Source organism: Pelecanus crispus, chromosome 4 (genome assembly GCF_030463565.1).
Source record: "Pelecanus crispus isolate bPelCri1 chromosome 4, bPelCri1.pri, whole genome shotgun sequence".
NCBI lineage: Eukaryota > Metazoa > Chordata > Aves > Pelecaniformes > Pelecanidae > Pelecanus > Pelecanus crispus.
Genome location: NC_134646.1, coordinates 87,567,980 through 87,843,924, shown reverse-complemented (window position 1 = coordinate 87,843,924; position 275,945 = coordinate 87,567,980). Strand labels below are relative to the sequence as shown.

Here is a 275,945-nt window from a genome sequence, read left to right as displayed (position 1 = left end):
CCTGAGAGAACACACGGGGCTCTCCCAAGAGCACGGGCCCAGCGGGCAGGCGACACCCCCGCACCCCCAAAGGGGCTCGCTCGCCTCACCGGGGCTCCTGCCCGCCGCCCGCCACTGCTCATCACGCCCAGCACCCTGCCGCGCTGCAGCGGCAGCCAAGGCTGCGGCGGCGCTGCTGCCGACCCGCGCGGTGCCAGCGCTGCGGGAACCACGCTCGCCTGGGGCCAGCACCGGCGCTGCTGTTCCGCCTCGTGCGCGCCGAGAGCACGGCCGGGGGCGGCAGCGGCGTTTCCTTACCGGCGGGCAGCGCCGAGCACGGCGGCATCGCCCCGCAGGTGCGGCGGCATCGCGCGGCTGTTACCGACGGACGGCACTGCCGAGCACATGGACGCACCCCCGCATGTGCGGCTGCCGAGCTGCAGTGGTCACTGGACGGCAGCAGCATCTTGAAAGTTCTTTTCTGATTATTTCGTAGAATGAGACATGAATAAAAAGTGAGAAAACTCATGGGTTGAGATAAAAAGAGTTCAACCGCCAACCACCAGTAAGGCAAAGAGACCCTCTTTTTTAAGGCAAAGAGACCCCTGCAGCCTGTGACCCCCTCGATGTCCCCCTCTGATGTCCCCCATCCCTCCTGTGACCCCCAATGTCCCTCTGTGACCCTCCAATGTCCCCCTGTACCACCTATGACCTCCCTGATATCCCCCCATGACCCCCAATGTCCCCCTGTCCTCCTGTGACCCCCAATGTCCCCCTGTCCTCCCCCCATGACCCCCCAATCTCCCCCTGTACCCCCATGACCCCCCCATATGCCACAGGGAGCACAACCCTTGTACGAGACAGTGGAGAAACCACAGAGACAGCTAGGGGTGGCTCCCAGGGCACTGGGGGGGGTCAGAGGAGTTTTGGGGGTGTTGGGGGAATTTGGGGGGGGCACGGAGCCCCCTCCTGCCATGGGGAGCACAACCCTTACAGGAGGCACTAGAGAATCCCCGGGCGTAGCTGCGGGGGTGTGGGTGTGAGGGGGTGTTCGGGGGGGTCCCCGACTCACCGGGGGGCCCCAGGACGTAGAAGTAGGGGGCGAAGCCGTGGACGTGGAGGCAGACGCTGTTGCCGGCTGCCGTCACCCCGAACATGCGGAGGACGGGGCCGGGGCCGTGGGTGGCCCCCGGCATCCCGGGGAGGGGGGACCCTGGGAGGAGGGGGGGGGGCACAGCTGGGTGAACCCCCCCGAACTGGGGAGACGGGGCGGTGGGGGGCGTACAGCGGCATCACCCCCCCAGCAGGGGGGAGGTTCGTTGCCCCCCTGGGACCCAGCGGTGCCCCCCTGAGGGACCCATGGGTCTGAGTGGCCCCCCGAGGGCAATTCCCGCCTCCCTTCGGCACTCCCCGATTCCCCTTGGCAATTCCCGCCTGCCTTCAGCGATTCCCGCCGCCCTTCGGCACTCGCCGCCGCCCTTCGGCGATTCCCGGCACCCTTCGGCACTCGCCGCCGCCCTTCGGCGATTCCCGGCACTCTTCGGCACTCGCCGCCGCCCTTCGGCGATTCCCGGCACCCTTCGGCACTCGTCGCCGCCCTTCGGCACTCGCCGCCGCCCTTCGGCGATTCCCGGCACCCTTCGGCACTCGCCGCCGCCCTTCGGCGATTCCCGGCACTCTTCGGCACTCGCCGCCGCCCTTCGGCGATTCCCGGCACTCTTCGGCACTCCCCGCCGCCCTTCGGCGATTCCCGGCACTCTTCGGCACTCCCCGCCGCCCTTCGGCGATTCCCGGCACTCGCCGCCGCCCTTCGGCACTCGCCGCCGCCCTTCGGCGATTCCCGGCACCCTTCGGCACTCGCCGCCGCCCTTCGGCGATTCCCGGCACCCTTCAGCACTCGCCGCCGCCCTTCGGCACTCGCCGCCGCCCTTCGGCGATTCCCGGCACTCTTCGGCACTCCCCGCCGCCCTTCGGCGATTCCCGGCACTCTTCGGCACTCGCCGCCGCCCCTCGGCACTCGCCGCCGCCCTTCGGCGATTCCCGGCACCCTTCGGCACTCGCCGCCGCCCTTCGGCGATTCCCGGCACTCTTCGGCACTCCCCGCCGCCCTTCGGCGATTCCCGGCACCCTTCGGCACTCGCCGCCGCCCTTCGGCGATTCCCAGCACTCTTCGGCACTCGCCGCCGCCCCTCGGCACTCGCCGCCGCCCTTCGGCGATTCCCGGCACTCTTCGGCACTCGCCGCCGCCCTTCGGCGCTTCCCGGCACCCTTCGGCACTCGCCGCCGCCCTTCGGCGATTCCCAGCACTCTTCGGCACTCGTCGCCGCCGCCCTTCGGCGATTCCCGGCACTCTTCGGCACTCCCCGCCGCCCTTCGGCGATTCCCGGCACTCGCCGCCGCCCTTCGGCACTCGCCGCCGCCCTTCGGCGATTCCTGGCACTCTTCGGCACTCGCCGCCGCCCTTCGGCGATTCCCGGCACCCTTCGGCACTCGCCGCCGCCCTTCGGCGATTCCCGGCACTCTTCGGCACTCGCCGCCCCCCTTCGGCGACTCCCGGCACTCTTCGGCACTCGCCGCCGCCCTTCGGCGACTCCCGGCACTCTTCGGCGATCGAGCGGGGCTGGGGCTGCAGTACCAAATTTTGGACACCGGGTGGCAGCACCGAGACACGGGAAAGAGCCCCACTGCGCATGCGCGGAGCCGGAGCTCCACGACCGCATTTCGCGCACCACGTGGCAGCACAGAGCGCGGCAAAGCGCATGCGCCGGGCTGCCGCTGCAGGACCCGGATGCGAATGAGCAACACGCTGGCGATTCTTGGGCTTCGCTGTTCTCTGTGCACCTGTCCTCACCTCTGCGCTGTCGGAACTCTGCTCTCCTCATCCCGCCTACACACGAGGAAGGCTTCCTGTGCAGGGCTTGTCGATTAGCTAAGAACACGACGTCGTGTAGTCCGGAACGGCCCTTTAGTCAGCTGGGGTCAGCTGTCCCGCCCGTGCCCCCTCCCAACCCCTCGTGCCCCCCAGCCCGCTCGGCAGCGGGGCGGTACGAGGAGCTGAAAAAGCCTCAGCTCGGTGCAAACGCTGCTCGGCAGTCGCTAGAACACCAGCGTGTCATCAACGCCGTTCCCAGCACAAATCCCAAACGGGAGGAGGGAGACAGGGCTGGGAGCGGGGTGCAGGGAAGCGTCTGGGGGGCCGCAAGCAGCGCCCTGAGGGCCCAGAAGCAGAGGGGTTATGGGGGACTGTGCCCAATATGGTGGGGCGGAGGCAGGGGCACGTCCCTGGGAAAAAAGAACTCACCTGGGGGAAAGCCTCGTGCAGGGGGACACTTGGGTGGAAAGCATTTGGGAGGGCAGGGAGACAAGGGGGACGGGGAGGAGGAGGAGGACACGGACAGAGGGGTACGTGTGGGGGAAAAGGTGCATGGGGGGGACACGCGTGGGGATGACCTATGCCAGGGGGACCGCCCGGGGTAATCTACAGCAGATAACTCACCTGGGACAACCTGCAGCAGGCGATCCGCTCCGCATAACTGACCCACACCGCATCCACGCTGGATAACGCTCAGTGGTGCTCCTCAAACTGCCAGCGTTTCACCCCACATTTAGCCCAAATTAGGGGTTGGGGTTTATTTGGGTTTTGTTGTGGTTTTTTTCCTTTTTTTCTTTTTGAATTTTCCACAATGGAAAACTGGCATTTGTTTGCTTTTTCCAAATATATTCAATTCTGGGGGTTTTCAGCGCTTCTCCACAACATAAAAATTAGTGATTCTTGCTTTTGGTTTCGTTCTTTTGGGCTTTTGGTGGGGTTTTTGGGGTGGGGTGTTTTTTTGTTGGGGTTTCCCCCCCTCCCCTTTCTTTCCAGCTGCACAAATCCAGGTGCCTTTGGCTGTCCCGAGAGCAGCAACAGCTTCAGGAATATTTAGACCCGGAACAAGGGAGAAAAATAAACCAGCTTCATCTCACGCACAGGAAAGCAGCAGACAAAGGGTCGGCATTTAGAGCCCTTACAGAAAACAGGCATTCTCATTCCATTCCTCAACCCATCTGTTAGGTCGAAATATCGCAACACTACTATGGCAGTATTGAGAGCAGGGAACAACGGCCCCGCCACTGCACAGCCTATCCTCCCATGCTATTTACGTAGCAGGACGCATAGACAGAGGGACCTATTTTTGCACACACGACCCTGGGTTTCCCAAAAAATTTATGCTTACCAAAAATGGCCATTTGGAACATATCGACAAACAACATTTGGCAATAAAACTTCGATGTCTTTGACACGCGCACATTTCTGGTGACTTGCTATTTGCTTCTTGTTACTGCTGTTCTTCCTTCAGAAATTCTACTTGTAGCCAAGTTACTCACTACTGGTTCAAGCATTTACCTTCCTGGTATTACTACCACATGGACACGTGCAAGTAACTTAACCGCTCTTCTAAAACGATCCAAATTAAAATTGCTACCACAAAAGAGGAAGGAAAGAGCAGAAAAGGAGAGGTCAGGCAGCAACAGAGCCCTGCAGGCTGCCACCCGTCAACACTGCACTCTTTTTAAAACAAACAAACCAACCAACCAACCAACCAAAAACCAAAAACCCCCCAAACATCAAAACCCAACACACCAAAACCAAGCAACAACAAACCAAAACCATGACCATGTATCTTTTTTTCCTTTCGGAGCTCCTCCCTGTCTCACCATGCTGTCTTGTCAGAGCATGAAGCACAGGCGATCTGTTTCCCCGATGACATTTGCATGTGACGAATACACATTCACAGGTAGCCCAGATCTCTAGGACTGGTATCATGCTTATGGTTTTAATAACCATAATTCAGCTTTATTGACTGACGCGTTTGTGAGGACGCTAATTAACTTTCAAACGTAGCCTCTCCTTGGCAGGGGGCGGGGGGGGGGGGGAGGTTGGGGGAACCCAAATGTGTTAGAGACTGAAAAAAAATGACAGTTCAGAGCTCCCAACCATGAGGGAGCAGCGAGGAAATTCATGAAAGTGAAGACAAACAGCAGCAACGTTAAGTGAAATTTGGCTTCAATTCTGATCACGTACTTAAGAGACTCTCCAAGTCTACACCTCAGTCCTATGAATGACCAGCCCTTTGTTGGAAGGGCAAACTTTTTTTACTTCAAAGTCCTAGATCGAAGGTTCCATGGAGCAGAATGCGGATTGAGCCACAGGACAACACGCCACCAACATTCTAATGAAAGCAAACAAAGAAACAAAAAAAATCATATCAAAATAAAGTTTAAGCACCGGTTTCCATCACGTGTCATTCATTATGCTTCTACTGGCATCTAGCTGCTCAAAAATCAACTATGCCAACACCACATATTACTAAAAATTTAGCGACGCACAGAAAAATAAAAGGCTATTTCCAACTTGCCCATAAAACTAGTATGAACAAACAGAAGAGAAGGACTTGACCCTAACGAAAGTTACAGGCAGCTCTTAATTTATCCTAGATGAAAGTTTGTTCTTTTACCTGAAAGGAAAACATTCGTGACTCCCAAGGGACCGATGCAGGAACGAGGCATGCTCCGGTAACTGCAATTTTTCATCAGCTTTTCGGCACTGGCAGCAGATTTGCCTTTTCTCTGGGTTTGATCAGAGAATCATAGAATGCTTTGGGTTGGAAGGGACCTTTAGAGGTCATCTAGCCCAACCCCCCTGCAGTGAGCAGGGACAGCTTTAACTAGATCAGGTTGATCAGAGCCCCATCCAACCTGACCTTGAATGTTGCCAAGGATGGGGCCTCTACCACCTCTCTGGGCAACCTGTGCCAGTGCTTCACCACCCTCATTGTAAAAAACTTCTTTCTAATGTCTAGTCTAACTCTATTCTTCTTTAGTTTAAATGTGTTATTCCTGGTCCTGTCACAACAGGCCTTGTTAAAAAGATTCTCCCCATCTTTCCTGTAGGCCCCCTTTAAGTACTGGAAGGTTGCAATAAGGTCTCCTCGCAGCCTTCTCTTCTCCAGGCTGAACAACCCCAACTCTCTCAGCCTGGCCTCATAGGAGAGGTGCTCCAGCCCTTGGATCATTTTGGTGGCCCTCTTCTGGACCCGCTCCAGCAGGTCCATGTCCTTCTTGTGCTGAGTACACTTGTGCAGAGTATCTGTAGCGTCCTCAAACTCACAAAGGTTTCTCAGCTCGACTCGCGCCGAGAGCGGCAGAGACTGCCCAGCCCCAGCGAGGAGCAGCCAGGGATGGGACGGGATGGGGCTGCCTCTGCTCACCCAGGCCGGGCAGGGGCTTGGCCCCAAAAGCGCTCAAGGACCCCGCTGCAGCATTTGTCCCAGGGCCACTTTCTCCCCCGACGGCCCTGCAGAGAGACGGAGCAAGAAAACATTGGGTCCGTGAGCAGGACGGAGGGAGAGAGAGATTGGGGGCGGAGGGGCGGGGAAGGAGAGAAAGAAGAAAGGAGGGACAAAGACGGTGACAGGGCGCAGGACACTGAGACAGGCAGAGAAAAAGGACAGGCAGCAGGACAAAGGGATTGAGAAATAAAGAAATGATCAGATCTGCACGAAGAGACCAAGAAGGGAAAATTAAAAAATTCCAGTACTGGGCTAGAGAACAGAGATGGAGGAAGAGGAAAAAAGGGCCAGGGAGCAGGACAGAGGAAGAGAGAAAAGGAAAAACGGGAGAGCTGGCTGCATGGGGAAGTATAGCAAGAAAGGACCGGACAGGCACCAGGACAGAAAAATGAAGACCAAAAAGATGCAAGAGGAAGCAAGACAAAGAGACAGTGAGAGGAAACAAGGGGCAGGAAGCAGAACAGAGGTGGAGAAAGAAGCACCAGGGCAGAAGGAGAGACAAAGAAAAAAGACAGACAGGACGAAGGCTAGGAGATGGGGAGGGTGGGGAAGAAAGCCGAGGAGCAGGACACAGCTTGTCCGAGAAAGACAGGGAGCAAGACAAGGTGATCCAGAGAGAGAAAAAAGGGAGAGGAAGGCAGGACAAAGGTGGAAAGACAGGCAAAAATTAGAGCCAGGAAGCAGGACAGAGATAGAGGGAAAAAGGCCTAGGATGGGTAGCAGGACAGAGAGAGGGAGGGGGGAAAAAAACCAGCACCAGGCTGCAGGACAGAGGTGGAAAAATTAAAAATAGAGACACAGGGAGCACGACAGAATGACAGAGAGAGGAAAAAGGGATGGCATGCAGGACAGCATTGGAGGGAAAAAAACAGCTGTGATGAGCAGTGGGACAGAGAGATATGGCAATACAAAAAATACTGAGGAAGAGAGAAAGGAAAGAAGGGACAGCCAGCTGGGCAGGGGGGTACAGTTAGAACGAACGGAAGAGGGAACAGGGCAGAGAGAAAGACAGATGAGAAAGACAGCGAGAGGGAGCAGGACAGAGGAACAGCAAGAGGAAAAAAAGAAAGGGAAGAGAGCTGGACAGAGATGGAGAAAAAAGCAGCAGGGACACAGCACAAGAGACAGAAAGAGCGACAGGGAGCAGGGCGGGGGGGGGGGAGTCAGGGCAGCAGCAGGATGGAAGAGAAAGAAACCTGGGACAGTCAACAGGACAGAGATGAACCTGAATACAGGCAGGGAGGGGGACAAAGGAATATAGTGAGAAACGATGGGATAGGAAGCGAGACAGAGCGGCAGACAAAAATAATGACACAAGAGAGAGAGAGAAAGACAAAGACCTTGAGAAGCACAGGGGGGTGGAGAAAGAAAGAGAGGTGTTAGTAGCCCTGCAGGGAGACAGAGGACAACAAAAACTAGGGCAGGAAACAGACGGTGAGTTACAGAATGAAAAAAAGCAGTGACAGTGAGCAAGACAAAGGGAGAGGGGGAGAGAGGGGGAGAGAGAAAGAGAAGGAAGGAAGGAGGGAGATAGGAAGGCAAGGACACAGAGCAGCACGTACAGGCGCAGAGAGGAAAAGAACACCAGGGAACAGGTCAGAGCAATTGTGGGGAAAAAGAGACAGATGCAGATCAGGAGAAAGAGATGGAAAAGGAAAAAAACATGACAGTGGCAGGACAGAGAGAGAGGATGGGAAAAAAAAAATACAGAGAGAGACAGGGGTCAGGAGAGAAGAACAGAGAGGTGAGGAGAGATAAAGGGACTGGGGGGGGAGACAGGGCCCTGAGGGCCTGGGACTCACCGCAGCTCTCGCTCTCAACACTGCCAGGAGAATTTGCCCATTCGGACGCTTCCTTCTCCTTCTCTCCTCCCTTCCTCTTCTGTAACCCCGGTCGCTTGGCTGTCCTCCACCTAAGAGAATACACGGGTCTCTTACAGCTCTCACGAGACAAGGCTGCCCAGACACGTCGCCTCGCTCGCTCGTGCGCTCTGCAACTACAAAGAGGGAACCTTCCTCGCCCAGAGAGGCAGAGGCTCTCTTGCCCGCAGCGGGAGGCAGCTGCAGGCTGCACCCTCTTTAGTGTCTTCTTCAGCTGCTTTACCTGTCTCTGCCCTCACCAGCTTCAGCCACAGCAGCTCTCCTCCACAGCCAGCAAGCGCTCCGCCCATGTCCTTTTGCCCCCCACCGCTAGGAGAGCAAGGCCAGGCACAGACAACCCACGCCAGCCTGAACCTGGGGCAGTCAACGGCATCTCCAGGGGAGGAATGGGCAACCGTGTCCTCAGCGTGGCCTCTGGAAGGGGGAAAGAACAACCAGTGGCCATTATTACCAGAGCCTGCCCCCGGCCACAGCCCCTCCTTATGCAGGGGCTTCTGCAGACACCGCTCCTTCCCTGCACTGCTGCTATCGGTACCGCATTAAGGGAGAATCCAGCGCGTTCGAGGGCCAGCTCCCAGCCTTCGCGACAGGCCTTGGGGGTGATCTAGGGCTACAGGACAGGCTTCAGGGCAGGTGCTGGAGCTGGGGGCAGCTGCATGGGCTCAGTGGGCCCGGGGGGCGCTCAGGGGGAGCTCTGGCGAGTTGGGGACGTGCCCGCCGTCTGCGCCTGGGGCATGTCCTCCTCCTTCCCTCCTACCGCCGCTCTCTCTCGGGGAACTCCCCGGGGCTGCCCCGACCCCGCTCGCCCCCAGCTGCCCGGCAGCCTGCCGCAGCGGCAGCTTTGAAGCTTCCCCTCCCGCCACCCCCGGGAGCCCGGCGGGCAGCAGACACCCCTGCACCCACCAAAGGGGCTCACTCACATCACACCACATCGCTGCTGCTCCTGGCCCTCGCCCGCCACCGGCAATCGCGCCCGCCGCGCCGCCATGCCGCTCCCGACCACCGCGCATGCGCCGGACACCGACGGCGCGCCAGAGGGGCCACACCCGGCGCGCGAACGCCGGGACGCAGCACCGCGATTCGGCCACCAGGCTGCCGCGTGACTGGGCCGTGCCGCGAAAACTACAGCTCCCGGCATGCTCCGCGCAGGCAACATGGCCGACCACAAGCCCCCTTCCCAGCACCGCAGCTGCCGGCACGCCGCGAGAGGCAGCCGGCCCCGCTTTCTCCTTTCCGGGGACGCCGCCGTTCCCCCCGCCCGCCGGCGGCCCCGGGAGCCCTGCCGAGCCCTCGGCGCAGCCCCGCGCTCCTCAGGCAGCCCCCGCCGCCCGGCTCCGGCACACGGCGCGGCACCCCCACACGCCCCGGCTCCCCTCGCCGCCAGCTGCGACACAACATGACACGACATGACACGACACGACACGACGAGGCAGCCCCGCACTCCCCCGCAGGCACCGTCGCCCTCCCGGGCCATCGCCCGGCCCCGGCTCACCTTCTCCCTCGGTGCAGGTGCAGCCACAGCCCAGCGACTGCTCCACTCCTCCCTTGCCTCACACCGGCCCCTCCACGGCCCCCCGGGGCAGGGCAGCACCGGCAGCACCAGCCCCTCCACCGGCAGCCACCCCTTTACAGGGAGGGGCCCTGGCCATCAGCCTCACTGCCCGCACCTGGGGCTCCTCCAGCCCCGGCCCACAGCTGGAGCCCAGCAGGAACAGGGGGCCATTGCCTGTCCCCCACAGCGTGTCACCTCCTACCCTGGGCCCCATCACAGCCCCTTGCCTGGTGCAAAGGGAGCGCAAATGCAGCCGGCGAGTGATTATTCAGTTATGCACGTAACAAGTCCCGGGAGCGAGTCTGCTCCGGGGCTCGGGGCCCCCAACGCTCCCCCTGCCCCTGGGACACCCTGGCCGTGGTTCCGGGAGCCACGCTTGTCGGTGCGGGTGGAACGGACAGAGGTGGAGGATGTCAAAAATGAGGAGCGGGGCGCTGGACAGGGGGGTGTAGAGAGAAAGCACGAGGCAGGGAATGGGACAGCAAGAGAAGGACGGGGACGAGGGAGCCCGACAGAGGTGGAGAAAGAAGCAGCAGGGAGAGAGGCCGCAGAAAGGGGGAGAGGGAGCTGGACAGACACTGACAAAGAGGGACGGGGAGCAGGATGGAGATGCGGGAGAAACCCGGGATGGGCATCACGACAGAGAGGGAGGAGAGAAGAATAGGGGCAGGAAGCTGGACCGAGAGACATGGGGAAAGACAAAACAGCGGCAAGAGCATGGCAGAGAGGGAGGAATGAAACAGCAGGGACAGGGAGCCAGGACAGCGAACAACAGAGGGAAGGGGCCGGGAGGGTGCGTGGGATGAAAACACAAACCAAACCCCGCAGCTACACGCTGCAGGGTGGAGAGGGAAGACTAAAGAAATAGGGGCAGGGAGCCGGAAGAAAAGAGAGCAGGAGAGCAAAAAGGGTAGCAATGTGTACAGAAAGAAGCAGGGGGAGGGGGGGCAATTCTAAAATAGTGTCCTCGGGGATCCAGAGACAGCAAGATGCAGAAAGTACAAAAGCAACAGGCTACAGGGCGGAGAGGGAGAAGTCATGAACAGGGGCAGAGAGCTGGCCAGAGAAAGACGGAGAAAGGCAAAAGATCACACGGGCGACAGGGCAGAGAGGGAGGAATTTGAAAACCAGGGATGGGGAGATGGACACAAAGAGAGGCAGAAGTAAAATGGGGGGAAAGCGACAGGCCACGGGGCAGAGAGGGAGGAATCAACAAATAGAGGTGGGGGACCAGACAGAACACGGTGTAGAATGGACAAAAATAGCAGTGGGCTACAGGGAAAAGGGAGGAAGTAAAGAGCAGGGACCGGGAGGCAGACAGAGAGACATGGAGAAATAAAACCCCCAAAAAAACCAGCGATGGGCTACAAGAGGGATAGGGAGGAAATAAAAGATAGCGCCAGGGCGCCAGACATAGTTTAGATGGAGAAAGGCAAACAAAAAGCGTGGGGCTATGGGACAGAGAACGTGGAATTAAAACACAAAGAGAGGGAGCCAGACGGAGAGAGACTGAGGTGGAGAAAGAAACAGAATCACAGTGTGCCACAGGGCTGGAAGGAAGACCTTGACCAACAGGGACAGGTCTTAACAGACAAAGAGAGCCAGAGACGGCAAAAATACCGACGAGTTACAGGACACAGAGGAAGGAACGCAAAAACAGTGGCCGGGTGCTGGGCAGAGACAGTCGCGGAAGGAAAAAATAGCCACGGGCTACAGGGCAGAGAGAGGGAGGACCTAAAAGATGGGGACAGGCAGCCATGCAGAGCGAGATGGAGAAAGGAGGTACAGGGGAGAAGACGGCGGGCGGAAGTTTTAACAAGCACACAGAAAAAAAAATTGCAGCGGCGTGGGAAAGCGAAGGGGACAGGGCACAGCAGGGAGGGACCCGGACGCAGAGGAGGGGAGACAGGGCTCCGAGGGCCCGGGACGCACCGCAGCTCTCGCTCTCAGCGCTGCCAGAAGAACTTGCCTGTTTGGACGCTGCTTTCTCCTTCTTTCCTCCCTTCCTCTTCTGTGACTCCGGTCCCTCGGCTGTCCTCCACCTAAGCGGATACACAGGGCTCTTACAGCTCTCACGAGACAAGGCTGCCCAGACACGTCGCCTCGTGCGCTCTGCAACTACAAGGAGGGATCCTTCCTCACCCAGAGAGGCAGGCGCTCTCTTGCCTGCAGCGGGAGGCAGCTGCCGGCTGGACCCTCTTTATTTTATTCTTCAGCTGCTTTACCTGTCTCCGGCCTCCCCAGATTCAGCCGTGGCAGCTCCTGGCCACAACCAGGAAGCGCTCCGCCTGTCTCCTTTTCGCCCGTGCTGCCAGGAGAACGGGGCCAAAGGCGAAAACCATGCAAGTCTGAGCCAGGGGCAGTCAACAACATCCCCGGAGAAGAACCAACAACTGAGTCCTCAGCACCGCCCCTGCGAGAGAGAAAAAACAAGCCCCTGTTATCCGCACTGATGACCGACCGTAGCTCTCCTCAGGCCAGAACCCCCTCCTTCAGCATGAGCTCCTTCCCCAAACCGATGCTAATGGCACCAGCATTTATGGAGAATACAGCGTGTTCAAGGGCCAGCCTGCGGCCATGAGGACAGCGTTTGTGGGCCATCTGCGGCTACGGGACACGCTTCAGGGGAGCTGCCGGAGCTGGGGGCAGCTGCACGGGGCGAGCAGGGCTGGAGGAGTTCTGTGGAGTTGGGGAGGCACCCAGCGCCTTTTCCAGGGGGTGGGAAGGTCTCCAGGTACCCAGAGGGGTGGGGGCAGCCATCTCCTGCCCCTCTCCACCAGCTCTCACAAAAGCCCTGGGACCTGCCCTGACGGGGCCCGACGCCAACCGACCGTCAGCCGGTCCCACCGCTGGGTTGCAAACGTCCTTGCGACTCGTTGGCGCTCTCGGGCAGGCGTGCCCCAGCAGCACCATCCCCCGAGGCTGCAGCCCTTTTGCACTGAGGGGCCATCACCATCAGCCCCCACCCTCGGGGCTCCTCCAGCCCCAGCCCACACCTGCAGCCATGGCCCCCGACACCCGCCACGTAACCTGCTCCCCTGGACTCTCTGGCAGCCGCTCACCAAGCACAAAGCACTGCAAACACAGCCCCACGAGCGCAAAGGAGACAGCAAGTGTTTATTCATTAAAGCCTACAAGTCCCGGGAGCAAGTCTGCTCCGGGGCTCGGTGCCCGTACACTCCCTCCTTCCCCTGGCACAATTCGTCAGTCCTTACCGGAGCAGCCGATATGGAAAACAAAGAGAGTGCAATGCGGAGCAGGGCAGAGGAACGGAAAGAAAAAATAAGATGAGGGAGAAAGACAGAGGGGCAGAGAAAGAAAGGCACAGGGAAAAGGACAGCCAGATGCACGCATCACTAAAAAAAAGGCACGAGGAGCCCCGCAGGGACACAGCGGAAGAACAAACAGGGTCATGGAGCAGGCCAGAGGGAAAGAAAGTGACGAGCGGGGAGCCCAACAGCCGGATCGAGAGAGAACCTGCATGAGAGGAATAAAAGAGGGAGGGAGAGAAAAAGATAGGGGACAAGCCAGCGGGATTGAGGGGAAAAAGAGAGGTGCGGATCAGGACAAAGAGAGGGAGAAAGACAAACCAGCGCTGGGCTGCAGGATGAGAAGAAAGGGAGCGGGACAGAGGGGAATAACGGGATGCCAAGCTGGGCAGGGGGGTGTAGCGAGAAATGATGGGACAAGCAGCTGTACGGAGATATACAGGCAAAAAGTTAGGGGGAGGATGGAGAGCAGAGAGAAGAGGAAAAAAGGGACAGGGAGCGGGGCACAGATGGAGAAAGAAACATTAGAGAGAGGAGGAGAGGCACAGGACCAAGGCAGACAGATGGAGAAAGAAAAAAGGACGGAAGGAAGGAAGGCAGGGAGGGAGGAACGAAAAAACCAGTGATGGGCAGTGGGCCAGAGGGACAAGAAAAGAGAGGATGAAGGACGGAGCAATACAGAAACCAGGTGAGGGACAGGGAGACAGGAAGCGGGATACTGCGGAAGAAAGAGGGACAGGGAGCACGATGCTGAGACAGGGAGCAAACAAGAAAATGATGGAGAGGTGGAGCACGAGGAAAAAACGGGGCACAGAGGCGAAGCCATAAATAACAGGGATGGGGAGCAGCACAAAGACTCAGCAAGAGTAAGAGATGAACAGGAAGGGGAACACGGACAGCAAAATACAGAATGAAAAAAAATAGCAACAGCGAGCAAGAGAAAGGGATCAAGAGAGAAAGAGAAGGAAGGAAGGAAGGTAGGAGAGCGATAGGAAGGCAGGGACACGGAGCAGCACGTACAGGCGCAGCGAGGAAGGGAACGCCAGGGAACAGGCCAGAGAAAGTTGGGGCGGGGGGCGCGGTAAAGAGACAGACACAGATCAGGAGAAAGAGATTGAAAAAGGAAAAAACCAGTGATGGGCTGCAGGACCAAGACGGAGAATGGAGAAAAAAAAAAAAAAGGAGGGAGAGGTAGCAGGACAAAAGCGCAGAGAGAAAAAGGGAGTGGTAGAACAAGCGAGATGAAGGAAGGGGGGAAGAGGTAGTGGGAGAGAAGAAGAGAAAGGAGAAGAGAGGTGCAGGGAAGGGGCGGGGGCAGAAATCGCAGCAGCGTGGGAAAGCGAGGGGGCCAGGGGCGGGGCAGGGAGGCAATCGGACGCACGGGAGGGGAGACAGGGCCCCGAGGGCCCGGGACTCACCGCAGCTCTCGCCCTCGGGAGAATTTGCCAGCTCAGATGCTGCTTTCAGCTTCTCTCCTCCCTTCCTCTGCTGTAACTCCGCTCGCTCGGCCGGCCTCCCCCTGAGAGAACACACGGGGCTCTCCCGGCTCTCCCGAGAGCACGGGCCCAGCGGGCAGGCGACACCCCCGCACCCCCAAAGGGGCTCGCTCGCCTCACCGGGGCTCCTGCCCGCTGCCCGCCGCCCGCCACCGCTCATCACGCCCAGCACCCTGCCGCGCTGCAGCGGCAGCCAAGGCTGCGGCGGCGCTGCTGCCGACCCGCGCGGTGCCAGCGCTGCGGGAACCGCGCTCGCCCGGGGCCAGCACCGGCGCTGCTGTTCCGCCTCGTGCGCGCCGAGAGCACGGCCAGGGGCGGCAGCGGCGTTTCCTTACCGGCGGGCAGCGCCGAGCACGGCGGCATCGCCCCGCGTGGCTCGTACCGACGGGCGGCCCCCTGGATCCCGTGGCCGCAGCAACGCGCATGGGCGGCTGCCGGGCTGCAGTACCGGACTGTGGTCACGGGGCGGCAGCAGCGAGCCCGGGAAAGCGAACACCGGAGGGAAGGGGCTGGGGAAAACCGCGCAAACCAAACCCCGCAGCTACACGCTGCAGGGCAGAGGGGGGAGAATTAAAAAAATAGGGATAGGGAGTCGGAAAAAAAGAGCGCGGAAGGGCACAAAAGGTAGCTATGCGTACAGAAAGAAGGGGGGGCAGTTCTAAAATAGGGTCCTCGGGGAGCCAGAGACAGGACAAAGGACAAAAGCGACAGGCTACAGGGCGGAGAGCGAGGAATTCACGAACAGGGGCAGAGCGCTGGCCAGAGAGAGGCGGAGAAAGGCTGGGGCTGCAGTACCCCCTTTTTGGTCACGGGGTGGCAGCAGCGAGCGCGGCAAAGCTCGCCCCCGCGCATGAGCGAGGCTGGAGCTGCAGTACCGCATTTTGCTCACAGGGTGGCAGCACTGAGCGCTGGAAAGGAGCATCAATGCGCATGCGCGGGGCCGGGGCTGCAGTACCACATTTTGGTCAACAGGCGGCAGCACTGGGCGTGGGAAAACAGCCACACTCCGCATGCGCGGGTCCGGAGCTGCAGTACCCACTTTTGTTCACCAGGTGGCAGCACTGCGCGCTGCAAAACGCGCTACTGCGCATGCGCGGGTCCGGAGCTGCAGTACCGGATTTTGCTCACCGGGTGGCAGCACTGAGGGCTGGAAAAGAGCATCCGTGCGCATGCGTGGGGCTGTAGCTACAGTACCACATTTCGGTCAAAAGGGGGCAGCACTGAGGGCTGGAAAAGGGCCTGACCGCGCATGCGCGGGGCTGAAGCTGCAGTACCGCATGTCGGTCAACAGGGGGCAGCACTGAACGCGGTAAAGCGGCCCCACTGCGCATGCGCAGGGCCGCAGCGCCGGCCGCCCGCAGCATCTTCGAAATCCTTTTCCGATTATTCCGCAGAATGAGAAATGACTGCTACCTTGCCCCAAAGGCGGCAACTACTGACTGCGGGGGGGGGGGGGGGGGGGGGGGGGGCCAAGAGCAGGGCTTGTATTGCTCTGCCCGCTTCCCACTCGCAGCCCACGCGGCACGGTGTGCGCTGCTTCCGTTGCCAGAAGCATCCCAGCGGCTCGCTTGTGTCGGGGGGGGGGGGCGTACAGCGGCATCACCCCCCAAAAGGGGGGGGGTTGGGTGCCCCGCTGGGACCCAGGGGAGCCCCCCTGAGGGACCCATGGGTCTGGGTGGCCCCCGAGGGCAATTCTCGCCTCCCTTCGGCAATTCCCGGCACTGTTCGGCACTCCCCGCCGCCCTTCGGCGATTCCTGGCACTCCTCGGCGATTCCCGACTCCCTTCGGCAATTCCCGACTCCCTTCGGCGATTCCCGACTCCCTTCGGCAATTCCCGGCACTCTTCGGAAATTCCCGCCTTCTTTCGGCAATTCCCGCCTCCTTTCGGCAATTCCCGGCACTCTTCGGCACTCTCCGACTCCCGTCGGCAATTCCCGACTCCCTTCGGCGATTCCCGGCGCTCTTCGGCACTCGCCACCGCCCTTTGGCGATTCCCGGCGCTCTTCGGCGAATCCCGGCACTCTTCGGCAGTCGCCGCCGCCCTTCGGCAATTCCCGATTCCCTTCGGCAATTCCCGGCACTCGTCCGCGATTCCCCGTCTCCCTTCGGCGATTCCCGCCGCCCTTCGGCGATCGAGCGGGGCTAGGGCTGCAGTACCAAATTTTGGTCACCCGGTGGCAGCACCGAGCCCCGGCAAAGAGCCCCACTGCGCATGCGCGGAGCCGGAGCTTCACGACCGCATTCGCGCACCACGTGGCAGCACAGAGCGCGGCAAAGCGCATGCGCGGGGCTGCCGGTGCCAGACGCGCTTTGGAGCGCTGGGCGGCCGCAGCGTCTTCAAAATTCTTTTCCGATTATTCCGCAGAATGAGAAATGGCTGCTACCTCAGCCCCGTTTAGACCACCCAAAGGCGGCAGCTACTGACTGCGGGGGGGGGGGGGGCCAAGAGCAGGGCTTGTATTGCTCTGCCCGCTTCCCACTCGCAGCCCACGCAGCACGGCGTGCGCTGCTTCCGCTGCCAGAAGCATCCCAGGGCTCGACTGTGGCAGCCCCGAGCAGCATCCGGCTGCTCCGAAAGCCTGGGCGCGGCTTCTGTCCGTGCCCCCTGCACCCCATTACCTTGCAAGCAGAAGCAGCACACGGAACCGCTAACAGGTTTTCTTTTTTCCCTTTGCAGTAAGTGCCCGGCATTGCTCTATTGCTTTGCATGTACAAGCTGCGTCACGAGAGCGGCAGCAGCGAGTCAACAGATGCTGCGGAAAGGTTAAAAGAAAACAAAACAAAGCAGCAACACACATGGCATCCTCAAGGCAGGCGAGGAGATGAAAGCTGCTTTGTGTCAAAGGGGCAGATACGTTCATCGGGAAACAGCACACCCAAGCAGACCGGATGTGAATGAGCAACACGCTGGGGAGGCCTGGGCTTCACTGTTCTCTTTGCACCTGTCCTCACCTCTGCGCTGTCGGAACTCTGCTCTCCTCATCCCGCCTACACACAAGGAAGGCTTCCTGTGCAGGGCTTGTCGATTAGCTAGGAGAACACTGCACAATGTTACTTACCACCCTGCCCTCCAGCAGGGAAAGTAATTAAACACAAAACAGGGAAAGTGGAGAGGTCTGTTAGAAATCCCTCAGAGGATGACCGCAGAGCCCCGGAGGTTCTGTCTTGGCTCTGCACAGGAGCAGAGCTCTGCCTTCCCTGCCACCCGTGCCAGGAAGCACAGCAGTTGCACTTTCCTGCCTGCAACAGAAAGGGCTGTTCTGCCAGTGTGTCAGGTGAGCAGCTCAGTTCCTTGGGCTGCCTAATTTGCCTCCTTATAACAATCACTTCAACACTGTTTCTTTATTATTTTATGTGATATCTCCTGGCCTGCAAACCACTTGCATCTAGCAACACAGATGACAGCGGCTGGTAGAAATCTAGCTGTCTTGCTTTGCTGTCAAAAGGCTTCTGTAACTTGAACCCCCAGTTGTTTTGGCATCAAGACTGCAAGGCACAAAACACACCTTTACTTGAACAAGCGAGACACCTGCCAAATAGCTATGCAGAACAATACGTGGCTGCCTGTGACCGACTCCTTTTTCTGCTAAAACCAGAGCATGGTTCCCTTGTGAAGGGGTGTTGGCAGTGCACCAAGTACCTCAGCTTTCCCCACACCGGGTCCCCAAGGAAGAGCATTAGTCTGACTGGAGCATGCAGCAACCTCTGGTCATCCCAGCTCCTTGCCCTGGAGAAAGCAGCTGCCTGTAGCAGTGGCAGAAGCGCTGCTGCCCATAGGGGAAAGGAACGACGGCGTAAAGCTCTCCAGGCTACCCGCATCCTGTGCGGAGTCATCGGCAACCTATACACAGAGCCAAGCTAACAGCCTGAGAACAAGTCACAGGGCATAGTTTCTCCAACAACCCTACTTTCCAGCCTAGCCGGACAGAGTAAGAGACAAGAGAAAGGGGCCTGCTGGGTCTCTCAAGAAGCAGAAATGCTGTAGATCCTGCTGTGGCTGTTTTGCTCTTTGTCTTTGGCGAAACTACTTCCCGGAGCTTGGGAGACAGGTATGTTCACACGGCATGAGTACCACTGCTTATGGAGCAAAAGGTGCTATAAAGCAGCAATGAAGAACCAGCATGGCCTATCAAGACAGTAGGAATAACACCGAGAGCCTAAAGCATGAGCCAGGCAGGGCTTGCAGTTAACCTTGTGTTGCGGTTTAACTCCAGCCAGCAACTAAGCACCACACGGCCGCTCGCTCGCTCCCCCTCTGCCCCGGTGGGATGCAGGAGAGAATCAGAAGCTTAAAAGTGAGAAAACTCATGGGTTGAGATAAAAAGAGTTCAGTCACCACAACCACCACGCACCAGTAAGGCACAGAGGGGAAAAAAGACAAACTTCAAAAAACCACACGCCACAAAGAAAGAAAAATAAAACACAAGACAGACAAGTAATACAAATGAAAACAATTCCTCACAACCAACCCACTGATGCCCAGCCAGTCTCTGAGCAGCGGCCTGCCCCCCAGCCTCCCCACTTGTTTTATCCCTGAACACGACGTCGTGTAGTCCGGAACGGCCCTTTAGTCAGCTGGGGTCAGCTGTCCCGCCCGTGTCCCCTCCCAACCCCTCGTGCCCCCCAGCCCGCTCGGCGGCGGGGCGGTACGAGGAGCCGGAAAAGCCTCAGCTCGGTGCAAACGCTGCTCGGCAGTGGCTAAAACACCAGCGTGTCATCAACGCCATTCCCAGCACAAATCCCAAACAGCGGAGGAGGGAGACAGGGCTGGGAGCGGGGTGCGGGGAAGCGTCTGGGGGGCTGCAAGCAGCGCCCTGAGGGCCCAGAAGCAGAGGGGTTATGGGGGGCAGTGCCCAATATGGTGGGGTGGAGGCGGGGGCACGTCCCCGGGGAAAAAGAACTCACCTGGGGGAAAGCCTCGTGCAGGGGGACGCTCGGGTGGAAAGCATTTGGGAGGGCAGGGAGACACACATGGGGACGGGGAGGAGGAGGAGGACACGGAGGGACAAAGGGGTACATGCGGCTGAAAAGGTGAACGGGGGGGACACGTGTGGGGATGACCTACGCCAGGGGGTCCGCCCGGGGTAATCCACAGCAGGTAACTCACCTGGGACAACCCGCAGCAGGCGATCCGCGCCGCATAACTGACCCACACCGGATTCATGCTGGATAACGCTCGGCGGTGCTCCTCAAACTGCCAGCGTTTCACCCCACATTTAGCCCAAATTAGGGGCTGGGGTTTGTTTGGGTTTTGTTGTGGTTTTTCCCTTTTTTTCTTTTTTGCTTTTCCACAATAGAAAACTGGCATTTGTTTGCTTTTTCCAAACATATTCAAGTCTGGGTTTTTTCAGCACTTTCCCACAACATAAAAATTGGTGATTCTTGCTTTTGGTTTCGTTCTTGAAAAAGAGGGATTCTTTTGGGCTTTTGGTGGGGTTTTTTTTTTGGTTGGGGTCCCCCCCCCTTTCTTTCCGGCTGCACAAATCCAGGTGCCTTTGGCTTTCCTGAGAGCAGCAACGGCTTCAGAAATATTTAGACCAGGAACAAGGGAGAAAAGTAAAACAGCTTCATCTCACGCACAGAAAAGCGGCAGACAAAGGGTCGGCATTTAGAGCCTTTACAGAAAACAGGCATTCTCCTTCCATTCCTCAACCCATCTGTTAGGTCGAAATATTGCAACGCTACTACGGCAATACTGAGAGTAGGGAACAACGGCCCCGCCACTGCACAGCCTATCCTCCCATGCCATTTACATAGCAGGACGCACAGAGGGAACTATTTTTGCACACACTACACTGGCTTTCCTGAAAAATTTATGCTTACCAAAAATAGCCATTTGGAACATACCGCCAAACAACATTTGGCAATAAAACTTCGACGTCTTTGACACACGCACATTTCTGATAACTTGCTATTTGCTTCTTGTTACTGCTGTTCTTCCTTCAGAAATTCTACTTGTAGCCAAGTGACTCACTACTGGTTCAAGCATTTACCTTCCTGGTATTACCACCACACGGATACAGGCAAGTAACTTCACTGCTCTTCTAAAATGATCCAAATTAAAATTAGAGCCACGAAAGAGGAGGCAAAGAGCAGAAAAGGAGAGGTCAGGCAGCAACAGAGCCCTGCAGGCTGCCACCGGTCAACACTGCACTCTTTTTAAAACAAACAAACAAAAAAACAACCCGCCAAAAGCAAAAACCCCCCAAACATCAAAACCCAACACACAAAAAACAAGCAACAACAAACCAAAACCATGACATTGTATCTTTTTCTTTTTTTCAGAGCTCATCCTGTTCTCACCATATTGTCTTGTCAGAGCATGAAGCGCAGGCGATCTGTTTCCCGATGACATCCGCACGTGACAAATACACGTTCTGAACTAGTCCAGATCTCTACAACTGCTATCATCCTTGTGCTTTTAATAACCTCAACTCAGTTTTGTTGACCGCCACATTTGTGAGGACGCTAATCAACTTTTAAACGTAGCCTCTCCTTCGGGACCGAAAATAAAATTGTTAGAGACCGAAAAAAATTACGATTCAGAGCTCCCAACCACAAGGGAGCAGCGAGGAAATTCATGAAAGTGAAGACAAACAGCAGCAACGTTAAGTGAAATTTGGCTTCAATTCTGATCACGTACTTAAGAGACTCTCCAAGTCTACACCTCAGTCCTATGAATGACTAGTCCTTTGTTGGAAGGACAAACTTTTTTTATAAAACTGGCATTTGTTTGCTTTTTCCAAACACATTCAATTCTGGGGTTTTTCAGCACTTTTCCACAACATAAAAATAGGCGAATCCGTTTTTTTGGTTTCGTTCTTGAAAAAGAGGGGTTCTTCTGGGGTTTTGGTGGGGTTTTTAGGGTGGGGTTTTTTTTGGTTGAGTTGGTTCCCTCTCCCCCTTCTTTCCAGCTGCACAAATCCAGGTGCATTTGGCTTTCTCGAGAGACCCAAAATTGTTTGGTGTCATCCAGCCCACCCCCCTCACGTTGTTTTTTTTTTTCTTCCCCCATTGCAGACCCAGAATCAGGGGGTTTGGGGTAGTTTTGTGCTGTGGAGGCAGCTCCCCCTCTGCGTGTGTGGCCCCATGGGGGAAAGTCCCCACTTGGGGGAATCAGCCCCAAATAGGGCTGGGAAAAGGGGGAAAGTGGGGAGGGGGAGGGGGCAGCTTTTGAAAGTGCTTTTTTATCTTTGATAGAGATTAGAGGGGGCGGTCAAGTTTTTAAATCCTTTCTATAAATTGGTTTGCATTTTAAAGACCTTACATAGCGTAGATGTTTACACTTATGTATCTACACACATTCATATATTCAGGGAATAGATATGTTTTTTATATGTATTTTCTCTTTACACTTATGTAAGTCTAAACAAATATTATATATACTATATTTACACATGCATCTGTTGTCTTGTTGCTGATGACTTCTAGCGCCAAGTACATCACCTCTGAAGACCTGCCCTGATGGAAATCCATAAAATCTATTTAGACTACGTCTCTTCACACTTATTATCCATCTCTACACTTATATCTACTTAGACTTACACATTAACACTTACTACATCCCTTTAGACTAGCTATCTCTTAAACATGTATTTTGACACTAATATCTTTCAGACTTGTCTATTTAGATGTAGATATCTACTTACAATTGTATCTATTTTGACTTAGTTATCTAGTCACACTTATATATAATCTCTATTTGGGTAACATATAGTATCTACTTAACACCCACTAAGTGTAGATAGCTCACTCTAGTCATGCTTTTTTCTATTTTAAATTACTTCACATTTATCATCTTTATTTCGCATTTTAAAGTCCTTTTCTAAATTTTTTTATATATATGTAAAAGAGCTATTTTTCTATTTTAAAACCCAATATATTTCTATTTAGAATTTTTACAGTCTAAAATCCTTTATGTAATACAGCAGATAGAGGGTTTTATTTTTAAATCCTTTTACAAATATTTAAATGAACATTATTTTTCAATATACTGAAAAATGAGAAAGTTTTGACTACTTCAATGCCTCACACCTGTATTTACAGGTTTTAATATTTTTTTCACCACCTCCCCCCCCACCCCAATTTTCAGGCATTTTTGGGCTTCAACACCCTTTTTGGGGGACACCCCCCGCCAATCCAACTCACCTGCTCCTCTGCTATATCATCGCCCCCCCCGAGACACTGGGGTGCCCCAAATGACACCATCACTTCCCAGGTACATCCCTCCTTTTTATTTACCCCCAAAGAAGGCACAAAACAAGGGAAACGGCCCTGACCAGCAGCTTGTCACTTTAATAATGCTAGTTACATGTGTACATGCCCCCCCACCCCTGCTGCCCCCAAAAGGGGAGCTCCGCTAGCAAAATAACAGGGGGGTGGCCCCCCCAAGCAGTTGCAGCCCCCCCAGCCCCTGTCCCGCAGGCTGGCGGCTGCCCCACGGCACGGGGGGAGCGTGCCAGAGGACGGTGCCACGTCTCTCGCTCAGGCTCTGCTCCGCGATATTCCCGCTCCGTTCCTGCGCTGGGACAGGCTCCCCAGGGCAACCAACGCCCCGGTCCCCGCTGGCCCTGGACTCTCCCCACCAGACAGCCCTTGCTGCCGCACCTGCGGGGTGCCCGCGGGAGACAGAGCCAGGAGCCTCCAGGCACGGGGCTGGCCCCTTGCCCTCAGCGCGCTTCACGGCCAGCAGGCAAACCTGGGCTGGGGGGATCTATGGAGCATCATGGGACGCTTACAACAAGACACCTGAAAAACAAAAATCCCAAATGATATTTCAGCCTATTAAAAAAACAGCAGAGAAGAAAGTAGAGGAATTCAGTCAGAATTAAGGGATAGGATAGTAGTTGAGCTAAAGAGGATTCTAGGTAAACAGGTCAGCTCGAACTACAAAACATCCTTTAAAAGCTAGAGGGATCTGAACACTTAAAATCGGTATTAAGACTCATTGATACTATTTTGAACACATTACTCACAGAAAAGTCAACATTCTCGCTGGGGTTGGAAAATGTCTTGCCCTTTCCTTACAGCACCGCTGCAGGGAGATAACCCGGTGAGGCTGCAGGACAAGGCCGAATCTACACTTGCAGATCCACAACAGCTGCAGCCCTTGCACTGCTGCTGCTGCACGTCTTGCTTGCTTGGTCAATACAGCTGAAAGTGAAGTGTAAAACTTTAAAGACAAACAAAAATAAAGAACAAATCTCAGTAACTCACTTTACACTAAAAAGGTGTGCGTTATGTTTATATACATCCAAGAAAAATACTTGTATTTGATTTTCCTTTTCCACTAATTTAAGTTGCACAGCTGTTAATTGATACCACTAAATTATCTCTCTCCAAAATACAGTGTTATAATTTGACTAGGGTTGGGGGTTTTTTTGTGTAACATAATTAGGAGGGATATCTGGCCAGCTGCACTGCCCAAGAGAGATGCCACTGAACTGCCAGGGAAACTTGCCACTGAGAGAGAGACAGAAATAAAGTACTTCAGAGCACTCCATCAAAATATCAGGAAAAAAACCTGTAACATTCAGTTGCCTCTCCTTTTGAACATTTAGAACAAATACCTAGCTGCTTAAATACACCTAACAAATTGTATGCTACAGCTATTTGGCAGTTACTGTTTGAACAGTGCAAGTCAGTTCGTAAATTACACAATTTTAACTTTTTTTTCTTAAAAGTTTTATTTATGATAGAAAGATCAGTGAGATAAGAAATCCCCCACATGGTTTTACTTTTGGGGGGGGGGGGGGGGGTGTGGCAGGGGGAGTCCCCAGTGCTGCAATAATAGGGCTACCAAAAAGGACTGGCAGATTTCCTAATGCTTTTGGCTGTACTGAAGCATGCAGAGGAGCACGTTTTTATGATATCTTGACTGCTACAACAGAGAACCCGAAGACCAGCAATGCCATCAACTTTTGGAAGATGTGCTGTGCTTGGGCCTTTGGAAGGATATTGACCTTTTTTTTTTTTTTTTTAAAAAAAAAAAGAGAGTGAAAACTCTCCTTGCTGATGACTTCTACTGCCAGTACATCATCTCTGAAGATCTGCTCTGATAGGAAGTTCATAAAATGCAACTTCTTTGAATGAGAAAGATTTCCATTCCAGAAAATCTCTTTCCAACTGAAGTAAGAAACAACATGCTGTAGATTAAGGAAAAAAAGACGTCACTGAAGCAGTAACTCACTGAAAACACATCAGGACTCACTGTTGCTAGTTACAAGATTGCTAATACTTCTTAGGAAAGCCTGGAAAACATGCAGAAGCTTTCAGGAAGAGAAAATAAACGGAGGGAAGTAAGCTTTGCATAGGCGTAACATGCTCCAGAACAGACCTTATTTTATTTTTAGTATTCGTGTTAAAATATTTCATAGAAAAACTATAGAAGGAGAGTTGGCACATTCTTAATGTTAACTTTAAAGTCCATACCACGAGTACCTTAGGAAAAATGCAGACACACATCGTAGACGTACCTTGTACTTGCAGACCCCTATGGATCCTTTCCATCTGTCTTGCAGTTTCGTGGCAGAAGAAAGGGTGACCGTGGTGAAACAGTGGCAGTTGACATTCTGCTGAGAGAGGAAAAAACCCTTTAGCATAAAGCTGGGTAGGAACCTAAAGCTTCTTTTTTCTTGTGAAGATGACAACTGAGAGAGTTGAGGAAAAAGTATTTTGCATCATCTTTGGTACAGCTGTTGATACAGGCCACTAGAGCTTTTGCATTTTTTAGACAACCGTGCCCTTTTCTGACTCACTGGCAGCTTTAGCTTCACTAGAACTCACTTTCCTAGACACACGCAGGCGACATACACACGCATATCTACATACACTTTCTCAAGCCTAAGTACAGCCAAGATTTCCTCACCCAGTATGCCCCAAGTTGAATATTTCATTAAAGAGTACAGCAACACATCTGTCCTCGTGAACTGCCTCCTTACAAAAAAGGAATGATTTTTTTTTGGGTCGTTTCTCCAAGCGGTCAAGATCTTTTAAAACTGCAGTTGCGCCACCAAACCTGCTTAGGGTCCCTTCCAGCTTTTGACCATCCTTAGATTTGACAGGCACATGCTCTATTCCATCTTCCAACCGCAAAAATACAGAACGCGCTCAGACCCAGAGCACAACCCTATGGATGTCCACACACACCTTGCTCTCTTGACGAGGAGCCACCGAATGTCCCTGCGAGCACAGCTGCACAGCACATTTCACCTACACCGTGTGTTACTGATTTGAGCAAAGGCGGTTTCTGTAGCTTTAAAACCGGCTCGCTCAGTGCCCATTTCTGAGCCCCAAACCCCAGCTGCTGAGCCTGTTCTCAAGTCCCAAAAATGCAGGACTGGACCTGTTTCTGAGCCCAAAGCCACACAACTCAACCCGAGTTTCCGAGCCCAAACATCAGCCACAGGAGCCTGTTTTCAAGCCCCAGGAACGGAAGACCTGGTCTCTATTTTCAGGCCCAAACCAGGTCACCCTGTCTGCTTTCTGACCCTCTTTGCAGTCCCCATGTGTGATGTGGGGTAGCCACCCCACAGCCCTGCACCCCCAGGGCTCCACGTGCAGTTTTGGGGAGTGCTTGGGAACTGCAGAGGGCCCAGGCCCACGTCCCTGTGGGGCAGCACCAGCACATGCAGGGCATCACTTTATTACTGCTGTTTCAGGCTTTATTTCTCTGGCATCATCAGCACCGCACCCCAAACTCCCCCAAGGGCTGAAGGACCCCTGCGGGGAGCCAGGCCCAGCCACCCCCACTCCAAGCCAAGGGAGCAGGACAAAGGAATTGAGAAATAAAGAAACGGTCAGATCTGAACAAAGAGACCAAGAAGGAAAAATTTTTAAAAAAACCCAAACAAACAAAAACCAGCAATGCACTGGAGAACAGAGACAGAGGAAGAGAAAAAAAGAGCCAGGGAGCAGGACAGAGGAGGAGAGAAAAAGAAAAAAGGGAGAGCCAGCTGCATGGGGAGGTATAGCAAGAAATGACCAGAGAGGCAGCAGGACAGAAAAATGAAGACAGAAAAGATGGGACAGGAAGCAAAACAAAGAGACACTGAGAAGAAACAAGGGGCAGGGAGCAGAACAGAGGTGGAGAAAGAAGCACCGGGGCAGAAGGATAGAAAGAGAAAAAAGACAGACATGAAGAAGGCTAAGGAGATGGGGAGGGTGGGGAAGAAGGACAAGGAGCAGGACACAGCTTGTCCGAGAAAGACAGGGAGCAAGACAAGGTCATCCAGAGAGAGAAAAATGGGAGAGGAAAGCAGGACAAAGTGAAAGACAGGCAAAAATTAGAGCCAGGAAGCAGGACAGAGATGGAGGGAAAAAGGCCTAGGATGGGTAGCAGGACAGAGAGAGGGAGAGGGGGAAAATCCAGCACTGGGCTGCAGGACAGAGATGGAAAAACTATAAATATAGGCACAGGGAGCATGACAGAATGACAGAGAGAGAAAAAAGGGACGGAGAGCAGCGCAGCATTGGAGGGAAAAAACAACTGTGACAAGCAGTGGGACAGAGAGATATGGAGAAAGAAGAAATACTGAAGAAGAGAGAAAGGAAAGAAGGAACAGCCAGCTAGACAGGGGGATACAGTTAGAAAGAATGGAAGAGGGAATGGGGCAGAGGGAAAGAAATACAGAAAAGATGGGGAGAGGAAGCAAGGCAGAGGGACAGCAAAAGGGCAACAGAGATCTGGACAGAGATGGACAAAAAAGCAGCAAGGACAAAGGAAAAGAGACAGAGAGAGTGACAGGGAGCAGGGCAGAGAACAGAAGAAAAAGAATCAGGGCAGCAGCAGGATGGAGAAGGAGAAAAAAACCTGGGACGATCAACAGAACAAAGAGGAATACAAATATGGGCAGGGAGCGGGACAAAGAAATATAGCAAGAAACAACGGAATATGAAGCAAGACAGAGGGACAGACAAGAATAACGACAATGGGAGAGAAAGACAAAGACCTTGAGAAGCACAGGTGGTTGGAGAAAGAAGAAGAGGTATGAGGAGCCCTGCAGAGAGACAGAGGACAAAAAAAATTAAGGCAGGGAGCAGTGAGCTATAGAACAAAAACAAAAAAACACCCCAGCAACAGTGAGCAAGACAAAGAGATAGAGAGAGAAAGAGAAGGAAGGAAGGAGACAGATAGAAAGGCAGGGACATGGAGCGGCACGTACAGGCGCAGAGAGGAAAAGGACGCTAGGGAACAGGTCAGAGCAATTGTGGGAAAAAGAAAGAGATGCAGATCAGGACAAAGATGGAAAAGGAAAAAAACAGCGATGGGTGTAGGACAGAGACAGCGGATGGAAAAAAAAGATGGAAAAGGAGCAGGAGAGAAGAATAGAAAGAAGGGAGATAAATGGAATTAAAAAAAAAAAATCACAGCAGTGTGGGAAAGAGAGGGGGCCAGGGAGGGCCCAGGACACACAAGAGGGGGGACAGGGTCCTGAGGGCCCAGGACTTACCGCAGCTCTTGCTCTTGGCGCTCCCGGTAGAATTTACCAGTTCAGACACTTCTTTCTCCTTCTCTCCTCCCTTCCCCTTCTGTAACTCTGGTCGCTCGGCTGCCTCCATCTAAGTGGATACATGGGTCTCTTATAGCTCTCGCGAGACAAGGCTGCCTAGATGCATAGCCTCACTAGCTCATGCGCTATGTGGCTGTACCACACTTTGGGTTACACATGCAGACCCTGCGGTGCACATTGGCGGTCAGGCCTGCTGTGGACTACAGAGCAGGATCCTTCCTCACCTGGAGAAGCAGGCTCTCTTTTCCCTGTGGCAGGAGGCAGCTGTCGGCCAGATGGCCTTTGATTTCTTCTTCTTTACCTTTCTCTGGCCTCCCCAGATTCAGCCACAGCAGCTCTCCTCCACAGCCAGCAAGCGCTCTGCCCGTTTCCTTTTGCCCCCACACCGCTAGGAGAGCAAGGCCAGGCACAGACAACCCACGCCAGCCTGAAGCTGGGGCAGTCAACGGCATCTCCAGGGGAGGAATGGGCAACCGTGTCCTCAGCGTGGCCTCTGGAAGGGGGAAAGAACAACCAGTGGCCATTATTACCAGAGCCTGCCCCCGGCCACAGCCCCTCCTTATGCAGGGGCTTCTGCAGACACCGCTCCTTCCCTGCACTGCTGCTATCGGTACCGCATTAAGGGAGAATCCAGCGCGTTCGAGGGCCAGCTCCCAGCCTTCGCGACAGGCCTTGGGGGTGATCTAGAGCTACAGGACAGGCTTCAGGGCAGGTGCTGGAGCTGGGGGCAGCTGCATGGGCTCAGTGGGCCCGGGGGGGGGGGCTCAGGGGGAGCCCTGGCGAATTGGGGACGTGCCCGCCGTCTGCGCCAGCGGCATGTCCTCCTCCTTCCCTCCTACCGCCGCTCTCTCTCGGGGAACTCCCCGGGGCTGCCCCGACCCCGCTCGCCCCCAGCTGCCCGGCAGCCTGCCGCAGCGGCAGCTTTGAAGCTTCCCCTCCCGCCACCCCCGGGAGCCCGGCGGGCAGCAGACACCCCTGCACCCACCAAAGGGGCTCACTCACATCACACCACATCGCCGCTGCTCCTGGCCCTCACCCGCCACCGGCAATCGCGCCCGCCGCGCCGCCATGCCGCTCCCGACCACCGCGCATGCGCCGGACACCGACGGCGCGCCGGAGGGGCCACACCCGGCGCGCGAACGCCGGGACGCAGCACCGCGATTCGGCCGCCAGGGGGCAGCAGCACCGAGCGCCCGGCGGGCGGCTCGTGCCCAGGGCCGGCACGGGCCCTGCAGTTCCGGGCTTCGCGCGCCGGCAGCGGCGCCTCCTCAGGGGCGGCACCGAGCCCGGGCAGCGCTCTCGGGGCGCGGCCGCACCGTTTTTCGGGGAGTGGGCGCAGCGGGAAGCCTGCAGGAAACCACAGGAAAACGGCGGCGCCGCTCCGCGTCGTGCCGCCCCGCGGGGGCCCGGCGGCTGCGTCCGCAGAAAGCAGAGCTCCGGGCATGCACGGGAAGCGCAGCACGGCCGCCCGGCAGCGGGCCGGGGCAGGGCCGGGGCAGGGAGCAGCAGAGAGGGATGGAGAAAGGGGTGCGGAGAGGACAGGACGATAAAGAGAAAAGTAAGGCAAGGGAGAAGGACTGAGGAGCAGAGACAAAGGTACGGGGGAAAGGACAGTGAGATGGAGGCAGAAATGGGGCCAGGGAGCGGGCCAAAGGACAGACAGAGAAAAAGGAGAGGAAGAAGAAGGAAGGATAAACATGGGGACAGGGAGTGGGACACATGGAGAGAGAAAAAGGAGTCCAGAGAACAGGGGAGAGGGACTGAGTAAGGTACAGAGAGATGCAGGCTGAGACAAGGAGATGGAGGAGATAAAACCAGCAGTGGGCTGGAGGAGTGGCTTCTGACAACCTGTCACATTCCTGATGCCACTTCCATGGCCTCAAAAATGGGACATGGCACAGGACAGAGGAATGGCACAGGGAAAGAAAATGCACGGGGAACTTTTTAAAAAGAAAAAAAGAAAAGAGAGAGCAAGATAGGGATGGGGAACGGGATAGGGATGGGGAGCAGGACAGAACAAGAGAGGAACAAGAGAAATGGGACACTGGACAGAAAGTGAGAGGGAAAAAGGGACGGAAATCTTAACACAGCATGTTAAGGTACGTATGGGTACCCAGGACACAAAACACAGCTTTGGTTGTCTGGCTTTTTCAAATCAGCAGTGAACCTAAGCTAAGTCCCGTGCCTGTGCCATGAAAACGGGAAAGACACTTCTACATTATGTATAGCAGCTTTATCTTCTATGCAAGTGTTAATACACTGTATTCCCCTGCTGTGCTTCTTGGGTATTGCAACAGTATTTTCATTGGTCATAAATAAAAATTTGTACTATTGCTGACTTCAGGTATTTTTGGTTTGAAGGAAAACCAAGAATAACCATACTGGAGGCAATTCCATTTTAATAGTCCCTGAATTTCCAATATTTGAAAGGACAAATAACAGGCTAAATGCAGGAGTATGCAGCTATTACCAACAGAAGCAGCGTTAGTAAGCGCCATGGTTACTGGCTCTGTGCCACGTCCCTGCAAACAGCCAGGTGGCAAGTGCTGTGCAGTGAGCAATTGCACTCGTGTTTTTCATCGATACGAAGACCTATCACATACAATGCTCCAATTTCAAAGCACGTACAAGGAAGAGGGGAAAAGGATCTTTCTTTCCAGAACTTACTTATGGAAAGCCTTGATGATATTTCAAAATTGGGAGGAGAAAAAGAAAAATCTGTGCTTCCATGGAAACTGATCAGTTAATATTTACTTGTTACTTTTCCTACCCTTTAGATGCATTTAAGGCATCCAAACCCCAAAGAACAGCAGCATTAGGCACTGATTAACATATGGCAAACTTGAGGGTGAATGTGAAAAAAAAAAATTAAAAAAATTAATAACTCAGGAGTGGAAGGTGTACCTTAAAAAGAAATCAGAAGAGCAGAGATCAGGCAGAGGGTTTCATTCCTGGTTTTGCTTTCACTGCAGTGCCTAAATGCACATTCAAGGTCCCAGGTTAGGGGAAAAGCTGTACCCCTCTGGAGAGACATAAGGGGACCCCTTTGGAGCTAAGCAACTGCATCCCTCCTGCACTGCAGGAAGCACCTTGGGAGCACAAAATGGGAGCCCTCTGCACACCAATCCTCACTGGCAGGGATTGTGACCAGCAAGAGACTAATGGATGGCTTCCCTGACAAAATTTCATGAATCTCATAAAAGGAACAAACATGTAGTTCTTACTTCCCCAGTCCATGCCTCACATAGTGACCAGTGTAAGTACAGAGGAAGATGCCATGACAGCATGGAATAATGTATGAAAAACACAGTTGGGATGGGAAAGACTCTAGCAAAGCTGCTGGTTTGCCCTGCCACCCCTCTGAAGCTTGGCCACCCTGCTTGGTGGAACAATTACTGCAGAACAGTAATACACCCCTTGGAGCCTGTTAAACTTTACGATATTCACACTGAGTCTGATTTGCCTTCCTCATGCAGACCACACAGTGCCCCCTGTATCATGTCACCTCCTCTCCTCTTTCCCCAGGTTTCTTAGAGCACACACTGGTCCTTCGACTCCAGCACGTGCTAGCCAGGAAAAATGGGGAGAGGGAGCGGAATATGGGTCTAGACCTATACACAGCCTCTGTGGGGAACACTGACAAGGATGGTGCAATGGATATGTGCTCTCAGCAAGGTCACGTCTTGGCTCTGAGCAGTGTCGCCTGCCTCAGGAATCATTCTGCCAGCCGCTCATCACCAAAGACCATGGTCCAGTGGAAGTGTAATCTTTACAAGCAAGAGGTGGGTGGGGAAGTACAGGCCAGAGCCCAGGAAAAGGTAGGGAATCTCACAGTAATGTATTTCTGAAGCTATTTGAACCATTAATTATATTTGAAATTGTTATAAGTGGAACTAATAGCAAATAGATAATTTTTATATTTAAATAGTTAATCAAAATTATACAAGTATGCATACATTTTAGGTGTTTTCTAATGTGTGATTACTACATATTTTAACTGAACTATTCTAACTATAATTACTAGGCTAAGTTATAGACAGCTCTGACTGGGCTGCAGGAATTTTCTAGCAATTAGAACATGGCTATTTTTATGAAGGCATGCTAATTCTAATTCTAGTTCTAGTTCTAGTTCTAATTCTAATTCTAATTCTAATTCTAATTCTAATTCTAATTCTAATTCTACAACTTCCTCAAGGGGGGCAGCGGAGGGGGAGGTGCTGATCTCCTCTCTCTGGTCACCAGCAATAGGACATAAGCAAATGGAATGAAGCTGCGTCAGGGAAAATTCAGGTTGGACAGAAGGAAAAGTTTCTTCAGTGAGAGGGTGGTTGGTCACTGGACGGGCTCCCCAGGGAAGTGGTCATGGCACCAAGCCTGTCAGAGTTCAAGGAGCGTCTGGACGACGCTCTTAGACACATGGTTTAGTTTTAGGTAGTCCTGCGAGAAGCAGGGAGTTGGACTCAATGATCCTTTTGGGTTCCTTCCAACTCAAAATATTCTATGATTCTATGATTCTAATAATCTTTACATATATTTATAGAAATATAGACAAAATAATGTAAAACCCCAATACACTGGGATATTTCTGTTTCTAGAATTGGCAGTGCTCTTTCTGCCCAGTGAAGCATATGGGGACTGCAACACTGGAGAACTGACAAAGTCAAAGAAACATATGGCAGTTTTAACAACTTTAAGGCAGGCAAAGAGTGACTGGAATCTCCATTTGAGAAACTGCAAGGAAGTGTGTGTGAGTGGTTATACAGTAATGGTTTGCTTTTCAGCCTGAAGTTATCATACATATATTACGACACCAGTTAAAAAGTCAACAGGTTAAGCTGAAAAATGAATTCTTCAGAAGTATTGGGAGCTACCTCACCATGGGTTTTCTCCCCCGCATACTACACTAGCAGTAATAAAGAAGCTAAGATACCATGTTTGTTGCTACCTCTGATGACAGTATTAGTGGTACTCATTTTTGTTAGTCCATTCCTTGTGCTACACAGTAAAACCACTTTTATGCACAAATACCTCTGCGGTTGGAAAATGGTGGAGAAAAACAGAGCTATGGGGAGGAGAGGCAGTCTTGTATCTTAGGTGGATGAATAACATTTTAAATAGCTTGAGTGTCTTCTACAATGTGAGAATCCAGGTCAAAGACTGGTAAAAGGGAGGGTGGATGACAGACAGCAGGCAGTGGACTTTCACTTTTGTAAGACAGGCAAAGTAATGTCTCAGGTTAATGAAAGATGCCACAGGGACAGGCTAAATGTAATTTCAGAGCATGATACATGCCAAATAACCTTGCTAGTTTTCAAAAATTGATCATTGTAACTGCTTGCAAGTAGTTTGTAAAAAGACTCCAATCATGCAAACAATTGTCAAGTGGTGCTTTTTCTTATACTTTCTTTGTAATTCTGCAGAGAAAAAAAAAAAAAGAGAAAAAATGACAGAAAAGAGGGAAGTAACAGCTCCATAGTAAAGTAGACAGGACAGCTATATACCTAGTACTGGGTATGTTCCTTATTCTAACAGAGTCCCTTGTTTGGTATTTGAACACAAGCTGTGCCTTTTTCTTATTGTCACATTAGAAAGGGTAGAAGAGGGGAGAAAAGGTGGGGAGAAGGAGGAGAGGGGGAGAGGGAGAAGAGAAGGCAAATGTTTTCTGAGACGTACAGAGAACAAAGGTGATTGTATAGATCATATCAGAGCAGGCAGAGCAGTGTGCCTATAATCGTGACAAGGGAAAAACACATTCATTTAACAAATGTGAATTTAACATGAAACTTCAGGAAAACCTGTTACTTTGCCCAAGTACTCAAAACCTAGTACAAGGAGAATGGCACTGAAAGCTATGGAAAGGAAAGCCTTTATGACGATGCTAGCGGAAGAGTCAAAGAAAAAGTTTCTCTGGACCAGCAAGTTGAACAGAGATAGGGAGATGGTTCATGGCAACAGAATGGACTGTTAACCTAATGTATTCAGTATAAAATAGATATTCAAGTCTATTCAAATCTATTACTGTTACCTACAGCCCATAGTACTACCACAATCCACGCAATAGTTTCTGCACTAGCCTTTTATGTACGATGATCTTCTCCGCTAACAGGAATATATATATAGATACAGACAGAGATAGAGAGTGTGAATATACATACACACACACATCTCTATCTCCATACATACAAGGCAGATCCCTCCAGCAGCTGGGCTCACTCAGTCTGCCCAGTAGCTGCTCCCGGATCCCAGTCTCCCCAGTTGCTGGCACCTGGACATACGAGTCCCCGAGGCTGCAGGCCCACTGCGTGTGCTGGTACAGACCATCGCATGCACACACACACGCAGATACACACAGAGCTGGCCAGGACTCCCCTCCTCCCTCCAACAGCCAGCTCCTGCCCTGGTCTCGCCTTAGAGACCCCCTTGCTCCCAGGTCGTTTCACCTGTTCACCACCTGGTCCATTTTGATCTTTGCTGACCATCGCACACTCACTCACCATTGCTCCAGCCGCTGCACACAGACACAGGGGCCTCCGACCCGTGGTGTGGCTGCAGCTGGTGCACCGAGACACCCCCACACACGCACACAGAAGAGAGCCCTCAGCCAGGACAGAGCTGGGAAGGAATTTAGGAAGGATATGGGACAGACTGTGGGGATCAGGGCAGGGCCTGGCCAGGCAAACATGCTGACCAGCCAACTGTCTACAGGGGACCGGCTCTTTTTATCCCCTTACCCCTCTATTTTCCCACACTTGTTCTTTTCCAAACCACCTAGCTCCATCCCTGTGCCCACTTTTGGTTTCTCCCCTGAACATCCCATAATAAGCCTTGTGCAGTCCCAAACTGCTCCTCACCTGCATCCCGTAACGTGTCCCACACCCCTAGGCAGCAGCCCCCCTCTCAGCCGGAAAGGTGCTCGGGGTCTGAGTTGTCTTCATGGGTTTCACACCTGGACAAGGGCTCTCTGGGGCCAGCCCAGGCAGTGGCCCCCGGAGGGTGTCCCTCCGAGCCCCTGATTTGGTTTCCTGGTCTGACACCGTGCCCCTGCGCTCCTTTAGGCTTGGGGAAACGAGCCTTCGATGGGCTGAGGGCAGTACCAGGACAGGGCATTATCTGGGCTCTTCTGCCTGTCCCTGTCCCTGTTCTCTTTCGTGGGTGTGCAGGTGAGCTTCCGTCACATAGCCAAACTGTCACAGAAGCCACAAAGGAACTGAGGTACTTGTGTAGTTAACAACCGTCATTAACTCAAACTTTATTCACAGATAGCTTATACTTAATCTTTTTCATCCACCATTGTCCTCTATTTTTATTAGCTCTTTTCAGTGTTTGATGATTGAAATGGCTGTAAGAACAATCATGGCATCTCACGCATTTTGTTTTGCCAGCTAATCGAACTGAGCTCATCTGCTGTCAGATTTCCTTTTTCCTTAGTAGAACTTCTCTGTACCTATCATAGTTTCAATTAAATCTATTCCATCTCCCCAAACTATCATCACTCCACCTGCCTCTGCAGTTACTGCACCATTTCTTTCACTGCTTTTCAATGCATGCATTTTTTTGCTCTTGTTACTTGGGGTTCTTTTTCTGCTCCAGCTTCTGTCATTGCTCTCACCCAAGTCTCTTCTTAGCTAAAGCTCAGAGCACTGCTCCGTATTTATCCTTCTTACACAGACTGGACACATTTCATTGTCCTCTTCTTGACATATTATCTGACCTTTCATTTCCTGGCTGAATCATCACTTCCTATGTAATTGCTCATTTTCTGTATGCCTTTCTAGGGATTTCGTTCCAGAAATTATCTTCTTCCTTCATGTGATGCATCTCCATGGGTCTCTAGCCTCAATTCTCTCTTTGATTTTTCCATGATCTCTGTATGATCTCATCTGCAAACAGATTGGACTAAAGTAAATCAATGCTGATGACTCACAGATGAACCAACCTCCTCCAGGTTTGCTGCAACCAAATTCTCAGCCCCTAACATTTCCTCTTTGATGCTGACTTGACTGCCTTGCAGCTAAACCCAAACTTTCTATTTCCTCACTCCCAACTTCTCCAACTAATTCCTTTCATACTCATGCAACTAATTCCTTTCATACTCATGGTAGAGATCACCACCACTTCTGCGACCTCCAATTAAAGAGATGCCTCAGGTAATATATTCCCAGTGCTTTATTACTACAAAGCTTTTATCCAAAACACCATTGTGACTTGCCCTGTTTACTGGGAAAAATGACGTTTATTCTTCTCTTTGCATCATCGTCTTATATGCTTGAACACCAGAGGGGGTGTATCCCCATCCTTCTACTAGACAGCTTCTATAGTACACATCGAGACCTGGTACATGCTCCACCTATTGCCCTTTTCTCATTCACTGCCATACATTCAGCTTCTAAATCTAATAAGCCTTAAAATATAATATCTATGGACAGTCTTTGGGTTTGGTTTTTTGTTGCTTTTTTTTTCCCTCATGCTGTGCTTTTACTCTCATTATCCACAAAACAAAAACACTAGCCTCCTGAAAGCAGCTGTATTTTCTTTATCACTCCTTGGATATAATAAATTATATTAATCCTATGCCTTAAGAATCTTGATAACGTTGCCAAATAATACTGTGAGCCCGTTGCTTATCATCATAAATCAGCCTGGGGGAGCTGGGTCAGATTAAGGCCCTGTCTGCCCAGTATGGTGCTTCTGGCAGCACTGAGGAGGAATTGCTGACAGCAGGAATGTAAGAACTGAGCACATACAGGTGATAATTCCACTGAAACATCTCCAGATTAGGAACTTTTTCTAGGACAAAGGTTTTATCTGCATCTTTCAGTTTAACAGCCACTGATGGAGTCTCATTTCATGAAGTAATTCCAAAACTATTTGGAATTCATTCATATTTTTGACCTCTACACAATCCTCTGCCTATGAACTCTAATTATGCCCTGTACGAGAAAATGCTTTTTTTCCTTTGTTTTAAGCTTCTGCCAGATCATTTTATTCAATGTATCCTACCTCTTTTGTTAAGAGAAATATGAATAAGCATTTCTGTGTGCTTTCTCAACACCATTTGCCACCTGAAGTGGTTCCATCACGTATTCCCATTTCTTTTAGAAGCTAAGGAATCAGAATCTATTTAATATCTTCTTACTCAGAAACTCTGACATGGATTTCATAACCATTGCTTTTCCCTGACTTTTTCTAATCGTACTTTATCTCTTTCAAGATGGCAGGATCAGAAGGGCATGAATTCTCTAAAAATGGCTTCACAGTGGACTTACACAATGCAAAACAGTGTTTTCTGCAATGTTGATCACTTGTATACTCCTGGCTTTCTGTAGTCTGTTAGTTTTTTGTTCCATGTTTGAAGTTCAGTGCCATTAAGTCCTGCTAGATGACTGTACAATATTGTCCTGGTTTCGGCTGGGATAGAGTTTATTTTCTTCCTAGTAGCAGGCATAGTGCTGTGTTTTGGATTTAGTAGGAGAAGAATGTTGATAACACGCTGATGTTTTTAGTTGTTGCTGAGTACTGCTTATGCTAGTCAAGGACTTTTCAGCTTCCCATGCTCTGCCAGGGGCACAAGAAACTGGGAGGGGGCACAGCCAGAATAGTTGATCCAAAATGACCAAAGGGCTATTCCATACCATACGGCGTCATGGGCAGTATAGAAACTGGGGGGGGTTGGCCGGGGAGCAGCGATCGCTGTTTGGGAGCTGTCTGGGTATCGGTCGGCGGGTGGTGAGCAATTGCATTGTGCATCACTTGCTTTGTATAATTTTTTTTTTATTATTATTATTATCATCATCATCATCATCATCATCATCATTATTATTACTACATCGTCATCATCATCATCATTATTATTATTACTACTACTACTACTACTATTTTATTTTATTTCAATTATTAAACTGTTCTTATCTCACCCCAGGAGTGTTTCTCACTCTTACTCCTCCAATTCTCTCCCCCATCCCATCAGGGTAGGGGGAGTGAGCGAGTGGCTGCGTGGTGCTTAGTCGCTGGCTGCGGTTAAACAACGACAAATATATAAATAAAATAATATAAACACAATATTACTACTACTTCTACTAAAGATTCAGAAACTCCAGCTATGCTTTCCCTGAGAAAACATTCAAAAAGTTAAATAATTTTCTAGCTTCAGTTTCCAGCCATTGGATTTGCTCTTCTTCAGTCAGATAGATTAAAGAATCCTCTGCACTAGGATACGGAATCAGTGCACTTCTGTCCTTCTAATCTGAAATCTCCTTAATTATGTCAGAAGATAGCACTGCCTCTCTTAACAATTATGTCACTCTAAGATGTTCTGTAATTTTCACCATGATCCAAATTCTCTTCTTGTTTCCCACAAATATGCTGCAACCTGCAAATAAGACCTATACGTTTCTATTCCAGCTGATCTGTATTTATTATTATTCAGTGCTCTGGTTATTGTGTTATCTACAATCTTCATGCACAATGACTAGAAACACCTGTTCAAATGAATGATAAAGACATGGGTGATAACAGATTGTTGTAGCATCTGATCAGAAACACCTCTGATGAGGTATCAGAATGTAACAGAGATTCAATTCATACTTAGTTTAGTTTATAGTTTTATTAAGTTTATTATTTAACTGGCATATTTAATTTATAAATTAGTGTGTAATGTTCTGAAATGGCAAGGATCTTTACTGATTTTAGCCTGAGATTTCCAGCATGTATTCTTAGACTAAACCCCTTCTGAAAAACGCAGGTTTTCCTTTAAACCCATTTCCTAATAGATGAGAGGGCAAGGGCACAGACAAGAACCACAAGTCCTTTGATGGAGGAGTGACTGTCAGTCCTGCCTACGCAGCCTCACAGGTTCCTGCTGTCTGCCTGCACGTGCCCACACGCCTGCCTGCACGTGCCCACGCGCCTGCCTATACCTGCCCACACCTGCCTATACATGCCCACGTGCCTGCCTATACCTGCCCACACCTGCCTATACATGCCCATGTGCCTGCCTATACCTGCCCACGCGCCTGCCTATACCTGCCCACGCGCCTGCCTATACCTGCCCACACCTGCCTATACCTGCCCACGCGCCTGCCTATACCTGCCCACACCTGCCTATACCTGCCCACGCGCCTGCCTATACCTGCCCACGCGCCTGCCTATATCTGCCCACGCGCCTGCCTATACCTGCCCACACCTGCCTATATCTGCCCACGTGCCTGCCTATACCTGCCCACGCGCCTGCCTATACCTGCCCACACCTGCCTATATCTGCCCACACGCCTGCCCATACCTGCCCACGCGCCTGCCTATACCTGCCCACACCTGCCTATATCTGCCCACGCGCCTGCCTATACCTGCCCACGCGCCTGCCTATATCTGCCCACGCGCCTGCCTATACCTGCCCACACCTGCCTATATCTGCCCACACGCCTGCCCATACCTGCCCACGCGCCTGCCTATACCTGCCCACACCTGCCTATATCTGCCCACGCGCCTGCCTATACCTGCCCACGCGCCTGCCTATACCTGCCCACACCTGCCTATATCTGCCCATGCGCCTGCCTATACCTGCCCACACGCCTGCCTATACCTGCCCACACCTGCCTATACCTGCCCACGCGCCTGCCCATACCTGCCCACGCGCCTGCCTATACCTGCCCACGTGCCTGCCTATACCTGCCCACACCTGCCTATATCTGCCCATGCGCCTGCCTATACCTGCCCACACGCCTGCCTATACCTGCCCACACCTGCCTATACCTGCCCACGCGCCTGCCCATACCTGCCCACGCGCCTGCCTATACCTGCCCACACACCTGTAACCACGCGGGCACATCCAGGCGTGCCCGTGCCCACCTTGCGCTCACCTGTGGCCCAGGTGAGGGTGTGCGGCACGGCCCTGGCCAGAGGGAGGAGGGCTCCGGCCCCGCAAGGCTGCCTGGGCTGGCAGCCTGCCAGAGAGGCAGCCCCGAGCCGTCTGTCCTGTCTGTCCGTCTGTCCTGTCTGTCCGCCGAGATTGCTGCGCCGCTCTCGGGCACGTCTGGCTGGGACCGCTGTGCAGGTAACCCCCGCGCCGGCCGCCACCTGCCCACGCAGGGCTCCCCTCGCACCACAGGCCCGGCATGGCTGACCACAGGGGCCCCTCACGGGCCCGGACTGGGGCCTTCTGGACGGCAGTCGGCCCAGCCCAGCGTGGCCGCCACGGGCACGTCCCCTACGGCAGGGCCCAGCCCACGGACGCGTCCCCTACGGCAGGGCCCAGCCCAGCGTGGCCGCCACGGGCACGTCCCCTACGGCAGGGCCCAGCCCACGGACGCGTCCCCTACGGCAGGGCCCAGCCCAGCGTGGCCGCCACGGGCACGTCCCCTACAGCAGGGCCCAGCCCACGGACGCGTCCCCTACAGCAGGGCCCAGCCCAGCGTGGCCGCCACGGGCACGTCCCCTATGGCAGGGCCCAGCCGAGCCCAGCGTGGCTGCCATGGACATGTCCCCTATGGCAGGGCCCTGCCCAGCCCAGCGTGGCCGCCATGGGCATGTCCCCTACGGCAGGGCCCTGCCGAGCCCAGCGTGGCCGCCATGGACGCATCTCCTACGGCAGGGCCCTGCCCAGCCCAGCAGGGCTGCCATGGACGCATCCCCTGTGGGCAGGGTCCCTGTGAGTGGGGAGAAGCTCCCTCCTGCTCTTCCTCACAGTATTTGTAGATACGGCGCTTAGGGACATGGTTTAGCGGCGGACTTGGTAGTGTTAGGTCAACGGTTGGACTTGATGATCTTGTCCAACCTAAATGATTCTATGACTGTTTCTGGAAGAGGAATGGCACGGGCAGTGTTTCACCCATTGCACCCAGCCTGCCCATTTGCTGTGAAACCTGCCAGGTTAACCGCACACCCGTGGATCTGCCATTACCACAGCATTGCAACAGAAGAGACCCGGCTTGCCGGGGGGGGTTGCCTAATTCAGAGACCGCACCTGCCACAGCCACCTTGGCCTTACTCGTATCCCAGGTGGGACATGCAGCTGAAGTATGCAGATTTTACTGTGTCGGTCTGGTGTGCCAGAGGACAAGTGCCTCAGGCTGCTGTGTGCTGCATTCACTTTTTCTGAGTGTCGAGTCACAGGGCTCATGAGTGAGGTAGTATTGCTTTCTAAAGCTTCTTAAAAAAATAGTACAGGAAATATGAACCTATGAGAATGTCAGAGTGAGACTGAATTCAATTTAGAGACTTAGAGGTCACACCCAGGATACAAGGGATTGGGTTGTAGCGTGCTATCTAAACACACAGAATGTGTTGGTAAGCAGCAGGCATACATTAGTATTCTAGGGATTTTATTCTTGATTAACAAGAATTGTTATTAACGCATCATTAACATATACATTGTGCTTTCTGCCGCTTATGTCCAGTAAAATTTGTTTATTCTTTTATAAAACAAGGACAACTTCCAGACTTAAAAAATCCTAAGCTACACCTTAGGAAAATTGAAAGCCATTGAACACATACATATACTAAATTATGCGCTTTGGTTTATCATCTGAGTTTAAAGTATTCCACATTCCCAGTTGTCTTATATGACATATGCCATTCAGTAGTGACGGGGAAGTATCAGTTCCATTATAAATTTGTGAGATGCCATCTGAAATGTTTTGTGTAATTTGAATAAAATGCGAATGGGAGTGAAATGTGTACAGAAATGTTCAAATTGGAGCAGCTGCAGAGAATAGTTACTAGGATAATCAGAGAAATACAGAGCCTGTTTTATGAGCTGCAACTAGAAAAGCTTTGCCTCTTGAAAGGCACGGCAAAGCTGAGCAGGGATATGATTTTTTGTCTACAAATATGTAAAAGGTGTAAATAATGAGGCAGGAGAAAAGTTATGGAAGGAAAGGGTAGTGCTGGCACAAGAACAATAGTATAAAATGGCCAGACACCACACATTTAGGACGGAAATTACTGGAAGGTTTCTCATCACTAGAGCACTGAGGTTTAGGAGCAGTCTGTCAATAGAAACAGTGGGACAGGAAGCCTTAACTACTTTAAAAATGAGCCTTGACTAGTTAACAAGGAAACTGCGTGACATGCTAACTGTGATATTAAGGAAAGTTTCACTGACCAATCCTGTATTCCTAATACAGCGTGACATTAGTGCCTTACACATCTTATCATGAGACTGCTTCTAGCATAACCTGAAATCATACCACTTGAGATAAATTGCACTGGCCATCAGCATAATGTGCAACTTCCAAAAGAGTGTCAAGCGCTTTGGAGGTAGGAAGGAGGAAAAGTAAGGAGATGCAGCCCCCTGCTACATTATTCTGCCCAAGAGCTGACAGAAGCCCCTTTGTTTTTGCTTTGTTTCTTGCACCAATTATTTGGTACGGGAAAGCGGTTTGAAGAGGGAGAGATCGGAGCAGGGGACTGGCTGCTCTCCACAGCATTGTCTCCTGCCAAACTGTGGATTTCCTTTGTAAATCTAGTCATGAGTTTTGCTGTGAAGCAACATTAACTCCTACTAGGTCTTCTGCGTTACTGTACAGCTTGTGGGGGAGCTGCATAGGAAGGGAGGCCGTAGCGCCTGGGGAATCGATCTGCACCACAGGCTGGTGTGTACTTCTCCTGAGGATGCAGGCCTCGGGATTTGTGAGGATGTCTTCCTGCTCTCCTCTACCAGCTTCTGCCTCCCCACAGGGCAGATTTGAGAGGAGCAGCTGTTCCAACCCTCTTTCCTCAAACCCTCCCCACAGCAGTTCTGTCTGATTCAGCCTCTTGCTGTGCAGAGTCCAGCAGAATTTGGTATTGAGGGAGAAAGAGAAGACTGGCTTCTTTGGTCTGATGTTTGCGATTTCAGCATTGCTTTGATCGTTCAGGTGCAAGCCCTAGTTCAGTCATGGCTGGGAAGATCCTGCGCAGAACCAAAGCAGAACGCAGACCATGGTGTTAGATTCCTGGGTATAACCCTGAGCAAAGAATTACTTCAGCTGGCCAGGTGGAAGCAGAGAAGGGAAAGCGTTATCTTAAACCCTACCCTCGTTGGCATGTAAATGCTCAGGTCTGGGTTACGGTGAGGCAGCTGCTTCCACTGAGGATGCACATACCAGAGTTGTCTCCTGGTGCCATTAACTAAGTTGCTGCATTTAGAAAACAAGAAGAGATCACTCCTCTGCAGAAGCTGATGTGGTTATTACCACTAATAATTTTGTACACTGGGTTAATAGCTAGAAAAGACATCCAGAACGTGTGAGGTATGGATTCAATGCTGTTCTCAGGGTGAAGAGTTCACATAAGATACCCTACATCTCAGAAAAGTGCCCTGACCGTCAGGTTAAAGGATATTTCAAGGTGTGATGGAATGGAAATAACAATCCCCTCTTGCTCCATCCTGTTGCATTGCATTGAAAAGGATTCAAGGTGTCTTGTGTCAGGGAATAGGAGAAAGAAAGAACTAAAAATGAGCCTGTCTGTCTGTAAGGCATTATTATGGAGGACAATTCTAGTCTGCTCTAATATGTGCATAAATCTCACAATTTCATGTGCACTTACCAAAACACCCTCGGTGATGATTGCCTGTCTACAGTTATGTTTTGAGGCTTATGAATTATGCAGGTTTTCATCCATTTAATGTGTATGTTGACTTCATATCTTTCTAGTTTCTTAATCAAGATGCCAGGCAAGACAGAGTAGATGCCCTATGAGGCTTTATTAATCATACATATAATCTCATCAAAAAGATATTACAATACCTAAAAAGTTTTAATTCTGAGAGTTCCAGCACATCACTCAAACAGAAGTCCCTCATGATAACACAGCTTTCCTCAGAGCGTTCATGGGTTTTATGAGTTGGCTGGCTGTTCTATAGGGGCACTTGGGTATATGCATTATGCATCAGCTTGTCCTTGTTTTTCTTTATCTGTCAACACACTGGTTGATAAGTATTCACAATCATTTCCTGCATAATTTTTAATGATTCAGTATTAGAAAATGCCTTTCTCTGAACTCCTATAATGTTATCATTCCTCTTGTTTTAAGGAAAAAAAACCTATAAAGGTTATAATGAGACACTATGATAAAGTGACTATTCTTACTAATTTTATGTGATTTTTATGTCAATAAAAGCACACGCCTAAAGCCACTTATTTATTATTGGTTATAGCACTGGTGTATAGAAAAACATGTAATATCTTCTGTTATATACGATCTTGAATAATTTTGTTTTCAGTAGCTTGATTTTATGCTAACTTTTTTTGTTTGGTTGCTTTTATTCTTCTGTTCATCCTGACCTTTTTAAATAAATGCCTTCCTTTCTAGCTAGGTAGACAAAAAGGTACACGCCAGAGGCCATCCACACTGCATAGCCACTTCATGGCTCAGGCTCCTCCATGGCTTGCTGCTTTTTTCTCTTGTAAACCCACTTATTTACGCAGCTTGATCTGTTTTCTGCATGAGAATATTCATGTTTCCCAGGGTCTTGAAGCTTAATCAGAAAATGGCACGTTTTTAAACCAGCTAGCTTGAAACTCCAAATGGTAAATATATGAAAACAGTGACAGAGGTTAAGACCCAAGATCCATCTCCACCATGAACTCGTGGCCCACAGCAAAGGCTGTGGGAAGGGTGTAGGAAGAGGGTCTGCTGCAGACGGCTCTCCCTGCCTCCAACTATCTGCAGCTCGGGGACTTCGGTGACATAAGCTCTTATCTTCCGCTACCTCTGCTGCACTTTTGGTTAATCGTGTTTGGCGATATTAAAATGCATAGTATGCAAATGAGCCCAGTTTGATAAGCAACTGTGTTAAGCCCTTATAAATGATTATTCTTTGCAATGTCAGTGTCTCTGTCTTCTGTAAGTTTTATGAGGTAAATTTTTGTGTATCATCTGGTTTCTACCTAATTAAGTAAAAAATAGATTGCCGTATAACTGCAGTGGAAACCTTTTACTGAATAATCCTCATTTATAGGTATCTGCAATTTCTCCATTAAGGAGCTCTTAATCTATTCATTGAGCGGATTCATTTTTTTTTTATAGTGATACGGTGACTAAAAGCAAGTGTGTTTAAATTGAACGCTTCATAGAGGCAACTTACACTCTGCTGACACTCCTGTCTTGACCACCTAGACCTATGTGTAATCCTACTAAAATCTACTGATTAAGAAGATTTATTTTTTTAATTTTATTTTTTAATTTGTCATTGACTGCATTATACCACTGTTTCTATGAACTTGCCTGGTATGTACATTATGACAAATAGGCTACTGCTATCTGAATTCTTTCGTGTGCTTCGTTTAGACAAGAACGTTATGGTTACTCTGGAACTTGCACAGCTCTGAGGTGAGTTAAACATTAACAGGAATGGGCACAAAGATCCCCTTTCTGAAATGTAAAACTCGCAGTCCTAGCAGCTGCAGGTTAATATCCTCTCTAACCACTAATGGAAAAGAGAATAATTAGTTATCAGCGCTTCTTTCTAAATGCAAATCAAAATTTGTATTGAACACTTTTTCTGCATCATAAAAGAGAATCATATCCTTATAAGCTAATAGCAGATTTATACTATTTCAAGATTGTCTTTTGTTCTTGATGTGTTTAAGGAGTAGCTTTTATTCTTTAATAATTTACAGAATAAGTTTTTATTGTCCTTAAACCCGTTGACTGTTACTGTTTGTTGGTGCCTTTTGTTCACCATTTTGTGTGCATTTCCTTGCCAGTAGCTTGTATTCATTATTATTGCATCTTAAGATTCTCTTCATTTTACTCCCTACTTCTCTGTAAACAGACCACTGTTAAAGTAGTTGTCTTCATAGCTGCAGGACTATAGGGCTTAGCTACCCAGTAAGGCATTCTTAACTTAAACTCATTATTCATATTTTTGTGGTTTTTTTCTTCCCACTTATAGTGAGGTTGGATCCAAGTTTTGCTGGTTCTTGTATTAGAAAGAAGATGGAGACTACCCTTAGCATTCTTTAACCAGGGGCTTTGGTGTTGCTTCTCATTTACACTGTTTTAGACTTGGCTATGATTTAATGGTTTTGTATAACAGGAACAATTAAGCACATATGCAACTGCAGAATGTCATCAGCACTCACAAGTCACTCAATATGGCAAAGTTTTCCTTCTGTCCTTGTCTTTCTAGTTCTAAAAAATGTGTGTCTTCTTGCATTGAGCAAAATGTACATCACCGTTAGCAACTAGCTCTGACAGTTGATAAGTTCTGTTTTATTGAGCAATAAGTTAATGTCATATCAGCTGCTAGAACTAACAGTTCTCACTCATGCACACTGAATTATGGTGTAATCCCTTAGGCTAGGCTCTCTATCGGTTCACTTGCTGCTTAAATGAAGATGTGATTTTACCACAGCAACCAGTTAGACTATTATACAGAATTCTTCAGTTATCCAACCTCATCACAGCTAAGTGTAACTCCTGTAGGCTGTAAGAGAGGTGAGTAGTTTACACTGTATGTCAAATATTGTACAGAGAACTGCGTATATACCATATGAATATTGCTAAGCAGAGATTAATTAAGACACCACAATTACAAAGAAATTAAATTGATTCGACTGATAAAGTGCATAGCTGATGAGGGATCCATTTTGCTAAAGCAGTTTAAAATAAGCATAGTCCCGTACAGTGTCAAGAGTGAGAGAATTCATTCAAATTTAGGAAAGCTGTCTTTTTCAGAGTCAAGGTTCATTTTTCTCTTTGAAACCAATGCAAATCAAAGACCCAACTCTTCTAGATTTCTGACTGCAGGATGTTTTTTTTTCCCTTGTTTGAGAAAGCACTGGGGGCTTGCAGAGTTCAGTAGTATGAAGCCTCGTCACAAAACATACAGACAGACAAATATTTTCCCAGATTCAGTGAAGTAATTTAGTGAACTCTCCTGTAAATTGTAAAACTCCAGAAGAGACACTGGTTAAAGTGGTATCTGGCAGTTTTTAATTTTCCAATGAAATTATGAGGTTACCAGTCAAAGCAAGATACCTACACATAGGTACATGATCTCTCTCTCTCTATATATATAACATTTTCACCAGTTCTGAAATGTTAGCCTCAGTTTTGAAAGTCAATCTGTGATCACTCTGTTTTGCCTTCACTGACAAACATCCTAGAGAGGTTTTTTCTGATGATACTTCGATCAAACAGAAACGCATTTCTTGCTCTTTTCAAGACTTACAGAAATTCTTACTACAAAGTGCTGGAGGCTGTAGGAAATATAGTAGCTTGTCTCCTCCGTGAACACAAAAGAGTTACTTGTCTCATCTGAACATACCACACAAATTACAGGAATGCATACTGGCCTGGGTTCTGACCCGAGCCCAACTATGTAAATCCAGGGTCGCTTCAAACTGTTACTAAGCCTGCTGGGGATTTACACAGCTGTAGGAAGAAAGAATTTATTCTAGTTCATATTGAGAAGGTATGTGCAGTTATACAAACACTTTTCTGGGCACAAGTAGACTTGTATGGTTACATACTACTGTTATTACCAAGACACATTTTTAAAGCATTTTCTATATCCTTAGAAACAACACTGAGTGCTTTGTGCAGATATGTTTAGATTTAGTGCAGAGAAGGTTTTAGGCAGGATCTTTGTTCTAAATGAAGGAAGAAAAAGAATTTTTAACAGGGAAATGCTGGCTCTTGTGCTTAAGACGTATGCATTGAAGGGAAATAGGCGGAGACCACACACACGTGTCATATTCAGGGTCTGAGGATGAGAGCATGTGAACACTTTGCCTCTAAACCTTTGAGCCAAACTACAAGGTATTCACTCTGGGCTCAGGGCTGAGTGGTTCCTCTGTTTCATACACGTGAGGCACAGGAAAGACACAAGACCTGACAGCACAGCCCTCCTGTTTGCTTCTTGCTTCTTCTCTGCTAACTATTTCACAGAAATGGTCACATTTTCTTAAAGCTTGTGGGGAAGTCTCTCAAAACAGCACCAGCTGAGCCTTATGCGTGCAGAGATACATAGTGGTGCTGCTGGATGAAAGGGTGGGTGTTTGAAAGGAAATGTACAAAAAGAGATGGGGGAGAAACGTGTCCTGACCACACACTCTGTTCGTGTGCCTAAGGGATTCGTGGTCTCCCAGGGCACTGCAACAAGAACCACCTCTCTTCCCACACACACAGGACCCAGGACACACAGGACACAGGGCTCCTCACAGCCCTAATCTTTCCTTTGCCTCCTTGCTAAACTGTCACCTGCAACACTGACAGCACCACCGAGCTGGAAATTGGCCACTTTTGTTCGGTGTTGTGATGATGTTATTTTGATTTTGGTGTGGGGAATTGTTTTCTCGTTGATGTGAGTGAAGTTTGTGAAGATTGTGTGATGAATGTGGATTTTAATGATAATTCTTAAATATGTGATTCACAGAGGCGAGGGGTGGAAGGGTGTTTCTGCCTGGTCCCACCACAGCTATTAACATTTTTAACTGCTCCAGTTGTATCTGTAAGAGTATATCTGCCATGCATTTTCTTTAGTTGAACCATTTTGTTTTCTGACCGTATGCATTTTCCCTTGCCTTTGTGTGGGTTTACTTTCGAGTACGGACAATGATTGCTTTGGAGAAAGCTGTAGCAGTCTAATTCATTACTGTCTGCTATGTCTCAGGTTGCTTTCAAGTGAATGGGAAAGGGAGAGTCTCACTTATTGCTATTATTTGTTATTTTTTCCTGTTCAGATGCAGATGGATAACTGGACACCTAATACCCTAATACATGTTCACCTAATACATGTTCAGAAGCCATGAATTCCAGAAAATTACTCTCAGAAACACGGAGAACATTTCCTGCTACTAAAGTACACTGCCTGCAGCCATCACGGATTCTCATTGTGGATGTCACATCACCTTCCTGGACCAACACTTGCTCTGTAGTCTCTGAAGCTCTGGAAAATACACTCTGTTTGGCATGCAGTTTGACAGGCCCCTGCCGTGTTCCCCTGCTGAGCCTCTACGTGGTGCAGAACCAGCAGGAGTGTCTGCTTCCCTTTACGGTATGTGTGAAATTATGTCTCTTGGGATCTAACAAACATGAATGCAATACATTGTTGCAGTTCAGTAAAGAAAGTTATGATTATGAAAGTTATGACAAATGTCTATCTAAAAACTAATCCTTCTCAAAGAGCTTAACTTCATAGACTTCATGGAAGAGGTGAATTTTATGAAAGAATGGTGTTTAAAAGGAGGAGTGTCATATTTTTTGATCTGTGAAGTTGCTCATGTGCATAAATTAGGTTTTGTGCAGTTCCCTTCCAAAACATCTGTTGTACCTCTGCCTTTCATATGCTACTTTCTGCACTATCTGTACTGCTTCTCTATCAAAATTATCAAACACAACTCTACACCTGTAATGATTTGGGTGGTGAAATGGTCTGTATACCTGTTGATTACACAAATATTACCGCTCTGGGAGAGGTTCCAGACATTTAAGGGGAAAGGATCAGAATTCAAAATATTTTTGCCAAATTTAAGAAAAATCATAAAATCATAGAATCATTTAGGTTGGAAAAGATGCTTAAGATCATCAAGTCCAGCTGTAAACCTAACACTGCGAAGTCCACCAGTAAACCATGTCCCTAAGCGCCACATGTACATGTCTTTTAAATATATAGATCTAAGTAAGAGTAAGTATTTTGGTCATCTAGGGATATGCAGCAGAATAAATATAGATGGAAAATGACTAGCAGCTCTACAATAAAAGTGTGGGATTACAAAGCATCATAAAGTTCACAAAAATCTATGAAGTCATACTATTGTAAACAGTCATACTGAGCACTCTCATTTACACTACGTTAGTATAAACACACAGAATTAACCCTTCCACTTTATTCAGCAATGGTGAAAACATTCTGAAATATTTTGTCAAGTTTTCACATCTCAGGAAAGGTAGAGGCCCACTGGGGGGGGCGGGGGTGGAAATGGAGGTCAACAGTAATTTAGCAAATGTGATCTGCAAGAAGGCTGTGACTAATGGTGGTGTTTATTTTGTAGAATAGGTTATAGATAATGTGACAAGGATAACTAAGGGGATACCAAAGAAACATTTTCTGGAGATATTGTGAAATCACTCTGATTAGGGACTTTAAGAACAGACACTTGTCTTGCTTCCTTGGATGAATTTACATGTAATTCTACTGTAGGATAGACTAGGTAATTTGTTTCACAGCTGGTTCCAGGCCCACTTGCTGTGGTTTTGCATTATGTCCAAGTTAATTTGTAAGTGTTTGGAGCCCAATACCTGCTTTTGTATTTGCTAGGTATGTCCTGACACTGATCCAACATGCACTGGCTGGCAACCTCAGATTTCATTTGGTAATCATGGGTCACCAGAGCACAACTGCACTTTGACACAATCCCTCTACTTGCCCCATCATATGAATCTTCTGCTGATGATAGGCTGTCTTTTTTATTTAACAACAATTCCTCATTTTGATAATCACAGTTTTGAAAGACAGAGGAACCCTTAGATTATTGTTTAGCTTCCTTCATATTACAGGCTATTATATTTCACTAAAGTACCCATATATCATCAAAACACTACCTCCAGAAAGACATCTAGTTTTGGTCTGAAGATATTACAAGATGAAGAATCAAGTACTTCTGTTGATAATTTCTTCCAGTGGTTAATCATTGTCATTATGAAACTTGCACCTGGTTTCTAATTTGCATTTATTGGCTTGAGCTTCCAGGGATTTGTTAGTATTATATTAATATTAATATTTTCTCTTTGGGCTAGATTGAAGAACCTGCTTGTATTTTATACTTTCTTCCTCTAAATATAAGTAGGTCCCTTCTCAGTCTTCTAGCTGGTAAATGAAAAGAGAACCAAAGTATAAGTCTAACTGCAAGGCATTTTTACAGGTCCTTAATAACTTCCAAGCCCTTCTATGTATTCACTCTTCTGTTTTTTTGGATGCTACATTGCAATACTGGACTCAGCAATGCTGTTCAGAGAGCTAAAAAATACCCCCTCCTCCTGTTTGCGTGACTGGGAATCGCATCAACTCTTTTGCCATAATACTGTGTTTCTCTGGGACTTAGTCCAAGACAGGAAAGTTCACAGTCAAAGATTTGAGCCAGTAGTGCACACCCAGTTGATAGGCACAACTCTAGCGTGAGCCCCCACTCCCCTTCTCCCCAGCTTTGTTTGGATGTTCTGCCTAGTGAGCCATCTCTTTATTTTAGACATGCTGTTGTACTGAAGGCTGTTTTTCAGAATTGTTCTTTCTCTATTAGGAACAGTAAAGTATAGCAAGATTACTATCTTCTTCAGTCAACCTGATTTCACTAATGATGATGCCTGGTCCTCTGCAGCTTCTGGAACCAGGAGCAGTTTTACATCTCTATCTGATAAACATCTGTTCCATTTCAGCCTTCTTCAGAAATACCAGGGCTCCATTGCTTTTTCTGTACTCCTGAATTTGCCCCTTTGTCTCAACAAGGCATGCTGTTTATCACATTGACTTTCTGATCTAGCTAGAGAAAAACTTGATACTTCTCAGTGAGGAACCAAGATAGAGCTTTATTAAAGGTTGCTTATTAGGCAAATCATATGAAGTCAGGAAAGCCCCGGAGCTGAAAATAGAGATTGGGAGAGTACCTGGGGAAGTGTCATATATAGTTACCCTTTTCTTAGTCTTTCCTGAGCACTTGTTTATGGTCTCTGTTCCTACTGGTCTCCCCTATTGGCCTAACTCTAACAAGGCCGAAGACCTTCCCTGGAAAGGGCAGGTGTATGCCAAAGAAAAGGAAACCAGGAAGAAAGTAAATAACCGTGGAGGACAACAGATGGTGACAAGATGGGAAGTGAGCATTAAAGCGTCAAAAAATTTTAATGTGGGACTGAGTAAGGACTCTGAGCAGAGCACCTCCAGCTGATGGGCCCTGTTCCTACCCATTTTCCCTTGGGGTGGGCAGCCATCCTCCACAACTCCCAGACCTTCCCTGACAAAAAGGGCTGAAGGAGAACAAGGGAGAAAGATGTTAACAACAGAGACTAGTAAATTCAGAAAGTGAATTGGGTGAGGGTACAACATGTGGAAGGAGCCAGATGGGGCAGTGAGTACAGTGCCTACCCCGGTTTGTGGCCAGTGTTGATCTCTCATTTTGGTAGCTTTTCTCTGGAAGCAGTGTAGTGTTGCAGATTAAAACGTTCTGCTGGATGCACAGTGTGAACTCGTGGAGTTGTGTAATGAAGGGGCAGGATCCCATGTGAAGAGACACATCAAGGCCTATGGCACTGGGCTGGGTGTCAGCGCCCAGAAGAGGGGTACAGTCAGAAAGAGTTAAACAACACAATTTGTGCTTAGAAGTTTAACTTATGTCCCAAGCACATTCCAGAGTTGAAACTGCAGTTTGCGTAGACTCACCTAAGTTAACATTTAAAGTAGCTGTGCATATACAAGAGAAAATGCAACTTTGCTGGTGCTGGTTCCAAAGGACAGGTACTTAACTCTACTTCAGGCCACCCTGGAGCCCACGCTGAGCCCTGTTCTGCCACAGTTAGGAGCAAGACTTGACCCAAGACAGCTGGTTTACATCTGTGTGAGCTGCAGCTGCCTCCTGGGATTGCAGGGCAGGCATCTGAACTGCAGGGAATTTTGCTGTAGTACTTTGAAGAGGCTCTTGGCTGCATCTTCTTGGTGCATTTATTGAAGATTGCTAACCTCATAGCAGAACTGACATAATGGGCCAGACACTTCTTGCACTGTAAAGTACAAAGTGTGGTGTCTTTCCTTAAGACTGCTCTCTTCACTGTTCTGAGGCAAGGTTTGAGCCATCCCAGCTTTCTTCCCCACCTTATTTGCAGAACCATTGGAGCTGTTTGTGAACACATGCCTGAGCCCCCTGGTTCATAACTTAGTCACACTGAAAGACTATGCTGTAAACTATGGCTGCTCAGGAGTGGTTCAGTGAGTCAGAGCTCCAAGCATCTGAAGCAAACGGGTGATATGTTCATCTGTTGCCTCTTCTGTGAGGAGGGTGACCTCTGGCAGCAGTGTCTTATATTGCTTCAAACAGATTTGGTAGAGTTCACTAATAATATCTCCTATGGCCAGAATTTGCCAGTTTACCTGCTGGGTATGTCTCAACTCCTTTGAGTTCTTGTTGAAGCTCAGGTGAGCTGACATCTGTGTGAACGCTAGCTGAGATGCTCTACACACCTTTTGATCCTGGGTGCTCCCTAGCATTGTCATGTCTATGCCAAGGAAAGGGCATGGCTGGGTAATAGATACCAGGTAGCCTCAACTAATACTGTGTGGAGAAAGAGTATGAGAGGGGTCTACCATGATCCTGGCCAGTCTGGTTCATATTCAGACTGCCTTCTGTGGATTTCAGTGACCACTATAAAGTGATACCAAGTTTAAGGCATGCTGAGCAACATATGTGATAGGGTTCAGCAGCCCTGGACTGCAGGTAATCTAAATCACCATAGCAGGCAGTGAGAATATGGCCCAATATCCTGCAATCCATGAGACTGACACAAAGCATCATGGAGGAGCACAATGGGTTAATACTCTGTGCATTTAAAATGTTCATCTTGCCATAATGAGTCAGACCAGCTGTCCTCAGGGCAGCCATTGTACAGTGGTAGCTGTTGCCTGAAGGAATAAAGCATTTTTAGAAATGACAGCTATAGAATAATTTTTCCTTTCTAACACTTGCTCTGGTAGCTCATCTTTGAAACAGGAGGGTCCACAGACCTTCCATCAGCGTTTGGCTTTTTTGATAATCTTGACTGCGGTGAATGTCCTAAAAGAGCAATGTAAGAGCAGAAAAACTGCCCTCCTGAGTCAGACCAGCAGTCCATCAGCCCAGTATCAAAAGGAAAGGCTATTCTGGGGGAGTGCCCCAGTCCAATCACTTTCTGCAGTTCATTCTTCTCACACTCCCCTAGTTCCACAGCTGTTGTATTAAGAATGATAGAGGATACATTTGAGGCTCTTCCTCTTGGTGTCTGCTTCTGGACCTGTTATCCATGAGTTTGTAGAACCCCTTTTTTAACCTGTTGCCACAGTCTGACTCCAAACCCTCCTGAACGCAGGTTCCAGGGGTCCACAGCTCGATGAGGAAAGGACTATGGATATGGCAGGAATGACTATGGCCTGGGAATATCACACCACCTCAGTCCTCCTATTTATGTCTCAAGTTCTGCCCCTGCGTTATGCAGGGACAGAGGAGAGGGGCATGCCAAACTACTACATTTTGTCTAGCCGCAGGCAACAGGTAGACAGCTGAAAACTTGAGGAGTGATTGTGTGTGTTGTTACTGGCATAACAATCAGCTGGTTTTGATTCATATTGCTGTTCACTGCTTTGTGCCTTGGCTCCTGCCCCCAGTCTTATTTCAGTGCTGTGAATTCAAAAGCCTCCTTCCACATTATGGAAAATTACTTCATATTATCAGTTTGACATTTCCAGTCTTTCAATCTCATTGAATACTCTTCTGCAGCAAGTGAAAGAAAACTTCGCACGAATTCAAGCTTGCATTTCGGAGCTCCGTTCGCTACCAAGAGAAGGCTGTTTCCCACAGGGGGGAAATGGAGTGGTACAAGCTGTGCAGGATGGATTGCAACAGTTCAAACAATACAGCAGACACACAGCAGCAGGAGGCTCAACAAATAGTTCTGCTGAGGTAAGAAAATGTTGGGAAGGCCGTGGGAGTGATCCACCAGACTTGCCACTTGTTAGCACATTAAGATGATAATCTGTGCGATATCTAAGGTCTGTGGGAGTGAGACAGTAATTAAGAAAATAAACCGTCCAAAAAAACCCCATGTGGCAATCTCTGAATGCTCATGGAAACTAGACAGATTCAGGTTTGAGTTGCTTATGGAGACTGACTTACTTTACAGTATAGAAAAACAAATTTAATTTCCAGGTATTTAAGATTGGATGCTTTTTCAGCTTTGTTTTGATTACTTTCACAGAAGAATTCTGTCAAAGGCAAAGACATTGACAGTACTTAATGGACATGATTTTCCTTTCAGCCTACAGTTACATTCTGCGGTTAGTGTCTGGAACTTCTACTGATACAATAGGATGATTGTACAAAGGTCCTCATTGTGCCTGAAAGCATGTCCACAATTCATTGAAAGTGAACTCATACAGACAAAAGAAATCCATTTAATCTTGAGAGTAGTTGGTATAGTTGCAAAGGACAGGAAAAGCCTACAGAATGGTCATTGTCTTGGCACAGTCCTCTTCAAATCAGTTTTCAGAGTAAAAAGAAAATATGGTCAGTATTTGGAATAACAAGAGGGTTTGTTTATAATTAGCATTTTTCTTTTCTCAGTGGCAGCTTGGGAGTTCCACAGGGCTCCTACCCCCTACCCTGCAAATTGTAATAGGGGCCCCTTACAATACATCATTGGCAATGGCTGTATGAAATAACTGAAAAGTCTAAAAAGACCATTGTAAGCTCCGTACAACAGACAGCCCCTGAAACTCAGGCAGTATCATGTTTGTTCTTGGCACACACCCCTACATTGGGCGAATGAAAAAAGTGTAATCTCTGACACCTTTATGGCAGGCACAGAAAGAATGGGGCAATCCAATTGCTTTGCCCATGTCCCAGAGAATTAGGGGAGAACTGTGCCTGCCGTAATCCTGAAGCACTACTAACTTTATCCCCACTCCTTGCACTTTACAAGGCCCTGAATAAGGTGCAGCTGCTAATGCCTTAAGATCACCCTCTCTCTCACTTCCCGCTTCATGAATCGTGCTTTATAAATGTATATCTCATGTTCCACCTACACTGACATAGTTTAGGAAATTTCATAGAATGCTTTGGGTTGGAAGGGACCTTTAGAGGTCATCTAGCCCATAAAAGACAGTCTAAAAGCAAATTCTACAGCTCAATAATCATTCCTGCAACATGAAAGGTATTTCTATTCATCCCAGTTCTAGGCTATGTGTTATTCTGTATCCCATGACACAGCAGTTCCCAAACTTGCTTCTAAGGAGGAAGGCCCTGGGAAGGGGGAGTAAAGTGTTTTGAAACACCACATGCAAACATTTCCTTTCTGCTCAGGCTTTGTGAAGTTTTGGGACTGGCTATTGATGATTTGCCTGGAAAAAGTAGAAAGAACAGGGACTTTAGCTAAATAAGTCTTGTTGGACAGGTTAGTGTCATGAGCTGGTATGGTAGGACAGCCTGGTGTTTGTCTGGGATTTCAGTACGCATACATACTGGTGTCTTGTTTCCCAGGATTCTCGGTGGGAATGAACGTGCACACAGCAGGTCTGTCCAGTGCTTCCTGAGTCAATTGTATAGGTATGTTGTCACTGTTTAGCTTGAGCAGTGGCTCTGACATGACCCTACGTACAGTGAACATGCCAGAAAATTTTAGGTATTCATCAATCTAGCTGCCTCAGAGATCCAGTGTGCAGAAATCCTGCATGAAGATATCAAGTCCTCAAATCCCTCTGGGCAGGTTCCAGTAGAAAAAGGGACTAGTGGCTGTATTCTCAGCTGGGTGTGTATAATTGCATAAGTGGGAGGGAAGCTGCTAACACCACATGAGAATATGTGCAGATGTAGAAAGCAGTGCAAGGTTCACAGGAAGAAGTATTTTTTTTTAAAGTAGTACCAACTGATGTGAAAGGACAGACAGTTATCAAGAGGGGAAGGACTCAGAAGTGGACATGAGGAAACATCAGCTCCAAACTATCTATCATTTCAGACTTCACAGGCTCAGGGTCCACCTGCTTTTGGATCTTTGTCAGTCCTAAAAAGGAATCCAGACTCCCATGAGTGAAATTTCCCCAGCCCTTCTACTTTATTTAGATTCTTAAACCCTTCCAGAGTCATGCTGTGATTAGGCAGACTCTCCCCACTGTAATTAAGACTCACTTCTAGTGTCTATCCTGGAAGCCTTTCTCCTGATTTACTGCTTCTCTGTGTTTTCTTAGGGCCTTCACGTATTTTTCCCCACCATTTCAAATGTGATTTATGCTTTCACTTCAAAGGTGGGGGTTGGAACAAACAGAGTACACTTTTGAGACAAAGCCTTTTTTGACATACAACAAAATCCAGGATGTCTTCTAGTATAGTTGAAGGAATGAGATAGCTACATTCAAAATTAAGTTATCCATGAATATAGGGAGTTTATACTCCACTAAGAGATCCTTGTTCCTCTAGATTATGCAAATATGTTATACTTTTCATTGCAAGGGGACATAAGACACCTGCTGCAGTGATAGGCTGTGGTATCGTGTACTTACTTGAAAGTGCTGACCACCATTTTTACAGTCTACTTTCATTTTCTCATAGGAACAGTGTGCATAGATGCAACACTAATTCCTCCTCTTCTGACAATTTACCAACTTGTATTTGCTCTTGTATACTTGGATCAGCCTGGAAAATAGGGTGTCCTCCACTCTTCTGGAATTAATCTGGCCGCATACCACTTTATCGATAATTTTGATAGGTAACCAAATGTTTTTCTTCCTGGTACTGGAAAATAGTGAGTTCTCATGGTTTGTTACACTATCCTTGGCCCTGCAAAGGTCCTGGATATGTATACTCAGTCCCATCTAAAGAAGACCCTAAAGGAGAGTCTTTATAAAAATGCTCAGGGCAATCTGAGAAGATGTAGAGCTGGCTGTCGTGTCTAGCTGGAACAGCATTCTGACCAACATTTGTTTGATTAATTCCAATATACCCAAACCAGAGAATGCTGTAGTAGATTTTTGTAGTAAGAAACAAACAAACAAAACAACAGCGAACACACAACACTCAAACAATGAGCAAACAAAAACCCGCTCTCAAACATGCATGGATTCTAACTTGAAAGATTTCTTAGGGAGGACAAGAACTCTATAACCCAGGAGATGTGGCCATTCTTCAGAAACATCACGCAGCAAACTGTACTTAAATTGCTGCATAAAGAATCTCTGTCACAGAATAGCTCATACGGTATTAGAGAACCCTTGCAGAGGGTCAGTTGAACAGGTAGGAGCAGCTCCTTCAGAAGCCTCTCACTGACAGCTGAACATATAATCCCCTTCCCTTCACCACATTCAAAATAACGTCCACACCAGAGACTTTGAATTTTCCTGGTTTCCATACAATGGCAAATACCACAGACATCAGTCACGCTTGCCAGCTCTAGTCTTCCCTCCGAGTTGCTCCATGCTAACTATATTTCATTGCCTGTTTCTGCTGCCTTACTTCCCTTTGAGCTGTTTGTGACCGGCATGAAATGTTTCTTCCAAGAATGCATGCCTTGGGAAAGCAAAGGGAAAGAAAAATTAAGAATAACTTTTTTGTGGCTTCGTAAGTGGATACAATTTATAGCGATCCTACTTCATTTGAAAAATATCCAAAGCTAGAGAGAGAACTCAAAGAACGTAGAAATCTGAAGTATTATGGTACACTTGATTTTACCACAGGTACTGGAGAATGTACTGAAGGCTTCCAAAAGGCAACATATCACACTTGCCTATCTTGAGGAAACTTCAGCTCAAAGTTTAGTTCTGTGGAGAATTTCAAGGACAAAGGACTTCTGTCCAAGCTAGCAATCCTTCCCATTCTGCATAAATGTAACCTGTGGATTAAATTCTGTCTTTTGCAAATCCAGACAAAAGGTGTTTCACAGACCTAAATGGGATCTAAGGGGTGGCCTTGGTCTTTCACATAAGGGTCAATAAGAACCATCAGATCACTAAGGAGCCATGAAGTGAGCAGAAGAGCACCTACAATTCTCAGATCTTTGTTGAAAAATAAAAGCCAGTCATCACAGAAAAGCAGAAGGGTACTTCACCCTCACAAAAGGCCATGTTTCTAAAAAAGGCATCTTTCTGCTTCAGTGAGTGAAATTGTTTTCATCACAAGCATTTGGTTTGGTTTTTTTTTTTTTTTATGCAGAGTAAGTTGGATTTTTATTTGTTTCCTTTTCTCAGAAGGCATTTGAATGTTTTTGCTCAGATAACGTATCTTTTGAAGAATGGGGGGGGGGACACCCCAAACCAAAAACCTTCTTTGGAAGTGAAGCCTGGATAACTTAAGCCAGTTAAAGCAGGCATTTACCCTGTTAAATTCAACTGTATCAGGTAGACTATGCATGGTGACTGACTACTTAACATCTCTCACAAGCATTTTCTATTTAGTCCACTGTGAAGAGAAGTAGCAGTTCTGTTTCTGTGATACTTTAAAGCATTAGTGAAACACTGGCACAGGTTGCCCAGGGAGGTGGTAGATGCCCCATCCCCAGAAACATTCAAGGTCAGGTTGGATGGGGCTCCGAGCAGCCTGATCTGGTTGAAGATGTCCCTGCTCACTGCAGGGAGGGTTGGGCTGGGTGACCTTTAAAGGTCCCTTCCAACCCAAACTATTCTATGATTAGAAAACATATTAGGAGAAGTACTTCTGCACTGAACTATAAGGCATGGACAAGAGAAAATAAGCCCTACTTTAGCAAATTTTTGGAATTCTCTAGTTGCATCTGTTTTTTGATGGGATGAACGTCAGGTTCTACCAACACAATTCTCTCCTTTTGTTTCAAGAGCTTCATGCCTTACTTAAGTGCACTCATAAATCAGTTGATTCCAGTATTTTGCAGTTAAGATTTAACATAAGACTTATCTGGCATGTTTGTTATTCATCAAAATTTAATGCTTTGTGCATTTTGGTGCATCAATGCCTGACTGCCAAACTGACATCTCTGTGGCCCTGTTACTGAGATACAGTAACCCATTATGCTGTCTGGAACAGGAAGTTACAGGCATACAATTACAGTCAGTAATTCACTAATTAGTCAGTAATTTCACTAGCTGTGAAATCCTGCAGCAGAGGGAAGGTGCTTAGCAGAGCGACTGTGCACAGCTGGGCAGGAGGAGAAAAGGCAGCCAGCAAGGGGCCAGACCTGTCACTGATGCACTCACTCATCTCAGCGGAGAAAGTTATGTTTCCGTTTGTGAAGCCTTCGCTTCTGAAAGAAGTGCTCTTTTTTGGTTTTTGCTGTTAGCCTTCTAAAGCAGCACAAGTTAAACACAAAAGCCTTCCACACGCTTCCATCCGTGGAGCTGTCTGGAGCTCCACATCTGGAGCTGTGCACCAGGAACACATGGCTGCTGTACTGCCTGTGGCACCATCCCACTGCCGCCACACCGCAGCAAAACCTGGAGGGCAAGCAGCAGTGGAGCACACTGCAGGCAGCAGGGCACACGCCCGCTGCGGCTCAGCCAGAAGAGGCAGGAAGGACAGGACAGGACTGCGAACAGCAGTAGATGAAGAAACATAGTACATTGGAAGCTGTTGAAGTATGCTTACATGTGAGTTAGCAGAAACACAGGCGCTTAAGGTGGTGTTATGGTTATATTAGACGTACAGTTTCTTTAGCATGAGACCATAATAGCTGGTATTTATAGTACAACAGCACCAGTGGCAATTTGGTTGTGCAAATCAGATGTAGTCTTTAGGCAAACTCTCACCATTTCTTCATTCCCAGTAACTTGGAGGCAAATACTAGGGCTAAGTTCAGTTGGAGAGGTGTACCTTGTTAGAGAAATCTAGCTTGGCCTGACATCAGCAAGGCTGCCGCAGCTCCATGCCCCCAGGCCCGGCCAGTTGTGGGGCTGAGCATGTATTGCCAGCAGGCAGACGCACACAGAGCAGATGTATGTAACACATCTATACATGCATTGTTGGTCACACAGATCACAGGCAGACAGAGCACTCACAATAACACAGACTGCACTGATGGCTCAGCCTGCTCCCCTCTCTGGCTGAGCAGGAGGGAGATTCACTAGCAGGAATATATATATACACACACACAGAGGCACATCTCTATCTCCATACGTACAAGGCAGATCCCTCCAGCAGCTGGGCTCACTCAGTCTGCCCAGTAGCTGCTCCCGAATCCCAGTCTCCCCAGTTGCTGGCACCTGGACATACGAGTCCCCGAGGCTGCAGGCCCACTGCGTGTGCTGGTACAGACCATCGCATGCACACACACACGCAGATACACACAGAGCTGGCCAGGACTCCCCTCCTCCCTCCAACAGCCAGCTCCTGCCCTGGTCTCGCCTTAGAGACCCCCTTGCTCCCAGGTCGTTTCACCTGTTCACCACCTGGTCCATTTTGATCTTTGCTGACCATCGCACACTCACTCACCATTGCTCCAGCCGCTGCACACAGACACAGGGGCCTCCGACCCGTGGTGTGGCTGCAGCTGGTGCACTGAGACACGACTCCCCCCCCCCCCCCCCCCCCCCAAAAAAAAAACCCCCAAACCACCACCAAACCCAAAACCTAACCCTTGAACTGTCACTTCTGTTGACATTGTTTAATATTTTTGTAGTAGAATTAATTTGTGAAGGTCTACTGCTAAGTTTCCCCAAATGCTCCCTACAGGACATTTGTTAGCAGCCTTACCTAAAATACACCTTATCCTTTATTTAGAGTTATTAAATAGTCCTTTGGAGCAATGAGGCGATGTGCTGAGGACACTCAGTACTTCACCATCACTAAATATTAGGCAAGATCAGAACTTGAAACTTCCTCACCTAACTACTGTTTCAGAGTAGAAGCTGGTATCAAACATGCCTGACTTTTCTAGAAACTGTTGCTGATTGTCAATGATGAAGAAAGTCTTTGCAGTCACTTACTTAGTATTACATCAAAACTGGGAGGTGGGAATCACACCTACTGTTGCTCTCTTAAGAAACATCTTTAGGATAGACTATATACTTCTTTAAAAAAAAAAAATTCTCATTCAGCCTTAAAGTGAGAATGCCAAATTTAGTCTACTTGAACTATAATTGATACAGTTTTGGGAAGTGGCACTGTCTCAGTCAGAGTCCCTCCTATACACACACAGACTCACTGACCATAAGTGCAAAGCATAGAATATAAGACAATTGTGGATTTTTCCATCTTCTTCCAGCAGTGATACAAAACCTGTTGGTGTTCCTACAGTGAACCTTTGAATCCATTTCATACTGGCTTAAATACAAACCAAAGCTCAAAAAAAAAAAAAAAAAAAGCTTTTAAAACTGCTTTTGAATAGATAAGATATTTTAGCAAGATTTCTCTCTTTGCTCCATAGTGGGACCTGTGCTATTCAAACAGACCAGGCATCATCGCCTATCAAGAGAGAATTAGGGTAGAAGCAGCTCTTGCACAGTCTGATTTGTGTTTCAGATCACAATTTTGACTAGCCAGTCGAGCAAAGAAATGGTAAAGCAGCTGGAAAAGAAGTTGAAAGATGTAGACCTTGTGAGTCTGCGAAGAATACAAGTCATTGAGGTTTTGAAGAGAGACTTTCTGGAGCCTGAGGATATGGAACAGTGCATGCCAGCAGAAGAGCCCAGCAGCAACGGTGAGTATAAGACAGACAGGGCACTCGGGGAAGTTACGGCTTTGGACAGCAGGACAACCACTGGTTCTTGCTTTGGTCCGATATAGGCCACTTTCCTTTGTGCCATTTAGCATCACTCATGTAAGTGGGAACTACTGTGCCTGGAGGAGCAGCAAAAAGTTTGTACCACAGTACTTCTCAGGCTTTATCACATTTGGGCAAAATTAGCATATAGACTTCATGCATTACTGCATCTCTTGGTATTACCTAAAATTGACTTCATATGCAATAACCCTTTATTGAGAGATTAAAGAAAAAAATGCATGGAGTTTATGGGGATAACACACTCTCAGACATACATCCATGCAATTTCTTCACGGAAAGAGTAGCCAAGCATTGGAACAGGCTGCCCAAAGAGGTGGTGGAGTCCCCATCCCTGGAGGTGTTCAACAAATGTGTAGACGTGGCACTTGGGGACATGGTTTAGTGGGCATGGTGGTGTTGGGTTGATGGTTGGACTGATGATCTTAGAGATCCCTTCCAACCTTACTGATTCCTAGTTTTTACTTTCATTAAAAAATAATCCAGCCACCAAGCCAGGAAACATGAAATTATGACTCTCCCCTTCACTGGTTTAGTGGTGAACTTCGTAGTGTCAGGTTAATGGTTGGACTGGATGATCTGAAAGGTCTTTTCCAACCTAAACGATTCTATGATTCTATATACTCACACTGCTGAGCATCACCCTGGGCAATTGACTAGTTGACCAAAAGGTCCTTGGTGCAGGCAGAGAAAACCAGAACCCTTGAAACAGGTAGTTGGGGGAGGGAGGAGCAGGCAGGCAGAAGGGAGGGAAGGAAAAGCAGGCAAGCCATTTACAGTTTCAATGATCCTACAGAAAGATAACCCCCTCTTCCCTCTCACCAACTAAAGCAAGATACTTGGTTTCTAGACAATTCTTAGCCTTTAGTCCTTTCCCCCAGACTAGGTATCGCACAATGCTGGGAAGAGTTGCTTTCTCAGATCAAGTCAGGTACTTACCCTGTTGAATAGCTGGTTTTTGTCACTGATATTGTTCTCCCTTAGCTGCTGCTTCTCTCTATGCTTAGGGCAGTTTTTCCTGGGCTCTTATGGTTGTACTTCTTCAGTAACCAATACTTGCACATCAATGAGCTCTTTGTAGCCCTACAGCCTCTGTTCCCTAATCCAGGTCTCTATTTCAAAGGCCTTTACTGCTGACACTTAAACTCCCCATTAACAAGACACACCTGGTCTGGTTCACACAGCAAGTTGTCACAATGAGTTGATAACAAGCTTAAAAACCTGAGTCCTGATGCCTTGCAAAGTTAGTGTAAGACCTGTTACTAGCAATGACCACATTGTTTTTACTGAGTGACAGTCAAGGTTGGATGTTGTTGCCTTACCTGTCCCTAGCTGTTCTTCTTCTTTTCTGGTTGCAGTAGCAAATTTCTGGTCAATTGGCAGAGTAGGGGCTGGGAATGTTTAGGTGGATCGCAGATTCCCTTTTGCCCCATCCCTCACACACCTGGCCACATGCTTCATTAGTGAAAGAGCGAGTACACCCCAGACCCTGAATCTTATTTTTCCTGGCCATATCTCTGAAGAACTCCTCCCTTAATCTGACAGTTTTCAGCACTGAGAATTTAAGCTATAGTAATGAGAAATTCAGAAACAGAAATTCCTCTTAGCTCCTGTTTTGAGCCTTTTTGTTTCAGAGCAAAAGGTGCTGAGCAGACTCTGAATAAACCAGCCGGATGGTGATCAAAAGTCCAATACCACAGTGGTTTAGTGGTAGAAGCCTGTACATTGCAATGCTGCTATAACTGCAACTTTCATTTCTGTATTTCGTTTTACCCAGCTTTCAAATCTGCTCAGTTATTTCAGCTCTTTCTCGAGGCTGATAAAATGGCTGCTAAATAGGAGGCGTTTACGCTGGTTTTCCCCCATCTGCAGCACAGCATTGACTAGGTGCATCTTGCTACAGACAATGACTACTCTCCTTGCTGCCTCTGCATCCCACTAATGTGGTGGCAGACCAAATCAAACATCAAGCACTTAGAGGTATATCAACCCTCCTACTACCCGTTAAAAGCTTCCTGCCCTGAAGGGGCAGTCTCCCTCAAGGAGACATAGCTGGTTATTCTGGACTCTGCCTGTTTGAAAACAGGCCTCAGGGAGAGCGCTCGTCTCTGCAGGTAAAACTGCTTGGCCAGAGAAAGGGAGCACCTTCTCTTTCTGGCCAGCACTGTTACCGCTAACACTGGGAACAGTGAGTCCTAAGGAAGAGGGTCAAGGTTCTGTCACTCTGACATGACTTTCAAATTAATTTAATATGCCAAAACTGTGAGTTACAAAATTGTGTAAGGAACTGTTGCCTACAGCTCCAAGGCTGAGGTATTCTTCAAAAGCACCAATCTTGTCCATACGGAAAGAGGGCATTATTTTGGGTGGCTGCAAATGCTGGCTTCTCAAGTGAGGAGGATTATTGTCAGGACTTTGCATCAAGCTGGTGCTGCACAGAACCCTGCGGGGAAGCCTTGGAAAACTAGACACCACAGAACAGGAGATTCTGCGTGCCTCTCGGTCACAAGACTGCTTTACAGCCTCCAAACCCCCACCATATTGTTTTTAAAAGTGAAGTTTTGTAGCCCTTTCGCCCAGTAAATGGAATGAAAACATAAATGGGTTCACAAAGGCCATTGACATTTCAGATGATGAAATTCTAATTTTCTGAGTCTTCTGCTTATGAGAAGACTCAGATGATGTATTTGCTCTCTAAGAGGAGCACCAGGGAATGGATAGTCCAAATATTTTGAAAGAGGAGCCCAACTGATTTATGAAGAGGATTTTTTTACCTGTTGGAGCTCCTTTCCTCTGTTTTGGGAAAAAAAATTAATTGTATTAGAAAAAATTACAGTAAAGATCATTAAAGTTGCAAGATCTAGCATGCAGGAAGTGCAAGAATTAGTGCTGTGTTCAACTGCAGCCCATCCCCCACTACAAAATCAACATTGTGATACAGCGCTTAATTATAAAGTTCATCCTGTTGTCCCAAATAGGGCTTGTTTACCTGGTGTGCAATAAGCCAATCTGCACACACTAAGACAAGATTCTGTTTTGTTCTCAAAGTTGCGCAAGTTTGGGTGCTAGGTGGCAATTCCACAAAGCTAGCGCACCGAATCGTCAAGTGGGCCTTTATTTATGCACATTCATTACCATATTTAATTCCCTAATACATATGCAGTGCTATGATTGGTTAAAACTTTTTCGCCTGCTATTTAAATTAATGAGCATGCTCAGCTGTCCTTCAGTTTGAGTCTGGGGTGTAATTGTGGTCGGGGGCTCATGAGTCGGTGGTCGTGATCCCCCCCACCAGAATTGCCTTTCCCCTAATTTCCTTCTTGGCAGATCTTAAGTAACTTCTCACGGTTTACTGATCAAGTCAGTAATACATCACCTAGACTTCTGCTCCCGGACAATCTGTCAACTTAACAAAACCATATTGCATGATTTAGTTAGGGTCACCTTAGACCTCTGCTCTCAGACAATCTGTTAACTAAGCATAGTTAGGGTAGGGCTTTACAATGGACATCTACAGCAGCATCAATTTTGGACAACAGTCCAACTGTGGATATTTCTTCCATTAGTTTGTTTAGTGGCTGTTTGAACCTACTTACATTTTTAATATTCAAAGCATTGCTGTGACATTGCATCCTGCATTTATATTTGTAGCACATGGAAAAATCATCTCTTTTTAAATCCTCTTCCTGAGAAATTAATTTTGTGCCCTCTCCATCTCAGTTTATTGGAAGCAAATTACAGTTTCCAATTTATTTTTTCTGTAATTGTTTTATATAGCTCTATCACAGAGCTCAGAGATCTTAAAATGTTGCGAATCTGATTAGCCTGAAAAAATTTAACCTATTTGTAATGGCTTTAGTAAATTGCTCTCAAAATCTCTTCTGACCTGCTCTAAGGCTTTAATGTTAGATTGCTAGAGTTTAAGCTCTTTTCTTGGTTGTCCCTATTGTCCTCTTTTTGAGGTCTTAACAGTTAATGGCCTCCATGTGTACCAGTGAGAGTGGAAATATTTTCTGACTGGGATTCATGAAAAGTCTTTGTACTATTGTAGGCTTCTGCCTCTTTCTGCTGTTCCAGCTGCTGGACCTCATGTCTGCTTTGTAAGGATCAGTTAGCTGTGTCCTGCTAGCCAAACTTCCTCAAAGTTCTTTCATCTCACTGTCCCAAATTTTCAAAAGGTATGGTTTAAATCTGATCCCCAAATCAGGAAGCTCTCCTGTCCAATGCACCTTTTGACCAGGCCACACATTCATTTTTTTTATCCAGCCCTTCTGGGTATTACTTTCAAAGCAGCCTTCCTGTCAGGCAGGACGGTTGGTAGGAGGCAGCTGTTACTGGCATTTCTCCCCTTTCTCCTGTATGGATGTTTCTTGGGTATGAAGGGTCTGAGTGCCTCCGTATCTGACTTCTGACATTCACTGCAGTAATCCTTGCGTGTTCTTCCCTAAGCCCAACATTCTGCTTCTCCAGAACCTTCTGTTAAAACATACTTAAGATCAAGGTTTTGTCTCTCTCCTGACTTAATATCCAGTGACTCCTGATTTCAAGGGGAACAGGAACATATTGTTTTCCTAGCTTCACCTGTCTTCCGTAAATATATCCACCATCTGTAATGACCGACCTGGACCTTGGTAGAATAGACCAGAATGGTCTGTTTGGTGTTTCACCTTTCTTTCCCAGTTAACTTGGATGCATTAATCTTTTATTTTTAACAGACTGCATGTCATATTTCCTCTGGGAGATAACTCTTTTGGCCACTACACAACTGGAGTAAAGGATTTTTTTGTTTTGTCTTTTAAATACTGACAGACTTCAAGAATACAACCTAATTTTGTTCCGTTCGTAACACAGGGCTACGGTTTTATTAGATTTCTGAATCAAGCCCACAGTTTTTAGAGACTCAAGAATCTTTAGAAAGACATCTAGTTTTAAGGTAAAGAAATAAGACAGAGAAAAGTTATAGACCAGCAACAGCCACCCATTAGCACGAATGCCAAGTTTGGAAGCAATAGAAATGTGGACTGATTCGAACAATGAAGAGCTGTAGCTCTTGGTTACTACTAGATTTTTTTTTTTTTCACCCAAGGACCCAAGTTTTGTTACTGGCAGACTCCCTCAAGGGAAGTAACAGCTAAGTACTCAGGCATAACATTAGTGCAGTCAGGCAGTTCTTTTGCATGCAACAGTAGTGCTGAGTTTTATTCTCTCCAAACCTCAAAAACAAGCCAATAATTTCTTTCCCTACGTGTGGTTACACAATTTAAGGTGCTACGAAAGTGAAATTTTAAGTACAGTTTGCAAAAATGTTTACAATATGTGTTAGGTAGTGGTGAACATTGTATGTGCATTTAAATCAAACTGTATTAATTTAGTGACCTTAAAAATGCCACAGACTAAATATATTAGGATAAGGTGGAAAAAAAGAATAAACTTACTGGAAATCCTGTGCAGGGTGTGGGATTTCCAAGAATGGCTGATGCTGAAACATGGAGTGATTGGGTAAGAAACAAAGCTTTGCCTTTATTACGTTTTAATAGCACAGCATACTTCTCTTAAATGACATTTTGAAAAGATCACAAAAACTGCCTTTCAAAATGGAAGTAGTATCATAACAGCTTACTACCTGAACTGAAAACATTTACCAGACGATCTGCTTCACTGAAGAAACTTGCAACAGCTAACAAAATTGTTCCAGCAAATATAGCAAGAGATGTTATGTTGCTTGACAACTACTATCATGGTGTGATAAGGAAAAACAATCCCATGCTCTCTGATGCTTGTAACACAGTTGTTGTTTTAAGACTTTGATAACAAAACTGAGATTATTGGACATATAGACCTATATATAAAAGCCATACCACAGGAAAACTGTTAAATTAAGAATTAAGGAGCTGGGAACTAGGTTTCTAAATCATGTTTATGTTTAGATCTTCTGTGATCTTTTATGTTTAGAAGATCACTGGAATAAATGCAAGTTTGATTTTTTTTTTTAATTTTTAGATAAAAGGACGTTTGGAAACTGCGAGACTCGGTTAACAATTATGACTTGGTATTCAGGGCATACTGGAATGAAACAAGTTGCCAAAATTTCCAGGAACAACCGAAATTGTAATTTCTTGTACTGTATAAGCCATTGTTATTGAAAGAAATAGTCCTAAATCCCTCCCCTCCATTCCATTCCTCCATCAAAAATGTTCGATATCAGGAAACTGGTCTGGGCTCACACCACCCTGGGAAAATAAAAAGTGAGCCTGTTTTCATTTAACTTGCAAATCTGTGCTATGAGGTCTATTGTCTCTTTTCATCTTTAAAGAAATCCTGTAGATCTGCAGGCCGTTTATGTGAGTAACAAACCTATACTGAGATACAGCTATTGGAATGAAATACTTAGCTTTTCTCCCTCCTCCTACCCCAACACTCTAAGGAATTTTGGAAGTGCAATTTAAAGACATAAGACAAATACTAGTTAATGAACATGAGGAAAAAAACAGGGTTTGGGACACATTTGAGCAGTTGTTCCCTGTCTCTGTGAAGCAGTCATCTTTGGCAAATACCAGATACACAGAAACAGCCTTGTTAAACTGGGCTTGTTAAGTATCTGGTCAAGGCTGGAAGTTTCCATTTATGCAAGAAAAAAATACCTGTAGTGTTGAATATGCTGCTGAGTATCTCATTCAAGACAGACACTTGCACTGGGGAGGCACAGACAACAAGCTGGAGGTTTAGCCATTGAGAGGTAGCAGCTGTGACACTTGGCTCAGGCTTTCAGTGAGATGTCACTTGATTACCTTGCCAGATAAAATGGACTTGTAGTCCATGATTTCAAGACACTCTTATGGACAATTCAGTGAGAAGTTTGCATTTTCTTCTTAGACTCTGATGGAGTATATGGTGTTACCCTGCGTCCTTCTTTTGGATCTTCTGTTGGACTGTAAGACCTTCAAGGCTCAGATCATCTCATTGCCTTGCTTATACTGCAGCTACTGCTGTGAGATCCTAATCCACTGCAAGGGGTCCCACTGGACCACTGATGAATGTTATCTGTGTTATTTTACTGTAACATAGTACTAGACGACAAATCGCTTCTTCCAAAGCCAAGAAGATGTGGAGATGCAAAATCTGCATCCTGAGAAAGCACCTGGTTTTTCAGCTCACCCAGAAAATTTCCTCTCTCGTTTACCGGGGCAGGGGGGGGGCGGGGGGTTGTGGGAAGCAACATACAGTACAATTTCCTATGGTAGTGAAAGAATGAAGGTAGGATCAGGATATCCCCTCTCGTAGGCTCATGTCCAGGTTAATGCAGCTAGAAAAGACTCCCATATTTTGAAGCCCCACAATTGGCAAGTCACAGAATAGCTTTGAACGTGCTAAGGACAGCCTGTCATGGATGAAAAATGCTTGCTGTTTTCTTCACAAAAGCAACCTCCTTGGGAGAGCGCATTTCTAGACAAAGACAGACGGTGACGAGCAACAAAGATTGCGTTTTCAAAACTGCAAAGCAGCTCCTCTGTGGGACAGAGACTAAATCTTCCGTGTTTCTTTAATGATAAAACATTAGGGCTTGCCAGACTGCAGACTGGAGCAGAGATCGTGGTATAATATAAATCCCATAAAGAGAGCAATGCATACAGCATCTGTGGTGGGAATAGTGTGTGCGAGTAATTGAAAGGATGCAGTGGACTGGTCTCTAATTGATAACATGAGAATTATTATTATCTCTTTCTTGCCCCTCCCCATTACAAACACTTAAAGCATCTGAGCATTGCTAAAACATTTGCTAATGAAGGTTAGTATTTTTATGTGACATAGATACTGGCCCTATTTATTTCTGTTTTGGGAAAACAAAAAACAAGCACTGAAGATAAAACACTAATACATTTTTAATGAACTTAATCCATCTTCTGCAAGGCCCAGGGAACCTTTTTCTATATCATTCTGCAGATTACTGACCAATAAATGGCTCTGCATATCTGCTCTCCAGGAATTTCAAGACCCATCACACAGTAGATGTCGGCATCGCAACCTGTTCTAAGAATGGGCAGCAATGAATGCAGTGAATTTCTTTTTACAGTTGCCGTGTATTGTGCCAACTTAAGATATGTAAGTGGCTACATATCTATTACAGAAGAAAAACCAAAAAAATAGGAAAATAATTACCGAGGAAAGGATTTACCAGCCCCAAAACAGTCTCTCAAAACAGAGTTAATTCCCCTTGTCGCCTGTGCATACACTATTTGTCAAAGTAAATTACATGCATTTGCTGGTGCTTTGTCTTCTGAACTGTTAATGCCATCTTCAGTGCATATCCCAGAGAGACGGTCTCAAACAAGTAGGGAGTGCATCACAGCTGAAACACAACCAGCATGCTCTCCAGGTCCATTAGTGCATTCTGGAGGGAAATGAGAGCAAGGCTCACAGCATCAGGGCAAGTGACTGACAGTGGTAATAGCTCTGCTCATGAAGAGCAGTCTCCAGAGAGAAGCAGGACATTCCCTTCCACCAGAGTCTCCTCCAGCATTGCTCCATGGGGGAGAAACTCATACTCCCATAAGCATCAAAGAAGACTGGGGTAAGGCATGGTAGCAGTCTTAAGATACATTTTTAAAAGCTGCTACAAGACTAAGGGAATAATCACTTTACTATACACATTTGGGAAGAACTAAAGAAAAAAAAAAAAAGGAATGAAATGTCCTTGTAGCCAAGGAGAGTCAGACCAGACATTAAGAAGGAAAAGCTTTCAGTAGCAAGGACAGTGTGAAGGACCTCCCGTTGTAAGTAGGAGCTGATTCTTCTTTGCTGCAGAGGCACAACCTACATGATCTCAATGCCTTCCTCAAGGCTGGAAGGTGGAGACAATTAGAAAGTATGTCCTGCTGTGATGGCCATACTACAAAAAGTGTGTTTGCAAGCTGCAGACCATTTGAAGAATTACAGTCATTATATTAGTCCTAGATTATCTGCCATGTAGAGGGAGATTAATGAATTTCTGTCTTTTTTTTTTTTCTTTTTTAAATGTAGGACCAGATGCATAGTGTCATTTTTGTAAACTATAAATACTAATGCATAAAGCAAAGATTTCTCATTGCAGATGTAGCACTGTATTTTAGTCTCCAGATGGCCTGGTAAACACATTGGGGAACAAAGGCTATTTCTGCTATGTATTCATCTTCTCAGAATACCTGTTTCACATCCCAGCTGTATGATGACCCTATTAATGCTACCAGGCTGTCTGTTTCTTCTGTGTTTACAAATGGGTGTATTACATGTCTTACGCATTTTGCAAATTCTTCAAATTCTTTTTTTCCCCCACTTTTACCTATTTTTTTTTTAATTTATTTGGTCTGCTAGGCTTTATGCTAGCTTCTCATTTGGAGATGCACCTTTGAGTTATTAGGGGGGGGGAGGGGGCTTGGGTTTAGCTTTTTTTTTGCAAGGGTTTAATCTTTTTTATGACCTCCCTAACTCTGCTGTCCAGCCTGCATTTCTCCATTCCTAAACGTTGTTGCTAGATTGTATACATTTGCACTGCACCTCCAACATGGTAGCTCAAATACTTGCTATGTCCTTGCAAATGTTTTACTTTCCCCTTTTAATTTCTTTTTAACAAGTCTCTAAATTTTATGCATTTCACTTGTTTGAAATGAAATGTAACAGTGGTGGATAGTTTTGACTGTTGTTGTATCTGCAAGGATGTTCTACTATGGGATTGCTGTGTTGCCACACAGCACATCAACAATAACTTGTTGAAACATGTCCTGTGTGTTGGCCAGGTCCAGGTCAAGTTTTGCTTCTGTTCTTCTCAGGTCTGTGACTAGCTGCTCCTTTAAACACACACTGAGGATGTTTAGCAGTTTAGTCATGGGGCTATATTGCAAAGTAACATTCATCTTCTGTGTGAGGAGTAGTACTTTTCCATCGTGACTATGAAATGCCTCATTAGTAAAGCATTTCAGTCTTGCAGTCTCTCTGATTTCTCATAGCATCATGTATCTATTGTCCCTTGCTTAGGGAAAAGGAGGAAATGGTTTAAAATTGTGAGAAGAGTCTGTGAGGTCAGTGCTAAGATGACCACAGCAGAGAATGGTTTGCATCAGTCACAACTAGTCCTCTGAAGATAGTAGTAGTGGTCCACCCACCCCTTTGATGAGAAGGGTGTTGCTGTGGCCTGTGGAGCAGCTCAGCTTCTAGCAATGTCCTTTTAAGAGGGCTGGCATCATAGTGCTGTGCTGTGATTTGTATGGTAACGGCTTCTGAAGCACTTCTTATGTGAAAGCACTCGAGGGGCTAAGGAGTTATAGCATAGTGGAAAATGCAAAAGAATGTTCTATGACTGAAAATGTTTGTGCTTTTCCACCTTTTTTTCCTGCAGACATTGCAATTCTGGGAATGGACATTGATGTGCAAACTGTAGAGGACAATGTCATCAGCTTGGAGATGCTGTTTAAAGCATGGCTACATGACTATTGCACAGAGAGTGAACACCTCCATCTCCTCCTTCCATCAGGAGGCTTCAGCCATGCCACTGCACCCAAGACCACCCTAAGTATGTCAGGGCACTCCTATATCCCACAGCCTTAACGATTACCCACGCCTATCCTATCGGCATGTTCCCTCACATTTAGAGACCCAAGTAAGGTCTCTGGGTGACTTTGAAAGCTGTCTGGAATTTCTGTTGTCTCAGGCTGAGAGGGGCCATTTGCTCAGAATATTTCTAGATTGCTGCCATGTCCTGTGGCTGCTGATGCTATAATTAATCTCTATTGTGCACCAAAAATGTGCCTTGAAGAGTATGTGAATTTATATCCACTTGGTCAAGGTAAAAGGTGCCTTACATACTGAGAGCCAAGGACCTTCTGGCTCAGTTGTATAGTGCTAAAAATTGTGTCCCTTGTGTTTGATACTAAAAGTCTGTGCCAGAGCTGCACTTAAATAAAGGCTGCCTTACAGAGGGACTTGGCTTGTATTTATATCTATTGATTTAGCACTAAAAGAGCTAAGGTTCTAGCTGGAGCTGCCAACAGGTCCCATAATGCATGGGAAAATCTATAAGGAATATGTAATTCTTTTTCCTTTACTAGTCTAAGTCCAAATCCCTAATCCTCAGTCCCTAAGTGGGTGAGCACTGAAAACACCAAAAGCTACAGCAGACATAGGTGTTTCCTGTAAGTCGTTGTTAACTGTATTGTCACCATTGCACTGCCATGGGAATCTGCACATGCAGTTCCGGCAATCCCCTTTCCATGCCTGTCCAATATGGTACTATATACCACTCCAGTATGGCACTCACATGCAGTTTCCCATTGCCATCACAGCAGAAGCACACTTGTTTTCTTCTGGTGATCCATGGCCAGTTCCAGACTGGAAGCAAAGCTCATAGAGAGTTGCTGGTGCCTTTCGCAGATATGCTCCACAGCAAGCAGATCAGAAATCCTGGTGTGACTTTTTATTTATGTAGTAGCTACCATAACAGCCTCCAGACCAGCACAGCCAATTATGAAATTTTGTTAAAGGTGGATTTTCCTTCTTCATAGCATTGAATTTCATACTTGATGCAGTGTCTTATTATACTAGCAAGACAAACCAAGTTACACTGCAGTCAGGATTTTCACCTTCCCACACTCAAGAAAGCTGTAGAAGGCCAGAGAAATTGTATGCAGCTATATATCATATTATACCAGAGTTAGTGTCATCAGTGTGTTGGGTTTCTCCACAAACACAGATAGAAAAGCTGGCAGAAAATGTGTGGCATCGGGAAACAAGCTTCTGCTCCCTCTCCAGCTGGCCACTTATCACCAAAACTGGAACTTGCCTGCCCAGTTACCAACCAATCATTGTTTCATTAACATGCCAACCATGTGATATTTCCCCTTGTGTGTAAAATGGGGATAGACTGTTGCCTTGTGTCACAGGCTTTAGTGTTGTTCTTCCCTTAATAGTTGCTGTTGCTAGAAAACATTAACTTAGTGTTTGTAAGGGCTTTGAGCATGTCATGTGCTAAATATTGCCATTTCCATAGTCTAAACCAATCTCCTTCTCCTAGTGTGCCTGAAGTGCGATTTGCAGGAGAGATTGCTTGACCCAGCTCTACTTTCTGGGACAGCTGATGGCACGGTGAGAGCAGCAGATTTGAATTCTCCCTGCCAGATGGCAGCCTGGCCAGCTACAGTGCTGTATAAACTCCGGGTTGTAAAGTAAGTGTTGTTACATGCTTTGCGCTTGGTAACTGGAAGGCTGGTGTAATAACAGCCTTCACTCTTTCTGTGCAATTTCAACTAGGACCTAGTAACATCACCATAAAGTGCTGGGGGACTCAAAGTGCTAGTGAGCAAAATTGTGATGTAGGATACCCTCAACCCTTGTAACTCTTAGTGTTATGGAACACCATATCCCACACATGCAGACAGGAGCGCAGAGTCAAAAATGGTGTTACCATGACACTAGCACTTTATGAGTGTAACACCATAGATGTTATTCATGCAACAGTTTTTTCCCTCCAGTGTGATGTTCTGTAGATTGCAGTCATTGCTCCGTATATAATTATGCTGTTGTCTCACTACCTAATGAGGCCACAGCAATTAATTGGATGTCAGAGCCTGAGCTAACTGGTTGACTAGTAGTAAAAAAAGCAAGCAAAGCCTCATAGTGCTGTGTGACTTCATATAAGAATTTATTTGCTTTCCCGTCAGCAGTCTATGGCTGGTAAGCACAGAGCATAACAAGAGTAGTGATGCTCTCTAGTGTCTTTTCTGAGGTTTATTTATAGGAAAAATTTTGTGTCATTTCTGAACTATACAGTTGTTCTTAAAGTGATTCTCATCCTGTCAGTAGCTGAAGAGCACTCAGTAATTGTGCATAAATGGCCCACAGCCAAAGCACTGAAGCTACTTAATAAAGTCCTGTCATGAAGCAGAAGTGTGCTATGGACAGGCAAGGTCAAGCACTGTAATATCTGTAGTGGTGTTTGTGGTGGGATGCTGGGTCTGTGCAGTAGAGCACATGTCAGTTTAAGTGAAGGCTCGCCATGATCCAGTAAAAATCACTTAGGAAGAGATGTAATTGCCTGGATGAGTTATTGCCCAAGAGGCCAGATTAACAATGTTTTGTATACAAAGTGCATGAAGACTGGATCTGCTTCTTGGCATGCTCTTGTCAGCGCAGATACAAGGGAATCTGGAAATCAGCAAGAAAGCCTCTTTCCACTGCAGTTGGACTTTTCTGCAAGGTTTCATAGCGACAGGCCACAGCAATACAGACATTAAGTGCTCGTAGCAGTATTGCAGCTGATACTGCCATAGCCACTTGAGCTAGTCATCTCCTGGTAGAGTCTTCTTGCTAGTTTCATGTTGGCCGTGCTTCACTAACATGAGCTGTATATTCACAGGGCTCTGAAGTCTGAAGGGGTCTGTGAGTCTGTACTGTATGGCCTACCCTTCATCATCAAGCCCACAAGCTGCTGGCAGCTGGACTGGGATGAACTGGAGATAAACCAGCAGAGCTTCCATGCTCTATGTCATAGTCTTCTGGTGAGTGTGTGAAAATTGCAGTCTCACGGGAAGGGATTGCCATAGAAAGGAATAGTTAGTGCACATCTAGTAAGATCTGTCCAGCTTGCACCAGAAAACATGTTTCAAAAGCCGTAGCTTCATCTTATGGGCCAGAATTGGGCTTGTAAATCCTTCCAGCCAATGCATCCACTGGAAAGATGCGACAGCATGTCAAACATTAGAGAAGACTCTCTAGCCTATCAGAAATCCAGTGTTTGGAGGTATGAAGTGCAAAAGTGAGGGTTGGAGTTAGACGTGCGTCTTTAACTATGAAAATAATTAACCAAGACTTGGGATGTGGAGGACTTTCCATTACTGACAAGTCATAAAGCAAAATTGGATGTTTTTCTTAAGAATTGTCTTGCATTCAATTAAAAAAAAAAACAAAACAAACATCATGCTATCCTCAACCATAGTGCAGAATAGTGTTCTTATTCTGATGTATATGAATGTCTCTGCTCCTGAACCCAGCAGCCCCTACAGTGAAAGTGCTGAAGGAAGTGGCTATTGCCCATTGTTCACATTGTTTTTGGCTTTTGCCATCTAGAAAAGGAATTGGATGCTTTTGGCCAAATGTGAGCCACAGAACACTAGTCCAAACTGGAATATCGTGGTGCATTCCTACTACATCATTGTCCCTTCCAACTCCGCCACTCTACTTGTCAAAGCAGTCGCCATCAGAGAGCTCTTGTTGCCGTCAACCTTCCCAGCCCTCCTTACTGAACATCCTGAGAGAGTGCATGGCCCTATAGAGGTAAGTCATTGACAGCTCTGCACAAATATCTGTGGAAAGGATCCCAGTTGTACAAGCGGGGATCAGAGTAATGATCAGCCTTTATGCACAGGACATGCAGCTGCTGCTGAAGATGTATCTATCTCCCTCATTGCTGGGGAACATGGATCTCCTCAGGCTGCAGAGAGAGGTGCTTTAGGCATACAACAAATCAATACATAAAGTGCCTCTGTTTCTTCCAATAGGTTCAGGCTTCAGCATTTCCTATTGTGCATCCATATGTTTTTCTCCTGAGTTGTCTGCCTCTGCTTCAGGTGATGCCAGGAAGGGCAGAGCCCTCACTATAGTCTTAGCAGATGAGTAGAGGAGGAAACAGCTGTGAAAATGTCTAGTGACAGCTAGAATATAATGGAGCACTCCAAAACTTCTTCCCAGCAGCCAATGCATCCTACAGCTTTCTTCACAGACAGCAAATGCCTGTCCTTTGAGTAACATTGCATATCTTTTAGGGGGAAAGGGAAGAGGTCTTATGAAGCAGAGAGTTGAGGGTGACGGTGCCCAGAAAGGGTGCTCCAGCTTGTTGGCTGATTCTGGGCATGGGGGAGGATAGGACTGTATCCTGCAAGGGGATGCTTAAACCCATTAAAACTTGGTTGCAGATGCCTCTTGTTCTATACACAGCTAAGAGTGGTCCTTGTGGGTAGTAGCACAGCCAAAGATCCCTTCTCCCATCGCTGCAGGGTGGCATGGAGCATCTGTAACACTCATCCCTGCAAAAAAAAAAAGCCCTCGACACTAAAAACACCACCACCACCAAAAAAAACCCCAAGCAAACCCCACACCCAGTCTCTACCTGTCACTTCTCATAGCCACTAGGTTCTTTGTTCTGTCTGAGCAGAGTGCCCTGAACAGCTTGGAAGTGGAAGTTGCTTATAACCCCTTGCACCTAAAAAGCAACCTCTACAAATACCTGAAGAGTATGTTGTACAAACCTCTGCACAGACAGCAGGCCCAGCCCAGGGACCAGCGACCAGAGCGGCATCAACCCAAGCAGGTATGTCTCTTGCCTTTGACTGGCCTAGATAGTCTCTGTTCTGCCCTTCTGGTCTCCTTCCTGCAGAAGGGCTGAGGGCAGCTCCCTAACACCCTAGCAGTACAGGGAAGGCAGCATATGGCAGGGGCAACATTCACGTGCAGCTGGCAGAGCAGAGGGATGGGCTTAGCATAAACTTGTGCAATTGAGAGGGATGCTGAACAGCTGACACATGCAGACACATAGGACAGCGCGCTGTTGGACAAGCCAGCACCTCCTTCCACAAGGTGCATTCGTATTTTGTCCCTGTATTGCAGCAGCAGAGCAGAGCCAAAGCCACGGTGGCACCCCTTCTGATGGCTCCTTCTCCTGTCCAAGTGTTCAGACCAGCAGCGGTGAGGAGAGATTCCTGTGAGCGCTCCCTGCTTCCCAAAGAGTATGATGAGTTCCTGCAGTGAACCCCAGGGCACTGCTTGAGCCTGCTCACGTGCAGTCATGGCTTGGCTTCTTGCTCAGCTGCCAAGCCTTACGCACTGGGCCGGAAGTGTTCAGGCAAGACGCTGAGCTTGCCCTCGGTCAGACAGGCACTTCCCATTGTTTGTTCCTCCTTGTTGTTTTATGGTTTTGTTAGTCACCAAGTCAGTCTGCAGGAAGCCTGCTACTCTGGGGCCCTCTGTCCAGAGATTCAGCTATGCCCCCCCCCAACACCCCATATTTCCCATTCTTGTCAGCACACATCACCAGCATGCCTCAAATTTTGGTTTCTGAGACTAGGTTAGTACAGACCACAAACCACAGATTGCTGTAAGCAGGTGCAGGAAAGCTGCAAGCAGGGCGGTGAGGAAGTCAGATAGATAAAGGAGACAGTAACATAAAGCTGTCCTCATCCTGCAGGAGCAGGTTCAGCAGGGTGTTTGAATAGGCATAAACCAGGGGTTTTGAATTTAATCTTAAAGCCCAGGATGCTACCCTCCTGAGAACAGCACTACCCATGATGATGCTGATTTACTTGTTTCCATAATTGGTCTCACTGTCCAACTCCCCAGCTCATGAAGGGGTTTGTAGCAAGTGCCAAGCCAGCTGTAATGCTCCAGCTGGCTCCCACACAGTGACAGCTCACCGCAGCTGGACCTGCAGCACGGCACCATTCTCCCAGCCAACTGCTGCTTAGATGCTTTCCTCCTTATGGCCTGTCTGTGCCTATGGGGCTGTTCTGCAAGCCAGCATGGCAGGGTTCAGAAGATGGGGGGAGTTGGCCTGGAGCTTTCCAGAGAGCTTCTGCCCAGTGCTTGCACAGATGCCAGCCTGTTTTTCAGACACAGGACTCTGCAGACATAGGACAGCTGCTCCTGGCAGGGCAGGAGCTGAGGGCAGCTCGACTGAGTCAAGGTGGAGTGGTCTCTCTGGGCTTCCTGGATGCTGAGCACCAGCAGGGGTTTGTGTTCTACTTACTTCATTCTGACAAGCTGTTTCAAAATAAAGTTATCCATTATAATGTTCACTTACTGCCTGTAGTTTATAATCTGTCCTGTACGCAGCAATCCCAGTACTGACCTGTTCATCCTGAGAAACAGCTGCAGGTGACCAAGAGCACAATGCAAACACCATGCACCCAGAGGGACTGCTACAGGAGGGCAGAGCCATCACAGCAATCTCTTTTCCCTGGGATCCCACCTCAGTAACAGGCTGTGCTAGCCACCCAGGGCACAGACCTGCTCTTCCCATGCCCTGGCAGCACCCCATGCCTGGGAGGAGGCTGCATCTCAGGCAGCTGCTTGGGGTAAGATGTCAAGGGTAGATACCTTAAGGACAGGGCGGACACCCCTGCAGGTACAGGGATATGGGTTTGTTAGGGTGTGCAAGCTGGTGCCTAACCCCTGCGTGTCTCTAACAAGCTCACAGTGTGAGGAACTGGGGAAAGAACAGTAGCAAAGGGCAGTAATGCACATACAAATGGCCCAGGCTGGGGCATGCAAACCAGACAATAATATGAAAATGACAAAATCAGCCAGGTGTGTGCAGGGGGGGGCAACGGGCGATTAGCTTGACTGTACTGATGATGCAGGTGGAAATTACTTTGGCGACCATATCATAAATACCAAACTGGGGTACAAAGTCACCAAAACACCTTGCGGATGGGAAGGGGTAAACAAACAAGGGCTTGCGATTTATTGCTGATAGAAGGAAGCTGCTAAAGGGGAAACTTAGAGGGAAAAGGGACTATAAGGGGAAGCAAATCACAAAACTGGGGCTGTCTGGGGGTCCCTGTTGAAAAGCTCTCCTCCTGATCACCACAGTGTGAAGCAGGGCAATAATTGTGCTGTTGCTCTGACCAACTCTTGACAGCCAAAGGGAAATCGGGTGCTTTCCCTCATGCCAGCATGAGAACAGATATCCCAGCAAAACAGCTCTCTCATGCCTGCACCATGCTGGGCCCTAAAGGGGAGGAGGTAGCAGTTATAAAAGGACATATTTTTCAGAATGGGAAACAGAAAAAGGTAGCCCCAAGGGGAAAAGGCTGGTTGAGCTCTGAGCAGCTCCCAAGTCATGTTCCCCCAGTAAAAACTGCCACCTGGCCTACAGAGACCAAGACTTCTGTTTCTGTTGCATCCCAGCTGTGGCTGCTACACCAGTACTCCAACATCTCTCAGCTAATCTGGGGCATGGGGTTTTAGCAGAGAACAGGGGGGCACACAGGCTGTCCTCACATGAAGAAGTCTGATACCCAAAGGATTTCCCATGCACCACCCAATCTGGCCCATAGCACCTGGACTGGGCAGAAGCGAACAAAGCTGCTCATCCACAGGACCATTTCTGTACTGGAAGAAAACAGGCACAGCGAGCAGCCAAGTGTACGCCGTGCATCCCCAAGCACCTCAGCAAAGCCTTGTTCAGGACAGGATGCTATTTTTCAAGTACACAGACCGAATTCAGCCATGGCACAGAATCACTGTGACGTGCCATGGCTGCATTTGAGCTGCACCCAGGTGCTTCACTGGTCAACACATGAAAATTGTAAGGAGACAGTGGAAGCGAAAGGAAAGGGAAAGAAGGAGAGCCACAAAGATGTTCAGGAGCCTGTAGCATGTCCCGTATGAGGACGGGCTGAGAGAGTTGGTGATGATTAGCCTAGGGAAGTGAAGGCTCTGGGGAGACCTTATAGCAGCCTTCCAGTACTTAAAGGGGGCCTACAGAAAAGATGGGGAGGGGCTCTTTATTAGGGAGTGTAGTGATAGGATGAGGGGTAACAGTTTTAAACTGAAAGAGGGTTAATTTAGATTAGATATTAGGAAGAACTTTACCATGAGGGTGGTGAGACACTGGACCAGGTTGCCCAGAGAAGTTGTAGATGCCCCATCTCTGGAAGTGTTCAAGACCAGGTGGGATGAGGCTTTGAGCAACCTGGTCTAGTAGGAGGTGTCCCTGCCCATGGCAGGGGGTTGGAACTAGATGATCTTTAAGGTCCCTTCCAACCCAAACCACTCTACAATTCTATAAAGGCAGACGGAAGAAATCCTCATCTAGGCAGAATCCAGAAAGATCATCTCCTGGTCCTAAAGTCAGAGTTCATTGCAGGCTTTTGCTTTGGCAACAGGAAGGCTGTGACCAGCCAAAGGCTTACTCCGCATTTACCTTATTTCTTATGTTTTCCCAAAACACCTATTACACCCTGAACTGCTGCTGGAAAGGAGATAAGGTGAAGCACAGAGCAGCAGCCTGAGCAAGATGACAGGTCTGGTCCACAACACTGAGCCAGAAAAGAATGGACTGTCTCTCCTGATCAGCAGAGACTAAGAGCCCTCCCCGCTGCACGCACTTCTGTCACGTGGCAGGGTGCATAAATAAAGCAGGCCGCACATAGAAGCGTTCCTCCTGTCTTGCGCACTTACGTCTTAGTCCTGAGTCATTTGTTACGAGAGATGATGTCATTGCTGAAGCAAGAAAAGTAAATATCCTTTCCTGCCGCCCAAGAGGAGTACAGGGTTGTGCAGGGACCACTGCTCTGGTACAGGTGCTGGAGCGTTTTCCTTCCTCACCATCACCCTCTAGTGAAAGCTGGGTCACCCACTTTGCATGTCCACCATGCTCAGCTCCACAGGACGGAGCGGACACAGTGCACTGAGACACAGTGACTGTAGTAATGGAGATGCACAAATACCCATGGCTGTATGGAAGGGAGAGCCCCTGGGAGGCTGCTCTTCGTCGTTTAAGTATTGGAGCCTCACACTGGAGTCACAAGCAAGGATTATGGGCAGGCAGCCCGGGCCCCCTGCTAAGCAATGCCCAGAGCTCTCCTCTGGAGCAGGCAGGCAGAACAACTCTTGGGATGCATACATGGACCTGCCATGGACAGGACACAAGCATGGGACCACCCAGCAGCCAAACATAAGCAGCAGACGTCTGCTGCTCGTGCCTCTTGTCCCAGTCAGGAATCGCCTCAGCCTCCCTCAGATTCCCAAAGCCCTTTAGGCTTTTTCCCTTCTCCTGCAGCAAAACACCAGTGGGGAAGAAGACCCAGCACAGGAGAACCACCACAAACTGGTCCTGCCTACAGCTGTGCTGTATTGTTACAGGACTGAGGCTTCCCCCCCCTGCAACTTGGGCATCAGACAAATAGCAGCCAGAGGTCACCACCTTGTCACCATCTCACCAGTCTGGGGACCTGGACCGGATCCTCCAGACCTCCCCAGCGGTTTGTGGCTCCCTGGGCCTGAGCTGGGGCTGCAGAAGTCATGTTTAGTCCTCTGCACAGGCACATCATAGTGCTGCTTGTCAGCTGGCTGCTTTGCTGTCTACAGACTGGCAAACCTGCCCAAGTTATCAGCAGCCCTTGTCCAGACTCAGGGACAGCCAGTGCCTGGTCTAGCCCCGCACAGAAGGGACATAAAATCTCTCAAAACCATTACCAGCACCAAAAGGACAACCTGTTTTTCCCCTGCATAGGTTTCTGCCCAAGGCTGGCCACACAGCAATCACAGCCAAACCCCTGGCCTCAGACCACACAGCAGGGATCACAGTTTTTGCCATTAAAGTCAATGGGATCCAGACTGGGCCATCCCAGGCCTTTCAAGAGCAGCTGGGACCAGGGGGGAAATCAGCAGAGGGATCAGGCTGAGGAAGGAGAGGTCCTGTGACTAATCAACAGCCACTGAGCTGCAGCAGAGCTGGAGCCTGGCCCTGCCCAGCCTTACGCTTGGAGGCCATCACAACATTTTGTGCCCCAGTCAGCACATAAAGGTATCTGTGAGCCTGACTCTCATATCCCTTAATGCCCTGCATTAGGGCATCCTAGCCACAGCTGAACCTGGCACCCGCTTTTCTTCGCTGTTTCCTCTTAGCTCAGTAGCTCTGGCACAGACACAAACTTCCCACCATGTGAATGCGGCTCAGCCAGGCCACCCTGCTCCGCAGCACTGCGCCAGCATCTCCCCATCTGTACGCCTGACAGCCCAGACATGCCACAAGCAAACGTTTCATTCTGAGACATACAAATTTTTAATATTAAAATAATTTTCTATAAAAATACTTTTGGAGACTCATGGCAAGCAGTCTTCCATGCACCGCAACGGGCATCCCAGCCCTGCGGCCTGGTCAGAGAGGAAGCCGGAGCAGAGCCAGAACAGCAGGCGCAGGGTGACACGGTCAGCTCTCCTGCGGATCAGGAGGTGGCAGTGGAGCCAGCTCCAGAGCTGGAGAAGCACGCTGGCACCTGCACCACCACAGCTCTCTTGCTCTTGCTGTGGAAAGGGCCTCCAGGGAAAGGCAGCCCCTCAGTGCTGGTGAGCAAGAGGGGCTCTGCCTGAGCCAGAACAGTCCCCAGCCCCAAGCCACCCCCAGGACCCATGGAGGACAGCAGCTGGCACTGCTCACGAAGGGGCCTGGGCCCTCCAGTCCCTCCCAGGCAGGTACGGAGCAGCAGCACGCTATATCTCTCCTAAGTCCTCGTAGACAGGAGACAAGCTGCACTCATCCACAGACTGCTCCTTCTTCTGCACGTGCTGGGGCTTCACCACTTGGCTGTACAGCACCTCCACGTTGTTGTTGTTGCTGCTGTTGAGGCTGGGTTTGATGACCACCTTCTCGGGAGCAGCGTTCCCCCGCCGCCTGCCAGCGTCCCCGCTTCTCTCGGCGCCTTTAGGGATAAAGGCTGCCTGGGGCTTGGGGGCAGGCACCGGCTTGGGGCCTTTGGCCTTGGCCTGGAAGGCAGGTACCGAGTAGTCATCAGTGCTAGGGTTGTAGGGATACTCGTAGCCGCCAGTGCCATCGTGGCCCTGGGTGCGCCAGGCCTCGCCTGTGGGCCGCGCTTTGTCGTAGATGCAGGTGGCAGGGGGCAGCGAGCGGGGAGCGCGACCCTCGGGCTCGTCGTAGATGTGCTCCCGCCTCGCAGGCACCATGGGGGCCTGGCCGCGTCCCTCAGCCCGGACCTGCTCGTACATGCCCGAGTACAGCGGTGCTGGCAGCCGGAGCTTTGTCTCCTCCGAGGCACTGCTGGGTGCCTTGGCCCCACTCACAGGCTTGCTGTCTACGGGGTCCAAGTACAGCGGGTCCAGCCAGGGCCGGAGGCCCTTCACCGAGTCCAGGGGCTCCGAGTATACGCTGGATAGGTCCTCAGCCGGCAGCACAGCACGGGGCACCTGCGGCAGAGGGGAGCGCGGGGGTGTGCTCAGGGCCACGGGCTTGGCCTGTGGCACAGGGAGCTCTGGCAGAGTCCGGGTCTTCAGCAGAGACGTGGCGTCTCTCTCCTCTGCCGCTGCACTGGGCCTGGGCACCAGCCCTGCTTTGGGTGCCAGGGTGTCATCCCCCTCCACGGGCAGCTCCAGGTTCAGGGAGTCAGCCAGGGCCTGGCGGATCAGCACCACGCTGGGGCTGTCCGAATCCAGCGAGTCAGAGCTTTCCCGGTTCTCCTCCGCCTGCGCTTTCTGCTCCCGGATAGAGGCTTCCACCAGGCGGAAGATCTCATTGCCCTGCTTGGTCTCAAAGGTGAAGTTCCCCGGGCCAGAGTCGCAGCGCCTGCCAGCTTCGAAAGAGAACATCACCTGCGGGGGAAGCGGAAGGGTCACATCCTGTCCAGCACCTGCCGACCCAGCACATCGTGCAGGCTGTGCTTCCTGTTGAAGGGCGCATGGCTGCGGTGCTGATCCTGCACATCCTGCAAGACAGACTTCACTGAACATCCTGCTCCTTCCGCTCCCCACAGCGAGGGCCACAGCTCAGCGAGCACCGCCCAGGGGCACACTGTGCTCAGCAGCTGCACAGCGCCTGGGCAGGGGGAGGCTGCGCTGCTCAGCAACCCAGAGCAAGCTGTGAAATTGGAGCAGGATGCAGACTTGAGAGGACATCACTGCGAGATGCCCCAGGGCCAGAGCTGCAGGTCCTGCTGGAGACCTGCTGCCTTACCTGAGCGATTCCAGCAGGGTCAACAACTGGCACCAAATAGTCTAGGAAATAACATGCAGTTAGCACTGAGAATGGGGTAGGGTGAGAAGATGAGTGACAGTTCAGCAGGGGAAACTATTATGGGCATCTTGGGTCAGTCAGCATCAGTCAAGCAGAAGGGAAGCGAGCCAGAGGAGAGAGAGATACAAGACGGAAGAACACAGCTTTCCACAGGAGAAAGGCCAGGAGCAGCAGCTTGGCTACCAATAGTAAGCAAAGCATTTGCCTTACCAGCATTACTCTGTTAATGGTATAAAGAGAAGTCTTGCACCAAGGCTGTGTTTCTCAGGCCTGAACACACACTCATGCGCAGGTTCCCACCAGCAGATGCCCACACCCTTCCTGAACCTCAGTCCCTGAATCCAGGTGAGATTTTCTGCCTCACTGGTGCACTCTCACTTGCAGCAACAGTCTCTGGGGTTGCTGCAAAAGCCTCTGGGGCCACACTTCCTTTTGTGAGTCAATGCTGCCAGACACAAGCCCAGCCAACCTATCACTGCTCAGGGACCTGCGGGTGCAGCTGTCTGCTCCTCACACCATGCGGCTCCTCTGTGTGGACCTACACAGGTCAGCCAGGCAAAGAGCAGTATGCCCCGTAAGGCGAAGAAATCTAGAGTAACTGGTCTCTCAAACAGCCCCTCCTGCTCTGGCCACCATCCTTTGGGAGGGATGGACCGAATGCAGGGCAGAGCCAGTACTGCAGAGAGCCAAGGTCCCCAGAGGCTGGGGAGAGCTTGCGCGCAGCATGGAAGGACGTCTGCCCACAGCACGGGCTGGGGGAGCGCTGGGATGGAGAACGGGGGCAAGCCAGCTGCAGGGATGCCCAGCAGAAGGGCCGGCAGGGGCTGCAATGGCCCCAGTGGGAGTGGGGCAAGGACCACACGGAGAGGGGCTCTGCACAGCCATGCCCTCGGTGGGGACAGGTGTCCTGCTAGCCCACGCTCCTGCACGGTGACACAGGCGGGAGCTGAAGACAGACAGGATCACAGATGCCCTGGGGACCCTGCTGTGCTGCCGAGGGCTGTAGCAGTTCTGGCATTTGGCAGAGCCTGCTGCATGACTGCCACAGGCTGGTCGGGCACATCAGCTCCTCACCCTTTGGCAAGGGAAAGCCTGTGGGGGAACAGGCCTCGGCACATGGCACGCAGGGCCCCCACGTCCCCCACCTTGTCCCGGCCGTATCTCCGGAGCAGCCGGTAGGGCCAGACATAGAGGATCTCATTTGTCCGTGGGTCCTTCAGGACGAGGCTGTCACGCTCGGCCTTGAGCACGTAGGTGCCGCGCAGCTCGCATCGCTCCGCGGCCTCAGTCCGTTGCACCGTCACCCAGAAGGCGTTCACTGCAGGGACAGGGATGCTCAGGGGAGGGCAGAGGAAGCCATGTCCCCAGCTCCAGGCGAGGCCTTGCCCTGCCCACCGCAGCCCCAGTCATGGGGCAGCAGCAGGACAGGCCCCGCAGAAGATGGCCCGAAGTCAGGGCAGCGGCAGGTCCCACCTTCGTCTCTCGAGCAGTAGATGGAGTTCACGGCCATCTCCAGGGCCGGCGCCTCCCCGCTGCCACGCCGGGCTGCCACACCAGCATCGCTGGGGCTGTTTCCCTGACAAGGGAGAGCAGATCAGCCCCAGCCCCCTCTTCCCACATCAGCCCTTGGGTCCCCTTGCAGCCACTGCTCCCCCAGCCCCGCAGCCCTCCCTGAGGGGCCTACCCCAGCCCCACACAGCTTGGCCATCCTGCAGCCATACCAAGCCCTTCCCTGCCCAGAGCCAGCGACAGACCCCAGGGCCCTCCACCCCAAGCCAACATGAACATGGATGAACAGGGCCAGGCAGCACAGGAGGGGCTTCTCTGGAGCTCCTGACATGACCCTGGGCCCCAGCTGGGCTATGCATTGGACAAGGTGCAGAAGCAAGCAGTTAATCCCGGCAGCCCTGCCCTCCAGACCCTGCACCCCAGTGCAGCACAAGCCAGCACTGAGACATGGCCTCCTGCAGGGCAGCACCTGGGGGTCCTGTGCGCCAGCTCCACTGCTGCTCATCTGACCGCTATGGCGTGCCCATGCAGGTACCCTGGTGCTAAGACAGAGAACAGCTCTGCTTCCTCACCAATGTGCTCCAGCGCAGGCAACATCAGGGCCCAAAGCATCGCACGGGCCCAGGCACGCTCTCCCAGTAGTATGAGCAAGGGGGGAAGCCGATGAGATGACCCAGTAACGCAAGGGTCTGTGTCCTGCTTTGCCAGGAAGGCGGTACCAGTATCAGTGCACAGCCCACAGAAGGGAAGCAAGCACTTCTATTTTAGCGCATGCAGAACTGAAAGTGCAACGCACACACTCTGTCAGCAACCATGTCCCAGCAGCAGGATCCCCTAAGGGCCTGTGTGGGGGATGCACCCTTGGTGCTACCACCAAATAGCAAAGATCCTCCTTCAGGGAAGCCCCAAGCAAACCAAAAGCTCACAGATGCCCTGCAAGAGCTGCTTCAGCAGACTTTGCACTGTTGCATGAGGGTCTGTATTTGGATGGGAACTGGAAGCTGTTTCTCAGGGTCACGTGGGATGGGGTTGCAGTAGAGTGCACATCTTTGCAAGATGCAAGCCGTCACAGTTTCAGTTTAAAACCCAGCCACATGAGCTTCTTAACAAGAGGCAAGGCCCAAAAAGGGCCATCAGGCCCTCTTGTTTGGCTCCTGAATAGGATGGGGACTGCTAAAACCTAGTGTCCTTAATGCTGACAGCAGCAGCTCCTCCTCAGCTAAAGCACCTAATGCAGCAGGGTTCTAGTCTGGGATCGGGAAGTCAAGGGCCAGGCACTCTGCCAGAGCCCTTTAGGGGTCTGTTTGACTGCACTTTCCCTCATCTTCAAAAGAAGGAGAAATTCTGTTCTGAACTCCAAACGATCTCTGGTCCCAGTTCCCAAGCTACTGGACCCTGCTTACCCTCTGGGCAGCAACAAACAAGATGACACAAAACCATGCTCTCCATGCAGGTGACCAGAAATCACAACTGAGGATCTTCAGCCTTTTGCAGAGGCCGTGTGCAGCTCCTGTGCCTCTGACTCCAGGCCAGGCCTTTCTAGAACACACGCCATCCTTGCAGCCTTTTGCTCACCAGTTCCTAAACTGTCAGCTTGCTTCTGGACCTCAAGCACGCAACTGACAGCCACTGTGTGAAGGAAGGTATGAGCACACCCCTGCTCCATGCAGATATTCCCCTGCCTTACCACTACCCTGCACCACTCCAAAGGCGTGTGCTGTGTCCCTAGCTCAATCCGGCAAGCCATTTCCAGAACAAAGGCTGCAACACTGTTTGCACCAGACAGACATGGGCATGGACATGGAGTAATTTCCAGTACCATGCCAGTGCCTCTTGGCCTGGTCAGCAGGGCACTTGCTGCACGGACACATTTGGCTTGAGAGCAGACTGCAGGGAGACACAAGCAGGGACAAAAAAGGCTTAAGGTAAATCACACTCAGCAAACACCTGAGTCCTTGCAGGAAGATCCTGGGATCACCAGCTGTGCAGCCAGCCATCCTGCAAGGCAGCCCTGCCCAGCACTCAAAGCCTGGAATTGGCTAGAGCACGACCCAGGGCTGTGCAAGCATCTCCTAGGAGGGAGAGCAGAGGACCCATGGGGCAGGGCAGGCGCAGGCTGCTCTCACAGAGCGGTGTGGACGACCATACTTGTAGGACACCTGCTGTCCAAACTGCCTTCACAGGGAGGTGTCACGCCGGCTGACCACCAGCTCCAGGGAAGGCTGCAGAGCTGCTACAGGGGTGCAGGCAGAGGATGGGGGAGCGGAGGGCTGTGCCGCAGGCCCAGCACTGATGGGATGTTCCCAGCAGCGGGCAGGAGAGAGCCCCAAGGCTGGGCAAGGGGGTGCACTGGCCCTGCAGTTGCTGGTGCTGCCGCCCAGGAGCCAGGTGGGTCCTAGAGCCAGGTACTGCAACGCTCTTGGGGCTCCGCTTCTGCCGCTGCTGTGGCAGGAAAGGCGGCAGTGGTTGGGCCAAGAGGAGACGCTCCTCAGCCATCACACGGCCCCTGCCAGGTCTCTGGAGGAGGCAAGCGCAGGCTCCATGCCAGGGGAGAAGAGCCCAACTTGAAATTTGTAGCTGCAACCAAGAATTACTGACAGCATGCCGAGGAGTCCCGTAACCCACCCGGCTACTGGCATGGCGGGAGCTATCAAGAGGGGACCGGAGTCCCAGGGCCAGGCACTTCGACCGCCTGGGACCATTTACGTGTGCCTCAGGGTCTCCCTTCCTGCGTCGCCAGGCCCTGCTGCTGGGTAGGAAGGGGTCGCACCACCACGCCCACCGCACATGCTCTGCCCCCTTGCCCCCCCCAGCCCCATGCACCGGCCCTCCTCCCCAGGGGCAGCCGTGGCCAGGCCCCGGCAAGGTGCCCAGGACGCCCCCCGCTCTGCTCGCCCCGGGGCTCACCGGGAAGGCGATCTCACACAGCTTTGCCACCCACTCCTCACTCTGCTGCTTGTCAGCTGCGAAGAGGTAGCTCCTGTCGCTGGTCTCCAGGCGGAAGACGGCCGTGCCAGCCCGGGGCCCGCTCTCGGCCACGGGGGCCACGCTGGTGCAGTCGGCCAGCCGCACCACCGTCTTGTCCAGCCGCCTGGTGCCCAGCCGTTCGGGCGGCGCCGCCGGCTCCTTGCAGTCGAAGAACTCCAGGCGGGCGACGCCGTGCTGGCTGGCCGGGTAGAGCACGAACCAGCTGCGCTTCCACCTCTGCAAGGCAGCGGGGTCACAGCGGGCCCGGGCGGCCAGCAGCGGCGCGCAGGGAGGCTCCCGGGATGCTCCGCCGGGCGCGGCGGCCGGGCCGGCAGCTCACCGGGGGCGGCCCCGACCGCGCCCGCCGGCACCCCCGCGCCCAGACGGTCCCGCGGGGGCCGAGCCCCGGCGGGGAGGGGCAGGCGCGGGTCCCCTGGGCCGCCGCCGGGCCGGGCCCGGGGCCGACAAAGCCCCGGGGCCGACAAAGCCCCGGCCCCACTTCCCCAATTGGCGGGCGGCGCCCGCGGCCCGGCAGCGCGCCCAGCCGGAGCGGCCGCGGGCAGCGGGGACGGCGGGCCCGGCCCGGGCGGCGGTAGGGGACCGCGCGGCCCCCGAGAAGGAGGAAGCGAGCCCGCCCGGCCCGGCTGGACCTGGACCCCGACCCCGGCCCCACCCGCCGCCCCGGTCCCGGTCACGGTCCCGGTCCCGGTCACGGTCCCGGTCCCGTGCCCGCCCCGCGCGCCGGCGGCGGCCGCCCACCTTGGTGCCGAACTTGTGGCTGTGCTGCACCAGGAGCAGCCCCTCCTTGGCCGGCGGGTCCATCCCGCGCCGCCGCCACGACCCCGCGCGCTTCCGCCCGCCCGCCGCCTCTCGCGCCGCCGCGGGGGCGGGGCCGGGGCGGGGAGGAGCTGGGGACGCACGTGGCGGGGCGGGGCGGGGGGGGAGACCGCGGGGGCGTGGGTGGATGCGCGCGCCCGCCTGCGCGCGCCGGGGGGTGCCCACCGCGCCCCGACCCCTGCGCAGCGGCAGCGCCCGGGCGCCGGCACCGCTCCGCGATGGCGGGTGCCCGGGATGTGGCGTCCCCTCGGGGGTCTCCGGGGGGACCCGCGGGTCTCCCGGTGGCTCCTCGTAGCTCTGCCCCGCGTCCCCAGCCGCTGCGTGCCCCCGCGGACGGTGCAGCGCTCGCGGCCCTGCCAGAAGCCCTCTCCGCCCACCCGTGGGCAACATCGCGGCCCCTGCTGGGGGCGAGGCAGGGAGCGGGAGCGTCCCGGGGGCCATCTCCGCAGGGCTGCGCCGTGCCCGTCCAGGGGCTGCGGGAGGACGGCCCGCGGCGGTCGCAGCCTGGCCCCCCGAGAGGGGGGCGTCCAGCGCCATCACCCCCGGCACGGCACGTCTTTGTAGACGCCTAAAATGATGGTCTGACTGGCGTAACACACCTTGAGGCCTGGCCTGTGAATTAGGGCGTGTATCTGTCAATAAAAGCAAACACAGAAGAGGAAGATATTGCTGGACATACTCTAGATACGGACTGGCTCTGACCTCCAGAAACCACCTGGGAAACGAGAGGGATAAAACCAGCTTGCCGCAGGGTCGGGACTGTCCAGCCCCCTCCATGAAAGAGCCACCTGCACGTCCCCCACAGCCAGGCATCCTCTGGGGCTGCCCGCACCAGAGCACGGCTGCCCGCACCAGGGCACGGCTGCCCGCACCAGAGCACAGCTGCCCGCACCAGGGCACGGCTGCCTGGCTGCCCACACCAGGGCACGGCTGCCTGGCTGCCCACACCAGGGCACGGCTGCCCGCACCAGAGCACGGCTGCCCGCACCAGGGCACAGCTGCCCACACCAGGGCATGGCTGCCTGGCTGCCCACACCAGGGCACGGCTGCCAGCACCAGAGCACAGCTGCCCGTGCAGGCTTGGGCTACTAAGGGCTTTGGGCCGGGGAGTGCAGGAATCCCCAGGGGAGGCTCTCCCAGACCTTACTCTAGATAAAAGAGAGGAGGTGCTCAAGGGTGTTGAAATGAAGAGCAACTTCAAAGTGCCTTTCAGAGAAAATTTAAGGAATTCAGGGAGCTGGCCATGAGGTCCAACAAAATGCATTCAGAAAACCTGGCAGGGCTTTAATGAAGCAATAGGGCACAACGGACACAATCCCAGCACTGGGGGACGGGGAGGCTCATAGTTCAGATAATAACCTGAAACTTCAGAAGGAAGGGCATAAAAGTGGAAACTAGGTGAAAAAAATAGGAGGAACAGAAAAAAATAACAAAAAATCAGGGAAGCCAAAGGATGAGATGAATTGTAACTAGCAAGAAGCATGAAGGATTGCAAGAAAACCTTCAAAAAGGAAGGGCAATCTTTTTAGGAAGGCCTGTTGTGACAGGACAAGGAATAATGGATTTAAACTACAGAAGAATAGATTTAGACTAGACATAAGGAAGAAATGTTTTACACTGAGGGTGGTGAGGCACTGGCAGAGGTTGCCCAGAGAGGCGGTGGAGGCCCCATCCCTGGGAACATCCCAGGCCAGGTTGGCCGGGGCTCTGAGCACCCTGGGCTGGTTAAAGCTGTCCCTGGCACTGCAGGGGCTGGGCTGGGTGGGCTCTAAAGGTCCCTTCCCACCCAAAGCATTCTGTGATTCTATGATTCTATGATTCTATGAAGGTGTCAGTAGGAGGATGCTGAGCAGCCCATGTGTCCCACTGTCCTACTGAGACTGGGAGGGACAGCAGAAGGTGACAGGACTCAAGTGCTCAGTGGCTTCTTGCCCTCAGCCTGCCCTGAGGAGGGTGGCTGCGATCACGTGATTCACACTACTAACGTGGGTGACGCAGGCCACACCCTCATAAGGGAAAATGTGATCAGACTGGCTGGACTGAAGATAAATTAGGGTAATATTGAGAACTGGTAGGGGATGGATGAGGTTTCAGAGAACAGGAAAAAGGAGTGACACAATGCCTGTCTTTGATAGGAGAAAAAAAAGGAAGCGAAGTATTAGAGGCCACTTAGCCCAACTTCAGAGTCCAAGAAAACCATGGAAGGAATAGCCAGATGCTCCCAGAGACAGCAGGGAAAGGGAGGGATCACAGCAAACACACCTGTGTACGCACAGCCCCGCCTGACTTCCTTCTCTGACAGTCTGCGTGGGCAGGTTAATGTCATCCACATCCCTCTACCTCTACCTCTAAGTGGGCCCCTCAGCACAAGGAGGACATTGAGGTGCTGGAGCGTGTCCAGAGAAGGGCAGCGGAGCTGGGGAAGGGTCTGGAGCACAGGGCTGATGGGGAGCGGCTGAGGGAGCTGGGGGTGTTCAGCCTGGAGAAGAGGAGGCTGAGGGGAGACCTGATCGCTCTCTACAACTACCTGAAAGGAGGTTGTAGGGAGGTGGGTGTTGGTCTCTTCTCCCAAGTAGTTAGCGATAGGACGAGAGGAAATGGGCTCCAGCTGAGCCAGGGGAGGTTTAGGTTGGATATTAGGAAAAATTTCTTCACGGAAAGGGTAGTCAGGCATTGGAACAGGCTGCCCAGAGAGGTGGGGGAGTCCCCATCCCTGGAGGGGTTCAACAAACGGGCAGAGGTGGCACTTCGGGACATGGTTTAGTGGGCATGGGGGTGTTGGGTTGATGGTTGGACTGATGATCTTAGAGGGCCTTTCCAACCTTAATGATTCCTAGTTTTCACTTTCATTAAAAAATAATCCAGCCACCAAGCCAGGAAACATGAAATTATGACTCTCCCCTTAATTGGTTTAGTGGTGGACTTGGTAATGTTAGGTGAATGGTTGGACTGGATGATCTGAAAGGTCTTTTCCAACCTAAATGATTCTATGATTCTGTAATTCTATGATTCTAACCATGCCGTGTCCCTGGGCACTGCGGCCACTCCAGGAGCGCTGGGCTGCTCCCAGCACTGCCCCTGCCATGGCTGGCCACTTCAGTCTGCCCCAACGGCCTTCTCCAGGGCCAGGATCGAACTCAGCATTCTCCAGCAGCAAAACTCGGTAGGGGCTGGTGCAGGCCATGAGGCAAAGAGCAAGCACAAGCATGGCCTGTGCCCAGCAAGCCCCAGCAGTTGCTCCCTGCACATGAATAACCCAACCTGGTAGCGCCGAGCTGGCTTTCCTGCAGCACCATTGTCTGTCCTGCACGCAGCACGCAGTTTTTATTGCTGTGCATGAGTCTGGTGATGAGACTGCTGTTCAGGTGCTGAGGCTTTAAGTGCTCTGGGGTCTCCTTGCTTTGCTCAGCCTCCTCCATGCCATACTTCTGAGCTTTGGGCAGACCTTGCTAGCCCACAGTGCACTCTGATGGCCTCTTCCCTGCCAGGTCACTGCCGGTCAGTCGCTCTTGGGCTCCTTGCTGCTTTGATGGCCCAGACACCATGACTTGACTTCCTAGCACTACACTAACCTGCAAAGGGAAGAGGGAGACGCCGCACATCCTGATTTTTTAGGCCTCTGATGCCCACTTCTGTGCAAGCCCATGCCTGTGGGTTAAACAGCTGCAGGTCATGACAGCTGCTGGGAGGGCACTTGCCAGTGCCTCACTGCAGGAGGAGTGCACCTCTGTGCTCTCCTGGCTCCGTCTCTCACACTCGCATGGTAACAAAGTCGTGTACTTGCTCTCTGGGTTATGATGCCATTTGGCTGGGGAAGGCTGCAGGGATGCTGCAGAACACCGGCCCCCCTTACAGTGAGACTGACAAACAGGAAAAGTGGTTAGAAGAAGAGCAGAGCAATTCAGTGACGTCAAACACGCGGTCCTGCATGTAGGCAGGTACCAGTGACTTTGTAGCTGCAGGACAGGGAACTAATGACATGGCAGCACTTCTGCAAACCAGAACCTGTAGGACAGAGAGGATCACGAGCCAAACATGTGTCAACAGCTCAGAGCAGTGTGACAAAGGGCAAATAGCAGCCTGACATATGCAAGCAGGTGAGTCACATGCAAGGCACACAAAACAGTCCTGATCTCATGGACCGGGCGAGCCAGACAGGCTTCACACCCCGGGCCTGGCATGAGGGTACCAGCGGGGAAGGTGCCAGCTCAGTGATGAATACGAGGGGGTGATGACACCCGGCCCCCGGGGAACAGCTGTGAAGGCGGGAGAGAGAACGGCGGCACCGGGAGAGCACCCGCAGCTGGGGAGCCCGGGGGATGCGGTGCGGGGGCTGGCGGGCGCACCGGGCTGGGCCCCGGTGCCAGCGAGCGGCCGCGGTTGCAGCCCCGCCGTGCAGCGCCGGCAGCACCCGGGGCGCCGGGAGCGGGGCCGGCACCGGGCCGCGGGTCGGGAGCAGGCGCTGCACCGGGCCGGCCCCACCCGACGGCGGGGGCGGCGGCGGCTCCGGCCCGGGCCGCGGCCCCGCTCCAGCACAGGGGCTCGGGCATCCCGGGGCGATCTCCGGGGAGGGCTGGGGCGCCCGCCCCACCGCGGGGCGGTTTTGCTCGGGGGCTACCGGGGCCCCCGGCCCCGCGTCCTGGCCCCGCCGCGGCCCCACCCGCCGGGGCCGCCCCCTGCGCTGCGGCGGGCGCGTCTCCGCGGGGGGAGGGCAGGCGGTGGAGCCGTCCCCCCGCGCACTACTCCATCCCTCCGCGCATCCCTCCATCTCTTCCTGCATCCCTCCATCTCTTCCTGCATCCCTCCATCTATCCCTGCATCCCTCCATCTCTTCCTGCATCCCTCCATCTATCCCTGCATCCCTCCATCTCTTCCTGCATCCCTCCATCCCTCCGCGCATCCCTCAATCTCTTCCTGCATCCCTCCGTCCCTCCTTGCATCCCTCCATCTCTCCCTGCATCCCTCCGTCCCTCCTTGCATCCCTCCGTCCCTCCCTGCATCCCTCCATCTATCCCTGCATCCCTCCGTCCCTCCCTGCATCCCCCCGCGCATCCCGCCACCCCCCCGCGCCCTCCCCCGCCCGCCCCAGCATCGGCAGGGCCGCTCCTGCGCGGGTATGGCGGGGCGGCCGCGCTTCCTCTGCGGCGTGGTGGAAGGTAGGTCCCTCCGGGGCCGCGGCTGGGGCCGCCCGGGCATCGCAGGGGCTGGCCCGGTCCACCCAGAGCGACCAGGGGCCGGGAAGGGCCGCCGGGACCCGAGCCGCGCCCGGGACACCGGGTGTTGGGGAGGCTGGAGCCGGGCCCCTGCACAGCGCCCTACCTCTGCCCAGGGGTACGGGACCAGCACCCCCCACTGACGGTCCCCAGCTCTTTCCCAGAGCACTGCTGCACCCCGCAGCCATCCCAGCACAGCCGGACTGACCCCCCGCTTCCCTCCCGCAGCGGGGCTTGGGGACCCGCTGCTCTGCCCCCAGCACTCTGCAGTGTTTTTTTCTCTGCCCTGGGCGTGGGGACAGCATCCCGGTGTGTGCCGATCCTGCCTCCCTGCCACAGTGCTGCCTTGGGCTGTGCCCAGAGCTGGCCGGGAAGAGCCCGGTCTCTCAGGGCAGCTCTGTTTGGCTCAGCCCTGTCCTTCTGCCCACCCCCCCACCCCCCAACTCCTGTTTCTGCAGCACAGCACCTCTGGAGCTGGGCCAGGCCTGGCACCCACTAGGCAAAAGCATCTCCACTTTTCGTGGCGGCACAGTACCCCACTGAAGCCCACTTCCCACTGCCTTGCCTGGGAGGAAGCAAAAGCACCATGCAAATAAACACAAAATAAGTAGAAAGTGCAGGGATGGGGAAGTTGATAGTAAAAAGAAATATGAGTCAGACAAGAATCATTGATATAGGAAAGCTGACCTGGGAAAGAGAAGGACACATGCTGCCGGCAGAGCCACTGCAGGAGGAAGGGTCCCTAGAGACTGAGGAAGGAAAGGCATCCCTCACCCTGGTAGCACGGGCCCAGGCAGGGAAGGTGGGGTGGTGCTGCGGCAGGCAGGCTGCTGAACGGTGCGGCTGCAGCAGGTGTGTCCTACACAGAGCCCCCTGCTCCCTCCAGACACCCTGGACGTGGCTAGCAGCACCAGAGAGCGCGGACGGACTGACGCCTCTGGGTGACCTCCACCCAGGACAGGAGAGGGGCTGGGGAACAGCTGGGGCCTAAGGGCTTTGCTTCCCAGCGTGTTCATCAGAACTTTGCTAACAGTTGTGAAGAAATTGCTGAGGGACGTCCCAGAGGGTCCAGACTTTGGCAAGTAATGGTGTTGGGTTACTGATGTAGTGATCTGGGCCATGGGAGAGCCGAGGTACAAACGCACAGCATCATTCGTCAGTGCTTATCTGCCTTCAAAAAAGCAGAGCACCAACATCACTCCTTTGGGGATGCAGCCACAGGTACAAAGAGATTTTGCTAGTACAATTTAAGCCACTTTACTGGGCAGAATACACTGGGATGGCATTTTCAACAGAGCTGTTGCTGGCAGGGCACGTGTAGGGGGTGAGTTTCATACTTGCAAGGCAGTGTCAGTTCACAGAAAAGTGTGAGTGAGGCACGTGCAGGCAGGTGCTGTACAGGGGACTCCTGGGACCTCCCTGTGAGCCGAGCAGCAGTTCCTATGGATTGGGAAATGCAAAATCTATTTGTCATGGTAATACCTTCTTTGGGTGAAATGTGTGCTGGGATCCTTGAGTGGCCACAAATTTGGCCCCGTGCACAGTGGGGGATGGCTAGTAGTGTGAATATATATTATTTCAAAGTAGATGGAATAACCGTGTAGATGTTCAAGCAGGTAGCAGGTCTATCTGCAAAGAGGATGACATTCAGTGTGTGCTGTGGCACAACCTACCACACCATTTGCCAAGGCTGGTGTTGAGGGTTGCAGGGTGGGCTCCTGCCAAAGGGAGCAGGGCATCGGGGTCCCCTCCCAGGCAGATGAGCTCCGGTGCACTCAGGTGCTTTGGGGAAACACGGGTGCTTTTCTGGGCAATACTGGCCTCGTGCCAGACGCTGAGAGCCAGTCCTTTCTCCCAGACTAACAGTCATTGCCATCTGCCCTTGTGCGCTGCCCAGTTCAGTGAATGCATTCACTTCCCTGAATATCTGTTCCTGTTGGCCTTGTCTGCTAGGAAGTGCACTGACTGATTTAAAAGTTGCCCATGATGCAGAGCCCATCCGAAACTAGGAAGCTGCCTTGATGGCTAATTGCCATCACTGTTCAAGACGTAATGTATTTTCTGTGGGTCTTCACACTGCAGCTGCCAGATCTTGCAGAGACTTAAAGTGACTGAAGATTCCTCTCTTGCTAAATTTCAGGTCTGTGCTGGAACACTTACAGGTTCCCCTTAACCTCCTCTTTAAGAAGCTGTCAAATCTGCATCTCTCCAAACCCTTACCTGCCTATTCTCCCATTGTCCCCAAGTGAACCGGCTTGCTTTCCTCTGGGTATTCTTTCTTGCTGGCTTTGCAGGCAACTTTGCACCTCCCAGGTCTTCCTACATGCAGAAATAGGAAGGGCTCTTCCTTGAAAGCAGTCCCAAGAGGGGAATGGGTGCTGCACGTCCAGCAGTGCCCCTGCTCACCCTATCCAGTCACAGGCTGGTTCCCTGCAATGCAGAGCACAGGGCAGACTGTCACAGCTGCTGTGGTGCTGCAGCCTCAAGCTCGTGTCAGACACTGGTGCCCAACAGCCACCTAAAGCCTGCAAGCAGCAGGAGTGGAAATGTTAAGAAACACTTGGGAATTTGCTGACTCCAGATCTGTATTTCCTGCATTCGGTTTTGTTGATGTGAACGTTCTGGGAAGGAAATGTCCTTGCGGCCAGCCCTGGTGCTCATTGATGAGCGTCTTTGTTAGCAGACAACTGGTAAGGTTGCTCCCTGGTGCGCTTTCCCTCTCTGGATTTTCCCTTTGCAAGCTTATGGGGATGGTGTTTTCCAGTGGGGGACAGACAAGGTGTCTGTGAAACGTCTTGTGGAGTCACAGCCCAGCACTCGTGGGCATCCCTGCAGGTTGTTTTGTGTGTTCCTGACTGAACAGCTTGCCATGAGACAGGGATGCTGCCTCCAAGTCCTGCCCTGCTGCAATGCAGGTATGTGTTTGCAGGGTGTAGGGGAGAGCTGTGTCAGTGTGATTTTGGTGCAGTTTGAGTTGTGCAGTGATTAAAGACAGAGAGAGCAGCTTTTATAGCCCATACAGGAGTGATGATGCTCTGCTTGATACAGCCTGACACTACACAGACACACAGAGATGCAGAGTTGGTATCTGTAAAGGAGAAAATCTCCAGGCAGAGAACTCTAGGATGGATGTACAATAGCTCTGTGCTTCGGTGCACCCCAAAGTCATGCTAGAGTGCCTTATAACCTAGCCAGCCCTCAGCCGTCTCCTCTAGGCTTGGCTTTTACTGTGCAAATTCTACCTCCCGGGTTAAGTGCTACCTTGTGCAATTCTTCCCAGCTGCCTCTTTCTGGGAAGGATGGAAGCACAGACGTTATACTTACTTGCTTGAATACCAATGCCCAGCAAGATCATAGCAGGATAATAGACATTTGAAGTACGCGGAGGTGAACAACTGGTGGATCTCTGAGTTTGAGAGCAGCCACTTAGGGATAGTACAGAGAGAGGCTCTGTTTTAAGGCAGTTACTGACAACTGCACTTTGGTGCTTTTTTTTCCCCTTTTACAGGTTTCTATGGGAGACCATGGTCTATGGAACAGAGGAAGCTTCTCTTTCAATGGCAAGTACCCTGAATTTTCTTTTCTGAAGGTACTAGCCTGTGGCAGAGTGACAGGGTGGAAGCCAGAGTGCTGTGGAGGCAGGAGCGGTGAGGGAAAACGTGCGGGAGGGAGGCTCCTGGGGCTGGCCTGCCTTTGGGACGCTGGGGCGATGGCAGCGAAGGGGGCTCATGCTTCTCCCAGGGCTGCTCCTGCAATGTCCCCCCCCTGTCCCAGCACTCTTGCACCCCCGGATCCGGCCCGGGGAAAGACTCCTCCGGAATCCTCCGCCCCGGGCCAGGTGCAGTGGCTGCAGGAGGGATGGGCAGCCCGAGGGCGCCCGGACAGATGCGGGCTGTGCTGCCCTGTGCCGGCAGATGGTGCTGGGACTCTGCCACAGCCCAGCTGCAGCCAGATGTGCTTGGCTGGGGGGCCTGGGCCAGGGCGGGGCGCCCCAAGGGAATGGGGTCTGGGGATGGGGCCCAGAAGGGGCTGGGTGGGCACCAGCCCCTGCGTGCTGGCGCAGCGCAGCTGGCATGGGTGCTCCAGTGAGGGTGCAGACCCACAGGGAGATGGCAGTGGGACAGGGTCAGACCCTGCGGCCCGTGCCATGGGAGGAGTGATGGCAGCTGGGACGGGTTTGGAGAGGAGTGTGGGGGCTACACGAGCCTGAAAATGCCGCCTCTGGAGGCACCGGAAAAGCTGCTCTGCCCTGACTGCAGCGTGGCGTGGGTCGGCTAGGGCAGCCCATGTGCAGGAGGGGGGTCAGGGAGCAGGTGGGGCTGGGGCTGGAAATGGGAAGTCAGATCTGCATGAGAGAGAATGTGGGGTGCTCAGCGGACTGGAAGCCCACCTCAGGTGCTGACCTGGCAGGATGAGGATCCGTTGCCTCATCTCTGGACCGTGCGGGCACCAGCCCCTGTGGGTGCGCTGGCCGCAGGACAGCACGTTGTGTGCCCGCGGCCACCAGCAGCAAGTGGCCAGCTCGCCCTGGCTGGAGCCGCACTCCCAGCAAGGGCACCAGGCAGGTGCTTCCAGCCAGCCCCGCCTCGCTGGAGCCAGGCTTATCATTTTGGAAACAGACGGCACAGCAAACCTGTATCACTCCACTGTGGCCACTTTATCCTGAGTCTGCCATCCCTGCTTGGTGTGGAGGTGGCCCTTGTGTCCCTGTGAGTCACCATGTATGTCTGTACGTCACCATGAATGTCTGTGCGTCATCATGTGTCCCTGTGACAGAAGGATGTGGGCAGGATCTGTCACTGGCTGGTTGTGAGAATCACCTTGGGATGGGAGTTGATCTGTGCAGGAGAGAAAAAGCCCTCTCCTAGCAGCTGGCGCCCATGCATCAGTGGGGTGACCTGCCACCGGCGGACTGGGGCCCTGCGGGGGCTTCCGTGGAGCATCTGGCACGGGCAGCATGATGGTCACAGCCTAGGCAGTGCACCGGGCAGTGTGGGTGCTGCCCTGGTGATGGCATGGACAGCATGCTGGGGATGGTGCGGAGAGCGTGCTGTTCAGAGCAGGGGCAGTGCACCGGTGACAGTGTGGGCAGTGCACTGGTGATGGCTGGGCAGTGGGCCAGGGACGGCAGGGCTGTGTGCTGGTGACAGCGTGGGCAGTGCACCGGTGATGGCTGGGCAGTGGGCCAGGGACGGCAGGGCTGTGTGCTGGTGACTGCTGGTGATGGCACTGGCAGCCATGCACTGCGTGGGAAATGTGCCAGGCATGCTGCGAGAGCGCACTGGTGACAGTGTGGGCAGTCACAAGTGCAAGTAAGGACCGTCGTGCAGGGACCAGAGATGCAGATACAGAAAAATGTAGCTTAGAACATTTGGGGAAAATGCGCAAGAAGGAAAGCAAGATGTGATGTTTCAAAGTATATTAGGAATGAGAAGGTCTAATGATGGCCTTGTCTGGTACTGGACTGGGATGTATGTTCACATGTTTGCACATGTGAGCGGTATGTTCATCAGTGTTTTTCTTCCCTGGAAAGAAACAAGATGAGGCATTTGTATCATGTGGTACATGAAGTGCTTCCCAGTCTGTTCATCATGGGAAAATGTAAACCATTGTCTACTAAGGAGGAAAAATAAAAATAAATGAATATATCAGATGGCTTTCATACAGGAGTGCCAAAAGAGCTGTCTAGGGAGGTGTCTGCCCCATCCTGATAATTTCCAGTGAGTCTTGGATCGCTGGGGAGATTCTGGAAAGAATTTGTGCTTTTTGAGGCCAGAAAGGGCCTTATGACAGTGCAGTCTGAGCTCCTGAAGCAGGCGGGCCCTGGTCTCTCTCAGACCTGCTTCCCTTCAGCTCCGACTGTAGGGGAGCATCTGGAGAGCTGGATGCCTTTCCTCTCCCGTCCTGCCCAAAAGCATGGCCCCGTGAGTCACCCCTGGAACCCGCCATGTCCCTGGCTGCTGGGTGTGGCTTTTCTCTCCTCCGGAGCACTGGTGGGTGGAGGCTTTCCCCTGGGGAGATGAGCAGACTGGGCTCCAAGACTGTTGCTCGCAGGCTTTCCACCTGTGTCTGGGTGTGCGGCCCCTTGACAAACTCACTCTAGTTTATCAGTGTCCTTCCCATGCCGTGGGCACTGCTCTGGCAGCATCTGCAGCCAGCACAGAGGTCACCGAATCTCCCTAGTCCTGCCTGACATTCTGCCGTGATTCATCTGGAGCTCTCTCTTATGCCGAGTTACACTCAGAGGACACTCATGTTCAACTAATTGCTTGCTGTTGTTACTTCAGACACTGTATCTTCTTGTATTCTTTTACCTAGGTAGGACTTTATGCTTGGCTCTATTAAGAAGTATACTGCTTGCTGAAGCCCAGCTTAACAGCCATTTCAGATCACTCCGAGTGCTGTATTTGCTCCTTTATTCTCCACTTACGTGGTCTTTGCCACCTGCAAACTGCACGGGCGCAGCATCCTGCCACGGGTTCACGCTCGCCCAGCTCTGCTGCCCACCCTGCTGCCAAAGCTCTGCTTCAGCACTCACTGTTTCTCAGCACTCTGGGGCTTTCCACCTGCAGGGCTTGGCAAAAATCTTGCAGTCTCAAAGAGTTCCTCTGACAGGCCTTTTAATGTCTGTGGGTCAGTGTTAGTGTGACCCTGTCAGCTAACAGAGTGCCTGGGTTCAGACATGCAGGAGGGGATTCCTCTGCCTCACAGTCCCTGTCTCCCCGCGGGGCGCAGCTGTGCAGGATTCGTGCACTGCTGAAGCAGGTGCCTGAGCTGTCCGGGAGATGTGTCCTGGGCGCCCTGCAGCTGGAGGAGCAGCACAGCTGGGGTCTGGGTCCTCCCACATGCACCCCTGTGCTGGTGGTAGGCAGGCAGGAGGGCAACTGGGTACCTGCAGCCCATGAGCCTCTGGCTGTGCTTGGCTGAGGAATGAAGAAGCTGGTACAGGACTCAACCTATCAAAACTACAGTAAGGGGTGAGTATGTAAGTAATTCATGATATTGTTGATGGATAAGGAATCGGCTGGATGGCTGGCTCAATGTGCAAGTGGAAACCAGTGTCCCCCAGGAGTCCATACTGGGACCAATACTATTTAATATCTTCATCATTGACATAGTGGGATTGAGTGCACCCTCAGCAAGTTTGCAGATGGCACCAAGCTGAGTGGTGCAGCTGATCACCTAGAGGGATGGGATGCCATCCAGAGGGACCTTGACAGGCTTGAGGAGTGGACCCATGAAAATCTTGTGAAGTTTAACAAGGCCAAGTGCAAAGTCCTGCACCTGGGTCAGGGCAATCCCCAATATCAGTACAGACTGGGGAATGAAGGGATTGAGAGCAGCCCTGCAGAGAGGACTTGGGGGTACTGGTGGGTGAAAAATTGGACATGAGCTGGCAAGGGGCACTTGCAGCCCAGAAAGCGAACCGTATCCTGGGCTGCATCAGAAGAATTGTGGCCAGCGGGTTGAGGGAGCTGATTCTGCCCCTCTACTCCGCTCTGGCGAGGCCCCACCTGGAGCCCTGCATCCAGCTCTGGGGTCCCCAGTACAAGAAAGACATGGACCAGTTAGAGCAAGTCCAGAGGAGGCCATGAAAATGATCCAAGGGCTGGAACACCTCTGCTATGAAGAAAGGCTGAGAGAGAGAGAGTTGGGGTTGTTCAGCCCGGAGAAGAGAAGGCTCCAGGGAGACTTTATTGCAGCCTTTCCATACCTAAAGGAGGCTTAGAAGAAAGATGGGGACAGACCTTTTACCAGAGCATGTAGTGACAGGATAAGGGATAATGGTTTTAAACTGAAACAAGGTCCCTTTAGATTGAACATAAGGAAGAAATTCTTTACTGTGAGGGTAGTGAGACACTGGAGCAGGTTGCTCAAAGAAGTTGTGGGTGCCCCATCTCTGGAAGCGTTCGAGGCCAGGTTAGACAGGGCTTTGAGCAACCTGATCTAGTAGAAGGTATCGCTGCCCACGGCAGGGCGTTGGACTGGGTGAGCTTTAAAGGTCCCTTCCAACCCAAACCATTCTATGATTCTAATGCCAGCAGCTCATGGATTCCTTGTAAAAGGAATTAAGGTTGAAGCAGAGTTACTGCTGGTGCCAGATGGTGCACCGTGATGAGCCCTCGTCCCCATTACAGTGGCAGTGCTGAACCCCGTGTTAACTAGGTGCAACAGAGAGGGGTGCAGGCTCTCTGGAGCTGCTCTGTGAGCCTCGCTGGCAGGGTGTGCGCAGCAGCTGCCGCAGAGCTGCCTCTGGAGGTCTGTGTCAGGCCATGGTGGCATGTGGCACACACACCATCCCAGCAGTAAACACACAGCCTGCTCTGGGCTCCCTTCCATTTAAACACCCCCTAACACAGCCAAAAAAAAAGGTGTTTGTGCAGGAGCTGGGCACATCTGGCCACAGTGTGAGGAAAGGGAGATGAGGGCAGGCAAGGGACAGCCCAGCAGCTGTGAAGAGGCTGCAGCCTGCGTATCCAGAGCTGGGCTGGGACTGCAGCACCGTGTCCTTTGCTGGTGTCTCACTGGAGAGGAGATGGAAAAATGCAAGAGCACAAAAGAGCCCTAGTGAGACCCAGTAGCTGCAAAAAACGTTGCAGCAATAGCTTTGAAGGTCTTGACCTGTTCAAGTGACCAAGGCATGATCTGGGAATGATGCAGTAGGCATATAGGGACTGTTGATGGAGTCAGGCCAGCCTGCAGATAGGACATGGGCTTTTCAAGGGGATGATGTGAGGGGGTCTGCAGTGGTGAGGTCTCCCTGGGGGTGTGTGGTTCCCAGAGAGGTACCCTGGGCTGAGTCCCCCAGGCCAGACTGCCTGGCAGGCGCACCCTGCTCCTGGACACTGAGCTTGGGGGAGCGGTGAAGTGCCAGCTCTCTGGAGTGTGTCCACTGGTCCTGCTCCACAGAGACCCCTCACATCCAGAGGAGCAACTAGCTCGTACATACTTGCTTCATCCAGAGTCGCTCGTCACAACAGATAACCTTGCAGCCTGCGTGTTTAGGCTACAAACAAGTTCGGTTCTTGATTACACAATTAGAAGCATAGCTGAAGAGAAAGGGGAAAGAAACCCACCCCAAACATGCTTACACAAGATGCTAAGTGCTTCCACAGGTATCACTGCAAGCCCTGAAAAAGCTGCTGCAAAACTCCAGGGGTGGTTTGGCCTGATGGAGCTCCACAGCTGGACTCCAGGGTTGGGGCTGCCTGTACCCTTGGGGGGCACGTGGAGCAGCAGACTGCTGAGCTTCTCCCTCTGTCACTCCAGCTCCATCCTCTGTCTCGTTGGCCTTTTCGTTCTCAGTTTCCCCCAAGGATCCCCCTTCCTCCCCCAGAGCCACTGCCCTGGCCACTTGCCCCTGCTCCATTCCTTGCTCAGGACATTGAGCTTTTCATCATCACAGGACTGCGTCAAATGGTTAAAACAGGCTGTGTAGGCTAAGCTGGTCCCTCCCACCCACTTTTTCTGCGGCAAGGGTGTTAACTCAACCCATCTCCCAGGAGGCAGTGTCCTGCTGGTCTCTGAGACTTTCTCCTCCAGATGCGCTATCTTTCTGGAGGTCCCTAAACAACACAAATCGTTGGGCTCAGCACTGGGAGCACTGGGTGAGATTTATGTCTCCACATGGCCATGGAAAGTACACAGGGCAGGGCTCCCTGTGCAGGGGAAGAGCTGTGGCTCCGCAGTCTGGGGGGGCTCTGTGTGAGCAGAGGCTGGAAGCCTGCAGGACACAGTACAGCTCCGGGGAAGAAGAGGCACTGGGTGCTGAGCAGCTCCTGGTGTTGCGGGCTGGCACCCGCCCAGATGCCTCTTTGCAAAGAGCCCGTCTGGAGCCTTGGGTAACCCCTTGTCCTTGCTGCACAGGCTGAAACGCTGGGGGCTGAACTGCTACATGTACGCGCCCAAGGATGAGCTGAAGCACCGGCTGCTCTGGCGAGAGCCCTACACAGAGCATGAGGCAGGTAGCGGCTCTGCTGGGCCCCAGCACGGGTGGGCTGCAGGCGTCCCAGGTCCTCAAGGGTGAAGCATGGTCTGCATCTCAGCCAGGGTCAGGCTGGTTGTTACCAGCCTTCCTGCCAGCAACCTGCCTATTGCAGGGAGACCCGCAGGCCCTGCCTAGTGCACGGAGACCCCCAGACCCTGCCCAGTACAAGGAGCCTCCCCAGACCCTGCCCATCACATGGAATTGCCTAGGAGCCCACCCAGCGTGGGGAGCTCCCCACGTGGGTCTCTGGCAATATGCTTGAATATGCCAGGGCCCACAGACCCTTGCGGAGAGTCCTCTGTGTCCCAAGAGACTGGAAACTGTCTCCCCCCCAGATGCCTCCTGATGCCCTCAGCTCCTTCCTTTCAGGCCACTGTGGTTCCCTCTCCCTCCATCCCTTGTCTTCTTCCATCCCTTGCCTCCCAGCGCTCACAGCACTCCCTCTGCTTTGTCCCCAGCCCGCATGCGGTCTCTCATCGAAGCTGCCCAAGACCAGGGTGTGGAGTTTGTATTCGCCATTTCTGCTGGCCAGGACATGGTGTTTTCAAGTGCTGGGGATCGGCTCCTGCTGCAGCAAAAACTCAGGCAGGTACCGTGGGCCATTCCTTCATCCCACTGCTCCCATGCGAGGGGCATGCATGCTTACGTGTGGGCCAGGACATGGTGTTTTCAAGTGCTGGGGATCGGCTCCTGCTGCAGCAAAAACTCAGGCAGGTACCGTGGGCCATTCCTTCATCCCACTGCTCCCATGCGAGGGGCATGCATGCTTACGTGTGGGCCCCATGCCCACCCCAAAGGCAGGTATGGGGGTGTAAACCCCTCCTGGTGCTGCACATCAGGGAGCCGCTCTGTGGGGTGCCCGGTGACAGATGTGCTGTCCCTGTTATGGTGACAAAGAACCAAGGGCTCCATGGATGCCTGAGTGCTACCAGGCAGTGCTGGGGGCAGGAGAGGGATCAGCCAAGCCCCAGGGCTTGCCGGGCACCACCGGAGGCTGGTGCAGGCTGGTGCTGAGCCCCCAGCCCCCAGGGAGGGTAAAGAGCCACCAGCATGGCAGGTTTGCTCCGTGGGCAGCTGCTCCTTCCCGTGGCACAGCCCTGGCAGCAGCTGCCCTGTGCTGTGCCATGCCCAGCCACCTCTCCAGCTGCCCCTGACCAGCCCTGGCACAGGGAATACCCGCCTGGCATGAGGTGAGGCTTCTCCCGAGGCTCTGCTAGCCTCCACTCCTGCCGCCGGGCTCCCAGTGCGGCAGGGCGATGTGCGGGTGCGGTGTCGGGGGAGCAGACGTGGCGGGCAGTGAGCGGGGCTGCCCAGCAGCCGTACGGTGGGAGCGGGCTCTGGGCCGCTGCAGCACAGACTCTAGTTTGAAAGGGCTGCTAGCCCGTGGCAAACACAGCCATGTTCAGGGCTTGGAACAAGGTGGGCCGTGGCCACAGGGCTGGCGCACGCCCTCAGAGCGGCTGGGCCCTGTGTGCGGCATCCACTGGGCAGGCGTGGGGGACGTGGCGAGGGCTACCCTGCCCGCCCCGTCCGTCCGGGCACCCCTCTGCTGTCATCACGGGGCCCAGGTGGCAGGGGCTTGTCCAGGGCTCGCTGCCTCCTTTCTCCCTGCTGCCCAGGGATCCTAGCAGCCCGTGCCCGTGCCCGCAGGTGGCTGCCATGGGGTGCCACTCCTTCGCACTGCTCTTCGACGACATCGACCCCTGCATGTGCCAAGCCGACAGAGACGTCTTCCCCTCCCTGGCGCAGGCTCAGGCCTCTGTGGCCAACGAGGTGTACCGGGAGCTGGGCCAACCCTCCGTCTTCCTCTTCTGCCCTACAGGTACCGCCTTCAGCTGTGTGGCCCCCACCACCCCGCCCGTGGGAGCCCCGTGCTTGGCCAACTGCGGCACACCCCACAGCAGACTGGGGTGCCCTTCAGCTGGCTGCACCCAGCACCTATGTCTGCTGAAAGCTGATGGCCTCCGCGGCTCCCCCCAGTCCCCCTATGCTCCTGTGGGAGCCCTGGAGATCTCAGGACTAGGACAGGACAGGCTGCAGATGGGCTGGCACTTCAGCAGCCGTGCATGCTGTATTCCCTGCACTGTGCATCTCCCCAGCCCCTAGCCATCGATCCCGGACAGCCTTTTTTTCTCCCGGTCTCTCTGGTCCTCAAGGGATGCTCTGTGCTGTCTCCCCAGAGTACTGCAGCTCTCTGTGCTCTCCCAGCCCCAGCCAGTCCTGCTATTTGCTGACCCTCGGCCAGGAGCTGCTCCCAGAGATCGGTGTCATCTGGACAGGTGAGCGCCTGGCTTGGCTCTGAGCTGTGTGGCCCTGTGCCGCTTCTCAGTGAGAGCCAGCGTCTGCAAACCCTGCAGCCGCGAGTTCTGTCCCGGGAGAGGCGTCAGCAAGTGGCCCCATCATGGTGCCTTTCAGCATTGGGGTGTGCAGCCCTGGCCACGCAGGCAGCGGGTCGGGCTGTGGGTCTGCTATCCTTCTGGCTAGGGAGGGTGGGGTGGGACTCGACCCTCACCTCCATGCTCAGTGCCCAGATGTGTGCATGTCCCTCTTGTGAGTGTCCATGATGGACCGCGCTGCCTGTGTGCTCCACACACGTCCATGCTGTGATGCTCCAGGCCCAAAGGTGGTGTCACAGGAGCTCTCGGCCGCGCTGCTGGAGGAGGTGGAGGGTGTCCTGCAGCGCCGTCCCGTCATCTGGGACAACCTGTACGCCAACGACTATGACTGCAGACGTGTCTTCCTGGGCCCCTACACGGGACGTGCCCCCGGCCTCATGCCCAGGCTCCGTGGACTGCTCCTCAACCCCAACTGCGAGCTCCAGGCCAACTTCATCCCCATACACACATTGGGCAGCTGGTTTCAGAGCGAGCTGGGGAGCTGTGCCCACCCTGATCGTGCAGGTACCTGGCCCCAGCGCCCCAGGCAGCTCTGTACATGGGACCCCAGTGCCAGCAGTGAGCTTGTGCACCCAGGGTAGGGCCCTGCCCATCGCTGCCCATCTTTGCCGTGGCCCTGCAGGCTTTCCTGCATGGCAGCCTGGATGAGGTGTCACCTGGCTGGGCACCACCTGACATCCCAGGGCATGGGATCCATCCTTGGGGCATCTCCTTGGCAGGGGGGGTGGCAGGGCTGCCCGCCCTCAGCGTGGCATGGGATAGCTCCGTCAAGCAAAGAGTGGGGCTGCACGGGCTGACGAGCTCCAGTTCCTTAGGGATGGAGACTGCGGCAGCCCTGGGGGACAGCCAAGGCCCACGGCAGGGGAGCTACAGCCCTCAGGAGGCCTTGGAGCGGGCGCTGCATGACTGGGTGGCTGAGATAAACCGGCAGGCCCTGGAGCCAGGTAGGTGATGAACTCGCACCGTGCAGCATCCCTCACCCCCTCCAGAGCCCTGCACCAGCTCTGCTGGGAGCTTGGTGGGGTGAGGGAGCCCCACGCCCTGCCCGTTTGGATGAGGCACTCTGGCTGGTGTGGCAGCGGGGTCTGTGTGTGTTGTGGTGGGCAGGCGTGGGTGTCCATTGCAACATGCTGCCCCGTGGGTGCTCCTGCCCCAGGCGCATCCCAGAGGGGGGCTCCTTGGCTGGCAGTGTGGGAGCCTGGGCCATGATACGGCTCTGGAAGAGGGGGTCCAGCCAGGTGCAAGCTTGGTGCTTTGCAATGTTTGCCTCTGCAAAGCCTGTGGCCTCACCAGCCACAGAGGCCTGAACTCCAGAGCACAGAGCAATGCAAAGGCCATGGGCCTGGCAGCTCCCCAGTCCCTGCCAGCTCGGAGATGGAGCTTCCCGGCACGGCTGCCCCCAGGGCCGTCCTGCCCCACATGCAGCAGTTTCCATGCAGGTGCCAGAGGGGCTGCCCCTTGCTCCTTTCTGCCAGGAGGAAGGACCCCGGGACACCCCAGCATCAGCCTCAAGGGAGGAACGAGGCTGCAGCCTGGCACAGCGGGAGGACAGGAGCTCATGCCTGACCCCCAGCCCCATGACTCTGTTCCCAGTGGGGCAGACCAGCGTGGCCCTGAGCCCTGCGGCATGGCACCAGGGGAAGGAAGGAGGAAGGTGACCTCGGAGCCCGAGAAGGGCAGCGGGAGCAGGACCGCTGCTGGCGGTCGGCAGAGCCCCACAGGGGATGGGGACCAGCTCACTGTGGGGAGCAGAGTGAGCTGTGAGCCCTTCTCTGCTCTGCCCAGCACGGCTGGGAGTGCCCAGGCCACGGGAACCCCAGCGGCTACTGAGACCTTCCACAGCCCAGGCCCTCCCGTGTGCTGCAGCAATGGGCCCAACACCAGCCAGAACCTTCCCCTACCCACCAGTGATGCCAGGATGGAGGATGGCAGCCCCTCCCAGCCCCCCAGCAGTACCCAGCCTGAGGCCAGCAGGGCTGACATGCCCCAGACACCCGCAGGGCTTGGGGCTGGCACCAGCCTCGGCCCCCCCGCACCACTCGGTGACAGGGTTGGTGCCAGCCCTGGGGCCCCAGCACCACTCAGTGACGGGGCTGGTGCCAGCCCTGGGCCCTCAGCACCACTCGGTGACGGGGTTGGTGCCATCCCTGGGGCCCCAGCACCACTCAGTGATGGGGCTGGCACCAGCCCTGGCCCCCCAGCACCACTCAGTGACGGGGTTGATGCCAGCCCTGGGGCCCCAGCACCACTCGGTGATGGGGCTGGCACCAGCCCTGGCCCCCCAGCACCACTCACTGAGGAGGCTGGGTCCAGCCCCATGGCCCTGCTGACCCTGGAGGAGGCTGGGTCTGGCCCCATGGTACCACTGGCCCCCAAGGAGGCCAGGACCAGCCCCACAGCACCGCTGACCCCGGAGGAGGCCAGGGCCAGCCCCATGGCACCGCTGACTCTGGGGGAGGTGCGGATGCTGGTGGAGCTCTTCTACCTGCCCTACCATCATGGGCCACTGGCGCAGCATCTCCTGGAGCACTTTCGGTGGCTCCGGGCAAACAGCCTCAGTGTGGGCGTCCCGGCCACGGCACCCGATGCCTGCGAGGTAAGGCTGGTCCGGTCGCTGCTGCGGGATGGTGCGTGTGACGGTTGCGCTGACGCCCACTCCATCTGTCACAGGGCACGCAGTGGCGCAGCCAAGCTCAGGCCTTCCAGCTGCTCTGTGCTCAGGTGTGCCGCCTGTACAGCCGCTTCGTCAGCAGTGCCGGGCGGGCACTGCTCTATGACCTCCACCCCTACCTCTGGGACATCCGCAACATGCTGCTGGCCGCCAGTGCCTTCATTCTCTGGCTGGGTACGTGGCTGGTGCCAGCCCCGAGCCAGCCTCTGTGGCCGCGTGATGCATATTCGCACCCTGGCCAAATCCAGCCGTGTTGAAGTGCGGGGGCCCCCAGGCACTGTGGCACACCCGGGGCGTCTGAAGCTTGTTCTGTGGTGATCCACTCTTTCCCCCACTAAAGAGGTGAAGGTGTCTGGGACCCCCTCCCAGAGGTCTGGGGTCCCTGCGTCCAGCCAGGAGTGCCAGGGTCTTTCCTGGGAGCGCACCTCCCCTTGATGCCTTCCCTGCTGCTGACCGATGGCCCGTGCTCACCACCTCACCTCCTTTGCAGATGGCCATCTCCTCTGCCACCCTGACCCCAAGGACACCTGGGGAAGCTGCTTTGGCTGTAAGTACCGGTGCTGCCCTGGCTCAGCCGCCTGGGCGGTGGAGCCCTGGCTGCTGCCCTCCGTCACCTCCAGCCCGGCAGCAGCAGCCAACGCTCACCATTGGGCCGCCCTTTCCCGTGCTCTGCCTGCCAAGCGGAGTGGGAATAGCCATGGGAAGGCTGGCACCCCTGCGTGCCGACACACCGAGGCAGGATGGGGCACTGCTGCTGGGGACAGGGACAGTCATCGGAACAGCTCTCCACCGTGTCTCACAGTCTAGAAGGAATGCCTACATCTAGGACATGGTTCCTCAGCCCTTTTAATCCAAGGACCCCTTAGCCTTTCTGGTAAAAGGGATCCATGGGCCACTGGGAGCAGTAATGCCCTGGGTGACAGAGGTGAGGTTGGGTTTTGAATACCTGTGCATCACTTTGGAAGCGCCTGTTCCTCTGGTTTAGGGTTCCCTGGTTGCTCTGTGGGCCTTGTGACCTCTCACAAACCAAGAACTGTTACCAGATGACAACCTGAGAGCGTGTCCAGGTTGTGTGAGACGGGGCCATGTGCCTCGAACCACTTCTGCAGGGAAGCAGCTGCATGCAGGGCAAGTTCCCACAGGCACTGCAGAGCTGGCTGGCTGGGCAGGAGAGCAGTGCGCTTCTCCCTACCAGGCTGCAGCTTTCCAACCGCAGCCAGGAGCTGTGTCTTTACCTTACACCTTTCATGGAGGCCGGACCATTCCTTTCCCTGTTCCCCCACTTCAAGCCTTGTTGTGGAGGGTGCATTGCTACCCCAACGCACGGGGCTGGCTGCCCGAGCCCAGGCGAGGGCCCGTGCCCGGCTGCACAGCTGTGGGGGCAGATCCTTGGACCTGTGAGCAGTGTGGATCGTGAGGTTGCTGTGTGATGGAGGCTGATTTCCCCCAGCCTGGCAGGTTTTTGTTCACTTCGCACGTGTCTGTCTCCTGCTGCCTCCAGGGTGCCAGAGCATCACTGCCCCAATCCTGCTGGAGGGGGACGCTGAGCCCTGGGCACGTCGGGGGGGCCTCTTTGGAGAGCTGCAGGTGAGAGCATGCCCAATATCTATGGGGGCTGAAGGAGCTGTTGGGAAGCCAGGATCCCAGCTGCTGCTCTTGGCCTTGCCATTGGGTTGCTGCAAGCTTGGGAAGGCAGAGCTGCCCTGGGCCTCTGCGCCTTGGCTGTGGCTCCTGGGTTTTATGGCGCCTCAGAGGGACCCTCCTCCTGCTGCCTCTAGGACCAGGTTTGGAGCCAGGACAACCTGCTCCCTGATGGACTGTATCTCTTCCAGGCACTCCTGCCTGTGGGGAACAGCTGTGACCTCTTCTACCACCCGCCTCCGCTCTTCCCATCCAGCCAGCTGTACCTCCTGCGCCCGCTGCTGCCCCTGGACAAGGTGGGAGCCGTGGCCCGAAGGGGCGGCCCGCACCACTCAGGCCAGAGCTGGCCTTTGCATGGCCTGTGCCGTACGTGCGCTGATGAGATACGTGCTCGTCTGCCGCTGACCCCAAGACTGAGCTTGCAGTGCAGGGTGATGCAGGTGGGAAGGAACCTCTGGGGTCCGGCCCCCGCTCAGAGCAGGCCAGTCTGGGGTGGGTCACCTGGGCTGTGTCCAGCAGCGTGTCAGGTCCCTGGGCTGGAGAGTGGGTGCTGTGGCCAGCGGCCTCGGCAGGGACTAGTACCCGCCTCCCTGCGACGAGTGCCCGGGCAGAGCCCCTCCTGGCAGCCAGCAGCAGGAGAGGGAGACCCGTCTCAGAGGCGAGCAGCAGGCACAGCCACAGATAAACTGGCACAGACTCGGGGATGCCAGGTTGCGAGGGCAATCTCTAGAGCACTCCCGGTGCTGATCTCCAGTGGTGGCCGCGAGCAGGTGCCAGGAAAGATTCAGAATGGCACAAGTCTGGATGGCGACCTCCTGCCTTCATCAGTCTGCAGCTCTGGGCGCTGCCTCAGCCTGTTGAGGTTCATCTCCAAATCAGTCCCTTCTTCAAACACTCATCCAGTTTACAGGATGATTCCCCTCTGGAGAGGCAGCAGCCTGTGTCAGCCGTGACCTGCCTGCTCCCAGCCCCCTCACTCCGTTTGACATCCCAGCAGCTCGATGGGATGGGGAGGGAAAGGGAGAATTTGGAGGTGGGTGGACACACAAGTTAAACTGCTGCCAAATCCAGCAGAGCCCTGGGTTCCCCACGTACCGCACAGTCTGCAGTGAACACCCTGCTGCCTCACCCTGCTGCCTCTCCTAGCTCAAGGAAATGCTAATGCTGCGAATCCAGCGATCATGGACACAACTGCACATCCCTGCTAAATACAGTACCCGGCAATGCGCGGCTGCAGCGCTTGTAAATAACAGAGGAGGAGTTGCAAGCACATGAGGGCAGATTATAATATCAGACTACAGCTGCCAGCAATTCCCATTGCAAGAGCTTGTTTTCAATTGCCTGTTGTCAGATTTCATCTGATCAGGCTAAACTGAAACAAGCTGAAAATCTGCATCCAGTGAAACTTTGAGAGAAAAACCCAGCTAAGCACTTCAGCCGGTTCTGGGAACGGTGCTCAGAAGCGCGCTGTCCTGCCCTTGTTCAGTGATCAGGGCAGCCTCTCCTTTGAGAAGCAATGCTTTTATTGGGATGGTCTTTTCACTGATCCTGTGAGCAGCAGCAAACTCAAGCCTGACCAAGATGGGAAATTCTAAGATGTCCCACTTTGCACATGCTCTGTGGAGACTTGAGTTTCAGGATTGGTTTTGCTGCCTTTCTGGCTCCTCTGAGCATGCTCCGTCCTGGGGCGAGCGGCATTTCTTCAGCAGCTGCTGCTCTGGGATGCCTGACTGGAATGGCAATTTCTCATTTTGAAGTGCTGCTGTGCTGTGGCAACGAGCCTCAGAGGCCAGCAGAAGGTGGTGCACGGTGCATCACTCGGTGCAGATGCCAGCGCCCTCGGACAGCAGAAGCACATACCTTCCCCTGGCCAGGACGCGCTGGAGGCCGCAGCCCTGGTTGCGGTCCCTCTTTGTGGTCAACTCGGGCAGCCGCCGGCACGCCGTGCGGGTACACGGCAGGGGCTGTGGCGGGGGCAGCAGGCAGCTGAGGGGCAGCAGCGAGGCAGGGATGGGCCAGGCAAAGCCAGGGCTGAGACGGATCTGGGTCTTCCAGGGAGAGCTTTACCGAATGTGCCAGGAGAGTTTGGACTGTGACCCCAAAGTCGCAGAGATCCTTGCAGCCCACCCCGATCTCCTTGGTGACAGGTGAGACGTCCCCCTCTAGGGCTCCCTCTTGCCAGGTGTGTGCCGAGCCCGGCCGTGTGCCGGGCGACACGGGGCCGTGGTGTGAGGCGGTGGCCTCTCCTCGCATCCCTGCGAGGACCGGCTCTGCCTGCACCATGGCTGGCAGTGGCCTCACCCTGCGGGAGGGGACAGGGAGGGCAGTCCCCGTGCTGACGTCCAGCTGGGCCGTGGCAGCCGCCGTGGGGATGGACCCGCTGTCCAGCCTGGCTGCAGGGGGGCTGCAGTGGCTGCCCTTGGTTGAGGGCTTCTGCTGGGGGGGGGTCTCAAAGGGATGGTCGGGTGGGCACTGGGGTGCTGTCCCGCCGGGGCAGGAAGGAGGAGGCTGGCCGGTCTGAGCTTTCCCTGGGGCAGGCTGGGCTCCGGGTGGCAGCTCAGCGGTGCTCATGCTCTGGCTGGCAGGCTGCTGGGCAGCTTCCTGAGCTTGAGCCCCGAGTACACGTTTGTGCTGGAGGATGAGGGTGGTCCATGTGGCTACGCAGCTGGAGCACTCTGCGCTGAAGGCTTCCTGCAACAGCGAGACAGCAGCTGGCTGCCGGCCATACGGCCCAAGTACCCCCGAGACCTGGGTGCAGGTGCCCCTGCTCTGGGACAGGTGAGGGGGCACCTGGAGCAGAGGGGAGCAGGTATGGGGGGGTGGAGGGGGTTCCCTCACTTGTGTTTGTCTTCTACAGGATGACCTGGAGGAAGCACTGCTCTTCTTCCATGCAGACCCTCCAGCTGTGCCCCTGCCTGTGCTGCGGCGCTTCCCCTCCCTGGTACAGCTGGGCATGGCCCCCCGCGTGCTGGACGTGGGGGCCAGCCGCAGCCTGGCTATCTGCCTGCTGAGTGCGCTCAGGGCCAACGGTGAGCATGGCCTCCCCATGCTGGGGGGGGACTGAGGCCCCCTTGATCCAGCACAACCCTGTCCCGACTGCTCCCTTGCCCACCCCAGAGCTGGGAGCTGGCCCCACCTGCACCCCACCTCTCAGCATGGGGCTAGGGAAGCCCTCAGCAGGGCTCCCCATCCCCTCTCTGACGCAGCCTGGCCCCAGCTCCCAGGCACCATGCCCTCCCCTTGCACCAGGGGACACGTGGACCTGTGTCTCAGGGCATCACGCAGGCACCCAGTGCCAAAGGGCAGGGGAAAGGCTGACCCCTTTGTGGAGGGGGTCCCAGCCACTGGCCCCCAGCCCCAGCGCTCGGGTCCCAGTGCCAGGTGCCTGACCTCTCACCTCCCTTCCAGGGTCACGGGGAGTATTTTGCCAGGTCAGTGCCACTGACTGGCAGCAGCTGAGCTTCTACAGCAAGCTGGGCTTCGTCGCCCTGCCAGTGGCCTGGGGCAGCTCTCCCAGCGCTCAGCTCCTCGGACGTCTCCTCTGAGCACGCTGCATTGGGTGCGGGCATGGGTGGGTGCCACAGGACAGGCTGAGCCCCCCATCCCGCACAGCATCGGCTTGACGGAGCAGGAGCAGAGGTGCACCTTGAGCAGGGCAGGTACACATGATGGGGGACAGGGGTGCGAGCAGGATGTCACTGGGATGTGTGCAGGGGACTAGGCTGTGAGAGTCCGTGGGCAACAGAGAGGTATTTCTGCCATCTCGGGAGATTTGGGCACCAGGGCTCCTCCACTCCTCCCCCAGCTGTTCCTGCTTCCTGAGAACCCTCCACCTTTGCTGGGGAGCCGGCAACATCCCCAGGCTGGCTGCAAACCACCAGGCCTGGTGGGAGCCACATGGGCAGTGTTTAGGGTGATGGTCTCGGAGCATGGCACAGTGCATTAGCGCTAAGGGAGTGTCCCTGTCCCGCAGGCTGGGCTGTCCAGCTCTCCCCATCCCCTGTGTGGCCCTAGGCTGGGCAGCCGGTGCCAGGGCTGGCTCTCGGCCCCAAGGACCTGCTTGTCTGTATGGACCAACCTGGTATGAGACGCACTGAAGCAGCCTCCATCTCTGCTTCCCAGGGGCTGAGGGAAGTGCTGACCTTGGCAATAAAGCATTTACTGGGCTCTCACCATGGTTCATCTCTTGGGGGAAAGTGGTGGGGTACCAGCATGTCCCTCAGACCCTCATGCCCACCTTTCAGCCAGCCCTGTCTGTCTGCCTCACACCGGTTGTCGTTACAGCCGGTCCTGTGTAACCTCAAACGAAGCAGCTCCCCACACATCCGCCTCTCCAGCTGCTCCCCAGCCTTCGGCCTCCCCCCACACCATGCTCCAGGAAGGAGCTCCAGGCACTGGCAGCACGTGCTCACAGCAGGGCTCCCCATGGGGTTGGGCAGACCCCAACCCTGCGGGATGGGGCTTTCCTCTGGGATGGGACCCTCTGGGCCTGGGCATCCCCTGTGGTCACGGCTGCCTTGTGGGTCTGGGGGCTGCTGCATGTCCAGGACAGGCAGGATGTCCAAGGGGGGGATGTCTGTCCAACCATCCTGCTGCAGCCTCTGGGAGTGCTGGGAGGGAGGGGTGGAAGGAGCAAACCAGCACTGAAGGTTTCGCTGAAGGTTTCTCCCCCAGAGCCTCCAGACCCGGCTGCCTCCTGGCCCTAGGTGTAAGGAGGAGGTTGGGGCAGGGGCGGCCAAGAGACCAGGAGCGGAGGGGACCTGGGCAGCCCTGCCCTTCCCTGCGCCTTTGCGCTCTCTGGCTTGCCGTGCCCAGAGAGCCGCTCCGAAGGGTGGCAGCAGCCCTGTGCCCGTACCCGGGGCTGCCGTGGGTCACCCGGGCTGGACGGGCGGCTCGGTGCTCCCAGGCTGGCGGGACCGAGTGCCCACGGCAAGGCGGGTGGGCGTAAGGCTCGGGGACCCCCCACGGGCGGGCGGGGAGGGCTGGGCTGTCCGGAGGAAGGCCCGGGGCTGCCCTCCCCGCAGCGGGCAGCCCGCCCCCCACCCCCCGCGGCCCCCGAGCGGCCCCGCAGCCCCCGAGGCTCCGTCCCGGTGGGTCGGTGCCGGCCCTGGAGCGGAGCCCAGCCGGGGCGAGGGGTCCCGGTGGGGCCGGCCACATCCCGGGGAGGTGGGCGCGGGGGGGGGGGGTGGTGTGTGGGGGGGTGCGTCCTCGCCGTACCGGCTGCGGGGCCGGGCCGGGACCGCTCGGTGCGGGTCGGGGCGGCGGGGCGGCACGGGCCGGCCCCGGACACTTGGGCACGGCGCGGGGCGGGCCGGGGCGGAGAGAGGCGGCACAGCTCGGCACGGCACGGCTCGGCACGGCTCCATTCGGCACGGCTCGGCACGGCTCCATTCGGCTCGGCTCGGCCCCGCCGGCTCTCGGCTGGACGCTCTCGCTCGGCGCTGCCGGAGCCGCGCAGCCCGCGGGGACGGGAGGTACCGGCCCGGCGCGGAGCGCGGCTCGGACCGGCGCGGCCCCGTCCCGGAGCGGCGGGGCTGGGTGCGCCGAGCCGTGCCCGGCACAGGCGGAGCCGGTCTGGCCCTGTCCGGGCGCGGGCGGGGGTGCGGGGTGGGGGGGTGGGGGGGCTGCCGCTTGCGTGGGGCCGGGGGGCTGCGGGGCGCGGCGGCGGGAGGGGCTGCGGGGCCGGCTGCGAGGGTCCCGGGCGCCCGATGCGCGGTGGTCGTGCAGGGCCGGGCTGCGGTGTGGCCGGGCTGCGGTGGGGCCGCGCCGTGCAGGGCTGCGTGGGTGCGCGGGAGCGGCGGCTTCGCTGCCCCAAAGCCCCGGCTGTCGCAGCGTCCGTGCCGTGTCTGTGGGGGGCCGGCGGCGCGGGCTGGGCTGTCCCGTGCTGGCAGGGAGGGCGCCCGGTGTTCGCTGCAGAAAGCTGGCTTTGGGCGCTCTGCGGGGCACGGGGCACGGGGCGCAGGGCAGTGCCCTTCGCTGTGCTGCGTGTCCCCGGGCGGCGGGGTGAGAGGGCGTGGGCAGCGCGGGCAGCGCGCCTTTCCCACGTGCTCGATGGGAAGGGGCGCCCAGCAGACCCAGCAGGTTTGGGGGGTGCTGCGCCGGGGCTGTGCAGCCACACTGTATCCCCGGGCGGGCTGCGTGTGCGCTTCAGGAGGCTTGTTTGCTGAGCTGCGGTTTGCAAAGGCCAGTGGAGACTCAGGATTTCCATGAAGACAGAATTTGCTCTAGCCCTTGGGAGGGAGGATGGATGAAGGGACGTGAGGCACGAGGGCTAGCGGGGGCTGGGGGTCATTCTCACTTCGCTTGCTGGCCCTGCATCTTCCCAGCGTCTCTCCAGGGGAGCAGGCAGGCAACTGATCAGATCACCCGTCTCCCAGTATCTCCAAGCAGGCTGCCTCTCTGCTCCGGGGTGCCTGGGCCCCCCAAACACGCCACCTGCCCCTCAGCCTGTCTGGACTGTTGAGGCCATGTGGCTGGTGGTCTGCACGCTCCTCCTGGGGTCTTTCCCTCCCGCCTACAGCTGGTTCCTCCCAGGGCTCCCCCTCCAGAGCTCAGGGGAGCACAGAGCAGAGCTGGCAAGCCCCTGGCAGAGCCGAGGGCCCTGCTGTGTTCTGGGGAAACTGGACGGTGTTAGGAACTGCAAAGAGCTGTACTGTGACCTGCCCTGGCTTAGAGGGTGACAGCGGGATGGGGCCATCAGGTAGCCCAACGGGGCTACACCCAGAGTGGGCAGGGGAAGGGAAGGGCAGCCCTGGTGTGCACTCAGTGCTGTGCCCCAGCTGACACCCTGACAGCCCTGGGAGCCGGGGTGTGCTGTGCACAGCAGTGTCCCTGTCACTGCCCGGGATGGGGGCGTGCAGCGGGATGGCATGGACAGGTACCCTTCGGGGCAGTGAGGCACGGTGAGCTCCTAGCCAGCAACGGCTGGGCGGTGTTGGGAGGCATCACCAAGCCTGCCAGGGTGGCCAGGCTCCTGTGGTGGCCCTGGGCTGCTCCCTGGTGCTTCTGGGACCAGCTCAGCTGCAGAGCCCAGCTGCCCGCCAGACCTTGGCTGTGCTCACCCCGGGGCTCCAATCCCATGGGGAACCTGCAGGCAGGGAGCTGGCTGGTCCCAGCCTGAGCAGAGTGGGGGTGTCGGGGCTTCCCCAGCTCGTGCACACACAGTCCCGGCACCCCAGGGCTGCTGGGAAGCAGGAAGAGCGATGCAGGCCCATCCAGGCAGCTGGGATTGCGAAAGGGCCAGCGCTGGGCTGTGCATGCTGGGGCTCTGGGAGGAAGGGGAGGGATGGAGCCCAGCGCCTGAAGCCATGGGACCCACCAGACCTTCTCCTGCCCCTAGTGCTGGGGACACGACCCCACGCTCTCAGGGATGTCCTGGTGTGGGCCTCGGCAGAGTGTGACTGTCACCCCTTAACCTTCCCGAGGAAGGATAAACAGAGGGAGCTTCTTCCTCCTTGTGCTGGCGGGTTTCCCAGTTCTTTGGTCGCTTGTGCTGCTCTTCTCCGAGTCCTTCCAGTTGTCAGTGCCTGGGTTGCTCCGTGTCCCTGTGCATGTTTCCAAGGCTGCCGGTGAGAGAGCGTGTTTCTGTGATTACTGCCATGGCCTGGCCCTTCCCTGCTGCTGCAGCCTGGGATGTCAGCCCTGTGCCACAAGCATGCCCTGTGCCTGGCCGCCCTAACACATGCTGATCAAACGTGCTGATGTGCCAGGGGCCCTGGTTCATCAGGAGCTGCCCCTTCCCGAGGCCTGTTTGCCATTCACCAGGGTTTCGCTGGGGGGACCGATGTCCCTCCAAGCGCCCGGTGGGTGCCGAATGGCGCATCAGATTTGAACAGTCCTTGGGAGCCAGCAGTGCCCCCCAGGCTCTGGGGACCCCTTGTCGGCACCTCGCACCCCTTGTCGGCACCTCTCACCCTTGCCGGCACCTCTCACCCTTGCCGGCACCTCTCACCCTTGCCGGCTCAGCCAAGCCCCTCTGGGAGACACAGCCCCTGTGCAAGACGCAGTTGGGGGAGCGGAGCGATGGTGGGGGCAGCACCTGGCCGGGAGTGCTGCAGGCCCTGCCAGGGTGGTTCTGTCCTGGGGGGGCACAGGAGCCCCCATCATCTGCTGGGACAGGCGGAGCTCGTGGGTTTGGCGCGGGAGCAGGTTGAGCAGTGCTGTGGCTCCTGCTGCCATGCAGGGCTGCCCTCTGCACCGAAGGGTCCCTGCACCCGTGCCAGCCGCAGCAGCGTGGGGGCAAGGCCAGGGGAGTGTGGCGAGCCCCGGGGTTTTCAGCCCCGCAGGGCTCTCGGACATCCCACCGCCAGCGGCAGCTGTGCTGCGGGCCAGGAGGAGGCTCGGGGCCCTGCACGCGCCCAGCTGGGACATTCCTGAGGTTTCCTGGGCAGTGATGAGGACCTGGGCTGCGTTCCGGCTCCCGTGCCCAGCATTTGCTCAGGGCCAGCCCGTCCTCCCGAGCCCTTTCCACTTGCAGCGTGAGTGCTGCTGTGTGTCTGAGCCCACTCATGCGCCGGGGCCAGCACGTTCAGCGCGGCGCGGCACGGCACGGCACAGGCTGGCCGGCGGCTCTGGCAGGAGCCCCGGTCCAAGAGGAGCCTGTCCCTGGCTGGAGCAGGCGGCTGGCAGCGGGATGGTCGGGGCGCTGGGGCAGGCGAGGCCAGGCAGGACTGTGTCCGGCTCCTGTCCAAGACATGTGGTGGCAGTAGCCAGGGGACATGCCTGGACACCCTGCCCCTGTCCCAGGCAATTCCCAGCCCCCTGCCCCTCCCACAGGTGCTGGCCGGCCATGCCCCGGCTCCCTGCACCTCTGCCTTTCGCCCTCTCCAGGGGATGTGTGTGGTTCCTGCAGATTCCTGGTGCTCTGAAAGCACCAGCGCTCACGTCCTCCCACCGTGCTGCTGGGGGCACCGGCTGTCCTGTGTGCCCGTAGGGTGGCGGCTGTCGCCCTCGTGGTACCCTTGCTTGCAGAGGGAATAGCCCCTGGAGGCTGGGCAAAGGGGTGCACCTTCCCCTGGCCAGAGGTGGAAAGGAGATGGGAAATCCCCCTTGGGACTCTTGTGCTGGCTGATCAGCCCCTCCAGGGTGGAGCCCCCGCCTCCCCGGCTTGTCCATCCCAGCCAAAGAGCCCCAGCCTCGGCACAGATCTTGTGCCCTCCTGCCATGCCAGCCGGCAGGACCACGGTCCTGTACGGCTGTGTCAGGGCTGGCCCTCCAGCTGGAGGGAAGGGGCCCCAGGATGAACCCAGGAGATGCCGCGCACGGATCGGCCCCATCTGCCAGCCTGCAAAGCTGTGCCGCAGCTCCCCGGGATGGCCCCGCCAGGGCTGGGGGTGGGCTCCCCGTCCAGGAAGGGGAGCAAAGCCTGCCAGCAGAGCAGGGAAGTCGGGCAGCGTCACATGGCTAGAGAAGAGCAAATGCACTGCTTGCGTTTCAGAAAATGGAAAAAGTGATCTGGACAATGAGAGCCCTGTTAGCCTGATCTCCCTGGCACATGGACTCGGAGCACGTTTGGAGAGGGAGATAGTACAGAAACAGGGACACGGCTCCTGCCGTGCCCTAGGGAGCTCACACTGCCAGCCCGACAGCTATCCTAGGCCGGGTGCGGGAAGTGCTGTTGGCCTGTGCAAAGCTCAACGGGACATTTCACTGGGAAATTCTGAGATGAGCAGCAGGACCTGAGGACAGGCTGAGCTGCAAGGGCAGAGGAAGCACAGTGGGGACGGGGGATGCTGGAGCCTGAGCAGGGGAAAGCCATGACCCGGGAGAAGAGTGCCGAGCATGGCAGCAAGCTGGGGTTAATGCAGAAATGGATGGCAGAAGTTTGAGCAGGTTCAGAAGCAACTGAGGGACTGTGAGGAAGAGAAATCCACAGTGAGCTTTTAAATATGGAGGCTGAGGTAGCTGAGCTGGGGGGGACAGAGCAGGGCATCAGCGGGGGATCACTGCCCTGTCCAAGGGCACCTCCTGCCGCTGCTGTAGGGGTTGGGGTGCTGGGCGGGGGGTGTTTGTCGTGGCATCACACAGCCGTATGGCTCTCGCGACGACCACCACTGTGTCAGGACGTGGAGGCCCTCCCATCATCAGCTCTTCTGGCTGCACCCCATGCCCAGCCAGATGTGGGGCCAGGAGCTCATCTGGCAGGGCTATGAGACCGCTGGCACATGTGGGGCTGCCCCACGTCGCTGCAGGGCTGGGGCCGAGACCTTGCATCAAGCCAAGTGGTCTCACTGACACTGGCGATTTCGGTGATCCTGTTCAGACTGGGCGTACCAGATCCTGGAGGCCACACTGCTGGGGCTCGGTGGGCGCTGGGGCTCAGTGGCGACTTGGTGCTTTGCCACACAAAGCCCAAGCGCTTTCTCAGGTGCTGTGTTCTGGTCTCTGGCCTACGTGCTTTGTTCCTAAATGCACGGGCTTAAATTTTCCTTGTAGTCAAGGATGTAGGCTACATGATGCTGTTTTACCAGGCTGTCCAGTCTGTCCCCATCACAGTTCTCCACACTCCCCCCCATTTCTGTCTTTGCCGACTGTACCAGGAGACGACTTTTTTCCTCCTCCAGACATGGTTTTGCTTTGAAAAGCATGTGATCCTCGCCAGAAAGCCCACTGAACGGTGACTTCCCCATTGTAGCCACATTTTAGTTCCAGCAGGTGACCAGTTTTAATCCACTTAGTAGAAGGTGCACCGATTCTGTTGAGTGCTAATTATTCATTAAAAGGTGGTGCAAGATGAATTGAATGCCTTCCAGTCTCAGCCTGTTATATCAACACAGTTACTCCAATTAACCAAACCTGTGATCTCATAAAAGGTCACACCAGCTTTCTGACACGGGCTGTTTCTGCAGGACTGCGGAGATTGGCATTAATTGTGCTGCTGTCCTTTAGCATTGCATTGACCCCGTTGCAAAACAGCCTGGAGCCCGCCTGCAGTCCGCATCAGCAGAGATCATCTTGCTCGTTCAGTGCAAGTGCTGGTGAAGCTTTAGTCCTTACGCGCTTGCAGCTTTCACAGTCTCCCAAGGTGTATTACGGTTAGCGCTGAGAGGGCCCAAACTTGTGTCATGTGCAAAGCGGTATAGCTCTGAAGGATTTAAAATGCCTCATTTGGGCAGGGGGGGATGTCCCCTCAGTGACCAATGGGCAGAATAAGAAGTGTTTTATTGTTGCTGTGAGGTGGTAAACTCATCCCCTCGCTGCTTTCCAAACAGAGCAGAGGTGCGGATGGAGCGTTCCTGCCCTGGCAAGCCTAGAGCCCCCTTCCCCGCGCCGCTGGCAGGGCTGCGGTGGCTCTTTGTGCCCGCTCTCCTCTTTCTCCTGCCATAACAGGCTGATTAAAAGGTTCGGCAAAGCATTTCCCTGCTGCCTGCCCACAAATACGCTTCCTGCTGGGCTTTGTTTTGTTCTCGCAGTGCCAAAGCCGGCAGCTGAGGTGTGAGGAGCCCAGAGCCAGCTCCCCACCACCCCCAGGGCTCGCGAGCTGCCCTGAGCCGGGGCGCGTTCCTGCCTGCGGCTTTGCCTCCATCAGCGCTGTGGTGTCCCCCATGCCCCAGGCTGCGGCAGAGGAGAGAGCCAGACCCGGCGCCGATGTGATTGCCCCGAGGGGGTTGGTGTGCTTCCCACCATGGTGTCTCACGTTGGCCTGGACCAGTGCCACTGGTCCTTGTTACCCCTCGCCCTTTCTCCCTGAGCATCCCTGCAGGCACCAGGCGCTCGTCCCAAGGAACTCGCTGCTCTTGGTGGCACCTCTGCTGTGGCGCATGCCTGGAGGGGCAGGCAGGCAGCAGGGCTGGGCCCCTCCAGGGGTTTTTGTTGGTGCGATGGGCACGGAAAAGGGGCTGTCTCTGGGCGTTGTCCCGGTTCATCCTTGCCTTGCGTCCAGGAGGCGTTCCCAGAGGCTGGAGGGGTGACCTGGCCTCCATCATCGGAAAAGCGAACAGAGCAGGAATGGGGCTGATTCCTGCTAGCGGAGCCTCTGCGTAAATCCTGCCCCAGGGGCTGGCAGGGCAGGGGGTTGGCCATGCCAGCCCCCAGCCCCGTGCTGGCAGCAAGGCCCCGGAGAGGCTGTGGTGTCCGAGGAGGGATTCCCCAGCCCCTTCGCTCTGTGAGGACCCCCTTTCCAAAGCCGCTGCAGGGACCCTGCTGTCGCCCCACGGGTGCCGAGGGGCCAGGAGCAAAGGGGCAACACATGGACAGGCCTTAGTCCGGGGTAAGGGGCTCCTACGGCGCAGCACCTGGAGAGCAGCCACGGTCCCCAGGGATGCCCTGATACACGCTTGCAGTCCCACCAAACTGGCAGGTAGGCAGCACGCCGCGAGAGAGCGGCCGCGAAGGCTCCAAGGGAAGTGTGCTGGCTAAGGAAGCGCGCTGGCACCGTGGAGAGGGTCTGCGAGAAGGGTCCCTGCGGCTCAGCCCCATGCTGGGAGCATGTGTGGGGTTTGCATTTGTTTTCCTTCCACTGTAACCCTGTAGCTAAACATCGGAGTTTTAAATCGCCCCAATTGTGAGTAAGCCAGACCTTATTCTTTTTAACGTTGCCTAATGACGAGCACAGTCTTTGCAAGTGTGGTGTGCAGGAGCAGGGGGTGTGGGGTGCAGAGATTTATTTCTGGTGCGCCTGTCCCAGGGGGGCCTCCCAGGTTTGGGGGTTTGCTTCCCTGCCTGTGGAAGGGACTGGCTGGAAGAGTGATGTGAGGCCTGCGGTGGCAGGAGGCAGGCAGGTCGCTGTGCCAGCGGCGCTGGGTGAGCGTTGGAGCTTTGCCGTCAAAAGCACGGCGAGCCCAGTCTGGGGCAGGGCTGACATCGCCGGCGCAGAAATGCTGTTCCTGGGCTACTGCGGCACACGCGGGGTTAAAGTGGACCCTGACGGGATAAATGCGACTGGTGCACAGGAAGGTGTTCACAGAGAAGTGTTTTCACCATTGTTTGCTGATGGGGCTGGTGCTGCAATACCACATCTCCCTCAGGTATGCAGGGAGCCACAGATGTTATTGGAAGGCTGGAGGAATGCCGCACGGAGAGGAATGTGAAAGGCTCCGGCTACCTTGCTCCTCGCAGTGGGCAGCAGCGTGGGCTGGCAGCCCCTCACGGCCAGCAGCTGTTGCTCTGCTTGTGGTGGAGCAAGCTCCTGGATGGTCCAGCTGGGCTTTCCCTGGGCCCTGGGCCCGTTCCAGCTCCCTCTGCTCTGGCAGCCGATCCCTCTCCTTTCCGGCTGACTCTCCTGGGGCTGACGCACACCCCTTTGCCCGTCTGCCATCGCTGCCCTTTGGCGCAGGAGATGCGACCTGGCGGTGTGGTGGGATTTTGGGAGCGGCCGTTTGCAGAGCAGTGCAAGGTGGCAGGGAGGCGCCGGGCAGGGCCCTGGCCGCTGGCAGCCCCGGGGGTGCAGGGCGGGTGCAGGGGGCTGTGCGCAGGAGGCAGCGGGCGGGCAGCGAGAGCGGGGTGGCTCCTGCTGGGGATGAGACGCGCGGGCGTGCCGGTGCTGAACAGAGCTGCATGTGAGCGGGGGGCTTAACCGGCATGGGTCTGCACCAGGGGAGCCGGTGTTTTGGCACAGCCCTGACTTTTTCTGCCCTTGCAGAGCCAAGCTGCCATGGGAAGCTGCAGCACGTGGGCATGGCAGGAGCTGCTGGTCCTGTTGAGCAGCTTGTGGCTGTGGGCGGGCAACGCTCAGCCCACCCCGCCGGGCCCCACGCACACCCCTGGACCCCAGCTGAAGTTTCGCCTGGCTGGCTACCCGCGCAAGCACAACGAGGGTCGCGTCGAGGTCTTCTACAACGACGAGTGGGGCACCATCTGCGATGACGACTTCACGCTGGCCAACGCGCACGTGCTGTGCCGGCACCTCGGCTTTGTGGCTGCCACTGGCTGGGCCCACAGTGCCAAGTATGGCAAAGGCGTCGGTAAGAGAGGGGTGGTGGGCACAGCCCCCCGTACTGCATGGGCTGGGGCCAGCCTGGCTGTGGCTGCGCATCAGCCTGCTGCTGTGGGGTGGTGTGTGTGCCACAGCGGGTTTGCATGCACTGCTGGGGGGGGGGCGAGGGTTTGCTGAGTGCCCAACAGTGTGTGTGAGCGCGTGTGTGTGTGCACATGCAAAGTGGGCTGGGAAACTCTGCGCGTTTGTGTGTGAGCGGCTGCGCCTACATCCGGGCATAGGGTGGTTGCAGGCATGCACCGCAGCAGTGGGGCTGCGCATGCCCCTGCGTGGGGTAGGGGGGCTGCAGGTCCGGGCTGGCGCGGGCACATGGTGCAGAGCTGTAGCGGGCTGTGCCGCAGGTGAGATGCTGTACAGACCCCGGGGCGCACGTTACATAGGCTTTATGTCTGGCAGAGCAGCCCCCTGAGGAGGTGGAAACTCCCCATCTGCAGATCCCCACTCAGGGCTTTACTCTTGGCATTTCGCCGGCCTCAGCTTTTGTGCCAAGGGAGGGCTGCCCCCAGCCCAACATCCACGCTCCTGCTGTACGCCTGCCTGGTCCCTGGCCGTGCTCCACAGGCACGTTCCCTGCTCCCAGGGGATGCTGCATGGGTTTGGCCCCCCTCACCCCTGGCCCTGGTGTCTGGCAGGTCGGATCTGGCTGGACAACGTGAATTGTGCTGGAGGTGAGAAGAGCATTGGGGACTGCAAACACCGGGGCTGGGGGAACAGCGACTGCAGCCATGAGGAAGATGCAGGTGTCATCTGCAAGGATGAGCGCATCCCAGGCTTCAAGGACTCCAACGTCATCGAGGTGAGGAAGCTGCTGGCCAGGATCACAGAATCACAGAATCGTTTGGGTTGGAAAAGACCTTTAAGATCGTGATCCTGCAGAGCCAGCTGCCAGGAGCCCTGCCATGGGGCAGCCCAGTCTGGCCTCAGTCCTCCCTGAATATTCGGGAGGCAGCTTCCCCACCGCACGCTGGCAGGCTCCCATGTGCAGGATCAGGGGACTCTGTCCATGCCTTCCCTCAGCCCTCGCACACAGGCTGTCCCCGTCTCCCCACAGAGAGGGGAGCGTGCTACCCCACTGCTCTGGCTCCTCAGACCCGCAGTGCCCCCGAGTCGCCCAGCACCTATTTCCCTGGGGTGCGCCCAGCCCAGCCTGGCTCTGGGGCCACAGGGAGCAGTCGGCACTGCGGCAGCCCACCCTGCAGCAGGCACATCCCTCCCTGGCCCTGTGTGGAGCATGGCACTGCCACAGCCTCCCCCGAGCACCCCGAGCTGCCGCTTCCCACAGCAGCTTCTGCAGGCCAGGGGGTCTGTCTCACACCTCTGTAGCCTGTTTTCTTAGTGGGCATGGCAGTGTTGGGTTGATGGTTGGAATGATGATCTTAGAGGTCCTTTCCAATCTTAATGATTCCTAGTTTTTACTTTCATTATAAATAATCCAGCCACCAAGGCAGGAAACATGAAATTGCTACTCTACCCTTAATTGGTTTAGTGATGGACTTGGCAGTGTAGGTTAATGGTTGGACTGGATGATCTTAAAGGTCTTTTCCAACCTAAACTATTCTATGATTCTATGCTTCTATTCTATGATTCTTCTTTCTCCTGCCTGATGGGGACCCTCAGTCCCAGACCTGCTCCTCCACACTGTGCTCCTCCGGCACTCTTGGCCTCTCCCACTCTCTCTCCTCCAGTCTCTCTGTTCCTCAGACCAGCTCTCATGGCTGCCCTTGTCTTCCCGGTTGGGGCCTCTGTGCCCCCGAGCTGCAGAGCCTGCAGAGGACAAGTCTTTGCTCAGGATGTGGCTTGGGTGCGGGGACATGGCACAGCTCTGGGCACAGGACAGCAGGTCTGCTGCAAGGCGAGGGGGCTGGGGCCGTGTCCTGCAGGCTGTGCCCAGTGTCCCGGCACCCCCTGCTGCCATCCTGCTCTGGGCGGGTGCCTGGGCATGGGGTGGTCTGGGCACTCTCCCTCTGGGTGCAGGGTCCCGAGGTGATGGGACAGCAGCACTGGCGCTCCTGGCTGCACTCCCAGAAGATGCACCTGGGGGGCCAGGGGGATGTGGGGCACTGGCTGCACAGGGTGGGATTAGGTCCTTGGCTGCCCAGGGCCATTGGATGTGGCCTGCAGGGATGCAGGACCTGGCCGTCCCTGTTCCACACCTGGGACTGGGGACCCCATCAGGTGCCTGCATCCTTGGGGCATCCTTGGGAAAGGGCTGGCAGGGAGCCGGGGCAGCGGGGTGCGGTGCAAGCCTGGGCTGACCTGTGCCCTGCAGACCGAGCAGAGCCACGTGGAGGAGGTCCGCCTGCGGCCGGTGGTGTCCGGGGCCCGGAGGCAGCTGCCGGTGACGGAGGGCATTGTGGAGGTGCGCTACAAGGATGGCTGGGCACAGATCTGTGATGAGGGCTGGGACAGCCAGAACAGCCGTGTCGTCTGTGGCATGATGGGCTTCCCTGCTGAGAAGAAGGTGAACAGGAACTTCTACAAGTGAGTGAGGCCAGCAGGGAGCCCACGGGGCTGGGGTGTCGGAGCAGAGCTGGGGGCACGGGGCTGCGGTAGAGCTGGGGACACCACCAGGGACACGGGACGGTGCTGGGGGGCCATGCTGTTGGGCGTTGTGGCTCCCCAGCATCCATCCCATCCCTGTTGCTTGCCAGTCCTAGCCCCAGCTGGCAATATGGGCACTATATGGGCACTCGCTAACCAAACCAGGGGGCTGTGGCGTGGCTGGGGGGGCCATGGCTGCCCACCTGCCCCATGCACTACTGCAGAGGCTGCGCCAAGAGGGCAGCTTTTGCTCCCTGGCAGTGGTGCACCTCCACATTTCCCTCCAGCACAGAGTGCGGGGGTCCCTGTGCTGAGGGAGGTTTATGACTGAGCCAGGCAGGGATGCTCCAGCAGCACCATGGCCTGAGCAAGGGGCCCAGGGCGTGGGCACGGACATGCTGCCCAGGGCATGGTGCCCAGTGTGCTGCCCGGCACCGCACGCACCCCTGACCGGGCAGCCGCGGTGTTGCTCCTGCAGGCGGTTGAAGCGCGCAGCCAGGATGAAGGGCCGGAGCCTGAGGCCAGGCAGCAGGTAAGGGGCTGGGACGCCCCATCTGCTGAGCCCTTGGCAGAGCCGGGCTGTCCGGCCCCGCCGGTCTCTGCTGTCAGAACGGATCCCGGTGCAAATGGATTCAGATGGAGCAGACCGAGGGCCTGGGCTGTGCTGGGCAGGCAGGATGAACCCCACACTGGTGGGACCTGCCTGTGCACACCGGGGTCCCCATCCCCTGTGAGAGACAATCTTTCTCCAAGGCCAGCTGTGCCCCTGGCAGAGCAGCCGCCATCCCATGCACCAGGCAGGGGTCCTGGCACAGGTGTGCAGCGTGGACCCACTGTGGGCGGGATCCCCTGGGATGCGCGGAGAGGGCTGCCGTGTCCTGTACTGTGGCCCCACGGGGACCAGGAGGCCTCGGAGCGGAGCCGTCTCTCCTGGCGGATGGGGAGGGAGGGCTGTGGAAATGGGCTGCTTTCTGCAGAAAGCAGCAGTGGGGAAGCTGGAAAGGCTGCACACCCTTCCATTCCCCACAGGGTGGGCTGGCAGGGTGGGCTGGCGCCGGCATGAGAGCGCTTGCTCGGCAATGCTAGCAGTGCTGGTCACCAGGGTGATGGGCACAGCAGCGCTAGCGGTGCTGAGCACCAGCGTGTTGGCCACGGCAGTGCTGGGCACCGGTGTGATGGGCATGGCGTGGCAGGTCTTGTCACGAGTGCTGCATCGGCTTGGGATCTCTTGCACCCTCTGCCCACTCGCTCTTGCTGCCTTTCTGCCAGTCCCAGGGGATAGTCAGGCTGCCCTTTCCCTCTGTCCCTGAACCCTGCTGCCAGATTTGGTGCTGGGTGCAGCAAGCCAGAGCCCATCCTCTCTGGGCTACAGCATGGCACCTCTTGCCTGAGCCCACTGCCGCACGGAGACGTAGCTCTGCCCTCAGCACACAACCTTGCCCGGGTCCCACCACCTTTCCTGGTGCTGAAGGTGCCCCACACTCTGGACCCATCCTGAGCTCTTCACTGTGACAGTTCCCAGATTTGTGTCCCCAACAGGCATCCTCTCCAGCTCCTGCAGCTGTGCCTGTGCTGGAAATCCAGACGGGGTCAGCCTGTGGGGATCTCCTCAAACCCCACCCACGGGTCCCGCTCGCTGCAACGTGCTGCTATTTGTCTGGTTTGGTGCTGATGGCCCCTTTTCCAATGAGCGGGTATTTCGCCTGGAGCAAGAGCTGTCTCCTGAAAGCCACGGGCTGGTGTGCTGGGGCCGATCAGTTTGGGGCTGCACAGCTGCAGTCATACATGGGGTCACAAGCGAATCCAGGCTGGGAGGGACCTTGGGGAGTCCTGGTCCACCCCCCGTTGTGGAGCAGGGCCAGCTGTGGGTCAGCCCAGGACTTCACCCAGCTGGCTTTTGAAAACCTCCAAGGATGGAGATCCCACATCCTCGTGGCCTTTGCTCCAATGCTGAACAGCCCTCATGGGGAAAAAGTTTTCCTTACACCGAGTATGAACCTCGCATTGCCAGTCACGCTTGTTTTCTCCTGTGCGTTTCCCTCCCCTGGCTGGAAGAGCTGGGCTCTGGCTCCCCGACAGTCCCTTGCAGGCGCAGGTCAGCTGCTGCCAGCGTCCCCTGAAGCTGCCTTGGTCCCTGGCTGGAGCAGCCCCGTGCCCCCCTCTCCTCCAGCCCAGACTGTCTTGGTGGCCCTCCTCAGAGCTCACACTGCTTAACTGATGTCTGTCTTGTCCTGGGGACCCCAAACCAGGCGCAGGATCGAGATGTGGTTTCATGAGTGCGAATGGGCGCTGATGTCCTCCGTCCGTCCATTTGAATCCCAGTTCCTGGCAGCCCCGAGCTGTGTCCTGGGGCTCGCCGGGCTGTGTGGGCTGACACAAGCTGGCCAGTGGGGTCTGTTGCCAGGCCTGGTTTTGCCTTGTCCCCAGAGGGGTGTCAGTCCCCTGCCCTGTTTTGGGGCACTCTGCTCTTCACTCTGTGTGGTCCCTGGGGTTTTGGCCCTGCTCAGCATCTTCCTCCCCGAGTGAAGCGAAGCATGTGAGTGTGTTGGGACTGTACCTACATCACGTGTGCGCTGGGGCCCAGACAGCCTCTTCTTCCCCGCACCACTCTGCGTGCGCCCGGGGAGCTCCCCTTGCTCGTAGTGGGTCCTTGCAAGCCTGCAGCGAGTCTCCCCATGCTCCATGGCACTGGAGAGAGCACCCGCCACCTGCGCTGCTTGCTTGGTGCTGTGCTTGCTGGGTGTCCTGCTCCCGTTAGAGCAGCGACGTTGTCTGGTGTCTGGATGAGGACACAGGCACACCTCACTTGTACCTGGCAGATCAAATCATTGCTGGCGGTGTTTGATCTTCTGCTGTGTGACAAGGCAGCACAGGATGTTGCTGCATCTGGCAGCAGTTTCCTGGTGGGATGTGGGCAGGAAACTGCATCATTGCTGTGGAGGGCAGTTGTGACGCATTGCTGGCAGCAGATGATGCCATTGCACCCATGTGTGACACGAAGGGGATGTGCATGAGTGTCCCTGGGAGGCCAATGTGCCCAGTTCAGTCTTCAGTGACAGCTGGGGCAGGCTGCACTCCCTGTGTCACTGCAGCTGGTGGAGGTGACAGCCCGAGGCGCCGGGCTCCTTGATGGTTGTTTTCTGTTTTCCAGGCTGGCCTCCAAATCTCAGCCTAAACAAAAGCGCAGGGAGGACGTAGGGTCCAAGAAGAGGTAAATGGCTCCAGTGGAGAGCCTGAGTGCCAGGACCGCCGCTCAGTGCCGCCGGAGCTGTGCATGTCCCCGTGCTGCCAGGGATGTGGGGCAGGCAGCCGGCGAGGGGTGGGCACCCTGCAGGCACAGCGCGTCTCTCCCCAGGGGACAGCGCGAGGGGCACGGACAGCGAGCGCAGCTGCAGGCAGGGTGGCTGTCCACACCTCCGCTGCCGGCTGGCCGTGTCGGCTGTGTTTCAGGGCTCCTCTCTCCTTGCAGGCTCTTCACGGAGCGGCAGCAGCTCAACTACCGCCTGCACTCTGTGTCCTGCACAGGGACGGAGGTGCACCTCTCCATGTGCGCCTTCGAGTTCTACCGGGGCAACACCTCCGCTGCGTGTGGGGCTGGCATGCCCGCCGTCGTCAGCTGCGTGCCTGGGCCCCTCTTCGCCACTGGCAATGCCCACAAGAAGAAGCAGCGCCAACAGCAGCAGGGCCAGGTGAGCCCCGCAGGGAGGGGGCTGAGTCCTGTGGTGGCCCACAGGTAGCTGCTGCAGGGCTCTGTCCCCTGGGCTGCACCTGAGAGCGGCTGGGGGGGTCCCTGGGTGACCAACTCACGGAGCAGGAGGTGGGGATGGTGTCCTGTCCCTGCACATCCCGGGAGTCATGGCCAACAACCTCTGTGCTGCACTGTGTTGTGCCACAGTGTGCCGTGCCATGCCGTGCTGTCCCATACTGTGCTGTCCCATGCCGTGCTGTCCCATGCCGTGCTGTCCCATACCGTGCTGTCCCATGCCGTGCCGTCCCATGCTGTGCCGTCCCATGCCGTGCCGTCCCATACTGTGCTGTCCCATGCCATGCTGTCCCATGCCATGCTGTCCCATACCGTGCTGTCCCATGCCATGCTGTCCCATGCCATGCTGTCCCATACCGTGCTGTCCCATGCCATGCTGTCCCATGCCATGCTGTCCCATACCGTGCTGTCCCATGCCGTGCCCTGACCCCGCTCCCCTGCAGCCGCGGCTCCGGCTGAAGGGTGGCGCGAAGGTCGGCGAGGGCCGGGTCGAGGTGCTCAAGAGCAGCGAGTGGGGCACGATCTGCGATGACCGCTGGAACCTGCTGTCAGCCAGCGTGGTGTGCCGCGAGCTGGGCTTCGGCAGTGCCAAGGAGGCCCTCACCGGGGCACGCATGGGCCAAGGTGAGGGTGCTGGGGTGGCAGGGCCAGGCATCGACCTCCTGGGCCTGTGGATGAGGCACTTGTCCCGGCACAGGGCTCTGCTGGGCTGGGGGCAGCCGCGGCTGGGCTTCTCCCGTGGGCACCTGTCTGCTGGTCCCACACGGTGCAGGGCTTGCCTCGAGCATCCCCAGGGGACCGCAGCAACTCGGCCCTGCTGCCCTGGGCAGCAGCCGTGGGGCCAGCAGTGCGCCCGGCTCCCTCGGTGCACACCAAGGAGCAAGGGCAGCCATGAGGACAGGATGGCCGTGGCCGTCCCTGCGTCACTGGGCCCTGAGCCCCGCTGTTCCCCTGCCAGGGACGGGTCCCATCCACATGAACGAGGTGCAGTGCCTGGGCACTGAGAAGTCCCTTTGGAGCTGCCCCTTCAAGAACATCACGCAGGAGGACTGCAAGCACACGGAGGACGCAGCTGTCCGCTGCAACATCCCCTACATGGGCTACGAGAACCTGGTGCGCACCGCAGGGGACTGCCAGCGTCCGCGGGGCCACGGTGCTGGTGGCTCCTGGCATCGGGGCCCCCGGAGCGGGGTGCTGGGGGGGCCCACGGGACCTGCTGTAGGATGGCCCAGCATCGTTCCTCCGCACACCATTGCACCCCACGCATTTCCCCCTGGTTTGAGGCAGGGGCTGCCCTGGGGGGCTTGGGGATTTTGCGGGTGGGGGTCCCAAGCTGCCCCTGTGAGGAGAGTGGTGGAAGGGAGGCCATGGGGGGCTCTGGGTGCCGTGCAGTGCCCCGCTGTGTGGGGTGCTGTGGGGCAGCTGCTCCCTGCTGCTGGCCCGTGCCAGCTCCCCAGCAGAAGCACCAGAAAAAAAAATCACTGTGGGCCAACCAAGAGAGATTTTTTTTTTTTTTTTACTGATGATGAAATGAGCAAATGGAGCCACATGTTCCTGTTTGCGCTGGCCTGTCATTTCATCCACTTGGGGCTTTTTAATAATGTTTAACTCTCTCATACCTGTCATTTCTGAAATGAGAATGCCATTTCAAAATGAACCATTTTCCCTGCTTTGGTGAGGCGGTTCCCCAACTCACAAGCAATTTCTTGGCCCCTAACTCACCATTTTTGGCGAGTTCTCTGCTGACCAAAGCTATGCCTGGCTCTGCTCAGCTCCTGGCTGCCACCTCGCTGCATGCCCCAAAGCCCCCGGCCCAGGGCCCATCCGGGTGCCGCAGCAAGCCCCGGCTGCACCGGGGATGGGGCAGCTGCAGCCACTGTGGGACAGGGTCTGGGCAGGACCATCCCAAGGGATGCAAAGCCAGCAGCGGGAGCATCACTTGTGATGACATTGATGCTGCCACTGCCTCTCTCCGCAGATTCGGCTGAGTGGGGGCCGGAGCCGCTTCGAGGGGCGGGTCGAGGTGGCGGTGGGGGCTCGTGACGGGGACCAGCCCCGCTGGGGTCTGGTCTGCGGCGAAGGCTGGGGTACGCTGGAGGCGATGGTGGCCTGTCGCCAGCTGGGTCTGGGATTCGCTAACCACGGCTTACAAGTAGGTCCCAGCATCAGCTTGGCTAGGGCAGCGAGCCGCCACCACCACTGCGCTGCAGGGACGGGGACGGGGACGGGATGGGGACGGGGTGGGAGGTGGCATGGCGTGGGGTGCCTGCTCACGGCCCCAGGGCTTCCCCGCAGATCCGCCTAGCCGGCGGGAGGACAGCGTTTGAGGGCCGCGTGGAGGTGAAGCGAGGCAGTAAGTGGGGCACGGTGTGCAGCGATGGCTGGACCACCAAGGAGGCGATGGTGGCCTGTCGCCAGCTCGGCCTGGGCTACTCACTGCACGCGGTGACGGTAGGTGCCGGCGGGGAGGCCCCCGGTGACACCCCGGTGAGCACAGGCACCGGCACTTGCCTGATGGCTGTGGGGCTGTATGGGGGCAAAGCGACGTGGCCGCTCCGTGCCGTGGGACGGGACCCTTATGGGCAGCCTGGGTAGGTGGGCAGGGCTGCGCCGTGGCTGGGTGCTGGCTGCAGCCTGGGCGCGCGAGGCACATCGCCCACGGCAGCCAGTCCTGCCACCCAGCCCGTCTCGCGCCTTCCCCAGGAGACGTGGTACTGGGACGCCAGCAACGTGACGGAGATGGTGCTGAGCGGGGTGAAGTGCGCTGGCCATGAGATGTCCCTGAGCCACTGTCAGCACCATGGCACCAGCCTGAACTGCAGGAACATGGGCACACGATTCGCCGCAGGTGTCATCTGCTCCGAGAGTGAGCAGTGATGGCGTCTGTGGGTGGTGGGGTTTGCGGGCGGCCAGGGCTTTGGGCAATGGGATGTGCGGACAACGGGGGCTGCGGGCAGTGGGGTCTGCGGGCAATGGGAGCAGTGGGCAGTGGGGGCTGTGGGCAGTGGGGCTGCGGGCAATGGGATGTGCAGGCAGTGGGCGCTGCGGGCAGTGGGGTCTGTGGGCAGTGGGGTCTGTGGGAAATGGGCGCTGCATGTAGTGGGGTCTGCGGGCAGTGGTGTCTGTGGGTGGTGGGGTCTGTGGACAATGGGAGCTGCGGGCAGTGGGGTATGGGGTCTGTGGGCAGTGCGGTTTGTGGGCAACGAGGTCTGTGGGCAGTGCGGTCTGTGGGAAATGAGGGTTGTGTGTGGTGGGGTCTGTGGGGAATGGGGTCTGTGGGCAGTGGGGTCTGTGGGCAGTGGGGGCTGTGGGCAGTGGGGGCTGCGGGCAGTGGGGTATGGGGTCTGCGGGCAGTGAGGTCTGTGGGAAATGAGGGTTGTGTGTGGTGGGGTCTGTGGGGAATGGGGTCTGTGGGCAGTGGGGGCTGTGGGCAGTGGGGGCTGTGGGCAGTGGGGCTGCGGGCAGTGGGGTATGGGGTCTGCGGGCAGTGAGGTCTGTGGGAAATGAGGGTTGTGTGTGGTGGGGTCTGTGGGCAGTGTGGGCGGTGGGCAATGGGGCTGCAGGCAATGGGGCTGTGGGCAGTGGGGTCTGTGGGAAATGGGGTCTGCGTGTGGTGGGGTCTGTGGGCAGTGGGGTCTGCAGGCAATGGTGCTGGGTGGCCAGGGGCTGCAGATAAAGGGGCTGTGAGCAATGGGGCTGCAGGCAACGGGGTTTGCAGATGACAGGGCTGCAGGGTCAGCCTGTGCCCAGCCGATGGGGAGGGCACGCATTCCCCTGGCTGGCTCAGCCCTGCCTGCGCTGGGCGCTCGCCCCGTCTCTGCCGCCCGCCGAGCGCGGGGGGGCCGTCTGTCCCTGAGCAGCCGCCTGCTCCCCAGCTGCCTCCGACCTGCTGCTGCACGCCCCGCTGGTGCAGGAGACGGCGTACATCGAGGACCGTCCGCTGCACATGCTGTACTGCGCCGCCGAGGAGAACTGCCTCTCCAGCTCGGCCCGCCTGGCCAACTGGCCCTACGGGCACCGTCGCCTGCTCCGCTTCTCCTCCCAGATCCACAACAACGGCCGCGCCGACTTCCGCCCCAAGGCCGGCCGGCACTCCTGGGTCTGGCACGAGTGTCACCGGTGCGTGCGTGGCATGGGCAGGGACAGGCCTGCAGGCAGGGGAACAGCCTGGACCGGGGCGGGGGGGGTCAGGGTGGGGAGTGGTGCTGCTGGGTGGGCTGGGTGAGGGTGGCACTGGGTGAGGCACCTTCTGCTGCCCAGTGTCCAGTTTTGTCTGCTTTGGCGCCGGGCTGCCCCTGGGTGAGCAGTGTTGGGGCTGGGACACCTGGGGAGGCAGGGATGGGCTGCGGGCTGTGTGTGCCCTGCAGCTGAGCCCCCCGCTTGCCTGGGCCACCTGGCTGGGGACAGCTGTGTCCCCTCCCAGGGCACGACTGAGCTCTGCCCGACTTGGCAGCTCTGCAGCCTCAGAGCAGGGGCTGTGGGGACCTTCCCCAACAGCGAGGGGCTGGGCAGGTAGCGGGGGGCCTGCTCCTGTCCGCTCCGTGGGTCTCCTCCTCCGCCCCAAGCATCCCCCGAGCTCCCAGTGTCCGGGCACTGGTGCAGCTGGGGTGCTGCGGGCTGCCTCTTGCAGGCACTACCACAGCATGGATATCTTCACGCACTACGACATCCTGACGCCCAATGGCACCAAGGTGGCGGAGGGACACAAGGCCAGCTTCTGCCTCGAGGACACCGAGTGCGAGGAAGGTGGGCGCCGGGAGGCTTTGTGGCACCATCCCTGCCCGTGTCCCCACCGCGGGGCTGCCCGTCCCCAGCTGTTGTGCGCGCCGGGGCCAGGCTGGGGGGTGGATGTGGGGGCTGCGCAGAGGGCTGCAGCAGGGACGAGCCACGCTCTCTTCCTGCCCGCAGATGTGGCCAAGCGGTATGAGTGTGCCAACTTTGGGGAGCAGGGCATCACCGTGGGCTGCTGGGACCTGTACAGGCATGACATCGACTGCCAGTGGATCGACATCACTGATGTCAAGCCAGGCAACTACATCCTGCAGGTGCTGCAGCTGAGCCACCCCGGCCCCTCTTGCGACCCTCCCACGTGCACCCCCACCCTCTGCTCCTGCACCCCCAGCTCTCCATGCACCCCAGCCACCCAGCCCTCTTTTCCCTGCTTCTCCAAGCAGGTTGGAGCACGGTGGGGCTGGCGGGGTACGCGCTGGTGTGGGACAGTCCTTGTGCCCAGAGATGTGCAGGGCTCATGCAGGAACTGCTCAGGCATGCTTCAGCCGGGGTTTTCCTGCTCTGAGCAACGCTGCTCACGGGCACATGGTGCGCAGTGACAGGGCCACCCTGCCGCAGCAGCAGCAGCCACCACCTCCAGCACATCCCGCCGCAGCTGGGGAGACAAGTCCTGCCAGGGCTGGGGTGCTGGGGGCCGTGCCATAGGCAGCAGCTCCGTTGAGGCCGGAAAGGCCAAGCTGACACGGTGTGGGGCAGGGGACTGCAACCCTCGCTGTTGGTGCCCCACAGGTCGTGATCAACCCCAACTTCGAGGTGGCAGAGAGTGACTTCACCAACAATGCTATGAAATGCAACTGCAAGTACGACGGGCACCGCATCTGGGTGCACAGCTGCCACATCGGTAACAGCCCCGGGATGCGGCACGGGGGGCAAGGGCACACTGGGGCGGGGGGGGGTGTCCTGGCGGGGGTGGCCCAGGAGAAGGACAATGAAGGGGCTGCAAGAAGCAGCAGGTCTGGGGGCAGGCTGTGGAGCTTGGGGCGGGATAGCCAGGCTGGCATGGGGAGGCAGGGGCTGGGGTCCTGGGGGCAGCTGCAGTAGGAGCGGAGGCACTGGGTAGGGAGGGCAGGCGATCTGCAGCGCCAAAGCCGACAGCTCTTGCCCCCCGCCCGCCCAGGCGATGCGCTCAGCGAGGAGGCCAACAAGCGGTTTGAGCAGTACCCGGGTCAGCTCAACAACCAGATCTCGTAGGGCCCCAGCCCCTGGGGAGACGGGCATCTCCCTCCCTCGCCCCACACAGGTGAGAGGAAGCTGCTGGGGGGCCAGCAGGGAGGCCTCATGCCCGGCACCGCTGCCACCGGGCCCTGCTGGGGACCGCCCGGGACTCTCACCGTCACCAGCTGCCCTTCCCCACCTCGGGGGGCTGGTGCTGGAGGCACTGCACACCCACACCCCCCAGCCTGGGGCCACCAGTCCAACCACTGGCCAGAAGACTCTGTGCCCACGTCCCCTGGGCTGCGGCACATGGGTACGGTCTGGGAGGTCCCGTACCCCCGCACCGTGCCCCCCTCCGCTCCCAGTCCCTGCCATCCCCGCTGCACCCTACCTCCTGCTCCCCCACCCTGCCCTGGTTCCTCTCACTCCCACAGCCCTCCCCGGGGCTCTGTCCTCAGCTGGCCCCAGGCCCCACGGCCCACGCAGGGACCCACAGCCCCGTGCGGCGCTGGCCGAGCCCCAGGGAGCCCCTTGTCCCCTGGGGATGGGGTGGCTGCCCCTGCCCTGGCGGCACTGCCTCCAGCTGGCCGACAGCAGCTCCCACACCCATCTCTTAGTTGTAATTTTATTTTCTCTATAAAGTTGTCAGTTCTATTTCCTCAACGGCTGCTGACTCTTCTCTGGGGTGGGACAAGGATCCTGGCAGGACTGGGAGGCACAGCGGGCTGGCACGCTCAGGCACGGAGCATGGGAGCTGCCCCCCGTCCCTGGCACCGACCTCCAGCACCCACATAGAGCAAGGAAGCCCTCCCAGCCCACACAGCCCCGGCTGCGCGAGGACTGGCCCCATACCAGTACCCCCGCAGCTGCCTGCACCACCCTCAGCCAGTGCTGGGCTGGAGAAAGATGGTACCTGCCCTTCTCAAGCCCATGCGGGTGAGAGAAAGGGGCCAGCAGGAGCTCAGGCATGCACCCAAGCCCCACAGTGCCACACTGGAGGGAAGGCACGGGGCCACCCTGGCGCAGCAGGGACACGGTGAAGTGCTGGTTCCCCCACACCAGATGCAATGCAAATATTATTGAGCAGAAATCCCACCATGGGGCTGTGACCCACGAGGATTGCAGTCTCGCAGCAGAGATGGGCTGCCTCAACTGGCTCAGAGGGAACAGAGCCCAGCAGAGCCAGGGGCAGAGACCAAGGACATGACACGAGGGCAAAGGGAGGGACATCCCAGCTCTTGCAGCTCTCACACCTCTGCCAGACGCTCTGCTCCCATGTGCAGCAGAGAGCAGCGCAGAGAAGCAGCTTCAGCCACCTCCATGTTGCTGGGGGACAGACCGTTCCTCCCCGTGCACAGAGAGGAGGAGAGCAGCAGCTGGCAGCTGGGCTGGGGCAGGCAGGCCCTGGCTCCAGGCAATGGAAAGCACTGTGGTCAGCGCTGATGGAGCAGCTATGCAAGAAACGCTGCCCGGCGTCTCAGCTATTTCCCCTGCGAGCAGCCGGCTGGGGCTTGCCGGGGGAGCAAATTCCTCTGGCGAGGCCAGGGCTGCCTGAAAGGAGGCCTGTTCTCCAGGGTGGGAAGAGCGCACGGGGGGAGCGGCAGCTCCGAGCCGCCCCTTGCCGCAGCACCCCCAAGGAACTGTGCTTCTTTCATCTCCTAAAAATAACAGGCAGGGGCGAGGGCTCGGGAGCCCCGTCACGGGCAGGGCCTGGCTCAACACACGCATTCCTCCTGCCAGAGCAGGACCGGACACAGCCCCTCAAGGCAGCCCTCGCCACAGAGCTGCCTGCCTCCCGCAGCCTCTGGCGAGGGCTGGAGCAGAGCAGGGGCTCTTCCAGGAAGGCAAGGAACAGCCAGAGCTGCTCCTTCCCAGAAGGGCCGGCCGGGCTCTCGGCCGCCAGCTGCAGAGCACAGGGAGGGCCCCACCGGCCCCCAGGGGCCAGGCTGCGTGCGTGGGAGAGCAGAGCTCCAGCACAGACAGACACCGGCCTGGGGGAGGGACAGGCAGCACCAAGGAGGCATGCAGAGCCCCGGCTCCCACCTTTGGCCCCCCCGAACATCAGGGCCAGCAAGACGCTGCGCTGGCCATCTTGGAGTCTGGTATTGACACCCCTTTCACCAAAGCCCCAGAAAGCTGCTTCGTGGGTGCAGATGTGGACGCAGACCTTAGAGCATTTGCAATGCTCCCAGGGGAAGCAATTTGATGAGGCAGACATCTGCCACGTCCCTCTGGCCTCAGGGGCACAGCCACAGCGGCGATTGCTGCCAAGGACCAGCTCAGCTGGCACACCAGGGAGGCAGGGAAAGCCACCCCAGCAAAGCCTGCCCCAGAGCAGCTCCAGGGCCCCTCTCACTCGCAGAGGAGGTGGCCTCACCAGCCATGGCTCGACGGGTGCCCACGCGTTACAGATGGAGGAGTCAGATCCCAGCCCGGGAAGCTTCCGAGTGGGTGGCAGGACACCTCTACCCTAACACCAAGGAGATCCCCGGAGGCACAGCTGGTGTGGTCCTCCCCGGCTGGAAGGACTCGTGTGAGGACAGGGTCCCACAGAGCCCAGCCTCTCCTCAGCAACTGCCACTGATGTGGGAAGGAGGCCACACAGCACTGGGGGGTCCCTAGAAAAGTGCTTTATTTGAGTACAGAGGGGAATGGTTGCACCACGAATTCATCCAAGCACCGGGCTGGGCCCCTCTGCCTGGCCCCTTCCAGTCCCTCACAAGCTCTGTCTCTCCCTGACCAGCGCACAGACACAGCTCAGTGCTGTGTTCTCGGCTCTCGGCCAGCACCGCCAGCCAGCGCCCGCAGCAGCCTGCGCGACAGCACCGCTACTCCGTGACCTCAGGGATGACGCTCACCAGCAAAGTGTCGTAGCCACGCCGCACCAGCAAGGCCAGGCTCTGCTGCGTCCGTACCGCCTCGTACACGTCCTCCGCACGGCGTGATGCCTGTCCGTTGATCTCCAGCACCACGTCACCTGCCTTCATCCCTGCCCTGTGGGGAGAGTGACGACAGGAACGCACAGCGGGCGAAGCAGACGCTCAGCTTTGTCTTCCCAGAAGGAACGGGAGCCAGGCACTACAGGAGGCTTGGGCTAGTGCACCAGGTGCTCCTCTAGCCACACAGCTACCTTGGCCAACAGGATGCCAAGCCTGGGCAAGGGTCACCGGTCGGTTTCTGCTGCAGACTGATGGCTGCGGGGCCCAAGCCCTGCTGTTCTGGAGCAAAACCCTCAGAGCTAAACACATCCCATCCTGCACAGTTGCTCTCCCACGTCACCCCCAAGGCACAGGGCAGCACTTACTGATGGGCTGGGGAGCCGATGATCACCTTGTGGATCAGCACTCCGTAGGAGACATCGGGGAAGCTGGGGTCACGCAGCTTCAGCTCAGCCAGGATGCTGCAGAGTGAATATCATCATCATGGTAAGGAGCTGCAAGGCAGAGCAGGGCTCCCACCCCACCACAGCCGTACAGGCTTGGAGTCCATGCCACAGAACCTCTTCTCCTGCATCCCTGCACACTGCTAAGCACAAGCGACCAGCTGCAAACCCCAGAGGCACCCAAACACCACCATCTTCCTGTCAAAAACTAGAGGACAAAAGAGCTGGAAACCTCCAGAGCAGCTGCCAGCTGGATCACAGCTGCTGGTGATGCACTTCCCCTGTCTGAGCAGCCCCATGCCAGACTGCCCTTCCTGGTATCAGATCTACCCTTCCCCTGCTGCAGTTTCACTTCTCTGCCTTTGGTGGGTAGGACACAGAACAAAAGCTATGCCCCCTCTCTTTGCCAGACACATCAAGCAGAGGTATACCCACATGCCTCCTCTGCAGTCTACAGACTAAACAATCCCAGTTGCTCCAATCTTCCCACAGATTAGGTTTTCTAAACCTAGCTTAAATTCTGCACCTCTCACTGCTCCTTTTTGGACTCTCTCCAACTGCTCCTCACCCCTCCTGAAAGCATCCAGAACTGGACACAGCGCTGCAGCTGGATCTCACCAGAGTGGAGGTGTAAACATGCATCGTGTAAACAGCATTCTTTCCCTCAAACACCGTGCATCAGCTCTGATGCGGTGCAGCCCCAGAAATTCTCACAGCCTCTCTGCCCAGCTCTGTGTTCCTTATCAGGTACTACCTGTTCAGTTATGGCTCCCCACTTCACACTGGCCCTTGCTGAACTCTACTGTACTTTTTCAACAGACCTTTACAAGCTGCTATCCCGTCTTAATTTCACACGATCACAGCATGGTTGAAGTTGGAAGGGAACTCTTGAGATCATCTAGCCCAACCCCCCTGCTCAAGCAGGCTCAGTCAGGGCAGGTTGCCCAGGATGGTGTTCAGTCAGGTTTTGAGTATCTCCAAGGTTGAAGTCTCTCTGACCTCTCCAGGCAACCTGTGCCAGGCTTTGACCACCCATCTCACAGTAAAAAAGCAGTTTCTTGTGTTCAGAAGGAATCTCACGTGTTTCGGTTTATGCCCGTTGCCTCTTGTCCTGTCACTGGGCACTATTGATAGAACTACCGATTTGATGCGGTCTGCACATTTACTAAGTCAAGTCTGCTTCTTTGCCTCAGTCACTAAAGCTGAACAATATGTGCCCTTAAGCAGGTCTCTGTATAAACATAGTAAATGTGTGATTTTAGGCTACAGAGCACTAAGAGTGGCTGCACCTGGCTGTGGTGGGTTGTTGACCCTGGCTGGCAGGTAAGTCCCCACCCAGTTGCTCGGGTCACTCCCTCAGCAGGATGGGGGAAAGAATTTGAAGGGCAAAACCAAGAAAACTTGTGGGTCTAGATAAAGATAGCTTAACAGGTGAAGAAAGAAAGAAGAGGGGAAAGAAAAAGGCAAAAAAAAAAGGCAAGTGATGCAAAGGCACTCACTGACCTCCTCCCACCAGCAGACTGATGCCCAGCCAATCCCAAGCAATGGCTACTTTGGAAAAACTCCCCCCAGTTTTATTGCCGAGCACGACATCATATGACATGGTCAGTTCAGGTCAGCTGTCCCAGCCTCCTCCTTGGAGGTGCCAAGTGAGAAACAGGGCAGGCCTTGACGCTGCGTAAGCACTGTTCAGCAACAGCTAAAACATCTGTGTTTTACCAACAGTTTTGGTCAGAGATCTAGCACACAGCACTACATAGACTGCTATGAAGAAAATCACTCCATCCCAGCCAGACCCGGTCCACATCAGTCAGATGAGGGGTCCATCTTCCCTACCACCCTATCACCTACAACGCCAGCTGTGGATGAGAGAGTTCCCCAGATGCCTATGGCCTCCAGCTGCCTGGCTCAAGAAGCTCCTGAGCTGTAATGCTGCATCTTTGCATTTGAAAGCCAGTAAATTTTTTTCTTCTGTAAAGTTTTCTAGTTGCCCTTTTGAACCCTACAACATCAGCAATTTCTATCACACATTGCATGAAGAACCAACCCATGTTTTGGACGTCCCTCTAGTTAACACCGCTGACCAGCAACGCACCCCAGCAGCAGTTCCATGTAGAACCTGTTCCCAATAATCAGCACCTCTTTCCTTTGCTGTTTTCAAATTCCTTTGCTCAGTCCCTACTTACTCCATGCTGTAAGATGACTGCACAGCGCTGTGCTAGCCAGGGCCCTGTCTCTTCCTGTGGCTTTCTGCAGCCAAGCGAGGGTACCTATGAGCTCCACCCCAGCTGAGCTCAAAGCCATTGGCACACCTCCGCTCGCTTCGGGCAGCAGGGCAAAGGCCTGGTGTCTCAGGAAGCTCCTGCCTGCCAGACAATCTGTGCAACAGGACCAGGATGCTGAGAACCTACCCAACATGGAGCTTCTCCATCTCCCTGTGCTAGGGCAAGTTTCTGGCCTTTCAAATGAGCATGTTCAGACAGTGTAACAACCCAGTTCCAAGGCAAGTGATCCCTTTCTGGGAGATCTTCCCAGCAACTGGGCACAAACAAGCCTTGCAGTCAGATGGTTTCCCAGGACCAGCTGGCAGACTGCTCACTGCCCGTGCTGAAGCTGGACACGCTCCCCAGGAGCCGTGTCCTAAGCATTTCACACTTCTTCCCCGACAGACTTTGTCCTGCACGCCCGTCCATTGCAGCAGGAGGAGGTTGGGCTCCCACTTCCCACAGGTTTTGCTGAATACCAGCACCATCTACTGGGCATGCCAGCAACGCTCACAGTGTTCCCCCACCCACGCCACTGCCCTGAATCTCAGGAGGCACAGAGCATCTGCTCCCCTGTTTGTGTCCCAGGCAGGAACCCCAGAGACTGCTTGTGGTGTCCAGAGGTGCAGGCAGCCCGCAAACCCAACCAACACACAAGAGCCACAAGAGCTTTAGCAAGGTCAGAGCACCGCCCTGAAAGGTGTTTCTGCCAAGGACACTACAACCACCAGCCCCACTAGCATGCTGAGCCGCAAGAGTGAGTTAAAGGTCTCTTGAAAGACGGCTGCAAGAGCCAAGGAACCAGAGCAGGCACTCTGTCCTTGAAAAGGAAAACTGCTCTCAGAGGTGGGAGTGCAGGTCCAGCACACTCCTAACACATGCACTTGCTGCATCTAGAAGGCTGCTGGTAGGCGTTCAGCTATAGCTCCTGCAGCAGTTCCCTTCCAGGGCTCGCAGCCCTGAGCGGAGCTCCATGCAGGGCTGTCCAGCCCTCAGCAGGGCGCAGCTGCCACTGCCCGCAGGGCCCCTGTCTCAGGGTGCTTGGTTGGCTGCCAAGGCCACAGGCACATCTCGGGGACCAGCTGAAGCAAGGGCAGCAGGTGATCCTTCTATCAGACCCAAGGAGGTTGTCTGTCCGCAGCCCTCCTTGCTGACCAGAGCATTCCCTGAGATGCAGAGGTAACACAATGCCCTTGCCAAGTCACAGCCATGAGGGTGAAGACTCTCAGACCCACAAGAAGTCATCCTTTTCCCACTTGCCAGTGCTGTACTGGTCAGCACCATGATGACTTCTTTCCAGAGGCAGCACCCAGCCTCCCTCCTGAGACCCAGGAGCCTCCCACCACCCTCCGGGTGAGCCACGCTGTGTGTGCCAACACAGCCTGCTCTCAGACCTGTTTGCCTCCTCCCTCAGTCGACTACTGCAGGCAAACGTGCCATTTCTTATTCTGAAAGTCCCATATTCTAGAACTGTTTCTGCACCACAGCAATTCACCTGGTAGATCCCTCCTCCTAGAGAGTACAACTCGCCCAACTGTTTCATCACAACTTTCAGTTGGCACGTTGCATATCTATTAATTACACAACGTTTCCGGTGGCTTTCCATTCATGCTGTGTCACAAGGGCTCTTTATCGCATTCCCCTCAATGACAATTATAGACTGATCTGGCACTCTCGGGGGTAGGTTCAGGGACTTTTTATCTGCTTCCAGATTCTGCCACAAGTGTAGAAACTTGCAAGCTTCTAATTTACCTCTGACACAGCCTAGAGTCTAAACACAACACGAGCACAAAGAGATTTGAGAGCGAACGCTCAAGCTGCGAAGACAATCCTCCCAAAAACAGGCACTCTCAGTTAGTTTGGAAGATCCCATCACACAGTTACCATGCCCCAACAAGACCGGTCTGCTGGCCCCCGACCTCAGAACACATACCTGGGTGTAAGAGTCAGCATCATCACACCTATGTAACGGCGCTTTGTCTCTGTATTGCCAAACCAGGAGCCTGTCAAAGGAAAGGACATCAAATGACAAGGCTGAAAACAGACACACACTCAAACTAGCACTGGGCTGGGCCAGGCGAGTCACAAAGCCCACAAACCTCAAGGCAGACACCATGCAGAGGCGGTCATTCTGATTTCCCATCAGCAGCTTATTTTAGTTCCATTTACTACTTAGAGCTTTATAGGTATTGCATACTTTGCTTTCCTGATTTGAGTTGTCACTTTTTTGACTGAGAATATCACTCCATGGTGTCAACATGAGAACCAGAAAGCAAGAGTCTGCATTAAGTAAATAATCACAAACACAAAGGAACAAAAAGAGGTAATGTTCTACAGGACTAAATTAACTACCTGTCCTTTATGATACAGCTGAATCCTGCACCTGCATTTCCATTAGTACACACAAGACTAAGTAGCCCCCAGTTTCCAGGTTATCCTTTCCCTTTTTTGAACACCAAATAATGGTCCACTGCTTTTCCCATATGCTGAGATCTACTGAAAAGTAGCAATGAACAAAAAAAAAATCCTCACCTACTCCTGGGGACTTCAGTGCAAGCTACTTAGGATACTTTAAAAGTCTTTACCTGCAGCAGATGCAGAGCAGCATCCTCCTTGCAGTTTGTTAGGTCCCTGCGGGCAGGGAAGTAGCAGCACAGCTTTTTCCATAGAATCATAGAGTGGTTTAGGTTGGAAAAGACCTTTAAGATCATCCAGTCCAACCATTAACCTAACACTACCAAGTCCACCACTAAACCAATTAAGGGTAGAGTAGCAATTTCATGTTTCCTGGCTTGGTGGAGAGGGGAGTTTCATGCCAGATGGGAGAATCTTCTTACCCCCAAAGACTCTTTCTCCTGCTCTGCTTGCCCTTCTCTCAGGAGAAGGGCCCAAAGCCCAGCTGTGCCAGAGCTTCCCTCTTTCATCCCCCTCCTTCTGGCCTCCTTCCCCCAATACCCGAGCAGGGAGGCACCCAACTCACTTTTGCGCTGCTCCTCCTTTTGCAGGAACTTCCGCAGCCGGTCTGAAGGGATGGCAAAAGAGATGCCTGATGTCACCTTCATAGTGTTCACCCCAATCACCTCGCCATCCTGCAGGAGAAAGGGCACTGTGCTCTCCAGCCTGCACTGTTGCAGAGAGGAGGGGAACTACCATGCAAGCCTGGAGCCCCACCTGTGTGCCCATCCCTTCCCAGCCTGCTGCTTCTGCAGCCTGCCCAACCCTGCTGAGGCTGAGCAGGCAGGGACCCGTCCCGCAGGCTGCAGCCCACGCAGCCCCTCCCTCTGCCCCGCCAGCATCAGCCATGCCAGCCTCACCAGCGCAGGGCTCAGCTCTGCCATGAGCCCATCGGCTCCGACTCCCTGAAACAGACGCTGCACAGGGCTCCCACCCCGGCCTGCTCCTCTGCTCCTCCTCCTCCTCACAAGGAGCCTGGTGCATGCACAGTCCCTCCCTCCTAGCACCCACAAGCGCTCCCACCAAGGGGCACCGAGCCCCAGGGGGCACAGACCGGAGGGCACGCGGCACCTCTCTGGCCCTGCCAGTGAGAGTGCAAGCAGGAGAACTTACCAAGTTGACGAGGGGGCCCCCGGAGTTTCCAAACTGCGGCAGAGGAGAGAGCAGTAAACAGGCCATGAAAGCGACATCCTCACACAGCAGGACCCGCGGCAGGGAGGCAGAATCCAGAGAACAGGGTTCAGGCCGAGAAACGCAGCCAGCGCCCAGGTGACTGGCCAGAATCCCTTCGTCTCCCAGTGCTCTGTGCCCAGCCTCCTCTGACCTCACGGTGCCCACAGCTCTTCCCCAGCTCCCCCCTCCCCAAAGAGGGCAGCCGGGATGAGGTGCCAACCCGCTGTGCACCGCAAGCTCCTCTTACATCAATAGCAGCATCGGTCTGGATGTACTCCATGTCAGAGACAGTCAGGCCCAGCTCCCGGCTGCCCCGCTGGGCAGAGCTGACGATGCCGGAGGTGATGGTGTTCTGCAGGGCGAACGGGCTGCCCATGGCCACCACGAACTCTCCCTGCCGCACCTCGGAGGAGCGCCCAAGGGGCAGGGTGGGCAGTGGGTGCTGGAAGAGAGGAGGTCGGTGAGCAGATGGGAGGAAACGAAGGGAGTATCTCCACAGCTACGGTGCACACCTTAGGCTTGATCTTGATGGTAGCGATGTCTGCAACCTGGTCCACGTCCTGCACCACGGCATCATACTGCTCGCCGCTGGCCAGCTTCACGCGCACACGCCGCCGGTTCGCCACCACATGTGCGTTGGTCACAATGAGCCCATCCGGAGACACCAGGAAACCCGAGCCGTTAGAGATGGGCACATCACGGCCTGAAAAGGGATGCCTGCAAGGTGGGCACAGGTCAGGGAGGAGTGGCGAGAGGACTGGTGGGGACGCAGGGGGGGAGCAGGCAGGGGCCAGGCAGACTGGGTGGCCCAGGCTGGTAGACCTGGAAAGAAGCAGGGGATAGCAAGGATGTCTGGGCAACAGCATGATGGGGGGGGACTCCTTCACTTCCCCATGAAAGGTCCCCATCTCGAGAGTCTGCACAAACACGCACACAACAGGCGAACGAGCAGGAAGAATCAGCAGTCCGCACACAAAGGTACAATCCTGCTGGGACGGCAGAGGCACGGTGGGAAGCTTACACGAGTGGATAGCTACAATGGATGGCACAGGCTCTTTGGGAAACAGCAGCAAGGAGGCAAGTGGAAGGGGTTGTGATCTGCACAAAGAAGTAGCCTGAACACACAGAGCCATGCCTCGGAGCAGGTAATAACCACTTGGGAGGTGATGGGCACATCTTCTTCAGAGAGCTAGAGGAAGACTCACAATTACAGGCCCTGGTGCCCATGGGGGACGTCAACCACCCTGACCTCTGCGGAAAGGCCTGGTGCTGAGTGAGGCAAGGGACGTAGTGACACAAGACACAGAAAGGGCTGAGGTGATTGGTGCCTTTTTTGCCTTGTTCCTTGGGCCTCCCAAGTCCCTCTGCCCAGAGGCAGTCTGTGGGAACACAGCATTACACAGAAGATCAAGAGAGGGATCGCTGAAGACAACCAGACGTGTACAAGTCCATGGCACCAGATACACATGAGGGGGATGGCTGATGTCCCTGTGAGTGCTGAAATGTCACAGTGGTAAAGGGGGGTGTGCTTCTGATGGCTGGAAAAAGGCAAACATCACACCAGCCCGCAAGATTGCCATGAAAAAGGGTCCTGAAAACTGCAGGTCAGTCAGCTTCACCCCCATCTGGGAAAGTTATGGAGCAAACACTCCTAGAAACACTTCCTGGCACACAGCACACAAGAAGGGGACGGGGACCAGCCAGCACAGACTTACCAATGGCAAATCACACTCGACCAACCTGGCTGGCTTCTGCGAACAGTGGCTGTGCAGGTAAGGGGTGAGCAGCAGATATGGTTTACTTTAAGAAGGCTTTCAGCATGGTCTCCTATGGTACCCTTCTAGCCACGCAGGTGACATGCGGGCTAATAATCAGATCATGAATGGAAAACTGGCTAGACCACCTAGGTCTGAGTCCAGCTGGTGGTCAGCTACTAACACCACACCTCAGGAACTGAGGGAAGGGCCAACACCATTTAAGACCTTTCACGTTCATGAACAGGAGAATGGGGCACTGCATGCACTCAGCAAGCCCGCAGGTGACACCACACTGGAGGGAGCGGTCCACAAGCTGAAGGGCAGAGCTACTATTCAGAGGTGCCTTGACAGGCTGGAGACACAGGTTAGAAAGAATGTTATGGAGTTCAAAGGCAAATGCAAAGTCCTGCTCCTGGGACAGAGTAATCCTGTGCCACAGGACAGCCTGGGGCTGCTGCCTGGAAGGCAGCCTTGCTGAAACGGTTCTGGAGGACAAGAAGGTGGCGGTGCAGCAGCAGCATGTCCCTGCCCTGTAGCAAAGGCCAACCAAGTGCTGGCTGTGTGCACAAGCAGCGGGGTGAGGGGACGGATCCGTCCCTCCCGCGGCACTTGTGGGAGCCCACCTGGACGCCGCGCCCGGTTCAGGCTGCCTGGGACACGAGAGGGTCAGGATGAGGGGCTGCGCTGTGCGGGGAGGCTGGGAGAGCGGGGCCGTGCAGCCGCGGGGACGGGGAGGGCCGGGAGATCCCTCCCTCGGGGCTGCGGGAAGGACGGGGCCAGGCCCTTCTTGGAGGGGCAGGACGGGAGGGGACCGGGACGGCGTCAAGAAGGAAACTGCCCCGTCGGGTAGCGGGGAAGCCGGCTCCGCGGGGATCGCGGGCCGCGCCGGGGGCGGCCGCCCGGTGCCGGTACCTGCCCACTATCTCCACGTAGACCAGCGCGGGCGCCGTCTTCTCCACCACGTCGGCGATGAAGTTGAAGGCGGCGCGGGGTGAGGCGGGCGGCGGCGGGGCGGGCACGGCGGCGCACAGCGAGGGCAGGGCGGGCCGGCGGCCCTCGCCCTCCCGGGCCCACAGCAACACAAGCGCCGCCGTCCCGGCGCCCAGCGCCGCCGCCAGCGCCCGGCCCCCGACGGAAGGAGGAGGAGAAGGAGGAGGAGGAGGAGGAGGAGGAGGCGGCGGCGGCGGCGGAGGAGCCTCGGCGGCCCCGCACAACGCCCGGCACCAACGCGGCGCGCCCGGCCGTAGCGGGACCCGCGCCCACCGCGCCAGCGCCGCCATGCTGCTGCGGCGCCCGCCCGCGGGGCACGCTGGGAGCGGAAGTCCCGCCCCGCCAGGCCCGCCGGGAGGCGCAGTCCCGCCGCGGGGCACGCTGGGAGCCGTAGTCCTGAGGCCGAAGCCTGCCGGAAGCTGTAGTGCTCCGCGGGGCACGCTGGGAGCTGTAGTCCCGCCGCCAGGCGCGCCGGTAGCCGTAGCGCGGCCGCCTGCGAGGGACGGCGGGGAGGCTTTGCGGCGAGAGAGGCTCAGCAGGCCCGCCGGACCCGCCAGCCGCCCTCCCTGCGTCGTCGGCCGTCGAGGGCCCGCGACAAGAGGGAGGGAGCGGGGGGGGGGGGGGGGGGGGGGAAATGGAGGCGTGGCACCTTCCCAGCATGCACCGCGCCGCGCCTCGCCTCCCAGGCTGCCCCGCGTGGGCCAGGCGGGCGGCCGCGGGGGAAGATGGCGGTGGGTGTCGGGAGCCTCTGAGGCACCGGGTGTGGCGGGGATGGAGCCTCCTACGGCCCCGGGCCCCGAGCGGCTCTTCGACTCGCACCGGTGAGAGCCGTGGCGGCCTGGGGGGCGCGCGTGACCCTCTCCGTGTTTCGCGGGGGTGGGCCGCGGGCTCCCGGGGCAGGCCCGGGGGTTCCGGGTGTCCCTTGGGAGGCCCGCGCAGGAGGCTGGGGTGTTCCTGGGGGGAGGCCCCGGGGGTCGCTGGAGGAAGGGCTATTCCACGGGAGCTCCGTGGGGAGGGTCGGGGTGTCGTGTGTGGGGGGCAGTGAGGGTCCAGGGTGTGCCCGGGAGGCCCGCGGGAGGCCCGGGATGGGCTGGCTGTTTCGTTGGGGAGGCCCGGGAGGTTACGCAGAGCAGGGGACATAGGGTGGTCCCTGGGGATAGCCCGCGTGGCCAGCTGGGGGTCCGGCTGTCCAGTGTCTGTCCCAGCCACGCTCAGGCTGTCTGCGTTGCTCTTTGGCCCTGCAGGTTTCCGACCGATGGGTTCCTGCTTCTAGCCCTGCTGCTCTACGCACCCGTGGGGCTCTGCCTGCTCGTCCTGCGCCTCTTCATCGGTGTACACGTCTTCCTGGTCAGCTGCGCCCTGCCTGACAGCGTGCTGCGACGGTGCGTGAGCCCAGCTCTCCCCAGGGCGCGGAGCTCCTGCTGTTGCCCAGGGTGGGGACATGACGTGCAGACACTGCTGCGGGGCAGCGTGGGGCGGGAGGGCTGCCCTTGCCTGTTTGGGGCCCTTAGCCACGGAAGCTTGGTTCACGCAGAGGTTTACGGGGAGCTGTGCTTTTGGCATTTGTTATCCCCAGGGCCCATGAAGGTGCCTTCTCTGCCAAGACCAAAGCTGGCAATCGCCTCTTGAGTGTTCAAGGACTGTTCTGAAACACTTGGATGAGCTGGGTATCCTGCTAAGAAATTCTGCGTGAGGCTTGCTGGCCCATACTTCGTGTTGCAGCTACAGCTCTGCAGGCAGCCTTCAGCCCCAGCTGCAGCCCCACAACAACTCCTGGCCCAGACATCTGTCATATGGCTTCCTTTTTGTACCAGTTTCTGTTCTGTTTGTTGGATATGTAAGCCAGCGGTGGCTCAGACTGCAGGACTTGAGGAAACCTCTGCCCTTCCCCCACAGGTTTATTGTACGTGTGATGTGCTCAGTGCTGGGCTTATTTGTGCGGCAAAGTGATCCCCGACTTCGTGATGTCAATGTGAGGGTGTATATCGCCAACCACGTGACACAATTCGATCACAACGTCATCAACCTTCTGACCTCATGTAATACGGTGAGTAACTTTGAGCCGAGCGTGGCGGGTCTGGACAGAGAGCTGTTTCAGAATTTAGATGTTGCTATGGTCCTGTTCAGTTCTTATTTATTAACCCAGGATTGCACAAGCCTTGAGGTTTTTTCCTGTGGTTCAGTGTCATGCTTTAGGCTCTGCATGAAAAAATAAAACAGGGTGAGGAGGAACAGGAAATGTTACAACAGGTATTGATTTTATTGAGAGAGTGGGAAAATCCTAGCGTCTGTATCTTTTTCTGGCCTTTCAAATAGGTGGTGTCAGAAGCAGGGCTGGCTGTGGGGTTTTGTCCCAGCACTGGGTGCCGCTTCTGTGCGTGTGGATAACTGGCTGCGCTGCAGAGGGGTGCTGAGGGGAGCTGCGTGGCAGGGTGGTGGTGCTTGGGTGATTGTGCTGGGCTGGTGGCTCTGTAACTTTCCCTGTACTCTTGGGAAGTTCCTTATGTGTGGAGTTCCTGAATCAACAGGCTCCGAATGTGCCTGGGATTGGTTGGTCGGTCTTATATCCTGAACAGCAGTAGATTTGCTCCTTACCTGGAAAAGAGTACCTCTTGGAAGTAACATATCCTTTGTCAAGCATGTCAGGAACTACTAGAGAGAACATGGGGAAACATGGTTGTTGCCCAGGGCAGGGGGGAGTTTGTTTCTCTGGCAGACAGGGTACAGTCTGAACTGAAGATCAGGAACCAAATTCCTAGGGAACTGGGGCCAGGGCAGTTACTGAAGCCTGGCAGTTCTCTGCTACTGTGCTTTTAGCATGCAGATTGCTCCCTCATCCCCCAGAGGCATTTTTGCTGATAAGCAGGAACTTTGTCTCCCGCTGTCATCTGGGAAAGTAGGGCTTGAGGGGAGGACAGGACTGCATTTCTTCCTTACTTTTGTTTTCCCTTGCAGCCTGCATTGAACGGCGCCCCTGGCTTCATCTGCTGGTCACGGGGATTCATGGAGCTGGGAGTAACAGGAAGCCGAGCAGAGCTGGTGGATTCCCTGAAGGTGTATTCGTCCCACAGAGGAAACCCACCACTGCTGCTGTTCCCGGAGGAGGCTGCCACCAACGGCCGGGCCGGCTTGCTCCGCTTCAGGTACTAGGAATGGATAGTCCTGTGGCGGGGCTGTCATCGCTTTTTTTAGCTTTGGGGTCATTCACTGCTGAATTCTTCCTTTTCAGCTCTTGGCCGTTCTCAATCTTGGATGTGGTACAGCCAGTTGCCCTACAAGTTCAGAGGCCTTTGATCACTGTGGTGAGTCAGGGACGTAGGGCAAGGAGGCGTTGTGGAGGCGTGCACTGTGCGACGGTCTTGGCAGTGCCGTTAATGCTGCTTCTGCTTTGAAGCCGATGGGTAGTGCAGCCTGGCCTTGTGTCTTGTCACCCCAAGGATGAGCTTCTCAGTGCTAACACTTCTGTTTTTCAAGTGCCTTTCCCAGGGAACTTCTGCTAAGTCAATACTCTTCTAGTTACACTGGCAATTTTGATAAATGTTTTAGTGGCTCAGCTGTCTAACAATGTGCCATCTGGCTTCCATGACCATAGCATCACTGTGTCTCATCTCCTCTTTGTGAGCTCCCCTCTTTTAAAGTGCTTTGAAAGAATAGCTCCAGCCACCTTGGAGCATGGCTGATGTGCTAAAGTTTATGTGAGGCTCTCGGGACTAGATTCTTGAACTCATGCCTCCCAAATGCAGATATGTAACATGACGCAACATTGGCTTCAGAAAAGTGGCAAAGTTCACGATGATACTACTAGCACTGCTAAATAGATTGCAATAAAATAATTCTCTTTACAGAGTGAGATTTTGTTGCATTTCTTACTTCTTGGTATGATTTATGGATCTACTTGATTAAAAGACAGATTTTATATTTTTCAGACTTTTTAGTTGATTTTGTATTGTCCATCTTTTTAAGGTAGTAGGGCACAGCAGATAGATTTAAAGCCATTTACCAGCAGGTCCCAAAACATCGCTGCCCATGCTAAAACATCAGTTTGCAGGTATTTTTAAAGTGAGATTCTGTAAGGGATTAGTTGTTTGCCCAGTGCTATTTAGTTCTTTTATCGGAACTGCAGATGACAATATTGAGATCCCTGCTGGTAAAGTTCAGGTTAGCGAATAATGAAGAGGCTAGATTATTGACTGTGATCCAGTGAACTGATGGCTGCCAGTGAACGTCTGTTACTTTGTAAGTCTGATGTGGTCTGTGGGTGCATAACGCAAGGAATATCTGGCAGGGTGAGGAACACGGTGTTAGCTGCATGTGTGCAATGGTGAAAACTGCTAAAATATCGTGCAAAGCTTTGGTGACCCCGCTGCCAAGGAAGTGGGGCAGTAGTAGAGTTCAAGGAGGCCATAAGCATGATGCAGAATCCAGAGAACAACACTTAAAGGCACTCAGCTTAATCAGCTTATCGGAGAAGAGGCAGAGAGATTGTTCTGGGTAGCTGCGTGCACGTTGGAGAAGAGGCTTAAGAGTGGAGAATTCTTACTTTTTTTCTGACAAAGCACGCAGTAGCAGTCTTTGCAGTGGCTGAGACTAAATGTTGGTGCTGCACAAGTTCAGTTTTGGATTAAGACACAGTTTTCTAAAAGTGAGGATACTTTGAATTTTTGAATGACTACTCCAGAGAAGTGGGATAGCTGTCCTGTTCTGGTTTGTTTATAATGAATATCTTATCTTTCTATGGTTTTGGCTCCTCTGAGAAATTCTGTGAAATGTGACAAGTTGTATATTTGTCGGTGTATCCTTTCCTTCATGAATGTTAGGAAGAACAGCATGCACATAACTGCAGATCTGTTGAAGATACTGGTCACTTCTTGGCTCAGATTTTTACCTTCAGAGGTTGAGCAGAATTTTTTGCCCTTTATGCACATTGGCTAAGTAAATCCTAGTGGATTTCTTATGTAATTTTAAACCATCAGAAACTTCTGAGGGCTGGAGATGCAATACTTTGAATGGTTCAATCAGTGCTTTACAGAAAACTTTCTTAGACCCTTACATGATATATATTAGACACTGGGCTGAGCAAACCACCAAATCTGTGTTTAAGAAAGAATTTTCTCCAGCTCCAGTTGGCTGGAACCTTGAAGGAGGGCGTTGCTCTGTGGCACAAGGCAGCGTAACTGAAGTCTGGCTCTTGGCATCACTATAAGGCATTTGATTTTAGGTTTCTTAGATCTGTTTATCCAGGAGATGAAGCTCCTTTATGTTCCCCTTGGTGATTGTGGTTTCTGGGCTTTTCTCATTTATAGCACCTCTTTCCAGGCCATGGCATAAACCAGGCACGAGGCCTGTCTTGGAGCCACGCTGCTTTGGTCAAGGACAAAGTCGTGTAAAAGAAGCCGAGGCAGCTACATTGCGAGCTGTAGATCTTGAGATGTTGTCCTCACCAGCTTGTGGATAATGGTCACAGCAGGATAAAATTAACCGACTACAAAAATCCTAGGAACAACGTCCATTCAATAGCAAATTCTTTAGAATTGTTGAAAAGTGTAGGTTGGGGGGAATCGCTGGAGGTGTTTAGTTTGAGCTTTCTGCTCGCAGTCAGACTGGCTTCTGAGCATGGTCCAGCTGCTCGGGGCTGTGTCCCGCTGAGGACGGAGCACCTGAACCGCTTCAGAGCGCCTGTTCCAGTGCTCTCTTCTGGTAGGCATCGCAGTACTTCTTAGGGAAAAGGTTATTTACTAATATTCAGAAATAGGAAGAAAGTAATAAATTACTGCTCACCTTTAATGATTTATCTTCAAAGAGAAGAGTTGTTTAAGACTTCACAGTGCAGCCTGTTTGGAAATGAAGAGATAAAGCTTACGGGAGTTGAGATGTTACATGGGCTGGTCCCATCAGAATAAGGGAGGATTGTTCATGATTCTAAGGAAGTGTTAGTAGGTCTTAAGGCATTTTCGGTCCTTTCTAAAGGCACAGTCTAGTAGAGAATGTGGGGATATTGAGGGAAAATCTTGCTGTCCTAGTGGGAGGAGAAGACTCGGTGCAGTACAAACTTTAACTCTTGCTCTGCCTGGTGAAGACTAATGAAGGTGAATCTACCCTGGGGCTTGCCCTCACTGTATGCTGGGTTTGCCATTCCCTCTTTCCCAGTTCTCCGCATCTCTCTGCCCATGTATCTGTTACTCACTGCCATGGCTTAGCTGTGTTCTGTCCGCTGCTGCCCTGATGGAGACCTGACTAGCTCGTGTTTTGTGGGCTGCGATCTCATTGTGCTCTCTTCCCCAGAGTGTGGCTGACTCCTCCTGGATTACAGAGCTGCTCTGGACCTTCTTTGTTCCCTTCACAGTTTATCAAGTAAGGTACTATCTCTCTCTCTCTCTTTCATTTGGGGCAGGGTTTAGGGTGGGCAGAGAGCCTGATGTTTTTGCTGTTGAAGTAAGAGATCTTTTGGTATGCACTAATGAGCACCCTCATTGTGGTATCTCAGCATGGCTTTGTTCAGCATCATTTGGTCCATGCCAGGTCCAGTTTCTGGACCAGCTTCAACCAGCTTCTGAAGTGGAGAGGGCTCTTAGTTCCTGTGTTCAGTTGGTGAAGGAATCTCTCGGGGCTTTTATATCGAGTTTGCCGGGTATATTTCTGAAGCTAGCTGCTCTGCTGTAATTCATCCCAGGGTTGCTCAGGTCCCATGGGTGATTCCCTGCAGGCAGCTCAGTCCTCTCGCGTCTGTCTCTTCCCTGCAATCCCTTGTGAATTGCAGAGTTGGTTCAGACACCTGTCTAGGGCCCAGGTGAGCCCCGACTGGCTGAGTAGCGTTGGTGTAATATGGGTCCATAGGCAGTGGAAGGGGCTTGGAGTCAAATTTAGGGGTCGGGGTACTTCAGCAAAGAAAAGTGTTGTGCTATAGCTTTCCCTGGCCGTATCTGGCTTGAGTCTTGCTGATCTGTTTTCTACTCTCATGTAAATAGCAGTGTCTCCTCATTTGGGGCCTTTCTGGGAACTCGATTAGGAGATAACTTCACAAGTTATGCTTGAGTGCTAATAAAGATTCAGTGAGCTAGTTTTGCCTTCTGAGCCGTGCCTTGCCCTTAATTTTGCAAGCTAGTGTTGAGGTTTGACACTGTCTTGTGGGGAGAGATTTGGGGTGAGCAGGGAGAGCTGAGGTGGGGATAGCACCGTTGCACTGTTAATGCCAGATGGGGCTGGCTCATCCAGCAGCCCTTAAAGCAGTCAGCCCAGTGCTGTTGTCCCCATTCAGGTGGATGCCGTCTGTCCCCAGACGAGCTGAAGAACTGAGTGAGGATTTTGCGCTCCGAGTTCAGGAGGTAGGAGGATGACGTGGGAGAGGGATGTGTAGGACTGCTGCAATTTGGGATGGTCACAGAGGACCGTGGGGTGCAAGCAGAGTTGCAAAGGGCATTTCTGGATGGGTGTATTTGTATGATGGGAACTCTGGCCTGTATTTATTGCCCCTTATAATTATTCCGTTTTTCCATGGCCTATTTGCTACCCCCATTTATGCGTTCTGCCAGTTATGAAGGCTCTCCCCATCTATTTCAAACCTTTCACTCCCTTTTCATAATACCAGAAATCAAATAAAGCAATTGTTTCTCCACCTTTCCCTTATGTGCTGGGTACTTCATAGCTCCTGTACCAAAGATCTTGTATCTCCCCGTCAGCCTGTTTTAGCAGGATGATATTGCGTACTCCTGGTCCTTCATGTGCTCCATGCAACACTGAAATGCATCACTGAGGCCCTGGAGAAATCAGTTCCCAGTCCTCTTCCCCTCGCCGTGGCTCCATGCAGGCCTGTACATCTGATACACTCCCCTGCAAGATGGGGATGCCTGGGTCATGCATGTTCTGTGTCGTGTACATGTGACTCTTCTCTACGTTTCTGCAGCTCTTGGCCATGGAGCTGGGTGTGGTATCCACACGGCTCACTGCAGCAGACAAAGCTGAACACATGAAGAGGCTGAGACACACGTCGCTTCTCCCCTTTGCCCCAGGTGGGTGTCCTGGGTAGTGTCCCGACTACGGAAGGGCCACACAGGCTTTGCCTTTGGGCAGGCCTCAGTCTGCTCTTGGTTACTCATGCGTGGAGGGAGAAGAAAAGGCATGTTCGACATCCTGGGGAGCAGGGGCTGCCTGTGTGGTAGCTGGCAGGGAGAGGACCGCCCCACTCCAGAGCACCGACACGATGGTGGCGTGCAGGAGGTCCAGCTTTGTTATCGCACCAGTTCACACTAGAGAAAGTGGAGCTGTCGCAACTTGAAGGCCGTGCACCTTTAGGCCACCTTCTTGTGCCCACTGTTCTTTCTCCTGCAGCCTCAAGCCAGCCCCTGGCAGCCAGGCCTAGGATGCCTTCCAGCCTGGCTGGTGTTGCTCCGGAAGATGTGCGGATCACGGCAATGGCTCAGCGGGTCAAGGAGGTGCTGCCTCATGTGCCTCTGGAGGTCATCAGGAGAGACCTGGGTAAGCGGTGCTGGGGGTATTAGCAGGGACGCAGGCTCACGTTCCTTGCCAAGTCTCTGTGATACCTGAAAGCAGAAACCTTGTCCCTGCTGTGCCGTGGAGCACCATGGCAGCAAGGATGTGAGTGTCCTGATGTAGCAGCTTGCTCTCTAACAGATCCTCTTCGTCCCTACAGCCCAAACCACCTGTGTGGATACCACCATTGCCAACTTGCTGGAGGGGAGAATACCCTTCTTCCCTGAAAGTAAGGAGGCTGGTACTGACCTGCGTGCCCCGTCTACCTCCCAGGCTGCAGCTGCTTCTGGCATCCAGGGCTCCATAGCTGTGCCTTCTTCCAAGGTACTTCTCGTGGTTGTGTTGCCTCCTCTGGTCTGATGGCTCACAGCCAGAACACAGTGGCCTGTTCAGGACTAGCCTTGATGTCAGGGGAACAGAACATTTTAAACTGGAGACCGAATTGGCGTGCCGGGTCCTTGCAGAGCCACTAAGGAGGTCTCCTGGCTTGGTTTGACTGTCTCCTGATGACTCTTGTGCTTTCTTTTCCAGCCAGCTACAAAGCAATTTGCAAAGTCCCCTGTGGAGCGGCATCTGTCCTTGCAGGAGCGGAAACAAGCATTGTATGACTATGCCAGGAGGTGAGAGTCCCCCCACGCCTCACCCTGTCAGAGTCCCAAAACCCTGTCCCCAGCAATACCCATACATGCCCCACGCAAGGGTCAGCCCTAGCTTTGCCTCCTGTCCTCCCGTTCCTCTCCTCTAGCCCAAGACAGCAGGGCTGAGGCAGTGAACCGTGGCTGAAGGAGAGAGGAGGCAGATGTTTGTCTGCTTCGCCTCTTCTGAGCATGCAGCCCCTTGTCATTCCTGGGAAGCACTCATGTCTCCTGAATTGCGACTGGGCTTGGGGACTAGGCGGGATAGAAGCTGTTTGCAGGAAATGCAGCTGCTGAGGAGTAGGGCTTAGCAAAGAAACTTCATTTGGTTCTTTGGTGTAATGGATTTGACTGATGGAAGTCATCATGGGACTGTAGATTTCTTTGAAATTAGTATTGATGCTGTGGAACGCTCATCATAGAAAGAAGTTTGCTGTTTGGCACCAGGGACAGTGCAATTAATGTTCCTCAGTGTAAGTGGAGAATTATAGAGAACAGGAAATGAGTTTGACCTCTGTGCATGGTTTTGATGAGGCAAATATTGGAACAAGTGTCCAGTTCTGGTATCTGGGTCTTTTTTTAGAAAAGATACAGAAAATTCAGAATGAGTTTGGAGGAGAAGTTAAGTCTGTTAAACTTACTGTAAATGAGATGACACACTGTATGTAATTCTGGGTGAAGGAACCAGGTTGTGAAAGGCTGTTTAGTCTGGCAGAGAAAAGCAGAATAGTAACTAATGGTTGGAAGTTGTAGGCAGACAGACTTTACACAGGTAATGGGGTATTTGTTTCTGAAGAGGAAATTGATTAATCAGTAGAATAAGCTTCCAGCAGAAATGGTGGCTTCTCGGTGCCTGGCTGACTCCTCAGAAGATGCTGTAGAAGGTGGTAGAGCTAACAGAGCGTTTGGCTCAGTCCAGAGTGACAAGAGGCGTGCTTGCTGCAAGACAGGGTCTCCACTCTGTGGGGTCTTGCTGTGAAGGGGAGAACCCACCGGGTGCCACGCTCAGGCGTTGCACTGCGCTTTGCTCCAGAGCGCTCCGGGAGAGTTGGGAGAAGATTGCGGAGTCTTAGGGATCAGTTAAACCTTTGAGATTCTGTGGCTTTTTGACACCTCATCAGCTTCTCCCTACTATTGAAAGTCTAGGAAATTCCCATGGTTGGAAGTTGAAGCTAGACAAATTCTAAGTGCCCATTTCTAAAGGGCTAGCCCTAGGTGGCGCCGGGTAGCTCTTAGTCACCAAGGATTTAATTTAAACAGGTCTGTTTTTTTGAAAGATCATTTCAGTTTAGAGGAATTCCATCTCAGAATAGTCCTGTGGCATAGAGAATGTTAGACTCCATCTTCAGAGCTGTCCCCTAGACCTTCTAACGTGAGCACAGAGATGGCTGAGGGCTCTCGCTGGATCCACTGGGCATGATCTGTGCAACAGCAAAGAAAAGGGGGTGGAAATCCTTTCCTGTGGATACCCCACCTGACTTTGTTGCTCTTCTGCATGCCAATCTTTTATGTCCCTTTCTGAGGCTCTTCCGACTATAGAGTAGTGATCTCTATACTTCCCTGAGAGGAAGGGATCCCAACGGGATTTGGAAAGGCAGTTGTGCTCCTCGTTTTTCCTTACTCCAAAGAAGGGCCTTCCTTATTGCCCTAGACCCGAGAGCAGGTACGTGTCTGTCTCGAGTTCTGGGTGGCAGCAGCAGCAGCCCCTGTCACTGAGCCATTTCAAGCTTAGAAAAGGTTCGCAGCTCAAGGCTCGCTGAATGTTTTATCTTCGTATACCCCTCTGCCCAGGCTGCTGAAAGTAGTGGTGATTAACAGTGAGACGTGGCTGTTCTCGGGGGAGGATTTTGCTTTTTCCCCAGCTCGCCGGTGTTCAGTGGCAGCACAGGCAGGATGTGGCGGAGACTGGGCGTCTGCCAGTTCAGGGTGGTGGGTGCAGGAGTCTGGTGGTCTTGCAGCGTCGCCTCTCTGCTCTCCCAGGTGCAGCCTGTCTTTGGTCTGGCACCTTGTCCTGCCGCTGGGGCCTGCAGCGTTGTGCATGTGTATCCCATCCAAACTGAGGTGTAAGGCTTAGCTTTCAAGGTCGCACGCTTGGGGACGTTTACAGCTTTTTACCAGCAGTCCACAAGACTTCCCGTGTGCTTTTTAGCTTACCCAGGTAGAACATTTTGGATGCAGGCCGGTACCATGCCCAGACTTGTTGAACATTGAATAGCTGGGGCTCTGCTGCCAGAGAGAACCATGGTGTCAGGAAACCTTGGCTGGGAAACCTCCGTCCTGAAAGCCAGGCAGGGACCTGTTCGGGATGCAGAGCTGCTGCTGGCAGCCTCCAGCAGACTCTCACAGCTCGGTCCGAATCAGCGCACGCTTGGTTAATGCTCTGTTGGGCTTCTCCCCGACAGTGACTTTATTCTGCCTGGTGGCTTTCCCGGAACAGCGTGCTCTGCCTGCCAGGCTCCCCTGAGCTTTCTGAGGCTCATTTTGAAACGAAAACGGGGCCCGACTCGCGCGAGCGCGTGCTCTGGGGAGCGTCCCGGCGCAGCTGCCGATGCAGGGCCTGCCGCCGCAGGCCCGCACAGCCGGGGAGGGTTGCGAGGGTCCCGTCAGCCGCCCTGCGGCCCCGGTCCTCCGGGGCCCTCTCCTCCCTGCCCACCCCTTCCCCTCTCGGGGCCGCGCTCAGACGGCGCTTCCCGGTCGGGTTTCTGGGGGGAGCGGCCGGGCGATCCCGGGCCGGCGGGGCCCGCCCGTGGCTGACGGCGCTTTCTCCCGCAGGCGGTTCGCCGAGAAGCACGGCGCGGCGCGGGCCGGCGGCAGCCCCTGAGCGGGCGCGGCGGGGCGGGACCGGAAGTGCCCGTGCCGGGGGGGCCGGAAGTGCCCGTGCCCTGCGCGGCCGGGCCGGGGCGCCCCCTGGCGGCGGAAATAAACGGCGGCAGCGTCTGGCGCGGCTCGGTTCCGCGGGGGACGGGGCGATGGGGAGGGGGCGGGGCATCGGGGGGCGGGGCACGGGGGGCGGGGCCATCCCGGCTGCGTGCGGATCCGCACGCGCCGCGGCCGCCGCCCGCTCGCTCGCCGCACGTAGGCGCCGCTTAAAGGGGCGACGCGGCGGGAGCGGCGCCTGCGCTGCCGGGCGAGCTGCGACCGGCGGCCCGGCCTCCCCCGGCGCTCCCGCCCAGGTGCGGAGCCCGCCGGGCCCCAGAGGACGGAGCCGGTGCCCTTTTAAGACGCGGGCTCCCGGTGCCGGCGGTTTTTATTTACATGGGGGCTCGCGGGCGTCACGTGACTGGCAGAGCGGCGGGGGCTGAGCGCGGCGGCACCCGCGGGGCCATGGCGTGCGCCGGCGACGACGGTCCGTGGGGTGCGGGTCACTGGGGGCCCGGCGGGCTGACGGGCACCGGGGGTCCGAGTCAATGGGTCCCGGGAGGGCTGACGGGCACCGGGGGTCCAAGTGAACGGGTCCCGGGAGGGCTGACGGGCACCGGGGGGGTCTGAGTCAATGGGGTCCCGGGAGGGCTGACGGGCACCGGGGGGGTCCGAGTCAATGGGTCCCGGGCGGGCTGACGGGCACCGGGGGCTCGGGGTGAATGGGGTCCCGGGCGGGCTGACGGGCACCGGGGGCTCGGGGTGAATGGGGTCCCGGGAGGGCTGACGGGCACCGGGGGCTCGGGGTGAATGGGTCCCGGGCGGGCTGACGGGCACCGGGGGCTCGGGGTGAATGGGGTCCCGGGAGGGCTGACGGGCACCAGGGGCTCGGGGTGAATGGGGTCCCGGGCGGGCTGACGGGCACCGGGGGCTCGGGGTGAATGGGGTCCCGGGAGGGCTGACGGGCACCGGGGGCTCGGGGTGAATGGGGTCCCGGGCGGGCTGACGGGCACCGGGGGCTCGGGGTGAATGGGGTCCCGGGAGGGCTGACGGGCACCGCGGGGGGGTCCGAGTCAATGGGTCCCGGGCGGGCTGACGGGCACCGGGGGTCCAAGTGAACGGGTCCCGGGAGGGCTGACGGGCACCGGGGGGGTCTGAGTCAATGGGGTCCCGGGCGGGCTGACGGGCACCGGGGGGGTCCGAGTCAATGGGTCCCGGGCGGGCTGACGGGCACCGGGGGCTCGGGGTGAATGGGGTCCCGGGAGGGCTGACGGGCACCGGGGGCTCGGGGTGAATGGGGTCCCGGGAGGGCTGACGGGCACCGGGGGGGGGTCCGAGTCAATGGGTCCCGGGCGGGCTGACGGGCACCGGGGGTCCAAGTGAATGGGTCCCGGGCGGGCTGACGGGCACCGGGGGTCCAAGTGAATGGGTCCCGGGCGGGCTGACGGGCACCGGGGGTCCAAGTGAATGGGTCCCGGGAGGGCTGACGGGCACCAGGGGCTCGGGGTGAATGGGGTCCCGGGCGGGCTGACGGGCACCGGGGGCTCGGGGTGAATGGGGTCCCGGGAGGGCTGACGGGCACCGGGGGGGGGTCCAAGTGAATGGGTCCCGGGAGGGCTGACGGGCACCAGGGGCTCGGGGTGAATGGGGTCCCGGGCGGGCTGACGGGCACCGGGGGCTCGGGGTGAATGGGGTCCCGGGAGGGCTGACGGGCACCGGGGGCTCGGGGTGAATGGGTCCCGGGCGGGCTGACGGGCACCGGGGGTCTGGGTGAATGGGAGTTTTGGGTGACCCAGACAGGCTGATGTGGTCTGGGTGGGGGCTGGATCAATGGGGAGCCCGGGGGTCCCGGGTGGGCTGATGTGCATGTGGGGCGGGGGGTGGGCAAGTCAGTGGGGAGCCCAGGCGGGCATCCTGGGTGGGCTGACACACACTGGGCATCTGGATCAATGGGGAGCCCAGGGGTCCCAGGTGGGCTGGCGTGCACCAGGGAGGCCAATTCCATGGGGGTCCCGGGTGGGCTGAGGTTCACTGTGGGGGGATCACCGGGGGGCTTGGACAGGCGGGCTGACGTGCGCCATGGGGTCCGGGGCAGAGGCAGACGGGGGTCCCGGGGGAGCGGGACACGCTGAGGAGCAGCGCCGGGCAGGTAGGGGTGGGCAGGACATGCCAGGTTCTGACCACACTCGGTGCTTCCGTGGTCCCTGGGGAGTGGTGTGGGATGCGCCGGGGAGGGCTCCGGCAGGATAGGGTGAGCCACGGAGCGGGGTGCGCTGGCGTGCCCAGGGCGGAGCGGGTGGGCGGCGCGGGGGCCAGGCTGGTGCTGGGCTGATAGCCCCCCCAGGCTCCTGGGTGGAGCTGCGGTGTGGCCCAGGGTGCCTGGAGCCCGAGCCCACGCCCTCGCGGTTCTCCTCCTGCCACGCTGACGTGGAGCGGATGCTGCTGGAGGCCCAGATGGAGACGGAGAGCAGTGACGGGTGAGTCCCAAGGAGGAGCCCGGGCACCTGGAGCCCTGCCTAGCCAGGGTGGGCATCGGGGGGCCAGAGGGGCAGTGCAGGCTTGGTGACCAAGGGGGTTACGTTTGCAGTGCCCTGCTCACGCTGGGCTCCCCGGCCTGGGACGACGACAGAGCCAGCCAGGCAGGTGAGCAGCCTGGGGAGAGCGAGCTGCTCCCTCCCCACAGTCAGCCCCAGCCAGGCTGCCCGCACCCCCGGCAGGTAAGGGAGCCGGACCCTGCGCTGCGCTGCGCCCCGTGGGCCGTGCTGGCCGTGCCCCCAGCCTCAGCTGCCCCGTGCCTCCTTCTAGCGGGATGCGCCGGAGGAAGCCGAGCGGAAGGAGCGATGCCTGCCAGCGTCCCTCGGCTGGGCCTGTGCCCGCCGCCCTCAGCATCTGCCTCCAAAGTAAGGCCCGTGCTCCTCGCCAGCGTGTCCTGCTGTCCCACGCCTTTGCTGTCTGCCTTGCCCCCCTGTCCTGCTGTGCTCTGCCCTCTTCCCTCATGCCCCCTTTAACCGTGCACTTTTCCCAGGGAGTTTGCCTTTGTGTGCTCCCCCCAGCCGGTGCTGTGGAGCCTCCAGGGAGGCGCGGTGGGGAGAAAGAAGAGACTTTTCAGTTCGGAGCTGCTGCTGCTCTTCATCCCCTCGCTGCTGCTCAGCCACGTGCTGACCCTGGGACTGGGGTGAGTTTCCGATGGGCCTGGCCTGCGCTGTCGAGCGGCCTTGGCCAGAACCAAGCCCTTGGGTGCAGGCAGGGTGAGCTCTGTGCTGCTGGCGTCTGTGCAGTCTGGGACTATCTGCGGCCCTCCGGCTTCCCTGACCCAGGCGGCTGTCCCCATGGGAAGCGGAGGAACGCTCCGGGAGTTGGACTGTTCGTCCTTGGGTGCTGTTCTATGCCACTTTTCCCAGCAGCCACAGTTGTCTCCGTGGCCGCTGTCCTCTCCCCTCACTTCTGGCTCACTGAGGCCCAGCAGGCTGTCCCCATGCGGGTGCCTTACAGCTACTCTCTCCGATTCAGGATCTACATTGGGAAGCGGCTGGCAGCCTCCTCAGCAAACCCGCTGTGAAGAGCTGGCCTCAGCAAGAGACGAGTGGCTCTGCCGCCCCGCTCCTCCGCTCAGCGTGTGGAGGGAGCCCAGGCACCAGCGCAGCCCAACTGCTCCCAGACTTCGTGTTTGTGGCACAAGGCGCCATCTCCCCTTGTCCGCTCTTTAGACCCAGCCTAGGGAGCTGATCCTACCCTTCCACATAGACAGGAACCCACTGATGGCAGCTCCCTGCTGCAGGCAGCCCCTGCCCTCCCTATCCCTTGGTTACGGGTCCAGGTTCCTCCTCTTTAACACAAAACTGTAAATACGACTCCTGAGCCTGCAACACCATGTGTGAACGCATTGGTAGCTTGGGAGACAGAGCAGCATGCCGGCAGTCACCATGCCAGACCCGGCACAGCCTGGCCGGGGAAGAGTGAGCGTGCTCCCCAGTGGCATCAGCTTCCCATGGGCTTTCCCTGCTGTGGGGCTGCAGGAGGGCGAGTTCCCCGTTCTTTGGGGTGCTGGGGCACGGTGCCAGGGTGGTGCCTGGCCGTGGAAAGGCCCCTGGTTGGGCTGTGTGTGGGCAGGGCTGAGCACTGGGGGCTCATACAGGGTTTGCAGCCCCACCGCGGGGTGCTGAGCTAAGGCGTTGGTCCTTTATTAGTTGACCACGGTAGCGGGGAGGCAGGGGCTGGAGCCCAGTGTGGCTGGCTGAGGTAGCAGCACCAGCCCGGTGCAGGCAGGGCTGCAAAGCCAGATACTGGCGGGAGAGCTGGTGCTGCAAAGTGGGATGCTGCCTGGGCCCACTCGCAGACCTGGCTGGCTCCCCATGCAGTCACAGTGCCCAGGCCAGGGGTTTCGGGTGCTGCAGGATGGGGTGGGCAGCTGACAGCCACGGGGTGGAGAGCAGGAGAGGGGGGAAGAGCTCAGCACACGCTGGCAGGGTGCTTGCTTGTTGCCCTGCGCCTGGGGTGGTCCACTGGCAGGTCAGGGTAGAGGGAGGACAATCCTCTTCGGCGCTGAAGGGGCTGCGTGGGTGGGAGCTCAGCGCAGCTTGGCGTGGGAGAGATGCCCCGGCACAGGCTGGTGCCTAACTGCTTCGGCTCGGCAAGGTGAGCGCAGCCTGAGGGCTGATGCAGAGCGCCGGGGTGGGGAGGCGTTCGGGGGCAGGTGGGTACCAGCCCTGGGGGGCACCTGGAGGGTGGCAATGGCCGACCTGGCTGGACGCAGGATGGCGGAGCCCTGGGCCACCCTGGGTGCCAGGGCACGCAGGGAGTCCCGTGGCTGTGTGGGACGCTTGCGGTGTAAATACTGCAAGAGAGGCAGGCGAGGGGTGGTTCGGCAGGTGAGGATCAAGCGGGGCCGTTTGTCCAGCAGCCAGCTGGCAGCAGGAGCACTGAGGGCTTCTCCACCCCCATGGGCAGGGGCGGCCAGGAGTGGACGGTGCAGCTGCGGGCAGGCAGCAGGTCAGAGCTGTGACATTCGCTTGGACTTCGGTGGTGGAGGTGGTGGCGACTTCAGCCCTTTATTTCCATCTGCTGTCGGTGACGTGGACGCCTGCGAGCGGAGAGAGCAGTTACCAGGGGCGGCGGGGCTGGGGGCCAGGGGCCAGGGCTGGGGGGTACCTTCCCTCCAGTTGCGGCATCGCTCTGCTCCAGGAACGTCTCGTACACCGTGGGGCTGATCTTGCGGGGCAGCGGGGTGGCCTTGCTGGCACTCTTCACGCGGCCGCCGAAGCCCGTGGGAGACAGGGAGAGCCCTGTGCAGGCAGAGGAGGTGGGCTGGACACGCCATCCGGGCTGGACACGCCATCCGGGCTGGGGGCCCGTGGGGACCCTGGGAGGGCCCCGCTGGTGTGCCCTGGGCGGCTGCTGGGTGCCCTGGGCTGCCAGGGCCAGCGCTCTGGCCTGCAGGAGCATGACGCCCCTGGGCAGGGAGGTTGGGGGGGTGGCATGGGGCGCGAGACCAGCCGGGAGGTGGGGGCTGGCTCCCACTGGGAGCCGATCTCGGCGCTGAGACCTGGCAGCACGAGATCTGGGAGCGATGACCGGCAGCTCCACGGGGAGCGTTGGGTGGGAGACATGCCAGCTGCGTGGGGTCTGCCTGTGCCTTTGGTACCGAGTCCTCCCTGCCCGCTCCCGGATGCGGGACGTGCCTGCGCCATTGCGGGGATGGGGCAAGGGGGTGAGGGTGCCTCTGCTGCAGTGCAGGGCTGGGGGCCCTGCTACCTGCACTGCTGGGCTGGGGGCACAGCCCTGCTCGTGGAGACAAGGGCTAGATGGTGCTTGGGGCTGGAGGGGCTAGGGAAGGTGCCCCCCCCAGCCATGCCGGGGCGCATGAGGGGCCAGGAAGGCACCCCGAATCAGCAGCCATGGTGGGGAGTACCTGTAGTGCTGGGCTGAGCACCAGCGGCGTCTCGGCTTGGCAGCGGCTGTTTCCCCTCAGAACTGCCCAGGCTGCTCTCGCTCATGTTGCGGGAGAGTCTCCGCTTCTCGTCCTGGGGCATAGAGGGGAGGCTCAGCGCCGTGGGGGGCCAGGGGTGCATTGCAGCACCCGTGGCCCAGGGAATGCAGGAGCCTCTGGCAGGGTGCAATGCTCCCCAGCACCCTGCCCGCAGCCCTGGGTCTGCAGCCTTGTGCCCCACCAGCCTCTGCTCCTGCCCTCCCTGCTGTCAGCTGGCTGTGCCCCGCGGCGTGGGCTGCCACCAGCCCCCCAAGGGTTCCCGGCTGCCCTGGGGCCTGGTGCTGCTGGCTGGGCCAGGGGCTCCAGGTGCAGCAGGACGCCTGGGGGAGTGTGAGCGGGGCCCCGGGGAGGAGGGGAGGCACCAGGGCTGCGCTGATCATCACCTTGGGCTCCGGCAGCTCCGAGATGGACTGGCGCACGTCCTGCCGCCTGTACCCGAAGAAGGTGCTGGAGCGGTTCTCCTTGCGCTCGTGCCTGCGGTCCTCACTCTCGGAGGTGCGAAGGGCAGGCTTTGGTGTCGGGGGTGCCTCCGTGCTGTGGAGCGACTGTGGCTGGTGAGGGGCAGGCGGGCGGTAGGGAGAGATGGGGAGCAGGGCTACACCACGGGCCGGCTGGACCATGGCCAGGAGTGGCCGCCCTCAGCCAGGCACCAGCACCATCTCCAGCAGAGCTTAGCAGTGGATGCTTAGCGGGGACAAGCCAGCAAGACAAGTGTGGATGGCTCAGGTGACAGTGGTGTGTCCAGGTGAGCCCGAGGGCTGCACATGGCGTGTCTCTGCTCCGTGCCCCGCCGCGGGGACAGGGCCACCGTGGTGGCATGGCAGGATGGACCCCTGAGATGCGGCTTGGACATCAAGGGAAGCTGGGAGGGCGGTGGGCTGGAGAGGTGGGAGAGAAGCATCTGGGGTGGAGGAGAGTGAGGATGGCTCAGCGGTGCGGGGTGAGGGCGGTGAAAGGGGGTGGCTCGGGGCCAACGCCCCCCACCACAGCACTCGCCTGTCTCCAGCATGGCTCGGCCGGTCCCAGTCGGGTCCCCAGGCCATGGACCGGGGCCGTCCGCTCCGCCGGTCCTCGAAGCAGACCTGCGAGCACAGGGAGCCTGAGAAAGTGCCAAGAGGGATGAGAGTGCAGAGCCTCTCCTCTCCTTCCCTTGGCTCAGCCAGGGCCGGCAGTGCCCTCCCTGACTGATCCGGGTTTTGTGCCAGTACTGGCCACCCCACGGCAGTGCTGTCCCCCACCCAGGATGCCAAGATCCCCCACGCGTAGTGCCCCTCGCCCTGTTGCTGCTGCAGCCGCGGCCCCATCAAGCTGTTCCCTGCTGCCCCAGACCAGCGCTGGCTTGTCCAGCGTCACCTCGCAGGTGCCACGCACCACCCGTGCAGTCCCGGCTGTGCCTGCGCTGCGCTCGCCACCCTGGCACTCACCATCTCCCGCACCCCATACTGGCTCTCCACCTTGGCCCGCAGCTGCACGAAGCACTGCTCCATGCGCTCGTGGAAGGGCCGCAGATCCTCCGTCACCTTCCGCCCGTGGATCCGGATCCCCTCTGCCAGCAGCGGGGTCTGCGGGAGAACAGGGACGGGTCCACCTGGGCTTGTGGGGCTCCCCTGGGATGGGGACGCTGGGCACGTGGTGCCCCAGGGCAGCTGTCCCTCCCGGCTGCCGGAGGGATGCTGTGGGCTGTACCTGCCAGGCGATCAGGTCCTTCAGCTTCTCGATGTTCCCCTCGTCCTCAGGGTGCTCCTGCAGGTAGGAATCCTGGAAAAAAGCCTGCAACAACCCCCTCTCAGTCCTGCTGACAGGCTGGTTCGGCTCCGCGCAGGCAGGGGATGATGCAAAGCGGTGCCAGTGCCTGGGGTCGCCAGTCCGGAGAGTGCCCGCACCGACCCCAGTGCAGGACCCGTGTGTCCTCACCGTCTCATACTTGGCAAAGCCACCCATGACAGCAGGGTCCACGATGCCGTTGAGCAGCATGGAGAGGGGGTTGATGGGCAGGCTGGGGTCGTTCTGGTGCCGGTTGATCTCACTCATAATCTTCTCATTTGTTTTCATCATGGTCTCAATGGCATTTTCCAGGGGGGAGATAATGGTCTGTGCCCAGGGAGGGAGGAAAGGTCAGCAGCCAGCTGACCCAGCGACCTGCCTGTCGTGGTGCGGGCTGGCGCGGTGGCCTCTCCCCGGTCCTGCAGGAGAGAGGCCCCGGGGTTGCACATCTCACCCCATGAAGCCCCTTGGACCCCGGCACTGGCTGCCTGGAGCTGAGCCGAGGGCTCACGGGCGAAGCACTGGAAGTGCTGGTCCCTGGCTCCGAGCACAGGCTGCCGGCAGGGTTAATCCTGCAGGCAAGAGGCTGCAGGCCACCTGACGGACGTGTGGCAGTGGCAGCTCAGAGGTGAGCTTATGGGAAACCTGGGTGAACGTCGTTGTCACTGGGGGGGCAGCTGTGCAACCAGCAGCACGCACAGCCTGAGCACTGTGGCAGACACACACGTATGGCAGCGCTCGTGCAGCCGTACAGTTGCTCCGCAGCACGGCTGCCGTGCAGCAGCCCAGCTAGTGCATTTCACGCGTCTTCCTTGCTGCAGCACCTGAAACACCCTGGGCTTTGGCCAAGCACCTCCAACAGAGGTGTAAAACCCACGCGCAGAGCTGTTTTCAGCAGCGCCAGAAGTAGCGGCGGTCTGCTGAAACTCCTCCAGCGCCTCTGCTGCTCCTCACGTGTGGTCTCCTGCTTCCCACGGAGATGTGCGTCCCGGTGGGTGAGCCACACAAACCGGTCCCTGTCACCGGGTTGGTGCTACTGGCACCAGCCGATGGAGGCTGTTGGTGGCCTGAGTGCCGGGGAGTCTCCGAGCCCAGTGTCAGCAGAGAAACCCTTCCCTATGGCCTGGGGATGTGGCCTGGGACAGCGTTCCCACATGGCACCGGCCCGAGACCAGCCCTGGAGCCAGGGCAGCGGGGCAAGGCGATGCCGAAGGGGGGTTATCACCTGCTGCTGGGCAGGGGCGGCAGCTGGGCTCGGTGCTCACAGCGGGAAGGGGGCTGTGCTCGCACCCCACTCAGTAGGCGGAGGGTGCACTTGGGAGCTGGGTCCGCTCTGCCACGGGTGCTGCCCTGGACCGCGCACCTGAGGGACTGCAGGGGCATGGGAGCGAGCTGGGACGCGGCGTTTGGGGGCTCGAGCGCTGGGTGGGCTGGATCGGGTTTGCACTGGGAGCAGAGACCGATGGGGCACGGGGACCGGGGCAGGGGCTCGGCTGGCGCACCGGGCGGGATGTGCTCCCCGCACCCCAGCTTCAGCCACCTGAGCTTGGGAAGCCTGGAAGGGGCTGGGGGCAGCACGCCCACCTGCGCCAGGGGTTTGTGATGCTGCTCAGGGAAGGGGTGCCCTGGGAGGGCCCCGCTCCCGCCGCAGCCCCCTCCTCACCGTGGTGGTGGAGGTCACTGCGAACCAGCGCAGGATGCCGGGCAGGGGGTAGGCTGTTTCGAAGGTTGTCCGCTCGATCCACATGGTCTGTGGGGAGGGCAAGAGTCAACCTGCCGCCCTCCTCCCTATCACCCTGGGGCACCCCTGGCTGCCCTGTGGGGCGGGGGGGGGGCTCCCACCTCCCCTTCCCATGGGCATGGGACCACCACCTTCCCCATCCCAGGACTGGGGGACCCCTGTCTCTCCTGCATCCCCCTTCTTCTGGACACCTGGCTCCTCGCAGGCCCCCCCCCCCCAGCTCTCCCCATCCCTCCCAGCTGGGGGTCCCGGCAGCCCCTGCCAGCACTCACTGCAAATTCATTGTCTGGGTCCTTTGGGCCTTTCTTGAAGGGCCGCGAGTAGCTGAACTTCTGGACGTGGTTGGCTTTATAGAAGCTGCAGGGAAGGGGCAGAGCATGGGAGAGGCCCCCCTGTTGCGTCCCCTCCCACACGGAGCAGAGCGGGTGCACCCCGTCCATGCTGGGCACTCACTTGGTGATCTGCTCCGGGATGCTCCGGTCCTTGAACCGAAACCTGGCTTCCTCCACTGGCTGCACGGTGAAACACTGGATATCTGCGGGAGTGAAGGAGCCACGGGCACACACCACAGGGGGCGGGGGCTGCGGGGGAGAGGGGCCCCAGGGCCCAGAGGGGGAGAGCCCCAGGGGTGCGGGGGAGGCTCTGTGGGACCCATGCAGGGCGCGATGGCACGGGGAATGAGCCGCCCTCCCAGTCCCGTCCCCACACTTGCAGGATACACTGACCCGGGGAGCCGGTGATGTCCTGGCCGGGTGGAGACGTGCTCTGCAGCTTCTCGGCGTTGGGGAAGGGGCTCAGCAGCCGCATCTCGAAGTCCTCCCGGCGCTCGTACTCCTTGCCCCGGTAAATGAAGACCTTGTTCTGTGGGGGAGGAAGACGGCAGCCTGTCCCAGCACGCTGCGGAGAGGGGCTGGGGAGCCCTCAACCCTGTGCTCCAGCTGCACCGAGCCACGGTGCGTTAGTGGTGCAGGTGCCAACAAGGCTGGGCTCTTAATTGAATGGGAGACCCCCCCGCCTCAAAAAAAGTATTTCCCCAAACCCAGCAACTGGAGGAAAAAGGAATTAAAGGGCAGGCTAGCTCAGGCAGACAGGGCTCTGGAGTGAAGGCTTTTTGCAGGGCACGCAGGAATGGGGTCTGCGGTGGGTGGATACAGAAACCACCCAGGAGACAGCAAGGAGCCTTTGAAACCCACCATGACCTCTGTGAAAATGATGCTGCCCTCGCTGTGGCCGTAACAGCAGGGTAGGAAAATAAGGACCAACGCTTTGGACAGAGCAAGCCCACCAAGCATGCCAGCTTACGTCTGAGTGGGTTAAAGACCTGAGGAATGCAATAGGAGTGAATGGGGGTGGAACACTTTGCTCTCATCCAGAAAGATGAGCCCCGCTCTCACTGGTGGATGCCAGGAGCCTGTTTGCCAGCACAGGAAAAGGGAGAGGTGCTGAGCAAGCCCCTGCCCACAGCTCTGCGCTGCAGGGACGGGGAGGGGGTCAGCGAGGAGGGGGTCAGTGGGGCTCCCGCAGTGACCCCGGAGGTACCTGAATGTTCATAAATAGCACAGAGCCATCTCTGCACCACAGGTACGCTACAACACACATCTGTCCCTGCAGCCCAGATGCGACACGGCGCAGACCCTCACTGGGGACCCTATCGTCACCACCGCCCTGGCGAGGGGCCCCATCCCTTGGGAGCAGGGACACCACTGGGATCACAGGATGCCGCCCTGAGATGGCCGTGGCCGTGAGGCTTGGCCCGGGTGCCGGCACTGTCCCGGGCAGGTGCAGCGTGCCGGCTGCTGGCACAGCGCTGGCCTTGGGGCAGCCAGGAGCCGCTTACTCGGAGGAAGGTGGGGAAGCCTTGCCCGTAGTAGCCCACGGCAAAGTAGTCCGGGCTCGGCCGCAGCACCTTCAGGATCTTCTCGTAGAACTTAGCTTGCCGCTGCTGCAGGGCGAGAGGGGCAGGAGTGGGGACAGGATGAGGCCGCGCCATGTGACGGGAGTCCTGCAGACCCCCCATCCCTCCCTGCAGCTCGTGGTGCCGCAGCCCGCTCTGCCGGCAGCTGCCCCCCCCAGCCCGGCTGAGCACTCACCAGGATGTCACTCAGCATTTCGTAGTCGAAGACTTCGCTCTCGTATTGCTCTGCCAGCTCCTTGCAGATGTGGATGGCCTCCTCCCACATCTGCAGAAGATGGGGCCAGGGCGGGGGCCCCGCAGTGCAGGGTGAGCTGGGGCAGGGGAGGTGGTGGGGGCTTCCAGAAGAGACCAGCCCCGTCTGTGGGGGCACCCACACCACTGCTCCTGAGCGAGGAGGGGACACCTCTCCCCGTGCGGGCTGGTGGTCCGGATGGGCACTGGTGGGCTGCAGCAGGACTCAGCTTCCCACTGCCTCCAGCACCGGTGCTGCCTGCCCGGGCGAGCCCCTCTCCGGGGTGCCCCAGCTCACAGCCCCCGGGCAGAACCAGGGCTGGGGACTGTGGCTGGGATGGGATGGGATGGGATGGGATGGGATGGGATGTGGGGTGAACCGTCCAGCCAGGGCTTGCTGCAGGGCAGCTCCAGCCCCACCACAGTGGGGAGTGGGCTGGGCTGAGGCGGGGGGCTTGGAGCAGGAGGCAGCGGTGGCCGGGGAGCCAGGTTTGCCCTGGGACAGCGCAGCTCCCGCCCTCTGGACGGGGCAAGGGGGCTGCTGGGGGCACGCCGCCACGGTCACCTTGCCCTGGTCGAAGTAGTTGATGATCTGGTTGTAGAGAGCCTCCTTCAGCTGGCGCTGGGTGTGCAGGCTGGGGCTGTGCAAGCCCTGCATGGGGGCTGTGTTCGCCTCGTCCGACCACTGTGCAGAGGCAGTGGGAGCCCATCACGCCGAGCCCTCGGGCCCCAGCTGGGCAGCCCCCGCAGCCCCCGTACTCCCCGTGCCCCACCTTGAGGAGCTGGGCGTGCAGCAGCAGGGTGTAGGCTCCCTCCGTGTAGTTCTCGTAGCTGATGTGCAGGTCCTTCAGCTTGTACAGGTACCTGGGAGCGAGGGTACCGCGTGTGGGACACAACGGCTGGCGCGGCTCGGGGTCCAGCCCATGCTCCCCCACAGGCAGCATCCCCCGCTGGCAGCTGGATGGGGGGCAGAGCCCCTGGCACCCTGCCCCTCCGGCCGCTCCACCGTCCCCATCCCACCTGCCTGGGGCCAGGGCAGCGGGGGGCTGGGGCAGCTTGGGGCCCTGGGACCCCTCACCCTGGGGTGATGCCAGTCGCCCAGGGCTGTGCTCACCTGATGTACATGGCCTGGCGGTCGATCTCCTTGTAGAAGTTCTAGGGAAGAGCAGACAAGGCTGTTCTGAGCGATGCCAGGAGGGGTCACATGCGGCAGCCCATGCCTTGCTCTGGGTCACGGTGCTGCCGGGACCATCCCCACGTGGGGACCGGGCTGCCCTGGGCAGGGGGGAACTGCACGGTGCCTCCCAGCGAGCACCTCCCCGGGACACCAGGTCTGGCACCATGCACACCCCAACTCTGCTGTGCCAGGGGCACTGCAGCCCTTGGGGGACCTGGGGGGACACGGGCCTGAGCGCTGGGGGAGCTGGGGGCATGGGGCAGGTGCCCACCAGGAGGTTGACGGTGCAGCTCATGCTGTAGGTTTTGTTCTCGTCATTCATAACAGCCCGGTAGTCGAGGAGCCGCTCCAGGAGGCCGGTCACCAGCGTGACGAAGTTCTCCCCGGGCTTGGCCAGCTCAGGGTGTCTCTGGCAGCAGCTGAGCAGGCTGGGGAGGAGAGGAGGTCACAGCTCTCCCTGCGTGCTCAGCTCTGCAACGCTCCCACCACTGCCCCGGCTCAGCTCCCCCAAGGTGCAGGGAGGTGGGGGGGGCAGGCCCACCCAACAAGGGACAAAAAGCGACAGCAAACTGCAGCGAGACAGAGCAAGGCCCATGCTGCCCCCTCCCCAGGCACATCAGGGGTGGGGGAGAGACCTGAGAGACCTGCAGCCGCCCTGCACACGAATCTGTGGTGGGCACCACGGGGCAGGAGCAAAGCCTGGGCAGGGCAGGGGCATCACCCAGGGCACAGCAGGGGCATCAGCTGGGGCAGGGGCATCACCTGGGGCAGGGCAGGGGTAATTCCTGGGGCAGGGGCATTGCTGGGGGCGGGCAGGGGCATTGCTGGGGGCAGGCAGGGGCAGGCTTGCCAGGGCAGCAGCGGTGTGCAAGGGGCACATGATGCTGCTTGGGCAGCAGCCTTCCTCCTCTCAGGTCCCGCTCCCCTGAGGGGCATGCTCTGGGTCAGAGCACAGTGTGAGGAGGAGTGGGATGGCTGAGATTCAGCCGGGGCAGGAGGATGGTAGACAGCGAAGGGTCGTGCCCTGGAAGGCTGCGGGGATGTCACTGCACACTCACATGCTCTCAAAAAGCTGCTTGTACTGCTCATCTCCTCGGCCACCCTCCACCTCACTGTCCAGCTTGCGCAGGATCTCATCCTCAAACTGCAGAAACATGCATGAGCGCGGCCGAGGAGCCGAGGATGCGCTGAGCTTGGTCCCAGGCTGCCACGGCTGCAGCCCCCCGGGACATGGGGTCGCAGCGCTGGGACAGGAGGGGCTGCGGAGCTGGAGCCAGCTCGGGCCCCCAAACAGCCCCCAGGCTCGGCTGCTGCAGCCGTTTGCCCCAGGACTGCCCGGCACAGAGGGGTCCCTGTCGGGTCCCTCCCAGGCCAGGCTGCTCCCTGGTGTGGATGGGTCCCCGCGCTGCCCCGGCACAGACAGGGCCCCATCCTGCTCTCTGGGTCCCTGACTGGCTCCCCAGTCCCCGTCCCGCTCCTGCGCTGGCCTCATCGCCATCCCCCAGCAGCCTGGGCCCGGCTGACCCCCGGGGTCTCGGGGCTGTGCCCTCTGCCCCCCAAAGCCACAGCCTTCCCTGCCAGGAGTGGCAGGGCTGTGCCAGCCTGGGGTACCCCAGGAGATCAGCTGATCCCTGGGAGATCCCAGCTGATGCTCGGCCTTCAGGTCCATGGGGTTTGTGCTCTGGCTGCAGCCGACGGACCCAAAAGGCTGGGAGATCCTGCATGTGCATGCTATGGGATGGAGGGGTCTGGAGCAGATATCTGATTGTGATACCCTTGGTACCCCTTCTCTCCATGCTGGGTCCCTCCGGGGTCTGCACACCCCAAACTCAGGGGACCTTGTCCCGCTGGGCCAGGGGCACTGCCATGGTCGGCTCCTGAGCCACAGAGCCCCTGTGCCGCAGCGGGGTGGCTTGGGAACATCCCCTGCGAAAGCCTCAGGTCCTCTGAGCCCAGCCGTGCCCACACCAACGCAGCTCTCCTGTGGCAGGGTACGAGCAAGGGGCTGGGGAAGGGGCTGCAGCAGGGCCCGCGTCACCTCCCGTGGGACACCCCAACAGGGTGAAAGGCTTCCAGCTCAGAAAAGACAGCTATCAAAAACTGGAAAAGCCTTTTGCATGGAGAAAACTGACAGCAACGAGGGAAGACAAACAGAAATGCATGAGGTCTGTGCAGACCTCCCTCCCTGCGCTGTGTTCTTGTTTCCAGCCAGTGCTGGGACCGGCTGAGTGGGTGACGCCTGACCTGTCCCTGCTCGTCCCTGGGAAATCCTCTGCATCACCTGGTAGCATTCCCTGCTCCTCACATTCCCACCAGCAACTCCCATCCCTTGTCCCTCCCTCCTGCAGCCCCACGTCACAGGATGAGAGAGGGGAGGCTGAGCATCTCCTCCACCCACCCCAAAAGGGATGGTCCAGCCTGGGTGCGGAGCAGGATCCGGCCACGCTGGCCTCCTGCCACGGCCCAGCCGCAGCCCTGGGCACTCACCCGGCTGAAGCTCTTGGTCAGCTGGTACTCGCAGAGCATCATGTCGAAGAAGATGGGGATGGTGGACTTGCGCAGCTCCAGCTCCGGCACGAGCGTCATCTCTAGGATGGGGCCCACCATGCCCGGGATGAACTCGATCTTGCGATGGCCTGGGGAGGACAGGGAAGGCTGGGGGGCCCCGGCTCTTGCAGCCTGCTACCTGGGTCCAGCCCTGGCATGGGGCCCCACAGCTGCAAACAGGCAGCAACGCATGGAAGACAAGGGGGAGCAGTGCCAGGAGGTCTGCATGCCTGGGGCAGGCGGCTGCAGCAGAGCCAGGCAAGCTCCACGGCAGTCGTGCTGGTGGGCAGGTAATGCCGCATGGCCAGGACAGCACAGCAAACGCTCGGCTGCGGTACTGTCAGCTGGGGTTGTGCTGGTGTCCTGGAGGCCCTGGCGCATGCCACAACCCACGCAGGAGCCTGTGGACACCCGTCAACTGCTCCACCACTGCTGCACTGTGGGCTGCCCCACACGCTCCCTGCAGCTCCCTGCTCTCTGCTGGGGCGTGGGGCAGAGACCCCAGGTGCTGCCTCCTCCCCACCTGCCTGGCCCCAGGACGCTGCCGGCAGCACAGCCCGTGCCATGCAGGGGAAGCACGGCGAGGCGGGAGCCCACAGGGCTGGGGAACAGGAAGGCAGGGCTGCAGGCAGATGCCAGCCCGGGGAGGGCAGGCTGCCTGCAGGGAGCGTGAGCTCACGACTGGCCACAGTGCCTGTGGGCTTGCACACCCGTGGCCTTACACGCCTGCAGACATGTACATCCCACAGGCTCGCATATCCCACAGACTTGCACATCCCGCAGCATCCCACAGATCGCACATCCTACAGGCTCGCACGTCCCACAGGTTTGCACACCTGCAGGCTCATAGACCCTGCTGGTGCCTGCAGGCTCCCATGCCCCACATGGGCAACAGCCTGCTCCCCAGCACCCATTTTGGGGACAGTGCTGATGAACGCCAGCCTGCAGAGACTCGCCAAGCCTCCTCACTGCTGGCCACACTGTGCTCACCTAGGTTGTACCACATGTCCCGAATGGCAGCTCCGATCATGGCTCTCATGTCCCCATACCTGCCAGGACGGACGTTGGTTAGCATCGCTTTGCAGCCTGGGGCGCAGCGTCCAGGCCAGGAGCCCAAGCACAGCCCGCCCAACTCATCCCAAAATCCCTGACCCCACAGCGTGGCAGCAGGCGGGCAGGAACCTGAAGCAGAGCTGCGGAGCTTGGCCCCGAGGCGATGCCAGCAGGCGGCCGGGCTGGGGAGGGCCCGCGAAGGCAGCGAGGGCGACTCACTTGGCCAGGATGCTGTTGCGCTTGGCCAGGGAGAAGTTTTCCAGCTGCAGGGACTCCTGGGTGAGGAAAGCCACGGCCAGGTGGAAATAGTTGTTCCAAAGCTGCAGTGAAAACAGAGGGACAAATGCCAGGCCGGGTGGGACGGGGGGCTGGGGAGGCAGGCAGCACCAAGTGCCTGGCTGGGTCCCCTCCACGGGGCACAGGGAGCCCCAGGGCCGGGGCAGCGCCCGCTCACCTGCAGCTCAAAGCTGCTGTTGCTCAGGAACATCTCCGTCAAGGTCGCAGCAAACTGGTTGATGGCGCGCAGGAACTCCCTGTGGGGTGAGCGGCCGCAGGGTGCTGAGCGGAGGGCGGCCGCGCTGCCTGCCCACCGCCCGCAGGCAGGGCCGAATGGCAGCGGGGGGAGAGCCAGGCTGGCGGCTGGCGGCGATGGAGGGGCGAGGAGCGGAGCGGGGCGCAGGCAGGGGCCAGGCCTTGCAGTGCCCTGGGGCTGGAGCTAGCGGCGCTCCTGCCCACATCCACGCTGCAGCTGGTCCCTTCTGCCCACTGCAGTGCAGCCAAGCGCTGCACGGGTGCACCCGTCCCGCACGCCTGGCATCCCCGCCGTGCGCAGATACCCGGGGCGGGAGGGATGGGGTGTCTGGCGTCAGCTTCCCGCTGCCCCCCAGGAGCCCCCCAAGCACACCGATGGGGCTGCAGAGAGCAGCTCCGCCACCCAGCTCCCAGACGGGACTGGACTGTCCCAGGACAGAGCAGGAAGCGTCTGGAGCTGCCCCGAGCCAGCCTGAGCACGGACCTGGGGCTGCCGGAGGGGGATTTGGAGGGGGCTCAGCTAGCCTCACTGTGCTGCGGTGCCTCCTGCGTGCCCTCTGCCCAGGCCCCAGCGAGGCAACCCAGGTTCTCACATCCAGCCCAATGTCCGCCTGCAGGTCCCTCCCAGCCCAGAGGTCCTCACCGGTTCTGCACCATGTTCATCACCATCCAGTCAGAGGGGTACACCATCTTGCCAATCAGGTCCTTGAAGAGGATGAAGGTCTCCATGAGGAAGTCCTGCCAGGGAGGAGGAGATGTCAGGAGCTGGGCTCAACCACGATGCCCTGCTGGGGCGATGCCGTGCTGAGCGCCGGGGCTGGGAATGACCCTCACCACCCGACAGTGAGAGCTGTCGTGGAGTGGGGATGTGGGCTGTGCTGGGGTCCAGGGCAGGCGGCACCAGTGCCGGGCACCCCGGTGCAGGCAGGGCACTGGGACTGGTTGGATGCCCCAGCCAAGATGGGGTAGAGAGGCAGGGAGGTGCCAGTGATGGAGGGCCCGGGTCTCGCTGTCGGGGCAGCACTCACCATCAGCTCGGGCCGGGAGGGGAACGCCTTGATGTAGGAGCTGTAGTGGTCCTTGTCCATCTGGCTCAGGATGGCGGCCATGCAGGCCACATAGTGACTCTGGGGGAGAGGGGCTGCTCAGGCGCTGCTGGGGCCCCGCGGCTGGCACCGTGGGGTGTGCTGGGGCCGAGGGGGTCCCCCGTGGCCAGCACTGCGGGGTGCGCTGCGGCAAGAGGGGCCCCATGCACCATCTGTGTTCCTCCAGCCAGTCCGTGCCCCGGAGCCCCAGCTGCCCCGGGGGCCCCTCACCCTGGCACCATCCTCCCCAGATCTCCAAAGCTCTCCTCCTGCCCCACTCAGCCCCGGCTCCTGCAGCCAGCCCTCCTCTCCCAGTCCCACGCATCCCACTCGGGGTGGGATGGCTCTGACACCTGCCAGGGTGCTGGGGAGGACACAGACATAACTACATAGCATTTTTGCTGCAGCATACATCTGTAATTTTTAAGGTAATTTAAGGCAATATGTGGATGTAAGTGCATTTTGAAAACGGCAAGCAGCTTCTTTCTGGAGGCTGATCTGTCTAGACTGCTTCTAGCGAAGGGTCCCAAATTGAGCCATTAACTCCGCTCCTGTTCCGCGTGCTCGCGGCTTTGTTGCGAGACGAGCAGTGCAGGGATGGTGCAGGCTGACCAGGATGCCTGTCTCTGCAACGTGAGAAAGGCCACGCCTGATCTCCAAATTGTGCTCAGCTGCATTACTCGTGATACGAGTGGTGCAGGTGGCAGGGTGCAACACCCACCTGCTGCTCACCACAGTGTTTCATCTTCCATTTAGCTAATTAGTCCAACATTTTCTTGACAATACTTCTAACATAGGTGCGTCTGCAATAGACTTGCTCATGGGACAAAGCCACAGGAAACTCCCTGGGCAACCGAGCCGCAACTGAAGCCAAAATCCAACGGGGTCAGGGCTCCGGGTCACTGAGCAGGGGTGTTGCTCAATTGCCAGGATCCTCCCGAGCTCTGCTCATTCAGGCTGCGGCCAGCTGCAGCACCGAGCTGAGAGGGATGCTTTAAAGCATCACTTCCCTGAAGGATGGCTGCTGCAGGACAGAAGGGACAGTCGCCTGGTGGGGCAGCGTGCAAGGAGACACCACCACAGCCCACGCCTGGGTGTGTGCAAAGCAGCTCCAAGCCCTTGTCTGACATTTTAGGAGTCTGTACCCCAGGAGTCACCCCACAGCCAAAGTCACCCGGGGATGGGGCAGCCCTGCTCCAGCCCCTGCAGCGCAGCGTGGAAAAGCTGGCTGCCCTCAGCATTGGCCACCGTTGCGAGGGTGCTGTCACCCCGCACACCACCACCAGAGCCGCACGCGCTGGGGAACACACAAACCAACCCAACCACCCTTGGAAGCGCCATGGTACGCCAGGGACAGGCAGAGCACAGGGTCGGTCAGGTCACTCCAGCGTGGTGGGAAGCCTGGCACTGCCAGGGCTGAGGGGGGGCAAACACTTGGCCGCGAGAGCACCTGACACTTACTATTATTATTAAAGACCCAGTTTTCAGCGGTGTTCAGTGCAGTCCATGTCTGACTGGTGAGCCAGAAAGCTGTGCTGGGGGTGCACCTGGGGCTGGAAACTGCGGGAAAAGGGTGGCTATTTCTGGGGGTAAGAGCATCTTCTGGCAGGCTCAGGAGGAGCAAAGGTCCTGCCGTGCCCCAGTGACACCAACAGAGCTTTGTGGGTGGCTTCAGGTGCCAGCCCTTCCCTGGGGACTGTCATGCTGTGAGCGCTGCGAGGGCACCGCTGCCCGTCCCGCGTGCACAGGAGCAGCCCCGGCGGCACTGCACGAAGGCACGGGGCGACGCAGGCCCCTTCCAGCCCTGGCAGATCAGCTGCTGCCAGAGCTTCCTCCTGGCTCATTGCACCAGCTCCTGCCCTCCCCTGCTCCATGGCAGGGATGGAGCCCCGTCGCAGCCCCCGGCCAGCCCTTGCCAGCTGCACAGCCCAGCCAGGGGAGGGGGTGTTTCGGAGGCCAAAGCCCCTCGGCTGCTGCCTGCGACCGAGGGCCCCGGGTTCACTCCACTGGCCCCTGGGCAGCCCCGGCAGCGGGGCAGCGCCTCCGGAAGGGCTGCGGCACGGGATTGCTGTGGGGAAGCACTGTGCCCCACAGCCAGCCCTGGCTGCCGTCCAGGGCGCGGGCAGGTTTGCAGGGAATTATCCTGTGAGAAGCAAATGACTAAAAACCCCACGGACCACAGTCCTTCCAGCATCAAAGTGAAGCCACAGACCTGAGGCTTCCCTGCTGAACGCCGGCACGCAGCAGGACCAGCAGCGCCTGCACGCAGGGAGGCCACGCAGGCACTCGGCAGAGATCCTGCAGACGCCCAGGTCACTGGCTGCCTGCGGCTGCCTGCACAAGACCAAGCCAGTGCAACCTGCCCGCAAAGCTGGAGGCGAGTTCCTCCTCACCGTGCAGCATGGCCTGCTCCCAGGATTTGCCTCGGGAGCAGGAGATGCCCTGCCTGCAAGGGAGCGAGCACTAAGCAAAGTGGGGAAAGTGCCACAAACCCGCCTACGTTCCCTAAGCACCTGTGTGTGCGATGCCATGGAGCCCTGGTCCCGAGAGAGACCCCGTGGTGGGAGCAGGGGTCACTGACAGAGCTCGGCTGCGCAGCCACGCTGCTCGCCGGGGCGGAGCAGGAGCAGCCTGAGCCTTCGCTGAGGTTCTGGGGGACATTTATCATGTACCAGCCATGGGTGCACGTCACCCACCATCACCGCAGAGAGAAACGCTGCGCAACCAGCACAGCCCCGTGGGGAACGTGGGGCAAGGCAGGAAGGTGACGGGAGGAAACTTTTGCAGCAAGCCAGTCTGTTCTGGGGATTTGATGAGATTAGTTCAGTCATCTGGAAACAGCTGTTCTGGTGGCTGCTGGAATTAGATTCAGGTGAACTCCCTGCACCGCCTGCTACACCTTCTTCAAGGGAAACTGTATTTACATTTAAATTACATTACTGGAAGCCACACAGCCAGGCACTGCTACACATACAGATGTGGTTTGTCCCGTGGACAGCGTGTGCATGGGGAATGGACCCAGGGGAAGCCCGGCACAGCACACGGCCCCCAAACCCGCTGGGTGGTCACAGACACGAACGGTCCCAGACAGCCCCCAGCCAAGCCACAGTCCCACCGCCCAGCACCTCCTGGAGCCACCGCACCAGCTGCTGCGGCCCCGGCATGGCCCCAGCGCGGCTGGGATGCCCAGCACACGGCAGGGACGCCCAGCATACAGCAGGGATGCCCAGCACTCTGCTGGGATGCCCAGCACACGGCAAGGATGCCCAGCACACGGCAGGGACGCCCAGCACACGGCAGGGACGCCCAGCACACACCCAGCACACGGCAGGGACGCCCAGCACACGGCAGGGATGCCCAGCACTCGGCTGGGATGCCCAGCGCACGGCAGGGACGCCCAGCACACACCCAGCACTCAGCTGGGATGCCCAGCACATGGCAGGGAAGCCCAGCACACGGCAGGGACGCCCAGCACACACACCCAGCACTCGGCAGGGATGCCCAGCACACAGCAGGGATGCCCAGCACACGGCAGGGATGCCCAGCACACGGCAGGGATGCCCAGCACACACCCAGCACTCGGCAGGGATGCCCAGCACACGGCAGGGATGCCCAGCACTTGGCAGGGATGCCCAGCACACACCCAGCACGTGGCAGGGATGCCCAGCATACAGCAGGGATGCCCAGCACACACCCAGCACACGGCAGGGATGCCCAGCACATGGCAGGGATGCCCAGTGTACGGCAGGGACGCCCAGCACACACCCAGCACTCGGCAGGGACGCCCAGCACTCAGCTGGGACGCCCAGCACTCGGCAGGGATGCCCAGCACACACCCAGCACACGGCAGGGATGCCCAGCACACACCCAGCACGTGGCAGGGATGCCCAGCATACAGCAGGGATGCCCAGCACACACCCAGCACACGGCAGGGATGCCCAGCACATGGCAGGGATGCCCAGCACATGGCTGGGCCGCAGGCAGGGCAGGCTGAAAACTGGAGAAGAGGGTCTGTAGTCTCCGGGGGGATATTGCACTGCTGCCAGCTCGGGGACCCGTCGCAGCCCCTGCCCGCTGCCGTGGCGTGGCTCCTGCCGCCCCGCAGCCCTGCCCGGTGCAGAGGCCACCTTCGCCTGGTGCCCGTGGCCGCGCCGCCCGCCACCGCGTCCCCAGCCCCGGGGCAGGCGTGGGCCTTTCCCGGCCCCGTGCAGCCGCTGCTGGGCCCGGCGGTGCTGCCGGGCCGGGGGACCGCGGGGGGACAGGGGCTGTGCCCCACCGTGTGCCCAGCCCCCAGCACCGGCCCAGCCACGGCGCCTGCACCCCCCGGGGCGGGCGCTGCCCGGAGCCTCGGCGGTCCCGGTCCCGGTCCCGGTCCCTTCCCCCGGCCCGGCTCTGCCCTCGCCGGGGCCGGGGATGCGCGGGGCCGGGCGTGCGGACACCGGGGAGCCCGGCCCGGGCGGGACCCGGCCGAGAGGCTGCAGGTACCAGGGTACCGGGACTCCAGCGCAGGGCACGGCACCACGCTCCCCGCCGCGGGGGCCCCCCGGGCACCCCGAACCCCGCCGGCACCGCCGCCAGCGCCCGCCCCCCGCCCCGCCCCCGCCGGCTCCGCCCCGGTACCGGCGATCCCGCGCGGCTCCGCCCCGCCGTGCCCCGCGCCCGCCGCTGCCCGACCCGCGCCGCCGCCGAGCACCAGGTACCGGGCGGGCTGGGGAGCGGGGCCCCGACCGGCGGAGCGGAGCCGGGACCGGGACCGGGACCTCGGGCGGCGCGGGCAGCTGGGGCGGGGGGAGCCACGGCCGGGGCCGGCGGGGCGGGGACCCCGGGGCCGGGAACCGCGGAGGGGGGACGGGGAGCCCCGAAACCGGGACTCCGCGGGGACCCCGGGGCGCCGGAGCCGTACGGGCACCCGCGGCCGGGAGCCGGGAGCAGCGGGATGCGCGGCGGCCGCCGGGGCCGGGGCAAGGAGCCGGGCTGGGCGGGGGGGGTCCGCGGTGCCCCCTCCTCCCCGCCCCGTGCTGCCGGGGGTCGCAGCGCTCCCCGGGTCCTCCCCTCCTGCGCCCCGCCGCCGGGCGGGAGCTGCCCGGGGAAGCGCAGGAGGCAGGGGCCGGTGGCACCCAGCGCTGAGCACCCTCTGCCAGGCACCCTACGCTGGGCACCGCGCACCGAGGCGGCCTGGGGCACCCCGCACCGAGCTCCCTGCACCGAGCACCCTGCGTCAAGGTGGCCTGGGGCACCCCGCACCGAGCACCCTGCGTCGAGGTGGCCTGGGGCACCCTGCACTGAGCTCCCTGCGTTGAGGTGGCCTGGGGCACCCTGCACCGAGCACCCCGCGTTGAGGTGGCCTGGGGCACCCCACACTGAGCTCCCCACACCGAGCACCCCATGTCGAGGTGGCCTGGGGCACCCCGCACCGAGCTCCCTGCACCGAGCACCCTGCGTCGAGGTGGCCTGGGGCACCCCGCGTCGAGCTCCCTGCACCGAGCACCCCATGTCGAGGTGGCTGGTGGCACCCTGCATCGAGCACCCTGCGCCGAGCACCCCGTGTCAAGCACCCTGCACCGAGCAAGCCGCTGGCTGCCATGGCAGGGGTCTCTGGGGGACACAGCCATGCTGGAGGCGGTGGCGTGGTGTGCAGCTGAGGGAGATAAATCTAGGCTGAGCGCTGCTGTGTTAGAGGAGCCGAAGACCCCCGAGGGTCGGGCTGCCCTGTACTGCAGCCCCGCTGCCCTCTCCGCTTGCCCTGCTGTGCCGTCCTGGCCCGTGGTACCTCCGCTTGCCGAGCAGCTCCGTGCGGGAGATGCGGGGAGGGAGCTGCTCTCCGGGAGCAGCCTGCCTCGCTCAGCCCGGCTGGCTGGCGCTCTGCTCCCCCTCGTTAGGAGACGCGTCCATCAGCCAGGGCTGCGTTGGGTTGACACACGCACACGCATGATCCCAGGGATGTCACTTTCTGTACCGCACGCTGCGCTGACGCCGGCGGAGGGTAAGGGCTGCTCGCGCTGGAGGGATTCAGCCCACGTTGCTCCCAGCAGCTCCCAGCGCCGTGCTCTGCATTCAAGGCCTTTGTGTCTGCCGGTGGGGCTTCGGCAGCCGCTGAGGCAGGAGCGGAGCCGGGTGCAGCCTTCGCTGCTCCCCATGAAACAGCAAGGCGCAGCTTTAGTGCTCCTGCACTAAACAGGAGCGCATGCAAAAGCCAGTTAGAGCCGCAGCTCCTCGCAGAGCGGTGCGGGCAGCCTGGAGGAGAGGTCCCCACGGCGCCCTTTTTACGTTCAGAACACGAGGTGGACACGTATGAGTAGTCGCTGGGACCTGGGCTTTGCCAGCGTGTGCCCGCACGGGGACGGCAGGCGTCAGCCGGGCTGCCTGCCTGCTCTCCGAGGTGCGGAGTGCTCCGTGCCAGCTTGCAGCTCCAGACTCGTCACCTCCCGGGGGGCACGGGAGCGAGCCCCCTGGCACAGCGGCGGTGGCAGGGGACGCTGGGGACTGCCAGCTGTGCTCCCTCCCTGCTGGTGCTGCTGCAGGAGAGGGGCCGGAGAGCTGCCGGGGGAGCGACTCCCAGGATTTAGGCTGGCACCCGCCGTCCTTGCCCGGCGTGTCTCCTCTCTGTGGGAAGTGTTCAGTCTTTCCAGCGCGTTTGGAGGAGCAGAGTGGATTTAAATGCAGAAGCTCCTTTAGACTGAGGTTATCTTCTTTATGAATTATAATTATTATAATTATTTAATAATATGGTAGCATCCAGAGGCCACAAATAATTAGTGGGTCTATTCCCATCTGTAGTAGCAATACTATTTCAGTCCCAACTGGTGCTTTTTGGACAGGGTCTTTCTCGCATGTTTACGAAGATGGTCCGTATCATCCTGGCTCTTTGGTGGGTGGGGAAACCGAGGCACACGGCAAAGAAATACACTTGCTAATTTCTAAATTCCCCTGGTAGCCAGTGTTGTCTAAAGCGCGTAGAGATAAAGGGGGGGGTGGCTGCTAGATGGAAATCCACTTAAAGGCAGGAATTTGTATTCTGAGATGACATTCTCCCTATCTGAGCTGGGAGGCTGCAGCCGCAGAGGCCTCCCACGCTGGCTGCCAGGACCGTGGCCGCGCGCGCCAGCGGGATGGGGGCTGCCCCGTGGGGGGCCGGCGAGGCTGCTCGGGGGGCACTGCCTGCGCCCAGGGCTGAGCCCTGGGGGGTCTGGACTGGCGCACGCAGCGTCGACCAGGGCGCTGCGGTCGCCTCTGTGAACTGCCGGGCGGCGAAGCCTTTCTAGCTTTTTCCAGAAATGTGCTTTGTGGACAGCTTGTGGCTTTCTAATAAGGTCTCTGGCATGCGAAGGAGCACGCAGAGTCCCAGCCTGTCAGGGCTCCCCAGCTCGGCCGTGCTCCGCTCGCTGGGGCAGTTTGACTCCAGATGGGTGCCTGGGTGCCTTTCTCTAAGAGGTGGGACCTTCCTCCCCAGGAAAGCACGGAGCTGCGGGAAGTCTTGTGATGAGCCGCGTCTCCCGTGGCCGAAAGTCTCTGGGCCGTGTCCTACAGCCCTCGTCCTGTCATCACTGCAGGAGTAGCCCGCGTCAGAGGCACCAGCAGAGCCCGCGTGCTTCAGTGCTGGGCACCAGCCGAGCCATCCCTCTCCTTGGGCTGGTTCTCTGCATCAAGCGTTCTCCCGTGTCTGTGCGGCTGCACAAGTCGTCTCCAGGACTCGGAGGAACGTGATACTGCCCGCGCCACGTTCGCTGGGAAGGAGGCAGCCAAGGTGTTTGCTTCCTCCCACGGTGGTCTCTTCTGTAGCCCCTAGGGACCGTGCTGAACCGGAGTGCCCAGCAGCAGCTGCAGACTGCGTGAGGGATGCTCGCCTGCTCTTCCACGGAGGCGGCTGAGGGAAGACTTGGGACGTGAAACACATTCCTCCTGACCTCATCCCGCTCCATACGGGCTGTCTGCCATGGTCTGCCCATGTTCCCCTGGGTAGGTCACCCTACCTCTTCATGTATCATTTAAGATGGTGATACCAGTGCTCCTCTGCCTGGCAAAGAGAGGTGGGAAAGCAAGCTGGTAGCAGTGAGAACAGAGACGCTACTGTCATGACAGCCGTATTAGCATCCATGGGAGACAGAGGAATAATTTGGCTTCTGCAGGCTTCTGAAGGCTTTGTGCAAAGGCTTTGTACTTCACCGTGTCCCCTGACCACACAAAGTCTCCATCTGACAGCACCAGCGTATCTGCAGTTGAAAGGGAGAGGAGCGATGCAAGTGAGAGCTGATGACCTCTGCATGCAGGGAGGAGGAGGATGTTGCTTCTTCCCTGGTCGATGGGATCCCTTCCGTGGGGCATTAGCTGTGGTGTGCGTGGCGAGGGCGGCCGGGAGCCGCGGGCTGGCTGCAGCCTGGGTTGCCTGGGGGTGCTGGCGCTGCGGGGAGGCAGGCGGGGGCTCGCTGCTCCAGCCGGGCAACGAGAGCCTTCTCCTGGGCCCTGTGGCTGGGAGAGTGACTAATTTTCCTGCAGAACACTTCAGCCAGTGACCTAAATAGAGATGTGTGCGGATCCCTTGGCTCGTGCGAGCTGCTGCTTGCCCCAGGCCCGGCTGACGCGGGGCAGGACCTGTGTGTCAGTGATGCTCCCCAGAGGCCCTGGGCGATGCTCCCGGAGGGGCTTGGGGTGCTGCGGAGCATGAGGCAGCCGGGGCATCGCCTGCTGTCCTTAGCCGGGCCAGCCCGGGTGTTCCTGGTGGAGCCCCAGAGTGTTCGAGCAGAGCCCAAGACCTTGCCTTGAACGCTCCCGGGAGAGAGGAGGTCAGGCGCTGCGGGTGTGGAGGGAGGCTGTGAGGAGCATTGGAGACACGGGGAGCTGGCCTCAGGGGACACTGGCAGAGCTGGACTTGCTGAGCGCTGCAAAGCGTGGTCGGAGAAAGAACGTGTGTCCTCACAGCGAAGGCACGAGGGCTGAAGGCGGAGAAGGGAGAAGAGCTGTTCAAGCAGAAGCACTACATTGGCACGAGCACAGTCGGATATAAACTGGCCGTGATTAAGTGCCTGCAGGAAATTAGAAGGTCTGTGAGCCTCCAAGCAGCCGGGCTCTGGAAGAGCCTCCAAGAGAACTGCGAGGGTAGGGCATGAGCTGGCTTCGTGGCGGAGCTTCCTCAGCGAGGAACCGGATTTCGGGTTTGCTAGCTGCATGAGGAGATGCTCTCAGTCCTCTATCCTCAGGTACCACAGATGCTTCGATCCGAGTACAAACGCATCGAGTCCTCTTGAAGCCAAAGTGGGATTAAGCTCTGCTGCTGAGTGATGTGTCGTGAACCTGGCTCCTGCCCCGTCCTCCGCTGGGAGCAGATGCCTCATCCTCCGGTGCCGCCCCTCTCGGCACCCGTAGCACCTCTTTCCTTTCCGGAGATAGGGAAAAGCAAAGGCTTTGTCCCAAGAGAAGCCGTTGTACCCAGTGAGTGAAGCTGGGTAATTAGCTGTTCTCTTCTGCAGTTCCAGGAGAATATGACTTCCTCTCTCATAAATCTAATCTCCTGGCTTCCTGCGTCTTGAGGAGAAGATTTATGTGTCTGCTCTGGTTTTCCCTCTGCCACAGACATTACCAGGGGGACGAGGTGGAGGATGGGTGGAGAAAGGACCAAAGCTGCCTGGGGGTGGGCAGGTTTGTTCACGGTTGTGGGGGGCAGCCGGACCCTCCGTCGGCGCCTGCAGTCGCGCTGTTCGATGGCCGTAGCTGGGGCCTGCCCAGCAGCCCCATCAGTCCCGGGCTGGTCTCTCCCACAGGACACCGACGTCCGTCGAGTCAGGAGGAAGAGCTGAGCCGGGCCTCGCTGCCCCGGAGGAGGAGGAGGAGGAGGAGGAGGAGGAGGAGGAGGCAGGCAGCTGGAGGCTTTCCCTCCGCTCTGCAGTACTTTTGGTGGATGCAGGTAACTTTCCAGACAGGGCAGTGTGAAGCAGAGCTCTGTTCCTCTGAGGTCAACCCTTGCAGCCCATGAGAGACGAGTCTCAAGGTACAAACCCAGAAGATTTAGTGCCTCCCTCTCACAAAATTCACCATCAGTCAGTACTGGCCAAAGAGGAGTGACCCAGCCAAGGGGCTCTCAAGGGGAGGTTCACAAGCCCTTTACAGGCTGCAGGTCGGAGCTGACAGCGCACCGGCAAAGCACAGGCTGGTGATGCAGGACCAGGTTTTGGATCCCACCATCCAAAATGGTGCGGCAGGTTCATGTATCCGAAGGGCTCTGGGCTGGGGTGCCCACGGGAGAGCTGGTGGGTGATTCAGAGCACCAGCGCTGCTCACAAATTCCTGTCAGTCTGAGGAGTATTTGATGTTTGTGGGGAGGGAGGACAATCTGAGGACAGAGTGCCAGTCGGCACCTGAAGTTCAGGGGCGTCCACGGCCGGGTTGCAGGAAGCGGTCCCTGACGCTTCCTTGGCTCCTGGGCTCATTTGGCGGAGGAGACGTCATTCCCAACTGCGCTGAGCATCCCGCTGAAGCGGAGAGCCCGCTGCTGAAGTACGCATGTCATCTACTGCATTACGGTGGTGTCGTCTGGTTTCATCTGTACATCATCTGATGTGGCCTGCTGTCTCACCTTATTCGTGTGCTCGTAATTCCCATATGAACTAGAGGAGAAAAACACTCAGACCCTAAAAAATTGCCAGGATGAAGGATCCGCCACCGTGCAAATCCTTTCGAAGTTGCTCTAGCGCTGACGGGCCTCACTTTTTGAGAGAGTCGCTCCTCTGACTGCGCCGACCCCTGATTTTCCGCCACCGTGCTTTGCTGCACTTTGCTTGGCCAGAGAGGGGCCCGAGGCTGCGGCAGCAGAGACCCCTCCTGCACAGCATCCGCTCCGTGCTCCTCTCACGGCTCCGCGTTTGTCCTCTTCCTTCCTTGCCCTTCCCTCCGCCTTGGTATAATCCGCACGTTTTCTCCGTGCCGCGTTTTTTCCCGTGAGGTCAGTGACAGCCGGTGTCCGCGCGGGGCCCGGCTGCCCGTCCGCAGGACCTGGGCAGGAGCACGGCTAATTGGCGATGATCGCTGGATGATTATGCCTTGAGACATGCTGGTTAGCCAGTTTTTAATCCATTTAATGTGTGCCACATTGCTTTCGTATTATTCAGCTTTCTTTGTCAAAATGTCAAATGCCTCACAGAAATCCAAGTCTGCTCCATCCAGGCTTTTATCTTCATCGACCAAACTTGGAACCTCATCAAAACAGACAGCAAACTGGTTTGATGAGCCATGTTCTCCGTGGCCCTGTGCTGACTGGCCTGGCTGGTACATGCTGCCATCTTTCAGCTGTTACTAGTCAAGCTCCGAGCCCGTTTCCCCCACCGCTGCCCCCGGCCGGCCTCGGGCTGGTGGTCCCGTGCCCCGGCCGGTGCCAGCCCACCCACGTCCTCCTGGCCCCCCGCTGCGCTGGGGCTCTGCCGCTGCCCCGTCCCATGTGCTTGGGCTCTCCCGAGGCCGCTCTCCACCGGCGCGCGCCGGGGAGGACCCCGACGTCCCCTGTCCCGCGGGTGCAGAGCCCAGCAGGGCTCGGTCCCCCGCCTCCTGCTTCGGCCGCGGGAGGTTGCGCAGCCCCGCTCCCCGGCTGGGCGCTGGCAGGGCAGGCAGGAGGCTGTGGGCAGGGCTCACTGCTCCTCGCCACTAGCAGGGGTCTCCTGCGAGCATCAGCCGTGACACGGCAGCTAGGACAGGTCTCCTTCAGCCATCCCCGCCTCCGTCCCCGATCCCAGTCATCCCCCAGGAGAGAGGAGCTACCGCAGCCCTGGGCTCCTGGCGGAGCAGACCCTGGCAGGGGCTGCTGCGGGTTCCGGACCTCGGAGGGGCTCTGGCTTCACAGCACCTCGTCCCTCAGCGCCGCAGCACTGGCCTGACCCATGTGTACCTTGTTGTGGGGTAGGGTGGCATTAGCAGGAGGCGTCCCTGCTCCTGCTCCTCCAGTCTGACCGGCCCAGGTCCCTGCACTGGGGGTGCCCACGGGGAGCTGGTGGGGCACAGGAGGGCGAGCAGGGAGCGTGGCTGCGTGCTGGACACGCCGTGCATCGACAGGGGTAGCTGAACGCGTTGGGAGCGTGGGTGAGCGCGTGGCGCCAGGAGCAGGGGGCTGAGTGCCATTTCCCAGTAAATATGCTTGAGGATAGCAGCTGGAAAACACCGGCGTGGCTGCCTGCTGGGTGCCTCTGCTTCCTGCACAGCCCCTTCCCGGTGGCCCTTTCTGTGCATCCAAAATGTCCCTGGAGCCGTGCTTTCAGACGGATCCATCGGCAGAGCGGTTTCCTTGGATTCAGCAACAGTACAGGGGGGTCCATCAGATACTGAAGCCTCTGGGTTGCACAGTCCTGATTCCGTCCTACAGCAGGACTCATTATCAGCACTCGAAGATGCCGGCGCACTGCAAACAGCACCCAAACGCGGCACTAAATTGAACCGTACGATAAAGCATATGCAGAGAGACAAGTGGGAGGGTCCTAGCTTTTGGTGTTTGACATCCTCAGAGCTGTTCCCAACGGAGTTAGTGCATGTATAATTTATAGACTTTTTCTTTGTCCCTGTGGCTCGTCTCTGATCTCTCCAGCGGTGCAGTTCGGGAGGCAGAGGGTGCCTCGGCGGAGGCCCCACTGACTGACAGCATCACGTTTGCTGCGTAGGCAGTGGAACGGCCTCATCTCGCTCCGGCATCGGCCGTGGCTCAGCGCGGCGGACTCGTGGGGACTGCATCCGTGCTCAGACCGTGCTGGGAACGCTCCTGCCCCACGCTTGGCTGTTGGAGCAGTTCTTGGCACCCTCTGCCCCGTGCGCGTTAGCACTCTCGTGAAGGAAAGCTCCGGAGCAGGCTGGCCACACGCAGGCTGCCCTCCGGGAGCGCTCAGCCCAGCGGCGCTGGTCCCAGGCTGTGCTCGGGAGGTTGGTCCCGCGTGGAGATGTGCCAGCCGGCCCCTCTCTGCCGCTTGGCGTGTTGCCTCCCCGGCACGGACGCAGCCAGGGGTGCTGAAGCGGGACCTGGGCGGGGGGTGCTGAGCTCTGGGTGCCGGGCGTTGCTGCGGCACGAGCAGGGAGAGGTGACCCCACGGCTGTGGCGGAGCCTCGGGCGGGGGCTCGCCCTGCGGCCCCTTGCCATCCCGGCGGGTTCTGCCCCATCCGGCGCGGGTGCCGGCACAGCCGCTGCCCTGGGCCAGGCGCCTGCTGGCAGGCGAGAACGTGGGGCTGCTCCTCCTGGGCTCGCCCGCAGCCTGCGGCGAGCACGGGGCGCAGGGGCAGGTGGTGCTGGCTCCATCCCCGAGCCAGCTCTCTCCTCCGCCTGTTGCTGTCCATACTAACGAGGTGCCCCATCCCTCCGCTGTCCCCATCTCCGGCGCATCCTGCCTCACAAACGTCTCCCGGTGTCTGGGCACGGCTCCAAGCTCGGGAAGGAAAGCGCCGGGCGGCTGGGCGGTGCATGGAGCAGCATCCCGACTAATGCCGTGGGGGGGGGTGCAGAGGCGCTGGGGCGTGCAGGGGCCGGGAGGGCTGGGTGAGCCCCCCGCTCCGCCGGGTCGGTGCCTTGCTGCTGGCCTAGGGAAGCACCAGGCACCGGCACGCTCAGCACTCGGGAAGTTTGCTCGTTACCAGCACAGGGTGACTCCGGGCCGCTGTGCTGAGTCAGCTGCTTCATTACAGCAGGAGCAAGGCAAGACGGCGAGGGGGCTGGGGGGGCTGGCAGGTGCCATGTGTCTGTCTGCAGTGAGGGCAGGAGGGCTGCGGAGCAAGCAAGGCTCCCGTCTTGATATGCCGAAGAGGGTGTGGGGGCAGCGGGGGAGCAGAGACTGTCGTCCAGGGCAGGGGCTGCCGGTGCCAGCCGTGGTGCTGCGGGGTACGGAACGTGGCGTGGTGTGCGGACGTGAGTCCGTGCCACGGGGGAGCCCGCGTCGCTCTGCTCCTCACCTGCGCCACAGGTACCTCTGGATGTTTGCAGGCTTTGAGAGAGACTCTGGGAGGCTGAACTGCCAGGCGAAGCAGCACCGCTGCCCGCTGGGGCTGGCGTCTCTGTCTCTCCCACTCTGTCCCTGGCGCTGCTTCCCGAAATGAGCCGTTAGCCTCTTCTGCTCCCCAGGGCACCCCAGGCAGGGCTCCCGGTGTGCACCCTGTGCTCCATGGTGTCATGTGCCCCGGCAGCGTGACGGGCCGGCACAGCAGCCGGTGACCAGCGTGGGCAGAGGCAGAGCAAGGCGGGCATGGGGGCTTGGTGCTGGGCGGGGGTATGGCCAGGGCAGGGAGGTTTGCCCTGCCTGCGCCGGGAGCAGGAGCCCTGCACAGCCGTGCGCTAAGGATGGCAGGGATGGGGACATGACTGGGTGTGATCCCCCTGTGTGACAGCCCCTGCTCAGGGGCAGGACCAGCCCCCCGGGTCCTGCCCCTCTGCCGCCTGGGAAGCGCTGCTGGTTTCAGGGACACGTCCCCAGACACGAGCTATGGCCGGGTCCCAGCGGTGGCCCTGCGAGCGGGAGCTGTGCCGCATGCCTGCGCATAAGGCAGGGCGGGCAGAGCGCTGCGGTGGGCACGGGCGGGCTGCCTGGGGCCGCGCGATGGCAGAAGGTACGATGCCCCAGGGCGACCTCGCTCCCCAAAGGCAGCCCCACCGCAGCCTCCCCGAGCCGCAGCCCTGCAGCAGGGCCGGGGGTGAGAGCTGGAGAGACACCAGCGGCTGCCTTTCTCCACGGTGAGGGGCACGGAGCGATCCCCCGGTCTCACCAAAGTCGCTGTCTTAGCCGTGATGCCCGCTCTCCCTCTCGGCTGGTTCTCACATGCCCAAGGCAGCTCAGTGCCCCCAACACACAGTCTCGTCCCCTGCCCACGGAGCTGGCCCCCACGCCTGCAGCCCAGCCAGCCCTGCCACACCTCCGGTGGGTGCTGCATGCAAGGTGGGGCCCTGTGCCCAGTCCGGTCGTGCCCCACACAGGGTGGGTCCCCTGTGCCCAGTCCGGTTGTGCCCCACACAGGATGGGTCCCCTGTGCCCAGTCCAGCCATCCCCACAAATGACGGGTCCCCTGTGCCCAGTGCAGCCATGCCCCACGCACGACAGGTCCCGTGCCCGCTCCAGCCATGCCCCACGCACGACAGGTCCCGTGCTCAGTGCAGCCATGCCCCACGCACGACAGGTCCTGTGCCCGCTCCAGCCATGCCCCACGCACGACAGGTCCCGTGCCCGCTCCAGCCATGCCCCACACACGACAGGTCCCGTGCTCAGTGCAGCCATGCCCCACGCACGACAGGTCCCGTGCCCAGTGCAGCCATATCCCATGCACGACAGGTCCCGTGCTCAGTGCAGCCATGCCCCACGCACGACAGGTCCCGTGCCCGCTCCAGCCATGCCCCATGCACGACAGGTCCCGTGCCCAGTGCAGCCATGCCCCACGCACGACAGGTCCCGTGCCCAGTGCAGCCATGCCCCACGCATGACAGGTCCCGTGCCCAGTGCAGCCATGCCCCACAAAGCTTGGGCACCCCACACCTTGTCCAGCCCCACGCAGAGCCGGTGCCCTGCCTACAGTGGATGCCCCACGTCCATCCGTCCCACGCAGGAGCCCCTCGTGCCCAGCCCAGCTCTGCCCCGTGCCCACGCGCAGCAGCCCCCCGTGCCTGCCCTGTGCCTGCCCTCCTGCAGCCAGCGCCCTGCGAACACGAGGCACCAGCCCCAGCGAGGCAGAGCTATTTTTAACAGCTGCTTCTGCTTGATTTGAGCTGCGAACTTGTAACGTGTTTATGCTAAAGGGGTTTCTTTTTTTCCTTCTCTCTTTGTGCTGAAGAGGCAGCGCCAGAGATCAAAGCTTGTCTCTTCGCGTTTTGTGATGGCGGGGCTGGCAGGGAGTGCGCAGATGCCGGCGGAGGCCAGCGGCTCCGCGGGGCAGCGCGGCGCGTGGGGGACGCTCCCCTCCTCAGGGGGCTGCAGTGGCGGGACCGGGGCTCACCCGCCTCTCTCTGTCCCCACAGGTCCGGGAGCCCAGAAGCCATGGGCAGGGACGGCTGGCTCCTGGCACCCCGGGCAGCCCGCCGCGGGCAGCTCTGAGCCGGGACGGACGCCAGCGGGACCATGGGCTACCGGCACCGTCGGGGCGGCGTGGCGGCAGGCGGGGCTGTCAGGGCGGCGTGCCGGGGGCTATAGGGCTGGGCGGCAGGCAGCATGCCCAGCGGCCCCTCGCCCGCCCCCCGCGCGGCATCCCCTCTCCACGGCGGCACGGGATGAGGCCGCCCGCCGCCCTGGGCAGCTCCGGGGACGGGTGCAGCCCAGGGCTCCGGCCGCCGGTGCTCGGCCCCCCACGCCCCGCCGCGGCGCCCCGCCACCGGGCAGCGGCCACGGGGCCCTGAGCCATGGTCAGCCGCGAGCCCCTTCCCGGCCCGGCCCCTGCCGGCGAGGGCGGCCAGGAGAAAGCCATGACGGTGCGCTCGGTGCTGCTCAACCGCGATTCACCCGACATCGAGAGCCGCCTCAAACGCCGGCGCAACCGCACGCAGCAGGTCCGCTTCAAGGACTTGGTGGAGGGCGGCACAGGGCGGGCGGCCAGCCCCACCGCGGGCCCCCCGGCCGCCCCCAGCCCCAACACCCCACGTGCCTCACCGCCCCCCAGGGACACCCCTGAGCCGGCGGCTCTCTGTGCCTCGCGGCGGGGCTGGCCCCAGGCCCAGCCAGGCTCGCTGACGCTGCCCATGCCCAGGAAGGCGTGCACGAGCACCGCCATCCAGACCTCCCCCAGCCTCCAGAAGCCCTTCCCGGCCTCCCAGCCCCGCAGCAAGAGCGTCTGCGACGTGGCCGGGGACGTGGTGCTGCCTGCGGCCACGGGGAGTGCCCGGTGCCCAGGGGCAGCCGCGTGCACTGGAGCCAACCGGGCCGTGCCCCCGCGGGCGCCCGGCAGCCTCCCCGTGCGTGACCACGCCGCAGTCCTCGCCCAGCACGCCGCCGTGCGCCGCGTGCCACTGCCGCCGCCCAGGGATCCCTGTCCCCCTTATCCGGGCCCGGCCGGCTGCCCCGCCGCCCGCTGCACCTCCCCGGTGCAGAGCTGCACCCCTGAGCCCTACCCGCCACCCCCTGCCTGCGCCCGGCTCCGCGGGAAGCCCGGGGGCGGCCGTGGGGCCCCCCCGCGCCCGGCCTCCATGCCCTGCGGTCAGCCCCGGCTGCCCGCCGAGCCGCGGGGGCTCGGCCGGAGCGACTCAGAGCGGAGCCTGCCCCACGGGCGCCCGCCGCCCCAGCTGTCGCCGCACCGCCAGCAGACCGTCCCCGCCACCGACACCCACGGCCTCCGCCAGCCAGCTCAGGGCAACCCCCCGCGGGACCCCCCGCCACCCCAGCACCAGCTCTGCGGCACGCCCTGGGGGGGGCCCTGCTGCACCTCGCCAGCCCCCATCCCACCAGCGCCAGGCTGGCACGGCTCTGCCGCCACCGCGCCGGAGAAGACACCAGCTCCGCTTAGCCATCCGGACCCCCACGGCATCTGCAGCCGGCTATGCACCGCTGAGCCTGGGCATGGCAGGGCAGGACCGGAGGGGCCCGGGGAGCCGCTGCCCCCGCCCCCGCAGGGCTCCGGTGTAGGGACGCAGCCAGCCGGGCGGGCACCGGAGGTCCCCCGGTACGGGCAGCCCTGCCTCACCACAGAGCAGTCGGAGACGCTGCGCCACATCCAGGACCTTCTGCAGCTGGTGGTGGTGGCCAAGGGGCCAGCGGGACCACCGGCGGGGGACAAGGACGCCCGGACATCTCAGGGAGAGGGCCCCCGGGGGCCCGGGGAGCAGGGGGACCTGCAGTCCCAGCTGCAGTCCCTGGAAGGGGTGCTGGAGACCAGCCAACAAACCATCCGGGTGCTGCTGGACGTCATCCAGGACCTGGAGAAGAAGGAGGCCCAGCGGGATGGGTGAGCAGGCGGGGATGGAGGCGGGGGCTGGGGGGGGCCGATGTTCCTGTTCGGGGCTGTGGATGGAGGATGGGGTGTTTTGGGTGGAGTTTTGGGTGCTGCCACCTCCCGGGTGCGTTTCCCTCTGAGAAGCTCAGAGCTGCCGTCCATGCACGTGCGGCACCGCGTCTTGGCGCGATGTCTCGCCCGCCCCAGCTTGTTCTGCATGTGCCAGTGGTGCCCTCCCCATGCCCAGGGACAGGGTGCAGGGGGGTGCAGGCCAGGGGGACGTGGGGAGCTGAGCCCCCTGCCCAGCTCTGGCGCGGCTGCCGTGCCCATCGGTCCCTGGCAGCGGAGATCTGGGAGGTCACGTCCTGACTGCAGGCGCAGCACAGCCATGGTGGGTGCCCTGGGGACGACGTCCCTGCCATGCCCCGGGGACAGCCTCCCTATTTCTCATGCCTGCTTTCAGCCCCACTCTTCGAGTTACCTAAGGCACAAATTTGGCGGCCGGTGCCTCAGTGACTGACGTGTCTGCACCCCGGGGAGGTGCCCACGCACCCCTGTCCTGCCCTGCCCTGCACCGGACCTGCTCCGCGAGTGGTGGGGCAAAGCATCCCCTGGGCCAATTTTCCTTGGCTTCCCAGATAGGTTTGCCAAACAGAGCAAGGTGTTAGAGGTCAGTCTGTGATGGCCCAGAGCTGAGACCCTCCAAACATAGAATCATAGAATCATAGAATCATAGAATTGTTTAGGTTGGAAAAGACCTTTAAGATCATCCAGTCCAACCATTAACCTACACTACCAAGTCCACACTAAACCAGTCAAGGGTAGACCAGACTGAACCATGTCCCCAAGTGCCACCTCTGCCCGTTTTTTGAACCCCTCCAGGGATGGGGACTCCCCCACCTCTCTGGGCAGCCTGTTCCAATGCTTGACCACTCTTTCTGTGAAGAAATTTTTCCTAATTTCCAACCTAAACCTCCCCTGGCGCAGCTGAAGCCCATTTCCTCTCGTGACACCTCTTGTGACATCTCACACAAGGGCCTCCAACCTCCCCGGAGATGTGAGGAGCTGCTCACCCCGTGCCATCGCGGCACCCTCCTGTAAAACCCTCTAGGCCATATTCGCCATGCCCCGAGACAGCCAGCTCTCACCAGGGCGGTGCAGCGATCCGGTCATTACATCTAACGAAGGCCATGCTGGCGGTAACTGAAGCGCAGGCAAAGCTGCCCTCGCGCCACCTCCCAGAGCAGTGCTGGTGGCCACCGGCGGTCTCTGGTCCAATGCCCACCGAAGGTGGGTGCAGCCAGGACGGGCTGCTCAGGACCTTGCCTGGCTGCAGTTTGGTGTCTGGGGGGATGGAGAACCCCCCCCAGGTCCCTGTCCTAGTGTTTGACCACCCTCGGGGTGAAACATGCTCCCAGTCTCTAGCGCTCGTGCAGCTTGTGCCCTCTGCTCCTCGCGGGGAAAGAAGCAGTGAAGAAAAATGTGTGGGCAGCCTTTGCAGTACCCAGCAGTGGCTGCGGCTCAGAATATTCCCATTACACTCCTGCCACGGTTCCCCTGGGCTGGCTGTCAGGGAGGCAGCCGCTTCGCCTGGGCACCCGCACCGGGAGCCTGCAAGGCTCCGCGCCGAGCGGCACGGCTCGGCCCGTCCTGCCCTCAGCCACCCGGCTGCCTGCGAGGTGGCCCCGGGGAGCACAGTGCTGGGGAGCATCCCCCACGCCTTAAGGGCAGCGTTTCGGGTACAGCCGTGCCGTGCTTCAGCGGCATGGGGACAGCCTGGGGCACCGGGACGGGAGAGCTCGTCAGCGCGGCAGCACGTTAGATTGGCCTCCCGGGTGGAGGGGGGCCCAGCCTGGCAGGGACACCGAGCTCGGCGTGCCGCAGTGGTATGGGTTTGCCTTGGCATGCGGTTTTGGGCAGGCAGGGTGGCACGTGGGAGATCTGGACCTGCCAGATGGGCAGCTCCTGGTAGCCCTGGCCCTGGCGTCTGCACACGTGTTTAATTGTTTTATCTAAACCAAATGACTGCTAAGGACCTCCTTCCAATTAGGGGCAGCAGAGGCGGTGCGGACCCCACAGAGGCATTGCAAGAGCGAGGCCCACACGGGTGTCTAGGCAGGGTGTGCAGCGCCATGCTCCCTCCTGGTGCCGGCTGCCCAGCCGCAGGCGCAGCCCGTGTGTGCCCGGCGCGGCCGGGAGCTGCCAGCAGCCCTGGGGCGCGGGGTCCCACGGGCCCTTCCCTGTGCTCCCAGCACCCGTTCCCCCTGGCCACGCGGGAGCTGCCTGCCCCGCTCGGCTTTGTGCGTGCCCCGGCTGCTCCTGCCCCGGCACAGCATGGGTGACCGTGCCGGCGGGGAGGAGAGTGTGGTCCGGGCCTTGGCTCTGTTTGCCCCAGAAGAGGAGCCGCACCAGCAGCTCAGCACACCCTGGCTCCCCGAGGAGTCCAGCACCCTGCCTGCGCTCTCCTGGCTTTTCAGAGCAAAGCGCTGGAAAAAGTGCGGCTTTTGGCCAAGCACGGCAGTGCTGCTCCTGCCTCTGTGGACGGGGACCTGAGAGCGGTGCCGGGGGCTCCAGCCAGGGCCAGGGCTGGGGTTCGCTCCTCCCACGATCGCTGCGTCAGCACGCAGCCCCCCGCACAGCCCACCTGCCCCTCGCCATGCAGCCCCCGCACAGCCCACCCTGCCCCTCACCATGCAGCCCCCCTCACCATGCAGCCCCCACGCAGCCCGCTCTGCCCCTCGCCATGCAGCCCCCCTTGCCATGCAGCCCCCCTTGCCATGCAGCCCCCGCACAGCCCGCCCTTCCCCTCGCCATGCAGCCCCCCTCGCCATGCAGCCCCCGCACAGCCCACCCTGCCCCTCGCCATGCAGCCCCTGCACAGCCCGCTCTGCCCCTCGCCATGCAGCCCCCCCTTGCCATGCAGCCCCCGCACAGCCTGCCCTTCCCCTCGCCATGCAGCCCCCCTCGCCATGCAGCCCCCGCACAGCCCGCCCTTCCCCTCGCCATGCAGCCCCCCTCGCCATGCAGCCCCCGCACAGCCCGCCCTTCCCCTCGCCATGCAGCCCCCCTCGCCATGCAGCCCCCGCACAGCCCGCCCTTCCCCTCGCCATGCAGCCCCCCTCACCATGCAGCCCCTGCACAGCCCGCTCTGCCCCTCGCCATGCAGCCCCCCCTTGCCATGCAGCCCCCCTCGCCATGCAGCCCCCGCACAGCCCGCTCTGCCCCTCGCCATGCAGCCCCCCTCGCCATGCAGCCCCCGCACAGCCCGCTCTGCCCCTCGCCGGGCAGTCGCCAGCGTGGCCCTGTCCCGGTTGCCCGAGGGGCTGCTGCCCGAGGGGCTGCGCGGCCGCTCAGAGGAGAAAGGCCGGGGAGCGACCCCCTGCCTGCGGTGTTGCCCTCTGGGGTGCCCGTAGACCCGTGGCCGTGCCGAGCCTCGTCCCTGCGGGGTACGGCGAGGGCATGTGCAGAGCAGCGCCTGTTGAGAGCGCAGGTTTGCTCGTGCGGTCAGAATTGAGTTTGTCTGCTTGGGAAGCTGATTTAGCTTCACTGCGGGCAGCTAATTAAGATCTCGGCTGTGTATACTGTTGCAGTCAAATGAGCAAACAAGATGCCCGGAGACATAAGGAATGGGATAGGAAATCACATAAAAAATTATCCTAGTGTCCTGATGCTGAGGAACAGCGTGGCCTCATTTGCCACGGGTCAGCATCAGGCGGGCGCGTGGTGGCCCCACGGCGCCCGCCATGCACCGCAGCACTGCCACCAGCCCTGACGCCGTTCATGGTGTAACGTCCTCACAGGGTCCCGGTGTTTACCACCAGCAACATCCCACACCAAACACCTATCTCGGGATTAGATCTCATCCTGGTAGAGAGGCACAGTTTATACGTTAGATAGCCACACACATATATATGTACCAGATATATATATATAAAAAGTTATCGTGATCTAATTTATGTGCTAAGAGTATAATCCCAATTGTAATATATAATTTGGTGCAGTAAAAGACCTAGTTTTTGAGGACAGAGAACAATCATGATCAAGGTCAAGTAATAGGAGGAAGACTTAAACAGGAAAATGCGACTGCTATGTGGGACATGGGGGTGTTTTCTCAGCTGTCCCCCAAAAGCCGCAGCCTGCACTGCCTAAGAGGGGCGATGGCGATGCGGAGATGGCGTCTGCAAGGGTGACCAAAAGCATTTCACAGGGCCCTTTTCTTACAGCTCTGAGAGCAACCAGAGTTGGGGCACCACCAGGGCCAGCTGCTGACAGTGCGGGGGTGCTGGGGGTCTGCGGGCAGCTCCCTGGCACAGCCCCGGCACCCTGGGGGCTCAGGGGCTGCAAAGCCAAAGGCACAGAAGCTCTGTTCAGAGAAGCTGCAGGCTGCTAAGCAGGGAGAGACATCAGTGGACCATTTCCCCGGGGAGGTGGCGGCTCTCCTGCTGGCAGCCAAAGCCAGGGCCACCGGTGGCTCGTGGAGGCTGCTGAGCCCAGGGGAACATCGGGCTGGTGCTGCGGCTGGGCGAGCGGTTCACTGCCGGCGCCTGGCACCCAGGGGAGCATCGGGCTGGTGCTGCAGCCGGGCGAGGGGTTCACTGCCGGTACCCAGCACCCAGGGGAGCATCGGGCTGGTGCTGCAGCCGGGCGAGGGGTTCACTGCCAGTACCCAGCACCCAGGGGAGCATCGGGCTGGTGCTGCAGCCGGGCGAGGGGTTCACTGCCGGTACCCAGCACTCAGGGGAGCATCGGGCTGGTGCTGCGGCTGGGCGAGGGGTTCACTGCCGGTACCCAGCACCCAGGGGAGCATCGGGCTGGTGCTGCAGCCGGGCGAGGGGTTCACTGCCGGTACCCAGCACCCAGGGGAGCATCGGGCTGGTGCTGCAGCCGGGCGAGGGGTTCACTGCCGGCCCCTGGCACCCAGGGGAGCATCGGGCTGGTGCTGCAGCCGGGCGAGGGGTTCACTGCCGGTACCCAGCACCCAGGGGAGCATCGGGCTGGTGCTGCAGCCGGGCGAGGGGTTCACTGCCGGTACCCAGCACCCAGGGGAGCATCGGGCTGGTGCTGCAGCCGGGCGAGGGGTTCACTGCCGGCCCCTGGCACCCAGGGGAGCATCGGGCTGGTGCTGCAGCCGGGCGAGGGGTTCACTGCCGGTACCCAGCACCCAGGGGAGCATCGGGCTGGTGCTGCGGCCGGGCGAGGGGTTCACTGCCGGTACCCAGCACCCAGGGGAGCATCGGGCTGGTGCTGCGGCCGGGCGAGGGGTTCACTGCCGGTACCCAGCACCCAGGGGAGCATCGGGCTGGTGCTGCGGCCGGGCGAGGGGTTCACTGCCGGTACCCAGCACCCAGGGGAGCATCGGGCTGGTGCTGCGGCCGGGCGAGGGGTTCACTGCTGGTCCCCGGCACCCCACGGCTGCCTGGCCTGGGCGACGCCAGGACGCTGCGGCCAGTGGACACCCTGCGCTTGCGGGGCGGCAGGAGCTGGGAGGTGCCGGTGGCAGGCAGTGGGGATGCCGACAGCGCTCCGTCTGCATGGGGGGACCAGAGCACAGAGCCGGTCCTGGGGAGCAGGCAGCCCGGGGGGCTCTGGGCAGGAGGGCAGCAGGGCAGGCAGATGGGCTGGGGGTGCACTGGGGCTGGTGTTTAGCACCGGCAGCAGAAACATTCAGGGTGCAGATACCTTCTGCAGAGGTCGGGGAGGAGGACTGCTTGGGGGTTGAGCTGAGCTTTGGGGCTCGTCAGCTTAAAGTGAGTCCCATGCACCTTCCCTGGAGGAGGATGCTTCTCTGGTGCAAAAGCATCAAAAAGAGGTAAATCCCGAGTTTGGCATAGGCTGGCGATTAGTCTGGAGCATCTCCCTCTGCCCATCTGTCAGGGCACTGCTGTGTGCTCCGAGTGCCCCCGCACAGACCTGGCTCTGCCCACGGTCTCGCTCCCTCGGAGGCACCGTGTGTGGGGAGATGCACGGTGGCCTGGGGGGGCCACGGCGTGAGGTGCAGCTCTGAGATGGAGATGGAAGGAGGTGTGAAGGATTTGGGGCTTCTGCTGTGCCTGTCTCTGGTTTGCAACCATCTGAGAAATCTGCGGAGCTGAGAGGTGGCCTGGCATCAAACAGCATCTCTCGAGAGGAGAGGAGCTGGGATCCAGGGAAGAGAGGAGCTGGGAACCAGGGAAGACAGGAGCTGGGAACCAGGGAACACAGGAGCTGAGAACCAGGGAAGACAGGAGCTGGGATCCAGGGAAGACAGGAGCTGAGAACCAGGGAACACAGGAGCTGGATCCGGGCTCCTGGCTCCTGGAATGTGAACCTGAGATGCAGATGAGGGTCCTGGGGGCAGCTGGGGGGGCACAGGCGGACAGAGCGAGGCCGGGTCTCCAGGCTCACAGCACTTCTGCTCCGTCGCAGGCGGCACTCGTACCGGACAGGGCAAGACATCGCCAACTGCGGGACCTGCCGGGACTGTGCCTGCATCATCTACAGGTAGGAGCCAGCTCTGCCACCCTGCACGTTCCCAGTGGGGGCCCCTGCTCTCCTCCGCCCCTCGGACTCCTAATTCGGCTACGAGGCCAAGGTGCGGGGGAGTTGCGAGTCTTCACTCCTGGGGACCGTGCTGGGGGATGGAGGGGACCTGCCCATGGGCGCTCCATCTCCTGTCCCTGTGGCAGGGAGGGTGCTCAGGGCACCCCGAGCCGCGAGAGGCTGCAGGGTCTCACCCTGTCCGGGTCTGAGCTGTCCCCGGAGGGACGTGGCACTAACGCAGGCGCAGCTTTTCCTCTCCTGTCCCTGCCTGCAGAGGAGCTCTCTGTCACAGAAATGCCTCCAGCGCCTTAGGACAGGCACAAACTCTGCTGTACAGGACCAGCTAAGGCCCCGTGCCAGGTCCCTGGCAGAGGCCATTGCAGGAAGCTCAAGGGAAATGGTGATGGGGACAGGTGATGGCACAGGGAGCGGCTGTCCCCGTGCCGTGCGTGCAGCGCCGTGTCCTTGCTCCTCGTCCTGCTTATCCATGTCCCCAGGGGCCCAGCCTGTCTGTGGCCCCGCAGCAGCTGGGGACACAGAGGGCTGCCAGCCCCGCTGTCCCTGTAGCCACCCCTGCTCCCAGGACACCGCGTACGGACCGCTCCCGGGTGTCAGGGCCACCACGCACAGAAAGGCCATTGCCAAGGCCTCTGCGCCTGCTGGGAGGCTCCCATGGGACTGCAGAGAAGATGGCAGCGCCTGTCATGCCAAAAGACAGTTTGGTGCAAAACGCAGCCCAGCCTCACGGCCTGGGGCCCAGCCGGCAGCTGTGCACCCCGAGGGACACAGAGGTGTGCTCGTCGGCGCTTTGGCCAGCACAGAGCAACCTGGGGGCCCAGGCAGAGCTGCAGCAGAGCCAGGGATGTGGCAGATTTGGGGATGCATTCCCGTGCCTCGGCCGGACCCGGAGGACCGCCGTCCCCCAGGCTCTGCTGCTGCCGAGGCCAAGCAGAGAGGCCAGACCCAGGCCCGGCCCAGGTGGGTGGGCTGCGGCGCCCGGGCAGGCGGGACGGGGGCAGCAGGACAGAGATTTGAGCCATTTGAGCCAGAGCCTGAGCCTGGGCTGTGCTGAGGGCAGGGCGGCGCAGCCGCCCATCCCTGGACTATTTCTGTCTTGGCTGGGTGACCCCTTCCTCTGCCAGGAGTCCTCAGGTGGGGCTCGCGGGCTGCTCCCCACCAGCAGCACACTCGGGCTGGCCGTGGGCTTACAGCCTCCCCTCTCTCCTCGTGGCCCTAAAGGCAGCATCTCCCCTGGCAGGGTACACCGTGCCAGGGCTTGGTCACACGTCTGCCCTGCCAGCCCCGTGCCAGGCAGGGTGCTGAAGCTGTGCCTGGAGACGGCTGGCAGCCGGCATGCCGGGACCCCTCGGCGGCGGATTTGGAGGGGCACGGGTGCTGGCATGGCACAGGTGCTCGCTGTCCTCGGAGCAGCGCTCAGGTCACCGGGCCAGCCAAGGAGCTGTCCTGGCACACCGGTGCCAGCTCTTCCCCCAGCGCGCTGCCAGGGCTCCCAGCACAGGTACAGGCACCTCACCGCACTGCAGCCAGCTCCTACCACGCGTTGAAAGGCAGAGTAGGGTCCTGGTGTTACTTGGCCTGAATCTGGTCTCTTTATCTCTGCGGAGAGCAGCTCCTGCTCCCAAGAGTAGATGGGGTGATTTTCATGAAAGACAGCTGACTGGCTGCAGCTGGAAGGGGAGCTGCTCCAGTTCAACGGCAGAGCATATTGGCTGTAAAAGCAATATATCGGGGAAAGCCTCATTAGTGGCTGGTGGGTGGGCTTGCTCGCTCACTCTGAGTCCAGGCTGTATCTCGTTGTCCCTGTGCCAGATTCGCACAGACACTGCAGACAGGCTGCCGGTCGCGCATGGGGTTCCTGCCCTTCGCTGGGGTCCGGGACCGCGGGGCCTCAGCTCTGCTTCCCCGGCGTTGGCACTGGCTTGGGGCGTGGAAGCACTTTCCTCCCCTGCCCTCTCTCCTCAGAGCCCATTTGGTCTCGGGGAAGGGCATCTCACGCCCTCCCGGTGCAGGCAGTGACGTGGCCAGGGCCCTCTCCCCATCAGCCCTGTGGGAATTGGGGAGCTGCAGTTTTGCCCGAGCCTTCTGCCCGTCCAGGCACCCGTGGGTGCCTGTTTGCCCCTCCGGCTGTGCAGCCTGCCATCGCCCTCTGTGCACGTGCAGGTGCCTGGCCACGCGTGTTCTCATTTTGCTATTAATTAGGCTTACTCTGCTAGCACTCGGAAGTGCAGGATGCGGTGCGCAGAGCTGATGCTGAGCAGCACTCCGCAGTGTGCGCATGGGACGGTTTAGCCATTGCCCCTCTGTGCTTTTGTGAGTGCTGCGCGTGGGATGGACACGCTCCGGGCACCTCCGGGCACCTCTGGGCTGGGGGTACCCTGTCACCAGCCCTCACTGCACCAGCATCCTCGTGCCCCCTGCGCCGGCTGCCCTATGCACCCATGCCGCCGCGGCAGTGCTGCGTCTGTCTCTTGTTCCCTGCTTATTTACACCACGAACTCTCCTGCTGTAGCTCGTGGGGGACTTCACTGCTAATTGGGTCTGACGAGCCTGTCTCCACGCGGCACTGTGGTGGGGAGAGATGTCACATCTGGGGGAGGTGGCTCCCTGTAATTGCCAGGCTCCTGCTGGGGACTCCCTCTGGGCTTCGCTGCCGTCCGCATGATGAGAAGAGGCTCCGGTGGGACACGGGACACGGGGCGGGGAGAGCAGGGGCAGCAGCAAGCGCAGTGCACCGGGTGCCAGGAGCCAGGGCACAGCTCCTGGCACCGGCCCTCCAGGATCGCCCGCAGCAGGAGCAGACCTGCCCACTTGCGTCCCATCCCAGGGCCACGCACGAACACGCCAGCTGTGCACTCCCATAGTGGTCCTGAGCCCTTCCTCTGCGTCTGTGCTGGGAAGTTGGGGTGCCTCCCCATGCTGCCCCCCCGTAAGGGGCTGTCTGCTGTCGCTCACCCTTTTTGCTAGAAATAGCTGGGGACACTTGGTGTCCTTGCAGGGCGAGGTGACGGGAGGTGACAGGAGGTGTTAGCGTGCCGCGTGGGGCTCGCAGGGCACTCCCCGTGCGTGGGGCGGCTGCGCCACGTGCACGGTCACGGGCACACACCGCAGCACCTTGCTGATCTGGTGGGACGTGGCTGGTGTGAGGAGATCGGGGCACTTTCTGCGTGAGGAAGCATCGTGGCACGTGGCTGCCAGCAGCCAGCCCGAGCGCGCACTTGCTGCAGCTGCCCTCAGCCCACCAGCTCCAGTGCTGGCGGCAGCAGTGGCAGGACGAGACACCCTGGGCCCAGGGATGGGCAGCCCCTCTCCGGGGGGCTCAGTGCTAACTGGGGTCCCACAGACCCTGGGCTCACCCCCCTGTGTCAGCACCAGTCCCTGGCTAGGGCAGCTGGCCGCCTCCCTGCCCCGGGCAGGTTGCAGGCAAAGTCTTGGCGTGTGTTTGAGCTGGGAGGGACCCTGCAGCCCCAGGGGGACGGAGCAGCACCACCAGAAGCCGTACCCTGCGCAGGGGAGCACATCGCTGTCCTGCAGCGAGGGGATGGCAGCAAGGGAAGCACGCTGCCATGGCTGGTGACTACAGGGTGCCCGGCATGTCCAGAGCCTTTCTCTGCCCGCCCCTCCATGCTGGGAGCGCATTTGCCTTGCTGAGGACCGCCAGCCCTTGCAGCCGTGCCACCGGTCCCTGCGCAGCACTACCGGGCGTTGCTGCTGATGGCCGGATCAGGGCAGAGGAGCCGCTGCACTCCTAAGCTGGGGGCTCTGCCTCTACTGCAGGAAACCCCAATTGCCCGGTGCCTCAGTGCCACCTGCGCAGCGTGCCGGGAATACGTCCCTGGCGCTTACGGAGGCCCCTTGCAGATCAGCTCCCCAGGAGGGACTTGGCGTCTTTGTCCTTGCTTAGGGCAGGTGTTGAGGGTGAAGGAGCTCTGGCAAGCAGGCGAAACAGGAAAAAGCACAGTCAAGCCCGAGAGAACAGCAGAGGCAGCACCTTTCTCACCCAGCTGGATAAGAAAGAAGGTGCGGGGGGACAGCTGAGGGTGACCCATCCCAAAATACACCCTGCCACCAGGTCAGGGGCTGTTTGTTGGTCTGTGCCTCTGGAAGGAACGGTCCCCGGATGCTCCAGCACAGCAGGTTTAGCCGTGCGGTGCCACGTGCCCAGCTGCAGACTGCGCTGCCGCAGGCGGGACGGCTGTTTGGGATGGATCCGGCCCCCACACCCCCCCCACTTACAGCCTCTGAGGGTGAGGGTGGTGGGCAGGAGCTGTCTGAAGGGCATGCCAGCAGGATGTCCCCTCGCAGGGGTGCACGGAGACCCCGGGAAGTCTGCCTACCAGGAAAGCTGCCAGAGAAACGCTCAAACGGCCACTCTGCACCACAGGCTCCTGTGTGAGGCCCCTGCCCTTCCCGTGGGCTCAGTCGTCCCCTCCAGCCGCAGCACGACAGCCACTGAAGCCAGGCTGGTCCCCTGCCACGCGTGCCGTCCCCGTGCAGCAGCCTCAGGAGCGCGGCGGGGCTGAGCTCCCCGGGGACGTGCCCTGGGGACGTGCGGGGGACTGAGCTCCCCGGGGGTCTTGGTGCAGGGGTGGATGCGGGCGCCGGGACGTGGAGCTGCGGCGGGCAGGGGGTCCCGGCAGGCGATGCCCTCTAACGCCGTCCCCTTCGCCCTGCTCGCCTGCAGCGTGGAGCATGATTTCCGGCAGCAGGAGGGCCGCTTCCAGCGGGTGCTGAGCCATATCGAGGGCGACACGACGCCGAGCTCCCCCGCAGCGGCGGCGGGGGCCGTCCTGCCGCCCAGGCAAGAGCCGTCGCCGGTGACGAAGCTGCCTGCGAAGCTGGATGTGAAGAAATCCAGGCGCAAATGCTTCTGGTTCCTGTGAGCCGGCAGTGCCTGGCGGGCCCGGGGCACGGGGGCACCATCCCAGCACTGACCCCCTGCCCACGTCTCCTTCCTCCTCTCCCTCCCTCTGACGGTAGGGTTTGGGTAGCACCAGCTTTTATATTTTTAACTGTTCAGTTTAATCTATCGAAGCCCCTGTGTAAATAAGGCGAGGGGAACAACGGCTGTATTTAATGAGAATTCAATAAATTCTACGGAGACGCTATTTTTGTTACATCCTCTCCCACCTGTGCACTTCTGTTCTGGGTGAGGATGAGGAGGGGGCTGGTAGCCATTCCCCTGCATGGGCTGCAGGGCTTGCCCAGCCCCAGGCACCCGCAGTCCCTTGGTGAGAGCAGCCTCGGGCCCTCCTCTGCCTCGGGGCTCCCCGAGGGCCGCCTGGACCCCCGGTGCTGCCAGCCTGCCCGGCTGAAACCAGCGCCCGTCCCTGCACCCCACAGTGTGGGCTGCTCACCTGTCCCCCCCCCGGCCACTGCCTGCAGGTTAGCCAGGAGTGCCGAGGGTTTCTCCTGCAGCCCTAGTCAGAGACGGTGGAAAATGGGACCCTGGCCAGCAGAGAGGAGACCCCCAGGTGGGAGGGCAGGCTGGGGGGGTCCCGGGGGCCATGGCTTTCCTTCCAGCGAGCTCCCCTGTGCGAGGCTGGGGGGCTGAGCCCCGCACAGCCTGCCTGCACCCGGGGCTGCCACAGGAGCGAGGGCTGCTTGGGGCTGCTGGGGCTAGAAATTCCATCTCCCCCTTCACAGCCGGCTGGCAGGGCCTCCCTGGCTGCAGGACGCACTGCCTAATTACAGGGAGAAAGGAATTAGCATCTCAAATATTCCAGCCTCTGCAAGGCTGCTCATGAGAGGAGAAATTCAGCATCAGTTTAATGAGGGTCCCAGATGAAAGCGGCCGGCGGCAGCAGTGCGAGGCGAGTGTGTGCGGCGCAGTACGTGCTCCCCATGCTCCCGCCATCCCGCCGGGATGAGCTGTGCCCTGAGCACCCTCCGCTGCCGTGGAGCCGCAGGGCGATCGCTCCCCGCAGCCTGGGGCTGGGCGACGCTGCCCGCACGCAGCACCGGGGCTCTTGCCTCAGCGTCCGCCGGTGGCAGGAGCAGTCACAGCCCTGCCAGCGGGGCCACTGGCCTCGGAGAGGAGGACATTGCCCAGCCTCCTCCGGGAAGTGCCTGCTGCCCTGGGCCACAGCAAGAGGCTGTGGCAACCAGAGGTCTGGCGAGGGGGCGGAGGGCAGGAAGGTCTGGCCATGGCCTCTCCAGCTGGCACCCGCACCATAGAATCATAGAATCACAGAATCGTTTATGTTGGAAAAGCTCTTTAAGATCACCCAGTCCAACCAGTAACCTAACACTGCCAACTCCACCACTAAACCCATTAAGGGTCGAGTAGCAATTTCACGTTTCCTGGCTTGGGGGCTGGATTATTTATAATGAAAGTAAAAACCAGGAATCGCTAAGGTTGGAAAGGATCTCCAAGATCATCAGCCCAACCATCAACCCAACACCCCCATGCCCACTAAACCATGTCCCCAAGTGCCACCTCTGCCCGTTTGTTGAACCCCTCCAGGGATGGGGACTCCCCCACCTCTCTGGGCAGCCTGTTCCAATGCTTGACCACCCCTTCCGTGAAGAAATTTTTCCTAATATCCAATCTAAGGGTACCATGGTACCGCAAAGCAGGAGACTCGCACGCACAGAAGCTGACACAGTGTTAAGCCCCATCCCTTGTGCCGGGGACCCGCCTGGCGCTCGCTGGGCTGCAACCTGGCATTGCCAGGAGGGGCCGGCGGTGCCGAGGGGACCCCGTGGTGCCGAGGAGCCCCAACAGCTCGGCCATGGGAGATGCTGCAGCACCCTGCACCAGCCCCGCTCACCAGCAGCCGCCCGAGCCTCAGTCGCAGCCTCTCCTGCGGCAGCTCGTCCCTTCCCTGCAGAGCGCTCCTGAGCCCCATGGGACGGGGCCGAGCTGTCAAGGCGGTGGCAGGGGAGGCCGGAGGCGTCTCAGAACCCCAATTCCTGGGACAGTGAACCTGGGCTGCTCCTCCCTTCTTGCCCAGCAGCAACAGGACGGACAGAGGCCACCCCCGGCATGGGCAGCCGTGTCTCTGGTCCCCCCAGGCCTTCCCGGCAGCCAGAGCTGCTGGAGCAGCCCGGGCTGAGGGGCCTCGGACACCGGGATGAAAGCAGCCTCGGACACCGGGATGAAAGCAGCCTCAGACACCGGGATGAAAGCAGGGGCTGCAGCAGTGGCATGGGAATCATGAACGGCACTGGGAAAGCTGCCAGACGGCGTTTCTGGAGCCCGGCAGGGCCAGCGCATGGGAAGGGGAGCAAGTGGTGAGAGCGGGGCGCAGCCAAAGGATCGCTCCCCTTCTCCCACACTGCATATGGGGCCACGCTTCAGCACCCAGTGTCCCTCCTCGCCTCTGTCACAGCCTAGCAGAGCATGCCCAACAGCTCTTTTTGCTCTTGCTTCCTCTGGCACTGAATCATGCAGCCTGGGAACAAAGGCTAAAAGCAAGACGATACCAAATGCAGCCCTGTACGCACCTCCTGCCCAAGTCACATCTCCTGCCTGAATCGTATCCGGTGCTGAGAGCTCCCTGTGCCCACCAGGCACAGCTCCAGCCGTGCGGTTTTCGGCAGCAGAGCCCCTTGTGCCTGGGCACGTGCCAGGGACTGCACCCATCGGCTCAGCTAGCAAAGCCACCCAGGATGGCAGAGCCGCTGTCGGGAAACATCACCACAGGGCTGCACCGCCACGGCTGTGCCGGCCGAGCGGGCAGGGGAGGGCAGGCTGAGCCGGGAGCTGGAGGGGAGACCTCGCACCTCCCCTGCCCCTTGGGGGTACAAGAAGGGGTCACTGGGCAGGGAGCGGCAATGCCGGTGCCTCAGCGTGTTGGTGGGAGCAATCCCAGCACCTGGGATGCCTGCAGACCAGGGCAGCCTCATCTGCTGGAGAGCATGGGCAGGGCCACTGAACATAAAGCTCCTGTCCTGCCCGCCGGCTTTATTGCCTTGGTTTAGTTAGGTATTTATTAACGAGAACAAAGAACAGGATGACAAACCTGCAGGCTTATCCCAAGAAGGCTCAAGCAAAGGGCTGAGCTGCCACTCCGGATGCCCACACCTCCCCGGGCACGGCACGCAGCGTGGCACGGCGCAGCACGGCGCTTCCCCGCAGCACGGCGCTTCACTGCTCCACGGCCCCACCACTCGCTCCGGGCTCGGAACGCGGTGGGACCCAGCTCCTCACCCACCCTCGCGACCCAGAGCAGCTTGTCGGGCCCACGCCTCGCTGCCCAGCCAAGCACGCTGGGTCTGCCGCCACGTCCACAGCAGAGTGCCCATGAACCCACGCTGGCCACAGCTCTCTTTCCCGTTCCTTCATAATCAGATCACTGCACCCGCTGCAGCTGCCCTGCATGAAGCTTCGGCTGAGCAGCGCTCTGCCCTTCCTCCTCCTCCCATGAGAGGTGGGTGTCCCAGCACATTCCTCCCACGTGTTCTTGGCATGTCAAATTGTGATGTTTTTTTTCTGAGGAATACAGCCCAAGCCCCTCATCTGCTTCCAAAAATGGGCTTCCTGCCTCACAAACACCCTGCCTGCTCCTCGCAGCGCACCCTCTGCTCAAGACCTGCTCCTGGCACGGCTCCCCCTCCCTTTTAGGCTTCCTTGTGCATCCTGCTGCGTTTAATACTGCACATCCAGCCCCAGCCAGCTGGGTACCAGGCTGTGGTGCCAGCTGAGGAGCAGCGTTGGTCACCCAGTCCCAGACCCCTAAATCAGCAACGCCTTTTGCATCTCCCGCGTCACCCAAATGCAGCCATGGGAAGCGGCAAGGCCCCGACGCCCGGCACAGCACAAGGTGGCGGTCGTGGTACTCACCCGCAGGGTGTTCTCCCGGTCCAGGACGATCACCCTCCGATTGACGGTGTGCAACAGCCGCTCCAGGATCAGCTGGATGTGCTTCTTCACCTTCACCTGCAAGGCAAGAGGTGTCACGGCCGTGCCTGAGTGCCTGGTGCTGCCTGCCATGGTGCCGGGAGGGAGGGCACAGGTGGCAGCACCATCACCGCAGCCGACGGGAATCACTCCCATGGCACAGAGCCGGCACGCGGTCCCCAGACCCTGCCGGCACCCGGTGCTGGCAGGCTGGGCTGGGGGCACATCACCTCCTGGGCCACACGTGACCGGCCCTGTGGCACCGCCGCAATTACTGCGGCTTACCAAAAAAAGCAGGCAAGGAGATTGCAAAGTGTTTTTCTTGGCAGAGGGTGCAGGAGCCAGGACTGAGGGCACAAGTTTCCTCAGCACCCTGTCGTGCCCCGTGGAGTGGGGAGGCAGCGGCTCTGCTCCAGCTGCAGGAGATGGTGGCCATCGGACAAGCCCCAGCATCTCTGCAGCTCCAGCTGTGGGGGACCGTGGCTGCTGGATGAGCCCCGTGCCCGGGATTCCCAGCCGTGGGACCAGACAGCTCTGGTCCTTGGCAGTGGCCGGGCGGGAGCATGCTGCCAGGAGGGACAGGCTGATGGCACCTCAGGAGATGGGAAACCACGAGCTGACTCTAAAGATTCGTGATTTATATGACATACTGAAATAAAAGCCTTGTCCACTCCAGCACAGCAAGTACGTCTCGTTTAATCCCCGCATGGGGGGCTGGCAGCATCAGGGTGACCAGCTGGAGCTACGGCTGGAACGAGGTGATGCGCTCTGGTGTAAGTATGTGGCTCGGGGTCTCCGCACAGCTCGGCCTCGTACGCCTCCCCGGCAAAGCCGGCCGCCCGGCTGGGGACGGCTGGGGACGGCTGGGGACAGCTGCGTCCGTGCCAGGCAGAGCTGTCCCCCAGCGCAGTCGGTACCGCAAAGGTGGGTTTCATCTCGCATGGGGCTGAAACAGGAGAAGTATCCTCACCCATGAGCATCCCGACTATCCTCTCCTTAAAGGCTATTTTAGGTTTAAAAGTTAAGGTCAAAATGAGACATTTCAACCACAATTTCCAAGCTTTCCCTTCCATTGCCTGGGATTTCCAGTGCCACAGGAATTAAAAAGCCACCCTCACACAGCCACCTTGCCCACCCAGGACATGGCGGCACATGTCTAGTTCAGCTTCCACAGCGCCAGTCGCTGTGCTGTAGGTGTGACATCTGGCCTTCCCGAGGGGTCCCAGAAAGGGACCCCAAAGCACGGACCAGCCTAGAAAGGATAGAAATGGAGGAAGCATCCTGCAGAGCCAGAGCAAGGGTCCCTGCGCTTTCCCAAAATGTTGCAAGAACGGCCACCGCCGGCAGCTGCCACGCTACTTCCAGCCACTGGGCCCTGCTGGGGGTGGACTGGGGCTTGCGGGAAGAGACGGTGACGGGCTCACTGGTGGCCCAGGGACATGGGCCGATGCTAGCTGCAGAAAGGCAGGGGACGGAGGGCAGCACCCAGGCAACGCGGGGAAAGGGGGGCAGCTACTGAGGCATGGACACGCCTGGCCCCGCCAAGTACCCTAGCCTGGCACCACAGCGACGTGACCCAGCATCCCACAGCGTGCTGCGATTCTGTGCCACAGGAAACAGAGGAGGAGAAGGGTGAGCCAGGGAGGGAGCTGCCAGCGCACTTGTGCAAGGGCTGTGCTTGCGCCTGACTTCAACATGCTCAGCCCAAACACCCGTGATGCCAGGGCAAGAGCCTACAAGGAGAGCCATGAGCGCAGGTCACACTGCTGGGGCTGTCAGCGCTCACCGGTTGTGCTCTGCCTTTTGTGGGCTGCTTCCAGCATTGCAAGCCCACGCTTTATCCTGACAGCGCTTGGGGAGCAGCGAGGCCAGTGGGGCAAAGCAGGGCCACCGGCACGCTGGCAGGGCTGTGACCCAGCACGAGCCAGCTCTGCAGGGCCGGCACACCTTGTACACGCCTTGCCTGCCACGCTGGGAATCACAGAATCATAGAATCACAGAATCGTTTAGGTTGGAAAAGACCTTTAAGATCATCCAGTCCAACCATTGACCTACACTACCCAAGTCTACTCTAAACCAGTCAAGGGCAGACCAGACTGAACCATGTCCCCAAGTGCCACCTCTGCCCGTTTGTTGAACCCCTCCAGGGATGGGGACTCCCCCACCTCTCTGGGCAGCCTGTTCCAATGCCTGACTACCCTTTCCGTGAAGAAATTTTTCCTAATTTCCAACCTAAACCTCCCCTGGTGCAGCTTGAGCCCATTTCCTCTCGTCCTATCACTGTTCCTTGGGAGAAGAGCCCGACCCCCCTCCCTGCCCCCTCCTGCCAGGAGCTGCAGAGCGATGAGGTCTCCCCTCAGCCTCCTCTTCTCCAGGCTGAACACCCCCAGCTCCCTCAGCCGCTCCCCACCAGCCCTGTGCTCCAGACCCTGCCCCAGCTCCCTTGCCCTATGCAATAGGGCTGGGCCAGTGCCGCTGGGCCACCGCGCAGCCCCGATGCCCCGCACGAGCCATGAGCCCTTGCTCGCTCCTTGCCCGAGCGAGGAGCCAGAATGGCCTGAGCGCACCCACCGGTGCACAAAGAAGCACCGAGGCCGCGTGGGGCCAGGGCGAAGGTCTGGGCACAGACACCCCCCACCCCAGGGTGGGACACGGCACTGTGGGCTCACAGCAAGCCTGGACCCCCAGCCCTGCAGGACACCTCCCAGGCCTGACCCCATCGCCGCGGCATCCCTGCCAGCAGCCCAGCTCCGCGCGTTGATCCAGGTGCCCGTACAGGGTTTGTCACCGCAGTGAGATGCGGATAAGCCCTTCCCGAATGCGCAGGGGCGCCTGGCTCCTTCCCACCATCCACCGAGTGCCGAAGCCCGTCAGAGAGGCACTCACCAGCTCCGTGTCCCCGTGGTCCTTGCGCCTTCCCCCGCCTGCCCTGTGCTGCGCTTGCAGCTCCTCCGCTCTCTGCAACAAAGAGTGCCCCGGGAGCTGGGCTGATGCCGGCAAGGACAGCCCCGTCCCACCGGAGGCCAGCCCGGGACAAGTCAGGCACCGGCAGCAGGACCGTGGCTGGCCGCACCCCAGCCCGCGCAGCCCCCCGTTGCGGCTGGACTGGTTATGGCCGTGCTCGCTCGCTCTGGTCCCCGGCACCAGCACGCAGGTCCTGCAGGCAGCGCAGGAAGGGGGTACGCGGGGCTCCCCGCCGCCCTGGGCACGGTCGGCTCTCTGCTGTGGCACACTGGGCTGGACCCCCACGCTGCGGGGCTCTGGCTCACGTTGAGGGCCATCACTGCTAAATTTTGGAGTGCGACGCTGCCCGGGGCCAGCAGGCAATCGCTGAGCGGCTGCCTTCTCCCCTGCCTTCGCCCTTCTCCTGGGCCTGCAGAGCAGGGACAGCGAGAGGCACGGCTGGTGATGCCCCCTTGCCCCCGGGTCGGTGCTGTCCCTTGGCGTGGGGGCCTCTTCCCCACTTACGGGGACTGATGGGAACCCGCCAGGGACCAGCTGAGGTGGAAATGAAAAGGTTTTTACTCCCAGCTTGGGCAGGTTCCCACTGGGATGGTGGGTGCCAACAGCCCCCTTTGACTTTGGATGGACCACGATCAGCCCCAACACTATCGTGGCCAGTAATTTGTGCTTAGCCCGACTCAAACGGGTTTAGTCAGGTCATTTCCAAGGCAATTACTGGGGAGGGAAAAGGAGGCACCAGAGAAGATGGGATTTACCTTCTGGGCCTTGTACAGCACCTCCAGGATGTTGCTGAGCAGCTCAATGCAGGCATCTTCCTCCTCCCCTTTCTCGATCAGCTCCTGCAGGATGGGCACCGCCGTCTGCAGCAGCAGCTCCCGGCACTCTGTTGGGTGGACAGGGAGGCGTGGGGCTGGCGGGCGCCAGCACCGCCCCGGCACTGGAGAGGACCAGCAGGACGGACGGGACCAGCACGATGCCTGGGCTGGGCTGCGACCCACACACACACGGAGCTCTCAACTTCCCCCTCGGATGGAGCAGGGTTTTTGGAAAAACATTAAATCCTGGTGGGAAGGCTCCAACACAGAGAATTCACTGCACCCTGTTACACAGCTACGTATCCTCGCTGCTAAAATAAACTAAACTAAAATAGAAAAGCCTTCAGCTTCCACCAACAGACTTTGTTCTGCTTCTCTGCTCTGGTAAAGGTGCTTACGATTTAACTAAATAGATGGACACTTTTTAAACTGGACACCATCTAGATAAACTGGAGTCTCTAGTGCCGAATACATGAAAATCCTGTGCTCTTCCTCTTACATATTACTCTGCTCCTCTGCCCAGGGCTGGTATTTGCGACACCACGCTGCACTGGCGGCTCCGCGTTGCTGCTTATCACTACCATGGCACCACTAAAGTGGGGGCAAGGGGAAGGAAGGTGGGAGAAAAACATTTCTCTGCTGTTTTCTTGCTGGCACCGCTGTCTGCCGTTGTGGGGTGTGGAGGAGTGGTGTTGTACCCCCTCCCGGGGAGCGTGGGGAGGGATGTGGGGAACGACCCAGGGTGGATGCTGGGAGGGATGCAGGGAGGGATGCGGGGAAGGACCCAGGGTGGATGCCGGGAGGGATGCGGGGAGGGATGCGGGGAAGGACCCAGGGTGGATGCCGGGAGGGATGCGGGGAGGGATGCGGGGAAGGACCCAGGGTGGATGCCGGGAGGGATGCGGGGAAGGACCCAGGGTGGATGCCGGGAGGGATGCGGGGAGGGATGCGGGGAAGGACCCAGGGTGGATGCCGGGAGGGATGCGGGGAGGGATGCGGGGAAGGACCCAGGGTGGATGCCGGGAGGGATGCGGGGAGGGATGCGGGGAAGGACCCAGGGTGAATGCCGGGAGGGATGCGGGGAGCACTCGCAGGATCGTGGTGGCTCAGAGCAGAGCTGGAGCAGGCGGCAGGAGGTGACCTGCCACCCACGCTCAGTGGCCGCATTAGACACGTTCATGTTGCTGGCTCTCAAAATCTCCATGGGCAGAGACACAAAATGGTTCCTGCTGCCCGCGGCTGAGCGGCTCCCGAGCCTCCCTGCTGCGGCTGAAGGCCAGGGCCTCTGCCCCAGCTCCCCAAGGCAGCTCGCTCCCTTTCTCTTTGAAGATGCCGTGTGGATATTTGGAAGCTCATCGCATCTCCCCGTGCCCTTCCCTGCCCCGAGCCCCTCAGCTGTTTCTTCCTCACCCTGTCTTCTAAGCTCTGCTTCTCTCACTGCTTTCTTCTGGACTTTCTCCAGTTTAGCCATAAGTTTCTTGTGCCACCCAAAACCGCACCCGGCAGTAAGCCCAGCGAAGGCTTCGCTGACGCTGGGCAGGGTGCAGGGCACTCGCATGCCCGAGGGATGCTCTCCCCGTGAGGGCTGCGTCGCTGAGCCCCTCTGCTCCCCCGGCCCCAAACCCCTCCTGCAGCACTGCCGCTGCCCTGGGCTCCATCCTCTGCTTGCTCAGTGATTGCTTTCACATGATTGTTCTTAACTTAAATATGGTCTGTATCTTTCAAAACCTTTCTCCAACTTGTTGAGATTATTTTAATTCCTGAGTCTGTCCTTTAGCATGCCTCCAGTCGCTTCTGCCTTGCAGGGCAAAATTTACCGAGTCTATTCTTTTTTCCATCATCTCGATTACTCCTAAGAATACCAAACAGCATTAGAGCCAGGGCAGACCTGGGGAATCCTACTCAGTACGTCCTTCCAGTCTGACAGCAAGCCCCCGACACCCCCTCCCCAAACACCACTCCTAAACCATCATCACACCGACTGCATGTTGCTTCAGCTAAACCGTATTTCCCCCTGCAGCCTGGCAGCATTTCCGACAGCAGGAGAGGCTCAGCCCAGCAGCACCCGCTGCACCCTGGTGAGGGGCCGGGCAGTGCCTGGTTCCAGCACAACCTCGAGGGAATTGCCTCCCTCTGCAGAGCTGCCCCGGGCACAGGCGCTGTCTCAGGGGCAGAGCAGGGGTCCCTGCAGCACGGACTCGTCCCCATCCGATGCCCTGGCCCTCCCGGAAAGTTCAGCACGGGCAGAGCCGCCAGGACCCCCCGGTGCCCCTTCTCACCGTAGGACTGGAAGATCTTGCTGTTGACAATGTCGGTCAGGGACTGCAGCTTCTGCTTCAGCAGGCGCTGGGGCTGCAGGTTCCCAATGAAGTCCCGCAGCAAGGCCCTGCCGTCCAGGCAAGAGGAATTTGATGAGTGTTAAATACGGGGCTTGCAAGAACCGTGCTTGTTTTGCAGCCCCGAACACCCGCAGCCCCTTTCCTTCTGCAGAAGACAAACGCAGCAGCGGGGGGTCAGGTGCTGACTGACCCCGTGTTTTGGTCAGGATGGGGCTGCTGGGCACGGGGGAGCTGCTCCGTGGGGGCAGAGCTGTGCGAGGAGGTGCAGGGCAGAACGGTCCCACCGCACAAAGCCGCAAGGCAGCCCATGCCCACCGCAGACGGCCGCGCGGAGACACCAGGTGTAAAAACCCTGCCTGAATTCCCGAAACGGACCCGGCTGGGACTGAGGGTTTCCAGGCTCAGCGCCTGCCTGAAGCACAGGCTACTGCTAAAACTGAGCAAAACCCTCCCCTGGTTTTGCACTAGGAAGGGGATAAGGAGGCAATTCCCAGGTGCCAGGAAGCCCAGACCCCTCCGCCCGCCCTCGGCGTCAGCCTGCGTCCCTCCAGGACGGGGGTCGCTGCGGGATGGGAGCGGGGGCTGCGGCAGGGGCTGAGCATGCCGCGGAGCAGGGCTGGGGGTGACAGGGGTGATGGGGACCCTACCCCAGCGCAGAGGAGTCGAAGATCCCAAACACGTCCTCGAGGATGGAAGGCAGGTACTTCAGGGCTGCTCCCTGCAAAGAGACGAGAGAGCTGCCTGCGCTGGCCCTGCTTCGCCGTGCGCCCGTGCCTCAGGATAGACGGACGGACGCCGCGCAGGCAGGGAGGTGACCCCCGGCCCCTCCTGTCTCCCCCCGGGTTGTGGGTGCTAAGCCAGCAGCGTCCTCAGTCAGCCCCCCCAAAGCAGCACTGCACTCAGCCGGGCGCTGCTGCCAGCCCCTCGCCCTCGCCGTCCCTGGGGAAGGGGCATCCAGCCGGGAGCAGCTTCCTCTTGCTCCGCCACCGGCGTCCAGCAAAGCACCCAGAACCGCTACGGTCACACGCCTCTACCACCGTCAATATGAACAACTGTCTCCAGCTTTTACTTTCAAACCACATAACCTCCTACAACGTGACTATCAGGCATGCAGGCCCTGGTTTGTGTCGCTTATAAAACCCTCCAGCACCGCTCACGGCTGCCGGCACTCGCTGCTGCTGCAGCCGAAGCTGCTGGAGGAGCGGGGCTGCCCTGCACCCAGCCCGGCTCCGCGCCCTCGCTGGAAGGCTGCAAGGCTGGGGGACACATGGGTCTTTGGTTTTTGGAACAGCAAACGCTCTGACCACGAATTGTTCTGCACTAAAATCTACTTCATTATGTTTATGATGTGACAAAGTAGCATAAAGGACTCGCCGAGTTCTGCTTATCTCTAGCTTTGCCTTTTCAGGCTTCCCCAGGCTTCAAACTGCGCTGAAAGCAGCACCAGGGACCCTCCAGCCTCCGGGTGCCAGAGGTGGGCTCCACACACTTCAGCATCAGTTTCGGGAGGTTCGATGCCTGCAGATCCACACAGGGTGGACCGCTATGTGATTCACCTCCAGGAATTTTTACCCAGAGGTTTCGGCATCGAGTCCATCGTCTCAGTCCCTCTGAGTTACAGTAGGAGCTTGAAAGACTGATGCCTAATGCAAATTCACCTAGTTTTAAAAAGTGCCTGGACAAGTTCACTTTGGACAAATCCCTCGGACTGCAGTGAATACGGAGATTACGGGCACAGGCTGGGTGGGTGCCTGGAGGGGTTTGCCCTGGGAGCACCCTGCAGCGGAACCAAAACCTCTGCTTGGCTCTGACCCCTTGCTGGGCGGCCACTGCCCACGTCAGGGCAGTAAGGGGCAGGGCGGGCCCTTGGCCCGAGCTGGGACAGCTCTGTGAAGATCTCCAGAGGCAATTAAAAACTCCATCCCAGAGCCCCCGCCGGCCCGGAGCTGGCTCCAGGTGGCGGGTCACCCGTGTGCCGCCCTGCGCCGCGTTCCCGGTGAGCTCGGCGAGCTCCAGCGCCCGTTGCTGCACCGGGCTCTGCCTTTGCCTGCGGCACTAGCGATGCTCCAGCAACGTCTTCTCCCTCTGCATTTGCAAAGAATGCGATCGAGTTCTCCGCTACCCTCCTCTAGCTGACGGAGACAGTGTTCATTTCCATCAAACGCACCAGACCCTGAGTCATTTCTGCAGCTCTTGCAAACCCTTCTCCGACACTTAGATACCTGTTGCAACCGAGGGCAGCAAGGCTGGGCACATCATCCCCCCACAACCTCGCTCGCATCATGTGCCCCTCCAGATATTTCCATTTAACGCCTCTTTGCGTATAAATCCAGGGACTGACTTATTTCTTTACAATGACACCACGCTCAGAGTCGTCTTCGGCCACTCACTGCTGGCAGCTCCCAGCTCTGCTCCCAGCTGCTCCTCGGCAGCCCCGTCCCCTGCCCCAGCACGTCTCTGCCCGCAGAGCCCGGGCACGGAGCAGAGGCTTCCCCAGCACCTCTCTGCCCGCAGAGCCCGGGCACGGAGCAGAGGCTTCCCCGTTATCCAGCACCGCTGCTGCCGCCCGTGCCCCCTGCACCAGCAAATCAGCAAACGCAGAGATGTCTGAGCTGAGAACTGATTCCCCTGGGGTCCAAAAGAAATGCCCATCCTAGCATGACGGTTCCCCGTTTGTAATGACTTTTTTTAGAACTGAGAAGATATATATTAAGGAGATTAAAAGCAGTTATTTTAATGAACTTACACAATGCTAATTTTAAATCAGAATGCTGTATCAAGTCAAACAGTTGCTAGTCTCGCCTATTATGTCAGTTATCTTAGTCAGTCACATTTGTAACTTCAAAAAAGTAACAGCTAAATTTGATTTTTTTTATTAAACTCCGTGCTAAGTAAAGCTGGACTGATTAACATTAATTACACTGCCACCCTTTAACTCTGAACTGATTGCATCCTCTCCATGACCGAGCTGGGATCAATGGTCAGCCTCTTTGGTCTACGGTCAGCAAGGTCATCTGAATCACTTTTTGAAAAATGAGCTAATACAGACTTTTTCCCACCCCTCAAGAATTTTTCCGGTGTTACAAGACTTCTTAAACATCAGCATCTATGTCTCAGAAAGGATTTCTTCCAGAAACTGGTTCTGGCTTTTATTGTAACTGCCGAGGTAACTGCCTGGCCTTGCAGAACTGAAAATGTCTTTCACTGCTCAGGACGAGCCCCCTCTTACTGACGTTTCATGGCAAGAGTGTGTCAGCCTGGCCACGACGTACAAATTGCGTCTGATTTCTCCCCAGCTACGGAACAGCAATGTTTGTTCGACCCAGCTGCCCTGCCCGTGCCGTCACTGCTGGTGCTCTGGCAGCGCTGGCGGAGCTGGAGCATGGACCGCTGGTGCCCACCCGCCGGGCCCGGTGGGAGCGGGCAGGGAGATGGCCGTCAGGGAGCCCAGCGCAGGGTGGGGACGGGCGCAGAGCCCGGCGGTCGCCGGCTTGGGGTGGGAGCTGCCTCTGGCGCGCGCGGCAGCGACCGTCACCTTTGCACACCGACGGTGGCAGGGCGCCCTGCAGAAACCCACCCACGCGCCAGCGGCCGCAGGGGAAGAGTCAGAGCAACCTCAGTGAAGCTCCAACCACGGACACTGGCGAGCAGCCCCTCAGGAAAACGCAGCTCCTGACGCAGGCTGCGAAATGCAAACCCAAATACTCCCAGGGGCTGCAGCGGGCTGGGGCCATCGCCTGCTCCTCCCTGCTGAGCTGCGGGTAAGCCTGGACCTAAACCGAGGGAAGATGGAGGGGAGCGGGCTGCCCTTCTCAAGGCATGCGCAAGGGGAACCGTGCACCCGCCGCAAGCAGTGACCTGCTGTTGCTGCATGCCTGTGCGGGCTGCCTCCAGGCTCAGGACCCACTTTGGGTCCCCTGAAGCTCCCCGCTGCGCTGGCAGCAGCGTGATGCTCTGCTCCATCTTGCTCAGTGCCTTGGCAGCTGGCATGAGCCCTAAGTGTCTGCACCCCAATCCCACCTCAAAACTCAACTTCTTTGGGCGCAGAGAAAACCAGGGCTGCAGGAGGGGAGCAGTGGGATGAGTGAAGCTCTTCCCAAGGGCCCACTGGCTACGGCAGGGAGCAGTTGCAGCAGGAGCCCTATCTCCTGGCTGGAGATGTGCAAGGCAGCTGCACGCAGGGAGCAGGTAGCCTTCCATCTTCACATCAGGGGCACCCTCCAGGTCACAGCGTTTATTGGAGATGCTGGAGGCGTTTGGCTGAAGAGCTGCTCCTGCTCTCTCTGCCTAGGACCACGCCATGGGTCCATCCCCGGCCCCCAGCCTGTCTGACACCAGTAAGCAGAGCCAAAAGAGGCTCAGCCTCCTCTCCATGGCTCCGAGTAGTCAAAACAGTACAAAACCTCCCAGCCTGAAGTAGTCCAACAGAGGACCAGCTCTCTCCACAAGAGAGGTGGCCTTTGCAGGAGTGTTGCAGCTAACGAGCTATTATCAGCTCTGCCTTGGGCTGATCAGATAATTGCAGCTTTAACGAAGAGAGTGGGCAGAACAGGATGAAGCTGCAAAGCTTTACGTCAGCCACTAACAGATCTTTTGGGTATCACCTTCAGCTGCTAGCTGGGAGCCGGTCGTCGCAGCTGGAGATGCGGGGTGCCTGCAAGCTCTGTAAAGCAGCTACAAAGTCCACTTAGAGAACAAGAAAAAAAGTTCTCCCCTTGGAGTACCTACTCAAGACGTGCAGGAGATGCCATCGGGGCTCGCTATAGCGAGACCCAGTGGCTGGGGTCCAGCAGGAACCAGTGCAGGACGCAGCTCAAGAAGCGTGCCCGGGGTGAGCGTAGGACAGCAGGGAAGCTACGGGACGCGCTGGACGGGGGAGCAATGGCGAGGCCGGGCAGAGGCACCGGGAGCCAGGCAGCACGGGGCTGGGCACGTGGTCTGGGGCTCAGAGGGGAAGAGCACGGGACCTTGCTGGCTCACAAGCCCACGCTGTTGCTTCCCAAGGTCAGGGCCTCTTGAGTCAGAAATGGCTTTATATCTAAATAATCCTGGGTGGATTTTTCTTCCACAGATCAGTATAGCTGTTGGCAAACTTTCAGCATCCACAGCCTGCTCCGAGGAGCAGACACAGACCATCACAAGGGGCTCAACAGCTTCGTCACACAGTAGATGACCGAGCACTGCCCTTGCCCATTTCACGAGATGCTCCCTCCTTCCTGAGTCAGGAGAGACCTCGAGCAACAGTGTCTGTCTCCTACCCCCCTCCCCAGATCAGAGGCGAATCTGCGGCTCCCTGTCCCAGCTCCCTGCTCGTCTCTTTTCCAGGATGGAGGGGTCTGGTCTGGCCAGGTAGGTGATCCCACCCAAAAGCTGCCCCATACACCAGCATCACGCTGCTGCCAGCGCAGCGGGGAGCTTCAGGGGACCCAAAGTGGGTCCTGAGCCTGGAGGCAGCCTGCACAGGCATGCAGCAACAGCAGGTCACTGCTTGCGGCGGGTGCACGGTTACCCCTTGCGCATGCCTTGAGAAGGGCAGCCCGCTCCCCTCCATCTTCCCTCGGTTTAGGTCCAGGCTTACCTGCATGAGGATAGCTGTCATGTTGGTCTTCAAACTACTTTTTTTTAAATTAGGTTAGTTTGTAAGGGATTATCTAAGAATACCATGAAATAACGCAACACGGGAGCAGGAGCTGCCAGCTGTCCTGGGGCCACCGCGCGTCCCAGCAGGCGAGCTCCCCGCCTGCACTCCGCAGTGCCTCGCTCCAGCTGGGAGACCGCGGCGGCCGAGAGCGGCCCCATCCTCGCCCCTGGCACGGCACCAAAGCGACACGGGCTCAGCCCCGGCACCGGCTCCTGCCTCCTCTTGCTAATCGACTTCCCAGAGCGCACGTGGCTCCGTTGCCTTCTCAGTTCAGCTCCCACCTCCGGCGCCGTCACACCGGCGGCTGGAGGACCTCAACACCGGCCGCCGGTAAAGGACGTGGCCGTGCTTGCAGGGACCCGCAGTGCAAAGGGCACCATTTCTGCCCCTCCCCGATCCCCCCATGCCAGCCTGGTCCTGGGGTGCAGGGAGCAGTGCCAGGCCAGCTCCAGGACAGGGGCAAACGCCAGGACCCCTCCTGAGACCCTCTTCTCCAGGCATCGGCACACGCGTGGCCAGGAGAGCGTTTGCCCGAGCTGCTGCGCCCAACCTGCACCGTGGCCCCTGGCACCAGCGCAATGCTGGGCTTTGCGGTCTGGGGCCTCGGGGGGCTTCGCACCGGGCGCACAAGCGGGGGTCCCCGGAGGGAGCAAGGCACTGCGCAGGGCAGCAGCTGCCTTGATGCCCCGTGCATGCAGGACGGCCGGTGTCACCCCTGCACGGGCACAGCCGGCGTCACCCCCACTGGGGCACCGTCCATCCCACCACGCGCCAGAGCTGAGCCCCGCCGCAGCACCAGCCCGCCGTACCTGGGAGAGCAGCGTGGGACCCTCCAGTGGGGACTTCATCAGCTGGTTCAGGGAGAGGAAGAACTGCTGCAGTGAGCGCTGGAACTCAGCCATCTCCTTCCCCTCGTAGAGCCTGCAACAGCCAGAGTCACCGCACCGCCACCACACCGCGCGCCTTCCCCCGGGGACTGCGGGTGTCACCTGCGATCCCAATTAATTACGCTCCTTGGTGACCATTTTCCATAGCTGGGTCTAGCGGTGAGCCCCGGCACGGCCACTGGCCCGGCACGGCCAGTGCCTGGCCCCGGAGCCAGCCAGAAGCAATGCTTCCAATGCGCAGAACTACCCTTATCAAAGATGCTATCTGCTCTCTTACAGTATTTATATACACCACTTCCACGTACTCACATACATACTCTTTTTTTTTTTTTTAATTGACCCTTTTATGTGATTTTGTACACTGAAGTCCCCTCAAAGGAGGTTGGTATCTTCCCACCTGAGCAGGAAACCTCCTGCACCCTCCAGCTTGAACACGACCTGCGTGACCAGTCGTGGAACAATTAGCGAATCAGGGAATTTTAGCCGTGAGATGTGCAAAACTGTGAGAAAGTCTCTAAGCTGCTCATCAAATGCATAATCATAAGAATAAAGTCGCCGTAATAACTCACTGTGAAAAGCAGGTCGTGTTTGAGCTAGTTCACCCCATCCATTGACACGGGATGAAGCAGTGAGCCCTGCTGGGGAACGACTTGCAGGTACAGAGCGGGGGAACGAGGGATAAAACGCTGACCTCCCCACGGCCGCGGAGACAGACGTGTCTTCCAGCCCGAGCCGACCCCCCGCGTGCCAACCTCCACCGGCGCAAGCACAAGGTGTTTCGTTCTTAATCGTGTTTTGGTTTCTAATTGTGCATACACAGCAGCAGAGCAAGCAAGATCTGTCATTTTCTGCTTAACAGCAAGTTTTGATTGAGTCTCGTTTTTGTAAAAACTTTGCCGCTTTGTTTTATGTAATTACAGTTGGATCGTTCTCCTTTTAAATTCATCTTTCCTATCTGGTAAACGAGCCCGAGGGAACGTATGAAGCATGGCGGGTTTGGCAGCGCTAAGGAGCCTGCTGATCCGCGGGAGGCATCGCGGATGTGCTCGGGCAAAGGCACCAGCTGGGCAGCGGCTGGCGCACAGCCCTTGGCCGACTCCCATAGAATCCCAGAATCCTAGAATCGTTGAGGTTGGAAAAGCCCTTGAAGATCACCCAGTCCAACCATTACCCTACACTGCCCAGTCCACACTAAACCAATCAAGGGTAGACCAGACTGAACCATGTCCCCAAGTGCCACCTCTGCCCGTTTGTTGAACCCCTCCAGGGATGGGGACTCCCCCACCTCTCTGGGCAGCCTGGTCCGATGCTTGACCACCCTTTCCATGAAGAAATTTTTCCTAATATCCAACCTAAACCTCCCCTGGCGCAGCTTGAGCCCATCTCCTCTCGTCCTATCGCTAACTACATGGGAGAAGAGACCAACACCCCCCTCCCTGCCCCCTCCTGCCAGGAGCTGCAGAGCGATCAGGTCTCCCCTCAGCCTCCTCTTCTCCAGGCTGAACACCCCCAGCTCCCTCAGCCGCTCCCCACCAGCCCTGTGCTCCAGACCCTGCCCCAGCTCCGCTGCCCTTCTCTGGACACGCTCCAGCACCCCAATGTCCTTCTTGTGCTGAGGGGCCCAAAACTGGACACAGCATTCCAGGTGCGGCCTCAAGGGTGCCGAGTACAGGGGGATGATCCCTGCCCTGCTCCTGCTGGCCACACTATTCCTGACACAAGCCAGGATGCTGTTGGCCTTCTTGGCCACCTGGGCACACTGCTGGCTCATGTTCAGCCGCTGTTGACCAACACCCCCAGCTCCTTTTCAGCCAGGCAGCTTTCCAGCCACTCTTCCCCCAGCCTGCAGCGCTGCATGGGGTTGTTGTGACCCAAGTGCAGGACCCGGCACTTGGCCTTGTTAAAGCTCACACAGTTGGCCTCGGCCCATCGGTCCAGCCTGGCCAGGTCCCTCTGCAGGGCCATCCCACCCTCCAGCAGATCGACACTCCCACCCAGCTTGGTGTCATCTGCAAACTTCCTGAGGGCGCACTCGATCCCCTCATCCAGATCGTTGATAAAGATATTAACCCAGGCTGGCCCCAACACAGAGCCCTGGGGCTCTTTCCTTCCAAGTGGAAGCAAAGCTTAGACAAACTCGAGAAAGGTGCCCCCCTCTCATCCCCTACGTTAAAAGTCACTGAACAGTGGGAGCCGCTGCAGCCCCCGCTCCCGCAGCTGCATCCCGCAGTCCCGGAGCCTGGCCCAAAACACCGCCAGAGGCCGGGAAACTTAACGAAGTCTGTATGTGTGAAAACAAGCAAAAGGAGATGAAGGTCCACATACAGCTTTTACTCTCGCAGCAACGATACCATGCACCGATCAGCGTTTGTTAGAGATTTGTTGGATTTTTCACAGTCCCTCTTTTTAAGGCATCTACCCACAGCTGACTGGCGTGCATTTTCAAGCTCACCTCCACCGTAAACTCTTGCCAACAAAATTCTGCATTTTTATCTTAAAGAGGGCATGCACAAATACGATACGCTATTTTAACAACTCTAACACATGTTGTCAACACTGATTTCTGAACTTTTAAGCGTGTGATGACTTAAACCAGAGCACTATAAAGCAGTCAGAGCGCGCAGCTCAATTAAGCCACGATAACGACCAATTTGCATTGCTGCAGCAGGTGTGGGTCACCGTGGTCTGTAATTTATCACCGACCTATTGGTTTGGAGGATTTCATCGGGAAAACTGGCAGGCGGAGCCCAATGCCTCTTGGGTGTAAAGACACCGGGCACGCTCCTGCCTCGGTTCCTACAGCTTCAGGCTCTGGCACGCACCCGAGCTCGAGGCGTGGTGCAGAAATCCCGTGAGCACCAACAGCGAAGTGGCAGGAAAAATTATCCGGCCACCAGCTTACTAAGCGAATTAGTACGGGCTGCGATAAAAACCGTGCTGAACGTGATTGACTTGGGAAGGGTCAGCGTGGCTCTCGGGCAGGGACGCCCTGCCTGCGAACCCCCGGGGCTCTTCCGCAGGAGCCTCCAGCCGGAGCACAGCAGCTCCACAGCCTTTGGGGACCCCGGGGACCCCAGCAAAGTCCCCGTGGGAGGGGGGCCCGTGGGGACGGTCAGCAGCTGGGGGGTCCCCGGCTGCACAGGTGACTGGCTGGAGGGGGGGTGTCGGGGTTCAGCCCCAGCCAGCAGCTCAGCACCACGCAGCCGCTTGCTCGCTGCCCCTGCCCCGATGGGATGGGGGAGAGAATCGGAGGAGTAAGAGTGAGAAACACTCCTGGGGTGAGATAAGAACAGTTTAATAATTGAAATAAAATGAAGTAAAATAATAATAATAACAATATAATAATAATAGTAATAATAATATCCAAAGCAAGTGATGCCCAATGCAGTTGCTCACCACCCGCCGACCGATGCCCAGCCCGTCCCCGAGCAGCGATCGCTGCTCCCCGGCCAACCCCCCCAGTTTCCATACTGCCCATGACGCCGTATGGTATGGAATGGCCCTTGGGGCAGTTGGGGTCAGCTCTCCTGGCTGTGCCCCCTCCCAGCTCCTTGTGCCCCTGGCAGAGGAGGGGAAGCTGCAAAGTCCTTGCCTGGCATAAGCAGCGCTGAGCAACAACTAAACCATCAGCGTGTGATCAGCATTATTCTCATCCTAAATCCAAACCACAGCACTGTGCCTGCTGCTGGGAAGAAAATTAACTCTATCCCAGCCAAAACCAGGACATGGAGGGTAAGGGGCCGGTTCTCGCAGGGGGGCTGGGCTGCCCCGGGACAGGACTGGGGACGAGCGGGGCTGTGGCAGAGCCCACGGGTGCTGCCGGAGGGGGGCTGGCTGCAGGAACCGGGGGGGCTGAAGGAGGCTGGGCGAGGGGGCTGCGAGGTGCGAAGCAGGCGGCCGTGGAGGGGTGCTGGCGAGAGCCAGCAGCCCCAGCTCCCCTGCGCCGGCGGGAGAGCGGACCCCACGCGGGGCGAGCCCCGGGTGGCGACAAGCACTTTCAGGAAAACTTCGCCGCCCTCGGTAGCAGCCAAAAAGCAGAAGCAGCCGGAGGAACTGGCAGGGAGGAAGCAGCGAGCAGGAGACCGTGTCCCCGCACCGCCAAAGCCCCAGCTCCCCCAGCCCCCTCCCCGAGGCGACGGAGCCATGGGGGTGCCAGGGCAGCTCCCAGGGGAGTCGGGGTTACCACAGCAGGGTGGGGGACAGGAGAGCTCCCTGACATGGGGAAGGGCGCGGGGAGCTCTGGGGGCTCCGCCGGTCCCCACGGGCCCCACGTGGCGCGTGGGGTGCCGAAGCAGAAGTGGTCGGAGACACGGCGCAGAGTCTCCCCGCAGAGCGAGGGCTGGGGGCACGTTCCCGCGGGAAAGCACATTTTGGGCACAGAGCTCCCACAGCCGGCACCAGGATCCGTCCCCTTCGCAGCCCACCAGCTCCCACAGCTCATGCCCGAGGAGCCCTTTCCCACTGGGGCTCGCGCCACGGACCTCCGGCCCCACATCGTCCTCGCAGCAGCCTGGGATCCTCGTGCGAGCTGCTTGAGCTGCTCCGCTGGTGCCAGCGGTAGCACGCGTAATCAAATAGATACAGCAATCTGCAGTAACTTATTATAATTGCAATCTAATTTCTTTAAATTATAGACTGTGTACAAATTGTAGCACCGTTTAAAGTATTTAGAAGATCTGAGGAGTCCATGTTATTGCACTGTTAAGATCACTAAGATAAAGGGAAGATGAATAAAAACACTAAATGTCTTCAGGGATGTCTTCATTCCAATGCAAACTAATTCACAGGGCTGTTTGCAAATGCTCCATATAATTAATTTTCTCTGCCAGAAGTTCTATGAGCTGGGGAATTTGCTCTGGCTTTTCTTAGACGATAAGGAGGTAGATACCTCAGTCTAATGCCGGAGCAGCCCGGAGCCCGGGAGCAGCCGCCTGCCCACGAGCAGGGCCCTGGGAAGGGCTGGCAGGCGAGAGCGGTGAGGAAGGACGGACAGGGCTTGCAGCAGCTCGCACACCGGCACACCCGGCGCTCTGCAGCGCGAGCTACACGGGGAACACCGGCAGACAGCAAAGCGAGACGGCACGGACAAAGTGGGGGCAAAGTGAGATCTGAGGGTCCCTGGGGATGCCGGGAGCCCGGCGCAGCTCCGCACCGCGAACGGGACACAGAGCACCGATGGGGACACTGACGCCCGTCCTGGCACCTCCGCACGGTGCTTGAGATCTCAGGTGGAGGAAGCAGACCCCGGGCTCTCGCTCGGCTCCTGGAAAACGCCCGCCTGCCGAACCATGGCCCCACAGCACGGGGCAACCCCGCTGCTTTGCCAGCACAGCCTGGCGACGCTGCGTGCAGAGGGACCTCGCTGCCCGCCTCTCCCTTGGGACGCTTCAGCTTTCGGTGCCATGTACGTGGAATGAAAGAGGAACGTAACTTGCTTTTTCTGGTAACCCTGATCGGTTGTGTTTTAAGCTTTCCACTGCAGCCCAGCAGCACTGCCAGGCTCACCCACACCTGCCCGGGGGAGGCGTGTTTGTCCCATTACGCAGATTAGGACAGGAACCTTGTGTCCATGGGGAACAAATGACCAGGTCCCAGGAGGGCTCTGGAGGTACCCGGCCGGGACTTTGACCTTATCCTCAGCAGCAACAAGGAGCCATCGAGGCTCCCAGCCCCTCATGCTGCTTATCACAGGATTGCAGAAGGGTTTGGGTAGGAAGAGTCCCTCAAAGATCATCCGGTCCAACCCTCTGCCACAGGCAAGGACATCTTCCACCAGATCAGGCTGCTCAAAGCCCCATCCGACCCAACTTCCAGGGATGGGGCATCCACAATTCCTCTGGGCAACCTGGTCCTGTGCCTCACCACCCTCTCAGCAAAGAATTTCTTCCTTAGGTCCAATCTACATCGACCCTCCTTCAGTTTAAAACCACTGCCCCTGGTAAAAAGTTTCTCTCTGTCTTACAACCCCCTTTAGAGCTCGTGCTGAGCCGGGGGCTGAGCCGCTGAGCCAGGACAAGTCGGGGGGGCTGGCCCAGGCACCCCTTCCCCAGGCCCTGGGGCAGGCACCATGCTGCTTCTGCTTTTGTGGCGGCACAAGGGACCCCCCAAGACCAAATGCACACTTTGCATTGGAAATTATTTGAAAGCCCCGTGACCAGCTGAAGTGTGAGAGCAGTCCAGGATGAGGTCCAGGAGCTGCGGGCGCTGCTGGAGCTGCAGAGGTAAAGGGTGCTTCATATGAACCCTCCAACGCCCGGCCCGTGTCTTCCTCACTGGTGTGCCGGGGTGGTCCTTGCACAGACCCCGCTGCCCGAATCGCTGTCACCACACCCACCACCATCCACACCCGCTGCCATCCGCACCGGCTAATGGCGACACTAGGGAGGCTCGCGGTAACGCCGCTGGCAGAGCTGGAGATGACGTGGGGGCGGCACGGAGGCCGAAGATGGGCTGAGGGCTGAGACCGTCTGAGCTGAGCGGCACTGCTCCATGCTAAGATCAGCCTCACTGAGGGTACATGCAACGTTTTCCTCTACAAGGAAAAATCCACTAAAAAGCACCCGAACAGCACGGGCTGGGCAGACAGAAGCTCTCCAGGAACAAGCAGGAGGAGCAAGGCTGGACACTAGGAACCTTTCCAGCAGCAGTGCTGGCTACGCAGGGCAGCAGGCTGCCCGGGGAAGTTTTGCCGTCTCCACCGTGGGAGGTTTTTAAGAGCACGTTAGAAAAACCCACCTGCCAGGGGCAGCTCGGGCAGAGCCAGCCCTGCCTTGGGCAGGAGGGGAATGCAGGTCCCTCTGGCCTTGCTCACGCGGTGTTTGGGTTAGCCGTGCACAAGGGAGCTGGGCATTTCCTGATGCCACGGCACGTGCACGTGGCAGCCGGAGCTGGGGCAGGGCCTGAACACGCAGAGATGGAGCAGAGCCGCTGGCACGGCGGGGAGGGAGCGTGGGCTCCGCGCCGGATGACTGCAGCTGGGGCTCGTGGGCAACCCGGCGGCTGTGATGCTAAAACCGATCTCACCAGCACCGTGCACCGAGGCTCTCAATCAGCACACGCGCAGGAGGAACCAGCAGCAATTAGCCTGACAGACAGCAAACCACAGCCCCGCTTCGCGCTAACGTGGGTGCGCTGCCTCGCCACCGATGCGCTTTGCAAACACCACGTGTGAGACCAGAGAGCGCTTTGGGTGACGGCGCCCGTCCTGCCGCAGCCCCTCGCGCCGCAGAACTTCTCCCACCCTCAGACGGACGGCGCTGCCTGCCGCCCACGTCAGACCGCGACGGCTCCAGCAGCAACCGGAGGACAGCATGCAGCAGAAAACTGCCAGAAACCTCGGGGAGAGGAAGCGCAGTGGTGGCGGAGAGCCTGGCTGGGGACTGGCTGACGTGGCGGCACGTCCACGGCGCACTGGGAGCCACGGGTGCCGCCACGGGTGCCAGTGCCGCATCCCCAGGGCCAATGGTCAGCACCGACACCGCTCCCGTGGCACAGGGACCCCCGTGGGACCTTTCCTTTCCTCCTTCCCACAGACCCCATCGCCAGGGGCTGACGCTCCAGCAGCGCTGCCAACGTGCGGCGCTGGCGCAGCAGCCCAGCAGAGCATGGCACCCGGGCCAGCAGAAGCAAGCGCCGGTACTTACTGGGCAAAGAGGTGCCGGGAGCGGACGATGAACTTGAAGACGTACTCCAAGGCCTTGAAGGTGCGCATGAGCGGCTCGCAGGGCTCCCCCCGGCTCGCGCTGTCCACGTACTGCGTCAACACCGAGATCAGCTTCCTGCAGGATGGGGATGCATGTGGCCAGGGCTCAGCAGGCTCCCCGGCCTCAGCCGAGCAGCCTTCACGGCAGCCGCTGAAGCCGTGCCGCGCTGCCCGCCAGGCGCTCCCCAGTCCCCGTCCCTCCCCGTGCCGCGGCCGCCGGGTACGCACTTGTAGGCAAGCGTAGCACTGAAGTGCTGGCGGATGTACGCCTCCAGGACAGCGTTGAAATGGTGGAACTTCCTGTCGGCCACCAGCCCCACGATGAAAACCTGGGGGGAGCGGGCAGCGGGCACGGCTCAGTGCGGGCAGCGGGATGCCCCGGGGACAGCCGGGTGCCCACGGCCACAGCCAGAGCGGCGTTGGCCCCTCGTGGGGGCTGCTGAGGCCGCCGGAGCCCCCTGCACGCCCGCCCAGCCTGCCGGGACGGGCAGACGGCCGAGACATGGAAAGCCCAAAACAAGCCCCAAGCCCAGCGGCCGCAGGACTCTTCGCGGCCAGTTTGCACGGAGCTCACACCACCACCAACCCTGGGTGCCCCATGAGAGCTGCCCCAGCCCTCCCCTGGTCCCGTCACTGGGGCCACTCTTGTCTCAGTGTGGGAGAAATGCCTTGGAATCTTGCTGGAATTGTCCCCTGGAGGGACAGTGTCCTCGCAGAGCCATGGCCCTGCCCTGTGCTGTGCTGTACCGACCCGTGGCACCGCGGTGGAGCCGGAGGCACCGCACAGCTCTGAGCACGGCTTGTGTGCTCAGTTCAGCGAGCCCCATCGCAAACCCGCCCCGCTCTGACCTCGGCCCATCCTGGGCACTTGCACTGGTCGGTGGGCTCAGACCCATCCTCAGCGCTCACGGGGAAGCAGGTCGCGCTTACCAGGGCGTCAAAGACAAGCGTGTCATAGACATCCGTGTCCGAATTCTCCATCATGATGGAGAACAAGGCATCCAATGTGTCCTGGAGGAACTGGGGGAGACAAGAGGGCTGTGAGGACTCGAGCGTTAACTCCCAGCATCGTCCCCGACCCGCCTCTGAGCACGTGAGCAACCTGCCTGGCACAGAGCTCCTGTGCCCACCCTCAGCCTTTCTCAGCCTGGGGCGTCCGGCCCTTTGCCAGGACACGACTGCCCGGCTCAGCCTGTGCCGTGGCAGGCAGCCCGGCGCTGCCCCTCCGGCTGCCTGCCCCAGCGGGGCTCCCGCGGCCATCGCTGCAGGCAGAGGCAGCATCTCCCCCCAGGGAAGAGGCACTGAGGCCATGCAGGATGCTCCCAGTGCGCCCAGACCAGCCCCAGGCCAGGGCGGCTCCCCCGGCTCTGCACAGCCGGCCAGGCTGCCGGGAAATGCCCGGTGCCGGTGCCGACACCGCGGCCCCTGGAGCTTTCACATCCCTCTGCCCCGCCGGGAGCAGCCGCCTGGGGACACGGCTGGGGACGTGAGCGCGGGAGCAGGGAAGGGAGGAGGTGGGAGGGATGGGGAAGGTCCCGGCTGTACCTTGATGACCTCCCCTCCATCCACGTTCATCAGGTTTTGGAGGTTCCCGGCGAGGAGGCTGGGCTTGGAGCGCCACTTCAGCAGCCCCAGCAGGTTGACTGGGTGGGAGGAAGGGGAGAGTCAGCTCCGCTTCGTTTGCTGCCAGACCCAAACCTTACCGACCCCCCAGGCTCCCCCGCCCCAGCCTCGACACCCAGGGCATCCGGCGGGAGAGGCCCCATCCATTAAGCTGGGGCAGGGTCTGGAGCACAGGGCTGGTGGGGAGCGGCTGAGGGAGCTGGGGGTGTTCAGCCTGGAGAAGAGGAGGCTGAGGGGAGACCTCATCGCTCTCTACAGCTGCCTGAAGGAAGGGGGCAGGGAGGTGAGTGTTGGTCTCTTCTCCCATGGAGTTAGCGATAGGACGAGAGGAAATCATAGAATCATAGAATCATAGAATGCTTTGGGTTGGAAGGGACCTTGAGAGATCATTGAGCCCAACCCCCCTGCAGTAAGCAGGGATTGAACCTGTAAACTTGGCGTTATTAGCACCATGCTCTAACCAACTAAGCTAACCCAGCTGGTCATGTCCAGCTTTTCACCCCCAGCACCCCCAAGTCCTTCTCCGCAGGGCTGCTCTCCATCCCTTCATCCCCCAGCCTGTGCTGATACCGGGGGTTGCCCCGGCCCAGGTGCAGGACCTTGCACTTGGCCTTGTTGAACCTCATGAGGGTCACACAGGCCCACCTCCCCAGCTTGTCCAGGTCCCTCTGGATGACATCTCGTCCTCCTGGTGTGTCAACGGCACCACTCAGCTTGGTGTCATCTGCAAACTTGCTGAGGGTGCACTCGATCCCTCTGTCTATCTCATTGATGAAGATGTTAAATAGCACCGGTCCCAGTACGGACCCCTGAGGGAACCCACTTGTCACTGGTCTCCATGTGGACATTGAGCCATTGAACATGACCCTCTGGATGCGACCATCCAGCCAATTCCTTATCCATCGAACAGTCCACCCATCAAACCCATATCTCCCCAATTTAGAGAGAAGGATGTTGTGGGGGATTGTGTTGAAGGCTTTACAGAAATCCAAGTAGATGACATCCATTGCTTGCATGGTCTCCCATGTAGTTAGCGATAGGACGAGAGGAAATGGGCTCAAGCTGCGCCAGGGGAGGGCTAGGTTGGATATTAGGAAAAATTTCTTCACAGAAAGAGTGGTCAAGCATTGGAACAGGCTGCCCAGAGAGGTGGGGGAGTCCCCATCCCTGGAGGGGTTCAACAAACGGGCAGAGGTGGCACTTGGGGACATGGTTCAGTCTGGTCTACCCTTGGTTGGTTTAGAGTAGACTTGGCAGTGTAGGTTAATGGTTGGACTGGATGATCTTAAAGGGCTTTTCCAACCTAAACGATTCTGTGATTCTCTGATTCCATCCCGGGGGCACACGGTGCCGCTCGCCGCTGGCCCCACGCCGGGGGAAGCACAGGGGCAGCGCCCATCGTGCCGGAGCTCCCGTTGCTCCGTCATGTGGCCGCTGCCTTCCTCTCCCTCTCTCCCACGGGAGAGACACCGAGACCCGAAATAGCAGGACTCAGCCCTGGAGCTGCAGCTTCCCCACAAACCTTTCAGAGAAGGGACCTCGGGCAGGGTGGCCGTGGGTCGCCATCCTCCCCCGACTTGTGCCTGCACCGACCAGACCGTGCTGGGGCTGGGACCCGCCGAGGGCCCCCGCGCCCCTCGCAGCTCCCGGCACCCACCCCAGCTGCCTGCCCCACGCTCCCGGCCGCGCTGCCCGCCTACGGCAGCCGCGCTGCAGCTCCTCTCCCGCGCCAAGCAGAGCTGGCCGCTGCTGGCGATGTGCACGGGGCCGTGTGCCGACCCGCCGGCGCTGCTCCCGGGGAGCGGCCGCGGCACGTGCAGAGCAAAGCCTCGGCACCGCGCCAGCCGGCGGTCAGCACAGCGGTGCCAGGAGCAGCCAGGACCCCACCAACCTCCCGCTGCCTGTACAACTGCTGCTGGGCGCAGAAAGCTTCCTGACTCCAGCACCATAAAAGCATAAACCTCAGCTCAATACGCTGTTACTGTCGAAGCTGTAAGTGTGCTGCAGGAAGGGAATTAACTGAACAGCAACAGCCCTGAGCCCCGCTTGCACTGAACCGCAGCGGCCCCGGGCCCCGTCAGCGCGGCATCGGATGCATCCCCGAGCCCCCAGCCCCACGCCGGGGCTGCGGTTTCCCCAGCCGCGCCGTTGCACTTCAGCAAAAGCAGGACGAAGCGCTTCCATCCATCTGCCTTGCAGAGGCAGCGCTGCCAGGCGGGAGGGAACCCGGCTTTCCCCCACGCTCTTCCCCCGTCTGAGCGCCGCTGCCGCTCGCCTCCCGAGCGCGGAGCCCGCTGGCCGCCGCAGCTCCCATGCAGCATTTAGCTCTCCAGGCAGCCAGAGGCATTATCTCCAGGCGCTCGCGTTGCCCTGGAGAGGAGCGGCAGCGAGCAGGAACGCCTGCGGCCGGGATGGTGCTGCCCTGCCCGCCGCCCGGCAACCCGGGTTTGCTGTCCTTGCCCGGTGGCACCGCTGCCACAGCAGCCTGTGCCGTGCTGCCCTGGCGCCGCACCCCGTGGATGGGACGTGGTTTGCTGCAGGCTCTGTTTGCATATCGCTGGGTCTATAGCTCCAGGCTGTAACTCAGGGAGTTTCTCATTTTTTTCCTTTTTTTATTATGGTTGTCTTCTGGCTTATCTGTCTCCTGAGCCCTCCTGAGTTAGCAGCAGATTAGTAGGGACAGGCGGCTGCTGCGGGGCTGCTTTCTGCAGCGACGCCGACAGGCGCTGAAAACGCGGCAGTGGGCCCGAGCGCCAGCACCGCCGCACGGCACGGTGCGGTGACACCTGGCAAGCAGGCCAGGCCGCCTGTCCCCATTACGGCGGAGGTGCTCGTGCCGCGATTCCCCCGAGCTGGACGCCCGCAGGGCCGGCGCGTGGCTGCTCGCTGCCAGCCCGTGCTCTCCCCGCTCGCTTCAGAGGGGCATGGGAAGCAGTTTGATAACCGCCAGCGCTCGCTCAAGGTTGCTGACGCCTCTTTATTCGGCCACCTCCCAAAACATTCTGTACAAGGCAAAATCCCATCTACAAGATGCAGCTGCGTCTGTGCTGAGGCGGCACGTACGCTCTCGGCTGCCCTGCAATGAACTGCGCAAAGCACCCCAGGGCTGGCAGCCCATGCTAGCTAACAGAGGACAGGCTTGGAAAACAAGGAGTCGCGATTCCCACCCTGATTTCGAAGGGCCCAAGGAAGGTCACGGAGCCCTCGACAGCAACGCTCAGCAGCTTGCTCCAGCTCCCAGATCGGAGGCAGCGGCTCAGTCCCCGGGGGGCCGGAGCAGATTAATTACCATCTGCAAGGGTTTGCACCAGCCAAGAAACTGCTAACTACCCGCAGCCACTGGCAGCGGCTCCGCACCCCCAAGGTGGGAAAGCGCCTGGAACCACTTGCAGCCTGTTATTGTTTGTTCTCATTCCCCTGCCTTGGAAAACTAATCTGCTGCTAACTCAGGAGGGCTCAGGAGACAGATGAGCCAGAAGACAACCATAATAAAAAAAGGAAAAAAATGAGAAACTCCCCGAGTTACAGCCTGGAGCTATAGACCCAGCGATATGCAAACAGAGCCTGCAGCAAACCACGTCCCATCCACGGGGTGCGGCGCCAGGGCAGCACGGCACAGGCTGCTGCGGCAGCGGTGCCACCGGGCAAGGACAGCAAACCCGGGTTGCCGGGCGGCGGGCAGGGCAGCACCATCCCGGCCGCAGGCGTTCCTGCTCGCTGCCGCTCCTCTCCAGGGGACGGCAGCCCCCCGAAGCCCCCGGGACCGTGCTGCCCCCCCGGCCTGCCCCTGCCCCAGGACCAGCCGACAGCCTCAGCGGTCCCGACCGCGTCAAAATGCTAATTCAGCGCTCGCCGTTCCTGCTCTCCCTGCATTTTTGGCATGCTGTCCCGGTGCCGTTTGTGACGGGAGTGAGCCGCGGTCCGGCTGCGCCGTGCCGGCGCGGGCGGGTGCCAGCACAGCACCCCAGGGTGCGCAGCGGCCGAGCTGCCCCAGGGCCCCGCACAGCCCCCCTGCTCTCCCCCTCTCACGCAGGGCAGTAAATCACCCAGCCGCCCGCAGCTCCGCGCCCTCCCGCGGGGATGGCAGCCATGCCCTGCCCAGCCAGGCCCCAGGACAGAGGGCTACAAGCTGCGTTTGCTGCATGGGTTTAGGAAGGAGGGCAGGGCAGGTCCTGTTCCCTGGCCTGAGGACAAATGTCTCCGCTCCGGTGGGCAGAGCCCAGCCTTCCCCGCTCCCCGGCACAGCCTCCCGGTGCCGCCACAGCAGCGGCGGCACCACTGGCACGTGCCGGCGGGCAGCAGCCGCAGAGCCGGCCGCTGGGAGAGGAGCGGCCCGGTGGGTGGAAATGCACTGGTTGGGGTGGGGGCACAGCCCCGCCGGCATCCCCGCGGAGAGCCGGGACTCACCGTTCTGGGTCAGCTTTGTGGAGCAGACGAGCGTCGAGATTTGGAAGCTGTCCCGGGCCGACACGGTTAAGCCCGATGCACCGCCGCTCACGCGGAAGGAGGAGCTGGAGAGGAGCTTCGGCTCTGACAGGTTCCTCACGGAGGGCAGGCTCAGGTACGTGCCGGCGTCCTCCAGCTTCCTGCTGTCACCCTGCAAGGCAGAGCCTGGCTCGCACCGGGCAGCGCGGCCCCGCGGGAGCCCCGTGGCACAGGGCTGGCCCGTGGGCTCGGTTTTGACCCCACGTCAAGCCCCCTGTGTGGGCACTTTGCTGCGCAGAACGGGGCAGGGCAAGGAGGCCGGCGGAGCCACGCACAGGTAACGGCAGCTCCCACGTAACAGCATCCTTACGGCTCCGTAGCCTCCGGCTCGCGGGACTCGCCGGGATGCGGGAGCTGGCCCAGGGGAATCGCTGCCCGCGGTGCAGAGCCCTGCGCAGGCAGCGCAGTAGGCTCGCCTGACACATTCATTTCAACAGAGCATCCCACAAAGCTGCTCCCTGCGGGGTGCCGCGGGAAGCGTGCTCGGCTGGGACGACGAACCGGGAGAGACGCCGAATCCCGGCCAGCGCCGCTCAGGGAGGACACAAGAACTGGCAGGAGGAAAAGCGCGGGGGGAGGCCAGCGGCACGGAGGAGCCTGGGGCCGGGCAGCAGCGTGCCGGGAATGAAACGTGTGCCTGAGCACTGCTGCGGTGACGGACACGGAGCAGGACACCGACCAGGCAGCCGGCGCGGTCCCATGGCGTCGCCATCATCAGCCTGACGGCACGCTTCCTGCCCGCGTGGGCACGCCGGGGTCTCTCTCCGCGGCAGCAAAACAGCCTATTTCTTTGTGTCCCCTACTCTTAAGTTGAAGAATTAAGGCGACGTTACATCTAGGCAGACTCACTGGGGTGACTTTCTAAATGATCCTTCCGTGCTCGTTTGCAAGACTGGGACGTGGATGTGCAGAGACAGCCGGACACACGACAATGGACCGTGGCCGTGCCGCCCCGAGCTCACCAGTGCTCGCTTATGGATTGGCAACCGGGCATTTATCCTTCCTTGCCTGCAACCTTGCACAATAAAAATTCTTCCTGCTGAAGGTCAGATGAAGATCACAAAATTGTTTGTTGTTAGCTTTTCTCCCCACTGAGCATACTCAGTGGCCAGCTGACTCACAGGAGGCACTGCGCTTCTGAGGGCAGCTAAGCCCTCGTAGGGTAAACTGGCTTAATTTCAGACGTTTCCCAACCAGCATGAGCTCAAGAGGTCTGAGGAGCTAAAAGCATATAATTCACATTCCTCTGGCAAACAAAGATAAAAAGATGAAATAGCTTCAGACTCCCAGCATCAAGCCCCGGTGTTTGCTGGGAAGAGCAGGAGTCAGCTGGGGAGAAGACGAAGCGGAGCACACCAGCTTTCACTTGCTCAGGGGTGGAGGGTGCTGGTGAACGCGACGGTTCAGCGAGGGCGGCAACAACCCTTCAAGGAGAAAACGCATCCAGGAGGGAGGTGCGCAGGGTTTGATCTTGCAGCCTCAGCTAGCACCAGCAAGCCCCGAAGGCGCTCGGTGCTCCTGGCACTGCGCGGGCTGCGGAGGGGACGGTCCCCCGGAGAGCCAGGGACCACGTCTGCAGCTCTGCAGGCCACAGCAGCATTTAAAGAATCTGGATGTTCTGCCCAAAAAGAGCAGGGAGGAGGGACATGATAACAGTTTCAAATGCACAGGAGCTGCGGGGGAAGAAAAGTGCAGCTGTGTCGCATTGGGCAGTGCCGGGCACGCAGGCTCCCTGCGGGACAGAGCTCCGGCATGACAAGAGCAGTAGAAGAGGAACGGTAGCGGCAGCACGGCACCGGGACAGATGAGCCAGGCGGGTCGGGGTGAGCCCGTCCCGTCGGCAGAAGCGTGCCCAAGCAGGGACGGCTCAGGGAGGGCTGGTCCTGCCTTGGGGCAGGGGGCGGACGGGGCAGCCCCGGTGCGGATGGACAGACGGACAGCAGAGACCGTCAGGGGCACGCGGGCGGCTCAGCCCCCAGCGGCGCAGCTACGTGAGCGTCGGCTGGAGCGCAGCGGGCTGGCACCGCGTCACATCCATGGCACCGTGCTCCAACGTGGGATGGCGGTGAGCGCAGCGGCGTGCTGGCAGCAGCCCGTCTGCTGGGGCACCTCCGCTGCCAGGACATGGCGTAGCTGCAGAAGCAGCATCAGGGTGCGAAGGGGGAAACGCGGTGATGAAGAGGAGGAAAACTCCTCCGCCCAGCTCATGGGAAGCGTTGGCTGAGGCCAGCTGCACAGCTGCCACAGCAGGTGGGAGGCAGATCTGCTCATCCCAAAAAGATGCAGGACTTGGGAAGGGAGATAACTTGGGAAGGGTCTACCTCGAGTAACTGTGGTCACATCACCAGGAACAGCAGGGAGGACTTCAGTTAAATACCAGAGCAGCCAAGGGGCTGAGGTGGGAAGGTCACCTCCCGGGGAGGCTGGAGCTCCACTGCCGGTGAGGAACGCTAACGTGGTGCCGACACACAGAGGAAGAGCCCCGAGCTCGCCCTCGCAGCAGGGACCAGCTCGCACCAGTCCCCGGCCGCGAGCCCCAGCCTGGGAGAGGAGGACGCCAAGGCAAAGGGGGACAGTGCCTTCACGGGGTCTTCCATACGCCAGCGCCAGAGCTGACTGCGTTTTTTCCAAATGAACAGTGAATTTTGCCTCCTCGCATTCTCTCTCTGCGCTCTCAGAAGAAAAACCAAGCAGTTTTAGGCAGACAAACGCTGGTGAAATCAGGTAAAGTGCAGCAAATATCCTCATGGGGATGTTCCCTCCCAAGTCAGACAAATTTAAGTTACTGTTTTCCAAACAAAACTTGTCATTTGCAAAGGAGCAGCATTAGAGACACCGTGTGCAGGGAGCTGTGGCAGGAGCCCCTACCATCAAGGACAGAAAGGACGGACGGAGGGAGGGACTGGAAACGCTCCGGGGGCCTTTGGGTAGGTGCCACCAGTGCGGCAGCTCCGGCAAGGACTGGGACCCGCTTGGAGGGGGGTCTGCCTGGCCCCCGTACCTTGTACAGAACCAGGTCGTGCTCCCCGTCGCGCAGCGTGGTGCCGTCTGGTCGCATCAGCTTCACAAAGGCCATGGAGAAAATCCGCTCGCTTTTGTCTTTGGCTGGGAGAGAGAAACACGGGGCGAGGTGAAGCCGGCTGAGGAGGAGCCTGAGGACGCACCGCGCGGGCAGGGAAAGGGCAGCGCAGCCGGGGGCTCCTGCCCTCCCGGCAGCCGGAGCGGGTCGGGGAGGGGGCTGCCGGGGAAATCGTGTTGCTTTTCCTGGAGCCCCCAGGCTGTGCCTGAGACCCCCGGGGCACTCGGGATAGGCGGCCGCTGCAGCCATTTGGGAACCTTGGAGGGGGAGAGATGGCAGCGATGAGCCTACGTGCGGCCAGAGGAGCTGCCGTCCGTCCGCGTGTGCTGCCCGGGCAGGCGGCCATCAGAGAGCCAACTCTGCGGGAACAGACGGGCTTGGGGCAGGCAGGGTGTGGGGCAGGCAGGGTGTGGGGCAGGCAGGGTTTGGCTTGCACAGGATGAGACCGACGAGCAGCAGCCGCAGCTGCAGGTCTCCGCGGTGGCCCTTGGGAAGGTCCCCGCATTCGCAGGACGTGCCACGCCGTGCCTCATCGCGTGTGGTTTTCAGCTCTGCGAAGGCACTGGCCGCAGCACACCTGCTCCGGGAGCAGCCCACCCTCCTGGCCACACGCCGCAGCCCACAGCCCTGCTGCAGCCAAAAGCTGGGGTACGGAGCGGGTGCTCCGCAGAGCCAAGCACAGGCACCCAGGGAGCGGTTGCCTGCAAGAGGCAGCAGTTTCCCAGAGGTTTGCCGCCTCACCACGGGCAGCGGGCACAGAGCAGAACAGGGGGGACGGTTCCTTCCTCCCACACATGAATCCAGCATCCCTGATGTATCCCCGCATGGTGTGAGACGAGGGCCGCTCGCGGGGGCCTCCGTTTCTGCAGCCCCCGAGCTGCAGACAGCCCACCGCCACCGCAGCCCTCGCTGGGAACGTTAGCAGGAGATGACCTGAAGAAAGGAGACGCTTACAGTCACTGGAGGAGCGATGCCGGAAGGTGAATCTCAGGTGGGTCTTGTGGACATCTTCAATGGGAACAGCAATCTGAGAGAGAGAACGTGTGCCCGCATGAGGACAGGAGGGCGTGGGCTGAGCGACCCGGCTGGCCAAGACCCCCCGTGCTTGGGCAAAGGCTGTGCTGAACTGTCAGTTCTTAAATCCTAACCCACGCGCTTTCCTTTCAATTAATGGGACTGAATTGGAGACACGGGTGTCTGCAGGGCTGGCGGTGTGTGTCCATGAGCCCACGGGGAGAGGCAGGAGCAACGCAGGAGCAAGGCAGGAGCAATGCAGGAGCAAGGCAGGAGCAATGCAGGAGCAAGGCAGGAGCAATGCAGGAGCACCGCCGGCGATGCAGCACACGCAGAGCCCCTGCCCCAGTGCTGCTCATCCGCAGGGGCGGCGGACATCACCTCCCTGCTGCAGGTCGCCCTGCGTCTCCTTCCAGGGGTCGAGCTGTGACACCAGCAGCATCTCCGAGCCGGGGAGCCGGGGACTTTGCCCCCTGAAAAGCCAGCCCTGATGGGGAATGCCCCGCAGCAGCTTGGTCCTGCTGCGCAGGAGGAGCAAGGGACGCAGCCTCGGGGGGTTGCGGCCCCAGTCCCACCTCAGTCCCTGCTCCCCGAGGCTGGTACAGACCTTCACCGTCTCCATCCACCGCTGGTGCCGCTGCTGGTAGTAGACCACCGAGCGGTACTCGCTTGCCGGCTTGTCCCCCGCGCCGTGGTAAATCACGTTCTGCGGAGAGAGCAGCAGGCAGAAGAGACGCTTCATGGTCAGATCAAACAAACTTGAAGGGCTGAAGAGTTTTGCATCCCCTGCTAACCTGGGCCAGCCCTCCCGAGCCGCTCTCCCCTGCCCACGCTGCGGCAGCCTCCACCCAAGCCCCCCAGCACAGGTCCCCCTTTGCAGCAACCCAGCCAGCGCGGGGACATGTTTCCAACTGTCCCTTCCCAGCCAGGCTCAGAGGGGCAGCAAAAGGCTTCCCTGTCCCCATCCCCTCCACCTCCGCCAGGCCGGGTGCAACCTCCCAAGGGAGCCAGCGAGGGACACGCGGCCCCCCAGGGCTTGGCTTGCGTTGCCCTGCGGGACGGGCTTTATCCAGGACGGAGGAGGAGGTGGGGATTGCACCCCTGGACCAGGCCGGCGGCACCCTCAGCAATTCACAGCCTGTTCCTCAGGGGCCAGGTGAGAATTGCGATTGAAATGAAAGCAAACAGCCTGGCGAGAGACAAGGCAACAGCCAGCCCTGGGCTGGGGGGAACTGGGTCTGAGGCTCCCCCCGCCCTCCTGGCCCCCCCAGCTCCTTCCCCCTCCTGCCTCTCCCAGGGATGGAGAGCTGGGACACCCCATGCCTGGGCGCCTCCGGGGGTGGCCAAGGTGTCCTGGTTTCGGCTGGGATAGAGTTAATTTTCTTCCTAGCAGCAGGCATAGTGCTGTGTTTTGGATTTAGTAGGAGAAGAATGTTGATAACACGCTGATGGTTTAGTTGTTGTTCAGCACTGCTTATGCCAATCAAGGACTTTTTCAGCTTCCCATGCTCTGCCAGGGGCACAAGAAACTGGGAGGGGGCACAGCCAGAATAGTTGATCCAAACTGACCAAAGGGCCATTCCATACCATACGGCGTCATGGGCAGTATGGAAACTGGGAGGGTTGGCCGGGGAGCAGCGATCGCTGCTCGGGAACTGTCTGGGTATCGGTCAGCGGGTGGTGAGCAATTGCATTGTGCATCACTTGCTTCGTGTATCATTATTATTATTATCATTATTATACTGTTACTATTAGCATTACTATTTTACTTTATTTCAATTATTAAACTGTTCTTATCTCACCCCAGGAGTGTTTCTCACTCTTACTCCTCCGATTCTCTCCCCCATCCCATCGGGGTAGGGGCAGTGAGCGAGCGGCTGCGTGGTGCTTAGTTGCTGGCTGGGGCTAAACCACGACACAAGGGTTCTGGCTGCCCCCAGGGGAGGACGATTTTCTCTCTGTCCCTTCCCACCACTTTCCCAGATCTTTATTCTAAAGGGCAGATTCAGGGGCTCCAGTAGCCAAAGAGGCTGCTCCAGCCATTTCACGCTGGCACCAACGCTGGCTCCGGCATGCTATGGAGCTGCTGCCTCTGCCCAAGGTGGGGTGGGGTGGGGGACAGTCCCTCGCCCCAGGGCTGATCCGGCGCCTGCCGTACCTGCACCATGCTGCCCGACTCGTCGCAGACGCACACCGTCACCTCCACGTTCTTCTGTGTCTTCTTGTTGCCCTTGTCAAACTCGCCCTGCACCAGCGTCAGGTAGATGTCGTTCCTGACGTCTCCTGGGAGGACAGCCTCGTCAGGGAAGCCGGGTCCCCACTGCAGCGGGGCACCCCGTAACCCCACACTGGGACCCCCAGAGACCACCCAGGGATGGTCCAACCCCCCACCCCGCTTGCCTGGCATGATGACCTCCGGATAGCCCAGCTTGCGTGCCACCACCGTGCTGCGGTCCACGAGGTGGGGATGGTCCTTCCGCACCTGGCTCAAGTCTCCCCACAGCATCTTCAGGGACACCCAGAACCCTGCCGGGATGGAGCGCGGGACGTCGGCCCCACAGCCCGCACCAGCTCAGCTCGAGCTGTGCCGTGTCGTGCCGTGCCGTGCCGGGCAAGGCTGCCGGCCACGCACGTGTCCTGCGGAAGCGGCTGCCCCTCCCTGGGGCTCAGCCCGGGATGTGTTTAGGGGGTTGGTCAATTCCCGGTCACCCCGTACGGCTCTGATCCCGATTGCCGGGACAATTCACACAGCAAGCCCCAGCCCCACCCAGGATCAAACTCGCACCCCCGTGGCCACTGCGGTTTTTCAATGGGTGACAACATGCAAGGGCCTGGGGGAGGCAGCGGCAGGGGGCACAGGGGCGGCCAGGGACTGCAGCAAGCCCCTGCACCCTGCGAGGAGTGGCACGGGGGGGCTGCCCGTGCACGGGGGCTGGTGGGCAGCCCGGGACCCCGAGCATAAACAGCAACTGCAGGGAAACGTGGGGTGGGATGGGGAGGGGTCTCACCCCGTCCCCCACTGTGTACCACGGCACAGAGTGGGTACGTGGGGCAGGGGGGACACGGGAGGCTCTACCTTGTCCCTTGTGGTTGATGTCCTTCCCCTCCACAGCTTTCCTGATCATGTTGTGAAGAAAATCGTTGTCCGCAGCCGCCCTGCAAACACCAGAGCAGGGCTATTCGGAGGACTCGGAGGGAGCAGGTGCCCCCCGCGGCCAGGCACCGAGCACAGCGAACCGAACAGCAGCCCGGATCCTGCTGCAGCTCCCCAGCCTGCCGGCCTCCAGCCCGCCGGGAGGGAGGTGCAGGCCAGCACCCGCCGCAGACCTGGGGCCCCGAGCACACGTGTGCCCGGGGGCCGGGAGGCAGAGCTCCGGCAGGGCTGCAGTGTCTCCGAGTATGGCACTGCCCATAGAAATACCCCTTTTCTCATCTCACTAAGGTTCTGGACCGGGTGACATCGTGTCCCAAGGATCCATGTCCCTTTGCAAAGTTACGTTTAATGGAAAAATCTTTTCTTTTTGATCTTGGCACCTCTTGCCCCCTTGCAGCCACCGTCACCGTGCCAGCCAAGCCCATGGAGCGCCGCCCCCCCTGCCCACTGCTCCCCTGCCCGCTGCCCCCCTGCCCCCTGCCCAGCCCCCCGGGACTCACAGGTGCACAGGGATGAAGTGCTGCTTGTCCTCGTCGCTCTCGCACTTCCCCTTGGTGATGTCCGTGATGTCCATCACTGCAGCAGCACAGAGGCAGCAGCCTGGGGGGGCTGCCACGGACACCGGCAGCCCTGGCCCCCGGTGCCAGGGCCCTCCGTGCCAAATCCTCCCGGGACCAGCACCCAGGACAGATTTGTCCCATCCTGCAGCCACCGCTTCGCCTGTGCCCCCAGCACTGACCCTGCTGTGCCCCAGCCGGTGCTCCACGGGGAGGTCATCGCGCCCCACTGACATCCCACGCCAGACGGCACCGAGCTGCACGGGGGTCTCGGCAGGGAGAAACCCCGCGCCCACACAGCTCCGTGGCAGACGGACGTGCTGCCAAACACAGGCTGGGACCTGGCATCCCAGCACAGCTCACCCATGGGAAACGCTCCCGAGGGGTCTGCAGCAGCACCGGCATCAGCCCCCAGCGCAGAGAGGGGTCCCGTGCTGGGGCAGAGCCCAAAGGCCATCTGCCCCTTGGGCTCTCCCCTCCTCACCCTGCGCTTCTCCGGCTGCCCTGGGGCAGAGCTGGCTCTCAGGGCTTGCACCACACACCCAGCGTCCCCTCCGGCTGCGCGCCTCTGGGGACGGCACACAGGCATGCTATGGCCACCATCGGAGAGTCACCACAGGTGACCTCAGAGCTCCAGGGCAGATTTTGGCCAAAATAAGCCATATCCAGAACGTCTCCATTGCCCACAGACAGGGGTTCGGTGCAGGACGGACAGGGCACGGCAGAGTGGGCACCAGGATGATCCATCCGGCCCCTCCCCGGGGACACGCTCAGCTCGGAGTGCAATTAGCCACTGATACGTTCATAATTCAGCTGGTAATTTCTCCGTGGCTGGGGTCCTGGCGCATGCTAATTAGCCAAGTAAAGTCACTAATTTTCTAGCAAGCCCATCCGATGGGGATCGATACGCAGAGCAGGACCATGGGTCGAGGTGGAGCGGGGAGCTCCCCGCTCCGCTGGGGCCGTGGAGGGGCCAGGGCTGCTCCCGGGGGCAGCTCGGGCAGCGCCGGGGGTCCCCTGCACCACGCAGCGAGGGATGGCTGGGCCCCCCCAGCCCCTCTCCTCTGCCAGGACGGGTGCATTGCATCCCCATGGGTCCTGCAGCCCCGGTCGGGCAGGGCCAGCCCGTGGGGGATACGGCGAGGGCGGCCAGGGGAAGCACTCGGCTCCGGCTGCCGCAGGAGCAGGGAGCCAAGGATTTCCCGTCTGCCGGAGCGGCCGTGCCAGATCCCTCCCCACACCCCAGCACCAGGCACGCGCGGGAAAGGCCCTGCGCTGCCATGGGGGGTTGTGGGTCAGGCTGGGGAGGGGGAGACAGGGCAGCGAGCTCGGGGGGATGGAGCGAGTGCGGCCATGCAGAGGCAAGCGAGGGTCGGGGTCCGTGCGTGGGGATGGGGGCTGCCTGGCTGGAGGCAGGAGCAGCCCTGGGGCATTGCTGCCCCAAAACACTGCACCCCACGGCCAATGAGCCCCATGGCGGCCGGTAGCCAAGAGGTGGGTGCTGGGGGGTGCTGGCGCGGACAGCGCTGGGGGTCTCCTCCCGGCACCCACGGCAGACCCTGCTCTCACCTGAGATGCCGAAGGGCCGCCGGAGGCCCGTGCTGAGCTTGCGGCTGTAGGTCTCCCGGAGGTCCATGCGTCCCACCCGGATGATCTGGCACACCAGGAAAAGCCTCTCCCGCTTCAGGTCTTTGCTGCCCAGGTCCTGGGTGGGGGGGACACAGGTGCTGCGTGAGCGGGGATGTGCTTCTGCTGCTGCGGGTGACCGCAGGGTCCCCGGGGCTGCGCGGGAGGGTGAACCAGTGGGTGCAGAGCCACCACGGGCCCCTGCTCCTGGTGCCTCTTAGGGGGCCGGGGAGCCCCCCTGCCGCTGTGCCCCGCAGAGGGGCTCGGCTGGAGGGCGCACAGCCCCGCTGCCCCAAGGAGTCTGGGGTTTCTGTGCGCCCCAGGCAGCCCCAAGCCCGAGGGATGGGGACAACGCGGGGGCTGGTGGAGACCAATGGCCCCACAGGGCACCCAGGAGCCAGGCAGCACAGCCGAGGGGGGCACGCTGCCCTGGGAGGGCGCAGGTCTGACATGGTGCGGGGCTCGGTGGGGTGGCCACGTGCCCCAGCTCCAGGCACCCTGTGGGGACCGGGTCCCACAGGTGCCGCCTCTGCACGAGAACCTCCCCGCGGGGCTGCGGCACGGGGCAGGGTCACGCCACAGCGCGCGGGGATGCGCGGTCGACGCCAGCAGCGGGCAGGGGTCAGAGGTGGGCGAGAGCCAGGGGAGCTGGACCGCGAAGTGCTGATGCTGCTCATTAGCATTGATTTTCCTGGCTCATCTGCATATCGACGGCTCCGCTTGGGCCGTCCTGAGGGTCAGCTCAGCTCTGCTGGTGCAGCGGGAAAAATGCTGGGTCAGCAAGGCACTGCCTGCACCTCCTCCCGCCTGCGGCCAGGGACCCGGCGAGCCCAGCTGCAGGAGAGGGATGGAGCGGGGATGGGGGCACGGGTGCCCCAGCAGCCCCGAACCTGGGGGGGGAGGCTGCAAGGCTGCCGACGTCCTGGTGCCAGGGCTCAGGTCAGCGCAGGAGCCGCGGGGCTGGCCAGGCTGGGGGGCATGAGCAGCATGGCGAGAGCAGCGGGAAGGAGAGGGATTCAGCTGCTCAGAGCGGGACACAGCCTGCGGCCGAGCCTCAGGGCCATGCATGGTGCTGGATATACCCGAAATGCTGCACGGGGCGGGGGCACCTCTGCAGGGAGCAGAGGAGGCACGGGCAGCTCTGCAGGAGGGGAGAGGCCGGCAGCAGCAGCAGCAGCAGCGCGGCTCCCGAGGGTTCTGCGCTCACCGTGAAGACAGCCTTGAGGTTGTTGAGCAGCTCGATGTCTTGGGGGACGCCCGTGCTGGCCCAGCGGATCACGTAGTTCTCGCTGCGAGGGGAAGGCAAGGGGGTGAGGAGCCCGCAGCGGGGGCCGCGCACCCGGACGTCAGAGCTGGAGCTCAGCGCGTCCCTGCGCAGCCGGGGTCCAGCGGGCAGAGGCTGCCAGCAAGCAGACCACGAGCAAACGCCATGACGTGGGCTGGAGAGCTTCAGCCACGGGCAGGGTGCAGCGGGGGCCCCGGTTCGTGTGCCCGGCCCCTGCCAGCTCCCACCACGCAGACCCCTCGTCCGACCAGTGGCTCCTGCCACAGCACACGGACTGGCCCAGCCTGGCCGGCCCCAGCAGCTGGAGGCTGCCAGCCCAGCCCTGCCTGCAGGCGGGCAGCTTGTAGGCGATCCGGGCACGCCGGCTCACCGGTCCCTTGCACGGGGCCACGCCGCCCCGGCGGTACCTGGGGTCTGGCGTGGGCTGAGCCGGCTCCTGCTTCCTGTGGGGCCGCGGGCAGAGCAGCACAGGGCAGCGTGCCACTGCACACCCGCAGCGGGCCGCAGCACGTCGTGCACACATGGCCCCAGGCACCTGTGCACCTGTGAGTCCCGGGGGGCTGGGCAGGGGGCAGGGGGGCAGCGGGCAGGGGAGCAGTGGGCAGGGGGGGCGGCGCTCCATGGGCTTGGCTGGCACGGTGACGGTGGCTGCAAGGGGGCAAGAGGTGCCAAGATCAAAAAGAAAAGATTTTTCCATTAAACATAACTTTGCAAGGGGACATGGATCCTTGGGACACTATGTCACCCGGTCCAGAACCTTAGTGAGATGAGAAAAGGGGTATTTCTATGGGCAGTGCCATACTCGGAGACACTGCAGCCCTGCCGGAGCTCTGCCTCCCGGGACGCGGCTGCACGCCTTGCATGCTGCCAACAAACCCTCCCGCTCCAGAGGGAGGGGACGTGCCTCTTTCCCCTCGGTGAGATGCGCTGGCTCGTGCCGAGCCGGGCGGGCAGCCGGGCTGGGCAGGGTGGGCAGCCCGGGGGTGGGCAACGGAGTACGAAGGGGCAGGGGCTTCCCCGCGCAGGGCAGACGAGACTGGGGGACGCTGCGGGCGGTGGTGGGACGCGCAGCCGGCCGAGCCGGAGGCAGGGGTCGGGCAGCGGGGCTGGTCCTGCGCCGCTGGGGCCCCACCTGATCATGCGCTGCTCAGCGGGGTCGTACAGCGCCATGAAGAGCTGCGCCTCCTCGCCGATGTTGCAGACAAAGTTGCGGACGCAGAGGTAGAGGCTGTGGGAGGGCGAAGCCGCCAGGCGGGCGCTGCAGCCCAGCGCGCTCTGCTGCGGGCTCTGCGGGGCACGAGGCCGCTCAGCCCCACGGCTCTGCCCCACGGCACGGCCCCTGGCACGGCACGGCCGCGCGTGGGGCAGCAGGCTGTCGGCACGGAGGGGTCGGTGCGCCGGCAGCAGTGCTGGCTCTCACCATCTCCTCCTGGATGCGCTGCGTGATGGTCTGCGCCGCCTTTTTGTGCGCCTGGAAGAGGCTGATGATGCTGGTCCTGTCGGGGTCCAGGATGTTTTCGTCCTCATCCCGCACCACCAGGTCCAGCGCGAGGATCCTGCGGGGGCCGGGACGGGGTGAGGCAGGACCCGGCGCCCAGCTGGGCCAGGGGGACACGGGTCTGTGCACCCCGCTGGGACCTGCCTGCCCTTGCACGGGCGCGGGCTGGCGCGGGGCCTGGGGGTGCCGGCACGGTGTGCGGGCAGGACAGGTCTCGACAGCTCCTGGCCAGCAGCACAGCCCTGGCAAGGGGACAAGAGCCGGGCAGCGCCAGGGATGCTCTCCTGCCCCAGCCAGCGCTCACGGGCGGTAGCCCTCGGCTAGGGGGCTTGCACACCCCCAGCGCACTTGCTGTCCCCAGCCAGCCAGGACAGCAGGGACACACAGACAGACAGACAGACAGGGTGATGGGGACACAGGGACAGCCAGCCAGGCTGGCAGGGACACTGCAGCAAGGGGCTGAGCATCCCTTGGCGCCATGCAGCCTGCAGCTGGGGCAGGGGCAGAGGCGCGGGCCCCCCGCTCCCCTCCCCGCTCTCACTTGTTGCCGTAGTCGATCTTGCCGGTCACCTCCTTCTTGAGCTGCAGGAGCTCGTCCTTGGGCAGCGTCCCCGAGAGCAGCTGCGAGCGCCGCTCCATCAGCTCGTACATCATCTGCTTCACCTGCCCGTACCGCTCCATCTGCCCTGTCTGCGGGCAGCAGCGCGGGGTCACCGCATGCCCCCGCCGGCCCCGGCCCCCCCCCGGCCCCTGTCCCTCACCACGTAGAGCTGCTTCCAGATGGTTGCCCACTCCCGCAACGTGGTGGTGATCTCCTGCACCATGGGCATCTCGGCGGGGACCACGCTCTCCTCCGCCCTGGGGAGAGGCGCAGGGAGCCCTGGAGCCCTGCGGCATACCGGGCCGCCGTGCCGGGCAGGCGGATGGCACCCATTTGCCCGTGCCCGTGCCCGTGCCCGGTACTTACCCCCTGCGCTGCACCACGGCACCCTTCAGGCGGATGAGCGAGGCCGGGAAGATGCCCTGGGGGAGCCAGAGCCGTCAGCACCCACGGCCCGGCCGGGCAGGAGACATCCCTCCCCAGGGGCCACACCGGGGGGTCCCCACCCCGGGACCAAGGGTCCCACAGAGGGTCCCAGCCCGGCAATGCCACAGGGTGCCGGGCGCGTCCCCCCAGCAGGGACGGGACGAGCCACTGGCCGTGCCCCCTGCGCCCTGGCCCCCAGCAGCCCCTCACCTACCCGGGCAGCCTTGTTCCTGAGCGAGTACCCGCGGTACCAGCCTGCAAGGGGAGGAGAGGGGACGCCGTCAGCGGGGCGCGGGGACCCGACAGCCCGTGGGAGGGCAGGGCTGGGTACCCCCCAGCAGCGCAGCCAAGAGAGGGTGCACGAAGCCCCCCGTGTCAGGGTGTGGCCGCGTACTGAGCCCAGGGGCTGGCACGGGGCCTGGCCGGGGCTGCCGGACCCCCTTACCCTCGGAGGCCTGCAGGATGTGCACCGTCTCCCCGATCTGCAGCGGGAGGTGATGCTCGCTGGTGCGCGGGAAGTTCCACACGGCTGCGGGTAGAGGGGCCGGGGAGCCGTGAGCCCGAGTCCCTCACCCGGACCCCCCCCTCACCCAGCACAGCCTCCCCAGGGCCCCGTGCCCCACGGCCAGCCTCCCCACGCAGAGCAGAGCAACCTCAACAGGCATCGCTCCGCCCCGAGAGACGCTGCGGGGTCCCAGGCGCACACAACCGGCGCGAGACCCTCGAGGGGGCACAGGGCCGGGCTGCGGCGTGAGGCAGAGCGGCGCTGGCCACAGCACGCGGGGGTCCCCTGCCCGGCGTCCTGCCTGGCATGCCGCCCGCGCCCCGGGCACCCAGCCCAGCTGCACGGGCCCTAGCGCGTGCTGAGCCCGGTGGTCCCGCTCCCACCGCAAGCAGCGCACAGAGGCGAGCGCCAGCTGAGCTCCTGCCCCGGCGCGGCAGCGCTGCCCTCCCAGGACCCGCACCCAGGGACGGCGGGAGCTGGCGGCCGGAGGAGCGGGGCGGCGAGGGCGGCGGGGGGAGCGGGGCGGTGGGAGCACAGGAGCTCGCTGGCGGCCAGACGCTTCCTGCTGCGGCGCAGGCTGCACCGGGCCAGGCTGCGGTTAGTCCTGAGACTATTTCTGGTGCTGGAGACAGCGAGAGCTCTGTCTGGTGGAGGCAGCCCTGGCTTGGCCCCAGGCCCGGACGCGCCCTGCTCCAGCAGACAGTCCCCTGTGGGGACAGGGGATGTGCCTGCACGCAGGGGGTCCCTCCTGGGACGCTGCCCGTGCCCACCGCCAGCCCTGGCCAGGGCCAGCTCATGCCGCGACGCCTCCAGACCCGCACGGCTCGGCCGGAGCCCTCGTGCTGGCCCCGGCACGCCTTGCGGCACCGGCAGCCCTGAGGTCCCACGGGATCCCTCCTGCTGCCCTGCCCTCCGCACAAGGACCCTGCGCCAGCCCGGACCAGCACCCAGCCCCGCTCCAGGCTCGCTGCCCTCCAGCCCCTTCCCAGGCAGGGCTCCTCACAGGGTGGGTGATGCCCACCAGGCACAAGCAGGAGCCGAGCCCTTGCCCCGATGCTGCCCAGGACCCCGCAGGGGCTCAGCCCTTGCTCCGGTGCTGCCCAGGACCCCACAGGGGCTCAGCCCTTGCTCCCGGTGCTGCCCAGGACCCCACAGGGGCTCAGCCCTTGCTCCCGGTGCTGCCCAGGACCCCACAGGGGCTCAGCCCTTGCTCCGGTGCTGCCCAGGACCCCACAGGGGCTCAGCCCTTGCTCCGGTGCTGCCCAGGACCCCACAGGGGCTCAGCCCTTGCTCCGGACCCCACAGGGGCTCAGCCCTTGCCCCGATGCTGCCCAGGACCCCGCAGGGGCTCAGCCCTTGCTCCGGTGCTGCCCAGGACCCCACAGGGGCTCAGCCCTTGCCCCGATGCTGCCCAGGACCCCACAGGGGCTCAGCCCTTGCTCCGGACCCCACAGGGGCTCAGCCCTTGCCCCGATGCTGCCCAGGACCCCGCAGGGGCTCAGCCCTTGCTCCGGTGCTGCCCAGGACCCCATAGGGGCTCAGCCCTTGCCCCGATGCTGCCCAGGACCCCACAGGGGCTCAGCCCTTGCTCCGGACCCCACAGGGGCTCAGCCCTTGCTCCGGTGCTGCCGGCAGTGCGAGGGGAGGGTGTGGGAAACGGCCCCAGCCAGAAACGGAAGAGGCGCGAGGCTGCGAGGGCCGGCACGGTGCTCGGGGAGCCTGTGCTCGCCTGGGGGCTGGGGTCGGCGCGGGGACCCTGAGCTGGGGGTGGTGCAGGGAGCAGGGCTGCCCAAGGCTTTGCTGTGACCAGTGCAGAGGCTGGGAGCAAAGCCCCCGCTGGGACCAGGGGCAAATTATAGGGGTGGCTCTGGGCTCCTCAGGCACCCCCCGAGAGCAGGTCATACATGAGCTAAGGATCCCTGTTAACGAGCTAACCACCCCTTGGGTGGAGGGGTCCGCGATTCAGCAGCCAGGCTCAGCCTAGCCCCCTAGCTCAGAGGGGAGGGCCGGATCCTGCGCCAAGCCCCATGCCCCAGTGCTCTGCCCCCAGCCCTGCCCAGCCCCCCAGTTCCCCATCCCCACCCAGCACCGGCCATGCCCAGCCTCGGGGTGTGCGGGTCCCGCTGACCCCTGCCCTGCTGAGCCCCCATCCCCGGGGCCACCCCAGCAGCAGCCCTGCACCCCTCTGCCACCCCCCCTGTTCCTTCCTGCACCCACCGGCCCACCCAGCACCGGCATCGCAGCGACCCGGCCCCCGCCTCGCGCCGCTGAGCATCGCCGCCAGCCCCACGCAGCCCTGGCACCACCGGCGCTGTTCACCCCGCGGCCCCGCACCGTCGCCCACCCCCCTACAGCCCACTGCCACGGGGCCACCGCAGCCGGGGGACACCGGCGGCGTCACCCTGACAGCGAGACCCCTGTCCCGCCAGCCCCGCACCCCTCCGGAGAGCCAGGGAGCCCAGCAGCCCGGCGCCCACTCACCCACGCCATACTTCTCCTCCTTGGTGGGCAGCCACGGGGCCATGGCCGGCTGTGCCACGGGGACCGGGGCCCTGCGTGTGGTGGTTGCTGGTTCCTCCTGCCGCGCTCCCCAGGTCACGTGTATCTCACCGGCTTGTGCAAACCTCCGCTTCCTCAACATGCAGCTGGGCGCTGCCGGGGACCCACCCGACCACCCCGCGCCCCTCCACGCGCCGGGGCAGGGCTGGTGGCAATGGCACCCCCGGGACCCCGCCACGCCGGCCACCGAGGGGCCCAGGCTCGGGTGGGCCACCGGCCCTGCCCGCGGGGCACGGTGGGGCTGCCGGCTCCAGGCAATGCTGCGGCACCGCGGGCCCCTCCGGCCGAGCACCGCTGCCGGAGCCCAGCAGCCAGCGGGACAGGGGGCTGGAGCCCGGGGCAGGGGGCAGGGGCAGCCCTGGCCGCCCCACGGCGCGAGGAGCCGCAGGGAGCCATGTGCCGGGGCCAGCTGCGCCGCGCCGGAGCGGCACCGCCGGGACGAGGCCTTGGCTCCCCGGCCGAGGCTGGCCCGGCCGCGTCTCTGGGTGCACGAGGCTGGGCAGCACGAATGCTGACACGGCGCACGGCCACGCTCGGGGCTCCGCAGGCCCCAGCCCGCTGCTGCCTGCGGCACCAGGACGGTGAATGAAGCAACGGTTCAGCACCAACCACTTCCTTCCTCCCGCCGGCTGCAAACCCTGGCTGTCCGGCGCCCGCGGGTCCACGGGGGCTGGATGCTCGTCCCCTGGCCCTGCTCAGCCCCGAGCCAGCGCTGGGCAGCGGAGCCCCAGGCCAGCCCCTCTCCCCACACGGCCACGCTGCCCTGGGACCCCCCGCTCCGCCGAGACCCGCTGCTGGCCAGCCCAGGCAGGGGTCCTGCAGACGGGCTGCCGCTCTCGCAGTTCGAACCGCTTCTCCACCGGCCCCTTCGAGGCAGCGCCAGGCTCCTTCCCTGCACCGCCCGCACCCTCCTTGCAGGCCCTCGCCTCCCCGAGCCCGCACCGGGGTCACCCCCGGGTGCAGCTCCCCCATCCCATGGGTCACCCCTGGCCCCATAGCAGACACCCCAGGTTCCAGGGCAGACACCCCCGGCCCAAAGCCCGCGCTGGGCAGCCCTCACAGACCCTTCAGCCTGTGGAAGAGATGACGGCGGGGACGGGGAGCCCCACAGGAAAGGCAGCTCGTGCAGGTTGGGGTGAGCTGCCGGAGCTGGGCGTGGGGAGCTGGGCGTACGGGGGAACCCCGGAGCAAGGAGGCGGCCGGGAGGGTTTAAGGGTCCCGAGAGCAGAGGCTGCGGATGTGGGCTCTGCCCAGCGCGCTGAAAGGGATAACCCGGGATCATCACCCCTCTGCCAGCGTCCTCCCCTCTGCCTAGGCGTCTGCTCCCGGGTGGCGGCACGGCGGGGTCCTGGCTGGGGTGGCAAAGCCCAGCGCCAGCAGAGCACGGTGGGACGGCACGCTGCAGCCTGCGGGCGCTTGCTGCGGGGCCGTGCCGGCGCTGAAGCCTGCAGCACGGACCTTCGATGCGGGAGAGCTGACACCCGGCGCTGCGGTGCAAGCCACAGCAGCCTCCGTCCCTCAGCACCAAAGGTCAGGATGTGCAGCCAGCTGCCCCGCCATCGCCACGCCGGCACGGAGCTGCCCACGCCGGGGCCCATGGCTCAACATGGCCGGGGCTGGGGCAGACGGCCATCCCCACGGCACAGCGTGGTGCGGGCACGCCGAGGCAGGGGCCAGGGATGGCGGGTCTCTGTGTGCCGTGCCGGGGATGGCGGGTCTCTCTGTGTGCCGTGCCGGGGATGGCGGGTCTCTCTGTGCCGTGGCAGGGATGGCGGGTCTCTGTGTGCCGTGGCGGGGATGGCGGGTCTCTCTCTGTGCCGTGGCAGGGATGGCGGGTCTCTGTGTGCCGTGGCAGGGATGGTGGGTCTCTCTGTGTGCCGTGGCGGGGATGGCGGGTCTCTCTCTGTGCCGTGTCCAGGAATGGCGGGTCTCTCTGTGTGCCGTGGCGGGGATGGCGGGTCTCTGTGTGCCGTGGCAGGGATGGCGGGTCTCTCTGTGTGCCGTGGCGGGGATGGCGGGTCTCTGTGTGCCGTGGCAGGGATGGTGGGTCTCTCTGTGTGCCGTGGCAGGGATGGCGGGTCTCTCTGTGCCGTGGCAGGGATGGCGGGTCTCTGTGTGCCGTGGCAGGGATGGCGGGTCTCTCTGTGTGCCGTGGCGGGGATGGCGGGTCTCTCTGTGCCGTGGCAGGGATGGCGGGTCTCTCTCTGTGCCGTGGCAGGGATGGCGGGTCTCTCTGTGTGCCATGGCAGGGATGGTGGGTCTCTCTGTGCCGTGGCAGGGATGGCGGGTCTCTCTGTGTGCCGTGGCAGGGATGGCGGGTCTCTCTGTGTGCCGTGCCGGGGATGGCGGGTCTCTGTGTGCCGTGGCGGGGATCGCGGGTCTCTCTGCGTGCCGTGGCAGGGATGGCGGGTCTCTCTGTGCCGTGGCGGGGATGGCGGGTCTCTCTGTGTGCCGTGGCAGGGATGGCGGGTCTCTCTCTGTGCCGTGGCAGGGATGGCGGGTCTCTGTGTGCCGTGGCAGGGATGGCGGGTCTCTGTGTGCTGTGCCGGGGATGGCGGGTCTCTCTGTGCCGTGGCAGGGATGGCGGGTCTCTCTGTGTGCCGTGCCGGGGATGGCGGGTCTCTGTGTGCCGTGGCAGGGATGGCGGGTCTCTGTGTGCCGTGGCAGGGATGGCGGGTCTCTCTGTGCCGTGGCGGGGATGGCGGGTCTCTCTGTGTGCCGTGGCGGGGATGGCAGGTCTCTGTGTGCCGTGGCAGGGATGGCGGGTCTCTCTGTGCCGTGGCAGGGATGGCGGGTCTCTCTGTGTGCCGTGGCGGGGATGGCGGGTCTCTCTCTGTGCCGTGTCCAGGAATGGCGGGTCTCTCTGTGTGCCGTGGCGGGGATGGCGGGTCTCTGTGTGCCGTGGCGGGGATGGCGGGTCTCTCTGTGCCGTGGCAGGGATGGCGGGTCTCTGTGTGCCGTGTCCAGGAATGGCGGGTCTCTCTGTGTGCCGTGGCAGGGATGGCGGGTCTCTCTGTGTGCCGTGGCAGGGATGGCGGGTCTCTCTGTGTGCCGTGGCGGGGATGGCGGGTCTCTCTCTGTGCCGTGTCCAGGAATGGCGGGTCTCTCTGTGTGCCGTGGCGGGGATGGCGGGTCTCTGTGTGCCGTGGCAGGGATGGCGGGTCTCTGTGTGCCGTGGCAGGGATGGCGGGTCTCTGTGTGCCGTGTCCAGGAATGGCGGGTCTCTCTGTGTGCCGTGGCAGGGATGGCGGGTCTCTGTGTGCCGTGCCGGGGATGGCGGGTCTCTCTGTGCTGTGGCAGGGATGGCGGGTCTCTCTGTGTGCCGTGGCAGGGATGGCGGGTCTCTCTGTGTGCCGTGGCAGGGATGGCGGGTCTCTGTGTGCCGTGGCGGGGATGGCGGGTCTCTCTGTGTGCCGTGGCAGGGATGGCGGGTCTCTGTGTGCCGTGGCAGGGATGGCGGGTCTCTCTGTGTGCCGTGGCGGGGATGGCGGGTCTCTCTGTGTGCCGTGGCAGGGATGGCGGGTCTCTCTGTGTGCCATGGCAGGGATGGCGGGTCTCTCTGTGTGCCGTGGCAGGGATGGCGGGTCTCTCTGTGTGCCATGGCAGGGATGGCGGGTCTCTCTCTGTGCCGTGTCCAGGAATGGCGGGTCTCTCTGTGTGCCGTGGCGGGGATGGCGGGTCTCTGTGTGCCGTGGCAGGGATGGCGGGTCTCTGTGTGCCGTGTCCAGGAATGGCGGGTCTCTCTGTGTGCCGTGGCAGGGATGGCGGGTCTCTGTGTGCCGTGCCGGGGATGGCGGGTCTCTCTGTGCTGTGGCAGGGATGGCGGGTCTCTCTGTGTGCCGTGGCGGGGATGGCGGGTCTCTCTGTGTGCCGTGGCAGGGATGGCGGGTCTCTCTGTGTGCCGTGGCAGGGATGGCGGGTCTCTCTGTGTGCCGTGGCGGGGATGGCGGGTCTCTCTGTGTGCCGTGGCAGGGATGGCGGGTCTCTCTGTGTGCCATGGCAGGGATGGCGGGTCTCTCTGTGTGCCGTGGCAGGGATGGCGGGTCTCTCTCTGTGCCATGGCCAGGAATGGCGGGTCTCTCTGTGCCGTGGCAGGGATGGCGGGTCTCTCTGTGTGCCGTGCCGGGGATGGCGGGTCTCTCTCTGTGCCATGGCCAGGAATGGCGGGTCTCTCTGTGCCGTGGCAGGGATGGCGGGTCTCTCTGTGTGCCGTGGCCAGGAATGGCGGGTCTCTCTGTGCCGTGGCAGGGATGGCGGGTCTCTCTCTGTGCCGTGGCGGGGATGGCGGGTCTCTCTGTGTGCCGTGGCCAGGAATGACGGGTCTCTCTCGGAGCTGCGGGGACAAAGCGGGAACTGCAGACGCTTCAGAGTTTCGCTTTCCACCGGCAGCCGGGTTCCCGGACCCCGCTTGTGCCGGCGGCTTCCAGCGCCCAGGTCCCGGGGCCAGCGGGGCCCGCAGGGCCCGCGGGTGGGCTCTGCTCCGCCGCCCCGGCTGGCCGGGTGCCCGCTGCCCGAGCCGGGTGGCCACGGGCCGTCTGTCGGTCTGGCAGCTCCACCTGCCGACACCCACCGGCTGCACGCCGGGGGCCGCCGCGGGCTGAGGGCGCCCGGTTTGGGTGCAGGGGACCAGGCACGGGATGCCCGGCACCGGTGCAGGATGCTCGGCACCGGGACGGGATGCTCGGCACCGGGATGCCCAGCACTGGTGCGGGATGCTCGGCACCGGGACGGGATGCTCGGCACCGGGACAGGATGCTCGGCACCGGGATGCCCAGCACCGGGATGCCCAGCACCGGGATGCCCGGCACCAGCACGGGGATGCTCGGCACTGGGACAGGATGCCTGGCACGGGGATGCTCGGCGCCGGTGCGGAATGCTCGGCACTGGGACGGGATGCCCGTCACGGGGATGCCCAGCACCGGAGCGGGATGCTCAGCACCAGGACGGGATGCCCAGCACCCGGATGCCTGGCACCGGGATGCCTGGCACCAGGACAGGATGCCCGGCACCGGGATGCCCGGCACCGGTGCGGGATGCTCGGCACCGGGATGCCCAGCACTGGTGCGGAGATGCTCGGCACTGGGACGGGATGCCCAGCACAGGGATGCTCGGCACCGGTGCGGAATTCTCAGCACCGGGACAGAATGCCTGACACGGGGATGCCCGGCACAGGAGCGGGATGCTCAGGACCAGGACGGGATGCCCGGCACCAGGATGCCTGGCACCGGGATGCCCGGCACCAGTGCGGGATGCTCGGCACCGGGACGGGTTGCTTGGAACCGGGATGCCCGGCGCCAGTGCGGGATGCCCGGCACCGGGACAGGATGCCCAGCACCAGGATGCCCGGCACCAGTGCGGGATGCTCGGCACCGGCACGGGATGCTCGGCACCAGCACGGGATGCCCGGCACGGGGATGCCCGGCGCTGGTGTGGGATGCTCGGCACCGGGATGCCCGGCACCGGTGCGGGATGCTCGGCACCGGGACGGATTGCTTGGAACCGGGATGCCCGGCGCTGGTGCGGGATGCGCGGCACGGGGACAGGATGCCCAGCACCGGGACAGAATGCCCAGCACTGGGATGCCTGGCACCGGTGTGGGATGCTCGGCACCGGCACGGGGATGCCCGGCGCTGGTGTGGGATGCCCGGCACCGGGACAGGATGCCCAGCACCAGGATGCCCGGCACCAGTGCGGGATGCTCGGCACCGGCGCGGGATGCTCGGCACCGGCACGGGATGCCTGGCACGGGGATGCCCGGCGCTGGTGTGGGATGCTCGGCACCGGGATGCCCGGCACAGGAGCGGGATGGTCGGCACTGGGACGGATTGCTTGGAACCGGGATGCCCGGCGCCGGTGCGGGATGCCCGGCACCGGGACAGGATGCCCAGCACCAGGATGCCCGGCACCGGTGTGGGATGCTCGGCACCGGCACGGGATGCCCGGCACGGGGATGCCCGGCGCTGGTGTGGGATGCTCGGCACCGGGATGCCCGGCACCGGTGCGGGACGCCCGCAGGCTCGGGCTACAGCACGGGACCTCGCACCGGGGGGGGCACCGAGCAGGGAGGAGGCGAGGCCGGCGCTGCCGAGCGCTGCCCGGTCCGAGACGCGGAGCGCGGGGGGAACCGGTAGCACCGCCGGGGCGGGTCCCCCTTTACCGGGGCCGGGCCCTGGGCGGCTGCTCCGTACAGACACGGCGGGGCGGGGGCCGGGGGAGCCCCGGGGTCCGGGTTACCGGACCCCGGGGCTCCCCCGGCCCCCGCCCCGCCCCCGGGCGGTGCCTAGCAACGGGTCGCGCGCCGGGAACGCCCCGCGGCGCTGATTGGCGGCGGCGGGCCGGGTCACGTGACGGCGCCGCGGTCACCTGACGCTCTCCCCAGGCAGGGCCCGAGGTGGCGGCGGCGCGCGCAGGTGAGCGGCGGCCGGGCCGGAACCGGAACCGGAACCGGAACCGGGAGCCGGAACCGGGAGCCGGAACCGGGAACCGGAACCGGGAGCCGGAACCGGGAGCCGGAACCGCGGCTCGGGGGGGCCGAGTTGGGGGACCTGGCTTTGTTCCCGTACGGTCCGGTCCGGTCCCGGTGCTCAGGTGCCCGGTTTGGCCCGGCCCGGCCCATTCGGGTCCAACCGCTGGGACCGGCCCCGGGCTGCCCGCCCGCCTCCACGGTGTCCGCCCTGTCCCACACCCCCCGCGGCCCCGGCCCGCTCCCCCTCGCACAGCCCGGTCCGGTCCCCCGCACCCCGCCCGGTCCTGCCGTGCTCTCCCCCCGGCCCGGTCTGATCCCGGTGCCCTGCCTGTCCCCGGTGCCCCATGCCCGGTGCCCTGCCTGTCCCTGCTCCCCCGCCCAGGCCGTGTCACCCCCCTGCCTGTCCCTGCCCCTCTCTGCCCGGCCTCGGTGCCCCGCAGGTCCCCCGGCCCCAGCGGGACGGGGCGGTGGGCCGCACCAGGGACGTGGGCGAGGGTGGGGCAGCGCCGGGCTCCCCCGGTTCTGCTGTGACCCCGTGCGTCCCCCTCCACGTCCTGCCCTGTCCTTGCAGCACCGGTGCTGGCGTCCCCACCATGGCCGGCTGCGGGGCCCCGGGCTCCCCGCCCCGGCAGAGCGGCCCTGGCTCCGCGCTGGAGGAGGAGGAGGAGGATGATGACCCAGCCCTTGGCTGCGATGGCGACCTGGAGGTGAACCCCTACGACGGGCTGCCCTTCTCCTCCCGCTACTACGAGCTCCTGCGGCAGCGCCGGGAGCTGCCCGTCTGGACCACCAAGTACAGCTTCATGGAGCACCTGGAAGGCAACAGCGGCATCATCCTGGTCTCCGGCCCCCCCGGCACTGGCAAGAGCACCCAGGTGAGTGGGGGGGCCGTGCCAGGGCAGCCGGGAGCAGCCAGCCACGCTGGGGCCTGCACGCAGCTGGGCAGGGCCACGCTGCTGCCTGGGAGCCCGGCACGGGGCTGCGGCACCGGCTGCTCTGCCCACGGTCTCTCCCCGTGCCCGTTGGACTCCCAGCTGAGCGTCCCGTCCCTCCTGCTCAAAACACCCGCAGCACCGCTGTCGGCAGCAGCTGGGGCCTGCCCCGAGGCCACTGCCTTCCCCAGGGCCTGTGCGTGGATCCCGCTCCCGTGCGAGCGAGCCGCAGCCCCGTGGCACAGGAGCTGCCAGGCCCTCGCCCTGCCAGCGCAGTGCGGGCAGGCCCCGCGCATTCCCCTCCCGCCAGACCCTGCGCGGCATTACCACACATTCGCTGCGTGCTGGCGGGCCCTGGGCCATGGTGGAGTGGGGAGGCGGGAGCCGAGGCGGCTGCAGGGCTGCGGGCAGAAGGCACGGAGACGGGACTGCGGCCGGGCAGCAGCTCCCTGACCCCATGGCAGCGTCTGAGCTTGTGGGGGGGACGGAGGGGGTGACAGGCCCCGCAGGGCTTCGGCTCCACCGCGGTGCCTGGGAGCGTGCCGCTGCGGTGAGCCCGGCGTGGGGCAGGGCTAGGGCAGAGACGGGCGGTCACACACTGGAATGTGCCGGGGCAGGCGCTGGGGCCCCGGGCAAAACCTCGGCACGAGCCAGGAAGCGCTGCCACGTCCGCCCCGGGAGCGGCTGCCGCAGCGGCGCAACACATCGGGCGGGTGCAGGGAGGGGGAAACGGCCTCTGCCCGGAGCTGGGCCCGGGCGCACGGGGCGGTGGTGGGCGTGGGCGGTCGGGCTGGGCTGTGGTGGGTCCGGGGTGCCAGGATCCCGCCTGCACACCCCAGGGAGCTGGTCCTGTCTGACAGCCCCTGCCACGGCACCTGGAGACGTCGTCACGCAGACTTTGACCGGGGAGGGATTGCCTGGAAGCTGCGGGGGCAGCCGTGGCCTCCACGGGGCCAGATGCGGGCTGGGTCACTGCGTGGCGGCTGCCGGCCTCTGTGGCTGTCAGGGTGCTGGCAGTGGGCTCGGGGCCCCTTGTCAAAGCCACCTCCCTCGGGCGTGACCGTGCTGCAGCGCCGGCCTGGGTTCAGCCCATGGCACCGGCTGACCCACGGGGCACCGGATTTGGGCAATAAAGCTCTTGTGTGGGCCCTGGCTTGGTCTGGCCCTGGGACTGGGCTGCTTTTGGGTGCAGGCACCCTGCCTACTGTCCCTGCGGGGCCCTGGGACCACCCTGCCCTGGGCAGACCAGGGGACGTGACTCGATCCACGTGGAGCATCTGATCCTGCGCGTTGGTGCACCAGCACCCCTCAAACGCGGTGTTTCCACCCAAAGCGGGATAAGCCGACACGCAAGCTGGGTCTGTTCACCGTTGTCGTGGCCGAGGGCCGTCTGTGCCATCGCCCTCGCCGACCTTCGCAGGCAGCGAGGCGGCGGAAGGGAGGGCGCGGAGCTGCGCACGGAGACGTGACCGAGCGTGGCCAATGCGTGGGGCAGTGGTGGGGCCGGGTGGAGGAAGAGAGCAGGCTGCGCGCCTGCCCGCGGGCACTGCCGGCTGCGTGGGGGACCCGTGTGCTGCCTGGCTGTGAGCTGGGCTCTCGGGAGGCAGCCCCGGGCTGGACTCTGCGCATCTGCCCCCGGGTGCTGGGCAGACGCAGGGGCGCAGGCCCTGCTTGTAGGGGGCACACGGCACGGGAGGAGCGAGCAACGTGGGTTGGGAGGAATTAAACAGCAGATTTCTGGTCCCCAGTGCCCGAAGGACACCCACACAGCCCTGGGGCTGTCCCTTGCCGCCTGGCTGGGTGCTTGGGCAGCGGCTGCTCCCTGGCTCTTCCTTCCCCGTCTCTCACCGTGGGGTTTCCTGGGGTAGCGTGTGATCTCTCTGGCCCCACATGAGGACGATCGAGCCCCTGCCCCAGGCTTGTGGCCGCTGCAAGGTCTGGGTCTCGTGGACCTAGCCGGTGACCGCTGCTCTGTGCGGCACCGGACCGGGGACCTGCCCAGCCTTCCCTGGAGCGGAGCAGGGCGCCGGTTAGAATGGAGCAGGATGGCTCCGGTCGGAAGGGACCTGCAGCCATCGCCTAGTCCAACTGCCTCGCCGCTCCAGGGCTGACCAAAAGTTAAAACACATCATTAAGGGCGTTGTCCAAACGCCTCTTAAGCCCTGGCAGGCGTGACCTGCAGGCACTGCTCTCTCTGAGCCGGCAGCTCTGGCAAAGGCCACGCAGCATACCCCCCAGCCGTGTTTTTCCTGAGGAGGTGGAGGCGGAGAGGACTCTTGTCCCATGTCCTTAACGCAAGAGCCGGGCCGTGGTGTCCCGTAGCGAGGCAGGAAGGTGCAGGCATGGGGAGATGAGGCTGTGGGGCTCGTGTCACAGGTTGCTGGGGCTTGGAAGCCACGGTACCGGGGAGGGAAAGCCCTGCCTGGGCTGTCGAGCGCTTCTGCGCGGCCTCTGGCCTGGGAGCCCCTGCGGCTGCATCTCTGGGGGCTGCTGCGGGGAGGGTCCCTCTGCCCTTCTGCGGGGGCTCTGCGGGCACCGCTCCGTGATGGGGAGGGGATCGTCCCGGCACTCCTGGCCGGGGCCGCGCTGTCCCCGGGCCCTGACCGGCGTTCTGGTCCTGCAGATCCCGCAGTGGTGCGCGGAGTACGCCCTCTCCCTGCAGTTCGCCCACGGCGTGGTGGCCTGCGCCCAGCCCCACAGCCTGGCCGCCCTCAGCCTCTCCCTGCGCGTGGCGGACGAGATGGACCTGAACCTGGGCCACGAGGTGGGCTACTGCGTCCCGCACGAGGACTGCTGCACCACCGAGACCATCCTCAGGTACGGGGACCGGGGGGGCCCCGCGGGCTGCCTGTGCCGGCAGCGCCCGTCGCACCGGGCTCTGATCCCGCTGAGCTCCCCGGCGGCAGCGTAATCTCTTAATCCAGCCTGGCCTCGTTAAGGGGAGCGATGAAGCCGGCTGCTGGCTGCCCAGGCGCTCCCTGAGGGAGCTGGGGGTGTTCAGCCTGGAGAAGAGGAGGCTGAGGGGAGACCTGATCGCTCTCTGCAACTGCCTGACAGGAGGGGGCAGGGAGGGGGGTGTTGGTCTCTTCTCCCATGTAGTTAGCGATGGGACGAGAGGAAATGGGCTCCAGCTGCGCCAGGGGAGGTTTAGGTTGGATATTAGGAAAAATTTCTTCACGGAAAGGGTGGTCAAGCATCGGACCAGGCTGCCCAGAGAGGTGGGGGAGTCCCCATCCCTGGAGGGGTTCAAAAAACGGGCAGAGGTGGCACTGGGGGACATGGTTCAGTCTGGTCTACCCTTGATTGGTTTAGTGTGGACTTGGCAGTGTAGGTTAATGGTTGGACTGGGTGATCTTCAAGGGCTTTTCCAACCTAAACGATTCTAGGATTCTGTGATTCCCAGGGCTGCGGGGGGGCTCCTGCCGTCGGGGAAGAGCGAGGCGTGCTCCCCCAGGCTCTGTGCGGGGATGCCCGCAGGGGTGCAGCTCTCGGTGCCCGGGGTCCCCGCGGCCGCCGCACGCTGACAGGGCCGGGCTGCGGCAGGTACTGCTCGGACGAGATGCTGCTGCGGGAGATGACGTCGGACCCGCTGCTGCGGCAGTACGGGGTGGTGGTGCTGGACGAGGCACAGGAGCGGACGGTGCCCACCGACGTGCTGCTGGGGCTGCTGAAGGACGTGCTGCGCCAGCGCCCGGCGCTGAAGGTGGTGGTGGTGACCTCGCCGGCCATGGAGGAGCGGCTCCGCGCCTTCTGCGGGGACCCCCCCGTGGTGCGGGTGCCGGGGCGCGGGCCCCCTCCCCAGCTGCTCTACCGGGACCCGCCAGCCCGCGGCCGCGTCGCAGCAGCCTGCCAGGCCGTGCTGGACATCCACCGGCGGCAGGAGCCCGGCCACATTCTGCTCTTCCTGGCCAGCGAGCAGGTGGGCTGCGGGCGCCCGCGGCGGGGCTCCTGGGGGACCCATCGCGCCATGAGGCGGGGGGGGAAAGGGGGAAGGTTCGGGGGGTCCCTCTCAGCTGTGTGCAGGGATCCCTGAGGGCGGCGGGGGCTGCTGGGGATTAAACTGCGAGAGGTGGGGGGGCTCCCCTGCGGAGGGGCTGCGGGCGCCGTGCGGGACCCGGGGTCTTTCCCCGCAGGGCACCGGGAGGCAGCCACAGGGCATGGCGCAGCACGCCGTCCCAGGGATGGGGCCGCTCCGGGCATTGGCAGGCATCACTCGTGTGCCCCCGTCCTTCCCCGCAGGAGATCGCCGAGTGCTGCAGAGCCATCCAGACGGAGGCCGTGGCACTGAACCCGGCGCTGGGCCCGCTGCTGGTCCTGCCCCTGCACCCCGGCGTGGGCCGCGCAGCGCAGAAGCTGTACGAGGGGCTGGAGGAGGGCGCCCGAGAAAGGCGGGTGATCGTCACCCACTGGCTTGCAGACTCGTCCTTCTCTCTGGGCACCGTGCGCTTTGTCATCGACTCGGGGCTGGAGCTGCGCAACGTAAGTGCGCCGGCCCGGGACGGGGAGCCGAGCGGCGGCGAGCGGGGGGCCTGGCTCTGCTCTGGGGCGCAGCCGGCGGCGCGGGCAGAGGCGAGACCGGGGAGGGAGTGGCGGGCCCGCCGCGGTCTGCGTCATCTGTGTGATGCCCCAGGCTGGGGCGCGCCGTGCGGGGCGCGGGACCTGCCCCAGGGAGGGGGCCGGGGCGGAGGGCGAAGGCAGGGGCTCGTCTGCGGGCGTCCTTTCTCACCGCCTTGCCCTGCAGGTCTACAACCCCCGCATCCGGGCAGAGTCCCAGGTGCTGCGGCCCATCAGCAAGAGCCAGGCAGAGTCGCGCATGCAGCGAGCTGCCGGCAGCCCCCCAGGTGAGAGCCCCTGCCCGAGCGTCCCCCGAACGTGCCTCCAGCGGGAGGGTGCTGTTGTCCCACCCCACCGGCTGCCCCGGGCAGCCCAGCACGCTTCCCTGCCTGCCTGCGCTTGCTGCCCCGTACCTGCGCTCCGTCCCTCCCGCCGCCGTGGCTCACGGCCCCTCTCCTGCAGGCACCTGCCTGCGCCTCTACTCGGAGGCCTTCTTTGAGCAGCGCCTGCCCCCCAGCCCCGCGCCCCACGTCAGCGAGACCAGCCTCAGCCGCCTCGTGCTGCTGCTGAAGCGCCTGGACATCGCCGACATGGGCCAGTGTGATTTCCTCGACCGGCCAGGTAGTGCCCACGGGGCGCGGAGGGGCCGGGCACGGCATGGGGGGAGCCGGGGAAGAGGGGTGCGATAGGGGTAGCCATAGCGGGGGGAGCTGGAGGTTGGGCATGGCCGTGGCCATCACTGCTGCCCGGGTCGTCTCTGGAGAGGGCCTGGAGGGTCCCGCGGGTGCAGGAGGAGGGTGGGCAAGGCTGCCTGGTGCTGGCAGCCGGCTTACGTCCTGCCCTAGCCCCCGAGTCACTGATGCAAGCGCTGGAGGACCTGGACTACCTGGCCGCCCTGGACGACGACGGGAACCTGTCAGAGGTGGGGATCATCATGTCGGAGTTCCCCCTGGACCCCCAGCTGGCCAAGGCGCTCATCGCCTCCTGCGAGTTCGACTGCGTGGAGGAGATGGTCAGCCTGGCCGCCATGCTCACAGGTACCGTGCTGAGGGGCTCGGAGCCCGCTCCGCCGCTGGCGCGGGGCACAGCGCGGCCCCCGGCGAGCCAGCGCGGGCAGGGGTGGTGCTGGGGGGCACGCGGTGACCTTCCCTCTGCGCCGCCCCCAGCTTCCCCCTGCTTTGTGCCCCATTCCACGCACCTGGAGGAGGCCGTCACCATGCGCCGGCGGGCCCTGCTCCACCCGGGCGGAGACCACTTCACCCTCATCAACATCTTCAACGCCTTCCAGCAGCGTGAGTGCCGGGCAGGGGCTTGACGGCCGGCGGGCTGCACACCCCACGGGTGACCCACGGCTCCCTCGCGTGTCCCCTGCCCCTTTCGGGAGCCAGCACTGCAGCCACGTCCAGGTGCCCCAGCCTGGCTGCGCGGGGGTCCCAGCCCCAGCCGGGGAGCCACCCTCTGTGCGGTCCCTGTCCCCGCTGCATTGAGGGGCTGCAGTCTGCGGGAGCAGCAGTGCCCGGTTTCGTGCCCTGTGAGCCCCCAGGCCACCCGCTTCCGCGTGGGGTCCGCACTCGTCCAGCCCCGTCCCCGCGGTGCTGACCCCGCTCTCCCCGCAGACAACGTGGACGAGGGCTGGTGCCGCAAGCATGCGGTGAGCGGGGAGGCGCTGCGGCTGGCGGGCATCGTGCGGGCAGAGCTGCTGGAGGTGATGCAGCGCATCGAGCTGCCCATCTCGCCCCCCGCCTTCGGCACCGACGCCAACGTGCTTAATATCCAGAGAGCACTCATCTCCGGCTACTTCCTCAAGGTGGGCTGGGGGGCTGCGAGGGGCCCGGCCGCGGCGTGGGAGGGTCGTGCCAGCCAGCCCCGCTCCCCTCCCGCTCTGCTCCCCAGGTGGCCCGGGACATTGACGGCTCTGGCAACTACGTGATGCTGACGCACAAGCACGTGGCCCACCTGCCCCCCGCCTGCTGCTACCTGCTGCGGCAGCCCCCCCAGCGCCTGCCCGCCTGGGTCCTCTACCACGAGTTCACCATCTCACAGGACAACTGCCTCCGCATCGTCTCGGAGATCCAGCCCCAAATGTGAGGACCTCGGGGACGGGGAGGGATGGGTCGCGCCTGGGCTGCGTCCGTGTGGCTCTGGAGCCGGCGCTGGCCCGGGAGCGCAGCGGAGCGCTGGGGTGCGAAGCCTGGCCTGGGCCTCCTCTCCTGGGGGCAGGGGGGGTCTGTCCCCGTGCCGGGGAGCGAGGAGGCTGCTCCGGGGAGGCCCCATGAGCCCGGCTGCCCCTCCTTGACCCCCCCTCCCCGCAGGCTGGTGGAGCTGGCACCCCAGTACTACCTGAGCAACCTGCCGCCCAGCGAGAGCCGCGACCTGCTGATGGAGCTGCGGGAGAAGGTGGCGGCCGTGGAGGATGTGCCGGTGGTGCCCGAGCCGCTGGGAGAGGCGGCCGGCGGGGAGGACGAGGAGAGGGAAGCCTGCGTGCTGCAGTGAGCCAGAGCCACCACAGCCCCTGCTTCAGGGCCGCCTGGGCTTGGCTGTGACTGCCAGGGACGGGAGAGCCCCGGCGAGGCCGTGCTGCTGCGGGGGCCGGCCCGATCCCCAGGGAGGTGCAGGCAGAGCCTGCTGCTGCCACAGCTCTGCGCCGCAGTCCTGGTGCCAGCGGCCACGGCACCGGCCCCCCGGCATCTCCCCTGGGGACAGAGCCAGGCTCAGGGGAGCGCTGGCCCCGGGCCTGGGGAATGGCGCAGACCCTCCCCACCCGGGCTCCTTCCCCCCGTGTTGCCCCGGGGGCTGTCGCAGGGCTGGGGCCGCCGGCCCTGCCTGTGCCGCTCCCCCCGACACCTCGGGGAGCAGCGCCCGGGGGCCGAGGGGCCACTTGCCGGTCTCTCCTGTATAAAGTTTTGTGACCTTTGCTCCTGGCCTCGCGTCCGTGATTGCAGCCAAGGAGGGCTCGCACCGCAGAGGGGTCCGGCAAGGGTGGGCTCCGTCCCACCCCGGGGTCCTGCCTGCAGTGGGGCGAGGGTTCCCCCCAGCCCGCACGCCGCTGCAGAGCAGCTCCGCGCTCCCCCCGGCGCCCAGCCTCTCCCGGGGGGGTTTCTGGACATGAGGCATCCCTGGTCTTGCTCACCTCCCGCCTCCAGTTCTGGGTAGCACGCTGCTTCCCCCGCTCACGCCGACGTGCCGAGGGGCAGCCCTGGCCTTTGCACCGGGTCTTCCCCTCGGCGGTTGCGCGCTCTTCTGCAGAAGCAGAGGGGAAGCTGCGGCCGGCGGGCGGGTGCGCAGCAGCCTGGATGTGCAGCCAGCTCCTGCTGCCCCTGGGACGGGACCGGGCACGGATGCTCCCCTGGGGCGAGGCGTCCCCCTCCCTCCCACTCCTCGGGGTCCCCCTTCCTGCCTTTGGGGTCCCCTCCAGCTTTCCAGCGAGTCCCGCTTCTCTCGCAGCTCCCTGGCACCGCGGCCGAGGGCTGAGCTGCCTGGGGGGCCGGGGGTCCCAGCGCAGGGGCTGTGTTCCAGCCCCCGCCCCCGGATGGACCCCTTGGCACGGGCATGGGGCTGCTTCACCCTGGCAGCCGGCCCCCCCGTCTCCCTCCTTCCCTCCCCGCAGCCCACGCGTGGGGGCTCCGCTGTTCCCGGGAAGGGGCCCGGAGGCTCCGCCGTCCTCACCGCAGCGCCTCGAAGGTCGGGCGGAAAGGTGAGGGCTGGGCCTCCCCGCAACCTCCATGGAGCCCCAACTTCCCCTTCGCTTTCTAGGAACTCCAGAAAGTACGTGAGCGGGAGCAGCGGGGTGCAGCTCGCGCCTCCCCACCCTCCCCGGCCTGTGGTTGCCTGGCCCCGGAGTGGGGGGGTCTCCCCCGGCCCCTCTCCCCGGGCCAGGGCTGCCGGCGGCGGGGGCCGGGGGCCGCTGCGGGCGCAGGGGCTGTGTGGCGGAGCTGGGCTGGCGCCCGCGGGGACAGCGAGGGGGAGGCTGGTGGCCACCTCTGCCCATGCATCCCATCCTGGCACAGCATCCCACGGGATGGGCGGCTGGGTGGCCCTGGGAGGGGAGGGAAGGGGCGAGACCACCTGCGCCAGGCTGGGTGCAGCACCCCAAACCTCTGCAGCGACCCGCTGCTCTCCTCGGAGACCCCCGCGGCCCAACCAGCCAGGGCCAAGCACCGCACCTGCCCCTCGCCGGACTCCCGGGACAGGCGCTGCCGGACCTCGGTGGTCCCTTCCCCACACTCCAGCCCCTGCTCCCCCCAGGGCGGGGGGCTGCGGGCGCTCCACGCAGCACGTGGTGACGTGCAAACCCTCGGCTGGTCCCGGGGCTCAGGACCGCTCTGTGGGAACTGGGAGCAGCCGGGGGCTCCAGCGCGGTCGCAGGTGCCCAGCGCTGCCCCTTCGCGCAGCGGTTCCCCGGAGGGGACCCATCCTCCCCGCTCTGGCGATGCCCACGGGCAGGGCAGCGGGTCCCCGGCACCCCCGGCACGGGAAGTACCCGCGGTGAGTCCCCGCATGGCTGGGGCCGGGTGGGCTGGGGGCTGAGCGTGGGTCCCGGCTCGCGGCTCCACCCAGCGCAGCTTTCTCCTTTTCTGAGAACCGTGATGCTTCTGCGGTTTGGCTTCACCTTGGGGCAGTCCCCCGGGGTCCTGGCTCAGTATATACCCGTGCGCCCGCCGGCCCCCAGACCACGCCGAGCCCACCGGAGCGGTGCACACCACGACGGCAAGGTAGGCACGGCACGGGGGCTGCCGGCGGACGCTTGCGCTGCGGCCCCGCGAGGGTTTGGGCACCAAAGAGCCCCGGGAAGGTGCTGCGCCAGGCGGGCACTGCAGCCCCCTGCCCAGGGGGCAGCCGGCGGGGCCGCGGGGAGCAGGGCAGGGGCGTCGTGTCGGCTGCCGGCCCTGTGCGGGGGTCCCCCCTCCGCCGCACCGCTCCCTCTCCTGCCTGACCCTGCTGCGGTGCCAGGGCCGGGGGCTCTGCCCTTGCGGATCCTGCTGGCTGCGTCCCGGCTCAGCCCGCTCCCCTCTCCCCGCGCACAGCTTGCCCCCTCCCCGGCACGGGACTGCCCTTCCCCTTCCCCTTCCCTACCGCTGCGCTTCCCCTCCCAGATGCTGGTGCTGGTGGGGCTGGTGCTGTGCCTCGCTCCTGCGGACGCCCTGACCACCTTCCCCCCAAAGTGTGAGTCCTGCCCCCCCGGGCACGGGGGAGACGCCTCGGGGCGGGGGGACGGCGGGACCCGCACGGCAGCTGGAGGGAGCAGGGAGCGCCCGCATCCCTCCGATAACGGGGTGGCCCGAGCCTGGCGCGGGGCAGCTCTTCTGGTGGGTGGGGGGTTAGAAAATGGGCATGGGAGAGATTGGGGGGGCGTAGGGTGAGGGAGCGGGGGGATGGATGTGGGGTGATGGGGCAGGGGAACGGACATTGGGTGATGGGGCCGGGCGGGGATGGGTGTGGGGTGAGCGCGCAGGGCGGGGATGGACGTGGGATGCGGGAGCAGGGTGGGGAAGGGCGGATGCGATGTGTCGGGACGGGGGGCACCCAGCCCCACCGTGGTGTGGGGGACGGGCCGCCCGCACCGCAGCCCGTCTCTGACCCCGCTCTCTGCCGCTCATCTCCAGTTCAGGTGGGGAACCTGAATGGGAACATGGTGGTGAAATGCAACACCTCGGAGCGGCAAGTTACCTGGACGCAGAACGGGGAGACGGAGCCCATGGTCGAGCTCGTGGCCAAGGAGCGGACTCTCACCATCCTTGGCTTGGACCTGCCGGCCACGGGCAACTACAGCTGCTGGGCCGGCACCGTCCTGCTGGACGCCACCTACGTGGTGGTCAGCAGCACCCGTACGTGGGCCCGGGCGGGAGGGGGCTGGCGCAGCCGGACGCCCAGGGCTGAGGGAGCAGGAGGGTGCATGGGGGGGTGCAGGGAGCTGGGGGCAGGCTGGGGGCCGGGAGACGCTCGCGCACCTGCAGATGCCCGTGCCCAGCCCCGGGCTGCGGGGCTGCACCAGGCAGGGCTGCGCGGGGCCAGGAGGAGCCCAGCCGCGGGGGAAGCCTCGCTCGTGCTGCGCGGGGAAGGGGCACGGCTCCCAGCCCCCCGCAGCCCCTGAGCCATCGTCCCGCCGCCCCACCAGGCAAGGAGAAGATGAACATCTCCTGCCAGGCTGAGTCCTACCACGGCTCCTTCCACTGCTCCTGGGCCGGCCCCCCCTCCGCCGTGTTCCGCGCCCGCCTCACGCGCAGGTAGGAGCCCCAGGGACTCCCCAGCCTGGCCCCGGCCCCACAGCCACCGGCCCTCACGCCCGCCTCCCCCCAGCAGCAATGGCTCCTTGGGCGAGTGGGTGCCGGCGGCCGGCAGCAGCGGCCACTTCAGCGCCAGCTTCATGGACCCCTCCTTCTGCCCCTTCGCCGAGGAGCTGCACCCGCTGCAGCTGGAGCTGGAGGGGCTCTCCGACACCTCCTACCACAACTTCTCCTACCAGTTCTTCATCCGCGACATCGGTGAGCTCAAGCCGGCAGCAGCGGGGTCCGGGGGTGTCCTCGGGGTGCTGGGGGCCCTGCGGGAGGGCTCGGCCCCAGGGCTGGGCAGCACTGACCTGTGCCGAGACCCCGCTCTGTGCCGAGCACTGACCCGTGCTGAGCCCCGCTCCGTGCCGAGCCCCGCTCCGTGCCGAGCACTGCCCCGTGCTGAGCCCTGCTCCATAAGCCCTGCTCCATGCCGAGCCCTGCTCCGTGAGCCCCGCTCCGTGCCGAGCCCTTCCCTGTGCTGAGCCCTGCTCCATAAGCCCCGCTCCATGCCGAGCCCCGCTCCGTGAGCCCTGCTCCATGCCGAGCCCTGCTCCATTTTGAGCCCTTCCCCGTGCCGAGCCCCGCTCCGTGCCGAGCACTGCCCCGTGCTGAGCCCTGCTCCATAAGCCCTGCTCCATGCCGAGCCCTGCTCCATGAGCCCTGCACCGTGAGCCCTGCTCCATGCCGAGCCCTGCTCCATGTTGAGCCCTTCCCCGTGCCGAGCCCCGCTCCGTGCCGAGCACTGCCCCGTGCTGAGCCCTGCTCCATAAGCCCTGCTCCATGCCGAGCCCTGCTCCGTGAGCCCTGCACTGTGAGCCCTGCTCCATGCTGAGCCCTGCACCGTGAGCCCTGCTCCATGCTGAGCCCTGCACCGTGAGCCCTGCTCCATGCCGAGCCCTTCCCCGTGCTGAGCCCCGCTCCATAAGCCCTGCTCCATGCCGAGCCCTGCTCCGTGAGCCCTGCACCGTGAGCCCTGCTCCATGCCGAGCCCGGCTCCGTGCCGAGCCCCGCTCCGTGAGCCCCGCTCCGTGCCGAGCCCCGCTCTGCCCGCAGTGCGGCCCGACCCACCACAGAACCTGACCGTGCAGCAGCGGGGGGAGCAGCTCCACC

The 275,945-nt window shown here is 59.1% G+C and overlaps 10 protein-coding genes across 15 annotated transcripts in view; 7 read left to right on the top strand and 3 right to left on the bottom strand.

The window, feature by feature from the left end:
• Positions 1 to 48,754: 48,754 nt before the first annotated feature.
• Positions 48,755 to 78,183, top strand: M1AP (meiosis 1 associated protein). The gene is made up of 9 exons (XM_075709657.1): positions 48,755 to 49,003; positions 54,462 to 54,644; positions 62,157 to 62,334; positions 72,785 to 72,958; positions 74,456 to 74,606; positions 75,797 to 75,938; positions 76,507 to 76,713; positions 77,591 to 77,746; positions 78,043 to 78,183. Exons 1-9 carry the CDS (start codon positions 48,755 to 48,757, stop codon positions 78,181 to 78,183), a joined length of 1,581 nt encoding a protein of 526 aa, XP_075565772.1.
• Positions 78,184 to 83,649: 5,466 nt separating this feature from the next.
• Positions 83,650 to 90,481, bottom strand: DOK1 (docking protein 1). Its single transcript, XM_075709653.1, has 5 exons — positions 90,419 to 90,481; positions 89,600 to 89,896; positions 86,657 to 86,759; positions 86,329 to 86,501; positions 83,650 to 84,762 (listed from the first exon to the last, which is right to left on the bottom strand). Exons 1-5 carry the CDS (start codon positions 90,479 to 90,481, stop codon positions 83,650 to 83,652), a joined length of 1,749 nt encoding a protein of 582 aa, XP_075565768.1.
• A 5,131-nt stretch (positions 90,482 to 95,612) lies between these two features.
• LOC142593430 (protein O-GlcNAcase-like) lies at positions 95,613 to 115,950 on the top strand. The gene is made up of 17 exons (XM_075709441.1): positions 95,613 to 95,652; positions 99,218 to 99,269; positions 105,577 to 105,674; positions 106,156 to 106,286; positions 107,348 to 107,519; positions 107,878 to 107,976; positions 108,313 to 108,597; positions 108,909 to 109,037; positions 109,569 to 110,689; positions 110,764 to 110,938; positions 111,255 to 111,311; positions 112,266 to 112,351; positions 112,597 to 112,701; positions 114,461 to 114,552; positions 114,991 to 115,183; positions 115,263 to 115,434; positions 115,814 to 115,950. The coding sequence occupies exons 1-17, from the start codon at positions 95,613 to 95,615 to the stop codon at positions 115,948 to 115,950; spliced, it is 3,144 nt and encodes a 1,047-aa protein (XP_075565556.1).
• A 10,046-nt stretch (positions 115,951 to 125,996) lies between these two features.
• On the top strand, positions 125,997 to 138,624 carry LOXL3 (lysyl oxidase like 3). 3 transcript variants are annotated; one of them, XM_075709237.1, is made up of 15 exons: positions 125,997 to 126,306; positions 126,971 to 127,134; positions 128,608 to 128,819; positions 132,031 to 132,090; positions 132,349 to 132,568; positions 133,086 to 133,266; positions 133,601 to 133,755; positions 134,621 to 134,794; positions 134,938 to 135,093; positions 135,346 to 135,508; positions 136,518 to 136,761; positions 137,273 to 137,388; positions 137,551 to 137,687; positions 138,163 to 138,274; positions 138,551 to 138,624. In XM_075709237.1, exons 1-15 carry the CDS (start codon positions 125,997 to 125,999, stop codon positions 138,622 to 138,624), a joined length of 2,478 nt encoding a protein of 825 aa, XP_075565352.1. The 3 variants fall into 3 exon arrangements, with proteins under 3 accessions (XP_075565352.1, XP_075565353.1, XP_075565354.1); XM_075709238.1 differs by lacking the exon at positions 134,938 to 135,093 and adding an exon at positions 129,358 to 129,411; XM_075709239.1 differs by lacking the exon at positions 134,938 to 135,093.
• Positions 138,625 to 141,311: 2,687 nt separating this feature from the next.
• HTRA2 (HtrA serine peptidase 2) lies at positions 141,312 to 150,898 on the bottom strand. Of its 4 annotated transcripts, XM_075709410.1 has the most exons (8): positions 150,531 to 150,898; positions 148,374 to 148,578; positions 148,109 to 148,303; positions 147,802 to 147,834; positions 147,215 to 147,323; positions 146,168 to 146,237; positions 141,893 to 141,988; positions 141,312 to 141,582 (listed from the first exon to the last, which is right to left on the bottom strand). In XM_075709410.1, the coding sequence occupies exons 1-8, from the start codon at positions 150,896 to 150,898 to the stop codon at positions 141,417 to 141,419; spliced, it is 1,242 nt and encodes a 413-aa protein (XP_075565525.1). In that variant the 3' UTR covers positions 141,312 to 141,416. The 4 variants fall into 4 exon arrangements, 3 of the variants coding, with proteins under 3 accessions (XP_075565525.1, XP_009484142.2, XP_075565526.1); XM_009485867.2 differs by lacking the exon at positions 150,531 to 150,898 and having other exon boundaries at positions 148,374 to 150,042; XR_012831014.1 differs by lacking the exons at positions 141,312 to 141,582; positions 141,893 to 141,988; positions 150,531 to 150,898 and adding an exon at positions 146,334 to 146,514 and having other exon boundaries at positions 146,200 to 146,237; positions 148,374 to 150,042.
• A 462-nt stretch (positions 150,899 to 151,360) lies between these two features.
• On the top strand, positions 151,361 to 166,148 carry AUP1 (AUP1 lipid droplet regulating VLDL assembly factor). Its single transcript, XM_075709155.1, is given in 16 exon segments — positions 151,361 to 151,429; positions 151,853 to 151,990; positions 152,505 to 152,655; positions 153,564 to 153,751; positions 153,838 to 153,910; positions 156,891 to 156,964; positions 157,864 to 157,930; positions 158,336 to 158,446; positions 158,449 to 158,614; positions 158,934 to 159,080; positions 159,256 to 159,419; positions 159,627 to 159,715; positions 165,177 to 165,306; positions 165,395 to 165,489; positions 165,615 to 165,764; positions 166,100 to 166,148. Coding segments are annotated over 16 exon segments (1,842 nt in total). The 5' UTR covers positions 151,361 to 151,379.
• Positions 166,149 to 167,579: 1,431 nt separating this feature from the next.
• Positions 167,580 to 256,594, bottom strand: LOC142593442 (dedicator of cytokinesis protein 2-like). The gene is made up of 53 exons (XM_075709506.1): positions 256,537 to 256,594; positions 253,996 to 254,079; positions 253,765 to 253,805; positions 253,491 to 253,546; positions 253,285 to 253,381; positions 253,065 to 253,213; positions 252,446 to 252,581; positions 252,158 to 252,312; positions 250,948 to 251,029; positions 249,684 to 249,819; positions 248,058 to 248,133; positions 247,480 to 247,559; positions 246,804 to 246,929; positions 246,562 to 246,686; positions 245,011 to 245,109; positions 244,344 to 244,416; positions 243,312 to 243,415; positions 240,233 to 240,422; positions 235,748 to 235,845; positions 235,133 to 235,222; positions 234,431 to 234,531; positions 234,144 to 234,278; positions 226,423 to 226,534; positions 220,620 to 220,690; positions 219,913 to 220,019; positions 217,574 to 217,701; positions 216,741 to 216,812; positions 213,798 to 213,893; positions 180,563 to 180,661; positions 180,178 to 180,272; positions 179,458 to 179,536; positions 179,223 to 179,323; positions 178,941 to 178,999; positions 177,891 to 178,039; positions 176,462 to 176,547; positions 175,675 to 175,831; positions 175,341 to 175,381; positions 175,000 to 175,090; positions 174,792 to 174,911; positions 174,171 to 174,260; positions 173,918 to 174,022; positions 172,800 to 172,941; positions 172,534 to 172,615; positions 172,353 to 172,437; positions 172,003 to 172,089; positions 170,490 to 170,666; positions 170,262 to 170,345; positions 170,000 to 170,137; positions 169,572 to 169,657; positions 168,959 to 169,109; positions 168,498 to 168,609; positions 167,738 to 167,871; positions 167,580 to 167,669 (listed from the first exon to the last, which is right to left on the bottom strand). The coding sequence occupies exons 1-53, from the start codon at positions 256,577 to 256,579 to the stop codon at positions 167,580 to 167,582; spliced, it is 5,502 nt and encodes a 1,833-aa protein (XP_075565621.1). The 5' UTR covers positions 256,580 to 256,594.
• Positions 196,950 to 209,892, top strand: LOC142593443 (uncharacterized). Its single transcript, XM_075709507.1, has 3 exons — positions 196,950 to 198,484; positions 204,878 to 204,952; positions 209,694 to 209,892. The coding sequence occupies exons 1-3, from the start codon at positions 196,950 to 196,952 to the stop codon at positions 209,890 to 209,892; spliced, it is 1,809 nt and encodes a 602-aa protein (XP_075565622.1).
• A 7,079-nt stretch (positions 256,595 to 263,673) lies between the features above and the next one.
• DQX1 (DEAQ-box RNA dependent ATPase 1) lies at positions 263,674 to 271,059 on the top strand. The gene is made up of 11 exons (XM_075709567.1): positions 263,674 to 263,955; positions 266,636 to 266,829; positions 267,556 to 267,931; positions 268,252 to 268,491; positions 268,754 to 268,853; positions 269,029 to 269,187; positions 269,412 to 269,603; positions 269,733 to 269,858; positions 270,183 to 270,373; positions 270,460 to 270,650; positions 270,879 to 271,059. Exons 1-11 carry the CDS (start codon positions 263,674 to 263,676, stop codon positions 271,057 to 271,059), a joined length of 2,232 nt encoding a protein of 743 aa, XP_075565682.1.
• A 2,600-nt stretch (positions 271,060 to 273,659) lies between these two features.
• LOC142593498 (interleukin-12 subunit beta-like) overlaps positions 273,660 to 275,945 on the top strand; it is a 2,955-nt gene continuing 669 nt past the window's right edge. The window contains exons 1-5 of the mRNA XM_075709894.1: positions 273,660 to 273,729; positions 274,170 to 274,391; positions 274,682 to 274,790; positions 274,867 to 275,048; positions 275,889 to 275,945. The exon at positions 275,889 to 275,945 is cut by the window's right edge and continues 92 nt beyond it. Of these exons, the coding sequence (XP_075566009.1) occupies positions 273,660 to 273,729; positions 274,170 to 274,391; positions 274,682 to 274,790; positions 274,867 to 275,048; positions 275,889 to 275,945 (640 nt within the window). The remainder of the gene's footprint in view (positions 273,730 to 274,169; positions 274,392 to 274,681; positions 274,791 to 274,866; positions 275,049 to 275,888) is intronic.

Bases quoted from the DNA above. Each gene is read 5' to 3' on its own strand.
- M1AP (XM_075709657.1), top strand. From the start codon at position 48,755: ATGAATTCCAGAAAATTACTCTCAGAAACACGGAGAACATTTCCTGCT. The intron at 72,959-74,455 runs GTATGTCAGGGC...TCCTTCTCCTAG, and splicing joins TGCACCCAAGACCACCCTAA to TGTGCCTGAAGTGCGATTTG. The intron at 76,714-77,590 runs GTAAGTCATTGA...CTGTCTGAGCAG, and splicing joins GAGTGCATGGCCCTATAGAG to AGTGCCCTGAACAGCTTGGA.
- DOK1 (XM_075709653.1), bottom strand. From the start codon at position 90,481: ATGGACCCGCCGGCCAAGGAGGGGCTGCTCCTGGTGCAGCACAGCCAC. The intron at 86,760-89,599 runs GTGAGCCCCGGG...CTCCCTTGTCAG, and splicing joins TGTGTGAGATCGCCTTCCCG to GGAAACAGCCCCAGCGATGC. The intron at 84,763-86,328 runs GTGGGGGACGTG...CTTCCCCCGCAG, and splicing joins GGAGATACGGCCGGGACAAG to GTGATGTTCTCTTTCGAAGC.
- LOC142593430 (XM_075709441.1), top strand. From the start codon at position 95,613: ATGGCGGGGCGGCCGCGCTTCCTCTGCGGCGTGGTGGAAG. The intron at 107,977-108,312 runs GTGAGCGCCTGG...GTGATGCTCCAG, and splicing joins GATCGGTGTCATCTGGACAG to GCCCAAAGGTGGTGTCACAG. The intron at 108,598-108,908 runs GTACCTGGCCCC...CCAGTTCCTTAG, and splicing joins TGCCCACCCTGATCGTGCAG to GGATGGAGACTGCGGCAGCC.
- LOXL3 (XM_075709237.1), top strand. From the start codon at position 125,997: ATGGGAAGCTGCAGCACGTGGGCATGGCAGGAGCTGCTGGTCCTGTTG. The intron at 134,795-134,937 runs GTAGGTCCCAGC...GCTTCCCCGCAG, and splicing joins TCGCTAACCACGGCTTACAA to ATCCGCCTAGCCGGCGGGAG. The intron at 137,688-138,162 runs GTGCTGCAGCTG...GGTGCCCCACAG, and splicing joins CAGGCAACTACATCCTGCAG to GTCGTGATCAACCCCAACTT.
- HTRA2 (XM_009485867.2), bottom strand. From the start codon at position 148,994: ATGGCTCTGTGTGTTCAGGCTACTTCTTTGTGCAGATCACAACCCCTT. The intron at 141,989-146,167 runs GTATGTGTTCTG...TTCACTCTGCAG, and splicing joins ATGCTGACTCTTACACCCAG to CATCCTGGCTGAGCTGAAGC. The intron at 141,583-141,892 runs GTAAGTGCTGCC...CTCTCCCCACAG, and splicing joins ATCGGCTCCCCAGCCCATCA to GGCAGGGATGAAGGCAGGTG.
- LOC142593443 (XM_075709507.1), top strand. From the start codon at position 196,950: ATGGTCAGCCGCGAGCCCCTTCCCGGCCCGGCCCCTGCCGGCGAGGGC. The intron at 198,485-204,877 runs GTGAGCAGGCGG...GCTCCGTCGCAG, and splicing joins AAGGAGGCCCAGCGGGATGG to GCGGCACTCGTACCGGACAG. The intron at 204,953-209,693 runs GTAGGAGCCAGC...GCTCGCCTGCAG, and splicing joins TGTGCCTGCATCATCTACAG to CGTGGAGCATGATTTCCGGC.
- LOC142593442 (XM_075709506.1), bottom strand. From the start codon at position 256,579: ATGGCCCCGTGGCTGCCCACCAAGGAGGAGAAGTATGGCGTGG. The intron at 172,616-172,799 runs GTATCCTGCAAG...TCACTCCCGCAG, and splicing joins CACCGGCTCCCCGGGTCAGT to ATATCCAGTGTTTCACCGTG. The intron at 172,438-172,533 runs GTGAGTGCCCAG...CCTTCCCTGCAG, and splicing joins ATCCCGGAGCAGATCACCAA to CTTCTATAAAGCCAACCACG.
- DQX1 (XM_075709567.1), top strand. From the start codon at position 263,674: ATGGCCGGCTGCGGGGCCCCGGGCTCCCCGCCCCGGCAGAGCGGCCCT. The intron at 263,956-266,635 runs GTGAGTGGGGGG...CTGGTCCTGCAG, and splicing joins GCACTGGCAAGAGCACCCAG to ATCCCGCAGTGGTGCGCGGA. The intron at 269,604-269,732 runs GTACCGTGCTGA...CGCCGCCCCCAG, and splicing joins CCTGGCCGCCATGCTCACAG to CTTCCCCCTGCTTTGTGCCC.